The sequence below is a fragment of the Suncus etruscus genome, chromosome 7, assembly GCF_024139225.1.
Source record: "Suncus etruscus isolate mSunEtr1 chromosome 7, mSunEtr1.pri.cur, whole genome shotgun sequence".
NCBI lineage: Eukaryota > Metazoa > Chordata > Mammalia > Eulipotyphla > Soricidae > Suncus > Suncus etruscus.
In genome coordinates, this window is record NC_064854.1 from 54,559,314 (window position 1) to 54,847,671 (window position 288,358).

At 45.2% G+C, this 288,358-nt stretch overlaps 3 protein-coding genes, 2 non-coding genes and 1 pseudogene across 5 annotated transcripts; 3 read left to right on the forward strand and 3 right to left on the reverse strand.

The window, feature by feature from the left end:
- Window positions 1-290: 290 nt before the first annotated feature.
- Window positions 291-25,546, forward strand: STX6 (syntaxin 6). Its single transcript, XM_049776589.1, has 8 exons — window positions 291-459; window positions 10,050-10,219; window positions 11,580-11,674; window positions 15,072-15,134; window positions 15,670-15,795; window positions 16,282-16,388; window positions 23,825-23,919; window positions 25,209-25,546. Exons 1-8 carry the CDS (start codon window positions 425-427, stop codon window positions 25,283-25,285), a joined length of 768 nt encoding a protein of 255 aa, XP_049632546.1. The 5' UTR covers window positions 291-424; the 3' UTR covers window positions 25,286-25,546.
- Window positions 25,547-29,120: 3,574 nt separating this feature from the next.
- Window positions 29,121-41,128, reverse strand: KIAA1614 (KIAA1614 ortholog). Its single transcript, XM_049777582.1, has 10 exons — window positions 40,306-41,128; window positions 38,426-38,465; window positions 36,724-36,855; window positions 33,448-33,677; window positions 32,703-32,817; window positions 32,627-32,657; window positions 32,025-32,342; window positions 30,441-30,565; window positions 29,656-29,843; window positions 29,121-29,311 (listed from the first exon to the last, which is right to left on the reverse strand). Exons 1-10 carry the CDS (start codon window positions 41,000-41,002, stop codon window positions 29,121-29,123), a joined length of 2,067 nt encoding a protein of 688 aa, XP_049633539.1. The 5' UTR covers window positions 41,003-41,128.
- Window positions 41,129-54,364: 13,236 nt separating this feature from the next.
- XPR1 (xenotropic and polytropic retrovirus receptor 1) lies at window positions 54,365-223,413 on the reverse strand. The gene is made up of 15 exons (XM_049776466.1): window positions 223,151-223,413; window positions 183,122-183,173; window positions 115,348-115,449; window positions 110,037-110,260; window positions 108,826-108,975; window positions 108,466-108,549; window positions 101,544-101,625; window positions 92,041-92,231; window positions 91,662-91,841; window positions 85,433-85,604; window positions 84,205-84,399; window positions 60,347-60,513; window positions 58,484-58,623; window positions 57,600-57,821; window positions 54,365-55,830 (listed from the first exon to the last, which is right to left on the reverse strand). Exons 1-15 carry the CDS (start codon window positions 223,217-223,219, stop codon window positions 55,770-55,772), a joined length of 2,091 nt encoding a protein of 696 aa, XP_049632423.1. The 5' UTR covers window positions 223,220-223,413; the 3' UTR covers window positions 54,365-55,769.
- TRNAK-UUU (transfer RNA lysine (anticodon UUU)) lies at window positions 70,541-70,613 on the forward strand. Its single transcript has one exon. It is a non-coding gene; the product is annotated as a tRNA-Lys (tRNA).
- On the reverse strand, window positions 133,000-133,106 carry LOC126015078 (U6 spliceosomal RNA). Its single transcript, XR_007497977.1, has one exon. It is a non-coding gene; the product is annotated as a U6 spliceosomal RNA (small nuclear RNA).
- A 4,809-nt stretch (window positions 223,414-228,222) lies between the features above and the next one.
- LOC126014912 (uncharacterized) lies at window positions 228,223-228,341 on the forward strand (annotated as a pseudogene).
- Window positions 228,342-288,358: the final 60,017 nt, after the last annotated feature.

Here is a 288,358-nt window from a genome sequence, read left to right on the forward strand (position 1 = left end):
AGGAGCAAAGCCAGGAGTGGCCCCAGAGCGTTGTCGGGTATGACCCAGAAAACTAAAACAAACAAACAAACAAACAAACAAAAAACCTTAGCCGGGGAGTGGCTCCGCCCACAGGGCGCGCGGCCTAGCCCCGCCCACAGGAGGCGGGACACCGGCGATCACGTGATCCGGGCGTGCGGAAGTGCGGTTGCGGATCCCGTCCCTGATTGGTGGACCCGGCGCGGAGGCGGGCCGAGGGGGGCCCGCGCCGTAGCAGTCGCGACCGGCGCTGGGCTCGGGGCTCGGGGCTCGGGGCTGCGCGAGCGCTGGACCCGCGGCGGTGCGGGGACACCGCGGCCTGCGCGTTCGCGCTGCACCGGGATCCCCTCGGCCGGGAGGGCGCGGGCGCCCCTTGCGTGGAGCCGGCGGCCGCGGCCGGGACGCCATGTCCATGGAGGACCCCTTCTTTGTGGTGAAAGGGTGAGTGAGCGTGGCCAGGGGCGCCCCTCCTACGCGATCGCCCCCCACGCCGCTCTCCGGCCCCCGAGGCCGAGGAGGTGGCCGCGATCCACCCCCTGCCCAGCTCGGGGAGGGGTCTCGTCGCGCTCCAACTTCCTTCGCGGGTCTCGGGGGCGCGGCCGCGCCGCAGGTGGGAGGCCCCGACTTGCCACTGCGCCCGCGGCCCGTGGGCAGGAAAAGGGAAATGGCCTGGTGCAGCTTTGTAGTGAGTGGCGGAGCCGAGCTCCATTGTCCGGGGCCTGCGTTGTCTGCGGGCGAGGTGCGGGGGACCCCCCAGAGCCGCACCTGCGCTTCGCAGCCCGGAGGGCCCCGATGGAAACGTGATTAATCTTAATGCTCCGGGAACATGGCAGCACTCGGGTCCCTGTGAGCTGTGCTGGCTCCATCTCTGACAGCTCCAGTGTTTGGCTTCTGGGAGCTTGCAGGCCTACACGGGGTTCTGTCCACTGAGTCACTGCTCAGCCCACCGGAGAGCTGCATTCCCTACCTGCCACTTATTGCTGACAACTGCTTCATGGTTGACTGTCAGGGCAGCACAAGGCCTTGGTCGTTCCCTGGCGATCCAGTGCAAATAGCCCAGAAAAGATACCTGCCGCCTGTCTGTCTGTCTGTCTGGGCCTCACTTTCTTCTCGTAGAGTGGGAACGCTGTGGCTTATGTGTCAGGTACTGCTCCTGAGAATCATAGTGGCATTGATGGGAAATACGCCATCCCTCATTTATGATAGTTGGCCAATTCAGGTCGCTGGTGGTGGCTCAAGGGCACCTGAGTGCTGTTGCTGGGCGCCCTCTCTATTTCCTGAGCATTGTTGGGTGGGACCCCAACACAAGAGGGCAGGAAGGCCAGAAGATAGGAACACCCTGTTAGATGCCGTGGGAGGATCGTCTTCACTGGTCCCTGATGGGGAACATGCTGAGCTGGGCCTTTGCACTACTTGGCACCCTGCCTGGGAAATACATTATTTATCAGGAGGATTGATTTAGGGGTTCACTTTCCAAAGTTGAAGCTGTGTTTCCCCCCAAGATTAAAGGCTCTCTGTGCTTAGATTCTCTCTGGCAGTGCTGATCAGATGTTGACTTGTTCCAAGTTGACTTTTGAGGGGACATATGAACATTTCCATCATCTTGGCTGCCTTCTCCCCACTCCAGTTAGCATTCAGAAGTTTCCTGATGCTGCAGCCCTGAGGGATGTTGGTGCTGGATGGAGATCAGGGCCAAGAACCTCACTCACCTTTACCACTGTTTCAGCTCAGGGCCTCAGTGCGGCTCCTTCAGTGTTTTAATTCCTGCTTCGAGGAGACTATGGTCTGCAGCTCGGTGTCTGGAGATTAGGGACAGCACGTCTGGAGGGGGGCCAGTTGTATGTCCATTTCGAGAAAGAATTTAGGGTCTCCACAAAACTCCTATTCAAGAGGCGCTTGAGAACCAGTGAGATAGTGCCAGAGAGATAGCATGGAGAACCAGTGAGATGACTCAGAGAACTAGGGTGGAGGAGACCCAGGTTTAGTTCCCTGCCCGACATGGCCCTGAACACTGGGCTAGGAGTAACCCCTGAGCATTGCTGGTGGGACTCAAAACAGAAACCCAGGCTGTTGGTCAGCTCTTTTGCATGCATCTCCTACTCAGTCCCTGAGATGGGCGGTGAGGATGGCAGAGACACATTGGAGCACAGGCTGAGTATCATGCTTGTCTTGGTGGGCAGGGCAGCGAGAGCTAACTTGGTGGTGCTCAGGCTTACTCCTCACTCTGTGCTCAGGGGTCACTCCTGGTGTGCTTGGGAGACCAGATGCAGTGCTGGCTATTTACAGATTCCCTCTCCACTGCCCGCTCTCTCTGGCCCAATTCTCACACATACTAATGAGAGGTTTTGCTTTTCCGGGTGAGGATGGCATGTCTCATTTCTCATCAGAAATCCTTATTCTGGGGTCTGGGGAGAAAGTGCAGAGGGCTGGGGTACAGGTTTTGCATGGGGAGCTTCCCAACAATGAGGGAGCCCCAAGTCAGAGCCCTGGCACCGTGTGAGTTTCTCAAACTCTGGATTTAGAGTATAAAACAGATGCCTCACAGAAAGTCGATGTGAACATACTTTATCAGTTTCTGGTAACTCACTACCTGTTGGTTGGTTTCAAAACTGAAATCAGTAAGAACCAATCAGGGCGAGAGCAATAAGACAGTGCAAAAGGTTCTTGCCTTACATGCAGCAGACCTGGGTTCCATCCCTGACATTCCCAAGTGGTTCCCTGAGCACTGCTAGCACTTATCCCTGATCGCAGATCCAGGAGTAAATCCTCAGCACCCCTGGGCATACTCCCCCCCTCCAATACCCCAAATTATCAAAACCAACAGCTTGTCAGCCACAGGCAGTGTGAGCATTCCTTGAGTTCTGTGAGTACCTCAGCCCTCACCATGGTGCTCCAGTAAGGCTCTCACCATGCCCATGAAGTGCCTATGAGTGCCGCCTGTGGCTACCTGGCTGAATACCCTCAGATTACCACCTCTGGGCTACCTCTCATACCGCTCCCAACGTAGGCCTTGGGTCAGTCCTGAAGGTGGACATTGTTTGGAGATTGTCAGGGAGAGTAGTTAGTAATACAGCTTGGTGGAGTAGTTGATTCCAGGACATCAATGTCACAGGAAATGAGCAGAGTGGAGGTAGGATCGGCTTTCCACAGCCTGGTTTCCTGGATGTGGCTGAGTTTTCCCAGCACAGGTGGAGCAGGGCCAGGGCGAGGCTGGGTCACTGAGGATTTTGTTATCTTGTTCCGGGCCCTACCCAGTAGTGATCAGGGGCTCCTTGCTCTGTGTTTGAAGATTGCTCCTGGTAGTAAGCATACAACACCAGGGATCACATCAACCCCACATGGATGCTGAACATTGTTCCAACTCTATTATGGGCCAACCTGGCAGGGCTGGGGAACCATATGCAGTGCCAAGGTGGAACAAGCAAACACCTTACCCATTGTACCGTCCCTCTAGTCCCATGGAGCTGTTTCAAGCAGGGAAAGGATGGAAGAGGTTCTGTACAAGCAACCGATTTGCTTAGTAATGACGCAAGCTGGACCCCAGTTCTTGGGGAGTCCTGGGGAGGCCAGACATGGTCTCAGTCTAGCTTCCAGCAGAGCCAGAACCACTGCAAGCTGCAGTGGCAGTGCTGCTTGGCAAAACTACAGGGGGCCCTCAGACTCCCCCGAAGAATAGACCCCTCAGAGACCTACAGATTAAACAGTGAGTCCTCTCAGCTACCCAAGTCTGTAGCTTGTCAGGCTGAACCTCAGGTTCTTGGCTGGAGGTCTTGAATCACCCAGGTGACCCCTGAATTTACATGATCCCTCTCACCCCTGTCAACTGCCAGTCCTCTCCTAAGCACCATCATTTGCCAAGGAAGAAAATGAAAACCAGGGGCCCAAGAGATGCTGTAGTTCGGAAAACATTTGCCTTGCATGTGACTGACCTGTGTTAGATCCCCCAAATCTCATATGGTGTCCTGAGCACCAAGCCAAGAGCTGGGTATAGCCACAAACACAAAAACAAAATAAAATCAAAGTGAAAAAAAAAAAAACAAAAACAAGTTCGGGCCCGGAGAGATAGCACAGCGGCGTTTGCCTTGCAAGCAGCCGATCCAGGACCTAAGGTGGTTGGTTCGAATCCTGGTGTCCCATATGGTCCCCCGTGCCTGCCAGGAGCTATTTCTGAGCAGACAGCCAGGAGTAACCCCTGAGCACCGCCGGGTGTGGCCCAAAAACCAAAACAAACAAACAAACAAAAAAAAAAACCCAACAAGTTCAAAGCTTGTAATTGGAAAGCCAGGATATGCACGTGTATTAGTGTATTAGATGGTCTCACTGGGATGACACTCACTTATAATACTTCTGTCTCTTCATATCTAGAAGTTGGGGGAGGGACTAGACAGTGGGAAGGGGATTTGTCTTGCATGTGGCCCACCCAGATTTGCTCTCTGGCACCCCATATAACCCCGAGCCCTACCGGTGACCCTGAATGCAGAGCCAGGAGTAAGCTCTGAGCACTGCCAGGTGTGTGGTGGGGGAGAAATCAAAACAAAAGGGGGACTTTTTTGGATCACACCTGGCAGTGCTCAGGGGTTATTCCTGGCTCTCTGTTCAGAAATTGCTCCTGGCAGGCACGGGGGACCATATGGGATGCCGGGATTCAAACCACTGTCCTTCTGCATGTAAGGCAAAGACCTTACCTCCATGCTATCTCTCCAGCCCTCTAAATGGGGAACTTTTTTTTTTTTTTTTTTGGGTCACATCCGGCGGTGCTCAGGTATACTCCTGGCTGTCTGCTCAGAAATAGCTCCTGGCAGGCACGGGGGACCATATGGGACACCAGGATTCGAACCAACCACCTTTGGTCCTGGATTGGCTGCTTGCAAGGCAAACGCCGCTGTGCTATCTCTCCGGGCCCCTAAATGGGGAACTTTTAATGGCTTTGCCACAAAACTTTACATCAGATCCTAGCACTTCACTGCAATCTATGCCATGTGTGTTCTGGATGCTGCTAAAACTCTGAAATTTTACCAAGGAGGGGATAGGGCTCACAGGGGGCTGGTAGCAGCCTCAAGGTCACTGGGTCTCTGTTTCTCTAGTAAAGCAGGTAAGAGGCCTTCATCTGAAAAGGGGTAGTAGGTCCATGGGGCCACTGGGTCAGGTTGGAGCTCAGCCCAGAATGAAGCAGGCTCATCTCCTGTTGTTGCCCTGTTCTGCAGTCTGGGGACCATTTCCCATCATCCCTTGGTCTCAGTCCTCATTTTCACTAGTGAGCTCAGATCCCCATGTCTGGCTCTTCCTGTTTTCCCCTTATGAGCTGCCTCAAAGCATTCAGCCCCCAATTCTGTTACTGTTCCTTCTTGTGGTGGCATGCAAGTTCTGCCTGAATGGACCATTGGGGCACCCCCAAATGAAGCCTGTTGGAGGGAAGCAGGGCACCCATGCCTTGTTGGCCTGGGGTCCTGGCACAGAACATTTTCGTGCCCAAGCTTGGCAGTGGGTTAGTGCTGAGATGGCTGTAGACTACCCCCACTCCTTAGCTGTGGGAAACTCACGATACCCACTGTTAGTAGTTTGAGTCTCTGAGTACAAAAGGCTTCCTACAGGAGTGAGTCTGCTGGGTCAGCCTTAGGCAGCTTAGACTTCACTACTGGTCAAAATCTTGTCCTGATAACTGCATATACTAGCTAGATTGGGTTCCAAGCAGTGGTCTGAGGAGCAGAGATAGATTGGAGATGAGGGAGGGAGGTGGTGAAGGTGATTCTGGAGGAGCTGGACCAGGCCCTGGCAGAGTGGGCAGGACTGCCCTCAGGCTGGGTGGGATAAACGCCCACTGGCCCCATTTGCTTCCACATAAGCCAGGCTCATCATTCTAGTGGGCCTTGGCCGAAGTCTCAATTGAGTTCTGCTGAACCTGCTTTTTGAGGGGCCATATGTGGTACTGGGGATTAAACCCCACCTTAAGGTACTGTAAGCCTGGTGTTCTCTCGAGCCCTAACCTGCCCTGGCAGTGAATCCTGAATTACTCTTCACGCCTGCATGCACCAGCCTTTGAGGACGAAATGGCCCTCTGATAACACGAGGAAGCAGATTTGTTCAGAGGCTTCAGTGAAGCTGGAGGGGCCTGGGAGCAGGGGGAGGGGAGGTGCTCTGACACACAGAACTGGAGACAGCAGCCAAGGTTGGGGGAGGGCCCCCAGTCCAATTCTGGCTCACAGAAGGCCAGTTAGTTGGGAAGTTGCTCCTGATCTCAGACCCTCTGGCAGGTTGTCACAAGGAGTTTGTGGGGTGAGAGGCAGCCCAGGACATGCTTGTTCAGACAGGCCAGAATAGTGAGGCCTCAGGGAGTGGGGCAGGGGAGGGAGCCGAGTCGGTTGGGTTTGCCTGTGGGCTGGAACACTTGTCTAGGTCGGGAAGTTCTGCTGAGTTCCTAACAGATCCTTGGGGAGCCAAGGATATGACTGAGTTGGACATGCAGCTTGGGGTTGGGGTATGTGTGTGTCTGTTTCCAAAACCTTCTCAAGCCTGTGAATTCTGACAGGCCCTCAAGAGTGGACATAGGAGCTTAGAATGGCTGACTATGGGGAGGAGGGGCGCAGAGAAGCAGAAAGTGCAGGAGGTCGGATCAGAGAGATGGGCGCTGCAGGGTCTCAGGATGAGGCCAACTTCACAATCTTGTCCCCATCACCCACACAGTGCTGAAGGGGCTGGGCTGAGTCACACATTGCAGAGGACCAGGCAGGAGGCTGCAGATGCCACACCAAGTTAGGAGGCAGCCCTACACCAGACTGACTCCTGAGCACAGAGTTGGGAGTAACCTACCCTGCCTGTAAAACAGACAGAAAATCCCAAATTGTCAAGAATGGTCCAGTACCCAGAGATGGTCTCCCTCTGGAGCCACTGCCGAAGGTACAGGGTAGGCAGGGGTGGCTGTTTCTCTTCCCTTAAATTCTTGGGGTGTGGATTGGTTGAGGACCAGAGAACAGGTACTGTGGAGGCCACTTGGGCTGGGGCCACAAGTGTGCTCATGAGCAGGGAAGCTGCTGTATCCCCCAGTCTCAGGACCCTGGGAAGAGATGAGCAGCCAGGGCTGTCCCCACTGTTACTGGTCCCTTCACTTCTTCCTGCTGGTGAAACTACGTCATTTCTGATGTGCCCATTAACTTGATGGACCTTTGGGGCAACCTGGGCTTCTTGATGGAGTAGAAACTATAAGTTGGAGCCCTGAACTGGAAGCCATAAAAACCAGCAGCAAAGATTCTACTAGTCTTTGTCTAGCAACACCAGCCAACGGTCCCCAGTCTCAGGCTAAGACTGGAGTGAGGATGAGGCCGCTGGGCTCATGGGGCAGGGACAGGCAGTCCTTGTGCCTAGCCTGAGCTGTCCTGCCTGGGAACCACCCTCTGGGGAATGGGAGGGTGGCACATGGAGGTTGAGGCTCTGAGTCCCCTGAGCCCCTGCCACACTGGGATCCCTTCTTCCCAGTGTCCTGGCCAGCTGGTTCTGGCAGAGAGCCCTTCCCAGCATGGAACAGCCTGGAACTGCGCTCACTTGGGAGCGGCTTCTGGCAGACAAGCCATGGGGCTGGCCCAGCTTCAAGACCAGGCTGATCTGTCCTGCCTGTGCCAGCTTTGTTCAAAGGAGGAAACTTGTGACTTGGGCCAGACCCCCAGAACTCAAAGAGGGGGACTGTGAGCAATATGGGGTGCTCTGGGTATGTGTCCACCCACGCAAGGCCTTCACTCGCTGCTGGAGGGAGGCAGCCCAGGAGAGATGTCTGGGCCTGGGGTGCAATGGTCCGGCTGGTGCCCATTGAGGGAAGTGCCTCACATCAGGATCTGACACAAGACCCTTGTCGCCCAGACTTGCTGGTGTAGACTCCGTGGGGGCGAGCTCTGCCCCGTCTAGGAATGGAACCAACCATTCTCTTGGGTGGGGCTTCTAGACACAGGTGCCCAGCTGCATACCCATCCCCTCCTGGGCCCATATGAGCTTGAACTGTAGCTATTTAAAAAGTTAGAAAACCCTCTACTAGGGGCTGGAGCAATAGCACAGTGGAGCAATAGCACAGCAATAGCACATGTTTGTCTTGCACGTGGCCAACACAGGGCAGACCCCAGTTCGAATCCCAGTATCCCATTGGTCTCCATGCTGGCCAGGAGCAACTTCAAAAACTGAGCGCCGCTGGGTGTGACCCAAAAACCAAAAAAAAAAAAAAAAAAAAAAAAGAAAAGAAAAAGAAAACCCTGTACTGGGGCCGGAGTGATAGCACAGTGGGTAGGGTGTTTGCTTTGCATGCGGCCAACTCAGGACCAACACAAGTTTGATCCCTGGCATCCCATATGGTCCCCTGAGCCTGCGAGGCGCGATTCCTCCAGTATTCTGGGAAGACAACCACCAGAAACTGCCAGAGAGGCTAGTCGGTTTCACATCTCAGTGGGCCTTTTTATTACACAGGAGTCTGAAGGCTATGGGGAGAAGACCCCTATTCCCCCAAATATTCCTTAGTAGATTAATCCTTGGTGATAAACTCAGTTCCAGGATTTCTTAGTCTGGACCCACGAGCTGTCTTTGTTTTTGGACACAGGCATTGGGGGACCATTGGTGTGGACAGGCCTTGAGACTGAGCCCTGGCCTTTGTCTCCCGCAGCTACAGATCCTGAGTGAATTCCTAAAGGAGCTGGAGGGAAATTTAGAAGGATCAAAGCCATTCCAGTTCAGGGACACAAAGGATTCATCTTGGTACCTGTGAGACCAGCAAAGCAATTCCCCTTTGGTTGGGTTTTTGGTTTCATACCCAAGGGTGCTAAGGGGTTGTACCCAGCTCTGGGCAATATTTGGTGGATCCTGAGGAAATTTAGCTCAGGTTTCCTGCATGCAAAGCCCACACCCAGCCCCTACACTGTCTCTTCAGCCCTAGTGGGTTTTTTTTTCCTTCCACTTTTTATTCTGTTTTAAAGGCTACTTTAAAAGAAATTATTTTTTGTTTTGGGAGCCATAATCAATGTTGCTCAGGGGTTACTTCTGGCTCTGCATTCAGCAATCGCTTCTGGTGTTAAACGGGCCCTGGGTTATACTTCTGGCCCTGAGCCCAGGGATCACTCCTGGTGGTGGTTGTGAGATCAGTCATATGGGATGCCAGGATTGAAGTTGGGTCAACCATGGGTAAGGCAAGTGCCCCACCCCCACGTGGTTTCTTTTTGGCACTTAGAGGCTGTAGAGTCAGCTCATCAGCTTTAGCTGGTAGATTCATGGGGTGAGGGTAAAGTAGGGGGTTCAAACTCTCTGAGAAAAAAAGCATTAGCCTTTCAAGGACAGACTTCCTTACCCCTTTAAGAAGCTCCTCAAAAAGCAGAGCTGTGGGACTGGAGAGATAGCATGGAGGTAGGGCATTTGCCTTGCGTGCAGGACGGTAGTTCGAATTCCAGTATTCCATATGGTCCTCAAGCCTGCCAAGAGCGATTTCTGAGTGTAGAGCCAGGAGTAACCCCTGAGCGCTGCCGGGTGTGACCCAAAACAAACAAACAAACAAACAAAAAAGCAGAGCTGTATTTTTTTATCGACATATGAATACAGTCAAGCACCCTGGAAGGTCCCATTTTAGTTCATTGGTAGAACTGGGGCTTCAATTGCTCTTAAGTGCAGTCTGCCCAGAGGAATAGGAAACTCGATTCATAAACAGACTCACGTGGCTTAAACAAATGGCTCGTGGGGCCAGAGTGATAGCACAGTGGTCAGGGCTTTTGCCTTGCACGCAGCCGACCGGGGATGTAACCAGGTTCGATTCCCGGCATCCCATCTGGCCCTCCGAGCCTGCCAGGGGTAATTTCTGAGCGCAGAGCCAGAAGGAACCCCTAAGAGCCCCTGAGTGCTCCCCCAAACAAAGGCTCCTCTCCCAATAACCAAAAACATCTGAGCTCCTCAGACTGACTTAACTTTGCCTCCAAATCCCGAATCTGGGTGTCAGCGAAGACCACTCGTCCCCTGGACTGACTGACCGTGCTCTCCTCGCTCTCCTTCCCTTCCCCGACCTCCCTGGCCCACAGCGAGGTGCAGAAGGCCGTGAACACGGCGCAGGGCCTGTTCCAGAGATGGACAGAACTGCTGCAGGACCCTGCGGGCGCCACGCGGGAGGAAGTGGACTGGACCACCAACGAGCTGCGGAACAACCTGCGCAGCATCGAGTGGGATCTCGAGGACCTGGACGAGACCATTAATATCCTTTCAGCCACGCTTGGTTGGTGCACGTGCCCGTGCTCCTTTGCAGGCGTGCAAGCGCATTCAGGTTCCTGCGCAGGCGCACAGGCACATTTATGTTCCTGCGCAGGCGCACAGTTGCACTCACGTTCCCGCGTGTTCCCGCCTGTTTCTGTTTGGTTGCCTGGAGCCCAGGGGCGGGGCTTCCGCCTAGTGGTTGGGTCTGGGCCTCGTGTGCTGGGTGGTTGCCCGCAACCCGGACTCTGCAGGGGCTCCTGGAGAAGAAATATTTGGGTTCCTATCCACGCCCCGCCCTGTCCCACTTTTGAGCGCTGGCTTTGGATCTATCTCTCCACCGGGAAGGTTTAGTAGCCTTGAGCTGAGACTGCTGCTGCGGTCCTTTGGCATTCTGAGCTGTTGTCTCCACACCCAGGAAACCTCAGGCGCCAGCCTGGGTTGAGGGGAGCCCCCCGTGGGCAGCACTGGCCCTGCAACACAACCTTTCTTTGAGCCCGAGTGGCCTGGACACGTTAGTGGGGATCCCAAGGCCAATGTGCTCCTTGAGTTAGATAGAATAGGGGAGATGGGGCGCTTTCTGCCCTCTGCTGCGCTGCAGAGCAGGAGGAATTGATCAGGGTGGCGAAAATGGGGTGTCTTGGCTGTGTCATTACTTTGGCAGCTGAGGGGTGATCTCAAAGGGGTGTTTTGTTAAGGAAAGCAGAGGGCTAGGGTGGTGGTGGTGGTGGTGGTGGCGGTGGTGGCGGCAGGGGAGCAAGGCAGTTAGAGGTACTTGAGCCCAGCCAGAGCCATAGTACATTATGGAGGGCACTTGCTTGCATGCTTTGCCAGACCCAGTTTCCACCCATATAACCTACGTGGTTTCCCTATATGGTCTTCCATGTAGCACCAAGAGTGGGTCCTGAGTGTAGAGCCTGGAATAAGCCTTGAGCACCACTCTGGTCCCAGAAGAAAAAAATTAATATTTTTTAAAATGTGGGCATGTTCCGGTCCCCCAAAGCCAGCAGTGATTTCTGAGTGTGTAGTCAGGAATAACCCTGAGCGTCACCTGGTGTGGCCCAAAAACTAAAATCAAACAACAACAAAAAACCCGTGGGCAAATGCAGAAGACTGGGCAAGGTGATTTGAAATCTAGCAAGAAGGATCACCTCAGGCCACCCTGTGGATAGACAGACAACCTGGCCTGGCAATGACCCCCCACTGCTGACCCCACTGCTGGGCTTGTTTTCTGAAACCTTGGAGTCCCTGAGTCCCTGAGTCCTGAGAGCCCCACAGAAGGATGAATGTCAAGGTGACTTCTCTGGAAAGTGGGCCTGGGAACATGCTGAGGAGATCATGTTCACCTTGACCATTGGGCCCACGCATAGTTGAAGCAAACCCAAGAAAATTCAACCTGGATGCCACGGAGCTGAGCATCAGGAAAGCCTTCATCACCAGCACTCGGCAGGTGGTCAGGGTAAGCAGTGGGGTTGGGCAGCCTGTGTGGACACTGCATTTTGCTCCCTGGAGCCTTTGAATGTGCCCCAGTCATTTTAGAGTGTTGGTCCAGGATTAGTTTCCTTCCCTGGGAAAGCTGGGTTCTGCAGTGGGTCCCTAGATGTCTGCTTCATATAATGGCCCCCCTCAAGGGTGTTTGCCAGGATGATATCCCAGCCCCCCCATCCATCTCACTCCCCAACCCAGCCCTTTTCTCCCCTTCTTGGAAGGCTATATTTCTGGGCGAAAGGCAGAGCTGCTGTTGTGTAAAGCATTTGGCGTCTTGATTGATTGGAAATCACTTTGCCTCGCGTAAGAGTGGGTTCCAGGATTTGGAAGGCAGCCTCCCACCATCTGAATTGCTTCTGGAACTCTCTCAGCTCTTATTTCTGACATTTCCATATCCAACTGCTTGGCAGCGCAAAGGGGAGTTAGAGCGAGTGAGGAGAGAACAATCAAACATCCACCTGAGCATGAAAAACCAATGTGAGCCTCGAGTATGTTAGCTCAGACCAACAATGTGGAGCTGGAGAGAAAAGACCAGAGACAAACCTTGTCTCACGGGTACTTGTTTTGTGTTTTGAAAGGGGCTGGCTGAGCCCTTTGATTAGCATAAGTAGATGGAAGAGAAGCAGCTGTCTCAGGCATATGCACTGGAGTGCTGCTTCCTTCCATCCAAACACGCTTCGCCGGAGCACAAGCACATATGGCTGTGGGACTCAGCTTTAGCCCAGTCCTGGGCTATGCTTGCCAAAGCTAAGACATGCCGTGCTTTTCAAAATGGTTTCTAAGGATTTCTGGACTCCGGATCTTCTTATTTTTTGCTTCATCTCTTCGTTCCTAGTCACTGTCTTGTTCTCATGCATCTAAATCATCCACTAAATGTTCCTTCATTTGAATGGGGCATTAGCCTATTTGGACAATCAATGCTTGGATTTGCTGCTCCTAAGTTCTCACCAGTTCCAAAGGTTGTTCCCATAACAAAGGGAAAGAGTGTCATTTTTAGTAAGGACAAGAATGACCAGTTACTTCTTTTATAAATGGACTTTGCTGAGTGGGTGTCTTGGACTTTCTGAAGGGCACTGCTGGTGGCATCAGCATATAAAAGGTAATGGAATTTGAAAGATGCATTTATTCTTGCCCACGATCATCATCCCTGCCCTTTCTCCCTGGTGAAATGACTTGAATTTTAGAGCACACTTGAGTTTTGTTCACTGGAATAAACATGCTGGTTAACTGGTATTATTAAGAGTAGAACCCCAGGGGCCGGGCGGTGGCGCTAAAGGTAAGGTGCCTGCCTTGCCTGCGCTAGCCTTGGACGGACCGCGGTTCGATCCCCCGGTGTCCCATATGGTCCCCCAAGCCAGGAGCAACTTCTGAGCACATAGCCAGGAGCAACTCCTGAGGGTTACCAGGTGTGGCCCAAAAACAAAAAAAAAAAAAAAAAAAAAAAAAAAAAAAAAAAAGAGTAGAACTCCAGGGGCTCGAGAGATAGCATGGAGGTAAGGTGTTTGCCTTTCATGCAGAAGGTCATCAGTTTGAATCCCAGCATCCTATATGGTCCCCCGTGCCTGCCAGGAGCAATTTCTGAGCATGGAGTCAGTAGTAACCCCTGAGCACTGCTGGTTGTGATTCCCCCCCCCCCCCAAAAAAAAAAAAAAAAGGAAAAGAAAAAAAGAGTAGAACCCCAAAGTTGGCTTTCTTAGCTCTGAAAAATGTCTTAAAGTTATGTCCTTGGAAAGAAGTTTTAAGTCTGTACCTCAGAGCTTTTGCATCCCTCTCATCTCGAGATCTCAACTAGGGTTTACTACCTATCTCTGTCTACACACTGCCTGTCCACCCTCTGGGGCCTCAAGACTACAGATCCAAATTACAATGCACCCTGTGACCCATCTGAACAGCTGTTTTTACTCATTGGTGTATTCGGATTGTTGTTACTGGGAAGTTGCTACTGTTTGCCTGCACCTACCTGAGGCTGTGGACTTTACCCTTTCTTGGAAGGATCCTGCCCTGGGAGGGAGCCCTGATGCCAAATTGCAGTTGAAAAGGCCCCTGATGGTGAATCAGCAGTACTGCACCAGCTGCTGAGTTTTCAGGGTGGCCAGCTCTCCTTGGGAGTGGGGGTGTGATGACCTGAAAGGAACTTGGGAAAAGAGAATTTGATATCACTTACCTCCCTTGGCTCTGTGCTTTGATTGCTCTGTGGCCAGTAGGTTTTCATGTAAGTTCTCCAGAGGAAGGTATTTTATTCCACAATGTGCTGTGTACCTTTTTCTACATGCAACTCTCTCACTTTCTCTCGTCTCTCTTTCTCCCTTTCTCCCTCCCCCCACAGGCTTTATGTGAAGGATGCAGTATCTATTGTATCAGTCTCTTCTTACTTCTCAGGCTTTATGTGAAGGATGCAGTATCTATTGTATCAGTCTCTTCTTACTTCTCAGTGAGCCTACCTGTCTAGTTTTCTAGCATCTTTTTTTGTTTGTTTGTTTCTGGGTCACACCTGGCAGTGCTCAGCAGTTACTCCTGGCTCTATGCTCAGAAATCGCTCCTGGCAGGCACGGGGGACCATATGGGATGCTGGGATTCGAACCACCATCCTTCTGCATGCGAGGCAAACAAATGCCTTACCTCAATGCTATCTCTCCGGCCCCTCTAGCATCTTTTTATCTACACGTTTTGTTATTTCTGGCTCGAACTCTTTGCTTGAAATTTTGGGTGGGTGGGTGGGTGGGTTTGAGGTTTTTTGGGTCACAACCAATGTTGTTCTGGAGACCATATAGTGCTAGGGATGGAACCAGGCTCAGCCACGTGCAAGGTGATGCAATATCATCTGTGCTAATCCTCATTTCCAACTCCCTCCCTGCTGTGCTATTGTTCTGGGCCTTTACCAGAGTGTTTTTGAACACACTGCAGAACAGGGCACCTATATATAGTACAGTTGTGTGACTGGAGGACTCACATTCTGGAGCATTCCAGATCCCAGAGCCAACTCTGGTATGGACACATATGCACCATCATGTGGCACGTGGTTTCCCTGACTGACCTGCAGATATGCTCCAAGCACCATCTTGTGGCTTACTTGCAGGCCTCTGAGATCCAGCCTATCCTGTCCCAGTCTCAGTCACTGTCCCATCTTCCCAGGGTTGTTGTAGTAGAAGCCCCAAGACCCATTCACTCTTTGCCTGACCCAGTCTCAAGTTCAGGCCTCCCTTTTTAAAGAGGATCTCATGTGCATTCATTGCTTTATTTTTGAGTCTTGAAATAAAGCCAACAAAAAGCTTTACATGAGAAGAACAGTGAGCTGCGCACATGGGGATACCAGGCACCCTGGTTCTCCCGCAGCCTGTCCTCATTGCTCTCTGCCCTTTGTTCCTTAGGACATGAAGGACCAAATGTCCACATCCTCAGCACAGGCCCTGGCTGAAAGGAAACACAGGCAGGTGAGTGGTGAGCGGAGTCGTGGGGGAAGGTGGGGTGTAGGGGTGGAGAGCTCAGCCTGGAGCCTGCAGGGATCACACTCCAGGGACCTGGCTGGCTGTGTCTGGGTGTCCTTTGTGCACCTGGACACTGAGGCACTGGGGAGGTGTCTTGTGCTCCATTCTGAGACTTGCCCGACTCTAGCGTTTTCTAGGCCTCTGGCTTCCTAGCACGTGCCCTGTGAGGACTCCCTTTCCTCATGGAGTTCCCAGTCAGGCTGTGTACAGTCCTGGGAGTAGGTTCAGTCTAGAGGGGGTTCCTGTGCTGAGGTGGAGATGCTTCTCGTCACCTGCAAAGCTCTCCCTTGGGGTTAACTGACAGAACCTTCTAGATCTCCAAGTAGCCTAGAAGAGATTCATTTCTGGTGTTTCGTGGATGTTTTATGGGGCCAGAAATGGGAAGAAGCCTGCAGTGGGAGTTGCCCCCTTCTGGGTGCTCAGTCTAGCCCACCGATGCCACCCCCTTGGCCACTGAGACACTTGTCTGGTCTCTCTGCAGGCCCTGCTTGGGGACAGCAGTGGGCAGAGCTGGGGTGCTGGGGCTGCAGATAGGTACGGCCGCCTGGACCGAGAGTTGCACCTGGCCAACGCACACTTCATCGATGATCAGCGGGCCCAGCAGCAGGTACTGTGCCCACTCAAGGCCTTTGAGAGCCAGCTGGAGGGAAGGCAGAGCCCTGCTTCTCTGGTGAATGGACACCTCGCACTCACCCCAGATACATGCACACAGACCATATACACACAAACCCCATATACACATACACACAAATGACACATACCAACACACATGCACACACACACACCTCTCTCCCCTTCTTTACAGTTCCTGTCCATCTTAGAAACCCTTGCAGTGAGTCCTTGTCCCTGACATTTGGACCTTCTTGGTGCAAAAGGCTATGCTGAGCTCATGCACCACATTCGTCCCATGGTTTTCCACAAAGGCTGCTCTGCAGTTTCCCAACTATTTTCATAGGGCCCAATCACCACCCTGCTCTGTCCCCCCCTCCAATCACCTCTCCTTGCCCCTCTCTGTTCCTGGACCCCACTTATCACCCTACTCTGACCTGCTCTTGTTCACCGTCTCCTTCTATCCTTTTATCCCTGGGCTCAGCTGATTGTGCAACAGCAGGATGAGCAGCTGGAGTTGGTGTCGGGCAGCATCGGGGTGCTTAAGAACATGTCGCAGCGCATTGGTGGGGAGCTGGACGAGCAGGCCGTGTAAGTGAGGGGCTGGGGGTATGGAGGCAGGTGGGGCAGCCAGTGGAGGTCAGGAGTGCAGAGAGGATAGGCCCGAATGATTCCCGGAGCCTGAATGAAACAAATTTTGCTTCAATTAATTTATAAATAAGAAAACACTTCCCTCTATTGGGGCTGGGCGGTGGCGCTGGAGGTAAGGTGCCTGCCTTGCCTGCGCTAGCCTAGGATGGACCGTGGTTCGATCCCCCGCCGTCCCATATGGTCCCCCAAGAAGCCAGGAGCAACTTCTGAGCGCATAGCCAGGAGTAACCCCTGAGCATCACAGGGTGTGGCCCAAAAACCAAAAAAAAAAAAAAAAAAAAAGAAAACACTTCCCCCTAGGAAGTGAAGCGTAAATGAGTTGCACAAGAGAAACCGTGGTTGGCTCTGATTTAGCGAATATGACACAGAGTCTAGCAGCCTGGGCCAAGGCCCAACCCCCAGGCTGGCGTGCGTGTGAGCTCTGAAAGGCCTGAGATCCATCCTGAGGATGGTCAGGCCCACAAGGCTGTTTGAGTATTGCTGGGGTTGGCCAGAGGACCCCAACACTGCTGGGAAACACCACCCCCAGATGAAAATGAACAAGTTCAGGTGGTTCACTTTTGCTGGTCACAGGGATGAGCTTGACCCAACTGTTCTGCCAGCATTCCGCCTGTCTCCCATGGCTGCTCAGTGACACCTTAGCCAGATAAGAGCAGTAATGTTTGGTTTTTCAGATTCTGGGGCCAGGCCTAGTGGTGTTCAGTTTCTCCCAGCACAGAGCTCAGGAACCCAGCTGTTGGGAATCGAACCTAAGCCTCCTACATGCAAAGCACCATGCAAAGCCATCTGAACCAGCTTCCCATTTTAAATAACTCCCCCAATTCAGAAATTGAAAACAAGCCCATGCTAAGGATTACAGCCAATGAGACAAGGGCCCCCCATGGACATAGAAGGGGATAGTGCCCAGATATGGTTTACTGGCGATCCCAAGATTTCACCTCTCTTAGAATATTGGACAATTTCTCTTCCTTCCAGACTGTTGAATGATTACTTCTTCTAGAATGTTGGATGATTTTTTCCTTCTAGAATATAAGACTATTTCTCCTCCTAGAATATTGGATGATTTCTCCTCCTTCTAGAATGTGGGATGATTTCTTCTCCTAGAATGTTGGATGATTTCTCCTTCTAGAATATAGGACTACTTCTAGAATATTGGATGATTTCTCCTTATAGAATGTGGGATGATTTCTTCTCCTAGAATGTTGGATGATTTCTCCTTCTGGAATGTTGGACGTTTTTATATAATATTGGATGAGTTTTCCTCCTAGAATGTTGATTTCTCCTTCTATAATGTTGGATGATTTCTCCATCTAGAAGGTTTGACGATTTCTACTCCTAGAATGTTGGATGATTTCTCTTTCAAGAATGTTGAACTATCTCCTCCTAGAATGTTGGATGAGTTCTCCTTTCCTAGAATGTTGGACGATTTCTTTTTATAGAATGTTGGACTATTTCTACTCTCAGAATGGTGACAATTTCTCCTAGAACGTTGGATGATTTCTCCTTCTAGAATGTTGTACTGTTTCTTTTAATAGAATATTGGACTGTTTCTACTCCTAGAATTTTGGATGATTTCTCCTCCATCTAAAATGTTGGAAGATTTCTCCTAGAATGTGGGACAATTTTTCCTTCTTCTAGAATTTTGAACAATTTTTTTTGTTTTGTTTTGTTTTTGACATTTTTGTTTTGTTTTGTTTTGGGGCCACACCCTGCGGTGCTCAGGGGTTACTCCTGGCTGTCTGCTCAGAAATAGCTCCTGGCAGACACGGAGGACCATATGGGACACCAGGATTCGAACCAACCACCTTAGGTCCTGAATCGGCTGCTTGCAAGGCAAACACTGCTGTGCTATCTCTCCGGGCCCTGACAATTTTTTAAAATAGAATATTGGACTATTTCGGGGCCGGAGCACTAGCACAGTGGTAGGGCTTTTGCCTTACATGCAGCCGATCCAGGACAGATCTTGGTTCGTTGCCTGGCATCCCATACGGTCTCTGAACCGGGAGCGATTTCAGAGCACATAGCCAGGAATAACCCCTTAGCGTCACAAGGTGTGGCCCAAAAAGCAATGTGTGTGTGTGTGTGTGTGTGTGTGTGTGTGTGTGTGTGTGTGTGTGTGTGTGTGTGTGTGTGTGTGTGTGTGTGTGTGTATGTATAGGGCTATTTCTACTCCTAGAATGTTGGACAATTTCTCCTTCTAGAATAATGGACGATTTATTCTTCTAGAATGTTGGACAATTTCTCTTTCTAGAATGTTGGACAATTTCTTTTTTTTTTTTTTTTTTTTTGGTTTTTGGGCCACACCCGTTTGACGCTCAGGGGTTACTCCTGGCTAAGTGCTCAGAAATTGCCCCTGGCTTGGGGGGACCATATGGGACGCCGGGGGATCGAACCGTGGTCCGTTCCTTGGCTAGCGCTTACAAGGCAGACACCTTATCTCTAGCGCCACTTTCCTGGCCCGGACAATTTCTTTTTATAGAATGTAGAACCATTTCTACTTCTAGAATATTAGACAATTTCTCCTTCAAGAATGTTGGACGATTTCTCCTTCTAGATATTGAATGATTTCTCCTAGAATGTTGGACGATTTCTCCTTCTAGAATGTTGAATGATTCCTTCTTCTAGAATGTTGTCAATTTCTTTTAATAAAATATTGGACTATTTTTACTCCTAGAATGCTAGACAATTTCTCCTCCTTCTAGTATGTTGGATGATTTCTCCTCCTAGAATGTTGAAATTTTTTTTTTTTTTTTTTTTTTTAAAGAATGTTGGACTGGGACCTGGAGAGATAGCACAGCGGTGTTTGCCTTGCAAGCAGCTGATCCAGGACCAAAGGTGGTTGGTTCAAATCCCGGTGTCCCATATGGTCCCCCGTGCCTGCCAGGAACTATTTCTGAGCAGACAGCCAGGAGTAACCCCTGAGCACCGCCGGGTGTGGCCCAAAACCAAACCAAAACAAAACAAAACAAAACAAAAAACAAAAAGAATGTTGGACTGGGCCAGAGCTATAGCACAGCAGTAGGGCGTTTGCCTTGTGTGCAATCAGCACTAGACTTGAGCCCGGTTTAATTCCCAGCATCCCATATGGTTTCCTGAACCTGCCAGGGATGATTTCTGAGCGCAGAGCCAGGAGTAACCCCTGAGCACCCTGTGTGTAAACCCCCCCATCCTCCAAAAAAAGAATGTTGGACTATTTCTACTCCTAGAATGTTGGACAATTTCTCCTTCTAAAATGTTGAATTTCTCCTTTTTCTAGAATGTTTGACAATTTCTTTTTTATACAATATTGGACTATTTCTACACCTAGAATGTTGGACGATTTCTCTTCCTTTTAGAATGGTGTCGATTTATCCTCTTCAAATGTTGGACTATTTCTTCTTCTAGAATGTTGAAGATTTCTCCTAGAATGTTGGATTTCTCCTCCTCGAATGTTGGACAGTTTCTCCTTCTAGAATGTTAGCTGATTTCTCCTTCTAGAATGTTGGACAATTTCTTTTTATAGAATATTGGACTATTTCTACTCCTAGAATGTTGTAATTTCTCCTCTTCCTAGAATATTAGACGATTTCTCCTTCTAGAATGTTCTAGAATGTTATTGTTTTTTTTTTGTTTGTTTGTTTTGTTTTTGTGGGGGAGTCACACCCTGCAGTGCTCAGGGGTTAATCCTGGTTCTGCACTCAGAAGTCTCATCTGGCAGGCTTTGGGGCCCATATGGGATGCCAGGATTCGAACCGGGGTCCGTCCTTCGTTGGGCACGAGCGAGGCAAATACCCTTCACTATGTTATCGCTCTGGCCCCAGGACTATTTCATTTTATAGAATATTAGACTATTTCTACTCCTAGAACATTGGACAATTTCTCTTTCCAAAATTGGGGCCGGAGCAGTGGCACAAGCAGTAAGTGCTTTACATGCACTAGCCTAGGATGGACTGCCGTTCGATACCCTGGTGTCCCATATGGTCCCCCAAGCCAGGAGTGATTTCTGAGCACATAACCAGGAATAACCCCTGAGCATCACCAGGTGTGACCCAAAAACCAAAATAAATAAATAAAAATAAAATAAAATGTTGGGCGATTTCTCCTCCTCCTAGAATGTTGGACAATTGGGGCCAGAGAGATAGCATAGAGGTAAGGCATTTGCCTTTCATGCAGAAGAACAGTGGTTTGAATCCCAGCATCCCATATGGTCCCCTCTGCCTGCCAGAAGCGATTTCTGAGCATTGAGCCAGGAATAACCCTGAGTGCTGCCGGGTGTGACCCAAAAACCAAAACCAAAACAAACAAAACAAAACAAAACAAAACAAAACAAAAAGAGTGTTGGACGATTTCTCCTCCTTCTAGAACAGGGGTCTTCAAACTTTTTAAAGTGTGGGCCGGATTATGGTCCCTTAGAGAGCTGGAGGGCTGGACTATATGAGCTACTAATTCTTACTCACACTGCACATATCTTATATAAATAAAATGAAAACAATTTATAAATAAACAGATCACGCACCAGTATTTCTTTTTTTTTTTTTTTTTTTTTTTTTTTTTTGGTTTTTGGGCCACACCCTGTGACGCTCAGGGTTACTCCTGGCTATGCGCTCAGAAGTTGCTCCTGGCTTCTTGGGGGACCATATGGGACGCCGGGGGATCGAACCGCGGTCCGTCCTAGGCTAGCGCAGGCAAGGCAGGCACCTTACCTCCAGCGCCACCGCCCGGCCCCACGCACCAGTATTTCAATGGGAACTGTGGGCCTGCTTTTGGCTAATGAGATGGTCAATGTCCAGTTCCATATTTGTCACTGCCAGCTGTAACAAGTGATGCAAGTGGGCATCAGTTAATCTTGATCTGGTTGGAGATTTCAGATGTTTAATTCTTGAAAAAGTCTGTTCACAGGCATAAGTGCTACCAAAGATGGTTACCATTTTGAGTGATTGGTTCCTGATATTTGGATATGTCTCAAGGGGAGAGATGCATAGAAATTCAAAAGGTTACTTGACTTAAATGCGTCTTTCAGAGAGTCACAATTCTGCAGTTCAGCCAGTTCCATTTGGTAAATTGTAAGGACATTTTCAATCTCAACAGAAAATGCATTACGAAAAAAGCTGTATGTCCTGTTCATGGAGATGAAGCTCTTTGAATCTAAATTGAAACTCCTTTTGCAACAATTCTAGTGAAGCCAGACATGTTTCCTTTGGGAATGAAACCAATGGTTTGTCCGCTGACAGGTTTTGAGTTGTTGGGAGATGACTGAAGTTTTCCTCCTGTACTTGTTTGATGAGAAGGCCTAATTTTACTTCAAATGCTTTCACATGCGATGCCATAACACAGATGAACTTCCCCTTGCCTTGAAGTTGCAGATTGAAACTGTTGAGTAGCTCTGTTATATCTGTCAGAAAGGCAAGGTGCCATTTCCATTCTGCATCATTGAGCTCTGGTACTTCTTGTTTTTTTTGTAAGTAGAAAAGCTGTAATCTGCGGAAGTAAGTCATAGAAACGTTTCAAAACTCTCCCTCTACTCAGCCAATGGACTTCTGTGTGGTACAGAACATCTTCATGGGCAACATTTACCTCAGATAGAAATTCCTGAAATTGTGGTTTAGTGCATGAGTTCTAATGTAATTAATACAAGATACCACAATTTTCATAACAGAGTCCCACTTCAGTGATTTACAACACAGCCCTTGTTGGTGGATGAGGCAGTTTATGGCAATTGGATGAGGATGGTTATGTTTGTCAGATTCCTCTGCGGGCCGCATGTGGCCCACGGGCCATAGTTTGAAGACCCTTGTTTTAGAATGTTAGACAATTTCTCCTTCTAGATATGAATGTTGGACGATTTTTCCTTCTGCTGGAATGTTGGACGATTTCTTTTTATAGACTGTTGGACTATTTCTACTCAGAATGGTGACAATTTCTCCTTTTTCTAGAATGTTGTACTATTTCTTTTAACAGAATATTGGACTTTTTTTCTCCTAGAATGTTAGACAATTTCTCCTCCTTCTAGAATGTTGGATGATTTCTTTTTTAAAGAATGTCAGACTGGACCAGAGTGATAACACAGCGGTAGGGTGTTTGCCTTGCATGCGATCAACACCAGACTGAGCCTGGTTTGATTCCAGGCATCCCATATAGTCCCCTGAGCCTGCCAGGAGTGATTTCTGAGTGCAGAGCTAGGAGTAACCATAAGCTTTGCTGTGTGTGATACACCCCACCCCCAAATGTTGGACGATTTCTCCTTCTTCTAGAATGTTGGACTATTTCTACTCCTAGAATATTTACAATTTCTTCTAGAATTTTGGAAGATTTCTCCTAGAACGTTGGAAAATTTCTTTTTCTTCTAGAATGTTGGACAATTTCTTTTTATAGAATGTTGGACTATTTCTACAGAATGTTAACTTTTCCAGAATGTTGGATGATTTCTCCTTCTAGATCATTGGACAGTTTCTTTTATAGAATATTGGAAATCTACTCCAAGAATGTTGACAATTTCTCCTAGAATGTTGGACAATTTCTTTTTATAGAATATTGGACTGGTTCTACTCCTAGAATGTTGGACTATTTCTTATTCTAGAATGTTGAACTATTTCTCCTTCCATAATGTTGGACGATTTATCCTCCTCCTAGAATGTTAGATGATTTCTCCTCTTATAATGTGGGATGATTTTTTCTTTTTATAGAATCTTGGACATTTCTACTCATAGAATGTTAGATGATCTCTCCTCCTAGAATATTGGATGATTTCTCCTCCTTCTAGATTGTTGGCCAATTTCCTTTTATAGAATATAGAACTATTTCTACACCTACTATGTTGGATGATTTCTCCTCCTCCTAGAATGTTGGACGATTTCTCCTACCGTAATGTTGGACTATTTGTACTTCTAGAATGTTGGAATGGTTTCTCCTCCTTTTAGGAAATTGGATGATTTCTCCTTTTTAGAATGTTGGACTTTCTGTTTTTGTTTTTGTTATTGGGTCACACCCAGTGGCTCTTAGGGGTTATTCCTAGCTCTGCACTCAGAAGTCTCTTCTGGCAGACTCTGGAGATCATATGGGATGCCCAGATTTGAACCTGGGTCCATCCTGTGTTGACCTGTGCAAGGCAAACACCTTACAGCTGTGCTATCGCTCCTGCCCCCAGGATGATTTCTTTTTATAGAATGTTAGACTATTTCTGCTCCTAAAATGTTGGACAATTTCTCCTTCTAGAATGTTGGATCATTTCTCCTCCTTCTAGACTGTTGGACAATTTTTTCCTCCTGGATAATTGGTCCATTTCTCTGCCTCCTAGGATATTGGAAGATTCTCCTCCTCCTTGGTGGATGATTCCTCCTCATTCTAGAATGTTGGATGATTTCTCCTCTTTCTGAACGTTGGACATTTTCTCCTTCTAGAATGTTGGACGATTTCTCTCATGAGCTGGAGAGCACACAGTCCCGACTGGACACGGTGATGAAGAAACTGGCTAAGGTGTCTCACATGACAAGTGGTATGTTAGCGCTGCTAAGTCCAGCTGGGCTGGTGGGGTGCCTCATTTGGGGTTATTCCTGGCTCTGCTTCAGGAATGATTCCTGGTGGGCTTGGGGGACCCTATGAGAAGCCAGGGGTTGAACCCAAGTTAGCTGCACGTGAGGCAAAGCCCTCCACTCTGTCCCATCGTCATTCCAGCCCCTTGCTCATTTTTTCACCAGAGCAGGCATTGACCTGTGAAACACTAGGGAGTCAGCAGTGGTTCCTCCTATGAAATTTCCTTTAAGACAAGCCTCTTAATCCTTTTCAGGACCTAGTGGATCTAAACTCAGTTGTTTCTACTTAAACTTCGGGGAAATATTTTCAGCTAGTTTGCCACCAGGATGAGGAAGAGGAAGTGACTGGTTTTAAATTCCCTTCTGGGAAAATAGATTTGGGGGGGGGGGTCCCTGCCACCTCCACCCCCACCTTGATCCATAACCAGACTGATGGAATCAGATTGGAATCAGATTGAATTTGGGTCTCCCCTAGTTTGACTGGTGATGGAGGAATGGGATTGGGGCAGCATGCCTGTCCCTAGCCTGGAGCCCCCAACTCCCATTTGGTCCTGCTTTTCTCTTGTTGCATGATCATAGAACATCTCCGAGGCACAGCTTTCCGGCTGTGAGAACTGGGGTGCTCACTTGTTCTGGTCAGGGAAAGGGCTTACCAGGCAGTGTCCCTTTCCATGTGTGGGCACAGGGAAGATTTTGGGAGAGAGACTGTGCTGGCAGGCCTCCACTATGGAGAGACTCAGCTCTCTACCACCCCCTCCAACCTTCAATCCCAACATGCTTGGAGGCCTCTGCTTGTTCTCCCGCCTCACCCCTGCCCCAGAAACACTAAGAAACATCGCCTGGTTGAGATTCCCAGGAACACAGGACCATGTGTCAGCCCCCAGGTGCGTGTAGACAAAGGATACTGGGCCTCATTCTGCTCCCCCATCCCCAAGAAGTTGGGGGAACAAAACCCTTGAACCAGCAGGGCAGATGCCTCTGCTCAGCTGCCTGCTGTGGTTCACAGCTGCTGAGTAGGGAATTCTCTGCTCCTGTCCCTGGCACTGGCTGCCTTCCCTGGGCTTCTAGGTCGTTCGGCCCCAGATGTGCACCCTGGTTCCCTGGGTCTAGCCCTGCCACTGCTGCTGTGGGTGGGGCAGGCGGACCCATTCCTCCCAGACCAACCCAGTCTGTTTCTGCCAGCCCCATCTTTCTCTGGAGCCACAGCTCCAGGGTGGCCAGCCCCCTGACGCTGCTGGCGCTGTCTCCACAGATGGGCGCCAGTGGTGCGCCATCGCTCTGCTCTTCGCGGTGCTGCTGTTGGTCCTCGTGCTCTTCCTGGTGCTGTGACCACCGCTGCCCAAGCTGGGTCGAAGATCCAGAAACTTCCACTCGCTCGTGTTTGCTGGTGCTCCTGCCGCTCGTCTCCCCCAACCTGTACAGACCTTCCCGCTCGCACCTCCTGTTGGGCCTGGGCTTCTGGCTCGCTCACACTCCTGTGGACCACTGTGCTGCCTGGGACCCCGTTTCTGGGGTCGGGGGCGATTTTTCCAGGGATGACACGGCCTTTCCTGGCATGCCAGCTGGAAGTGGGTAATGAGTACAGTCACAAGACTGAGGGTTTTCGGGGCTCCTGGCTGGTGGTCAGTAAGGGGGAGGGCAGGCAGGCCTGGTCTTGAGGCTTGAGCGTCTGTTGTGGGAGTTGGAGACTAGGGAGAGCCAAAGCAGCGGGCCGAGCAGGAGTAAGGGTCCCCTCTGGAGTGCCGCTCCCTTGGACAGTCCATCCCAAGCTCAGCTGTCAGACCAGGTTGGATGCACCCCCGGGGCCTCGGGCAGGTGCTACTGAAACTGAGGAGCATTGGCCCAGAACTCCTGTTCATGCGGTGGTAACCCCAGAAATGGCCATGTACCCCACTGGCCGCCTCATCCCAGCATTTCCTGGTCTGGTCCATCCGCTGTTTCTGCCCTGCTGCCCCCTTTCTCTGGCTCGCCGTGGTGTCCTTGCCCAGCTAACTTTGGAATTGCACTTTTTAATAAATATTTGTACCAGTTTTTTAAAAGCAGGTGTTTCTTCAACGCTTGGCATATAGGGAAGGTGCCCACATGACTGACATGAGCAGAATAGATTTGGGGGATGCACAGAGCACACACACACATTCATGCTCTGCTCTGGGAAAGGGATGGAGGGAGAGGAAGGAGAAAGGAAGCCATTATTTTCAAATTAGAAAGGAGGGGAAGCGATGATCTCTGAGAGCCCTGGATCATCTGACAGGCTATACGGACACCAATGACTTCGACGGGCAGTGGGAATGCATCTTCGTCTCCAGAACGTGCTTGACCACATGCTCACTGAGAGGCAGCAAGTGGTCCCGCACAACCGTGGCAAAGGCCCCACAAGGCCATCGAGGGGCTATGCCACTGAGCTGCCTGGTCGGAGAAGGGGTGCCCTACCTAACCTGGGGCCAGCTGCCAGCCCATGGGTCCCAGACCTGGTGTTGGCTAAACTCTGGCTTGAGCTGAGTGAGGAAGTGTCGGGCCACAGGGATGCTTTGGGGGCTGGCACCAGGACCACTGTGGTGATACCCCATTACCAGCACCCTCATACGTGCTGGGTCTGGTCCCTTCTGCTCAATCCCCACAGCTAACCACTTCAAAGAGGCAGCCAGACTGTGAAGGTGGTGGCCACAGCTGTGCTGTCATATTTTTCTTCTAAGTGGGGGTCCCACTCAGGCATGGACCTGGTTGGAAACCCAGAGCCTATTGCATGGTCCTGGTTCTGTGCTGTGTACAGATGGGCAAGACGGGCAGTGTAGGAAGAGGTCATAGGTTCTCGGTGGATTGTGGTGCCCACCAGACTTATGGGGGTATTGGCACAGAGCCTGGCACTACCAGCTAAGCTGCAGACACCAGCTCCCCATACTGTGGAGCCAAGTCGCTCCTGGTAGTTTCCAGGTACACATTACCGCGGCTTCCCTTTCAGAAACTTCGGTGCTTGACTAACCAAATCTGTTGACTTGTGGCTGGTCTCCCGGCCCAGGGGCACACAGTGCAAACAACCTGATTTGGCTTCTTGGCTCTCAGGGACTCAGGATGTGGCTCAGGCTGGGGAAAGCATTTGTCTCTGGAAATTCTGAGGCAGGAGAGCCAGGAGGGCCCAGAGGTGGGTCCTGCAGCCCCACTGGCAGCCCTGCACCCTGGCTTCAGTGGCTCTGCAGGAAGTAGGTATGAGCTGAGCAGGGGAGATGAGGTGTCTGCCCCACCCTCTGGGGGGTCAGGAGGGCCCACCCCAAACAGGTAGTTTGGGGAATGGTCAGTAGAACATGCAGGAACTCCTGTCTCACACCATCCCCTGAATACGGAAGTGCCACGGCCATGACAGAAAAGCCTCGTGGAAAATAGATGGTCACTCCAGAGAGGATTTTACCTCCTGGGCCAGCAAGGATGTGTCTGACCTCAGCTTATGGACACGTGTTTCTGCTGCTAAGTAAGAACAGACCTGGAGCCAGAGAGTTAGCATGGAGATAGGGTGTTTGCCTTGCATGCAGAAGGATGATGGTTCGAATCCTGGCATCCCATATGGTCCCCCAAGCGATTTCTGAGCATAGAGCTAGGAGTAACCCTTGAGGGCTGCTGGATGTGACCCAAAAGCTAAAACAGAGACCTGGGTCTGCCGCCCCTCCCCCCACAACAGATCCATGACTGTCCACCATGCCCCGATAATGGCCTGAATCTGTCTGAAAGGAGCGGGCGGCCCAGAGAAGAAATACAGGCCAGAACTGGGACCCCTCCATGCCCATAAGGAGTCCCCCAGAACCCACACACTTCCTCACCTGCCAATGTTTGTATTCTGGGCCGTTTGCTGGGGCCCCAGGAGGAGGAATCCTCGGCCATTATGCTCACGTCACCCATGGCAGGCAGTGCCCCGGCTCTGAGCCTGAGGCAAGCTCAGTGGTCAGCACCTGGTCTGGCTGCGTGATGACAGATGATGACCTCAGCACCCAGGGAAAGACCTTCCCATTTCCAACACACAGAGGACAGTGACTCAGGACCAGGAAGGCCAGGTGGCACCCCCACTACCGGTTAGATTGTGTCCCCCCCACACTGGCCCCTTGGCCACAGAAAGGCATATGTGAGGGTACCCTCCCTGAGAGGCGCATACTATTATGGGGCCACTGGGGAACTTCACATCTTCCATGGCCCTCAGTCATACCACACAGATGATATAGCCCTTAACAAAGCCTCATGTGGAACCATACATGCTCTATGGTCATACCATACATCATACAAGCCTCAGCATGGGCCATGGTCATAGATACATAAATATGTCAGATAATACATGGAACATGGTCACACCACACATCATATATGGCCTAACACGAGACACGTGACTATTCACACTGATCATACATAGTACATTCACAATCACACTTTGATGACAGCCTTGTCTCACACGTGTCAGTTCTGGTCATAACCAGTCGGGTCCCACACAACTGACCCATAGACCCACACAGTCACAGCCATACACCACATCCAGTGATTTGCTGGCTCACATCCAGCAGCTCTGAAATGGCCTCGCTGCTCCCACACATGCCCGTGATTCCCCTTCCGGCCCTTGGACTGTCTCTGGAAGCTTCTGTACTTACCTAACTGATGGGTCATCCCAACCTTGGTCACCCAGTCCTCCTGGGACCATGTCCAGCCCCACACTGAGTACTCAGGACAGAGGCTCAAATTTGGCTTTTTAATAATTTAAGATGTACCTGGTCCATCCGAGGGCTTCCACGGCTGCCCTGGTGGAACGGAGCACTGGCCAGCCTGAGGGGTGCAGATGTACCCCCTCCCACCTCCTTGGATACTCGGGGCAGTACAGGCCCAATTTATGCTCTCTCCTTGTCCCCAAGCTCTGCCAATTCCTGATCACCAGGCAACAGACCCTGAATGTAGCTAGAAGGGGCAGGCAGTACTGGGCAGTGACTGGGGCAGGTAAACAGAATGGAGGGACAGACGGGAAGGCTGGTGTTTCGGCTCCAGGATAGTGGGCTGGGGGGCTCTGCCCCCACAAGTACCCTGGGAGACTCAGTTTGGCATCCGTGCCCCCCCCCCCCCGCCCCATGAGATTTCACCCAGCAGCATAGCCCTGAGAGCCTCCAGCATTGCCGATGGAAAGGGGGCTCCAATGATGTCATCAGGGTGTCGGCCGCTGTCTCAGAACGCGGAGGGACACGCTGTTGGTGCAGGCCAGGAGCTGCTGCACGTGGGCAGTGCCCAGCGCTGCCACCTTGGCTCCATCCACCTCCAGGATCTCGTCGCCCACTGCCAGAAGCCCCGAGTACAGCTTGGCTGTGCCCACGTCAGCCATCTCTCGCACGTATAGCCCTGCAGGGAGGGGGCTGGTTGGGTAAGGGCACAAGCACCTGCTCTGCCCAGGTGGTGGGGCTCACACAGACACACGCCACCCCCACTTCCACTCCCCACCTCCCACATGAAAAAGGTCATGTGCCTTTTTCACCAAGTAACAGCTTCCATGCCCCCACACAGCTCCTGCCCCAGAGGGGGGAGTCAAAACTCAGCAGGAAACTCATCCTGGCTCCAGCTTCCACCCCCAACAGTCTCCGAGCATTGTTGGGGGGTGATCCCAGAGCACTGCTTGGTCTGTCCCCAAATAAGACAACCAAGAACGAGAAGAGCCCTGGCCTCTTTCTGCGTATATGAGCACCTACCTGAGTCCCGGCGCCCATTGCCTGTAGCCACACAGAAGCCAAAGTTCCCCCCGGGGGTACACTGTAGCTGTAACTGGCTAGTGCCATCTGGGAACGCCTCCATCAGGCGGCCCACAGGACGTGCCAGGCTGGGGGCCCCCACATCCTCCACACTGAGTGCTCGCTGTGGTGGGAGCCCGACTGGCCTGCTGTAGGGGGACAAAGAAGGTGAGGATGGGGAGAGAGGCCTCTGAGTTGCCCTGTCCTGGCTACCACCCACAGTGATGACAGCTGGGGTCCCTGGGTCCCACATAGTCTGCCCCAGAGAGGCGCTGACCTTGTGGCTTCAGATGTGGGTGGGGATCCCTCAGCCACTGACAGGCCCCGGGTCTGAGGGTCCTTGTCTCAGGATGTTTGATCTGTCAGGGTGGCCTTTTTTGTTTGTTTGGGTTTTGGGGCCATACCTGGCAGCACTCAGAAATCACTCCTGGCAGGTTCGGGGGATCATGTGGGATGCCAGGAATCGAACCCAGGACCATCCTGGTCAGTTGTGCAAGGCAAATGCCCTACCGCTGTGCTATCTTTCCGGCTCCATAATGTGGTGGCCTTTCAGATGAGCCCTTAGACACGGGGACACTGTCTCCCCACAATATAGTCCCTTCCAGAGAGCTCCAAGGACAAAGGTGCAGGGAACCATGCACACCTGCATTCAGGGGGACCCCATAGGGATGGCTCTATTGAAACCAAAGCCACTGGCGAGTCAAGTGTCCTGCCCACCCGAGGCCCCGTCCCAATGATCCCCTCACCTTCCCCTGGCCCCGTCCCCCTCCGGCTCCTCGACCATGTAGAGGCTGGCCCGGTCCCCTCGGCTCAGCAGGGCCTGGAGGTTGTGGCAGGAGGCGGCCTTCGGGTGCTGGGGCGAGCGCGACACCTGGCGGGCATGGGCAGTATTGCATGAAAACTCGAGGTCCTGTCCCGCCCCAGTGGCCCCCAGCTACCCCCATCGTCCTCCTGGACCAGGGAATCTATGCTTCCTGGCAGCCAGTTGGGGGAGGGCTGAGGTCACTGCCACGTGCTTGGGGGTCAGTGGCCTTCCTGACTTAGGGGAATGCAAATGAAGCGCAGGACAATAGACAGCTTGTAACCAAGCAAAGCACGCAACCCACAGTCACCCATGTCTGGATCAAGGCCAGATAACAAGTAAAGCTCCATAGAACCTTCTGGAAAGCACCGAGATGCCCAGAGTCCCGCTGGGAGCCAGGATGCTGCAGCAGCTGCTCCTCTAGTCTGAGAGAGAAAAGGAGGGGGTCCCCGTCCCCCGCTGCTTTCACTGCTCCCCGGCACACTTATTCCATAGGGCGAGTGTGGACACAGATCAAGGACAGAGAGGTCATGTCCCAGGAGGAATGACAAAATCAGCCAAAACAGCTCCAGCAGGGCCAAAGTGAGAGGCAGAGGCAGGGGAGGGGCATTGCCTTGCAGGCAGCAGCCTGGGTTTAATTCCCCAGCATCCCATATGGAGCACCACCAGGAGTGATTCCTGAGTACAGAGCCAGGAGCAGACCCTGAACAACACTGGTTTGACACAAAACAAAACGGTAGAAGCAATAGTGCCACTAATTGCCAACACTAAGCAATGAGTGAAGAGCCACGAATAAGCCCTGGGTGCTTTTGGATATGACCCCAAAACAAAAACAAAACCCAACAAGCAAATAAAAACATCTGGTGGGACTGTAGCCAAGAGAAAGGGTGGGACGGGGAAGCAGAGGGCACAGAGCAAAGCAGCTGCCTGGAGAGGGAGGCCCTGTGTTGGGGGAGATAGATGCAAGCTCAGTGAGACTGTGCTTCCGTCCCAGTGCTCCAAGAATCTGACAAGGTGCAGCAGGAGGTGACACAAGAGACCTGTCCTGCAAGGAACCTTCTAGAAGTTACATCAGCCACTTTTGTGTTGGAGCCAAAGTCCATACAGAAGGTTCTAGAACAATATTTTTTTTGTTTGGGGACCACACCTGGCAGGGCTCAGTGAGACTCAAGAGGACTCCTAGCAGGGATCAAAGGATCATAAATGAGATGCTGGGGGTTGAACCTGGGTCAGCCCTATGCAGGGCAAAGCGCTCTCTCCCCTCTGTGCTATGGCTCTGGCCCCATCTGGTCAAGGAAGTTGACTCAGGACAATGTGGCAAGGGAGAGAGTCAAGGGAGGAGGGGAGGGAGAGAGCAAGGAGGATGGGAAGGTTGTAGGGAGAAGCAGTGCAGGGATGAGGGAGTCAGGGACAGTGAGGCACAGAAGTGAGGTCCCAGCTTCCTGTCTGCACCTGACATTCAATCTTCTTGACAACTCTATGGGGTGGGCAGAGTCCCAGCACCAACCAGCCCAACTTTAAGACTCACCAGATGCAGGAGCTGAAAGGATGGGGTCCTCCTCACTTCTGGGGTGCTAGCCTGGGCATCAGGGCCAGACGTAGGCTCCAGCTGCCCCACACTGTGACTGCGAGACTTCCCCAGGCCTGAGAAGAGCTTTCGTAGCCCCAGGCCTGAGGCAAACCGGCCTCCACTGCTTTTCCCGTCCTGGTCCACCTGACTTTCTGTCGACACTCTGTAATGCCAGGGGGCCCGTGAGGGGCAGGGACTTGTGGAGGATGGGCAGCCATTTGTGGGATTATGCTTGAAGCATTGGTGAAAACAGCTCAGACAAGCCCTGGTCTCACACTCAACTGAGACCACTCACTTGTCTGTCAACCTATCGTCTGTCCATTCACCATCCTTCCAGTCAACCGACATTTGTCTTATTGATTTTTAGTGTTTGGGTCAACCCAGGAGTGCTCAGGAGTTACTCCCGTTTCTGTGCTTAGGAATCAATCCTGGCAGGCTTGGGGGACCATGTGTGATGCCGGGCATCAAACCTGAGTCTGCCATGTGCAAGGCCAGCACACTTCCTGCTGTGTATCATTCCAGCCCCAGTATCCGCTTCTTTAATTCACACTGAAACTCACAAACTCCTTGGGGATTTGGGGAGGCACAGTGCTGAATTGTATCTGGGGTCAGCACCCCACCTGTCCCAGCACTCACCCGAATGATGTGGGACATCCAGAAGTGGACTCAGCCCTCTGCCGGGTCCCCTCTGCTTCCTGGCTGGACTGAGGCTTCTTGGAGAGGGCACAACCAACCACAGCCTGGGGTCCCCCTGCAAAGCCCACAGTGTCCCTCCAGCACTGTCCCCTCCTCACCAACTTTTCCTGTGAGACAGACAGGACCCCCCAGGTCTAAAGCCAGGATGGGAAGGGCAGGACAATGGTCTTGGGGTACAGCATACTAGTTTCAACACAGGCTGTTTGGGGGCCTCCTGCTGACAGGAACAGGGAGGCTGCAGTATAGACAAAACATCCTAGAAAAAGCAGCCTCTCTGCCCAGCACAGAGTGGTTGTCTCAGGGACAACAGGGGAGAGGGAACAAGGCTGTTTCTCAGCCATATCAAGTTGATCCTGCACCCCCTGCAGTGGATGTTGGGTGCTGACCACCAGGGTGGAAAGGCACCCATCTGCCCAGCACAGTCCCCCAGTTCTTCGGTAGGGTCTCAGCCAGTTGGCCCCTGGAATGCCTTTTGCAGCTACAGGGAACCCAGGCAGAGATGGGGAGTAAGTAAGGGTGGCACTTTGGTGTCTCAGGCCTGTGTTGCTCTGGGCATCTCTGTCCTGGGGCTCTTGTTTTCACTGTCCATAGCAGGGAGCCCCCTCCCCAAGGGCTGCTCCTAGGGCTCATGGAGCCACATGACCTGTGTCCCACCACTGCAGAGGATGGGCCTGGTGGTCCTCACCGTTTCTGGGCTCCTCCAGGGCTCGCTGCGGCTTCAGGCCACAGAACTCCACCTCTGCCCCATCCACGGTGGCTTCTCCAGGGGTGCCTCCTTTAGTACAGTTGCTGCTTGCCAGCGGGGGGTGTCTGGCACAGGACTGGGTATGCTGGGGGCCGAGTAGGCGGCTTCTGGGTGGGTCTGTGGCCTCCGCCTGCTCCTCCAGCTTGCGGGGTGTCCCTAAGATGGCCCTGCTGAGAGGTGTGGTGGGCAGGTGGGTATAGGGGATGGGAGTGGGACATGGCTTGGGACAGAGCTGGGCGACAGGCGAGGGGGCCAATTGGAGTAACCTGGTTTATGGGGGCTCAACTGACCCCCCCCCCCGACACAGCCAAAAGCAGCCCAGTCCTGCCCAGGCCGGCACGAGAAGACCCTTGCGACAATCCTCTATTCACCCACCGTCTCTATCACATCTGGCCCTGATTGGCAGATGGGAGTCTGGGAACTCTTGTGGGGGGGAGCTGACCAGTAGAGTCAGGTGGGTCCCCCTCATTTTAGTCCAGTCTAGCACCCCTGGATCAGTCCAGTACCCCATGGGCTCAGCCGCTTGAAGCTATAGGGCTCCCCTCATCACCACAGTGAAGCTCTGGGGAGTTCCAAGCTATGAGCTGGGTGCTTTCTGGCTGTGCCTTTAGAGGGCAAGAGGATGGGGGGAATAGGGGTTTTCCTCCTTGGTGTGGTCCCACCTACTCTGCAGTCTGAACACCCTCTCTGGCTGCTGCAGATGGGGCTTGGAGTCAGGGCCACCCAGGGCACTGCCCACTACCCTGCCCTGCTGTTGGCACCCAGTCCTGCTCTGGGTTTCACCCTGCACCCAAGTCCTTTCCATGCTAGCTCCCCAATCCCCCCAAATTATTTTTTAGTTTGTTCTTGTTTTGGGGTCACACCTGGCTATGCTCAGGGATCACTCTTGACCAATTTGGTGGACTATGAGACTCTGAGATACTAGAGATCCACTTGGGCTGACTGTGTGCAAAGCAAGTCCCTCCCCACTGTTACCTGTTTGGCCCCTGAGGTCTACTTTTTATTATTATTATTATTATTATTATTGTTATTATTATTATTATTATTTTGTAGTTACACCCTGCAGTACTTAGGTCACACCTGGCTCTGCACTCGAACCAGAAATCACTCCTGGTCGTGCTTGGGGGACCATATGGGATGTCGGGGATCAAAGTTGGGTTAGCCATGTGCAAGGCAAACAACCTCCCCACTGTGCTATAGCTCCAGACTCCCTTTATTTTTAAGCTGTCTTTGTTTTTGTTTGGGGAGCCCATACCTGACTGTGCTCAAAGATCACTCCCAGGCCCAGCACTGGGGGTCAAACTGGCATTTACACCCCAATATAATCTCTCCAGTGCCTTAAGCTTTTTTTTAAGGGGTCCATAATTCTGTTCAGAATGAGGGTTTTTTGCTGGGGAGTACCAGGAGGCTGGAGAAGGGGCTATGCTGGGAGGCTGCACCAGGCTAGAACACCCCAGGAGGGGCCAGACTAGAGATGTCTGCCAGGAGCCAGGAGTCTCTGCTTCTATTCATGCAACTACTACCTCCAACCAAGCTGCCTGTCCAGGCAGGCCTGAGTGTCCCTCAGCAGGACTCTGCCCCCAGGCCCACATCATCCCCTTTCACCAAGTGGCTGAGGAGACCTCTGAGCCTCAGGCGGGAAAGAGAAAGGTGGGCAGCTGGCTGCAGGGTCTCCAGGGCGAGCGGACAGAGCAACCTCCGGAAACACCATCTGGTGCCCACTTCTCAGCTCTGCCACTGCTCAAGTCGGCAGCTGCTTAAGGGGGTCACCTTGCCTGGCTGTTACCCTCCCCTCCCAGCTGGGCACAGCCTGGCAGAGGGAAAAGCTGTGCGAAGGTGAATGATGGGGCTGAGGAGAGCTGGAGGATGTGGTTGCGGGCGTGGCTAGACACAGTCACTGCTGCTCTGGCCGCATTTGATGCTTCACAAATCAAATCCAGCCCAAAGATTTCCCAAAGAAAGTAGGGCTGGGAGGCTGCATGGTTCTGGGCTCCGTGTCCATGGTAGGACAGTCAGGAGCACCCCCAAATCATGTTCCTTCTGAACGCCTTCTGTCCAGACAGAAGATAAGCCCTGTAGGGAAGCAGCACAGGCTAGGCTATTAGTGCCCACTCCAGGACACCCTCCTGGGAGGTCTCTCTCTTAAGTGACTTGAGTTAAGGTTTCCCATCATGGTGGTTCCCAGCTAAAGGGAGCTCCTGAGTTCAGGAACTGCTCACTGAGGGTGAACATGGAGGTGGAAACTCGATCAAACTGGCTTAATGCCTGTTGGTCTCACCAGTGCTGAGACCCTGGGATCAGAATTCGTGTCCTTGTGTAGTACACAGGCTGTGGTCCTCTGTAGATCCCAAATCCAATACCTTGGGGAGCCTCTTGGGGGTGAGGAGTAGGGGAGTCATCCTGGGGCAACACCCCCAAAGCTAATCCTGAACTCAGGCTTCCAGCAAGCTTCCAGATCCAAGTCAGAACCCTGCTCCCTGGCCTGCAGTGTAGACACCTCACACTGTCTCAAGCTCAAACTCTTCTCAGCAGCCCTGAAATGTGACACTATTTGAAAGCCCACTTCGCAGACAGGAAACCGAGGCACCCAGGCAATAAACATCTTGGCCAGATGCTTCCAGGGCCTCTACAGGCTGGGGTGCGGTTCAAGATGGCTCTTAAGATCCCAATTCAACCCCCAAGCCCACGTGGTTCCCAGAATCATCACTAACCACCACCAGCAGCCACTAACAATTAGCCTTTCGCTTGGCTCCTTCTTGCTTCCAATACTGATCCCTGCCATCCAGTGCAGCCCCTACATCCTCATTTGACCCCCTTACAATGCAGAGGGAACCCAGATCCCTATCCATGCATGGGTCTTAGGGTTGGGGCTCCCCAACACTATGGATAATTGTTCCTTCTCAACTGTCCCAGCACCTCTGTCCCCTGCACTTGGCATTTGTTTGGACTCTGCTGGGCCTTACCCCTACCCCGCATGATTATGTCCCCTTCATACTGTCTCCTCCACACCTCCCAGCCTCCCCACGTGGAGTCCTGGGCCAGCCTGCTGGACAGAACTTCCCTTTGGCCCAACACCACCATCACCACTCTGGACCCAGGTCTCTGTCTCTGACCTCATCCCTTCCCCAAGTGCAAGGGACAGCTGGGCTCCCCTGCCCATGTCTCTCTACAGATGCATGGCTGCCCAGTGGGAGGGCACTGCGAGGCCCCACTCACCCGCTATCCAGTGCCAGGCTGGGCATGATGTCGTGGTTGGCGCGGAGGGGCCTCGTCCTGGCCTTTATGCGAGCGTGCAGAGGCTGCTCTGGGCTAGGCTTGTGAGTGGGCTCTGATGGGGACCGACAGGTCCTGCAGTAGGGGTGTGGGGACAGCCAAGGGGGTGTAGAATATGCAGGACAGATTAGAGCAAAAGGACATAGGTTAGGGAGGGCTTGAAGAGTGCCCAGCCCAGAGCCCCAACAGCCTGGCAAGTGCAGAGAGCTTCTAGTCTAGATTTCATCGTGTTTCCCTGGGCAGAGGCGGCTGGGGATGGGGGGGTGTGTGAACACAGACGCTCGTCACTCATCCACACCCACCCTCTTGGTCCTGTCTCCCTGGCCCGCTAACCTCTCAGAAACAGGGCCCTACCCACAAGGGCTGCCTTGCAGAAGGGGACAGGTGGTCTCAGCCTGGCTAGGCCAAGGGGCACTTCCCAGCACCAGTCAGATGTGACCCCATGGCGCCCAGTCCAGAAGTGCCAAGCACCACAGTGGCTTTCCCAAAACTGGCCTGCACTGCCCCCACTCCTGGGGGTTCAGGTTTCTCCCCCACATGAGCGATTCAGAACTGGAGGTCAGCACAGAGCAGAGCCCAGCTCATGCTCCCAACCCTTGCACCCCACCTCCTGCTCCAGGACAAGAGCTGGGGTGAGGCCAGCAAGTGGCCATGGGGGATAGACCTGCTCTATCCCCCACAAGACCCAACCTCTCAGCACACACCCAGGAGAATCCAGTGGCTCCGGGGGGGTTATAGTCCACCCAGTGCCTCCATCTCAGTCCATCCCCTGTGCGTGGAGAGTTGGAGGGTAAGGTCTGTGATGTGGCCGCAGGCCAGGGAGACACTGTTTGGGAGCTGAGTGGGGAGAGGCCAGGGCAGCGCCCTTCAGGCGCCATCTGGGCTGCTGAGGGCTGCCAGACCTGAACGCTGCTGCATCGGGGGATTGGCAGAGGGACTTTTGCTGTGCCTGCAGAGAACAGCTGCGGCCCCCTGCGGCCCCCCTGCTCTGACTGCGGAGATAATGAGGCTCTGGGCCCCAGAACGGCTGCTGGCTGCCAGCCCCGGTGCTTGTGGCCTTCCGGGACAGCTGTGGCACCCGGGCTGTCATGGGGCATCTGTCACGAGACTCAGTGGGCAGGCGGGCAGAGGGCCACCCCCGGCAGCTGGCCAGATGCTGCAGGCCCAGCAGTGAGTGCCACCACCCCCATGGCCCCGTTGAGGCGCTTCCCAGCTGTGCTGCTGTCACCCCTGCCTGATACTCAGCAGGGCTAGCTCACAGCTAGCAGGCAAAGCTGGTTTCTGTGCAGGCGCTTAAGGCAGCAGGAGTAGGGGGTGGCAGTGCACAAGGCTGCAGGGGCAGCTGGGCCCACACCAGACAGGCACAGGCAGAGGGTGATGCTGGGGCTTTGGCTCCTGTCCCCTGGTATGGTATTTCCTGTCGCCCCCACCAGGGTCCCTGCCTGGTCCTTCTGTCCCTGTCTGCCCCATGGTCCTAGCACCAGGCTCCCTTCACTCATCAGCCTGGGCTGATGAGCAGAGCAGGCTTGGTTCTAGGTTACAGTCACCCACATGTTTTGTGGGGAGGCCTCTGACTCTCCTGCCACTGGGCTGTGAGTATAGTGATGGGGTTGAGGATGGGCCGTGGATCCCTCTGAGCTCTCACCTGCTCTGCTCTGAGTCCACCTCCGCTGGCGATGGGAACTCTGGAATCAGAACAGACCCCAGTGAGGCCCAGCAGCTGCCACTCCCAGAGATAGGGAGCAGGTGTACCTGTGGTAAAGCCTACTCAGGTCTCTACTTGGGGACAGCTGGACCCACATGGGTGCACTTGGATGCAGGGTGAGAAATGCCCCGAGGGGTGCCACCTTCTGCTGTTTCTACCCCATGGCAGGGCTCATTTTCAGCAAAGGGGGCAGCCTTCTGGGGGAGGGGATGTGACACCTAGAAGTGGTGCCCCCCAGGGAAGTGAAAGAACCCTTTGAAGGCCAGCCCAGGTTCCCACCTCAAGCCATGTCCCTTGAACAAACATCACCATTGCATGTGCTTCTGTTTCTTTGCCTATTTCCATTCTGGCTCTTTTGGTTTGCTTCATTTTGGGTCACACCAGCAATGCTCAAGAGTTACTCCTGGGGGGCCGGGCGGTGGCGCTGGAGGTAAGGTGCCTGCCTTGCCTGCGCTAGCCTAGGATGGACCGCGGTTCGATCCCCCGGTGTCCCATATGGTCCCCCAAGAAGCCAGGAGCAACTTCTGAGCGCATAGCCAGGAGTAACCCCTGAGCGTCACAGGGTGTGGCCCAAAAACCAAAAAAAAAAAAAAAAAAAAAAAGAGTTACTCCTGGCTTTGCACCCAGGGATCACTCCTGGTGCGTTCAGAGGGCCCATATGGGATGCCGGGGATTGAATCTGGGTCGCTGCGTGCAAAACAAGTGACATCCTTGTTGTATTATTCCTCGGCCCTGTCTTAGTCCCACTGTGAAGAAGCCTCTCAGACACACACATTTCCCCTCTCTCTCCTCTCATACCTTTCTAAGCAAGTTTCATTCGATTAAAAAAAAAAAAACTATCCTGGGGCTGGAGGGGTGGCACAAGCCATAAGGTATTTGCCTTGCGTATGCTAGCCTAGGATGGACCCTGGTTGGATCCCCCGGCACCCCATGTGGTCCCCCAAGCCAGGAACAATTTCTGAGCGCTTAGCCAGTGTAGGGTACCTATCTGAGACCCACCCATTTCTGGAAGGGGTCTTGGGAACCGGATAATAGGTGTGACCTTACCTGCAAAGCCCGGCCCTTTCCTGGGAGGGGTCTTGGAATAGGTGGATAAACCCGGAAGCCAGGGGATTAAGGGTCTTTGCCTTTTTGGCCCTGCAGAGCTTGCTGGCTTTGGGGCCTCTGTGTTTTGGTCTTGGACCAGCATGGAGCCCAAAGGGAAGATGGCTGAAAGGAGTTTAGATGCAGGGCCAAGAACAACTTGTGCTTAAAAGGTTATGAGATAGGCCACACACACGTGGTGGCCAGGGCCTAAATAAAGTTAATGCTTCCTGAAGCCTGCCTGTGAGTGAGTGATTTCGCGTTTCACCTGGGCCTGAAACTCGCCGGCTGCATGGGGGTTGCTGAGCCACGTGGCCTGGGATGGCAGACAGAGAAATCCACCTCCATCCATCGCCATCCAGCCCCATCGTTATTTATTTAACACAACAGCCAGGAGTAACCCCTGAGCGTCACCAGTTGTGGCTCAAAAACCAAAAACAAACAATAAACAAACAAACAAAATAAACCCCACAAAACTACCCTGTTTCATTAAAAAAAATAAGGAAAAGCTTAATTGAGACCAGGTGGGGCTCCTGGGGCAGATGCAAGAGTTCAAAGTTCAGGTATAAGGGTTCAACAGTCATATGTGAAGCCCCCCAAGTTCTCAGGTGCCCCCTTCTACCAGTACTCCCAGGTGTATTTTGCTGAACACTGCTGGGACTCAGAATCTGGATGGTCTCAGAGAAGGGAACTGGGGAGCCCCCTCCCCTCTACCTACTGAGCTGGGCAAAGCTCACCTGGTGTGGTTCTGTCCCAGGACGGCTTCCGGGTGGCCGGACCCCCCACACTCAGCATCTCCCTCAGCAGCAGCCGGTTCTTCTCCACCCGCTCGGACAGTGGCAGGGGCTTACGGCCAATGCCAGGGCCCCGCCATGGATTCTGCCAGAGCCCCCAGAAGGGGGCGGGTCCAGAAGTCAGAGAAGAGCTGTCCAGGCGGTCCCGGCAACGGTACAACTGGCCCGTCCTGGGGCCAGGCACAGGAGGCGTCTTGTCCGGCAGACTCTGGCTCGGCCTTAGGCCATGGCTTTCCTCCAGGGTCCACTTCTGCTCTGGGGCCAGGGTCACCCTGCCAGCATCCAGGGGCTGTGGGCCCCACCTGTGCCAGGATTCAAGCCCAGAGGTGGGCAGCCGGGGGGGCTTGGGGGGCCTACTGCTAGCCCCTTCCTCTGCACAGCCACTGCCATCCAGATGCCCATCAGTCAGGCTCTGGGCAGGGAGAACCTCAGGCCGTTCCAGCTGGAAGGACCCCGCTGAAGGCGTCCTGACTCTGGTCACCTTCACTTGTTGGCATTGGGGTTTCTGGTAGGGCGCAGGGCCAAGGCCAGACCCCTGGGTGCTGCCTGGCTGCGTTACTCTCAGTGCTCTCATTGTGGACTCCAGCGTGGCAAGGTCTTGGGGCTGTTGGTCACATATCCTGGGGGGCCTAAGGGCCATGATGCTGGTGTCTTGTCTTGGGAAGGGCAGAATCAGGTTCTAGGGAGGGGTCCAAGATCTGGCCAGAGCTAGGGGCAGCTGGTCCCCATAGCTGAGGTGGCTTCCATGGAGTCGCTCCTCTGAGTCCTGGGGGTGGAGGTTGGCTAGACACACAGACATTCCTTAGTCCCTCCCTAGCCTGCACACCCCCGTGCCAAGCCCCTGATGCTCCCAGGGCCTAGGTCCAGCCCCATCTGGCCATCATTGGTTCCCTCCATACCAGACTTGCCCTGAAAGCACAGCCAAGGTTCCCCTGCTGGGGCCTGAGTGATAGCACAGTGGGGAGTACATTTGCTTTGCATGTGGCTGGACCTTCAGCATCCCATATGGTACTGAGCACTGCCAGGAGTGATTCCTAAGGATAGAGCCAGGAGTAACCTCTGAGCAAAGCTGGGTGTGGCTCTAAAACAACAAAAAAAACCCAAGGTTTTCCTATGATCCCAGTTTTTCCTTGTGTCCTCCCTTTTTGGGGTCCCTTTCCCCCATATCTCGGCCACGTGGCATTTTGGTATGAGGCCCACGGATGTGAAGCTGCTCAGGGCTTGCAGTGATGGGGCTCACCTGAGCCCTTGGCTGTGGGGCCCAGGTGTTGGGAGAGAACCTAGCATGACCCAGAGCCCGTGGTTGCTCAGTGTGGATGGATGGATGGAAACAGAATTGGGCTCCCTCCACCTGCACCTGGCCTCTAACTGCCCGTATTCATCTGTTGTCAACCCACAGAAGATGGGATGGAATGGGCAGGTAGGCATTGGCTCGTGGGAGCCCAGGGACTGATCCTTGATGTCCTATGGCCATCAGGCATACCAGGCCACCAAAGGAAAACCATTCCCCAAACACCTACAGACTAAGACCAGGGTTTTCTACAACCTCTGATCTGATTCTGGAGCCTAGTGCAAATCTGGAGAGGCCATGAACAAGCCCAAGCTGAGTTCTGGGGCAGGGCAACCCAGTATCTTCAGGGCAAGAGTGTAAGCCCAGTGCACCCTCCCTGAGTGCTGTACCCAACCACGCCCTGCACTCTCATATACAAGCTCCTCATGCATCGCCAGCCAGCCAGAAGCAGGAGGTACAGAAACCTGGAAGGCGTTCGGGGGTTCAGGGTACAATCCAGACCCAAACCGGCCAGGATCCTCGAAACTCACTTCTTTCCTGAGTGTTTTTGGGGGGCTACCCCCAGATGCTGCTCAGAGAGGCATGCTGGGGGGGTTGCTGGCAGTAGTACTTGAGGGGGGCACGCAGGTACCCCCAGGCTTTCTCCAGGCACAGCCACGTCCAGGCAGGCATCCTGTTTTCCCAAGCACACAGGCCTGCTGAATGCCTTTGCCTTGAAGTCAACAAAACCGTTTGTTTCCTAATTAACCCTGAGCGAACCCCACTTCTTTCTGCAGCCCCCCATTCTGGTCCCGGAGGCCCCTCTTAAGATGTCGCAGGAGCGGGACGGTTGGGCTCGGAGAATTTGTGTGCAGTAACGGCTTTGGTCAGGGCATGAGAATGGGGCCAGCTTTTGGGTGAGGGGGGTCTGTAGCTGAGCAGGAACTTGCTGTGACCCAGAAATCTTGTGTGACCTGGCCCTGGGGCGTCCCAGCCCAGCCCCGATCCGCGCGCCCCTCCGTCCCCACACTTACCGCGGGCGAGCCGGACCCCAGGGCCCTCAGTCCCCGGGGCCACTCGGGGCGCTGCTGGCCAGCGGGGCGCCCCGCGTAGAGAGAGAGATGCAGCCCGGATGGGGCTCGGCCTTGGGCTGCACTCCAGCTGCTCCCGCGCGGCTCTGCTCGGCTTCCAAGGCCGGGAGAAAGGGCGGGAGCGGAAGGGGCTGGAGCGGGGCAGGCGCTGGGCTGGAGCCGGGGCTGGAGCCGGGCCTGCCCCTCCGCCTCTGCACCGTGCGCATCCAGCATCCAGCCTCGGTGCAAAGCCCTGCTGGGGCGCAGCCTGAGCAGCTGCAGAGCCTTGAGTTCAACACATGGTTCCTTCTCCCTAACCACTCCACACCCCAGCCGGCCTGGCCAGAGTTGGCCTGAGCTACGCCTCCCACTCCACCCTGCCCTGTCCCCAGCTCCCCAAGGCCGAGGTCAGCAACCCGCTTACATTTTTGCATTTTAAGGCCGTTGGGTCCAGCCAAGGGGCGTGCCTATTGCGGGGAAACTCACCCCCAGACCAGGAGGAGGGAGCCAGGCGCACCGCCCACGCGCAAATCAAGATGCCCCCTCGCTCCCACAACCCCCGCTTCCCAGCCGGGGCGCAGGCCTAACTGTCCACTAGCCTGGACTTCACTGGAGTTAGGACTCAGGGGATTCTAGAACTCGCCACAAAGGTCCATGAGGTTGGGGGACAGGCAGCCGGATTCTTTCCCTCTTTTTGACAGGCTTGTGAGAGGGGGAAGAAGGTTCCAGAGCCGGTTGGCTTGGAGAGTTGGGGAGGACCCCGTTCTGAGAACAGTGTTTGGGGCTGCCCAGGGAACAGGAAGGTTCTCCAGGATTCCCCGACTTCTGTGGTCCACCGATCCCTTTCCTGGGAAAAGATCACTTTGTGCCTCCTGGAAATCAACCTTCTTTAAGTGAACAAAGTGCAGCCCCCCCTACGCCACCCAGGGCAGCACCCCGGGGTGAAATTCAGAGAGAAAGTGCTTAGAGCAAATCCAGGTACAGAAGCAAATCACCACCCTGATGCTACAGGTCTCTGCACCCCTTGCTCTCCCCGTTTCCAGCCAGCCTGTTCAGCCATGTGCCCCTGGGAGTGAGCTGTGCCCAACATGTCTGGGCACCTTCAGAGGTGTGGGGCACAAGGGGGGAGATCTGCCCAGGGTCCCTGTGGGGCCCCAGTCCCTCCTGATGTCAGGCATGTGGCCACGTGTCTGCCTGCTTCGGGTCCTCCCAAATCCTTACTGACCTCAGGGGCTTCTTACGGTCACTGCACCCACTTGTGCCATCAGCCAGTTCCGCTGGCACCTTGGCAGAACCTCTACCAGCGGGTACAGTGACCCCCATTCGAGGGGTCAGGAAACCGAGGGAGATAGAGGGCTCGTTTGACTTTTCCGAGGCCACACTGACCTTATCATGCCCAGCACCTCCCAGCCTTGCTTCCACATTGTGTGTGTGTGTGTGGGGGGGGGGAGTTTACAGGAGCAGAAATTTCTCTTTCCAGTTTCCCTCTTCCCCCAGAAGTTAATCATCTGTGAGGCCAGTTTCTGAAATTTCCAGCTAAGGCTTCTCATTTCCAGCCGGCTGGCTCCTGCTTCGGTCACCTTGGGTTCACTCATGAAGGTGTTTTTTTTTTTTTTTTTTTGCACTGGGGTGGGGATGGGTTTTACAAAGCTCTCAAGCCCCCCAAATGCCAACATGCACACCAGAGAAAGATCCCAGCATTCCCACCTCAGATGTTATCCCCTTTCCTCTGGGGCTCCTAATGCCACAGGATCATCCTCTAAGGAATTTCTGTCTGAGAGAGGACAAAGATGGGGTGAGGATGGAGGTGGCCCTGGGGAGGGGAGTGATGAATGACTCATGCTGGGATCTGTAGGCCCTTGGAGAAGCTGGCCTTGGAGAATATGTGGGAACAGACAGCAAGAGGAGGGAGGAATTCATGGCCACTCCCACGTGGAGCATTGAAATGTGACTGCTACTCAGTGGGAGATATCCAGAGGTCCCTGTCCATGGCCCTTTGGATTCAGTGTGTTTCTGTCCGCGCATACCTCAACCAAAAACGGGGCTCAGTCTGCCCTGAAAGGCCTGGTTCTCCAGGGGTCACGGATGCTGATGTGGAGACAGAAGGGGCTTATTTAAGTCACTTCAAAAAGGAGCAAGTTTTACTGAGTTCTACCCTCAACACTGCCTCCATTCCTACTGGGTGTGGCACACAGGTCTTTGCCCTGCTAGTTCTGAGTTTGATTGAACCATTTGATCTGGCCAAGTTGGCTGAGTATTGCCCACTGGCCCCCGAGCACTATGGTTGTGGCTTTGGGAAAGCTCTGGATTTATTTTAAAGGAAGAACAGGGCCGGAAAGATTGTCCAAAGGGTAAGGCCCTCACTTAAGGCTTCCACTGAGCCTGACCTGATTCCCGGCATCATGCATGTTCCCTGAGGTACTGGCAAGAGTGAGCCCTGAGCACAGAACTGAGCACAGAACCAGGAGTACTTCTGAGCACCACCCACTTGCAGCCCCAAACCAAATCCCACAGAGAAGATCGCTATAAGGAGACTCATGCTGACAGCTGGAAAGATGGTCCAGAGAAAGAGGCTGGACAGAGAGAGCAGCAGGGAAGGCACCTGGCTTGCACCCGGCAAGCCTTGTCAGGAGTGATCCCCAAGCAGTAACCCTAAAGTCAGTCCTGAGCATTGCTTCGTGTGGCCCCTTAGAGCTGTCATGGTGAAAGGAGAGCGCAGATCTCAGTGTCTAGATAAACCTCCCCTGTGGCCCCTCCCTGGCTCTGACTCTGGTATCACTATGGCTCTGCAGGGGGAAAGGCCAGTTGGACTTTGGGACCAGGTTGCATTCTTGTGCCCATATCCTAGATGGGTAAACTAAGGCTCAGGGGCCCCTAACTGTGGCCTAGATCCCACAGCTGCCATAGGTGGGGTCACAGGAAGTTCACCCCAAATGGGACATAAGGGGCCAGGACTGGGCCTCAATAGCCAGATGAGACACAGTAAAGCTGGTTTCAGTGCAGAACATAGGCCCCCTGCAGGAGGATCTCCTGCAGAGAAGTCAGGTCCCTAGGTGTGGCTCATGGCCCGTGCCATTGCAGAGCAGTAGAACCCTCCAGTGTAGACTCTGGCCAAACCAAGGACTGTGATGGGACTCGACAGCATCCCTGGGTCACACAGTGGGGATCTCATCCTGCCACTGAGCACTGCTGGGCCTTAATACCCAGCTTCCATTTCTTTGATCTCTAATTCCTTGTATCATCAGGCTTTCTGACAATTAAGTGCCCTGAAATAAAGCCTGGTTCCCTGACCCTGGTAAGGGGTCCCTCACTCAGTGTCTGGGGCCTGCTGCTCCCCCAGGCAGGATGAGATCCCCACTGTGTGACCCAGGGATGCTGTCAAGTCCCATCACAGTCTGAGTCTAACTTGTTACCTTAAAACATGTTTCCTGAGGGAAGCTGCTCCCAATTTTTTTTTTGGGAAGGGGTCACACCAAGCAGTGCTCAGGGACTACTCCTGGCTCTGCTCTCAGAAGTCGCTCCTGGCAGGCTACGGGGGGGGGGGGGGGACTATTTGGGATGCTGGGATTCGAACCATCGTATGTTCTGGATCAGCTGCATGCAAGGCAAATGCCCTACCACTGTGCTATCTCTCCGGCCCCTTACTATTATTCTTAAAAGGACACACTGGGGGCCGGAGAGATAGCACAGTGGTAAGGCCTTGCATGTGGCTGACCCAGGTCGAACAGTGATTTGATTCCTGGTGGTTCGGTTCTCAGTAGTTCGATCCCTGGCATCCCATATGGTCCCCCAAACCTGCCAGGAGCAATTTCTGAGCAGAGCCAGGAGTAACCCCTGAGCACTGTCAGTTGTGACCCTTCCCGAAAAATAAAAGGACACACTATTGCTGAGATATTCCTAATATTCCTTATATTCCTAAAAAATAAAAAAAAAAACCTATATAGGGGCCAGAAAGATAGCATGGAGGTAGGGCATCTGCCTTGCATGCAGGACGGTGGTTCGAATCCCAGCATCCCATATGGTCCCCAGAGCCTGCTGGGAGCGATTTCTGAGAGTAGAGCCAGGAGTAATCCCTGAGCACTGCCAGGTGTGATCAAAAAAACAAAAAATTCCCTATATAATTAGATAGTTCTTGGCAACATGGAGTTCTGAAGGGATCTCAATAGATCTAATGCTTTACTTTCAAAATACTCAATAAAAAAACCCACTAAGAGCGTGAAGAAGAGTCTAACGTGATAAAGAATGGGAAGTTCCAGCAAGGGATGGCAAGGCTCTGTGCTAGGAACTCCAGGGAAGTAGTTCAGAAGGAACTTCTGTTGTGTATGTAAACATTTTATGGGATTATTTTGTTACTGACCCTACCCTGATCGGTGATCGTGCCCTACCCTAGGGTGTGACCTGGCATTCTGCCCCCACCCTAGGATGGTACCTGATTCTGCTCACACCATTGGGTGGTATCTGATCCTACCACTGGGTGGTACCTGATTCTGGGGGATAAAAACAAGGGTCTGTGGAAGGCGAGGGGCTTTTCGGCTGGAACTGATGCTGAGGCTTTGGACTTCAGTCTTATCCACCGAGTAAAGCTAATATTTCCACAAGCCTGACTGTCCGCGAGCCATTTACCTGCCGCTTCACCTCAGAACTGCCGGCTGAACAGGGTGGCAGACGCATGCTCCGAGCTGGAGGGGTAAGACCTCATTCTCCATCCCTCCATCAGTCAACCTCTTCAGGGGCTGACTTGCAACAACTTCATTGCTTGTCCTTTTTAGGGGGGGCGGGGCAGGATATGTGGGTGGCTACCCTTGGCAGTGCTCAGGCAGGCTGACTTCTGGCTGTACTCAGGGAGCATTCCTGGCTGTGCTTCAGAGACCATCTGGGGTACCAGGGATCGAATCTGGGGTGGCTGAGACAACTTGACCCCAGAAAGATGATTACGCTAATGAAACCAGCTTCAAATAAAATTAATATGAGTAATTTCTAGCTCATGCAAGAGTTCAATAACAAATTAAAAAATTTTAATTGCACAGTATCCGTGTCCATCTTCCTCTACACAGATGGCCTCATCCCCAAGAGGTGTGGGCAGAGAAGGGCAATTGCTACAAGCACACTGGCCAGGGCTGTCACTGAGGACAGTGAGGGGGCAGGACTGAGCACCAGGGTGCTGCATGCTTAAGTACTGAGCACTGCATAAGGAGATAGATACTGAGCCCTGGGGTGCTATGCATTGAAATCAGAGTATTGTGACTGAGTTCGGGGTACTGCATGCTGAAGTATGGTGTGATAAGGTACTGAGCCCTGGGGTGCTATGCAATGGAATACAGAGCATTGTAATTGAGCCCTGGGATACTGGAGTGTTGAGCACTGAGAGTACTGAATCCCAGGTTGCTGTGTGCTGAGGTACTGAGTACTAAGCCCTGAGGTGCTGAGTGGTGACTCCTACTTATCTACCTTTCCACAGCAGCCTGGAAACCATATTGGATGTGGGCCTTAATCTACTCAGGATCCAGTGAACTTTGAGCTATGGTACTGAGAAGACATAAAAAGGTTCTGTAAATTTTAGCAGTCAAGTGGTTCTTTGTGCTTCATGGTCTGTGCGTCTAGGGTGAGCTGATTTCTACTTCCCAGAAAGGGAATGAGGGAACTTATCTGGCCAGAAAGGAAAGACCAAGTTGGCAGCCAGCTGTGGGGACAAGGCACCAGCAGCCAGGCTTCCTGATGCGCAGCTGAGCTGGCTCACTGCATCCAGAGCTGAGAAGGGAAGAGTTCCAGGGCTCTGGGATCAGACTCCTACAGCCCTAGACCCACTCACTCACTCACTCCTCACTAGTACCCAGAGGGTCAATCTGAGGCAAGTATTGGGGTTCCACAAATGCTTGGAAGTACCTTGCTTGGCCAGGGCCAGGAACCTGAAGTCTGACTGCGGGGCTCCACCAGGTCATGCTGAGAGGTGCTCGGGAAGCCGCCATGAGAGGCCTGGACCTGAGCTTGGGCCCTCACACATGCAAGTGCTATCACCCATCCCTAGAGGACCTGTTTTTGTTTTTGTTTTTGTTTTCTGGAGGATGGGGCCTCCCAAGCATTGCTGAGTCCTGGGAGCCCCAGCTGGTTACTCATGTAATTGGGGTTCAGGACCTCCAAGGCTTCACCCAGCCATGCTTAGGGGATTGGGTGGTGCTAGGGATCGAACCCGGAGAGGGCATGAGACTTCACCCTGGACCATCTCCCTGGCTCCTTCCTGGAGACCTAATTTAGTGCACCAGCTTAAAATGTTTCCTCCTCTCTACGAAGAAATTGTTTTGGAAAACAAGAAACCAGAGAGAAAGACACGCATGACAGCACAGACAAAGGAGTCAGCAAACTGTTGGAAAAGTTTGTAATCTTGAAAAAGGACAATCTGGTAACCAATCACTTATTTTCTTTTAAAAACACAGGACCACATGAGCTTGTCGCTTTATACAACCATCTAGAAACTATAAAAACAGTACCACATTGTGTGTTTAACCTACTTAGCAGGAAGGGGGCTCCACATGTCCTAAGGATTCTAGCCACTTAAGAAGGAAAGATACAGGCCATATCATGATCACAGGTACAACACGAATCGAAGCAGGCAGTAACTCTGACATCACCTTTTCCACTTACTGGTGTGGAGGGGGGAAGAAGCAGGGGCAAGGGGGCACAGAGGCGGGACCCAGAGACCAGCCACATTTCAATTATTCTGGTCAACCATAGGTCAAGGGTTCCTAATAGTGTCACCTGACAAACACAAGGTGGCAGGGGGTGGAGACAGGCATAGAGGCTGTGAAAAGACATTACCCCCCTCCCCAAATTCTATTCCCCTCCCCAATACTCTTCACTGCTAGAAGCTTCTGTGTGGATTGGAAAATAGCAAAAACAAAACAAAAACCTCCAAAAAACCAAAACCAAAATAAAACCAGTCTTTATAAAGTGATAAAAAGCTTCAGTTCTCTACTTGTAGAGTGAGTGACTCACCACTTAACTGTACAGGTTCCAAGGTTATGCAGACTCTGGGGATTCCCCAGACACTTTTCTTCCAGTTCCCCCCATGCTGGTGTTCTATTGGACCATCAGGAAAGGAATGTGGGCAGGGACTTGAGGCTGAGATGAGTTGTGTAGTGCAAACCTTGCTTCTCCCAAAGTCCCACCTTCCCTCTGCAACATGGCGAGGGAAGGAGTGAGGAAGAACTAAAGTAATGTGGGAGCTTAGTCAAGTAACAAATACGTGAGACCAGAAGTACTGAATCAAAGGCAAGTAACAAGTTATTTGATTGTCCTCCTTAGGCTGATGGCACCATTGAACAAGAGGAAAACAGAAAGAAAGGAAGGCAGCTGATTCAAGAAGCAGCTCAAGGACTTCAGCTGGAAATGAGAACAAGCCTTTCGCATCAGAGGAAACTTTCATCTTGGCCCCAGACAGTCCAGAATGCACCTAGTCTCCATAAGGGATTTTGCAAGTCAACCTGGGCCCTCAGCAAGGATACCCGTCCCCTCATCTGCCATCACTAAGCTCTGCCCATCCTAAGGATGCTTTCCGGTTGGATTTCCCATTTGCTGTGCACAGCGTGGCTCACTGCTGGGTAAATCACTAGGGTTTCTCGCACTGTGCAGCCCAAGTGTCTGAAGCTCTGCTAAAATGAGCTCTCCCACTCAACGCTGTGCTTGGACATGTGTTTGAGTTGGATGGAACCCAAGGCAGAAAGTTAGGAACCTTTAGGATTTACATTGAAGCTTGCTACCTCAAGTACAGAAAGGGATGTCTATTTAAGCCATTTACAAAACCTGTCTTTCACTTTTCTTGCTTCACCTCGTCATTCCCCATAGGGACATGAAATTTAGGACCTGCATAAAAAGAAACAAAGACCAAAACTGATAACTGGATTTCTCTTTTTTTTTTGGTTTTTCGGGCCACACCTGTTTGATGCTCAGGGGTTACTCCTGGCTAAGCACTCAGAAATTGCCCCTGGCTTGGGGGACCATATGGGACGCCGGGGGATCGAACCGTGGTCCTTCCTTGGCTAGCGCTTGCAAGGCAGACACCTTACCTCTAGCGCCACCTCGATGGCCCATGGATTTCTCTTTTAACTGACTTTTTTTGGTTTTTGGGCCACATCCAGCAGCACTCAGGGGTTGCTTCTGGAAGGCTTGGGGGACCATATGGGATGCTGGGGATTGAACCTGGGTCTGTCCCGGGTTGGCCGCATGCAAGGCAAATGCCCTATTGCTGTGCTATTGCTCTGATCCCTCTTTTAACTTACTTTCCTTAAAGTTCTCCCAGAAATTTTACTGTCTTCACCTAGTAACAAATCTCTCGTGTAACAAAACTTTAAAAATTCGGGTTGAAAAAATTAGGATGAGATTTTAAGAAAACCACAGACTGAACCATATTTTTAAAACTCTGATCATACCATATATATATATGTATATATATATATACACACATACATATATATATAGATACATACATACACACACACACACAAGGGGCCAGGAGAGATAGCACAGCGGTGTTTGCCTTGCAAGCAGCCAATCCAGGACCAAAGGTGGCTGGTTTAAATCCCGGTGTCCCATATGGTCCCCCGTGCCTGCCAGAAGCTATTTCTGAGCAGACAGCAAGGAGTAACCCCTTAGCACCGCCGGGTGTGGCCCAAAAACCAAAACCAAAACCAAAAACAAACAAACAAAAAAAAACTGATCATAATTTAAAGACTTTAAATAGTGCATATAACGGGCCCAGAGAGATAGCATAGCGGCATTTGCCTTGCAAGCAGCCGATCCAGGACCAAAGCTGGTTGGTTCGAATCTCGGTGTCCCATATGGTCCCCCGTGCCTGCCAGGAACTATTTCTGAGCAGACAGCCAGGAGTAACCCCTGAGCACCGCCAGGTGTGGCCCAAAAACAAAAAAAAAAAAAAAAAAAAAAAAAAAAAAAAAAAACCAAAATAAAAAATAGTGCATATAACAAGTTTTCTTTTAATAGGCAAATTTGGGGTAAAACATGAAGGAAACTAATAATCTGATATTTGCCAAATAAAGTATAATCATTCCAGAAAAGCTGCTTTTTTTGGGGGGATAAAAATGCCATAATTGGGTTATTTTTTTCTATTATTTCTAGACTAAAGGCTTTCTTGGGTTAAGTTTAAAAAATTACATGGAAGCCACTAATAGGGTTATAGTTTTCTATTATTTCTAAACTAAGAAATTATTCTAGTCAGAGCTTAGAAAATCACACAAAAGCCCAAGAATTATTTTCAGAAAAATATGCTCAGAAGAAATGAGAAAAGTGAGGAGACAAGGGCATCCCCATGTTCCTGAGGCTCTGGTCTGTTTTCTCCTAAGGCCCAGTATCTTTCCTGTTTTTCCCACCATGAATTTTTTTCTCTTCAACAAAATGTCTATTAGATGGATGCCAGTAAGAGTTGATAATGGATCAAGGTGCTAGAGCAAGCCTTGGCTCATGGGCTACTATTTAAATACAAGTAATTTCCTTCCAAAAACACGAGGAAGTCACAATTGGGGGGGAGGCACGTCCCTTCTTTATAGGTGCACAGTCGGAATCTTGGTGGCTGGTACTTCCCCCATCACTGCTTGAGAATGAAGTGAGCTGCCAGCTGGTTTAAGGAATCTGACCTATACGATGACAGATGCTGGAGAAGTTGAATGTCTCTGAAGGGTTTTCAACTTTTTCCCCAAGTTATCATGATCACTGAAATCTAATTAATGGTGATCTCAATCAGATCATTTTTTGAGTCTCTCTGACCTGAAATAATTAATGATTGCATTGCAATGGCAGAGGCGATTATAAACGAAGTTTCCTATTTGTGTGTAAAAAATAAATCATTTTTGTCTTCTGAGTTCTAGATAAATCATTGTTTATCCAGAAATCAAAAGACAAAATCTTGGCAGTTTCCCATAAATCTTGAAAAGTCAAGACTTGTGGGAAATCAAGCTAAATCTTATCAGTTTCCCATATGATCTACCATAAGATAAAAAAAGGGACCAATTTCCTTTTTTATTTGTACTTGTTTTCTAATCCACAGGGAGTATTTCAGCTAACAGCTTGGCTGAGTAATCCTCATAAATGAAGCTAGAATTTCCGAATCTACAACAAGAAGAAGGTTTACCTGCTGTTCAGGCTGTGACATTCATTTCCTAAGGGTCCTAATGAGAGTTTCAGGAATTGTCATTAAATTCTAGGCAGGAAACTGCGCATTCACAGCTCCTGGGGCATAGAAAATCTAGAAGAGAAAAAACGCACACTAGCTCTTTGGAAGAAAAACTGAAATGCTTACTCTGTTTCCCTCCATTTCCTTTCAGTCAGGAAAAGCCCCTTTCTCCTCAGTTGTAGGAGGAACATCAGCATCAACTGTTTAAATGCACAGTTGAGGCTCTGCATGTAAAATGAAATTCATACAAAGTCTTAAGTCTCCAGCAGCTGTTAATGGGATTAACATGTCAGAAGAGAAAGAGATTCTTACACTGTACCATCTATAAAAAATAACACAGATTAGGGTCTAGAATCAGAACAGCTGAACCAAGACAGTCAAAACTGGGACTTCAAATCCCAGGAATCAACTCAAGATTTGTGAGGGTCACTTAACAGGTTTGCCAATCCAGAATAAAGCTGACCAAATTGCTTGGGGTACACATTAGAGCTACCAATTTTATTTGTAAGTGAAATGACCAGTCCGCTGTACCTGTGTAACTCAGAAGTAGTAATGACTATTATTTCTCAACAAATCAATGATATCCTCCCCACCTGCCCCCAAGTTTTAAAGTACAAAAAGTATAGGAAAAAAGAAAACCCAGTATAAATAATGTGGCTTTTAATCTATTAAAGGGTCACTAAATTGTTACCGCTGATTATTAGAAATTATTCAGTTTATTTAAACTGAAAAACAAAGCAAAACAAAACAAACTCCCCAACTTTTCCTCTTAAGATTTGGGCCAACAGCCTGGGGAAGGGTGTGGGAGAGAAAGAAAGAGGAAAAAAAAAAAAAAAGGTAATACAAGTTACAAAGTTATATGATTAAAACTAAAAACCTCAATTCAGAAAAGGGAACATATTTTGGAAGCCCATCAGAATAAAAATGAAAGAAATGGCTTTAGAAAAAAATATATTTGTCAGATAATTAAAATTTGGTAGTAACAGTAACTTTAAAATCATCTGCTGGAATTGCGGCAGGGAAGGAGCAAAGCCCGTGGCACATGGAAAAAGCTAAGGGCTAAAAGGGAATGTTGAGGGGATCAACCGTGTTTTATTTGGGTGGGGGGGGGGGTCCCATACCTGGTGATGCTCAGGGCTTACTCCTGGCTCTGTATTCAGGAATCACTCCTGGAAGTGGTTGGGGGACTCTATAGGATGCCGGGGTCAGCCAAACCCAAGGCAAGTGCCTTCCCCGCTATACTACCTCTCCAGCCCCCAACTGTGTTTTTAAGACAAATAAGTGATAATAGCAGTCCTTCCACATTTTTTGTCCAAAATTAAGCTGAAAATGACAGAAAAAAATTTACTTGCATAAATCTGCAGCTGTTCACTTTGGAATCTTCATTTTTGGGGAATGGGTGGATTAAAACACGCTTTACTTTTCCCTTCTAATTAAGATTAAAATGCAATGCTAACCACACTCAAGAAAGAAAAAAATCCCTTATGAGTCTGGGGTTTATTTGTCCGAGTCGGGAACATGGGAAGTAAATGAGACCACGGGAGAGAACTGGGTGTGGGCCAGGTCGTTAGGCTAGACTTATTCCGACCCCCATTTTTTATAGCAGGTTTCCTATCAAGGGAGCACCTGGAATCCCACATTGGTTCTGGAACACTGCTGGGAGAAGGTGCGGTGGAGGGCTGTGTAAGCCAGAGGATACAAAAATAGGAAGCAGCTTATGCTTCATGCACTCCAAAGTCTAGTTTGCCCAAGCAAGACTTGGGAGTTGACCATGTTCTAGATAAAAGAACCGAAACAAGAAGAAAAACCAGCCAGTGAGGGGCAGCGTCTTTGCCAGAACTTGGGCTTCTGGCTGCCAATAGGTGCAGGACACCTGTGTGTGGGTCAGCTGGTCCGTGGATGTTCACACTAGGGTCTTGGCAAGGCTCCAGGACAACAGGCCCACTGGGGCACCCACCAATGGTGCAGGCCATGAGAGACATGCCGTGGCTTCAAAGCAGGAGCAGCTGCAATCAGAAATGCAACTTTGGCTTCAAATAAAAAAGGAAGAGAAGAGAGTGGATGTGGTGTGGGCTAGGCCCAGCGCAGTGAAGGGTGGGTGGACCTGGCCCTTAGAAATACCACTACCTTGCCTTTCTCCTGGGCTCCACCGTGGCTCTGGAGGCAGAATATTCTTTTAGGGGTAATTTTCATAAATAAGGAGAAAACTCTATGTAACAAAGACATCATGTTCCCCCCCCAGTCCCCACCCAGCCCAACAACCCACCCCTCACTTCCCCCCAAATATGAAAAGTGATATCAAATCAAAAAGTAGCTTCATGAGCAAAGGTGGTGTGCTCTGAGGCGCACTTTCCCTGCAAGTGCGGCCAGTGCTTCTGCGCTGGGTTTGAAGGAAAAAAAAAAAAAAATCTCCACAGAAACTGATAACCATCCCCAAACACCCAATTTTTTTATCCTATGTTCGGTTTCAACCAGTCAAAACCAGGCTGAGTAGAAATTGAGAGAGCATGGGACTGACCCTTCAGAGGCCCCTGCTTAGTGTGTATGTGTGTGGTTTGTGTATGTCTGTGGTGTGTGTGTGTGTCCGTGTCCTTGTGATTGTAAACAACCCCGCAGAGAGACGTTTTCTGCTCCTTAAAAAGTCCTCTGGTTGGCAAACGAAGGAAGTGCTGTTTCGGTTCACGGAAGAGGAAACGAAACCAGCAGGAAAGGAAAGAAACGTGAGGCTGTTTGGAGTCCGTGGTAGGATCCAGTCCGGAAGAGCTCGGGAGAGGCAGGACAGGTCAGTCTGTTCCTGCCTCCAGCTGGCAGGTTCAGAGGTCGCGTTGGTCAGGGAGGATCACTGAGGAGGAAAGACCGAGGGTGTTTTCAGGAGGGCGCCTGAAGGTCAAGTGTTGGCTTCATCGTCTGTATCTTCTATCAGGACCTTAGTGTCACGAACCTTGGATCTGGGGAGACAAAGGGGAGAAAGATGCTTGTTACTGAAGCCTGACATAAGACCACGAAAGTACAGTGGGTGGCTCTGCAACTGTCTCATCATGCTTAGAAACTGTGTCTGTTATATATGAAAACATTTCCATAAGATTATCTTAGGATCCTACCCTAATCAATTATTGTACCCACCCTGGGGTGTGACCTGGTGATAGTATTCTGGATTATTCCTTACTTGGTATTTGGCTCCCACCCTAGGGTGGTACCTGATTCTTGTCTATAAAAGCAAGGGTCTGAGGAAGGCTGGGGATTCTTCAGCCTTATCCACTGAATAAAGCGGATATCTCCTGAAGCCTAACTACTTGTGAGTTTTCTACCCACCACTATCCTGAACCCTCAGACCCACCAGCTGAACAGGGTGGCAGACGAGTGGTCTGAGCTGGAGGAGAAAGACCTCATCCTCCATCCCATCACCTTCCAGCCCATCAAGGGCTGAATTGCAACATATGTCATATAAAATGATCAAAATTGATCAATCATAGTACCTTACTTCACAATACAGCCCACAATCCTGACATATGTGTGTGTCTATATCTCCCCTGGACCAGATGGGAGGCCTCCTGGAGCTTCAGAGCCAAGTTTACATATTCCTGGGTCCACTTTTCCTCCAAGGCAAGCAGAGGAAGGTAATAGCAGCAGCAGGTCAAGTGTGTGTGTGTGTGTGTGTGTGTGAGAGAGAGAGAGAGAAGGGTTGCCCAAGCTTCCCTGAGAGCCAGGACTCACCTCGAGAAGAGAGGGAGCATAGCCCAATTCATGGACTCTGGCCCCTGTCTTAGGTCATGTGACCACCAGGTGGAAAAGCAGAGGAAGAATACGAGGGTGAAAGGGAAAGCACTTGGCCAGCTGAGACGGTTCAGCCAGACAGATGCTGTCTCCCAGGACAAAGACAGTGAAACTGGTGCCTCTGAAGACACCGACCTCAGGATCATGATGTGAGCTGAGGTCTAGAGAGGAGGAAGAAGCAGTCAGCACCAGGTCAGTTTCTACAGCCCCAGTGGTCAATTCCCTGACATGGAAACAAATGGGCAGTGAGCAAGGGGCATGAGTTATAAAGTGAATTCCCAGCTTAGGCTGGATTTCAGGACACAACCCACCTCCCTCCAGCTATTATGATCTCAATGGTCTCAATGTCCTGAGCAGGTCATAAAATCTACCATCCCAGGGTTTTCCACAAAACACCTGAAACCCAGTAGTCCACTCCTAGGAAACTGAACATGCTTAAAGTGCCCTCTGCTGGCAGCTAGCAAGCATCGCCTCTGAAATGCGGGTGCCTTGGAGAGGACTTGCCTTCCTTACCTCCCTCCACCACCCACACCTCTCCGACTTCCTTGCTACTGCAAGATCAGGCTCCTTGTGGTTCTTCCCACTGACCTGGACCATCCACTTTTCCCCCCTTTTTCCCTTTTTCTATTGCCTATTATTCTATCCTCTGAGACTCACTTACTTCCTTGATTCTCTGCAGACTTCCCCAGCATACCTTCCAGACTAAATTAGCAGGGACCATTGCACGGTGCCATCCTAATTAAAATGGATCTCTTAGGACATTCTGCAAATCGGCTCTAATGAAAGAAGCTGCAGATGCTGACGTTTGGGGAAGATGCAAACTGGCTGGATGTACCAGTACTTTTGTCTACTTCACACTAAGAGCCCGAGAGCATGAACAGCATCATGGAGGGAGGGAAGGAAGGAAGGAGCCCCCAGAGACAGAGGCTAACCCTGCACGTACAGAGAGGCCAGGTGCGGCCGGCGCAATGAGATGCTCTGGCTGTACTTCCAGGACCGGTTCTTCTGGCGGTTGCGCACCCCATCATCCTGGTCCATCATCTGCTCTAGGAGTGTCTGGTCGTCTGCATTCAGGGGGGCTACGGAGATGTCCCGCACGGCACGGAACTCCCCACAATTATTCAGATGCTCATTCTCCAGACGGAAGAAGTTCCACACAAATCGTCTGGTAGAACAGAGGAAAGGGGAGAACAGTTATGGACCCAACCCCAGAACACTAACAGTACCTGTGAAACTCGGGGGTCGTATTCCAAGTGAGGGGAGTGGGGAAGGCAGAGCAAACAGTAGGGCCCAGGGCAAGGCGCTAATGCGCTGAAGCAGCTGCTGGGAGATCAGCAGGGCTGCCAGGGGACAGACAGCAGGAGATAAGCAAGGTGAGGGAGGTGGTTTGCTAGGAAGAGCTAAGCGGTGTGCTCTCAAAGAAGTGTGAGGCCACTTATGAAGCACAAATCATCTCTCCGCACCTGGTCGGTTTGTAAATATATTATTTTCCAATTCTTTTGAACACAATTGTACAGTGTGAAGGCATTTGCCTTGTACACAATGGACCCAGGTTCAATTCCCAGAGCCCCCCAGGACTGATCCCTGAATGCAGAGCCAGGAGTAAATCCTGAGCACTGCAGGATGTGGCCCCAAAACAAAAAACAAGTTGGTGCTCAGTGATAATGACTACATCTATCCTAACAGATCATTATGAGCTCTTTTGAATTCTTTACATGTCATCACGTGATGGGTAATGATGGCTTTATTTTGTTCTTTTAGCCCTTTCTATTTTTTTTCTCTTCTTTGGTAAAAAGAATCTGACAGGCTTCCCGGTGGTCTGCTTACCGGAAAACCTCCAGAGGTGCAAATACAGTAGCGATGATGTCTCCAGAATGAGGCACCGTACTGGTGAAGGTGATGGAGATCTGGATGGTCCAAGCAAAGCGCAGAATCACATCCTCTAGAATAGCACAGTAGTAATAGGCCTGCAGAGAAAGAAACAAACTCAGCAGTCACCATCTCATTTCTTTTATTTGGTTTTTGGGTCACATCCAGTGGTATTCAGGAATCATTCCTGGTAGGCTGGTGGGGGGAACCGTATTGGATGCCGGGATCAAACCTAGGTTGGCCATGTGCAAGGCAAGTGCTCCATCAGATTTCTCAAAAGCAAGCTGACCTGTCACAGCAGCTAAATTCACATATGTCCCACCAGCAAGTCAAAGGCTACAATAGAGAAAAGTGGGGGGTCCGTCTCGCTTTGAGGGCGTAGGGGTTGTACTACATCTGGTGGTACTTCAATATCCCCATGTGGTTCTGGGGATTGAAATGAGTCAGTCCTGTGCACGACAAGCAACCTGAACTCTCTCTAGCCCAAAAAAGCTGAACTTGGAGGGGTGGGCAAATGTATTCCAAGCAAGGCTTGGAGGACCCAGGAGGTCCCTCCCAGTAGCATGTGGCCAAATGAGCTGAACAGGTCAATGCAGGACCCTGGAACTGCCAGAATCACGACTACGGAGCTATACCTCTCAATGCTCTGAGAGCCTCCAGGGAGACATGTTGCAGGGCCACATGGGGTCAGGGTTCACACTCAGGCTGTGGCATAAACAGCGTGCCCTAAACACTGTGCACTCCCTTCACTTGGGTTTAGAAAGAGGTCACTGATTTCTAGTTTTTCTGGGTGCAATATTTAAAATCAAGTTCTGCTGAATTCCTGAGCCCATCCCTATGCACATTCTAGACACTGAAGTCAAAGCCAAATCAAGAATCTGAGATTCTGGGGCTGGAGAGATGGAAAAGAGGTAGGGTGGTTTGCCTTGCATGCGGCCAACCTGGGACTGACTTAGGTTCGATTCCTGGCATCCTATAATGTCCCCCGAGCCTGCCAGGAGCAATTTCTGAGCAAAGAGCCAGGAGTAACCTGTGTGCCACCAGATATGACCAAAATAAAAAAGATATAAAAAGAAAAAAAAGAAACAGATTCTAACAAGAATGTGGTCTGTTAATGGCACAAAAATCTGACATCAGGAAGCACTTAGTAGCTGCTGTACTTACTGCCATGATTCCCCATCTGTTGAGAATGCAGCTCATGGCAGTCCATACAACTCAAACTTGAACTTTTACTTATTATGTTTTTAAAGTAAAATAGAATAATTTTATTTAAAGACATTTAGAGGACTGTGAGGAGAGAGAAGATCAATTGAGAATCCAGGGCTTTTCCAGAGGGGAAGGAGACCAAGTCCTCACTGTTTCTTGGCATATGGAAAACACTCAGAGGAGTTATATCCTTCTGACTATATTATTGGCTAAGGCTGGGTCTGTCAACCACAGGGTTTAGCTTTAGGTTCAATGAGGTCTTTTATTAAAAATAAAATTATTATTATAATATTGTTTTATTTATATTTATATATATATTTTTTTGCTTTTGGGCCACACTCAGTGGTGTTCAGGTTTCTTTTATTGATTCCCCCTTTCCCCCTTCTTTGAAATCAATGCACTCTTTCACTCTTTGTACGTACTTTTTTTTTTTTTTTTTTTGGCCACACCCGGCGGTGCTCAGGGGTTACTCCTGGCTGTCTGCTCAGAAATAGCTCCTGGCAAGCACGGGGGACCATATGGGACACCGGGATTCGAACCAACCACCTTAGGTCCTGGATCGGCTGCTTGCAAGGCAAACGCCGCTGTGCTATTTCTCCGGGCCCTTGTACGTACTTTTTGGGGGTAGACAATTTCTTCCCGAAGGAAGGTATTTTCTCCAGCATTCTTATCAAAAAGACCCCAGTCCATCTTCAGGTCCCAGATGAGGGTATAACAAGAGCTGATGATGCAGAAGACGATCCACAGGTAAAAGAACACCATATGGTCGGAGTGCTTTTGTTCTGTAGAGAAAAGGGACAAGGGGGAAAGAAGCATTACCAGGATTCAACAACGGCTTCCCTAAAGCACATGTAACTAAGGAATTCTCTAGGGACCTGGACACAGCACAAATAGATGGAAGATATGCAGTTCCTGCCTGAGTCTGGTGTTCTATGACAGGCCTGCAGTGCTAGATTGAGCAATACTGGAGAAGAAACTCCCCCCCCCCCTTTTCTCCCACAAAGAAAAGGACTCAGTATCAAGTTTATTTATGTTGGTTTGGGGCCACACAGGTGGTTTGTAGGACTTACTCCTGGCTTTATGCTCAGATATTACTCCTAGCAGTGCTTGAGGGACCATAGGGGATGGCTGGGATTGAACCTGAGTCAGCCATGTACAAGGTAAACGCCCTCCTCCTCACTGCTGTACAATGGCTCTTCTGCATAGTTTCATAATCAAAGATTTTGTTCATTCTATTTTAAGGGTCATACCCAGCAATGTCCAGGGATCAATCACTTCTAGCAGAACTTGGTGGATCACATGGGTTCCTAGGGAAGGAAGCCAGGTTGGCCACGTGCAAATTTAAATTTCTCCAGCAAGAATTGTGGTCTTGGGCCTGGAGAGATAGCACAGCGGCGTTTGCCTTGCAAGCAGCCGATCCAGGACCTAAGGTGGTTGGTTCGAATCCCGGTGTCCCATATGGTCCCCCGTGCCTGCCAGGAGCTATTTCTGAGCAGACAGCCAGGAGTAACCCCTGAGCACCGCCGGGTGTGACCCAAAAACCAAAAACAAAAAAAACAAAAAAAAAACAAAAAAAGAAAAAGAATTGTGGTCTTCTCAAAGAAGAAATATAAATGGCCAAAAGGCACATGAAAAACTGTTCCACATCACTAATTATCAGGGAGATGCAAATCAAAACAACAATGAGGTACCATCTTACACCACAGAGACTGGCCACACATCACAAAGAACAAGAACAACCAGCGCTGGCGGGGATACAGGAGAAAGGAACTCTCATTCACTGCTCATGGGAAAGCCGTCTAGTCCAGCCCTTCTGGAAAACAATATGGAGATTCCCCCCAAAAATGGAAATTGAGTTCCCATATTATCCAGCTATAACACTCCTAGGGATATACCCTAGGAACACAAAAATGCAATACAAAAATCCCTTCCTCACACCTATATTCATTGCAGCACTATTTACAATAGCCAGACTCTGGAAACAACCATGATGCTCTTCAACAGATGAATGGCTAAAGAAACTGGTACATACACACAACAGAATATTATGCAGCCGTCAGGAGAGATGAAGTCATAAAATTTTCCTATACATGGATGACCATAGAAACTATTATGTTGAGTGAAATAATTTAGGAGAGAATAGTCTCACTTATCTATGGGTTTTAAGAAAAACAGAAGACATTATTATAATGCCCATGAGGGCTGGAAGGTCCAGCTCACGATATGAAGTTCACCTCAAAGAGGGAGTGCAGTTAGAGAAATAATACACTAACTACCATGACAATGTTAATGAATGAGAGGAGTAGAATGTCTGTCTCAAATACAGGCAGGAGGTGTGGGAGGAGGAAGATGGGGGGCATTGCTGGTGAAAATGTTGCACTGGTGAAGGGGGTGTTCTTTTTATGACTGAAACCCAATTACAATGTTTGTAATCACGGTGTTTAAATAAAGATATTAAAAAAAAAAAGAATTGTGTTCTAACAAATGTCAAATAATTCCAATCCTCCTGAAGCCCACAACAGTCACCATTTACTAAATATTCAAAATCTGTACCATGGCGCCTCTGAACTTTGCAAAGGCCTGTTGGAGTGCATGGAGTCACTCCCACTGCAGGAGGTCGCGGATAATACAGAAAAACGTCATTCTCATTTTTTGCCATCAGGTGGCAGCTTAGAGTCAAAGATGGGGGTGGGGGAGACAACCACCCAAAGCCAGAAACACTGCTAAGAAAGAATGAATTGCCTTGGGTTATTTTTCACTTTGAAACGTTTCCTTCAGACACTGAAATTTTTGTCAATATTTGTGAAGACAATCTGATCATTTCAGTTCAAGATGAAATGCCAAAAAGTGAGAGACTGATGAGTATTTTTACCCTTAAGCACATATTTTACAAAAGCCAACTTCTCTTCAATCACCAAATAAAACATGGTGTTTTTGCTACTTCTACAGGCAGTTATTGATACAAAGGTCAATGCCATGAACTTATAAAGTCACTTTTGACTTTATGTTGAGAACATTATATATTTGAACAGCACAGTTATAGCTAGTAAGCCTTATTTTTGCATAGTTCTTTATATGTTCACAAGTTAAGTTTTTTTTTAAATTTCTTTTGGGACCACACCTGTTAATGCTAAGGGGTAACTCCTGGCTTTGCACCCAGGAATCACTCCTGGTGGTATTGAGGGGCCATTATGAGATGACAGGGATCAAACCTGGGTCGGGTGTGCACAAGGCAAGTGCCCTCCTTACTATGCTATCATTCCAGCCCCTTAGGATGTGTTTCTTGAGGTCGGAGAGATAGCATGGAGGTAAGGCATTTGCCTTTCATGCAGAAGGTCAGTGGTTCGAATCCGGCATCCCATATGGTCCCCCAAGCCTGCCAGGAGTGATTTCTGAGCATAGAGCCAGGAGTAACCCCTGAACACTGCCGGGTGTGACCTAAAAACCAAAAAATAAATAAATAAATAAATAAATAAATAAATAAAAGGATGTGTTTCTTTTGGGGGGTTCACATCTGGGGGATCATGTGGTGCTGGGGATCAAACTCAGTCAGCTGCATACAAGGCAAGGAGCTCCTTAGCCCCTGTATAATCTCTCTGACCCACATCAAAAGAAAAATTTAATGTTTTCTTGATGTCATAGAACTGTGTTACAGAATGATGAATGTGGTTATATAAATCATCATGATAAAAGGTTAAAAGATGTTAAAAGGGGCCCGAGAGATAGCAAGGAGGTAAGGCATTTGCCATTCATGCAGAAGGACGGTGGTTCGAATCCTGGCATCCCATGTGGTCCCCCGTGCCTGCCAGGGGCGATTTCTGAGCACAGAGCCAGTAGCACTGCCAGGTGTGACTCCCCCTAAATTATTTAAAAAGAAAAGATGTTAAAAGATATTTAATTCAAAAAAATTAAATGGTGATAAAGTACATTAGGTGAGAAGCACAGTAGGGACTAGAGACACAGAACAATGGTAGGGCATTTGCTATGCACATGGCCGACCCAGGACTGACGGTGGTTCGATTCCTGGCATCCCACATGGTCCCCCCACCCTGCCAGAAGCTATGTCTGAGTGCAAAGTCAGGAGTAACCCCTGAGCACTGCTGGGTGTGACCCAAAAACCAAAAAACCAAAAACCAGAGAGAAGCACAGAGGGACATTTGCCTGGCACATGGCTGATCCAGGTTCCATCCCGGCACACCACATGGTCTCCCAAGTCTGCCAAGAGTGATCCCTAAGTGCAGAGCTAGGAGTGGCCCAAAATCAAATGCAAAGTTTGAAATTTTTGTTATTTTCCCAAAGATCTATAAAATGAAAGCTGTGCTACCCATCATCCTCACTGAGATAAGCCAAGTAAGTGTCTTGTTGATAATTTTAAGGAACTAGAGTGTTCAATCTTTGGAGCCACCATTGTGAACAGTGAATCTAGTGAGAGTGAAAAATAATCATCTTGTTTATGATCAATCGAAGCTCAGGAGGAAGTCCAAACCAAGTTGCACGAGAACCGAACTGTTGCCAACAGCAGGAAATAGTTTTGGAGTTATTTCCAGCAGGGTAAATAAATAATGTCAGAGAGTCAGGCAGATGAGGTATAGGGTTGGACAGAGGCATTGAGAAAGACCGGCAGGGGATAGCTGGGGGGAGGGAACATGCAGTGTCTGAGAAGCTGCAGCGATGAACTCCAGATTCAGAAAACAGAGCAGTGAAGGCTGGAGCTTGAACCAAGGCTGCAAAGGAAACGAAGGGCTAAATATGCTGGATCCCCTTGGGCCCTTGCATGGGAGTACAGGCTGTATCCATCTGTCTGAATGAATCAGCTGGGGGAGAAGCATGTCTTTCTCCCAGCTCCAGGCCGGTACTTATCAGCTGGGACCCAAGAGAAGACATTCTCAGTCTTCACTCACTACAACTGACCACAAATAGGCCTCGAGCCCTTAGTGTCCTTTCTCAGTTCTGTCGCCTGTCATGGTGAGCTGTTCCGTGAGGCTCCGTGTCCGCTGGAGATGAAAACACTGACTCAGGCTGAGCAGTCCTACATGTTCCAGTAGACCCAGTGGTGACAGAGGATACCGACAGTGGGAAAAGTGAGGGAGGAGAACATATCTTTAGCTTCTTTGGAGGGGGGAAAGCTACACCAGGTGGTTTTCAGGGGATACTCCAAGCTCCCACAGCTGCTGGTGGGTGCTCAAGTGCTGCTTAAGAATCAAATCAGGAGGGGCTGGAGTACAAAGGGTCGGTGTTTGCCTTGCAGGCAGCCAATCCAGGTTCAGTGCTTGGCATCCCATATGTTCCCCGGATGTTGTGTATGTAAATATTTTGGGGGATTACTATGTTGCTCACCCTAAACTGATTAGGTGATTGTGCCCTACCCTAGGGTGTGACCTGGCATTCTGCCCCCACCCTAGGGTAGGACCTGATTCTGCTTCCACCATTGGTTGGTATCTGATCCCACCATTGGGTGGTACCTGACTCTGGAGTATAAAAACAAGGGTCTGTGGAAGGCCGGGGCTTTTTGGCTGGCTGGAACTGAATCTGAGTCTTTGGACTTCAGTTTTGTCCACCCGAATAAAGCAAATATTTCCACAAGCCTGATTGTCTGCGAGCTGTTTACCCGCCGTTTCACCTCAGAACCGTGGGCTAGACAGGGTGGCAGACGCGTGCTCCGAGCTGGAAGAAAAGGGCCTCATTCTCCATCCCACCATCAGTCAACCTCTTCAGGGGCTGACCTGCTACACCTGGAGTCTGCCTAGAGTGATTTCTGAGTGCAGAGCCAGGAGTAACCCGAGCGCTGTTGGGTGTGGCCCACCCCCCCAAAAAAGAATCAAACTAAGGAGCCAGAGAGATGGTATGGTAGGGAGGGTCCCTGCCCTGTGCACAACAGACCAGGCAGACCTGGGTTTGATCCCTGGTATCAGGTCACACACAAGGCCCGCCAGGAATGATTCCTAAGCACTGCTGGGTATAGTTCCCAAACAGAATTATTCAAAGCATCTGCTCAGTTGACTATCCTATTACTCTGACCCTCAGAAAACTCACATTTAAAATGAAGTCTCACAAGTGATTTTGTTTTATGGCCACACCCAGGGATGCTCAGGGATTGCTCCCGACTCTGAGCTCAGCGATCCTTCCTGGTGAAGATTGGGGGTACTATACGGAATGTCAAGAATCGAACCCAAGGGGCTGGAGAGATAGCATGGAGGTAAGGCGTTTGCCTTTCATGCAGAATGTCTGTGGTTCGAATCCTGGCATCCCATATGGTCCCCTGAGCCTGCCAGGAACAATTTCTGAGCATAGATAGTCAGAAGTAACCCCTCAGCACTGCTGGGTGTGACCCAAACACCAAAAAAAAAAAAAAAAAAAAAAAAGAATATTGATTTGTGGTTCCATTTGAGGCTGGAGAGATAGCATGGAGGTAGTGAATTTGCCTTGCATGCAGGTAATTGGTTCAAATCCTGGCATCCAATATGGTCCCTCGAGCCTGCCAGGAGCAATTTCTGAGCGTAGACCCGGGAATTACTCCTGAGCACTGCCGGGTGTGACCCAAAATAAAAAAAGAATCGAACCCAAGTGGCTGGAGAGATAGCATGGAGGTAAGGCGTTTGCCTTGCATGCAGAAGGTCGGTGGTTCGAATCTCAGCATCCCCGAGCCTGCCAAGAGTGATTTCTGAGCATAGAGCCAGGAATAACCCCTGAGCGCTGCAGGGTGTGACCCAACCCCCCCCCCCCCAAAAAAAAGGAATCGAACCCAAGTTGACCTACTGCATGCAAGTTACACAGCCTCCCCGCTGTACTACAGCTCCAGTTCTCATAAGTGATTTTTTTGTGTGTGTGTTTTTTGGGTCACACCCGGCAGTGCTCAGGGGTTATTCCTGGCTCCAGGCTCAGAAATTGCACCTGGCAGGCACGGGGGACCATATGGGACGCGGGGATTCTAACTGATGACCTCCTGCATGAAAGACAAACACTTTATCTCCATGCTATCTCTCCGGCCCCTCATAAGTGATTTTAATGATAAGCCAAGCTTGGATGAAATAGGTTTTAGGTTTCAACTATTTCTTAAAGAAAAAAATGTTCCTCATTGAGGCCAGAGAGAGCATGGAGGTAAGGCATTTGCCTTGCATGCAGAAGGACAGTGGTTTGAATCCTGGCACTCCATATGGTCCCCTGAGCCTGCCAGGAGCAATTTTTTTGTTTTTTGTTTTTTGGGTCACACCCAGTAGCACTCAGGGGTTCCTCCTGGCTCTCCACTCAGAAATCATTCCTGGCAGGCTGGGGGGACAATATGGGATGCCGGGATTTGAAACACCATCCTTCTGCATGCAAGGCAAACACCCTACATCCATGCTATCTCTCCAGCCCCATCCAGGAGCGATTTCTGAACGTAGAGCCAGGAGTAACCCCAGAGTGTTGCTGGGTGTGACCCAAAAACCAAAAAAAAAAAAAAAAAAAAAGTTCCTCATCAAATATAATTAGTTGTATTTTAACTGGGTCAAATATTTATCTGACTGATTGATTTAAAGTCTAACTACCCATTTATGTATATTATCCAGGGTTATCTGGAATTTTGACGTATCTATGGATTTCGTTCTACAGACACACAAAATTTAGCGAGTGATTTTGATCAATAGTCAGTATCTTGGTCCCACTTAAAAAAAATCCTGTATGTGCTCTAATGAGGATTAAAAGAACACAAATTTTTTTACCAACTTAAAAGAATTCATGTTCTTATCATCTCAAAATACTATCAATGTATACAGACAAGCAACTGTATCTTATATTTGCAAGTCTTATAGCATAGCAGGTGCTTTTGAGTGGCGGGTACTTTACTTATGATCTTCAATTTGGGCAACACGGCATCACTCTGATTGTCAGTGAAAGACATGGGAAGAGAATATCTGATAGATGAGCCTGAGATGACAAGTTATTTCTCCAGCGAGAATAGTTAAGATCAAGTCTTCAAAAAAAGACTCTTGAAAGAACAAATATTTAAAAGAAATACAGTGTCAAGTCATGTTTCAGCTCCTAGATTTCTTCAAACAATGTCTTGAATGCCTCTGATCTGCACATGCTAGGCTTTGGTTCTCTAATTATTACCCGTATTTGATCTTTCTCTTCTCCCATCTGAGAGCTCAGCTCTGAAATCATTGCTTCATTGGTATTTGGGGATTTGTTAGGAAGATATTATCACTTTGGGCGAGCAATTATATTTAATTCTCTCTTGGGTAACTCTGGCAGCCCACTTTCATGAGGTCCTGAATCACAATCAAGTGATTGTTATTCTCCCCAGAGCTTCTCTCTCTGACCCACCTGCTATCACAGAAGTGTGATTCTTACAAGAAATATTTGCCAGCACTGGTGTCTACTGAATCGGAACCAAAAATAAGGAGTTCTAAAATGTGAAGCCTATAGTAAAATAACATCAGGAGAAGTGTTAAGAAGAGAAGCTAAGAGAATTACATGCTGACAGTATCCAGAATGTCTCCCAGGATGAAAAGACAGTGAAGAGAAAAAAATCTTTCCAAAACACATTGTACAGAAGATCCATGCTCGCCTTGCATGTGATCCCTGGCACACCTATAGTTCCAAACACTGTCAAGTGTGAGTCCTGAGCACAGAGCCAAGAACAGGCACTGAGAATCAGTGAATATGGTCCCGCAGCAACCCCAAGAAGAAAGATGTTTGGACCCTGTTTTCCAAGCCCTCTCCTCCCTAGGTAAGCTGAGTCCTGAATGAGTTAGCTACCTAGTAAATCCTGACGCTCTTCCTGTTGCCTAAATGAATGGAACTACTAATTATGAGACTAGAAAGGGTTTCTGTTTGTTTGTTTGTTTTTTTGGGGGGCCACACCCGGCGGTGCTCAGGGGGTTACTCCTGGCTGTCTGCTCAGAAATAGCTCCTGGCTGGCATGGGGGACCATATGGGACACCGGGATTCAAACCAACCACCTTTGGTCCTAGATCGGCTGCTTGCAAGGCAAACGCCACTGTGCTATCTCTCCCGGCCCTAGAAAGGGTTTCTGAAAGATGCTTCTAGTTTGAGTTAACGTAATAGGTCCTTGGGTGATGCCCACATCTTCTCAAGGAAGGCAAAACACACAAATTCATTTCACTTTACAGAAGACTAGAAGACAGTCACAAAGTGGAAAGCTCAATGGGCTGGAGTTAGGATCTTTCTCATTTCCACAGAAAAAACACAGCGTCTTACAGTAATGCTGTCAACAGGTCCTAGGGATAAATGAGGAAACTGGATTCAATAAAGTTTTACCCCAGGGGCCAGAGAGATAACACAGTGGTAGGGCATTTGCCTTAAACAAACAAAAAAACAAAACTTTATCCCAGGTACCTTTGAACAATAATTATCTAACTTCAACTCAATTTCAAAAATGAAAAACATAGCTCCATAAAACTAAGGTAGGACATTAAAAATATCTTTCAAGGGCTGGAGCAGTGGCACAAGTGGTAAGGCGTTTGCCTTGCCCGCACTAGCCTAGGACCGACTATGCTTTGATCTCCCGGCGTCCCAAATGGTCCCCCAAGCCAGGAGCAATTTCTGAGTGCATAACCAGGAATAAACCCTGAGCATCACTGGGTGTGCCCCAAAAAGCCCCCCCCCCCAAAAAAAAGAATCTTTCAGTTGTATAGAAAACAGAATTTCAAGGCTATGCACATATAATTTTCACTGTATATGAAATAACGGTTCAGGATGAATGGTGGTTCAAATCCCAGGATCCTATATGGTCTTCCGTGCCTGCCAGGAGTGATTTCTGAATGCAGAGCGCCACTGGGTGTGACCCAAAAACCAAAACCAAAAAAGAAAAGAAAACTAACCTTGGGGCCTGAGTGGTGGCGCAGGCAGTAGGGCATTTGCCTTGCGCACACTAACCTAGGATGAACCATAGTTTGATCATTCAGAGTCCCATATGATCCCCCAAGTCAGGGGCGATTTCTGAGTGCATAGCCAGGAGTAATTCCTGAGCGTCACCGGTGTGGCCCCAAAACAAAACGAAACAAAAAAATCTAACCTTGTTCCCATTATCAAATGGTTATAGTTTTCACTTGTGTTTCAAACTGAGTTTTTTTTCAGTTCATCTAAAAACAAACTTCTTATTGTAGAAGTAGAATATTAGAAGCTTTGTGAACAAGTTATAGGATCTTTATAATTCTTTGTGAGTGACTGTGGTTCCAATCATTTCATTCTATTAAATAAAACTGTGTGTCTATATGAGAAAGAAGAAATGTAATTTGATGTACACCAGAATAATGTTATTGAGTTATCTTACTAGTGGAAGGGGAAAGGCTGAATCAATCTTTAATAATCACTGACGAAATCATTTTGTGACAGAGGATCCAGCCAACAAGAAGCTATACAAATTGTAAATTGAATACAAATACAACTTAATAATGATCTCAAAGACAACATAATGACTGAACTACCTTCTTGATTAGATCTGTCACTTTTACTTCAGTCAAACATTAACAAAATGCCACATTATGTTAGAGGTGTGCTAGAAACTAAGCATTCACAGATGAACATAGGCAGCTACACACATGCAAACACATATGTGCAAATAATTAACGTCTCCTGGTAGCCACTGAACCACACAAAATGTGCTCTTGCAGCCATGAATGGTATCTGTAGCCCACTGAGGATTATTAAGCCTAGAATTTAGATTTTTCTATGCCTCTCAACATCCTGATAATTTATTTCCCAAGAACCAACTGCTCCTTTTTTCCCAGACATCCACTGTCCAATTACCGTATTTTCCGATGTATAAGACAAGCACCTACTTTTCCTGTTAAAATATATGTTTTGGCCTGGATAGCTCAGTCAGTAGAGCATCAGACTTTTAATCTGAGGGTCCAGGGTTCAAGTCCCTGTTCAGGTGAAACTGCTTTGGGCCAGAGAGATAGCATGGGGTAGGACGTTTGCCTTGCAAGCAGAAGGATGGTGGTTCAAATCCCAGCATCCCATATAGTCCCCCGAGCCTGCTAGGAGTGATTTCTGAGCGTAGAGTCAGGAGCGCAGGTGTGACCCAAAAACAAAACAAAACAAACAAAAAAAAACCCAAACAAAAAACAAAACAAAATAAAATATAGGTTTGGGGCTATATTTGCCATATAAGACTACCTCTCTTTTTTTTTTTTTTTTTTTTTTTTTTTTTGGTTTTTGGGTCACACCCGGCAGTGCTCAGGGGTTACTCCTGGCTCTATGCTCAGAAATCGCTCCTGGCAGGCACGGGGGACCATATGGGACGCCGGGATTTGAACCACGGACCTTCTGCATGAAAGGCAAACACCTTACCTCCATGCTATCTCTCCGGCCCCAAGACTACCTCTCTTAACGCACACCAAATGAAAGTTAAAAAACGTAAGATTTAATTTCAATATGGAAATTTTAATTCAGATGCTTATGTCACGCATGTACTTAGCTGGAAAACTGCCACTTATAAACATAAGGCTATTTGTCATCAAACATACAAACATGAAACAGTGATCTATGTTGAGAACATGGAAAGAGCTCCTCCAAAAGCAGCTGGCTGGGGTACAGTGATTAAAAGGACAGCTAGAGGGCCGGGAAGGTGGCGCTAGAGGTAAGGTGTCTGCCTTACAAGCGCTAGCCAAGGAACGGCGGTTCGATCCCCCGGCGTCCCATATGGTCCCCCCAAGCCAGGGGCGATTTCTGAGCACATAGCCAGGAGTAACCCCTGAGCGTCAAACGGGTGTGGCCCAAAAACCAAAAAAAAAAAAAAAAAAAAAGGACAGCTAGAGGGAGACAGAGTGCCTCTTCTGTGTCCCATAAAAGCTGAACAGAGGGATGCGGGTGGTAAGAGAGGGGGTGGATCACTTGTCCCTGTAGCTGGAGTAAGTTTCAGCATGCTATATACTGGAGTATAAGACGACCCCTGACTTTTAAGAAGCTTTTCATGGGTTTAAAAAGCCGTCTAATATGCCGGAAAATACAGTATTTTTCATTCCTCCCTACTCTACTCAAAGCTCTTCTCGGAGTTTCACAAGTGATTTTGATTCACATATCAAACACGGGTCATGGAAAGGAGCACAGGCACCAGTCACTGGTTGGCATGTGTACATGGGATTCAATCCTAGCAATAAACTCACAAGAGAACAACCACTCTCTCAACCTTACCAGCCATACTTTGGCTAAGTCCCTTTCTTGAGCTGACAGAATTAAAGGGCAAAATTCATCTGATTTGAGTCTGTCTGACTCTCACTCTTTCTGTGGCAAAACCCTTGCCCCTACGGGGCAGAATGATCATTACTAACTAGCAACTTTCTAGGTTCTCACAGGTGAGCAGACTAGTCTAGGGGTGGCAAACAGGATTTTTACCCTCACTCAAAATGGCAAAATGCAGTATGTGTTTAATATATTTTTGTTAAAATTAGATGCTTTTCTCTCTATCCATCCTCTCTTGAGCTGCAGGCTAGCTCTAGCTGCATGGGGTTTGGGGAGACCCCATGTGGAAGGCCTTCTCCCTAACTTGGGTGCGCTGGGAGCCTTGATAGGTCCCCAGCCTTCTCCTCTTCTGCCCCCGGCCTCCAGGCCTTCTGGGGTGGCAGCCCAGGCGGCCAGACAAGGTGGGTGTCGGGGGTCCCTCCTGGATGGAGTCCCAAGCTTTCCCCGCCCTTCCCCCAGATCTAGGGTGGGAAGGGCACAGGGTGTGGGGCGGGCAGATCCTGGCTTCCGGCTCTCTATCCATCCTCTCTTGAGCTGGAGGCTAGCTCTAGCCGCATGGGGTTTGGGGAGACCCCATGTGGAAGGCCTTCTCCCTAACTTGGGTGTGCCGAAAACCTTGATAGGCCCCCCAGCCTTCCCCTCTTCTGCCCCCGGCCTCCAGGCCTTCTGGGGTGGCAGCCCAGGAGGCCAGAAATGGTGGATCTTAACTTGGGGTGTGCTGAGATTTGCTTGGTTGCGCTGTTTGTCACTGGCAATTTCTGACTAGTCCACATATGGAAAACCGCGTGGGGGCGCTAGCACTGCATGTATTAAGAGTATCCCTTATCTTTATGTTTGTTTTGCGTATCCAGAATGTCCATTTTGTATTCTGCCCTTTCCCACACCCCTACAAAGCTCGTTTTTACTCCTTAACTCTCTCACCACCCCCAAACATCACTAACCCACATTACTCTTTTTAGTACTGCACAATCCTAATCACAGACCAAAGCCGTGCATTGTGTGTGACAACCCCAAACTGTTTCAAAAGACATAAAATGGACATCTATTTCTTTCGAATATTTTGTGTTTTTTCTCTGACAGCTATAAGTCTTACTAAATATTCTCTTATACAGTGACGATTCTAACCACTTTTTATCTTCTCTTTATGAGCTGTTCAACAAGGAATTTTGTTGAAAGAGTCCCCAGTTTAATGCTTTTGATTGAACCATGTCATGGGGATTGTTGGACTTGTTCTTATGGCCCCCATATGCGCCAATAATGCCACGTGGCATTGCTCCTTTTTTGCATAGGCACATTAAAATGGGAAAATACTATACATACAAATAAGATCCTATCTAATAGAGATTGGAACACACAAATCTTGTAGTGCAAACGGACCTTACACCCTAAACACCTGGCACAGGCCTCAGAAGAAAGGGCATTTTCCATTCACCCCTGAACCAGGGAAGCCATCTATGAAACATCCAGGTTTGTCTATAACATCACCTCGAAGCAATCCTCTACCACGGAAGACCCTACCACTGCTCAGACATCGACCTGCTCAAAAGAGACTTCCCTTAACACTGAGAACACTTAACAACAACGACCTGCTTACAGGACAGGGCTCTCTGCATTGCCCTTTAATGGTGAGGTGAAACGAGAGGACACTCCATATCCTGACTTCAATGTAGGATATGCAGATTCCAGGATCTTTAATACAGAAACATACCAACAACAGAGACTGTGAAAAATAAAAGTGTGTTGGCACTACAGACAATGTCTTGGATTGGACAAACTAGTTTGCCTGGAGCCTAGAGTTGGTCTTATGCCAGGAAACTTCAGGGGTCGGGTCTCTTTGTATTTAGGCCAAGGTTATTCCTTTCCATCCCCCTCATATTTTGGTGGGCCTATGCAAACAACAATTGCCACTCTAACACCGTTTTTACTGTGCTCCTTTGACTCTAATCCTTAAAAAAAAACCACTTAAAATTTGAGGTTAACTTAAGCTAATATGCATGTACATGGAAATGTAAAAAATACTATGCCTCTAATGTTTAAGGAGTTACGTAAGTTTTATGGCTTTAGATTGCCTTGTGTGCTGTTAAGAAATATTATAATATGTTACAATCTGAGGACTTGAGGGACAAAGTAATTGTACATGGATTCTGTTTTATTTATCTTAATGTTCTTTGGCTGAAAGTTCAAAGTTAAGATATCAGCAAGGGGGGGCCGGGCGGTGGTGCTCGAGGTAAGGTGCCTGCCTTACCTGCGCTAGCCTAGGAGACGGACCGCGGTTCGATCCCCCGGCGTCCCATATGGTCCCCCAAGCCAGGAGCGACTTCTGAGCGCATAGCCAGGAGTAACCCCTGAGCGTCACCGGGTGTGGCCCAAAAACCAAAAAAAAAAAAAAAAAAAAAAAAAGATATCAGCAAGGGGACTTCTGAGAATTATGTTATGGATGATTGTCCTTCCACTGTAACTTTACCTTGTCCTCTTTCTTTGCATCTTTGTTCTCATAATTAAAAATAAAAAAAATTAGATGCTTTTGTGTGAGTGTTTGTCTGTTTGGGCAGGTCACTGCGTGGTGTGGGTCTCTGACTCTCACAGTTAAAAATTTAGGCTTTGTGTTGAACTTGTTTGCCATCTCTGGACTAGTCTGTCCTAAGAGGGGCATACCACTTTCTAACAGTGGGGAGGGCACTTGCCTTACATATAGCCAACCCTGGTTCCATGCCCAGCATCCTATATAGTCCCGAGTATGCCAGGAGTAATTCCTGAGAGCAGAGTAACTCTTGAACATCTTGGGTGTGACCCAAAACTGGAAATAAATTTTTTTGTTTTTGTTTTTGGGCCGCACTTGGTGGCACTCAGGTTTTTACTCCTGGCTCTGTGCTCAGAAATCACTCCTGGCAGGCTCAGGGGACCACATGGGATGCCATTCCCAGCTCGGGAATGTCTGGGTCAGTAATTTACAAGGCAAATGCTCTACTGCGGTGCTATCACTTTTTATCTTTTTTAATTGTTTAGCCACAACCGATGATGCTCAGGGGCTGCTCCTAGCCTTGCTCAGGAAGCCTGCCTGGAGTGCTCAAGAGGCCATGGGATGCTGCTGATCAAACCCAGATTGAGCACATGCAAAGCAAGTGCCCTACCTACTGTACTATTGCTCCAGCCCCTGAAAAAAAATTTTTAAATTTTACATTCAAGCAACTGTCTTTCAATTCCTTCTAATCAGACTCTATATGCTGACTAATTTTAAATTTCCTTAAGACAAAATTTCAACTACTTAAGACAATTTCCTTAAGACACTCGCTCAACTTTTAAATAACAGTAGTACCCACTGTTTTGAAAACGAAGTTTATTTTTTCTGTGCCACCCCAGCAATACTCAGGGCTACTCCTGGCTCAGGAGTAAGGAATCATTCAGGAATCATTCCTGATAGGCTTGGGGGGCCTATGGGATGCTGAATATCAAACCTGAGTAGCCACATGCAAGGCAAATGCCCTCCCCACTGTACTTCTCTCTGGCCCCAAACTTGACATTTTCAAGCTTTGGTGTTTTCGAAACAACAGAAAATGTTAACAAATGGCTTCTATCAGTTACAAGCACAGTGAAGAAATAGGGTTGGAGGGGCTGGAGTGGTGGCACAGGTGGTAAGCCATCTGTTTGCCTTGCCCGTGCTACCCTAGGACAGACCGGGGTTTGATCCCCTGGTGTCCCATATGGTTCCCCAAGCCAGGAGTGATTTCTGAGCACATAGCCAGGAGTAACCCCTGAGCATCACTAGTGTGGCCGAAAAAACAAAACAAAGAATAAAAAACAAACCAAAAAAAAAAAGAAGGTTGGGTTTAGGGCAGAATTTGAGCCTTGCCCTGTGTAAGAGCCTGACTGGGTCCAGTCCCTAGCACTGCAGAAATTAGGTAACCAGAGACGACAAAAATGCCATACATAAATGCAGGAACAGCTGTGTTTGCACTACAAAGAAATCTTAAGTTATTTGAAACTATAATCAATATTGTACAGAGCCATTTATGGTGAAGCATAAATGATCTGGATTATTAAGGCCCTAATGACAAAAACATTCTCAACGAGCACAATGCTGCATAAATAAAAGCTGCTCAGGAAATAGTGGTTAATGTCAAATTAATAATCAGAAGCAAACAGCAATGTATATTGGATTTTGTAGCATCAATGGGATTTCAGTTCCTATTGCCCAATGATGCATTATAAAATAATCCATTCCTTGTCTTCTCTATTAGGTTAGTGAAATTACAGCACGATGTATCTAATTTCAAAAGGGTTAAAAGTTTGAACCACTTTCAACAGAAAGTCAAAGATTAAGGCACTTATCCAAACTTGTGTTTTTTGTGTTTTTTTTTTTTTTTTAAAGAAAAACCTGTATGTGTGTCTTTTCCCACCAACGTTCAAGCAATAGACATTTGCCTTGAGAATTAAAACACTCATCACAGGACATCTCTAGACTACCCTCACCGACTGAATCTGGACTAGCTGGTCCAGACGGCCACTTTTAAGGGGTGACACACTGGCGCCCCAAGGGGTGGCTTCAGGACAAGGAGTGCCCACGGGCACAATGCAGTGGCTGTTGTAGCGAAGGCGCTGGACTGCTAAGGAATCCTTATAAGGGGCTCCTGGCGCAGGGAGAATGTTCAATGAGAGATGGAGAAGAGGGTCTGGGCACTGGAAGCCAAGCAAACAAGAGAAGAAAACTGAGCTTTGAGGGGGAGCGGAGAATCTCTTTTTTCCCCTCAGGTCATCTAAAAGCCTAGTAAGAAATAAAGGCTTGTTAACAAATGCCAAGCCGTGTTGCGAGGAAGGTTGGAAGTATTTCTGAAAGAAGTCTCTTCTTTCTTCTACATACTGGGAGTAGCTAAGACCTTCTGAGCATTTCAGAGTGGTAGGAACTGCAAGTGAAAAACAAAATGCAAAGTGCTCTTTCCCCATCAACAGGCTTAAAGCCACCACACAAGGGCTTTTTCTATTACTGGACCTCCCACAGGCTCTCCTTGCCAAAGTCGAGGAGCCTGGAGGACACGTTACAGCCATTCAAACACTTTCCATTCTCCCCCAAACCCCAGTTCCAATAAGAACGTAAATAGAAAGGAATCACTTTAAAGTTGACCTTGTAATGAAAATGTGATGTGAGCTTCTAAAAGAGAGAGCTTAGTTGTTGATTCCAAACAAAGAAATTTCCCTTTGTTTGCTAAATCAATGAAGAAAATGAAAATATGGCGAGATGTTTGCTGAGGGTGCCTCTCTCTACTACAAAGAGTGCTGGTTGCAATTTCATTGTATATGTAACACTATCTAAAAAGGGCCACCCAGACCCCCACACTGAGCATGCAAAAACGAATCAAGGTTTAGTATGAAATCTGCCTCCATTTGTACAAACCCAGCCAGCACAACATAAAACATAACCTTTACTTTTGCTACAGTCCTGAAAATGCCCTCTAGTAATGCTGTTACTATGGTAACTCTCAGAAGACTCATCTCTCTGAGAAGATGCAACCCCTGAGTCTGGATAATTGCTACCTGACATAAAATTATGCTCCTCATAAAATGGACAGAAAGACATCAGTCCTATTAGCCATACTGAATCTATTTTTTTGGCTCAAGATTATTTCTAAAGTCTGTGTTGTCTGATGCCCTTTCATTCTGAAGAATGGGGAAGGAGGAGAATCTATCATCTATTTTTGATCACTATTGAAGATTAAATTTCCTGTCAAAAAAGTTTTTTTATAATAGAAGTCTCCAACATAGAGTACATACATATTTAAAAACATTTTAAGTCTTTAAAAATTTTCAAAGACATTATTAAGATATGTACATAATAGTCCCTTCTTAAAATATGCTTATTGAGGGGCCAGAGTGATAGCATAGTGGTAGGACGTTTGCCTTGCACGTGGATGATTGGGGCAGACCTGGGTTCAATCCCTGGCATCCCATATTATGGTCTCCTGAGTCTGCCAGGAGTGATTTCTGAGTGCAAAGCCAGGAGTAAGCCCTGTGCACCTCCAGGTGTGGCCCCAAAACAAACAAAAAGCTTATTGAAGAGAAAAATGGAAGGGCTGGGGATTTGGCTCTGTAGAATTGGAACTAGGCAGGTGTGAAAGGGGTGGTGGGTTCAATTCCTAGCACTACCAACAAAGAACAGAAAGACCCCAAAACCAATCTGACTTCAGTCACATGGATCAAAAGCTTCGTGGGGAAGTAGTTGCAGGGTCTGAACAAACTGCCACACTCCTAAGTATGGCTAAAGCCACTTAATCTTAAGTGTCTCCTAGCAGTCGTGGACCTAATTAGTGTCCCTTTGTCTCCTAAATTCCCTCTGACACTACAGACTTTTGAGAAGCACGAAGTATGAGGTTTGTTGATCTATGTTTAGTGACACATTCTCAATAGGGGCCAGAGCGATAGCAAAGCGGTAGGGTATTTGGCTTGCACGCAGCCGATCCAGGACTGGAAGGTGGTTCGAATCCTGGCATCCCATATGGTCCTCCAAGCCAGGAGCAATTTCTGAGCACATAGCCAGGCGTAACCCCTAAGTGTCACCGGGTATGGCCCAAAAACGAACAACCCCCGAAACAAAAAAACACAAAACAGTCTCAATAAAGAACACCTACATACCTATACCCTCACTTCCACACCTTAGAATTAGTACTGAGGAATGTTTACACAGGAGAGAAAAGAAATATGTTTATTAAAGTCAAAATGTCCGCTCCTTGCCAATCTGGTTGGTCTTCCAGTTGGGGTATACAACAGATACTCATTAAAGTAAACGAATGGCTATATATAATCTGCAATTCTTCAGAGTATTGTCTTTCTTTTTTTTTTTTTTCGGCATCAAATATGTTGACTTATAGAATTCTCAATATAAGAAGCATCATTTTGTGGTTTTTAATTTTTCAAAATTGTAACTTCTTTTTTTATTATGTATATATATTTTCTCTTTATTTGAATATCTTGATTATATAAATGATTGTGATTAGGTTTCAGTCATGTAAAGAACACCCGCCTTCACCAGTGCAACATTCCCGCCACCAATGTCCCAAATCTCCCTCCATCCCACCCCACCCCCACCTGTACTCCAGACAGGCTTTCCAGTTCCCTCATTCATTCACTTGATTATGGTAGTTCTCTGTGTAGTTATTTCTATAGCTGTACTCACCACTCTTTGTGGTGAGCTTCATGGAGTGAGCTGGGGTTCCAGCCTTCCTCTCATTGTCTCTTCAGAGTATTTTCTTTTTTTTTTTTTTTTTTTTTTTTTTTTTTTTTGTGGTTTTTGGGTCACACCCGGCAGTGCTCAGGGGTTATTCCTGGCTCCAGGCTCAGAAATTGCTCCTGGCAGGCACGGGAGGACCATATATGGGACGCCGGGATTCGAACCGATGACCTCCTGCATGAGAGGCAAACGCCTTACCTCCATGCTATCTCTCCGGCCCCTCTTCAGAGTATTTTCAAACAACAATAATAATAGATTTAATCAAAAAAGATTTCACTAGCAAACAGTGTTTGGATTTTCCTGATTGCTTCTGGACTATCGATGTTGGGCCAAAATAGAAACTTCTAAAATTAAATATATGGTTGGTTCTTCAAACTTTTTGAATTGGGGCTACATCTTGTGGTGCTCAGGGCATGAAACCTGGGTTCAGCCCCATGAGAGGCAGTGCCCTGCCTGCTGCACTATCACTCTGGCTCCTACTCAAGCTTTGTGGTTTTCCTGAGAGAACATGAGTGACTCTAGGGGTTAGTCGAATAGTTAACCAACCCTTCAGCCAATTTATAATAAATTCTTTAGTGTTATTTCCATTCAGCTCTCAAAAAACAAAACTTGGTGGAGCACTGAGGTAGACTACAATGCAGTTTTCTGGGCAAAACATTCAGAATTTGCCCAAAAAAGAAACTGAGTAACAGAAATAACCAACTTTCACAAAATTTATGGTAACAAGAATAATTCATGCTTATTTATAAAATGGAAAGTAGTATAGTAACTAGATATATATCTACCAATTGCTTATGTATGATGATTAAAATCTGTAATATAAACTTCAAATTTTTTTCAGGATGGAGGACTTGCTAAGGATTTGAGTCAGTGCATCGTTACTAAAAATATCCTTTATGCCAGAGACTCCCTCCCTCCCTCTTCCCTCCCTCCCTCCCTCCCTCCCTCCCTCCCTCCCTCCCTCCCTCCCTCCCTCCCTCCCTTCCTTTTAAAATATAAATCTTTATTTAAGCTCCATGATTACAAGCATGTTTGTAGTTGGGTTCAGTCATTAAAAAAAATACCCTTCACCACTGCAACATTCCCACCACCAATGGCCCCTCCTCCCCGCCTCCCCCAGACTTCAAATATTTTAACATGACATTTTTGTTTTGTTTTGGGTCCATACTCCAGTGGTGCTTAGGGCTCACTACTGGTTCTGTGCTCAGGATCTGTGGTGGGGCTCTGAGGACCCTATGGGTACTGGGGATTGAACCTGGATTAGCTGCATGCAAGGGAAGGCCTCCTTCATTGTACTATCGTTCTGGCCACTCATATGAAATATTTTTATAGAATATATTTTATATTTATTTATTTATTTATTTATTTTTGATTTTTTTCGGGCCACACCCATTTGATGCTCAGGGGTTACTCCTGGCTAAGCACTCAGAAATTGCCCCTGGCTTGGGGGGACCATATGGGACGCCGGGGAATCGAACCTTGGTCCTTCCTTGGCTGGTGCTTGCAAGGCAGACACCTTACCTCTAGCGCCACCTCGCCGGCCCCTTATATATTTTATATTTATAAGACAAAAATTTATAATACTGCTTTGGTCAGCTATAAACAGTAATTAGGGCATGGCAAATACAAAGAAAAATGGATCTCAGAATCTTTTATTAACAAGAAACTAAAAATTCAATGAACATATATTTGCCTGATAAAAGTCATTAAAAATACTAAAATAAAGTTCAATGGGGGGGGCCGGGCGGTGGCGCTGGAGCTAAGGTGCCTGCCTTGCCTGCGCACGGACCGCGGTTCGATCCCCCGGCGTCCCATATGGTCCCCCAAGAAGCCAGGAGCAACTTCTGAGCGCATAGCCAGGAGTAACCCCTGAGCGTCACAGGGTGTGGCCCAAAAACCAAAAAAAAAAAAAAAAAAAAAAAAAAAGTTCAATGGGGGAAGAGATATAAAATTTTACTATTGTAAAACTGTCTTACTTAAAAAAAATTTAAGTCATGGGGCTAGAGTGATAGCATAGCAGTAGGGCATTTGCCTTGCACATGAATGATCAGGTTCAATCCCTCGCATCCCATATGGTTCCCCAAGCCTGCCAGGAGCGATTTCTGAACATAGAGCCAGAAGTAGTCCTGAGTGCTGCTGGGTGTGACCCCCCAAAAACAAAAACAAAAACAAAATTAAGTCATGGTGTGCATTTTTTTTTTTACAAATTGAGGTTTTGTGATTTATAATTAATGATGATCTCCCAAGCATATACTATGGTATGCATATTTTTAAATTGAGCTCACTACACTCATTCAGTAGGAACATTTAGCAGTTTTGTTTTAAAACAGAATATTTAAAGTATACCTGAAACTTTTTGTTTCGGTTTGGTTTTTTTTGGCCACACTCACAGTGATGCTCAGAGGACCATATGGGATGTTGGGGACTAAACCTGGGTTGGCTGTGTACAAGACACTCTATCCACTATGCCTTCACTCTAGCCCCATGAAAACATTTTTGTGCTTAAGTTTAAGATAAAACATTTTGAATATAAACTTAAAAATATCTGAGAAATGGGGCCGGGAAGGTGGTGCTAGAGGGAAGTTGTCTGCCTTGCAAGCGCTAGTGTAGGATGGACCGCGGTTCGATCCCCCGGCGTCCTATATGGTCCCCCCGGCGTCCCATATGGTCCCCCCAAGCCAGGGGCTATTTTTGAGCACATAGCCAGGCGTAACCCCTGAGCATCAAGTGGGTGTGGCCCAAAAACAAAAAAAAAATCTGAGAAATAGTTATTTTAATAATACTAGTTTAAAATAATAAAATAAAAAATACAGGGGCCAGGGGCAGACAGATAGCACAGCAGTAGGGCATTTGCGACTTCTGAGTACAGAGCCAGGAGTAACCCGAGTGCTGCCAGGTGTGATCCCAAAGCAACTAAATAAACAAAAGAATACAGGAGCTGGGGTGATAGTACAGCAGTAGGGTGTTTGCCTTTCATGCAGCTGATACAGGACAAACCTCAGTTCAATCCCCAGCATCCCATATGGTCCCCTGAGCCAGGAGCAATTTCTGAGTATATAGCTAGGAGTAACCCCTGAGCATCATAGGGTGTGGCCTAAAAAGTAAAACAAAATAAAACAAAACAAAACAAAAAAGACATTTTTTTGGCTGAAACAATAGTTCTGTGGGGGGAGGGCATTTGCCTTGCAAGCAGCTGACCCAGATTTGATCCCCAGCATCTATATGGTCCGCTAAGCTCTATCAAGAGTGATACCTGGTCCCGGAGAGATAGCACAGTGGTGTCTGCCTTGCAAGCAGCCGATCCAGGACCTAAGGTGGTTGGTTCGAATCCCGGTGTCCCATATGGTCCCCGTGCCTGCCAGGAGCTATTTCTGAGCAGACAGCCAGGAGTAACCCCTGAGCACCGCCGGGTGTGGCCCAAAAACCAAAAACGGGAAAAAAAAAAAAAAAAAAAAAGTGATCCCTGAGTGCAGAGCCAGGAGTAGTAACCCCTAAGTATCTTCAGGCCCCCAAAGAAACAAAAATATACATATAAACAATAAGTTTATTTTTTTTCTTTGGGAGACTAATTTTGGTAGTGTTCAGGGAAAAATAAAATATTTTGAAAGACTTTCTCTCTAATAAGTGCTTTGGAACCCAAATGGTGTCTTGCACTCAGCAACTTGAACTCCAGCTTTAAGAAATTCTTTACAGGGGGACAAACATGAGAAATAAAGATAATAAAGATAAATAAAGATAATGCCAGTGATAGGAAAAAATCCAGCTCCCCACTTTAGCCTTTGAGATTTGAAGTGTTTGCAGATTTAAACTATTTAGGTTTTTCAGCTTCTTACTAAATGGGAATAGGTGCGGTGCTATAATATTCATTTAGAACAGTAGTACTCGTTTCCAACTGGCATGGGAGAGAAAAACAAGACCTTTGAGTCAAAAGGCACTCAAGAGCCAGATTGGCATAGTCTTGATTCATTCTGAAGCAGGGTGCATACCGGGATGAATGAACATGGCTCTTTCACACTGCACTGAGCCCTATCCCTCATGCTCTCAGCAAGATTTTCAACTACAAGGGCCAGAAAGGTGTATTTCCTGATAGTTAAGTGACATTACTTAATACACTTACATAGTAGTACACATAAATACTACTTACTATACTATAAGTACAGTACTGGCTTACATTATCGGTATATAATACCAATGCCATAACAGTGGTTGTATGATTGGTATCACTAAACTAGAAGACTCCGCAGCAGAAAGAGGAAGTGTAGTGGTCTCTGGAGAAAATCCCTGGTCTCATCACATAGATGCTGGCCCTGATCCTTAATATCCTCATACACACTTGACACAAATAGCAATTCTGGAGTGCCAGCCAAGGCTCTTCAAAATACACCATATGAATTTAAAAAAAAAAAATCACTGAAATTTACCAAAGCATTTAAAAAAAATGTTGAAATTCAATTAGTGCCATTCCTGACTACCCACAGATGGCAGGCTGCAGCCAGCGTGGGAAGTGTGGGCTGATGGTGACTCTTACAGACAAAGGAGGAAAGGGGTTCAGCTAGGAGAAGAGGCCCTTGACTGACAGTTCTTCAAAAAAGGTTAAAAATTCATAAGGAGTAGCTGCCTGTTAGTTCAGAACGTAAAAGCTCCCCACCCGAACAGAAAAGCAGTCTCAAGTAATAACTAGTTGCCATGGAGATAAAAAAAAAAACCTAAAGATCAGAGAACTCCATTTACAGTTAAATGGGTTGGAAACAATCCTTACTACTTGGTGAAGGAAAAAGATGAAAAATATACATGATTGCCAGAGGGAATCGTATTCACCTGGCTATAAAAAATTAAAATTCAGTATCTCAACCATTAACACATTCCTCTGATTCTCTGTGATGGTGCTTTACTGGGAAGGCCTGGAATGAGACCAAAAGGTGCTCAGGAACCAGCTCAAATAGTTAAGGGGACCAGAACCCTGACAAGGGGGGAAAAAGAACAGGACAGGAAGAATCAGGAGACCCAGACAGAGTAACCATGCTGGCCTGATACTGGCCTGTCCCACTAGGCATAGAATGAATACCTTTGTGAGTGCTGTACAGGGCCCCAAACGTCACGGTGAAGAAAGTGGTTGAGTATTTGCCGGCGTTGACCAAATGAGGAAAGGCCCTTCTGGTGTCCCGGTAGCGGCGCAGGCACTGGATGAAGCGGAGCCAAGCAGGGATGCATTGAACAATGGCCCGTATGCCATAGGAGTACTTGTGGCAAAGCTCGGGCTCTGTGAAGATGTCAGGGGAAAAACAAAACAAAACAAAAAAACAGAATCAAACAACCTGCTTCGACACAGGGGTCTCCTACCAAACCTAGCAAGTCCCTAACAGCCAGAAATGGAGCTCCAGGGCACGTTCTTCCACCCATCAGCTTCTTAAGTACGAAGTGGAGGAGAAAAGGTAGAATACCACATAGATCTACCGGAAAATAAACCCTGCTCTGGTTTAGGGTGATCTGGCTTGGAATGACACACTTTGGGAGAGTGGTGAGATAGGGGCTCCAGGGATAGCTCTCTATGTAGAATCATCTACAAAAAAATCTATGACTGGTGACTCCAGTCAAGTTCATCCAGACCATTAGCTTCCCAGTGAGTTGTTAGTGTTTTCATTTTCTTTTCTCTATAAAGAGTGCACTAGTGTTTTTAGGTGAAAAGAAGAGAATTAAATGTGATCTACCAACAATCACAGGAAATGAGTGGCAAGGGTTCCAGTCTCTGTAGCTGGTCACATTTTATGTAAACTGTCTACATTCGCTTCATCATTAAGGCAAAATTCATTAATATCTTGGACTCATGGCAAAAACAGAGAAAAGCAAGGTCCCAGTAAGAAAAAATAATTTAGTGATTTTTTCAATATACTTTAATATATTATTTATAATATATATTTTTCAAAGCACTTGATATTGATAGAACTCTAAAATAATCAGTATTTTAAATGTTTTATGAAGCTCTAATGGCAATTGTTGGTACTAAAGATTTTTTTTTGTGATAATCACTGATGTACTTCAACTTTTTATTTGTAAGTTTTTGAGTAATTTAAGTTGTAAATTTCTTGGCAAGTGAATGGCTAAAATTGTAACATATTATTTAAGAGCCAAGTAGTATCAGATAAAGAGTGCAAAAGACTGCCAAGTACATTTAATTAAGTTTATAATATTACTGGATGAGTTTTCACCACGATCTTTCATCTTCTCTGTTATCATGCCCAGTATTTCTTGGTTTACATTGGCATTAGCAGTGTGGATGCACAGTCATACCCTACCTTCTGAATCTTTTGGCAACAGGCCCCTATTTTCATCCCATTTGAGCTCAAAACTGTAGAAACAGGTCATATATTCCAAGTCCATGAGTATCACTGACAGGCTGTTGAGTTGGTCGGCCAGCCAGAAGTCAGCAAAGCCTACCTTATGGAAGGGGGCTGTGAACACCCGAAACTGGGAGAAAGAGAAACACAAGTCAGAAGGCACAGAAAATAGGAGATATATATTAAACTTCACTCCTGTGTGATCACGGGCATGAGTGCAGCTGCTAATACAGAAACCAATGATAGAGTTGCAAACACCAGAACCGGTAACGGTGCTGGGCTGAAAATTAGATAGATAAATAAAATAAAATAAAATTAGATAAATAGACAGGTAGACAGAGACAGAGACAGAGAGACAAAGATACTGAGGATGTCTAGCATTGTTTCTGGAATCTGGCTGGAGACCCATGGGTTTCAGTAACTCCTGGAATGTTCCTCGGTTATCTGTAGAATGGGAGTTTAGACAACTACATTTTGTGCTATCAAGATATGGAAGTAAAGGGCTACTCCTCATCCTACACATGCTTTACAATCTAATTGGAGTCCCTCAAATTTTAACAATGCAATAGTGCTAAGTGTACTGGCACCCACATTACAGCACTGTTACAAAAGCACCACTGCATGAACTCAGTAGAAAATGAAGATTACTAATCTTGGTTTTCATATAATGTCCCAGGTTTGCGAAGTGTCATAATCCTATGCAGTTGTGATCACATTCCTCTACTTTTAAAGACACCTGAACCACACTTTTCCAAAATCATGAGTGCCCAGATAGTGGAGAACAAGGTAATGATAGGACGGCCAGAAATAGGCAGAGAAGGGGCAAACATGATTGCAATCCCGCTCCCTCAGAGCATCTTCAGTTTAGAGAGGGTGAAGGAAAGGGCCTCCTGGCACACAGGGTTCTGACCAGGCCTTGGGGTGGAGAAGTGAGTCACTGAAGCCAGAGCTCAGGCTTTCTCCCCAGACTTGGCTGCTTCCTTTGCTTCTTTCTCTCATTTCAACAGTATCTCTGGTTATTAATGCAGGGAGATAAGTGGCTAAATTAAAAGTTCTGGGTGCCAACAATCTGAAACAGACACTGCCTTGGCACTCTGGAAGCTAGGCCAGACGGTACAAGCAGCACACGCAGGCACACTCTCTTCTGAGGCTGCTGCATTTATCTGAGGCCAGACCTCTGATCCTTCTCAGAAAGTCACAGTAAGTCAGAGAAACAAATTCTCCTGTCTGTAACCATAAACTGCTGATTGAGCAAGCTTTTTTTTTTTTGCAAGGGGAAATGGGGGGAAAGGAATTAGAAGGTTAGCTATTCTAGTGACCATGCATGTAGTATTTTGAGAAATTTTAGGGTAGAAAATGAACTTCCAGGTCGCAAAACTGTTCTGTAAAAACAGGAGGCTACATTAGGGCATGACACAGAGGACATGGGAGACTAGCTCATTCTGTCAGGCAGCTTTGTGAAACTGCTCTTTTTTTTTTACCAAGATTGCTCACTATCTCCCTTCTCAATGCACCCTTAGGGTTTTCTACATCAGAAAAGAGAAAGGAGAAAGACAGTGAGCATGATAGGACTGAAGAAGGTAGAATGTGCCAGAAACAAAAAGACAAAGTGGGTTATAGACAAGGATGGAGGACAGGCTAGTAAATATAAATCTATACAGCCTCATAAAGGGAAGAATACGACCTAGGTCACTTTACAAGGGACAAAAAGTTACTATTTAACTGTACACAGCACTGTGGAGGTAGAGAAACTAAACAGCCAACACTCAGAGACCCACCAGCTAGCTGGACAAATAAATTCCTGAGGAACACTGCAAGCACTGTATAGTAAGTTGCTGTCACAAAGGGATGTGATGGTTGGGAAATGAGCCAGCAACCTGCTCAGAGTCAGGGAGAGGGAGAGAAAATGAGTCATTTTTAACCTTGATGTTTGTACATGACCATATTCATCTTACATGTAGTTGAAATCCACTTCATTTTTTTGGGGGGTGGTTTTTGGTTTTTGGGTCACACCTGGCAGTGCTCAGGGGTTACTCCTGGCTCTGTGCTCAAAAATCACTCCTGGCAGGCTCGTATGGGATGGCGGGATTCAAACCACCACCCTTCTGCATGTAAGGCAAACACCTACCTCAATGCTATTTCTCTGGCCCCAACTTCTTTTTTTTTGTTTGTTTTTGTTTTTGGGCCACACCCAGCAGTGCTCAGGGGTCACTCCTGGCTGTCTGCTCAGAAATAGCTCCTGCAGGCACAGAGGACCATATGGGACACCGGGATTCGAACCAACCACCTTTGGTCCTGGATCGGCTGCTTGCAAGGCAAATGTTACTGTGCTATCTCTCCGGGCCCTGGCCCCAATTTCTTGTTCTTTTTGATTAATATGCTCAAGACCGATCAAGTTGCAGACTTGAAAAGATGGTGCGGGGCCGAGGAGATAGCATGGAGATAAGGCATTCGCCTTGCATGCAGAAGGTTGGTGGTTCGAATCCCTGCATCCTATATGGTCCCCTGAGCCTGGCAGGATTGATTTCTAAGCATAGAGCCAGGAGTAACGCTGCCGGGTGTGACTCAAAAACCAAAAAATGATGGTGCAGTTCTGAATAGCTGAAGCTCTGTCCAAAATACACGAAGAGCAAACATCATAACAAAGTTGGCAGCACCGTTTATGTTAATCCAAATTCTGATAGCTCAAGTTCTCTTTTCTTCAAAGGGTAGTTTGAGCCAAACCCATCGGTGCGCAGGATCAGTGGACTCTATGTGATACTGGAGACCAAACTGAGTTCAGCCAGGCAGGCAAAGTAAGTGGCTCAACTCCTATACAATCTCTCTGGCTTCTTAATTTCTGTCTTTCAGAGTTACAGAAAAAAATCACAATCTTTCTAATTACTTTTTTCTAGTGTCATTACTTTGAGCCACAGATAAAAAGTTCAACACTTTAGTAAGTGGCCAGTAGTCTATGGGCAGTTGAATAGCTCCAGAGTTCAGCTGGCAGAGTACTTGCCTTGCATGAGCTGATCCTGGGTTTAATCCCTGCCACCCCATCTGGTCCACTGAACTGCGCAAAGAGTGATCTCAAAGCGCAGAGCCAGAAGTAAGCTCTGAGAAGAGCCAGGTATGGCCCCCAAACCAAGTCCAGGTTGAAAATGCAAACTGCATGGGCTCCAATCCTATTTTCCCTACTTCCTGCTGCCCTTATTTAACTCCTCTGAGTCTGCGTTTCTTCATTTATCAAATGTGAACTAACTGTACCTACAACCTCATGGGTTATTGAAAGGATTAAACATGCTAATATGGGCAAAATGTTCGAAAAGTACAGTATGAACTGAACATCTCTCATTTCACATCTATTCTTACGGTGAAGACAGGTAAAGATTTTATTATACAGCTAAAGAAAATATTGGGAAAACCTATTTCCAAATCACACAGCAAAAGGCTTATTCAGAAATTTGGAGACAGCTCCAAGGGCTGTAGCATCAGCTTCTGCTCATGGGAGCACTGCCAAGTGTGGCCCCCAACCAAAACAGCGACAAGGAAGAACCTGAAGCAGCCTTCCATAGCTGTTATTTTTTTTCTTTCTTTTTTTTTTCTGTTATTTTTGTTTTAGCAATATAACACACTGTTTGCTAACTCCATCTCCAAAGAAGGCAAATTCAGATTTAGAAAGCCTTAATAAAAGAATATACAGACTGAACAATTTGACATAAAGTAACTATTTACATCAAAATACTTCCACCACTTAAAAAATTAGTTTGTTTTTTTTAGGTAGACATGACATTGATTTATTGACACTAATATGTCAATGCTTTCACTTTTGTTGTTTTGGGCCACACCCTGTGATGCTCAGGGGTTATTCCTGGCTATGTGCTCAGAAATTGCTCTGGCTCAGGGAACCATATGGGATGCCAGGGATCGAACCCAGGTCTGTCCTGAGTAAACTGCATTCAAGGTAAATGCCCTACCACTTGTGCTTTCGCTCTGGCCCAATGCTTTCACTTTAAATATAGAAATATAGTAAAGGGCTTATCTGTGCCTTCCATTATGCCTGAGACCATATTCTCTTCCCACTAAAAATTCAAAGAAAAAAATAAACCAGGGGTCAGAGAAATAGCAGAGCAGTAGGGTATTTGACTTGCATGGGCCAACCCAGGACAGACCTGGGTTTGATTCCCGGCATTCCATATGGTCCCCTGAGCTGCCAAGAGCGATTTCTGAGTGCAGATCCAGGAGTAACCCCTAAGCACCACCAGGTGTGGCCCAGAAAACCAAAACCCCCAAAAGGAAAAAGAAACTGAGAAGTGTACTTTAGGATAGGCTTAAGAAAATAATAATTAAAAAATATATAAATATCAGAAACAGAACAATGGGGGAATTTTTTTTGGTTTTGTTTTTTTGATTTTGGGTCACACCTGGAGGCGCTCAGGGGTTGTTACTCCTGGCTCTGCTCTCAGAAATTGCCACTGGTAGGCTTGGGGGACCATATGGGATGCTGGGAATCGAACCACCGTCTTCAGGGTGAAAGACAAATGCCCTACCGCTGTGCTATCTCTCTGGCCCCAATGGAGGAAATATTTTTGCTAATTCACTAGAATATGTCCAAGGTGGTTTTCTCAGTGAGATTTAAATGAAGTCACTAAGTCAACTAATATTAAGATGATTTATAATTAAAGAGTTTCCTACATATAACTATTATTTCGCATATGAAAAAGCTCACAATGCTTCTTTCTATAGCTTTGGCTTCTGATAGTCCGTGTTATTATTCTATTATTCACCCCATTATTTGGCATGCCTGCCACTTCCCTGAAGTTAGTCCATCTACAGTCATTTAGAACAAAGGATTGGACCATTTTGTGTGTACATAGCCATGCCCGGCTCCAGCGACACAGACTCCAACTGCACCTCCTGGCACAAAAATGCAGCTGTGGGTGTGGTTGTGGTGACAACACAGGCTCTAGGTTTTAAAAACTTCACTTCATGGTAAATCAACAGAGATTTTACACCAGTTGAGGCAATAAACCAGCAGAGAGGTTATCAAAAGAAGACATATAACCAGAAAGTTCCATTTTAATGCAGATAACAATTCAAAATGCCACACCAAAAAAAAAAAAAAATCATCTCAAAACAAGCAAGCTCTGAGTTTATTAACCAGAAATGGTTTTTTAAACACCTGTTTGGATGATGACAGTATAATAGAGGTGATGGCTTACTCAATGAAGTATTCCTGTGCATTAAAGTTCCATGTTCAAAATTCAAAACCCAAAGTGAGTTTAATGCTGCATCAACCGGGAAAGAAATGACCAGCTTTTACTTATATTCTATGTCACTGGAGGAGAAAAAGAGTGATGCATCTCAACTGATAAAACTGATAAAACTCCTAAAAAGTGAGGTAAGAAATAAGAATTACAAGCAGGGGATGGAGTGGGAAAAAAAGTTACAATCAACAATTGGGGGGGGGGGGGAATCATGAAGGCTACTTCGTTTTGATTGCTATAAATATTTAAGCTATATTGGAACTTGGGCTTCTTTTTTGTTTAATTTCAATTTTTTTGTTTTGGGGCCACTCTTAGTGGTGCTCAGGGTTTACTCTTGGTGGGGAACAGGGGGTAACATGTGATGCCAGGGATAGAACCCGGGTTGGCAAGGTCAGCACCTTATCCACTGTATTACCTCTCCCTTACCTTCATCACAAAAACCACAGGTACAATTTGAACAACAAATTCAACCCTTATGTCGGGACTGCATGACTATGAATCAATAAAGAAGCAGCAAAAGGAAAATATATGCTGGGCTACTCTGGACAATTAAAAGGCAGTAAATTCCAGCTTTCTCCTGCTTTGAGAAAAGAAAGCTCAGTGGGGTAGGGATGGGACATAATAGCAGAGCACATGCCTTGCATGGGAAAAGTGTTAGCCTTCAATTCTAGTACCGCATCACTCTTCCACCCCAAGCACTGCTGGAAGTATGTATCAAAGCAAACACAAATTCTTATTGGGCAAAACTGTTTCCTGTATTTGGATGTTTTACACAAAGAAACAAGAGGAAAAATGGGGGATTGTTTATCCTTGGGTCACTGCACACATTAGTCAAGGATACCTATGGGACAGTGTCCTGTGCTAACCACAATGTGAACCGTGCCTTGGGCACTCAGTGCTAGGATTCCTGGAGGGGGACAATGACAAGTGTCTGAACTTACCAACAGCTTCAATAGCCAAAACCGGGACTTGTAATAGAAGGTTTTGGTGGGGTTAATGAGAAACAAAGCCATGAATCCATACAGGGCAAGTGGGTACACGTATGTGGGGATGGCACTGATCGGAGCAAAGAAGCAGGCCAGAAGGCTCAGGCACCACAAAATCCCCAGGAATCCAGCAATCTGGAGGAAAAGAAAAATGAGGGGAGAGACAAGGAGAGAAAAAAATGTCATTTCATTGTTTACTCTAACTCAGATATCTCTATCATCAGAGTTATAAAGCCAATCACTTCTTCAAATCTAGACAATTCTATGCCCACAAAATGCAATATTTAGCTATTATAAATTCCATTTGCAGGGTCTTAGGACGTCCTTAGATTACCTCAAAGAGATGCTGATGTGATAAATTGCTTCTCGGGTTAAGTTCAAAGATGAGCACATGGTTGACTCCGGCCTGTCTCCAACCATACGTGTTGATACCCAGTAGAAAAAGGAATTCAATCAGGAGAAAACCACCCCGATAAATTCGTATCAAGGGCCATATGCTTCTACTGGTTTCAAGTTTAAATACAGCTGAAAGAATATTAAATAAGTGGTTAGAAAAGCCGGTGTAGTTTTTTTTTGTAGTTATTTGGGGGGGGTCACACCTAGCAGCGCTCAGGGACTACTGGCTCTACGCTCAGAAATTGCCCCCGGCAGGGTCGGGGGGACCATATGGGATGCCGGGATTTGAACCACCGTCCTTCTGCATGCAAGGCAAATGTCCTACTGCTGTGTAATCTCTTCGGCCCCTGTGTAGTTTTTTGTTTACTAGTTTGTTTTGTGCCACATCTGGTGATGTTAAGGAATTACTTCTGGTACTGCTCTCAGAAATCACTCCTGGTAGGCTAGGGGATCCATATGAGATGCTGGGGGGAAAAAAAAACCCAGGTTGGCCATGTCATGTGCAAGACAAACGCCCTACCTGCTGTTATCGCTCTGCCCCCACCCCACCCCCCCAGTGTAGCTTTTAAGTCTTTGAGTTCCCAGTCATGAAACTGTGGCAGTTTTGAAACTGATCCTTTTCTATCAATGAAAGCCTAACCACGGATAATTTATCTCAGGAGCTTGACTGATAAACTTGCCCCCCTACATTCCTTCCCTTCTTCATTTCATGCTGCAAGATTCCAGCAGAAGTTTTCCTGAAATTTGACTTTCAGCCTGGTAGCACTCTGTTCCATTCAGTTACTCAATGATAGAGAAATCCCTCAGGTCAGCCTGTCAGGTGGGGATTTCTACTATTGCAGGATGCCTTTGTATTTGGTTTGTCCATTGTTCAATGGAACATAACACTTACCTCACAGACTTGCTGAGAAGCTAAAAGTAGATTACTTGAAAGCAATGTGAAGGTGTAAATGTCACTTGACTGACAACAGTTAATATTTATAGAGCTAAGGGATGTCCTTGGGATTTTCCATCTAACAAACAGTTCATCTACCGTATTTTCCGGCGTATGAGACAACCCCTTAATTTTACAGTTAAAACATAGGTTTAGGCCTATATTTGCTGTATAAGACAGAATGTTCCTGTGCTGCAACTGTATCTTCCACAGTGAGCCAATCACAACAAGCAAAGGTCCAAAGGTTATACTGTAACAGACTTCCTCTCTGACTGGCCAATCTGAGCAGGCTTTTTACAGTGTAGATTCGGGTCCAGAACATTGTCTAATTTGCATGCATAAAAAACCTGCTTAGATTGGCTGAGTTAGAGAGGTGGTCCAAGCAGCCTGGCAGTGATTGGTGCAGGATTGAGTTGGAAAATTCATTTTGTGGCAATATTCAGACAATTTTCGTTTAGCGGCATATTGAAACATTTTTCGGGATATACTCGGCGTATAAGACAACCCGATTTTCGATTGACTTTTTTTTTGTTTCAAAAGTCGTCTTATACGCCGGAAAATATGGTAATCTTCATGATGGCTGTTTTTTAAAACGTTTATTTTCATTTAACTGAGGAGCACTGAGAGGTTATTTGCCAGGATTTCTGAACAAGTGCAGGGCAGAGCCAGGATTTGAACCTAAACAAGTTACTCCAAAGCACCACCTCTGAATCTCTACAATCTGTTACCATTTGCCCAGCAAATGTTCAGCACTATGGGTATTTTACAGTTTTTTCCTAAGCTCTGGGTGTCACAGTTCAACTGCTTCAAAATCTGATCCCCATTCCTTCCTGAACTTACATGACAGTTCTAAAATCTTAATTTTTACTACCACCTAATGGATTTTTAAAAAATATTTTTAGGACCCGGAGAGATAGCCAAGCGGCGTTTTTGCCTTGCAAGCAGCCGATCCAGGACCAAAGGTGGTTGGTTCGAATCCCGGTGTCCCATATGGTCCCCTGTGCCTGCCAGGAGCTATTTCTGAGCAGACAGCTAGGAGAAACCCCTGAGCACCGCCGGGTGTGGCCCAAAAACCAAAAAAAAATTGTTTTAAAGCAAATTTACTATTCACATTTGCTTGTGTGAAATGGTTTATTCTCTCTCTCAATTCAAATTTGCTCTGAGTATGGCCCAAAAACAAAAACAAAAAATTGCTTCGGAGACAAGGGCAACAACCAGCAGTGCTTGGGGGTCCTTTAAGTGCTGAGGAATAAATGTGGGGTTTGGGTCAAGCTTGACCCAAACAAATCATGTACTCCAGCCTTTCAGACTATCTCCCAGTCTCTCTCAAATTTGACTTTGTTTTTAGGCCACACCTGGAGATGCTCAGGGCTTACTCCTGACTCTGCACTAAGGAATAACTCCTGGTGGTGCTGAGGGAATCATATGGGATGTGGGGATCAAACCAGGTTGACATGTGCAAGGCGAGCATCCTCTCTGCTGTGCTATCTATTCTAGCCCGTAATTTGAATTTTACTTCTTTTGGGGGGGGGGGCACATCCAATGATGCTCAGGGGTTACTCCTGTCTATGTGCTCAGAAATCGCCCCTGGCAGGCTCAGGGGACCATATGAGATGCCGGGATTCGAACCACTGACATTCTGCATGAAATTCTGCCTTACTTCCATGCTATCTCTCCGGCCCCCTAAATTTTATTTTTAATTAGGGGCCAGATGTGATAAAATCTATAAAGTCAGAATCTCAATGCCTTACTTTGAGATAGTTCGCCATGTACTAAGCATTCAATTTGGTTGATAAAGTGCCAGTTTTTTCATATAGCTCTAAAATGTACTGTTAATGTAATTCACATAAATGTTAATCATATATTCCCTATAAACCCACTTAGGTTATCTTTTTTTTTTTTTTCCTTCAGGCCATACCCATTTGATGCTCAGGGATTACTCCTGGCTAAGCGCTCAGAAATTGCCCCTGGCTTGGGGGGACCATATGGGACGCCCGGGGATCGAACCGCGGTCCTTCCTTGGCTAGTGCTTGCAAGGCAGACACCTTACCTCTAGCGCCACCTCACCGGCCCCATGGTTATCTTTATACATTTATATATACTATATATTCAATAATATAAAAGTTAAAAGGAAGCCGCCTTTTTTCTAGAGCAAGTACTACAGGCCAGATTTCAAATCCTAGTTAAACTAAGGGCAAATTATTTAATTCTCCCAAGTCTCACTTTCCTTGTTGATCTTCGGAGGTAAATAACCCTTCTCTTAAGTTTATTAAAAAGATTAAATTTGAACAAAATAAATGCTTAAGGCAATGTTTGGCCCATTATGCACACTCAGAATATATCTATTTTTCTTGAAGAAACTTTATTTTTCCCAGACACATTAATTCAGTGTCTATTATCCATATGAAAGCAATATGAGATGTAGGAATTTACTAATGAACAACAGACAGAAGAGCTGTTTTTCCAAGCTCTTGTTCTGTAGAATGTCAGAGATCAAAGCTTTGATGCACAACAGTGAGATCAAAAGATCACAGATGATATCTGGTGCTATTTTAGGGGGCTGATCTGGTTCTCACGGCGGCCCTGACATTTGCCGGAAGTTGGGAACAATGAATCATGTGAGTATGTGGAGAGCTGGAGCGAAGGAGAGGGAAAGTACACAAAGGACAAGGACAGCTCTGAGACTGGGCTGTTCCAGGAACAGGGAAAACACCCAGGTGACTGGGAATGAATGAGAGCTTCAGGTGCCACCAGGGCAGAGTTTTGTAGCACAGCCTCAAGAGTGAAGCTTTTACTTTCATATGTGAAGTCAATGAATGTAAGGTCTTGTATGTAAGTAGGGGAAAAGTTAACAATTTTTTTTGGGGGGGCAACATCTGGCTGTGCTTGGGGCTCAATCCTGGCTTTGTGCTCAGGGATCACTCCTGGTGCACTTGGGGTTCCCAATGAGATGCCGGAGACGAAACCTGGATCATCACATGCAATGCCAGCACCCTCCCCTCTCTGCTCCTGGCCCAGAGATGAACAATTTTAAAGGATGACCATAACTGGAATATGAAGAACAGTCTGTAAGTAACAAGTAAGAAAGGAAGCCAGGTTAGTTTTGCAGTTATAAAGGAAAACCAGGTCTGTTTTTCCATCCTGATTCCTATGCAAAGGTCCTAGATGCAGGACAACAGTTGGGACAAATAAACACCCAGAGCTGACAAATTCAGCTACGTGGCAGGGCACAAGTCAACGCAGGAGATCCAGCAGTGTTTGAGGATGTCAGCAAACAACAGCCTGAAAAAGGGAGAAGAGAAAATTCTGGGAGCACTGGAGGAAGTACAGGTCCAATGTGCCCAGCCTAGGCTCAGTCCCTGTCACCACAGAGCTGGAGCAGCAGCTCATGGTCAGCTCTGGCACTGGGCTGCCCAGTTTGTGAGAATCTCTGACAATGATCCGGAGACAACCAGACTGCCTCCTCTGCCCTGCCCTGCCAAAGAATTACAATGGCAACAGCATACAAAATAATGCAACAAACTTTTACTTAAAAATATTTATTTTGGCCTTCTTGGTGATGCCCAGCAGTGCAAAAGGCTGCCCTGAGTTGGAGTGTCACATGTCCACTCCAGCCTTCTGAACAACCCCCATGGGCCTCATTTAGGAATAAATTTAACTAAGAAGGTGGAAAAACGTACTGTAAAGTACTTCTGGAAAAGGAAATCCATATTGTAGTGAAGTTTATACATTTACAGAGGTATAAGGTTGTTAAAAAAAAAAAGAAAAAGAAACAAGGGCCAGAGAGATAGCAAAGCGGTAGGGCGTTTGCCTTGCAAGTACCCGACCCAGTGGTTCAAATCTCAGCATCCCATATGGTCTCTCGTGCCTGCTAGGAGTGATTTCTAAGCAGAGAGCCAGAACCCTTAGTGCCGCCGGGTATGGCCCAAAAACCGAAAGAAAAAAAAAAAAGAAAAAAGATTAACAATCACGCTCATGGGTTGGAAGACAGACTTGCTATTAAAATAAAAATGCTGCCCAAACTGATCTTATACTAAATCTGTAGATTTATGGCAGACTGATTTTCAACAAGTCTCTTAAACAAATGATGGTACAAACATTGGATATTCCCATGCAGAAGGATGAAGGTAAGCCCCTATCTCACACCACACTGCATTATTTCAAACTGAATCAATGACCTAAATATAAGAGCTAGAACCCCAGAACCTAAAACAGAGGGTATATCTTACATCTTGGATTTGGCGATGAGCTGAACTTTCATCAAAATTAAAAGTTTTGGGGCTGAACAAAGTGGTAAAGCATTTGCCTTGCATGCTACCAACTTGGGATGAATCTGGGTCTGACTCCCGGCACCCCATATAGTCCTCGGAGCCTTTCAGGAGTGATTTCTGAGTGCAGAGCCAGGAGTAACCCGACTGCTGCTGGGTGTGGCCCAGGCACCCTAGCCCCCACCAAATTAAAAGCTTTTGTGCACCAAAGGTCATTCCCCAAAAAGTGAAGGCCAACTTGGGGCCAGAGAGATAGCATGGAGGTAGGGCATTTGCCTTGCATGCAGAAAGACATGTGGTTTGAATCTCAGCATCCCATATAGTCCCCCGAACCTGCCAGGAGTGATTTCTGAGTGTAGAGCCAGGAGTAACCCTTGAGTGCTGCCGGGTGTAACATAAAAACCAAAAAAAAAAAAAAAAAAGTGAAGGCCAACTATCATGGTAGAAAACTTTAGTGTATTAATTGTCTGAAAGGGACCTAATTTAAGAGTATGCGAGCATTTTACCAAAGAGAATATACAAGGAGCCAATAAGCAAGTAAAAAACATGCTCAAAAACATTAGTCATTATGGAATCAAAACCATTAACAATATTCTGTTTCCTCTCCATTAAGATAGCAAGTTTTTTGTTTTTTTTTTTTAAGAAGCATGCTTCCCTACCCACCACTCCCAAATTGGAAGTGTGAGCCATGTGTTGGGGAGAAAACAGACTCTGTAGCTATTGAAGTAAAAACAACTTGATGGTACTGTAGAAAATTAAACACAGAATTGCCATATAACTGAGCAGTTCTGCAACAAGTTACAGTCTGGGGGGAAAATAAAAACAAGATACAGTTGAGTTTAACATTATCAAAAGGCAACTTCAAGCATAATGAAAGCAAGTCCACAAATAGCATCTTTTGTTCAATCTGGTCAGGATTTTTCTTTCCTTCTCCCCATCCACAATAGAATTAAAAGGATACAAACAACAGAGTCTATGTTAATGTTGGCAGATAATGCCAAACAGTTCACAAAAGTCTTGTGCCACTTTCATTTGTCTGGTCCAGGATTTTCATGGCATTCCATCACATAGGGTTATGATTTATTTAAAGCAGGGCTTCACAACCTTTTCTCCATGTGGTCCCCTTCCAACTTCCTACTGGTTGGCCCCTACGTTCATGTTGTGCCCCCATTTATTTTAGTTTCACTTATAGCCCTTTGGAATATTCTGGGGGCCTGGAGGGAGCTATGTGAGAAATATTCATTTACACAGTGTCCAATTAGGTGGATTTGAGGATTTTGCCATTATAAACAAAATGATGATGAATAAATACCCTCCTTTCATATATGTTTGTATCCATGTTTGGGTATGTTTTCAAGATAAATTCCTAGATATAAAAGTTTCATCAATGTAATTACAGTAAAACATTTTTAATGCACACCAACAAATTATCCACTAAACATTGACACAAATGTTCTCTCTCATACAAGGGATATAAAGAAACATAGTGGTAGAATAATGAATACTCAAAGACAATGAAAACTAAAAACATGAGAACTGGTCTTCAGTAGCAAACATGGGGCTGGGCAATAAGACAGAGAGGGGGTGATACTGATGGTGGAGGGAAGCATTTAATGGGAAAGGAGGCAGTGCTGGAAGGTGGCAAAGTGTCAGCTATGAAATCCTGCTGGCAGCAGTATTGTAAACCACATTGCAAAAACTAAAAGCACCTCTCACAGAAGCAGACCAGTATATTGCAGGAAAATAGGGGAGGGAGGGCACTGATAGAGAGAAGTGGACACAGTAAAGGGACCAAGTGCTGAAACCTGATCATGAATTAGACTTAATTTCAAGGTGACTAAATGGGAAAAAAAAAATTATCCTTAAAAAAGACTGCAACAGGGGCCGAAGAGATAGCATGGAGATAAGGGATTTGCCTTGCGTGCAGAAGGTTGGTGGTTCGAATCTCGACATCCCATATGGTCCCCCGAGCCTGCCAGGAATGAATTCTGAGTGTGGAGTCAGGAGTGACCCCTGAATGCTGCCAGGTGTGATCTCCCCCAAAAAAAGGGAGAGAGAGAGACTTCAACAATTATTACTTGGGCACTAATCTACAAGGGCCTGCTATCTTATACCTTAACTGACCAAACTTATATTTGTGTCAAACCAAAAATGGTGCCTTAGTACCAGCTTTAGAACTTTGAACAGGTATCTTTCTACCTCCATGAAACCATCTGGAATATACGATTTTTTTCAGATTATTAAACATCACATTAGATCCCCTTGAGAGACCACAGCACTATGCCTATTTTGTGAAGTGAACATTTAAAAGAATGAATCATGCTTGTACATGCATTACCACTATGTTTCTCTCTCAAATCTCAGCCTTGTTATCTTTTCAGAACCCGCAGGGAGATAGAGGAGAACAGACAGCTGGCTTTATTTATTCTGCCTCCCCCTCCACCACCAACACACAGACACACAAAGATCCAGTCAAGAAGGTTTTTAAGGTGAGAGAACATTCACACACAACACTATAACACATGAACTACAACAAATTAAAAATCAAACCAGACCGTCTTCATAAAAGTGGATAGTAACCAAATAGAAAAAAGCCAAATTATCTGAGTTTAAAAAAATAACAACCCTATTTTCAATCTGTGCACATTAAAATGCAATGATTTCCTTTGTGCCTTCTTCAATGTTCAATTATCACCAGTCATCTCCACATGACTAAGATGTGTCATTGAGAAAGAACAACTCTCACTACTTAACGCTACACACTTTCTATTTATGCAGTATATGGTTTACTTAAGCTCGTAAGATGACCTCTAGGAATTGGTCTCAGACATTGTTTTTTTCTCATCTACTTTCCTTTATTCTAGTTGGAGCCATCAATTTCTTCCTTTAAGATCCCCTCTACCTCCTCCCAGGTCCCTCGACTCCAGCCCAATCATCTCTATCTGCTCCCATTCCTTGGAACGGCTTTTGATACTATCGGTGTTTGGCATAAAGGCTGTCTTGTTCCACAAAATTTCTCCAGAAGCTCAAGCTGAAAAGTTATCACTTGTTTTTCTGATGTGCTTAGTGATCTGGTGCTCTCTTGTGGTATATATAATTTATATTTTGGGGATGGGGTGGGGCCATATCTGACCATGCTCAATGTTTACTCTTAGCTCTTACTCAGGCTGTGATTATAAAAACAAAAGCAATAAGTTAGAAAATAAAGAAACAAAGATTCTAAGATATTGCCTGCAGTACTGAATAGAGGTGGGGTTGAGAGGGATGAGGGGGGACTTAGGACAACAGTACGGGGAGGAATATTGTCACTTTGTCAATGGTGACTTTGGTGGATGGTGTTATGTAGTACCAATGTAAGTCTAACACATCAATATTAGGGGCTGGAGCGATGGTGCAAGCGGTAAGGCATCTGCCTTGCTTGCGCTAGCCTAGAACAGACAGCGGTTTGATCCCCTGGTGTCCCTTATGGTTCCCCCAAGCCAGGAGCGATTTCTGAGCGCATAGCCAGGAGTAACCCGTGAGCGTCATCGTGTGTTGCCCCCCCCAACAAAAAAAGCATCAATATTAATAGTATTGTAAAAATCATCCCTAATGTATAATTGTCAAACAAATCAATACAAAATAAAAAGCTTAAGCTATTATGCACACACAAAAGTACAAATAAAAACAATTTTGCTGTTAGATAAATGGCCAAGAGATAGTTCCAGGGTTAAGAACTTGCATGCACCAGACCCTGGCTCAATTTCTCGCACCACAAAGACCTCAGCCTATGTCTGGAGAGTCCCAATCTCCCACTCAAAGACAGGCAAAAGCCTCTCTACAAGCTGTTATAAATTGGGTTATAATTTTACAATGTGCAACTGGTAATCAATCTTTTGTTGTTTGTTTTCTCTTTGGGGGCCATACCAGGTAGTGTTCAGGGGATACTTCTGGCTCTGCACTTAGGTATCTTTTCTGACAGGCTCAGGGCACCAGAGATTGAGTGTGTGCAAGGAAAGCAACCTACATGCTGCTATCTCTCTGACCTCCAAACTAGTAATATTTTAAAGAATTAAGATTCTCTGGGGATGGGGTGAGCAATGACTAATCAAATCCTTATCATGAATAAGAATGGAAATCAATTCGAAAAAAGTTTTTCTTTTAGTAGCTTTTGTTACAAGCTTAATTCCTTATGGAGGAACAGAACATGAGAAAAGCATATTAGTAAGAATAATTTAATTTAAAAATTAAACTACTTACCGGCAAGCACAAGGGTAATGTTCAGTACAAGGAAGATTCCACAAAATAGGCCAACCCTAAAAGTAGTCCATGCTGGTGCAGGCTGTGGGCAGAAAAAGAACACTGGGGGAATAGAGCTAAAGATTGAACAGTGAATTTAGCACAAGTTATAGTACAGGTAAATTAGTGGCAGAGGCCTCAACGTTCTACCATAAAAGCTATACATACTCTGAATGCTTAGAATTCTGCAACCAAGAACTCAGTTCCAGAATTCTGGTTTTTGAAATTATTTTACAGAAATCTGAGTTATTAGATAATCAACATAAATTTTCTCACATGACAGACTTAAGGTGTAAAATTTCACTTTACAAGCCACATGCCTTTCTTTTGTCAGCCAGTACCACTCAGTAGATACTTGATATAATGAATAACCATTGAAGGCAGTGATAAAAACAAGCAGACTTGGCACCGGAGAGACAGGGTAGAGATTAAGGTATGCAATGCGCCCTGAGCACTATTGGATGAAGCCAGGAGGTCCCAGAACACCGGTGTCCTAAGTGGTCCCTAACACTGCAGGGTCTGAGCAGCACTATAACCTTGGTCCAAGGATTAGACTATTGGCCAAAGACCACTTGCAGGGTCTCTGAGGCCCATGAGCACAGGCTGGACTGGATCCTGGCTTTGTGCTCAGGGAATCTCCTTGAAGTGCCTGGTGCTGGAAATCAAACCTAAGCTGGTACCATGCACAGTGCATACCCTGCCTGCTATAACATATCTTCAGTCCGTTATTTCCTTTTTTAAGGTAGAATGGTCTTCTATTGTATGGACGTGCCAGAAACTGTTTACCACTGGCTAACTCCTGGGTTGTTCCCACTTTTTTTAAAGCACTTTAAAGTTTTATTCTTATTTTGGGGGGGGGCACACCGGGGGCACTCAGGGGTTAGTTAATCTTGGCTCTGCACTGAGAAATTGCTCTTGACAGGTTCAGTGAACCATATGAGATGCTGGAGATTGAACCTGGGTCTGTGAAAGTTTTATTGTTAAGAATGTGCAAAGCCGGGCCCGGAGAGATAGCACAATGGCGTTTGCCTTGCAAGCAGCCAATCCAGGACCAAAGGTGGTTGGTTTGAGGTGTCCCATATGGTCCCCCGTGCCTGCCAGGAGCTATTTCTGAGCAGATAGCCAGGAGTAACCCCTGAGCACTGCCGGGTGTGGCCCAAAAACCAAAAAAAAAAAAAAAAAAAAAAAAAAGAATGTGCAAAGCCAAGAAGACTCCACATGCCAGGACTTCTTGGTGTCTTCCACTGGTATGTTGGGGGCTCTGGGCAGGACAGCTAGCCATAGGACCCCTGGGCTGACCACTTAGTCCAGGGGACTTAGATTCCCCCACGCCAGACTGGTCTTCAGGGCTAGGCCTTGTGAATCGGGCCCTGAGGGGAAGGGTTGGGGAAATAAATTCCTGTCGTATGCATACTGGACCCCATTCAGAGGTTCTTTTCTTACTAGTATTCATGTTCAAAAGTGCGCGGGCACATACTTTTTAACTTCACCCAAAAATGTTCTTAATTCTTGATTGTTTCTAGGGAAAAAAATGGAATGCCCTAGATTTGGATAACATTCAAATAGGTCTCTAAAATCAGTGTATATGTAGACGTGACTTCCTATACAGTGGTCCTCTCTGACTGCCAAGCCCAATCTATAAACAATTCATCTATACAATGTATATAGCCCCTCTGATATATTGCCCCTCCCCCACACCAGAGCCCCTTCTACTCCTTCATTTCCCAATCCGGATTCGTTATCTTCCCCTTAATTAACCCTCTTTACCCTCAGTTCTTAACTTGTTAGGCACCAAGACCAACCTCCTGCCCCAACAAAGTCTGCCCTTTCGCACACCCCTACAAAGTTCATTTTTACTCCTTAACTCTCTCACCCCCAACCATCAGTACCCCACATTTACTCTTTTTAACTTCAGTACTGCACAGTCCTAATCACAGACCAAAGTCATGCATTGGATTTAACAACCCCCAACTATTTCAAAAGACATAAGATGGACACATATCTTGAATATTTTATGTGTATTTTCTTTGACAGCTATAACTCTTACTAAATATTCTTTTACATTGACTTTTCTACCCACTTCTTATCTTTTCTCTTTGTGAGTTATTCAATAAGGAATTTTGGTGAAAGAGTCCCTCAGTTTAATGCTTATGATTGAACCATGTCATGGGGATTGTTGGACTTGTTCTTACAGCCCCCATATGCGCCGATAACGCCACATGGCATTGTTCCTTGTTTGACAGGCACATTAAAATGGGAAAATACTATACATACAAATAAGTTCTTATCTAATAAGAGATTGGAACATACAAATCTTGTAGTGCAATGGGACCTTACACCCTGAACATTGATATAATGACCAGGCACAGGCCTCAGAAGAATGGGCATCCTCCTCCGTTCACCCCTGAACCAGGGAAGCTATCTACAAAATATCCAAGGATTTTTATAACAACATCTGGAAGCAATCCTCTACCAGGGAAGACCCTACCACTGCTCTGGCATCGACCTGCTCAAAAGAGACTTCCCTTAACACTAAGAAGACTTGACAACAACAACGACCTGCTTACAGGACAGGGCTCTCTGCATTGCCCTTTAATTGTGAGGTGAAACGAGAGGACACTCCACACCATCCTGACTGCAATGTAGGATATGCAGATTCCAGGATCTTTAATACAGAAACATGATACCACCAACAACAGAGACTGTGTGAAAAATAAAAGTTAATGGCACTAGAGACAATGACTTGGATTGGACAAACTAGTTTGGCTGGAGCCTAGAGTTGGTCTTATGCCAGGAAACTTCAGGGGTAGGGTCTCCTTGTATTTAGGCCAGGCTTTTCCTTTCCATGTCCCTCATAGTTTGGTGGGCCTATGCAAACAATAATTGCCACTCTAACACCATTTTTACTGTGCTCCTTTGACTCTAATCCTTAAGAAAAACAATCCACTTAAACTTTTGAGGTTAACTTAAACTAATATGCATGTGCATGGAAATGTAAAAAAGTACTTTGCCTTCAATGTTTAAGGAGTTACATAAGTTTTATGGCTTTAGATTGCTTTGTGTGCTGCTAAGAAATATTATGTATTACAATCTGGGGGCTTGTGGGACAAATTGTACATGGGTTCTGTTTTATCTTTCTTTTCTGAAAGTTCAAAGTTCAGATATCAGCAAGGGGATTTCTGAGAATTCTGTTTATGGGTGATTGTCCTTCCACTGTAACTTTACCTTGTCATCTTTCTTTGCATCTTTGTTCTCATAATTAAAAATTAAAAAAATTTGCAAATCCAGTTTATATAGAGTAATTTAAAAATTACTTTCCAATAATGAGAATTAGTTAGGCAAATGATTCTGTATTTTTTCATGTCCGCCCCCTTTTTGTGGGGGCACACTGGTGATTCTCAGAGGTTACTTCCTGGCTATGTGCTCAGAAGTTGCTCCTGGCCTGGGGACCATATGGGATGCTGGAGGACTGAACCAGTCCCTCCTAGGCTAGCGCCAGCAAGGCAGATGCCTTACCACTTGCGCCACAGCTCCAGCCCCAAACTTTAAAAAAAAATTGTTTTATGTTTTTGTTTTTTTTTTTTTTTTTGGGTCACACCTGGCATCGCTCAGGTGTTCCTCCTGGCTCTATGCTCAGAAATCACTCCTGGCAGGCACGGGGGACCATATGGGATGCTGGGATTTGAACCACCGTCCTTCAGCATGCAAGTCAAACACCTTACCTCCATGCTATCTCTCCGGCCCCCTAAAAAATGTTTTTTATAAACACTGATTACAAAGATTTTTCCCCAGATAAAGTTGTTCATGAATGAGTTAGTCATACAATATACAACCACCGCCACTAGTACACATTTCCCATCACCACTGTCAACACTTTCTCTTTCCTCCCACCCACCTCTTCCCCACCTGCTTCACACTTTTTTGACATTGTGGTATGCACTACTGTTAATGAAGGGGAGCCATGCATATAGTATACCCTTTTCTACTCTAACTGCACTCTCTGCTCTTTGTGGCAAGCTTCCTACTATGGAGTGGTCCTCCTAATAATCTTCATCTCTATTGTTTCTGTCTTTTATTTTCCTTATATCCCACAGATGAGTGAGATTATTCTGTTTATCCCTCTCCCTCTAACTCATTTCTCTCAGCATAATCTACACATCTGGGCTGGAGCAATAGCACAGTCAGTAAGGCGTTTGCCTTGCACAGGGCAGACCCAGGACTGAACCAGGTTTGATCCCCAGGATCCCAAGCCTTCGAGGAGTAATATCCCTGAGTGCTGCTGAGTGTGGCCCAAACCCCTCCCCTGCCAAATCTCCATGTCCATGCATGTATAAACAAATTTCAAGACTTATTTTTTTTCTAACAGTTGCTAGAATTCCGTTGTGTAGATGTACCATAGTTTCTTTAGCCACTGTTTTGGGCACCTGAGTAGCTTCAAGATTCTGGCTATTGTAAATAGTGCTGTGATGAATAAAGGAGTGCAAAGGGCATCTTTGTATTGTTTTTGTGTTCCTGGGGTATATCCCTACGAGTGTTTTGTTGAATAAGGAAGCTTAATTTCCAGTTGTTTCCAGTTTTAAGCTGTGATAAAGTTGTTTACGATCATTTGTGTACAGGCCACATAATAAAAACATGTTTGTCTTTGGGGTGAACACCTGTGTGTTAAGGGCTGTATTATGCAGCAGAAGCAGCTTAAGAAACAGCCTAACTGTGTTGTAATGAGGCTGTATCATTTTACATTTCATCAGCAGTATATGATATCGCAGTTCTTATTTCTCCAACACTTGATCTGTCGATCCTTCTCTTTTTAGTCATTCTAATAGATGTGCTTCAGTTCACTGTGGTTTTAATTCACATTTTCCTAATTGACCTAACTGTGAAACCTTTATTGATCTTTAAGGCACATATTTACTACCCAATTATCTTTTGCATGTTTTAGAATGAGCAGTATGTTTTGTTGTTTTTGTTGTTTGTTGTTTTGGCCAGGCTGGGACCTGAACACAGGGGCCCACGTGTGGGCTTTACCACAAAGGCCCACATCCAGTCCTGGGTTGTATGTTTTATTATTGCATTCTGAGATTCTGCAGGAACAAGCCTTTATTAGACACGAGTATTTTGTAAACAATTTTCTCTAGTTTGTTCCTTTGCTTTTTATTTATTCTCCCGTCAATGGAAATGTGAAGTTTGGGGGCCGGAGAGATAGTATGAAGGTAAGGCGTTTGCCTTGCATGCAGAAGGATGGTGGTTCGAATCCCGGCATCCCATATGGTCCCTTGAGCCTGCCAGGAGTGATTTCTGAGCATAGAGCCAGGAGTAACCCCTGAGTACTGCTGGGCATGACCCAAAAAAAAAAAAAAAAGTGAAATTCTGATGTAATGTTTTTGGTGTCACTTTAAGAAACTCTTAAGATAAAGTCACCTACCTGGGCTTGCCTCTGTTTGTCCCCCGTCCCTCCCTGATTTTATGATTTTAGGTTTTTATTTTGGTCTGCACTATTTTGAATTTTGCATGACTTTTGAAGCACAGATGAAACTGTTTTTGCACCAGAGGCTTCGGAATCATTTGTTGAAGTGTCTAACCCTTTCCACTGAGCTGCTTTTGCATCTTTTTTGCTTTGTTCTGTGGGTCTTAGCTGATTGCAGCTGAAGGCTACCCTTGACTGCTGAGGGACCACATAGTGCTGGGAGCTGGCCTGCTCATGAAAAGCAATTGATCCAGTGCTAGCTGGATTGATCCATGCCATGCTTCTGCACCTTTATTTTTTTTTTTTTTTTTTTTTTTTTTGGTTTTTGGGCCACACCCGTTTGACGCTCAGGGGTTACTCCTGGCTATGTGCTCAGAAATCGCCCCTGGCTTGGGAGGACCATATGGGACACCGGGGGATCGAACCGAGGTCCTTCCTTGGCTAGCGCTTGCAAGGCAGACACCTTACCTCCAGCGCCACCTACCCGGCCCCTCTGCACCTTTATTGAATATTTTCTGTTCATCTATTTATTGGTCTACTTTGGGACTCTATACTGATCAGTTGATTTTTTTTTGCCTATGTTGACACTAATATTATATTATCTTAATTACTGTGGCTGTACAAAAAGCTTGATAGGCATGTTAACCTTTGAACATATTTATTTGGTTGTTTTGGCTTTTGCTGGTACTTTGTATTTCCATGTAAATATTACAATTTCCTCACTCAATATTTTTTTGGGGGGGCCACACCCGGTGACACTCAGGGTTTACTCCTGGCTATGCGCTAAGAAATCGCTCCTGGCTTGGGGGACGATATGGGGCGCGGGGGGGATAGAATCACGTTTCATCCTAAGCTAGCGCTTGCAAGGCAGACGCCTTACCTCTAGCGTCACTGCTCCAGCCCGATCCTATAAAAATCTTAACTCACTTAGTGAGACCAAAAGTTTGGTTCGTGTGGTAGTTAGTATGTATTAACAAGAGAAGAAATACATAAATAATCAGAGAAAAGTGGGAAGACATAATCCATTATGATGCAACATTTTTTAAAAACAAAATGGTGATCATCACTCCTGCATTGGGCTGGAAACTTTTCTTTTCTTTTCTTTTTTTTTTTTTTTTTTTTTTTTTTTTTTTTTGGTTTTTGGGCCACACCGGCGTTGCTCAGGGGTTACTCCTGGCTGTGGCTGTCTGCTCAGAAATAGCTCCTGGCAAGCACGGGGGACCATATGGGACACCGGGATTTGAACCAACCACCTTTGGTCCTGGATCGGCTGCTTGCAAGGCAAACGCCGCTGTGCTATCTCTCCGGGCCCTGAAAACTTTTTTTGAAGGAAAAGAATAAGGACTAAGTTTAGCTAAAAAGTCTGATCTGACTGTTCAATAGACAAAACCAGCCAATCAACAGGCAGCAAATACGAACCTGAGCAGCACCCAAGGGGGGGACACGTAAGCGCTTCATAGCCTTTTGTCTGTCACCATCTTCAAGTTCATTGGTCACCACAGCCTAAAGAGAAAGAGGATTGGATTTGATGCACACTACCCCAGAGTCATGCATGAGCCAATAGTGAGCCATGTACACATACATGGTACTCTGACAACCTCTGACTGACATAGCATAGAAAACTCATGAAAATACTAGGATTCAAAGTCAGCAGAAGGAGATTAGAAAAAGAAAAAGTATCTACATTCTGAAAGAGGGGTAGAAATGAGAGAAAAGCAGGCACGGGAAGCATTACAACAGGCTGTTATTGCAACAATCCGGGGCACAAGATGACTCCACCTCAGTTTCAGAGATGAGCTGGTTGATTTTCTTGCATGTATAAAACGGGGCCAATTCCACGTGCGCCACCCGCCAATCTGCTCCACGGGAGGTTTCCAGAATCTTGTCATGCTTTTTAAGGATTTTTCGAAACCCTGTAAAATTCAGATTCTACAGAAAAAAGAGACACTTCTATAAATACGCCACACATTAGCAGGGAAAATACATAGTACTGTGCAGTGACAGTAACAGGACAAAGATTGTGTCCATAAAGACATTATTCGTAAAAGGACTCTGTTCTTCCTTCATTTACTCCTTCTAAGGTAAACTAACTGAACTAAGAGCCCTGTTACTACAGTGCTGCAGTGACTTCCCCTAAGTCCTAAATTCAAGTAATTTTCACTTTGTACAGCTTTTGGTCATAATAGCATAGGACTCAGGCTTACTCTAAAGCTCTGTACTCAGAGACCACTCCTGGTGGTGCCCAGAGGACTCTGTGCTGTAAGAATCAAACTTGGGTTGGCTACAGTCACAGCAAGGACCTTACCTCGGGTACTGTGTTCTCACCAGCACAAGTCATTCTCATTTCTAGGGGGTGAGGGACATGATGGCAGTGCCCAGGGCTGATCCTGACAGAGACTGGCCCATGACTCCATGAAGTCGCATGCAAAATAAGTGCCTTACCTCCTTTACTATATCTATGCTCCCACTCCAAGAAGTTTTTATTTTTATTTTTATATGAACCACTGTCTGCAAAAAATTATATACTGTTAATTCTTTGATCAAAAGAATACTCTCAGAAAATTCATTTGCACTGAACACATTTACTGGCTCTGCTTTTCCAAAAGACTGAAGTAGCTATTTCTTCTCTACTATGTAGGAAGTAGAGGGAAAACCAGTTTCAATATTTAGTCTATGAATATTTTCTGTAACTGATTTTTTCTCTCATATGATTAAAAACATCATAATTTCACTTTAGAATCTACTCTTTAATATTGTACATAAAAGAGTTTACCACACAAACTTTCAAAACCAAGAAGTCTGTTCACCCTGTTGGTTACCTTTGACATTGGATTTGTGGTCAATCAGAACAGAAACCTCAAAATGCAATGGAAAGAGTAATGGCACAAAAAGATCTGAGCTGGTCACTGCAAAGTGCTCTGGAGAAAGCCTGGCACTTTCCCTGTCACTACAAGGCGTGGTTCTTGATCCAGGGTCTGGCTCCCCAGTACCTGATAGTTTTGCAGCAGGATAAGACTGAGGTAGAACTCGCTGAAGGCCAGTTTAAGGTCTTTGATGTTCCTATGCTGGACACGTTCTTCATGGGATAGGTGGAAGACTGGCTTTCGGCGCTGCCGCAGCGTAGTGACACCTGTGCTCTCCTTCTGTGCATCCAGCGAGGACTGCAGCTCATTTTGAAGAGTGGCAAACCGGCGCTGGGCCTCCGCAAGCTTTTCTGTGAGGAAGCAGAGACAAGCCGGCAAACTGTCAAGCTACAGAGGTTGGTGAAAGTTCTGAGGGATGCCACCATTTGATTACTCAAGAAAGGTCCTGGATCTTCCAAGGAAAAGTGATTACATCCAATAGGTAGCACCGAAGAAGAAACATGTTTATGAGTAATCCTTGCTTTCTACCTTGCAGGTTCTCCTCCCTGGAAAATCTTTATGCTATTTTTCTTTCCACAGAGGAGATGCAGAGCTTAAAGGAAGGTATTACAAGAGAAAATGTGAAATAGTGTGGCTACAAGGAGTCCAAAAACTAACTTGCCTGATTTTTAAAGGTTAAATGTGTACAATGAAATAGTATGTAGCCATCGAAAAAGAATAAGGTGGGGCTGGAGTGATAGCACAGCGGTAGAGCATTTGCCTTGCACCTGGCAGACCCAGGACAGACTTGTGTTCGATCCTGGGCATCCCATATGATCCAAGCCTGCCAGGAGTGATTTCTGAGTGAAGGGCCAGGAGTAACCCCTGAGCAGGTGTGCCTTCCCCCATCCAACCCCCCCAAAAAAGAATGAGGAATTACTGATTCCTGCTAGCTATTCAGACAGAACAGTCACTCATTTATGTGGATGAATCTCGAAGACATCAAGATTTAAATTAGGAGTCGGAGAGATAGCATAGCAGAAGGGCATTTGCGTTGCATGCAGCCGACCTGGGACAAACCTGAGTTCAATTCCTGGCATTCCAGGGACGGACCTGGGTTCAATTCCTGGCATCCCAAATGGTCCCCCGACCCTGCCAGGATCAATTTCTGAGATCAGAGTTAGGAGTAACCCGAGTGCTATCGGGTGTGATCCAAAAGCCAGAAAAAAAACAAAACAAAACAAAACAAACAAAAAAAAAACCCCAAAAAGATTTAAATGAAGAGTGTTATCCAAAATTGTCACCTTCAAAATTAGCAAAGCTATCAGTTACGTAACTGAAAGCTAAAATAAGGTTCATGTCTAAGATATATCTCTCTCCTCTCTCTCTCTGTCTCTCTCTCCTCTCCTCTCTCCTCCCTTTCTCTCTCTCTGTCTCTCTCTGTCTCTCTCTGTCTCTCTCTCTCTCTCTCTCTCGTTTTTTGTTTTTGGATCACACCTGGCAGCGCTCAGGGGTTACTCCTGGCAGGCTCGAGGGACCATATGGGATGCCGGGATTCGAACCAAAGACCTTCTGCATAAAAGGCTAAGCCACTATGATAAAAATAAAAATTATATTTAAAAAAAAAAAAGGCAAATGCCTTACCTCCATGCTATCTCTCCGCCCCCCGCCCCTTTTTAGGTCTAAGATCTCTTAATGGTGTTTACTTTTCTTGCTGCGTTATTCAACTGTTAGACCTCAGTGTAACTAGAAATGCAAAGTAAAATCATGGAGCTGGAGTGACAGTACAGTGTAGAGGAGACTTGCCTTGCATGTGGCTGACCTAGATTTAGTCCCCAGAATCCCATATAGTCTCCTTAACCTGTCAGAAGTGATTTGCCTTTTAAAAAAAGTAAATCATGGGGCCGGAGAGATAGCATGGAGGTAAGGCGTTTGCCTTTCATGCAGAAGGTCGGTGGTTCGAATCCCGGCATCCCATGTGGTCCCCTGAGCCTGCCAGGAGCGATTTCTGAGCATAGAGCCAGGAGGAATCCCTGAGCACTGCTGGTATGACCCAAAAACCAAAAAAATAAAATAAAATAAAATAAAATAAAATAAAAAAAGTAAATCCACCCACTAAAAAAAGTAAAATTAAAAAAATGTGGCCTGTTAGAACCATTTTAAGTGGTCATGTTACACTTCACATAATTTTTACACAGCTTTGACCAGTAATTCAGGTAATTAATTTCAGGTAATTATTACCTAAAATGTTAACACTTGTCAACTTCCACAGTATTTTCCAAATGTCTAAAACACCATGTTTCATACTGCAAATCATCTTTAACAATGAAACAACTGGTAGGAAAGAAATGTCTGTGTGTGGTCTCTAGTTTCTATTCCATAATGTCCTATTTGTACCTGAAAAATGCACGTTATAACCCAGATAGTTTCATTTTCTGACTCATTTATTGGACAGTCACCTAACATTTGTAAGAGCTTGACTTTTGGGGCCAGAGAGATAGCATGGAGGTAGGGCATTTGCCTTGCATGCAGAAGGTTGGTGGTTCAAATTCCAGCATCCCATATAGTCCTGTGAGCCTGCCAGGAGTGATTTTTTTTGTTTGTTTGTTTTTTAGTTTTTGGGCCACACCCATTTGACGCTCAGGGGTTACTCCTGGCTATGCGCTCAGAAATCGCCCCTGGCTTGGGGGGACCATATGGGACTCCGGGGGATCAAACCGCGGTCCGTCCTATGCTAGCGCTTGCAAGGCAGACACCTTACCTCTAGCGCCACCTTCCCGGCCCCCAGGAGTGATTTTTGAGCATAGAGCCAGGAGTAACCCCTGAGCGCTGCCAGGTGTGACCCCCCCCCCCCAAAAAAAAAAGAAGAGTTTGACTTTCATCTGCTTTTCGGGAAGATGATGCCCTGAAACTGTTACCCCATGACCACAACCATGTCCCCCCTCTTCTCAGCTTTACAAAGAAAATAGGGAAGGAGAAAAAGCTGAGCTCTCACTGATTTTAACAGAAACCGATCAATACTTTCTGAAAAAGTATTATGAACAGTACATACATATGTATTACATACATACATACATAAAATACATACATATACTATGTATGTACTGTTAGCTGCCTTAATTCATGTTTTCTTACTTTATTTCCAACTCCGCTGTCCTTCAATGGCACTAAGAAACTATTACAGAAACTCAAAAGAAAGCTATCGCTCTGATCCCTGTATTACCATCTTTTAAACTAAAGTCTTTAGTGAAAAATAAGGAGCAATGTGATGAATTACACCAGATTTTCTCAAACATTGCTCAGAGCTTCTGATTCCTGCATTTTGGAAGTCCCCCTCAGCAGATAGGGGACCACGATGCTCACTTTCTAAGTCGGGCACTGAATGCCTAGGAAGAGTGAAGCAAACTGTTTCACAGATAACATCAGCAGCCGATTCCAGAACCAGCAAGAAAAGGGTCTACTCATGTATTAGTAGTGCTCACTATGTTCAGCTTCTCTGGCTTTGAGATCAAGTATTTGTTTGGAGAATTGAAAGAGCTTCAATCAAGATTGTGTCTCTGGGGCCGGAGAGATAGCATGGAGGTAAGGTGTTTGCCTTTCATGCAGAAGGTCATCGGTTCGAATCCCGGCGTCCCATATGGTCCCCTGTGCCTGCCAGGAGCAATTTCTGAGCATGGAGCCAGGAGTAACCCCTGAGCACTGCCGGGTGTGACCCAAAAACCACAAAAAAAAAAAAAAAAAAGATTGTGTCTCACTTAAAAATGTCCACCTGCCTGTGTACTCCTCATCTTGAGATGTAATGTAGTTTCAACATATCCCTGCATTATTTGTAACTTTTCTTTATGTTTGTTTGTTTTTTGGTCACACCCAGCAGCGCTCAGGGGTTATTTCTGGCTCTACACTCAGAAAACGCTCCTGGCAGGCTTGGGGGACCATATGGGATGCCAGGAATCAAACTGGTTCTGTCCAGTGTTGGCCGCATACAAAGCAAACATCCTACTGCTGTACTATCACTCTGGTCCCTATAATTTTTCATGTACCCCAGTGTCCAGGACTGTTGTTTAGAAAACAATGTGTCTTGGAGAAGGTGGCAAATGAGAAAAACAATACTAAGTACGGTGTCAAATTCTATTTCTGTCCTTCAAGTCTTCAGATTACCCATCACTTCATGATTTGGTCTAAAAATCCATCTGGAATACCAATTTCTACCTTCTCAGTGATGGCATCAAGATATACTTGAATGCTGCTACCACTACACAGAGTAAAAGGAAGCTCCAGGCTCACAGTGCCATATTCTCAAGAACCCAGGTTCGTTTCTGAAAAGAAGCCAACTCATATTCTATTTTCAAACCAGAGATTATAACCTGATATGGGGGTGTGGTCACAAAAGGAATTCAGGAGGTAAACCAGCATTTAAAAAATAAAGCAGAGGAGCTAGAGTGAGCAGGGCATTTGCCTTGCATTCATCTAACCCAGGTTCAGTCCCAGCACCCATATGGTTCCTTGAGCATTAGTAAGCCCTGACACCCACAAAGTTTAGTCCAAAAAATAAAAATAAATATGTAAATAACTAAGAATAAATTCAGAAAGTAAAATGTAAGCAGTAAGGCGAAGTAAAATTTTCATTCAAATTTAAATGAAAGGTATTCGATACTTGATATACACAATATGTAAAACATTTATCTGTAACTTGTCTTAATTTGTCTGTATGTCTTATTGTGTGTTTTTTTTGGGGGGGGGGCCACACCCGTTTGACGCTCAGGGGTTACTCCTGGCTATGCGCTCAGAAATCGCTCCTGGCTTGGGGGGACCATATGGGACACCGGGGGATCGAACCACTGTCCATCCTACGCTAGCGCTTGCAAGGCAGACACCTTACCTCTAGCACCACCTTCCCGGCCCCTGTCTTATTGTTAAAAAAGAATAAAATGCAACTGTTATTAACAGTTTGTCTTTAGGGGCCAGGAAGGTGGCGCTAGAGGTAAGGTGTCTGCCTTGCAAGCGCTAGCATAGGACGGACCGCGGTTCGGCGGTTCGATCCCCCGGCGTCCCATATGGTCCCCCCCCAAGCCAGGGGCGATTTCTGAGCACATAGCCAGGAGTAACCCCTGAGCGTCAAACGGGTGTGGCCCAAAAACCAAAAAAAAAAAAACAAAAACAAAAAAAACAACCAGTTTGTCTTTATAAACCAAGCAGCTGTATCTTTTCCTTGTGATCTAACTACCTGTTTACAGTTAGGCTCAAAGTCATCCCTCCCAAAAAAAACGTAGAAAAAGAATAAACTAGACCTTCTGCAGTTTTCATGTGTAGCAGTGATCACACACAGGAGACTTTTCTCTAGTTCCCCACTAGTGTGGTGGATTGGGTGCTGGTGGTGGAAACAGGCCCCAATTAGAAATGTTGACCAGAAGCTTGAACAAAGACATGAATGGGCTTCTTCTCCTCCAAATCTGCTCACCTGAATAAAAAGTGTTGATTTTGGCAAGTTCCTTTTCACAGGTTTGAAAAAATTTTTCTTCAAACTTGGCAAAATATCTCTTTACTGTGTCCTCATCTGTAACTAAAAACAAAGTAAACAATAATTAATATCCAAAGGTTGCTTATGAAAGCCAGAAAAATAAAATCAAGGTTATTTTTTGAGACTAAAACAATTACAATATCTGTAACTGGGGAGGAGGAAGGCAGCAAACAGTACAGGAGCACAGTATTTCTTACACTGATCGAGATGTAAGTGGCCTGACAGAACTTACAGTGGTGAAAAAGATTGTTCTCGGGCTTCAGGAAAGAAAGACATGGATATAGAATCAGTCAACACACACTGAACTGAAGACTGTTCCCCATGAAGCCATTTAGGAAACATTTCAAGGAAGAAGAACAACCCAACCGCAAAGGAAGACTGGCTGCTCTAGTTTCTGGGGAAGGGGGAGATTGCTGAATGACACTCACCCATTTCTGTCAGCTACATTGGACACAGAGAAAGCAGCACAGAACCACAGGGCCAATGAGACTCAGAGTCTTCATAGGCGGGAAAGAAACATGAAGGGGCGAGGGGGTCAGGAGCTGAGCTGTGCACTGGTAACAGCTCCTGACCCCCTACGGCACTGGTTTGTGGTCTGGGAGAGTTGCATGTCCACCAGTTAGCAGCTCTTGGGAGGGGATGGTGGGGCATTATTATCCCCCCTTCACTTTTTATCTGTCTCTTTTGGGGTTCGCCCAACTTTGCTTAGGGCTTAATCCTGGCTCTGCACTTAGGGATTACTCCAGGCAGCGCTCAGAGGATCCTGTGAGATGCTGGGAATCGAACCTGGGTTGGCTGCATGCTAGGCCAGCACACTCCCCCTGTGGTATCTCTCCAGCCCAGATTCCCTGATTTTTAAGAATTCCTGCAGTCTTTTAATTTTTTTTTTAATTGAGGTATCACAGGGCTAGAGAAATAGTACAGCAGGTAAGCAGTGTTCTTGCACATAGTTGGCCTGGGTTCAATCCCCAGCACCCCATTTGGACCCCCCTGAATACCACACCACCATGAGTGATCCCTGAGCATGGTGCCCTGAGTACCATCAAATATGGCCCCCAAACCAATCCCCTGCTCCCAACTGAGGCATCAGAGTTTATAATGGGACCGAAGTGGTTCTCTCACAACTGCAATCCCACCACCAATCCCGCCACTGCTATTTCAACACCCCAATACCCTTCCACTATTGTCTCCTATCTCCAGAATAAGTACCCAGAATTCTTCTTTACAGAGATGACCACTGACCACTCTCCTCATGAAAAGGCCACACTTTAGGGACAATAAAGGCTCCAACTGCCCACAGCATTGAGGATCGAATGTTCAAAGCATAAGCCAAGCTAGAGCTTTATTTTCCCCCAAGCTCACCCCAGTTAAATGCAGCTTTCAGTGGAGTGAGCTCTAGCTACGGCTGACTTGTTGACAAGAGTAACAGCTTACTTGAATTACCGACTCAGAATATTTACAAATGTTACTATCTGTTAAGTTCTTAGGAAAGAGAAGCCAAAAGGAAAAAAAATTAAAACTGACACATTTACCTATATTTGTTTCCCTATTAATCCTGAGTAAGATAAAACAGGATTAAACTTGTCCAGAAGAGATTTAAAGGCAACCTCTGCTTTAAAAGAAATTCTAACATAACGACATAAATGATATAATATAGTGGTTGCATATCAGAAATAACAGCTATTTTAAATATTGACAAGAACCTTGAAAGCAAACAAATCTAAGTCTTTGAAAACCTAAGACATATGTAATAAATCTTATGTATTAAAGCCTGAACCCATGATTCAATCTCATAAATTCCTCCATCTCCTTAATTTAGTCTTTCCTCTAAAATATCAGCAGCCTGATTTCTTGGGTACTGGGGAGAGAGGAGGAGAGAGAACAGTCATAAACAAGACAGTAAGAATAGTTGCACATAGTAAACCAAAAGATGGTCTCATCCTTGCAGATTTAAAGACACAGCAATATTATTAGTGAAAGAATTTTTTTTTAAAGCAAACAACATGGGGCCAGAGAGATAGCATGGAGATAGGGCATTTGCCCTGCATGTAGAAGGATGGTGGTTCGAATCCCGGCATTCCATATGGTCCCCCGAGTCTGCCAGGAACGATTTCTGAGCACAGAGCCAGGAGTAACCCAAACACCGATGGGTGTGATCCAAAAACAAACAAACAAACAACAAAAACAAACCCACACACAACAAAAAGAACAGAGTCCAAAAATAGAGCCGTGTGTGTGTGTGTGTGTGTGTGTGTGTGTGTGTGTGTGTGTGTGTGTGTGTGTGTGTAAGAATGCATATACTGCATATGTGCAGTATATATGAATATACATATATTAAAACAAAGGAAAGTTCCCATTAGGTAAGAATTAACTCTATAACAAATCAGGTTAGGACAACTGGTTATTGTTTAAATGGAGTCAAAGGAATGTTCAAAGAAAATACTAGAAAACAAACAATGCCACACAGGGAAGGCCTCTTCCCAACGAAAACCAAGGCCTTAACTAAGGCCTCTACTATTCTTATAAAACAACAAATCTCCAAGCCACTGAGAGACTACAAGCAAACCTGAAAGATAAGCAGTGGAGAGATAGGAGAAATAGTCATCTGCAAATAAATTTCAAAATTCTTAGGAACCTGAGGCCAGAGCAGTAGTGCAGTGGTAGGATGCTTGCTTTACACGCTGCTAGCCTAGAACGAAACTGTGATTGGATCCCCCGGTGTCCTATATGGTCCCCCAAGCCAGGAGCAATTTCTGAGTCCATAGCCAGGAGTAACCCCTGAGCGTCACCGAGTGTGGCCTCCAAAAAAATAAAAAAATTCTTAGGAACCAATGTTTGGAAGATTCCAGAAGAAACCAGATACCCTAGCAATTCACAGAAATATGTACATAGCCAACAGGCCCCTGCCTAACCCCTCAGCACCCAACCTGGGAACATGAGGATTAGCACGCGGACTCTTGCTCCAGGTCCTGGTTCGAGAGAAGGAAGCTGGGAAGCCCACTTGATTTAAAAAAAAAAAAAAATCAAACAGTCTAAAGGAATCTGTACAACGTACTTGCAAGAAAAATCATTTTAAAAAAATTTGTGATATTGAAGAATGCTAGATCCCATTCAAAATGTGAGTTGCATTAATTTTAGTAGCTATGAAAAATTTCTAAGACACATTGCTGAGAAAAGAATCTCAATAACAATATATGCAAACTGATCACACTTATGAAAAAAACATGCATACATTAATATTCCTATGTACAGTACTGAAAAGGAAGGATGCATACCAACTGTTAATTATGGCTAGCTCCTCCTGGAGAGGGAAGCTCACATTTCATTATCTATGCTTACTGTCGTGAATTCATTATAGAGAAATTTATTCACAGAGGAGATAGAAATTACATTGTAAAATAAAAGGTATGACCAACCTGGAAGGAAAAAGGAAAATATGTTACATCCAAGTCCTTGGATGTAATACATATACAACACTAACCAACATAAGGGCTGAGGATGTGCCTGGTGGAAAAGCAAATGCCTGAATGTAAAGACCTGGGTTCAATCCCTGGTACCACCAAAAAAAGGTTAGGGACCAGATAAAAGAGCCAAAGGCTGAGTACATGCTTTGCATACCAAAGGCCTGGATGTGGTCCCTGGCCCCTCAAGGACCCCTGAGCACTGCCACAATAACTCCGGAGTACAGAGCTGAGATTACCCATTAAATTTAATCCTCCCCTTGGGCCCCATAATAATCCCCAAGAAAAAGTCAACAGTTGAGTGTCTAGAGCTCTAACCGACCAGACAGGAGATGAGGCATATGCCCTGCATGCAGCCAGCTCTGCCTCTTTGGATCATCCCTGGCTAGTCCCCAGAGCACCACCAGGATCCTCACATTAGAGTAGCAGATGCACCTGAGGCTGAGATGTACCAGGAGGTCCTAAAGACCACATGGAAGATCCAAAATAAAAGTTTTTAAGTGAATAAAAGGGGCCAGAGAGATAGTACAAAGGGTAGAGCATTTGCCTGGCAGGCAGTTGACCTGGATTCCCGGCATCCTATATGGTTCATGGAGCACCACCAAGAATGACCTAGGAGAACAGAGCCAGGACTATAACCAGAGCATAACCAAATGTGGCCCTCAAACAAAACAAAAAAAGTGAAAGGAACAGTCTTTACTTCTAAATTCAATGGTCCATAATGATTAAGCCTTTCTCTTCGGTTACAAGCAAATTGCATGGTGATTCACAGAACACAGATTTCTATTATAGATGTTTTCCTATAACCTATCTGCTGCAAAAGGATAAAAGTCAGACTTTCAGCATTCAGAAGTAAACCAGCCCAGCCTCTTAGTTCCAGGGTAAAGAAATCCGAGGTGGAGCACGTGCATGTAAAGCTTTAAAAGAGAAAGAAGCTAGCTTGGGTGTCGGGGCCTTTTATGGTGATAGTCAGGGACTGGTATGAAGTTTTACCTGGTCCACAAATAGTCTCTGTTCTTAGACACTCTGCATTTTGCAGTGTAAAATGAAAACTATCCAAGTGGCCATTACATGATGTACTATGAATGCCAAGCCACTTCCATCTCCCATCACCGCATGGCTTGAGAACGGAGATTTCCGGGGTGGGGTGGGAAGGCTTAATTCCTTTTACAGAAGCCCCAGGAGGCTTATCCAACAGACTGAAAACTTGACCTGAATTCCATCATTATTTACAAAAGACTAACCCTATTTCCAAAGAAGATAGTGAGAATCTTCACAAGATATAGAAACAATGATAATATTAACACCAAAGGGGTGGGGGTAGAGGAGTAAAAAACAAAGACAAAAAAAAAAAAGATGACCAAGTCATAGAATACCACTGTTTAGAGAACTCTCTACTCTGAGCTGAATAAATATGAATACAGTCAAAGGAGCAAAAATGGCTGTGAGAAGGCATGTATATGTGAACGCATGTGTGTGCATGTGGGGAGGAACAGAGAGGAGAACACAAATGCAGACGTGAAGAAGAGACATTAGGTCATTATCTCACCTCTTTCTCACTATTGGGGGTGGAAATTTTTTTCTTATCTCTTCCCCCACCCCAAGTACTAAATTGGCCAATGAATCCAAGAACACTTATCAAGAGTAATTTGTACTGATTCCCAGAACTATAAAGCGCTTGTGCACAGCAATGATATCTTCATGTTTAGCACGTGGTATATGTCACAAAGATATTCTTTAATTTGACATGTTGAGACTATGTGAAAAAAAATTTGCAGAAATTACAGTGCTGTACTAACATTTATTGGTTGCTTCTGAGGGCATATGGCAGAGGTTGGGAGCTGCCTCCAGTTCGGAGCATGGGGGTTGCTCCCAGTGTGACTGCTTGGACCATGTAGTTCTGGAGACCAAGCCTGGCTGCTGTATGCACTGTGTGAGCAGTCTGTGGGCTCTCTTAAAATCCAAGTCAAGTTTTTAAAAGATGGGCCCTGCACCCCTAGGATCGATTGTTCATACATCAAGTTATGCTGCATTTCTATGTGACAAAAACTGCCTTCAAATTGTCTAAGAAGACAAACGAAACTCCATGTAAAAGTGTGACTATATAATACTCAGAAGTGAACAGGTAAAGAACTGGGCACCGTGCTCCTTAGTGGAGCACATACCTGCATGTGGAGTCCTTTATAATTAAAATTATAATTTTTTTTTACATAAAAAAAGAAAAAGAAAGTGGACAGGCATAAACCTGCACTATCTTCAAAGAGGCAATGGTTTCTTAGCTCTAATGACACACAAGGTCAAGTGACGGAAAGAGGCAACAACGAATGAGGCTTCATCACAGATGCTGCCACTGGAAACCCTTAAAAATTCCACCTACAGTCCACAACCCAAACAAAACCCTAGTAAACAAATCAGTAAAGCTGCAGGATACCAAATTAATAAACAAAATCCACTGGGTTTCTACACTGATAATGAACATCCAGGAGAAGAAATAAGAGACTAGGGATTTCTCTTCATGGTAAATGAAAGCATATTAAAATATTTCTCCAACAAATAATTACCATGCCTACTAGCGGTATGCACAGTGGGGGACAACGATGAGCAAGAGAGATTCAGCTTTTGTCTACACACATCCTGCATCCTCAAGATCGGACAGAGAGAAGTACAAATCCCCACTAATTCCTGTGTGCTGGGACCCCTGGATCCCATGTTTTGAAATCTTGGGCCCTATGTGCTGTAGTCCCATATTCTGAGATCCCTGGGTCTTGTATGCTTGGATACCTGGGTCCCATGTTCTGGAGTCCCTGGGCCCTTGTTTGGCGAAAACAGTGTTCAGTACTGAGACACTGCTCACCAGGCACAATGATTATCCTGAAAGGGCAGAGTGAAGAGGTGGTGGGCACAACTCTTTCTAGTGCCACCATGACAGCTTCTTGTCGCCCGCCACTCAAGACAGAGACAGGAAGGGAAACCGTGGAGCGTGAAACAGCATGGCTGTTTTGGGTGGCAACAGCAGAGTTCACAGTGGGAGAGGTTCCTGGGAGGAATTCTTGAGAGGGGCAACTTCTCTCTGCTCTGTCAGTTTCGAAACATGACCTGACTCAGCTACGATACTTATACCGTGAGGCTGATTCAGGACCACTCCACTGGGAGGCAGTAGCCACCTCCACCCCATCCTCCAAGCCTTCTTGGCCTCCAGGCATCTGGGAGCATCTAGTGTTAAATCAGCCCCTCACCAGTGTGACACCCAGTTTGCTGGCGCCATTTAACCCTCTCCTGGCCTCTTATCTGGCCAAGAGGTGACATTTCATCTGAAACCTGAACCTAAGAGACAAGAAAGTACTGCAGAGCTTGGAGTGGGCCGTAGATCTGGGGCTCCAGAAAAGCGAATACAATCCTCAAGGGGGGGAGAAGGGAGCAGTACTATCAGTGGTTCTTCTGCAAATGACAGGCAGAGAAGTGTCTTTCAGTCTACTACCATCTCAGCATTTTCATTCCAGCAATCTCGTTCTTATGCAATTGTTTCTATCATTTTTAGTGTTTCAAAACGTACACACTTCTGTGAGAGCTGATGAACAAAAATGATCATGTGACCAGGTTTCATCAAGCACAGGAAGAATATTTAGCACTATTCATTTCATGTAATAAGAAAAAAAAGTATTATTTTTTCTTTAAAGTGTGATTTACAAATTAGGAAAAAATAACTTGAAATTCATTTTTTATTCTCCCCAAATGTTACTTCATTAACAGATGGGTGGATTATATAAGGCATATGGCAAAGAAGATTTCAAATATGAAAACGTTACTCTCCAGCACTGGTGTAGTAGAAATAGTACTAATCAGGGAGCGTTCATTCAAGAAATGCTGAGATCTCCCCACCCCCAGGCACTGGGACAGATGGCAGGTGACAGGGACACCGCTGGTGAACAAATACACATCAATTCAGCCTCAGCAATTACACGTATGCGAGAGAACCACAGTCAGACAGTCACACAAATATGTACTCACCTAGAGTCAGCGACAGAGAAGAGGAAACAGTGCTGGGACACCTCCAGCCTGTGATGGTTGGGGGAACACTATGTCCTGGGAGAGGCAACTTGAAGATGAGGAAACATCTGCTAACTATACAGAGGCTGGAAAAAGGGCAGGGGGCCATGTCCCATGATCTAAATGGGGGAGTAAGGAAAGCCAAGTGGGCAAGCAGGGCTCTCAATGGTTTGGGTCAGGCAGGCTCGTTTTTCTTAGGGATTTTGGAGGCTACACCCAGCTATACTTGGGGATTACCCCTGGCTCTGCACTCAGGAATTACTCCTTGAGGGCTTGGAGAACCCTTGGGCTGCAGGGACTGAACCTGAGTTAGCCATATGCAAGATAAATACCCACTCCACTCTCATTATTGTTCCAACCCCAGGATTCATTCTTTTACTATGAACAATAAGGCATCTTTAAAGGATTTAAGTAGAGGAACAGTCAAAAGTGGGCACAGGAGAGAGTAGGGCCTGAGCGATGGTACAATGGAGAGGGCAATTGCTTTACATGTGGTTCACCTGCATTTGATCAACGGCATCCCAGAGTGTCTTCCGAGCACTGCCAGGAGCGATCCCTGAGTGGGTGAAGAGTCAGGAGTAAGCTCTGAGTACCATTAGGTATGACCCCTAGCCAAAAATATAATAAAATATAACTTGCCTTTAAAAAAAAAAAGAGAGAGAAAAAAAGGGAGGGGAGGGTGGGGGGGGGGAAAAGAGAGAAAAAAGGAGACCAAGAGACCAGTGTGATGCATAATAGTAGATAAGGATCATGTGTAAGGTTACAAGGGATGTGCTAGGGTAAGGGTGGCAGTGAGGAATTTTGAGACATGAGAGAGGTCATCACTAGGCGCAGCAACTCTGAGGGTCAGGCCGACCACACACTTTGGCTTAGCTGAGGAAAACAGTATTTCTCTTGATCAAGTGGGGGCATTCCAGCAGGCAAATAGCTAAGTTCTCTTCTAGCTTCAAACTTCAGAATTCAAGAATTCAAGCTGCTAATTTCCCTTCTGGTTTTTGAGCCAGGAATTACTCCGGGCTGTGGGCTCAGGGGTCCATCTGGGGTGCCAGGGTAAAACCTGGGCCAGTCACATGAAAGGCAAGTCCCTTCCCCCATACTATCACTCTGATCCCCTCCTGATGCTCATTTCCATAAAAAAATTATTGTGAATTGTTGCATTAAATAATTAACGATGGGGCTGGATGGCGGTGGATTTCTCTCCGTGCCATTCCAGTCCACGTGGCTCTGCAACCTCCATGCAGTCGGCGAGTCCCAGGCCCAGGTGAAATCACTCACTCACAGTCAGGCGTCAGGAAGCATCATCTTTATTCAAGCCCTAGCCACCACGTGTGTGTGGCCTATTCATAACCTTTCAAGCACAGCAATATTTTGCTAGCCCTGCATCTTATTTCCTGTTAGCCATCTTCCCTTTGGGCTCCATGCTGGTCAAAGACCAGAACACAGAAACCCAGAAGCCAGAGCGCACAGCAGCGCAGAAAGGGCCAAGAGCCAAAAGGGCAAAAAGCCAAAAGGGCCGAATTTCCTTGGTCCCAGCCTTATCTAACATTTCCCAGACCCCTCCCAGGAATGGGAGGGTCTAGCAGGTAAGGTTACACCTACTATCCGGTTCCCAAGACCCCTCCCAGAAATGGGTGGGTTTCAGGGTTTCAAATAGGTACACCCACAGTGAATACAGTCAGCTTTGTGTGGTCCTAAACAAGATTTCCTCACCTACAGAGAGAGATCTCATCCCATGCAATTTTAAAATACTAGCGGAACAAATCACATAATGACATACAACTGAGATGAAATTAATCTGACCCAAGAATTATATGTGACAGTGTTGAAACATATGTACACCCATATGAATATTCACCTTAAGTTTGCTAGGCAAAAAAAAAAAAGTGAATGAAACATTAATGGCTAATTCCAACAAGGCATAACTGAACACTAACAAACCGGTTTGTTTTTTTTTCCCTCTGCCTATTTTTGCTCGTGACTTCTGAAAGAATTTTGAAAAATCAGGACTTGCTTTGGCAGTACATATACTAAAATTGAGACGATATAGAGATTAACATAGCCCCTGAAAGAATTTTGAAAAATCAAAAAATGCATTTAAAAATGGTCAAAAAGGGCCGGAGTGGGCCAGAGCAATAGCGAAAGTGGTAGGGCATTTGCCTTGCACATGGTCGATCCAGGTCGGACCTTGGTTCGATCCCCAGCTTTCCATATGGTCCCCCAAGCCAGGAGCAATTTCTGAGCGCACAGTCAGGAGTAACCCCTGAGCATCACAGGGTGTGGCCCAAAAAGCAAAAAACAAACAAACAAAAAGAGCTAAGTGATAGAACAGCAGTAGGGTGTTTGCTTGCATACTGTCAACCCAGGATGGACACCGGTTTCAATCCCCAGCATCCCATATGGTCCCCCAAGCCTGCCAGAAGCGATTTCCAAGTGCAGAGCAAGAAATAGACCACTGGGTTTGGCCCAAAAGAAAACAAACAAGAAAAACAAAGTAAAAATGGTTAAAATAATTATATCTTGGTGCATCTAAAAATGACATTGTATGGGGCCAGAGCGTTGGCACTAGAGATAAGGCATCTGCATTGCAAGCACTAGTCTAGGACGAACTGAGGTTCGATCCCCTAGCGTCCCATATGGTCCCCCCAAGCCAGGAGCGATTTCTGAGCACATAGCCAGGAGTAACACCTGAGCGTCACCGGGTGTGGCCCACAAACCAAAGAAGAAAAAGGGGGTGGGGCAGAGAGATAGCAAGGAGTTAAGGCGTGTTTGCCTTGCATGCAGAAGGATGGTGGTTGGAATCCCAGAATCCCATATGGTCCCCTGAGCCTGCCAAAAGAGCATTGCCATTGACCTAAAAAAACAAAACAAAACAAAAAAATAATTAAAAAAAATGACATTGTGTGCCTGGGTGGGACCTGGTTCGATTGGTCCCCCAGCCTGCCAGAGGCGATTTCTGAGTGCAAAGCCAGGAGTAGCCCCCTGAGCACAGCCGGTGTCGCCCCCCCCCCCCAAGTAAAACAGAAGAAAAAGTCATCCACAGCAACAACAAAATGAAATTGTTTAAAATAGTAGCTGGGATGGGAATGTTGCACTGGTGATGGGTGGTGTTCTTTATATGACTGAAACCCAAACACAATCATGTATGTAATCAAGGTGTTTAAATAAAAAAAAATTATTTTAATTCTAAAGGTGGGATGGAACTTAATATAAGTATCGTTTTATGCATCACTGGACCACTTCAAAAATTTAAAGAAACAAGTAAAAATTTAAAATAAATAAATAAAATAGTAGCTGGGGCCAGAGAGATAGCATGGAGGTAAGGTATTTGCCTTGCATGCAGAAGGACAGTGGTTCGAATCCCGGCAACCCATATGGTCCCCTGAGCCTGCCAGGAGCGATTTCTGAGCATAGAGCCAGGAGGAACCCCTGAGCACTGCTGGGTGTGACCCTAAATAAACAAATAAACAAACAAACAAACAAATAAACAAATAAATAAAATAGTAGCTAATTTCGAGGACTCACTCTTGCAAACCATATAACCTACTGCTCAGCTCCACCCCTGGGCTGATCATGGACTCTAGATGCCACGGGCACTATCAACATACTGTTTATCAACATATGCTCTTGAACAGTTGGAAATTTCATGACCTTTTGTTTTCTTAAACTGTTTATACATTCTGCTTACATTATAAAATGTAGTCATATATTCTTAAGCCTGAAAGTTTTATTATACTTCCTGGCACTTGCAAGCACATATAAATAAAAAATTTTAATACAAAGACTTTCCCAAGCATAAAGCTAAGGAGTAAAATTCCTTGAGGTTATGATTATAAATTATTAGAATACACTACATCAATCCAACATAAATATGTAATAACTATAAATATAAACAAAATGTAATGACAATAAAAGTGTAAAAATGAAATCTCATTAAAAAGGCTAGAACTCATTTTTCCAATTAATTCACACATCCACTGATAAGTGTCACATTATTGCTAGAATAAATATTGTATAACTTGCTAGAAGGATGGATATTACATTTCCTATCATACATGAATGCTACAGAAGGAGACAATAACAATTGTTCTTTTCCATTTTCTAGATGCAAGAAGCTCTGAGAATGTTTGTTCATATAAATCAATAGAACAGAATAAACATAGACTATATATAGCAACTTCTTTTCTTTGACACCTAAGTATTTTTTCCCAAATTAGTGATTATTACATTTTAGTTTTTCTATCAACTGAGAAGTCTTCCTTTCTATTTTACTTTAAAAAAACTGATATCAAAAGGCTACTAATCTGTTAATTACTTTCTCAACAAGTAGTTGAGAATTTGAGATGAAGACCATGAAACTTCTCAGAAAAGCAATGAAATATGGCAAAATTCAGATTCAGGAAGAGAAAGCTTTGTTTTTTTTTGTTTTTGTTTTTGGGCTACATCCAGCAGCGCTGGGGGTGGGGGTTACTCCTGACTCTGTGCTCAGAAATTACTCCTGGCAGGCTCATGGGACCATATGGGATGCCAGGAATAGAACCTGGGTTGGTTGCATGCAAGACAAATGCCCTACCCACTGTGCTATCACTCCAATCTTCTAAGCTTTCTTTTATTTAAAAAAAAAAAAAAAAAGGAAAGAGCATTCGAAAGAAAACTAATCCCTTAATACAAGCAAATGATCAATTTCAGGATGTTCTGGGAGTACAATAATAATAATTAATAATAAAATGAAGGAGGAGGAAGAAGGGAAAAAAGTAAAGAGGGAAGAAAGAAGAAAGGAGGAGGAAGAATGTTGGGGAGGAAGTGGGGAGGATAAAGAGGAAGATGGGGGGGAAGACTTCTAGCTCTGCTTTACTTAACCAATGACAAAAACTAATCTGTTTTGGTCACATCCAGCAGCACTCAGGGGTTACTCCTGGCTCTACACTCAGAAATCGCTCCTGGCAGGCTTGGGGGGACCATATGGGACGATGGGATTCGAATCACCATCCTTCTGCATGCAAGGCATGCAATGCCTTACCGCCATGCTATCTCTCTGGCCCCATAAAAACTAATTTGTTTACAGATAATTTCCAAGAGAATTATCTATTCCTTACAAAAGGGTTTTCAGTTGTTCACTGTTCCCCTAATTACTTGACACCGACAAAAAGGTCTATGCCATCGTTGAAAACCACTGTTAATCAAACCTATCTAGTCACAGGGCTGGAGCAATAGCACAGCAGTAGGGCATTTGCCTTGCATGAAGCGAGGCCAACCCAGGATGGACCTAAGTTCGATCCCCAGAATCTCATATGGGCCCCCAAGCCTGTCAGGAGGATTTCTGAGTGCAGAGCAAGGAGTAACCCCTGAGCGTCATCGAGTGTGACCCAAAGCCTCCCTCCAAAAAACCACCTATTTAGTCATTCCTATTTAAATTATGATTAATCATAGTTCTTTCTCATTTGTACAAAACAGGCATTATATATTGTATATGAAGACAGGCATCAATAATATAAACCCAGGAAACTCAAGCTATCTGATTAGTGTTATTGTTATACTCCATTCACTGGGCAGGATGCATGGGGCAGCACACACGAGTGAGGTTGACATCCTTGTCAAGCAGTTCCAGGAGCCAAGCTCCCAAGGGCCGACATGATGCCTGATCCACCTCCCTGTGGAGGACTAGGCCGGCTGCTAAAGATAGACTGTATTTATGATGAACCTAACATCAATATTCCAGTGAAACATGAAAGGAGTTCAGGCTTTTGACCCAAATGACCAAAAAATCAAGATGTCTTCTCATTATTTTTATGAAGTTATTACCCTATGGTTGTGGGGTCTCATACCAGCTCTCCCTACCGATCCTTTAAGATCAAGCAGCGACATTTTTGTTGAAAATTTTGGAAATTTTGTTGAAATTTGCAAATTTCCAAATTTTATTCAAATTTTAGAGCAACAGGTCAACTAAAATTTTTTTCCTTAGCTCAAATTTTCTCAAAATAGTTTTAGATATTTTCTTTTTATCCTCTGTCTGGGCCTGTTCAGTACTCAGATTAAAACAGAAAGGAATCCCTTATTTGATAGAAATTCTTCTAAATTAACAAAATGCAGCCTACAGTCATAGTAAGAGAGACAAAAGAAAAAAAAGAGAGAGAGAGAGAGAAAGAGAGATGAAAAAAATTAAGGAAACTAATTGACAGGAGCCAGACAAATAGTATAATGGGCAGTGTACTTGCCTTGCACATGGCCAACCCAGGTTTGATCCCTATCATCCCATATGGGCAACCAAGTCTCACCAGGAGTGATCCCTGAGCCCAGACCCAACCCTGATCACCAAAAGGTATGATACACACACCCCCAAAAAAAACAACCAAAATGAACTATTAAAATGATTGTTTACAAAAAGCTTATTTTATTTAAAGAAAGTATTTTGAGGGGGCGGAGAGATAGCATGGAGGTAATGCATTTGCCTTGCAAATGCAAGAAGGACAGTGGTTCAAATCCCGGCATCCCATATGGTCCCCCAAGCCTGCCAGGAGCAATTTCTGAGTGTAGAGCCAGCAGTAATCCCTGAGTGCTGCCAGGTGTGATCCAAAAACAAACAAACAAACAAACAAACAAAAAAAGAAGAAGAAAAGGAAAGGTACTAATTATTTCATCAAGGGAAAAGAAGAAAATACTCAACTTAAAAACTATTTTTTAATCCAAAAACGTCATCATTTGATATATATTTGGGGGGGGGTTGGTTTCGGTGTCACACCTGGCAGCTCTCAGGGGTTACTCCTGGCTCTGCACTCAGAAATCACTACTGGAGGCTCAGGGGTCCAAATGGGATGCCAGGAATCGAAACAGTGTCTGTTCTGTATTGGCTGTGTGCAAGGCAAACACCCTGCCACTGTGCTACTGCTCCGGCTCCATCATTTGAACTTTTAAAGAAACTCCAAACTTAGAGGCCAACCAGGTAACACAGCGGGTAAAGTATTTCCCTTGCACACAGCTGACCTGAGATCTGACATCTCCCCACCTTATCTCCGCTAGGAATGATCCCTAAATACAGAGCCAGGAGTAAGACCCGAGCATCACTAGGCATGGTCCAAGAACAAAAAAAATAATAAAAATATTAACAGAAAAAAGTCAAAACAAAAATCCAACTCTCAGTCAATGAACACATTCCTTACAGAGAAATAGGCAGTAATGGCTAAAACAAGCCATTCCATAAGTCCCCCCGCAGAAGCCCAGAGCCAACTGGGCTGACTCCAAAGAAAAAAGAAGCAGACCTGCCTCCAAGGAGGAGATAGACAGAAAGACAGGAACAGGTTCAAAGGGAACTCAACAACTGCTTCAGCAATGCATGGGCCAAGCAGACAGAATATCAATAAAGGAAACACTTCAACGCCAAGCCAGCCCAGATGGACCCAGCAGACACTTCGAGAACATTCCATTCAACAGCAACAGAAGACATGCTCTTCTCAAGCACACACAGAACATTCTCTAGGATAGATCGTATGTCAGACTTGCAAAATAAATCTGAACAGAAATTCAACAAGGCTGAAATAACACCGAGTGACTTTTCCAACCACAGGGATATAAAGCCAGAAACTGGAGCTCAACCTCTAGCTACCCAAACTATTTTAAATTTCAGGAACCAGAAATATATGGGCTTTTCTGACCTCTGGATGTAAGCTATTCCTCAGCCTAGGTACCCCCCAAAACATCTCTCTCCCCTATCCTCAACATCTACATTGCTACTATCCACATATTCCTCAACACCCTCCAAATAATCATTAGAGAGACCACACTAGCCAGAACAACCCTAAGAATTCTGTTTATTGGTTGAGTGCTGGGGATGAACCTTGGGGCCTCTCAAAGGCAATGCACTAACTCATCACTGGGCTATATCCCCAGCCAAGTACATTTATTATTATAAAGACATTTTCATATGATTCAGTTATCAGGCAACTTCAGAAACAGGATAGGAGAATGGGCATTAGGGACTACAGTGAATCTATGTGCTGGAGTGACTCTGACAGTGAGACAGACACATGTATGGCAATGGTTAAAACACTTACACACTCTTCCTGAGTTCTGCTGCCACCCTCTTAAAAAAAAAAAAAAAGATTCCGGGGGCCGGGGAGATAGCATAGAGGTAAGGCATTTGCCTTGCGTGCAGAAGGACGGTAGTTCAAATCCCGGCATCCCATATGGTCTCCCGAGCCTGCCAGGAGCGGTTTCTGAGTGTAGAGCCTGGAGTAACCCCTGAGCGCTGCCAGGCGTGATCCAAAAACCAAAAGGAGAGGTGAGAGGGAGAGAGAGGGAGGGGGGAGGGAGGGAGGGAGAGGGAGAGGGAGAGAGGGAAGGGGGGGAGAGAGAGATTCCTCAACAAGAACACTAGAGTAGCTTGCGATGCCTTCAAACATGTTTTTGCAAAAGCAATAAATGGGGTGCACATCAAAATGACACAGGAATCATGTTGCAGGCTGAAGTTGTGCTCCGGATTTTAGTCTCCACCCTCGACTTTTTCAAAAGACTTAAAGGGGACATGTATATCTCCTTCAAATATTTCCATGTATTTCCTTAATAGGCATAATTCTTATTGTCTATTTCCTTATGTATCAGCAGTTTTCCCCATTTCTTTTTCTTTTGGGAGGGTCTATTTAGTAAGAAATTCTAATAGATAAGTTCCTCTTGGGTTCTGATTTCATGTTAGAACCAGGTTATTAGGATTGTTTAGCTTATTATTTTTACCCCATAGGCACCAATAGTATCTGTCATTGTTCCTTCTTGCATAGGCACATTAAAATGGGGGAAATCTAATGTGTGGAAACAAATTCTTATCTAATAGGGATAGGAACACATAAATTTTATATTGTAGTGTGTTTTGTTTTTTTGTTTTTTTTTTGTTTTTTTTTTTTGTTTTTTTGGTTTTTGTTTTTTGGGTCACACCCGGCGGTGCTCAGGGGTTACTCCTGGCTGTCTGCTCGGAAATAGCTCCTGGCAGACATGGGGGACCATATGGGATACCAGGATTCGAACCAACCACCTTAGGTTCTGGATCGGCTGCTTGCAAGGCAAACACCACTGTGCTATCTCTCCGGGCCCTGTAGTGGGGTTTTATACCCTGAACATTTGTCATAGTGACTTGGCTTAGGCTTCAGAATATTGGACACTGGTCATTCACCCCTGGACCTTGTATCCCATCAATGGAACCAGCATGGTTTTCTACACCAGCCCCAAAATTGGGCTTCTACTGGGGAATGCCCTAATGCTGCCCCGACATCAACTTGCTCCAGACTGGGTTCATATGACACCTGATGACTTAGTAATAGCAACAATTTGCTCTCAGGGTAGGGTTCCCTGCATTGCCACCAAATGGTGAGATGAAACCGTGTCCTCCTAACTTTGACATAGGATCTGTACAAAGACCAAGATCTCTAATTACAGAAACCTGACCACAACAACTGTGATTGAGAACTTACTGGGACACCAAAGAAAGACTTTGGGTTCAGACAACTTAGTATGCCCAGAGCCTATAGTTGGTCTTATGGCAGGCTGCTTTATGGGTTAGGTCTCCCTGTTTTTATGCCAAAGGTTTTTCCTTTCTATTTTCCCACCTTTTGCTGTGCCAATGCAAAACAAAACAAACACCCTGCCACACACACCCTTTTATTTTATTTTTTTATTGCTTATCTTTTAAATAGAGGGTCTCGCCTTTTTTTTTTTTTTTGGGCCACACCCGTTTGATGCTCAGGGGTTACTCCTGGCTATGTGCTCAGAAGTCGCTCCTGGCTTGGGGGGGACCATATGGGACGCCGGGGGAATCGAACTGCGGTCCATCCTACGGTTGCGCTTGCAAGGCAAGCACCTTACCTCTAGCGCCACCTTCCCGGCCCCGGGTCTCGCCTTTTTCATAGAACCTTGGGACATGGACTTCTTTGTTTTACCACATATTCCCACATTTTTCTATAAAACTAAGAAAAAAGGAATAAAGAAAGGCTGGGGGCAAGGGACCAAGTGGTCTTGGACGCATTGGTAGGGGAAAAATAAGGACAGAACTAAATATCCAAGCCAATGTCAATGACAATAGAATCAAGGGACCTAAATTTTTTTTTTTAATATGGAACGCTTCACAAATTTGCGTGTCATCCTTGTGCAGGGGCCATGCTAATCTTCTCTGTATCGTTCCAATTTTAGTATATGTGCTGCTGAAGCGAGCACCAAGGGACCTAAATTTTAACAATCTTAAACTTAGATGGGCCTGCTATACTGGCAGGCCAGGGGGTGTTATAGAATGTACTCTGGGTCCAATGATGGAGGGAGGTTGACTCTGGTGGTTGGAATGGCCCTGACTCACTGTATATCTGAAATTAAACTATAAAGGACTTGTATATCACAATTGTTTCAATAAAATAAAATTTTAAAAAGTGACTCAGGAATAGTCAGAGAAAGTTCCTAATGGCCAAAGCAATAACAGATATTAGATCACAATTCACAGGATGAGGCAGATAGCCATGTCCGTAGTGATATAAGGAGCAGGATAAGTAAACACACATGGAAGAAAGGATGCTAGGGGATGGATGCAGAAGTACAAGAGGCCAAGCACAATACTGCAGTGCTGCAGGTAAGATCCACACATAGCAAACTGGATTTGATTGGGGGTGGGGTAAGAGTAGAAAAGGACTGCAATTAAAAGTACACAGATTTAGGCAGAATGAGAAATAAAGCATGTCTGAGGGGGCTATGGGGAGAGTGCAGGGGAGCAGCTGGGGTTTTAGAGAGGGGAAAGCAAAGAGGAAGGTGCTGGCATCCTCTCCACCTTCCTTTCAAACAAGATCTTTGCCTGCTTCTTGACTTCTTAGTCCACGAGTTTAGCCCAGAGGCATTTCCAGGCCCTATTTTAATCTGGCTCAAGTGATGCCACTTTTCATACCAATAAAATCAACGTAGAAACCTGGAGCAACAGAAGATATTTGACAGTACAAAGTGGAAGAGGGCATCTTCCCCACGGCTGACACTGTCCTAGTAAGATGTGTCACTGTCACCATCATGGAGAGATGTACCTGAAGAGATGTGCTGGCTGCCAAGGACAATTCATTCCCCACACATGGCCGCACACAGCCTATCCTTTCGCCCTGCAAGGAACAGTCTCAGATCTTCACTCTTTGCGACAGTAAGAAAAGGTGACTTCTGGAAGCCTCTAAGGAATGCAGAGGCTGCTGGGAGAGGCAGCCACATGCATAAAGGGGTGAGTCTACATACAAGCCCCTCAGAACAGAGAGGTGCCCTTTGGGATAACAGGGCCCTCCCCTCTTCACTCCTTCCTTCATAAGGTCAGGCTGTCTGTTTAACATGGACCTGATGTGATTGAGAAAAAAAGGGTCATATAAGTAGGAGGTGTAATACTCCTGGCGGCAATTCTTCTTAAGGACCAAATACAGGGCCCAGAGAGATAGCACAGTGGTGTTTGCCTTGCAAAGGTGGTTGGTTCAAATCCCGGTGTCCCATATGGTCCCCCGTGCCTGCCAGGAGCTATTTCTGAGCAGACAGCCAGGAGTAACCCCTGAGCACCGCCGGGTGTGGCCCAAAAACCAAAAACCAAAAAAAAAAAAAAAAGAATTTCTGAGACATAAAAATAAAGATATTAAGAAAATCAAAGACACTCCCTAAAAATGGCATCATAAACAAAGGCTCACAAAGAAACCAAATTCCTCCTAAAATGAGAGGTCAGGCCACTGTCTGTCTTTCTTCACAGTCAAGGGAATGGGACAGCAAAAGAGACAGGACAGCCAACTGAATCGCCAACTGCTGGCCAGGAGAAACCAGGCTGTACTTTACTCTGAACTCCTGGGATCTGCATTCGAAGAATTTTGTTTCACATGAGGAAGCAATTTGGGGTTTGTTATTGTTTTTAAATGTGAGCAACACTCCAAGAATCATCAAAATTGAGAGCAGCATGGGTAGGAAGGGGGGGTGTTCTAACTGCCTAAGGCACTGTAGAATCCAGCTAGTGCTTCTGAGATTTACTGGCCCTGCCTTTGTCTGTTTCCTCATCTTCGGGAAAGGGCAGTTGTGCATTGATTCTGCAGGGAAAGGATGATGATTCCACTGTGTAAACTCCTCTGTCTTGTTTCTCTCAGAGCCACCAAGAATTCCATCACTGCCATGCTCAGTATGTTTCTGATCTAATCTCAGGCTATGTCTGGCTGATTTCTGGGCTTTGGTGATTTTATAGAAGCATCCATGCTCATCATCACCCATGACAGAAGCACATGCAGAAGACACATGCAGGACCGAGCACATGTCCCTTGTGCTGACACTCACCAATCCCAAGCAAGTTTTACTTCCAAGCCAAGTTTAAGTGAAAAAGACGTTCATCTCTTCTAAGAGTAGAGGTTTTGGTTTACATTATTTTTTTAAGTGTTTGCACTAGAAACAATGTGTAGTAACTAAAAACAGCAGTCCACAAATCAACTTTATGCTGGCATGGGAATGCTCCCAAGCAGTGCTCAGGAACCTGGCGGCCACACCTGGTACTGCTGTCAATTGAATGGGGCAATTTGGGGGTCAGGCCCATTGGTGATATTTCTCTCAGGAATGCTGAGTGAGATTTTTTTTTTTTTTTTGGTTTTTGGGTCACACTCAGCCATGCTCAGGGGTTACTCCTAGCTCTATTTTTTTTTTTTTTTTTTTTTGGTTTTTGGGTCACACACGGCCATACTCAGGGGTTATTCCTGGCTCTATGCTCAGAAATCGCTCCTGGCAGGCTCAGGGGACCATATGGGACACCGGGATTCAAACCACGGACCTTCTGCATGAAAGGCAAACACCTTACTTTTATGCTATTTCTCTGGACCCCCACTGAATGAGATATTAAAAGGAAGTCAATCCAGAAACTATCTAAACAATCTAAAGTGATGAAATGATTTCAAATATGAGTAACAGATTGCCGAATGTGATAGATTTAACTTTAAAAAAGTGTTTAAATTTACTCCACTATCCTCTTACTGGCTAAATATTCTTGAATAAAACCAACATGCTGGTCTTAGGAAGCTAAGGAGTAAGCACTTAGGAGCTGTAAGAGTGTGAATGAATCACCTGAATTTCCCTGAACTTCAGCCTTTGTCTGTAACAGGAAAGTTACTAGCATCATCCTGATAAAGCAAGAGAAGCTGGAAGCCTCTGATGCTAGTAGCCAATCCCTTTTCTTAACCTTTCCATGCACAGGGCATGCCTCACTTAGCATCCCAAAAAAGACTTCTGGAAACATCATGCAAACTGACATCGATGATACCAATGTGACCGTAGGCAGCTGACATAAACAAACAGGTTCCTGGAGCAAATCTATGGCCAAAAAAAAATTTCATAAGACCTCAAAAGGATGAACCTAAACACTTGCGATATTTAACAATCATTTGCCTTTAATCATTCATTCATTTTCTAACCCACTTATTCTGGTTCAGCAGGAGGCAGCCAGGATGAAACCAACAGTTCGCAGCATAAGACTGGGCTCAAAAATGGAGGGGAGGGTGGGGCGGGACAGGACAGGACAGGACAGGACAGGGTGGGGCAGGGCAGAGTAGAGCAGGACACCATTGCATGCAGGGCACATCACACTCATATCCCACCTCTCCAATACACCAGGACTCTCACGTGCACATCTGTGGGATATGGGCTTTAGGAAGTGGCCAGAGAAGCCCACATAGATGCAAGGCAGGCTCCTCTTAAATGTTAAGTAAAAAACTGAACCTCTTACCCCTCACCCCAAATACCTACTGTATTTTCTATAATACAGGAGACAAGCAGGCACAAGGCTCATGCATAAATGACAAAACTGGGATTAGAAGTGAGGTTTGAGATCAAACTCGTTGTTTGTTTGTTTGGGGGCTATGCCCGGCAGTGCTCAGAACTACTCCTGCCTCCTTGCTTAGGGATCACTCCTGGTGAGGCTTAAGGGATCATATGTGTTGCTGGGGATTGAATCTGGGTCAGCTGCATACAAGACAAAAGCCTTACCTGCAGCACTCTCCAGCTTTGAGACTAAGCACATTTTTTAAATGTGGTTTTGGGGTCACACCTGGCAGTACTTGGAGCTTACTCATGGCTCAGGGATTACTCAGGAATTACTCCTAGTAGAGCTCTGGGGACCATATGGGATACAATACTGGGAACTGAACTTGGACTAGCCACCTGCAAGGCAGGCAACTTTCCTGCTATGCTATCTCTAGCCCAAACTCTGAACTGCTACAATAACTTACCCCTCAGTGTCCTCAAAAAGATGAAGAACAGAAAAACACTTAAAAAGTAAGGCATTCTCTCATCAACTTTAGCATATGTCAAATGGTTACTGTCTGAGAAAGGGAAAAGTCATGATGCTGATATATAGTAATTTTTCTAATTTACTATCTCCCCTTTGACTACTTATTAATTATTTTAAATCACCAAATATTAGTCTTTGAATAAATATGTACAATGAAAAGCCACAGACAACTTTTACCTCATTAATATCCTCACATAATCCTGCACAAGAAAAATATACTAAAGGGGCCATAGAGATAGCATAGAGATAAGGCATTTGCCTTGGGTGCAGAAGGACAGTGGTTGGAATCCCAGCATCCCAGATGGTCCCCTGAGCCTGCCAGGAGCAATTTCTGAGCATAGAGTCATGAGTAACCCCTGAGCGCTGCCAGGTGTGACCCCCCCCCAAAAAAATACACTAAGGATTAGAAGTCTATGTTTTTTAAATTACTACACCATCAAAATGAATCTATTTATTTTTTAATAGTCCAGTCTGTCGAAAACTATGATTCCCGTTACTTTTTTTTTTTGGGGGGGGGCCACACCCGGCAGTGCTTAGGAGTTACTCCTGGCTGTCTGCTCAGAAATAGCTCCTGGCAGGCACAGGGGACCATATGGGACACTGGGATTCGAACCAACCACCTTTGGTCCTGGATCGGCTGCTTGCAAGGCAAACACCGCTGTGCTATCTCTCCGGGCCTCCCCTGTTACATTTTTTTTTCTTTTTTATTCATGTATGTAAAGATTTTATTGAATTAAAATGTCACAATACATTTTCTCCTCCAACGAAGAGATATGCCCACTCCTTTCAGTATTTTACTCTTCAATGAATATTAAAACAATAGGGATTTTTTGTTTCTTTTGCTTATATGAAATTTGTCTGATTGTACACACAAATAATAGAGTATGTACAGCACTGGTATTTTATCAAATGGTACAAAAATATGCTAGGTTTTAAAATATGTGAATGTAAATTGTATTTTTATTATTATTTTTATTTTCTTTTTTTTACTGTATTCATTATAAAATATTTATTTTCAACATGAAAGCAGTAATTCATAATTCATTATTTTCTGGATGTTGATTCTTTTTTTTTTTTTTTAAAGCAGAATGCCCCCTTTCTAATATCTTTTTTTTTTTTTATTTAAACACCTTGATTACATACATGATTGTGTTTGGGTTTCAGTCATAAAAGGAACACCACCCATCACCAGTGCAACTCCCCTGTTACATTTTAACGAAGAAAATTTCAATTATATTTTACCAGTTGTGCCTATGAGATATAAACTTAATTTCAAAAAAAGGGAGGGGAGTTGCTTTGAAAGAAATAGAAGATATTTTTTATTACTAAAGCTTTTGTGCTAATATAGCTCTTAAAACTGTCAGCAATTCAATTTTTTAAATGCTGTATTTCCAAGTTTATTGCAAGGATATAAAATACTCTTTCTTACTGAAAACTAACAAAGAGAAATTATCTGCCTGGGGCTTAATTACTAAGGTTCCCTTTTCTCTCTTAAATCCAAATACTCAATTACAGAATCTGAGAAGCATATGATCAACTGAGTAATGGAAGAAGAGTGAAAAGAAAAAGGTTTGTTTTTGTTTTGTTTGGGGGGGCACACCTGATGATGCTCAGGGGTTACTCCTGGCTATGCACTCAGAAATCACTCCTAGCTTGGGGGACCATACGGGACGCTGGGGATCGAACCCAGGTCCAACTGCATGTAAGATAAACACCCTACTGCTGCACTATCGCTATGCCCCTGGGGATTTTTTTTTGGGGGGGGGGCGTTATTTTCTTTTTTTTTTTTTTTTTGTTTTGAGCCATACTCTATGACGCTGAGGGGTTACTCCTGGCTATGAGCTCAGAAATTGCTCCTGGCTCGGGGGACCATATGGGATGCCGGGAATCAAACCAATGTCCATCCTAGGTCAGCCGCATTCAAGGCAAATGTCCTACTGCTGCACCATTGCTCTGCCCCCCACTTTTTTTTTTTTTAAAGAATTTGCTGGGTTGTTTTTTCTTCTCCCCTTTTGAGTTGAGCACTTGGGGGTTTATGTTAAAAACCCTATTCAGGGGCCAAAGAGATAGCATGGAGGTAAGGCGTTTGCCTTGCATGCATGCAGAAGGACGGTGGTTCAAATCCTGGCATCCCATATGGTTCCTCGAGCCTGCCGGGAGCGATTTCTGAGTGGTGAGCCAGGAGTAATGCCTGAGCTCTGCCGGGTGTGACGCCCCCCACCCAAAACCCAAAGAAACATGTTCATAAAATATTTAAAAATTGAGGAAGAATACAGATGGCTGAAAGACACATTAAAAAAAGTTCTACAGGGGCCGGGTGGTGGCGCTGGAGGTAAGGTGCCTGCCTTGCCTGCGCTAGCCTAGGACGGACCGCGGTTCGATCCCCCGGCGTCCCATATGGTCCCCCAAGAAGCCAGGAGCAACTTCTGAGCGCATAGCCAGGAGTTAACCCCTGAGCGTCACAGGGTGTGGCCCAAAAACCAAAAACCAAAAAAAAAAAAAAAAAAAAAGTTCTACAGCACTATTCATTAGGAGATGCAAATCAAAACAATAATGAGGTACCATCTCACCCCACAGAAACTGGCACACATTACTAAGAACAAGAACAACCAGTGCTGGTGTGGATGCGAAGAGAAAGGAACTCTCATTCACTGCTGGTGGGAATGTTGTCTAGTCCAACTTTTCTGGAAAATATGGATATTCCTCAAAAATTAAATTGAGCTCCCATTAAAAATAAAAATAAAAAAATTGGGGCCAGGGAGCCGGGAAGGTGGCGCTAGAGGTAAGGTGTCTGCCTTACAAGCGCTAGCCAAGGAACGGACCGCGGTTCGATCCCCCGGCGTCCCATATGGTCCCCCCAAGCCAGGGGCGATTTCTGAGCACATAGCCAGGAGTAACCCCTGAGCGTCAAACGGGTGTGGCCCAAAAACCAAAAAAAAAAAAAAAAAATTGGGGCCAGAGCGATAGCACAGCGGTAGGGCATTTACCTTGCATGTGGCTGACCCAGGACATTCAATCCAGGCATCCCATATGGTCCCCCTCGCCAGGGGCGATTTCTGAGTGCATAGCCAGGAGTAACCCTTGAGCGTCATTGGGTGAGCACACGCGCGATCTAGACATACAGCAAACAAACTGGTCTACTCACAAATAACGCCGGTCTGAAAATATGGTTTAAGAAGCAAACTTTTTAAAAAGAGATTCATGAAGCATAAGTAGGCACTAATTTTGGGGGTCATGTTTGTTGATAAGGACATAAATGTTGGCATGCTGAAGAGTATAAATGCCCTTTAGTTAATTCTGCTGCCACCACCATCCACTGATGGCTGTTGGCTGGTGGGACCTGAATTCTGAACTAGGAGGGACGTCATTTTGTAAAAACCACATGGCAGGCTTCTTCTTAGTTCTTCTTAGGTTCAGAGCACTGAGAAACACCATTTTGTAAGGACCACATAGCGTGAGCCACATGCTGGGGCTTCACAAACCTATTTTCATAGACCCAGCCTCAGTCTACCTGGCCATACAAGGTAGTCTATCAGGGATGGACAAGGGAGCAGTAGAGGTACCCCTAGACAAGAGCCAATCATTTTAAGGATCATCAGAAAGCTGGAATCTCCCTATATGCTTCCCTATATAATATTCATCATGACCTTGGGCAGGGCTCATCTCCTTCGGGGGATGACCCTGGCTGACCAGGCTGGGGAATCTTGTTGGTAGACGGATTAAAGTGTTAAACTTTATTCCAGTTGTGTGGTCTCGTCCTTCTACTCTGGAACCCTACAATGGCCCCTACCTCGACATCAGTTTTAGGGTCAGAATCTGAGCTTGTTCTGTCTCTGTATAATCCCCACAGGAGGAACTATTGCATTGTCTTTCTCCTCCTCACTTTGTGCTTATTATAATCGCTACAGAACCATCCTCACTGCAGAAGGCAAAGTAGCCATTAACTTATCTTCACTGGTTAGGCCAAAATGAGAAAGAAAAGGCAAGCTGTAAGAATGTCAGCTTACATGGATAGGAAGAGAAACTTGAGTGCTCTGGGGGACTGTAAAGTATCAGATCAAACTCAGGTCTCCAGCTTGCAAAGAAGACCTAACTCTAGTTCTTTTGTTCAGTTCTATCCACTTCAGCCTCCACCCAGAATTACTACCCTCCAAAGCAAATGTGCACTTCAAGTTCTAAATTAGTGGCACCAGAAATCTTGCACAACTTAGTTTAAAATAACAATTCAACCAAAATATATTTTCCAAACTACTAGAAATACTTTAAATTCATTCATATTACAATTAAATGTTTCAAATCTTACTTACATTTCCTTTTAAGTTTACATCTCAAACATAGACCAGAAGCACTAAGTTTATTTTATACCAAGAACTATATTTAACAAACATACCCGATAAATGTCATTTGCCATGTTTATCGTGTATCAAGTTCAACGTTTCATTCCTTGATAATTACACAATACATTGCCATGTGGTTTGCCACAAGTATCCTCTTCTTGTTAATTTTACTTTCTGCCTTACTCATTAGCACCATGCTATACAGAAAACAGATGTACCTATCATAGTATTTCCTGGAAATTCAAGTCAGTTTTCACTTAACTAATCTCCTCACATTAGTTTATGACAGTATCAACAAATGCAATCTTCGCAAATGTTAAATAAGATCATAAACATTACATTACAACTCACTGAAACAGAAGGCATAAAGGAATGAAAGCTCAAGTCTGCTGAAAAAGTTTAAAAGAGTCTAAATCATAAATACCAATGAGAATGATAGCCAGGAAAGAAATCACTATACTACAAATAGACTAAAGGTTGAGTAGGAGAAACAAAACAGCCCAAAGGTTAGGGCTATAAGCCTCAATGCCCTGAGCTCAAACCAGGCACCGCATGGTCCCCTAAGCATAACTAGGGTCAAACCCTGAAGACTCACCCCTCCATGGGCACTGTAAGGGAACAAAACACATAAATAAAAACAAATCAGTGGACAGTGACAGTAGAATTAAAGTGACAAGGTAGATGGAGGACGATGGGAGCAAAGGTGGAGAAGGGCTGGAGATAAAAGCAAATATGGGAGAAAATAAAGAACCAGTACGGTTTGACTAAATCTAACAGTCTCGTGATTTCCAATATATGACATGTCCTATGAACAAAGTGAAAAACATGGCAAAACACAGAGCAGCTCACAGAACCCTGCCTGGCACCTTCATTCCAGCTCTACTGGGACCTCGTGAGGGCCTGACTAAGTCACCCCGTGGTTTGTATAGGAAAATGCCAGATTAAGACCAAAGAGACAGTACAAAGACAGCAAGGAGGGGGGTTGCTTTGCACGTTGGCAGACCTGAGCTCAATTGCTGTCACCTGATATGGTCCCCCAAGCCCACCAAGAGTGATCCCTGAGCATAGTGCCCTCTGAGTTAGCTCTCTAGTTCTTGCCTAGATAATTTCTTTCATGGTACCCCCCCCCACCAGAAAAACTATCTTAACACTTCTTTCACGAAATAGCTTGAGTCCAAACAACTAGAGTGTTGTTAGAGTACAACTAGATCCCACCATCCTCATCCCCCACTTTTACTGCCTGCATCTCAGAACACCACTGACAAACCAGTTCCCTAACTATGAAAAATAGTGAAGTGCCCAGTTTAAGCAGTTTCCCAAGCTGGCAATAATAATGCATTGCACAGTACACAACTGCACGGACTTTGAATGTTTTGAGCAAGCAAATGATCACATACAGAAGCAACTGCTAAGGGACAGAAGATGCTTTCATCCCAGATCAGAGACCTACTTTCTGTGGTTCACTGCCCATATGTAATCATTCTCAGTCATTGCCAGGTACCCTGAGATATTCTAGCATTCTGAAAGTACAGTGACATTATGATAATGTTTTGTTTCCCCATCCCCACACTCAAGACAGCTCAAAGCACAAGCCACAGAAGAACATTCTTCTTCCTCTGGTATCTGGTGGAGCAAAATAAGTGAGTCTTAAAAAAATCATAGATAATCATGCCTGTCCACCACAACCAAATTGTTTTACCAAAGAACAGAATTAAATAAAGAGGAAATTCCTAAAATGTCTTAAACATGGTAGAAAAAATTAGCCTTAGAAGGTGAAAAGCATGCAAACTTGCATAATTCTTAAGTCAAAAGATCACGCAGGGGGCCGGCGAGATGGCACTAGAGAAAAGGTGTCTGCCTAGCAAGCGCTAGCCAAGGAAGAACCACGGTTCGATCCCCCAGCGTCCCATATGGTCCTCCCAAGCCAGAGGCAATTTCTGAGCGCTTAGCCAGGAGTAACCCCTGAGCATCAAATGGGTGTGGCCGGAAAAAAAAAAAAAAGATCACGCAGAGAATTTTCAGTAATAGTTGCTGTTGCTAAAATTCTCCATCAAAGTATCAAGGAGAATGAATCTCATTTAATGTCCCCAAGCCAAAAACTTTAGCATCTACTTTGATGCTAAAGCAAGCCAACAAATTTAGTCTTATTTCCAAAAATAAAGAGTAAATGTCACTTTGTATAACCTTCACCACACTGCTTTTATTCTTATGTATAAAGCCATTTTGCTACCCCACAGCCACAATGTCAGTCATTTCATTGCATTTGAGCCTCTGAGTAAATGTTAATAAGAGCTATAAATGTCCCAACTTTTATTGGAAGCTTCAATCTTATTTCCACTCATATTATTACTATCTTTTTCCTCTTCTTCCCGTGACTAAGTGTCACAGATGATGTTATCAATAGATTGCTTTCCTTATTTATAAGAGTCCAGGCTCGTGACCCCAGACTTACGGGCGACACATTTATTCCCCTCAGACGTTAACTCTTCCTTTCTTCCTCCTCAATGGAAATCATTTTCAATAGTCTGTGTGAAAAATGAGCTTACCACCCCATACACACAACCACAGACATGCTGGTGAGATTTATTTCCAAGATTATTGCCATCTGTTCTTTCGCAGCAAAGAGGGGCTGTCACTGCAAACTGAACCATTGGTTGTCTTAAATGATTTTGCCTTTGAAAGTGACCTATATTTAATTTCCTAGGAAATATAAAAGACTGTAATGCACTGTAATAATTATAACACTATAAAAACACAGGGAAAAGAAAAAAACCTAAAATGTTACTCTTCGATTCAACTTCCTCTGACTGCTCTTTTACTTAGAGGGACTGGAGAAATAGCTCCAGGAGCCAAGTTTTCGGCAGGAGGCCTGGGCTTGAACCGGGCACTACATAGTCTCCTACATACCCTGGGAGGTGATTCTGGGGCACTAAGTACCCATTTACCATTTAAGAGTAGTTGAGTCCTTGGAGTCCTCAGCTATTCCAATTAACACTAAGTGTGGGGGGTTGGGAGAGAGGACAATTCTATTTGTACTAGCAAAAAAAATAATTAGAAAATATTGTCAGAGCATAAAATATAAAATATTTAGAAATAAATACAGCAACATTCATTTAAGAGTTTCTAAAAAGTGGAGGGGGGGGTTTGGAAACTTCATGAAAACAAAAGCATTTCAAATACAAATACGATCTAACTGGAAAAATACAGTTATTTATACAGTTAAATACATGGAAAAATACATGAAATCAGTTTTGTGAACTAAAATAATCAAAATAGTATTTCAGTTCTCATAAAAATGATCTATAGGGGCCAGAGAGATAGCATGGAGGTAAGGCGTTTGCCTTTCATGCAGAAGGACGGTGGTTCGAATCCTGGCATCCCATATGGTCCCCCAAGACTGCCAGGAGCGATTTCTGAGTGTGGAGCCAGGAGTAATCCCTGAGCACTGCCAGGTGTGACCCCCCAAAAAACAAACAAACTAACAAACAAAAATCTATAAATTCAATGCAATACCAATAAAATTCCTTGCGGGCTTTTCTTTATTTGGGAGCAGGGGAGCAACACTTGATAGCTTTTAAAATATAATTTGAGGGCCCAGAACAATAGTACAGGGGGTAAGGTATTGCCTTACACATAGAGGACCTGGGTTTCATTCCCAGCATCTCAATGGTCTGAGAGCCCAAACAGAGTAACTTCTGAGCTCAGAGCCAGGAGTAACTACTAAGTTGGCCTCTAAACTAAACCAAATTAAATGTATAATTGAAAATGAAAATAAAACTTAGGATAGCCATATTGTCAAATCAACTATAATTGTTCAGTAATATATTATTTTTACTTATGATATGGCATAGTAATGAAGAACAGAATTCTACCTGCCAAAGGTTAATATAGAGAAGAGAACCCAGAAACTGCACACACATATCAACTGGCTTGCTACAAAGATACCCACATAATTCAATCCTTCCCCTCTCTATATATATTTCAAATTATATAGGAGGAATAAATTTGAACTAACACAACCCCATGTTCTTCCTTTTGAAACCAGAAGATTAGAATGTGTAAAAAGCTTCATTTGCCCTGATTAGTACCATATTAAATCTGCACTGCCAGGTATCTTCTCCATGTTCAGCAATTAGCTTTGCCTCCCTCTGGGAGCTGGAAAGTAATTAGCTAAGATACTGCAGAAATACCAAAGCCTTCCTTCCACTGGAACCAGAGTGAGAAGATGGACTAGAAGTCCCTGATGTATAGTCTACGTGTATAAACAAGAAATTAAAGAGCTGTCAGTCAAGAGTGTGAGAAAATGCTTTATCCCAGACTTCAAAACAGGGCAGAAAAATATCGTGATGATGTAAAATATACAGTTGCCAATAAATCCATAGATCAAAAATCATTTTATTCATACTGAACAGAAAACAAATAGATGTTAAAAATGAAGCATCTCAGGACCTGGAGAGAGATAGCACAGCAGTGTTTGCCTTGCAAGCAGACGATCCAGGACCAAAGGTGGTTGGTTCAAATTCCGGTGTCCCATATGGTCCCCCGTGCCTGCCAGGAGCTATTTCTGAGCAGACAGCCAGGAGTAACCCCTGAGCACTGCCGGGTGTGACCAAAAGAAAACCAAAAGAAAAACCAAAAGAAAAAAGAAAAAAAAATGAAGCATCTCCAAATTAAAATTAAAAGTGAAATAATCTGATTTGGAGCTTTTTCAAAAACAGTAAATACTATTTAAAGTTTCTAATGGCTGTCTTTGAAATATAGGAAGGACTGACATTTCCATACTTAGAAAGGTCCCAGCACATAAACCATCAAAGAAGATTACACATCTTCATCCTTCTATTGACTCTTTTATCTGAGGTGTGTTTTTAGTACTGGCCATGTTAAGTCCAGGAGAACGATGTGCCGTTCAAAGACACCAAGACCACAGTCTCATGCAAAAGCAGGGGGGTTATTTTCTTACAAGCATATGCAGGGGCTGTGCTAGAATCCAGCATAAGCCAGAAACTGCCAGCCCCGAGCCATGAGCTTACAAGCTGTATATAGCATTTCAAACAATAGAAAGTTACAGTATTTTGATTTGCTTTAGGAAGTACATGACATCTGGCATTTGCTCAATCACATTTTTGCAAGGTTTAGGTGCAAGCTTACAGGGTTAACATGACCAGGTTTAAACCATGTCAGAACAGAAAAGCAGTTAAACTGTAACTGGGTCGACAAGTTCCCAGAATTGTGAAGTGGGTGATCAGGGCAGTTAGGGAACTGAGGGGAAATTTTTCCTTTACATCCCCCCTTTTCTTATGTTTGATCTCTAATCCTAGAGATCTTGGGTCACTTGATTAAGTGCCTTATATTGCTGCCTAATCATCATTAATTTTCCCGCCCCCACTCATTCTTGAATGAAAGCAACTTAGACGATTAATGATGCAAGGTCCTATAGTCAGTAATAGCAGCAGGAGCACAGTGGGCAGGTAATGGCAGATATTAGGGTTGTTAGCCAGGGGGACTGGACTAATACTAGAGGGAATTATAACCTTGAAGTTAGTCTGGTACTAGGTTTCCTTGTTTTGTTTCCCATCAATCCTGATTATACCAAGTCTGACAAGATATGCTGCAAGTGTCTCAGATGGTCAGTGAGGAGAGAAGAGGAAAAACTATATTGAATGGACACCTTCAAGGCTGTACAAGGGTGTGGCTAATCATCTTAAGCACACACCCAGTTTTTTTTTGTTTTGTTTTGGTTTGGTTTGGTTTTTGGGCCACACCCGGCAATGCTCAGGAGTTACTCCTGGCTGTCTGCTCAGAAATAGCTCCTGGCAGGCATGGGGGACCATATGGGACACGGGGATTCGAACCAACCACCTTTGGTCCTGGATCGGCTGCTTACAAGGCAAACGCTGCTGTGCTATCTCTCCGGGCCCGCACACACCCAGTTTTAACACCCAGAGCATACACCCTGCTTTCCCTAATTTTATTAATGTCTTCCCTAAACAACGAAGCACACACCCTGTTTTAAACCCCTCTCACATTCTCACATCCTACCCAATTGGCGGACAGTTCACACCTACTCTCCCCTAATATAAATTATCCATTTCCCACTGACAATAAACAGAGTTACTCTCTCCCAAAGTAGCTGGTGGATGCTCCTTTGTGAGTGCCCTACTCGCCTGAGATAAAATCTCACCAGTGACTTCTACCATCTAGTGATTCTGATCTCACCAATGACTCTATATCTTGGAATTCTAACCATACCAGCCTCATATTACACCTGGCACCCACATGAGAGACTCCATCTACGATTAAAGAGATGTTTTCCTAGGATAGTCTCAAATGTGCTCAAGCAGGTTTTTCCACCAAGGCAAATGCCCTAGCACCTGTGCTATCTCTCCAGCCCCCCACAACCAATGACTTCTAAGTTAGTTCTATCTGATTTATAGTTACAATAACTTAGTTTGGGGTTGATGGGGACCCTAATCTCTTTCTCACGGATATGGCTACCTTCTTTGTTCCAACAATCAAGATAAAACAAGCCGACATAGTAATTTACACATTGCTTACTCTGGTGTGAGTTCTTACTACATTTTGTATGTGTGGTAAACTGCAAACAATTTAAGCCAAACTTTCTGAAATGCTTTCAATTGTTTCTGAAGCACCCCCTACTGTTTCCAAAAGGCAACCAACAAAAGCATATTTCCAGTAATTTCACAGGATGAAGCCAAAAGCCCTGAGGCTGGTCATTTGTCACCTATCACTGGTGCTAGCCAGAGGAGACACCAGGCACTTCACTGACTGATACTGAAATAAATGCCAAAGATGAAATAATGACAGCCCAATCAGATGCTGAATCAAAAAGCAGATTTGTAAGATTACCACTCACCCTCACTCCCACACTACAGCTACCAATTCTCAGAGATATTGGCACCAACACAGACCCAGAACTAACCCTCTTCCATCAGGAAAATAATCAAAATTCAACCTATGTAGGTTTAAATATAAAATATCTTGGTCGATTTAAGAAAGAATGTTTGGAGTGTGGTCCAATTTCTCTGTACGGTGTTGAATATACTTGTATTTGGGAGTGACAGTGGATGTTGGATCCATCAGGACTCTAATATTGTGGCTAAGACTTACATGAATGCTTCCCAACTTTTAAAGTGGAAGAAGTGGTTTTCTGAAGGAGCTATGACTAAGCTCAATAGTCTAGATCAGTTAGTCCGGGCAGATCTAGTGGCTCTTCTGTGTGGCTCTTCTGTGTGCTGGGCGGCTGCTCCAGGATCGGTCACCCGGCACACAGAAGAGAGCATTAAAAGCGTAAAGAGCCACATGCGGCTCGAGGAGCTTGTGACCACTGGCCTAGATCACTCTGTAAGGGATAGCTGCCAGGAGTTCCATTGTCTTATGAGCTGCTGATAGGAGAAGGGGAGTTCTCAAATAAATAAGCATGTTGTTTTGGGACTCATCAGAGAGCTGCACTGAAGGCTTGGAGAAAAGAGCCTGAGTGATGGCGCAGTGGTAGGGAATTTGCCTTGCATGCGGGCTGACCCAGGGACCAAACCAACGGTTTGAATTACCCAAGCCAGGAGCAATTTCTGAGCACATACCAGGAGTAACCCTGGGCATCACCAGGTGTGGCCCAAAAATCAAAAGAAAAAAGGAAGGCTTGGGGGAAAATTGATTCTGATGCCAAATTTAAGAGTAGCTATACAAAGATTTTCTAGGAAGCTTCTAAGCCATATGCAGAATTTCTAGGAAAACTGACAGAGGCACAGTGGTAGGGCGTTTGCTTTGCACACAGCCGATCCAGGAGGAACAGTGGTTAGAATCCCAGCATCCATATGGTCCCCCATGCCTGCCAGGAGCAATTTCTGAGTGCAGAGCCAAAAGTAAGCCCTGAGAGCCAGCGGCTATGACTCAAATAACCAAAAAAAAAAAGAAAAGAAAAGAAAAAGAAAAGAAACTGACAGAGGCTATCTGGAGGCAGATTAAAGCCAAGCAGGCTTTTTATGCATGCAAATTATACAATGTTCTGTACCTGAATCTACACTGTCAAAAGCGTGCTCAGATTGGCCCGAGTCAAAGAGGAAGTCTATTACAGTAAAGCCTCTGAATCTATGTTTTAACTGTAAAATTAGGGGGTCGTCTTATACGCCCACTTGTCTTATATGCCAGAAAATACAGTATGTAGAGACTATAGGATACAATCCTTTTCTGTTCCAGCTCCCAACCCACTCCCTCAAGTCTAAGGCTTAATCATACTGTCTTGGAAAGCTTCACAGGGGCCAATCCGAGGACCCACAAAATCAGAGAACTTCTTCATCAATAATTCAGCTTTCCAGTCAGCCCTAGAGAACTCCACAGCATAAGCTCATGAAAGTCTGCCACTTCAGGAAGCTGTGCCCTTAATATACCCTGCCCTGAAGAATAAACCATAATACCAGCTCAGTGCCCTTACAAGATAAGATCTGGCATAAAAGTGCCAATTTCTTCAGAAACTGTCGGTTTGATAGTGGGAAGAAGCAGTCTACGCTTAAAAGGTATATCTGTTCATCTGGGAATTATAGTTTCATATCATGTTGGAGAAATAACAGTTCATTTCCATGCTCACAGTTTGGACATTAAAAAGATGAAAAAATAGTTCAGATTTTATTACTTCCTGGGGCTGGAGAGATAACACAGAAATAGGGCATTTGCCTTGCATGCGGCCAACCTGGGATAGACCTAGGTTCAATTCCTGCATCCCATATGGTCCCCGAGCCTCTCAGGAGTGACTTCTAAGCACAGAGCCAGGAGTAACCCCTGAGCACACCCCTGGGTGTGACAAAAAAAAAAAAACACCAAACCAACCCCCCCCCCAAAATTTTTTTTATTACTTCCTTATGTTATGCTAAGCAAACCAGAATGCATCAGGGAAAGGGTTTCAGAAATACAAACCTTGATGCTTACGCTAATACATTAATGACTTTTACTGTTAAGTTTAAAAAGAAAATTCACAGGCCAAGAGGTAGCGCAGCGGTAGAGCATTTGCCTTGCACATGGCTGACCCAGGACAGACCCAAGTTCAATTCCCAACATCCCAACCTTGCCAGAAGTGATTTCTGAGTGCAGAGTCAGGAATAACCCGAGTGCTGCCAGGTGTGGCTCAAACACAAAAACAAACAAACAAACAAAAAAGCACCAATGTTAACCCTTGAAATTCAGGGCAGGAAGTTTGAAGGGATTTTTTTTGAAGGGATGTTTGACTCTGGTGCTTTAGTTACTTTGATGGCTTTAAAATACTGGCCCTGCAATTGGGCTTTTCAGGATATACCTTATAGCCTGGAAGGAATAGGTGGTGTTCTATGCCCTCAGGATTTGTTTGCAAGAGTGCTAGGCCTTTGAAGTCCTTAGGACTGGAAAATAAACAAGCTGTTTATCTATCGCATGTTGCTCCAGTTTTCATGAACCTCTGCGGGAGCAATTTCCATAAGGAGTGGAGGGTGTAATATCACATTCCTTGCCCAAATGCCTCTCATTTCACCAGCTTAGATGCTTCACATTATTGCCCAACTCCCTTCCAGCCCACTAGCTCAGAGATTTCGCCTTTTTGGGTTTGGGGCCACACCCAGTGATGCTCAAGAGTTACTCCTGGCTATGTGCTCAGAAATCACTCATGGATAGGGGAACCATATGGGATGTTGGGATCGAACCAGGTCCATCCTGGGTCAGCAGCATCCAAGCAAATGCCCTACCGCTGTGCTATCGCTCTGGCCCCAGGTTTCGCCTTTTTAATTGGGCAACGGGTAAAGCACCCAGCACCCATTTCTTTTTTTCTTTCTTTTTTTTTGGGGGGGGGGTTTGGGTCATACCCGTCAGTGCTCAGGGGTTACTCCTGGCTCCATGCTCAGAAATTGCTCCTGGCAAGCACGGGGGACCATATGGGACACCGGGATACGAACTGATGACCTTTTGCATGAAAGGCAAACGCCTTACCTCCATGCTATCTCTCTGGCACCCCCAGCACCCATTTCAATTGAATGGAACTCAGATGTTCTGATCTGGATTCCCCAGTGCTCATGAACAGCACAAAACTAGAGGCACTGAGAAACTTAACTGAGAAGCAGCTAAGACAGGGACACATTGAAGCTTCTTTTCCTAATGAAATTCCCCTATATTTGTAATACAAAAGAGATCAGGTACCTAAAAACTTTTATCTGATTTAAAAGCTGTCAATGCATTCATGGTTCCTATAGGAAAACTACAGAACAGTGTACCTTCACCATAGCCATTCCAAAAGACTGGCTTTTGATAGTAACTGAATTAAAGACTGTTTTTATATTTCCATTCACCCTTTTTCAGTTCCCTCTCTCAATAGAGCCCCATGCAGCAATTTCAATGATTTTACCTCAAGGCATGAAGAAGTCACCCACTATGTGTCAATATTTTGTTGATGTGGTCCTATGTTCAGCTAGATTACCTCAAGGCATGAAGAAGTCACCCACTATGTGTCAATATTTTGTTGATGTGGTCCTATGTTCAGCTAGAAAAAAAGTTTCCCTAGGAATATTTAGTCCACTATATGGATGATATTCTCATGGCCTACTCTATGGACCGAAAATTACAATGTTTGTATGGACATGCCAACAGTTGCTTGCAAGCTGCTGGTTTAACAACAGTCACAGATAAAAATCAGACTTGGCCTCCATTTCAATGCTTGGGCTTCATATTGAAGATTACTTCAGTAATCCCCCAAAGACTTCTATTTATCAGAAAAAAATCTAAGGACTCATGATTTTCAAAAACTCTTAGGTGATAAAAATCAGATCTATCCCTCCCTTGGGATTCCAAACTCTGAATTCATCAACTTATTTACCACACTGGGGGAGATCCAGACTTAGATAGCCCCAGGTTCTTACGTCAAAAGACCCAAAAAGAATTGGAAGTTTTCATGGACCGGATCCAAATGTCCTATCTTTCTAGGCTCATAACTGGAGAGAAGGTGTGACTTTTAATTTTTGAAACTTCTCATTCACCTATTGCTGATGCTCAGCTGTATGGACCTCTGGAATGGGTTTATTTACACAACAAGCAACCTCACACATTTGTGCCCTATTTGGAATTATACTGTTCTTATCATCAAAGCAAGGCTCAGGGCAGTTTCTTTGTTAGTTTTGATCCTGAAATAATAATCCTGTGTATTCCAAAAAATGGAAATAGAATGCATATTACCTCTCAGTGAGTCCCTTTAACAGGCCCTACCAGATTTTTCAGGAGAGATTTCCTCCGATTATTCAGCTGGAAAGAACTGGGGTTTCTTCAAAAGGCCATATTTTGTAATCTCCTCTATCATCTGTTCCTCACCTATAACTGACACCCCAGTGTTTTACACTGACGGGTTGTCATCAGCAAAAGGGAGTATCACTGGCCTTTCAATGAACACAACAGTGCCTACAAATAAAAAGTCTGTTCAACAAGTTGAACTTGCTACTTTAAATTACTTACTATCATGTTTCAGAGCCATGATTCAGCTTACATAGTAATATTGTTCCCAGGAATAGTAACTGCTCTTTAAATGCTCATAATCATGTTGTTTCAAGACTTGCTTCAGCAATTACAAGCTCTGATGCAAAAACTTTCTGAGCCAATTTTTATGACTCCTCATTCAAGGAAAAGAATATGCTTATGTTTCCTCAGATGGCAACCCTACCAGGAAATTCTGCGTACCATGATGCCTGGTCAGAAACAGGATTCTCAGAAATGAAAAAATTAAGATGTATGATAAGACTATAAGTTGGCCCTCAGACCCAACACAGAGTACTCAAAAGGACAAGAGCAGAAAACAAACTGCAACCCTAACAAATAACTGGACGATAAGCTGACACCACACACTGAGGCAAAGAATATTGGGAGTAGAAATGACCAGTTCCAGGACCTTGATTCTGTAGATGAAGGAACTGGTCCCATTCTCACCAAACTTCATAATTTAGAAAACACTTTTACATGAACTCAATATTACAATGTCTGTATAATATTCCAAAGGTGTGTTAACAGATTACTTTTGCCAGAACCATTACAAGAAAATTAACTGGTCAACATGCTGGGACATAAAGGCAAAGTGGCAGAAGAATTTGGTAAATCATAAAAAGCCTTGTGGGCAGAACAACATAGGTATATCAACCCAAAAGACTTTAAGATGACCATTGGATGGGGCCGAAGGGAAAGCAGAGCAATAGGGCTTTTGTCTTGTGTGTGGCTGACTTGGGACAGACCCAGGTCCAATCCTTTGGATCCCATATGGTCCCCCTAGCCTGCCAGGAGCGATTTTTGAATGCAGAGCCCCAGGAGTAACCCTTAAGTGCCGCTGGGTTTGGCCTAAAACCCGCCCTCAAAAGAAGATAATCATTGGAAAGCTAAATGACCAGTTTGCAGGGCACAAGAACCACATGAACTACTTCTATTCCTGATGGAAGGTCTTCATCAGGATTTGAACAAAGATGATAGGCAGAAAAGACATATAGAGAAAAATAGTGATCATCTTGTTGACTCAAAAGTCACAAAATACAGAGACACAAGCAATTTAATGAATATTATTGCTATACTTTTCCAAGGTCAGTTTAAATCCTCATCTGTCACCAAGAATCTTGGACATTTGAGATCTTCACTCATTTATCCTTGCCTTTTACATCTACAGATAAATACATGTGACAAGATTGCCTTAAGTTATTTTTTAAAGGGCCGGGCGGTGGCGCTAAAGGTAAGGTGCCTGCCTTACCTGCGCTAGCCTAGGACGGACCGCGGTTCGATCCCCCGGCGTCCCATATGGTCCCCCAAGAAGCCAGGAGCAACTTCTGAGCGCATAGCCAGGAGTACCCCTGAGCGTCACAGGGTGTGGCCCAAAAAAAAAAAAAAAAAAAAAAAAAAAAAAAAAGAACTGTATTTTTGGGCCGGGCGGTGGCGCTGGAGGTAAGGTGCCTGCCTTACCTGCGCTAGCCTAGGAGACGGACCGCGGTTCGATCCCCCGGCGTCCCATATGGTCCCCCAAGCCAGGAGCGACTTCTGAGCGCATAGCCAGGAGTAACCCCTGAGCGTTACCGGGTGTGGCCCAAAAACCAAAAAAAAAAAAAAAAAAAAAAGTTATTTTTTAAAGAAGAAAAAGTGAGACACAATAATAGAGCTTATTGAAGTCACTGTAACACATAGCAGGATTTTCAAAAAAGAATAGAAATTTGGAAATTACCATGTATACTCATAATACATCTGAAACGCTTTTTCTACCATGAAAAGCAGATGAAAAACTTCAGACCTACGTGAATTTTCCTTGACTTGTCATAGTACACTATGGATTCTGAGGACAACCCTGAAGAACACAACCTATTTTTTTGTTTTGAACCATTATGGTGAAATGGAAAAGGGTCATTGCACAGTATATTGTACAAATGTGGCAAGACACATTTTAAATTTGATGATCAAGAAGTTTCAGAAAACTTGTTTTCAAATTAAGTATATCTGCAGAAAGGTTCTGTGTATGTTCAGAAGTCTATGAAAGGGGGCCGGAGAGATAGCATGGAAGTAAGGCGTTTGCCTTTCATGCAGGAGGTCATCGGTTCAAATCCCGGCACCCCATATGGTTCCCTGTGCCTGCCAGGAGCAATTTCTGAGCCTGGAGCCAGAAATAACCCCTGAGCACTGCTGGGTGTGACCCCCCCCCCCCAAAAAAAAAAGACCACAAAAAAAAAAAAAAAAAAGAAGTCTATGAAAAACTTTTGTGATTTGTATAAGACAAATATGGAAAAGGCAGATTGTTTTGAGAATGATGTATGCATATTTAAACCTATGATGCCTTTACAGCCAATTCTACCATTACCAGCAGTGATTCCTACCAATTAAAAAATTTCCTCACCACCTTACTTGCTACTAAAAGTTTTAAATTTTCCCCCAACTCTTACTGTGCCTATGCAAATTAACAGCCACTTTTCTACCTCTTTTCTGGGGAATCCTAACTCTTGCAGAGAATAGGAGAACAAGACTTTTGTAGTCCTCAATTTTTTGAACAGAAAAGGTTGAGTTGTTTAGATTACATGCTGCTTTCACACAAAACAAAGGCATCTCCCAGCTTCCTCATTCCTTTTCACTAATCATTTTGACACCTAGACTAGATTAGCTTGATAACTACTTTTGTCTCTCACCCAACCCTCCCACTCCCGGTTGAATGGTTGAACTGGTCAATAGAGGTTTTGATTTGGCAGGCCAAGAGACCACAAGGCGAGAAGCCACCTGACTCCATGATTCTCTCCCTCGTGACTGGGTTGGTTTATTAATTAATAATTATTCGTTATAAATATCACATTATAATCACATTACTTATATAATATATAATAATATAGTGTTTTAATAACTAATATTGTATATTTATATGTGATCATATAATATATATCATATATTGTAATATGCTACATATTACATAATTATACTTGTTAATAATTTACATATTATTATATATTTTAATATGATTAATTATTATAAGTATTAATAATTATGATAATTAATCATTAATTTTATCATTAACGTGTGGCAATCTTGGGTACTTCAGACACATTCACCTGGGATTGGAAATACAGTATGTGGGGCATTTTAACACATGTTCAGTAGTGCACAGGGGTTACTCCTGGCTCTGCACTAGGGATCACTCCTGGTGGTATTCAGGAGACCATATGGCCATGGGGTGCTGGGGACTGAACCAGGCTGGCTGCAGACAAGTCACTCTCCTTGTGGTCTTACTGTTCGGTCAAAATTCTGAACTCTTGAGTGGGCATAGTTGTGCCTGAAACAGTCACTTGGCTCTCTCCCCTCTCCTCTCGCTCTCCCTCCTCTTTCTCCCTCTCCTCTTTTTTTCCCTCTTTTCTCTCTTTATTCTCTTCTCTCTCCTCTTCTTTTCCCTCTCCTCTTCTTCTCTCTCCTCTCCTCCTCCTTTCCCCTCTCCTCTCTCGTTCTCTCTCCCTCTCCCTCCTTTTCTCCCTCTCCTCTCACTCTCTCCCTCTCCCTCCTCTTTCTCCCTCTTCTCTTTTCTCTCACCTCCCCTCCTCTCTCTCTCTCTGTATCTCTCGCTCGCTCCTCTTTCCTCTTTCCTCTCTTTCTTCCTCCATTCTCTTCTTGTTGCATTAAGCTTCTTTCCCTCTCCCTTCCTTACTCCCTAAAAAAAAAAAAAAGAAAGAAAGAAAAAAAAATTCTGAACTCTTCTTTTTGTTTGCTTATTTATTTGGGAATTCAACGTCACAACTGGCCATTCTCAGGGTTTCTCCCCTCCTATGTTCAGGGAAACACAAGAAAATCAGGCACTGAAACCAGGTCTCCTGCAAGCAAAGCATGTGAACATATCCTTTGAGTTATTTACTTATATGTCAGTTAAAAAAATTTTTTTAACTCAGAGTTAACTATTAAGGTAAATAACTATCATAAATTGGCATTACTATATTATTGATACAGGAAATCATAAATAAAGATCTGAAATTTAAGACCAGCTTTCACTACTTAATCAAGCCATAAAATACTACACACAAAACAAATACTTCAAATTCTGAATGTGTAAAATAAAACTTGTGAAAAATTAAATAAAACTTCTGAATAATGCTTAAAATAAAACTTCTGAATAATTTTAGTTCAAAATTTAAAGGACTAAGCTCAACCTTTCCTTCCCTTGATTGAATTAATAGATATTGCTTCTTTTATGTGGACTACATGTCATTTCATAGAGTTAATGAACTAGTATTTTCTTCGGAAATCTGATATTAACTAGAAACTAAATTTTCCTCAAGTCTAAACAAGTTAAATGTTTTGAGAGACAATGTAATGTCCAAATAAATCTGTTTTTAGAGCTCTTATAGAGGCACAATCTGATCAGATTTCAAGTAGACTTGGACTATAAAATACAGGACCTATTTGTTCTGTCTGACATATGTTTTTATGAACAAATATTTCTGTCCTTCAACAGGCATCTCAACAGACTCATAATAAAAATATATTAAAGATCAGTTCTCCCTGAAGAGCAGTCAGGGATCAACAATCTGGCAGCTCTCCCATTCCTCAGTAGCTTGTAACAGACAAAATCTTAAGCTCCTCAGCCAGGTCTGTCCAAGACCCTATTTCCAAATACGGTTGGTTCTGAGGTGAATCTTGTAGAGTTCCAACTTCCTCTCCAATGCAAAGACTCATCAAGGAACACTTGAACTTTGGCCATAATTACCAAAGTGTAGCTACTAAGACAACAGGCTCTTTTCTGTTGTTAGCTTCTGTAATGTCTTCTGCACGATTTCCCAATACTGAATTCTCATACACCATCTCAGCTTCAAAAAATTGTCATCAACCTAGACTATACATCCACTGAATATGTCAAAATGCTTCATTCTGACCCATTATCATACTGAGTGTCAGACTTAGACATAATATTGCACACCTGTCTCTGGCTGTACTACAAAGAACCTTAGACTCAGTAGGTCCTAAATGGGAATGAGCAAGTGTGAGGGTCCAGATAAGAAATCTTATAGTCTGGCTCTGGAATGCAGAGAGTCGAGACCTGCCTCTTTCTTCAATGTCTAACCATGGGAAATATACTCAAGTCTTCGACATAAAATTGAGATTCATTCTATGTTAAAATATAGGTTCATAAAACAACCACTACCAAAAAAAATCCATGCTTCCAAAAATCCAAAATATATAAACACCATATTTTAACATAGGTGTTATCAATAATATATACATCACATTGTGTGTACTCCTTTCTGAAAAGATATTAATAACAAAAATATTATTAAAGTATATATGAGAAACAGTCTCAGTATGACCATCTCGTGGCATCTCTAGCTAAAAACTGCTTCTTAGTCTAGCCCTCACTGTCCTTCAACCAGCAGTAGCATGTTTAAATGAAAGTGCATGCCTTCTCCCTGGCCTGGGGAGTGCTGGGAGGCTTGGCAGGCCCCTAGCCATCCTTGTCTTTTTCCCCTGACTCCAGGCCTTCCCTGGGTGCCAGCTCAGATGGCCAGAAGTGGGTTCAGGTGGACTCTTAGTGGTCCTCAGGCTTCCCCCTTACCTCTCCCTACACTAATGGAAATGAAGGGCGAGCTGTTTTAGTACTGATTTATGTTGGGAAAGTCACTGGAATTTTTTTCTCCTTGTTTTCCTATTGATAGTATTGTAGCATATATTTTATATATCCATAACATCCATCTTGTATTGTGACTTTGATACTGCCCTACAAATCTCATTTCTAATATTTTACTGCCTCAGTCCCAACCCTTATTTCCCCCCAGCTTCCCATGTAGATGTAGCTCATGACTTGAAGCTCACCACATAGAGTGATAAGTGCAGTTAGAAAAATAACTACACTGAAAACTATCATAACAATGTGAATGAATGAGGGAAAAAGAAAGCCTGTCTCGAGTACAGGTGTGGGTGGGGTAGGGAGTAGATAGATCTGGGAAATTGGTGGTGAGAATCCTGCACTGGTGAAGGGGGGTGTTCTTTACATGACCGTAATCATACAACTATAATCATATTTGTAATCATGGCGTTTAAATAAAGATAATTTAAAAAAATAGATTTTCTCACAAATAGAAAATAAATTGAAGTGTACAATTCCAAAGCACACAAACATGTAAATAATTCTTGGTGATTTACAATTATTCGCACCTGAAAAATCTGGTTACCCGAAAGAAACCCTAACAAAGGTCCTTTATGAAAAGACCAAGGAAATTTTACGAGTGTTACTTTCTGCTCACTCAGTGAACAGAGGCTTGAATTTTAAAAAAAAGTTTAAAATTTAAAAAAGTTTCTTCCTATATAACTAAAACTCAACTACAAACATGCTTATAATCATGGTTCTTAAAAAAATATATTGATTTATTCATTTAGTTTTTTTAGTTTTTGGGCTACACTCGGTGATGCTCAGGGGTACTCCTTAGCTATACACTCAAAATTCACTCCTGGCTAGAGGGACCATATGGTTAAAGAAATAAAATACAGCTCATTCCCCAGAACCAAACTATGAATCTATTTAAGCAGAGTATGTCTCTATAAATATTCCTCACTTCTCCAAGTCATTTTTCTCATTATAATTATTGTCATTTAATTATTATGATAAATATCATTATTATTTAAAGCAAATAGTGATAGTAATAGATTTCAATGCAAACCATTACATAGAGTTGGCTGAAATTAAAAATCCATAGAAAACTCAAGTCCTACCATCCATGGACTAAATTCACACCAAAGCGTAGCCTGGGAGGGAAAGTTCTGTGATACTACAATTCAGTTGTGGGAGAACAATCATGTTCACTTCACTTCAGCATGGGCAATGGATTCCAGGATACTCATGGCTGATGAGTTCTCCAAGGATTATGGGACTAACAAAAAAAAAAAGCACATTTCTGAGAAGAAGGGGGGCGTCAATACCAGTAATTGGAACCAGCCTTTGAAAACCTGCCAGACTTTTCTAACTCTGGCAAATGTTTATCTGTGCCAAGGAGATTCTTTATTCCTCAAACACAAAGTGAAATGGAAGGACTTAACAGTTGTTCTAAGTGAGGATTACTATTTATCTTATAATTTTCCTTAAATTATAGCTGATTTACGCAGGCCCTTTCGAAGATGCTCTCCAGTGAGTCAGGCCCCCATGTGTCCTTCTAGCAGATGGCCAAGCAGTCTTAATGAGGGGTCCTCATGATTATTAAGACTGAGAAGTTCGAGGCTTACATGCTTAGAATTGCATGATCCCAACTCTCAAAATGACAATGGTGGGAGTCAAAGCAGCAGGCTGAAGCTGCAATGGGTAATCCTACCTCAAACTACTCCTGATTTTTACCATTAATTGGCAACCCAGGGCCACTGAGAGTCAGAGTTAGCACAACGGGGCTAAAACTAGAGGGGATTTTTTTTTATGGTGCTATAGTTCTTTTATGTTTGTTTGTTTGTTTGTTTAGTTGGTTGGTTTTTGGTTTTTGGGCCAACCCCAGAGGTGCTCAGGAGTTATTCCTGGGTCTTTGCTCAGAAACTGCTCCTGGCAGGCTCAGGGGACCATATGGGATGCCGGAAATCAAACCTGGGCCCATCCCAAGTTAGTAGCTTGTAAGGCAAACACCCTACCACTATGCTATCACTTCGGCCCCTCTTTCATGTTTTCTGTTGTTGTTTGGTTTATTTGAGGGCCACACTTGGCAGTGCTCAGTTACTTTCTGGCTCTGTGCTCAGGAATCACTCCTGGTGGGCTCAGGGATGCTGAGAATAAACTTAAGTCAGTCACCTTCAAGCCAAATGTCCTACCCACTGCTCCAGGCCCCCAAAATGAATGATTCCTAATTCTTTACTATTTTCCAGCCCTTGGTGCTATAGTTCTTGACTTACTACTATCTTCCAACAAGTCAAATTTAATTAAGCCAAACTCCCTACTGCAGAGAATTAACTTCATAAAAAGCAATTCAGTGTGAGCATGCACAGAGATAACTAACTTCTTAGGTATTTAGAAGGCAAGAGTGAAAGCCATGAGCAGTAAACCAAAGATGTGATTTGGAGAAATAGTAGAGTAGTAGAGTAGTAGAGTAGGTTGCACTCGGCCAACCTTAGAGCCAGGAGTGAGCCTGAGCACCACTAAGGGTGGCCCAAAAACCAAAGATCAAAGAATGAAGAAAGAAAAATACCAGGTTGCAAAATGAAGCCAAGGCAGCATTTCTGAAAGGGATGGAACCTGCTGCTGTAGTTCACAAATGAACACTCATGTGTGACGCATGTGCCCCAAAGTGACGAGTCACCAGAACTTACCAGAAGCTATAGAACTATTTCTAGATGTCACTATATCCCAGGGGCACTGCTTTCACAGAAACATGTTTGTCTTTTCAATCCTTTAGCAAAGTCCTAGAGAGCAAAGCCCTAGAGAACAGGAAAAAGCTGTGAGAAAGGACAATAGCTCTACCTACACCAATGCTGGTAAAATCATCCTAGAGGAGTCTTGTTAAGACAAAGGTTGCTAGTTGGGTTACACCTTATTTTACCTAAAACAAAGTTTATCCCTGGCTTCTTTGTATCTGTTTGTTTACAACAGACTCCTGGCCAGTGGGCCGTTTTCGGACCTCCGTACAACATTTTGTGGCCCTGCCCTAGAGGAATCTTTTTTTGTTTTGTTTGTTTTAGTTTTTAGGTCACACCCCCCAATGTTCAAGGCTTATTACTGACTTTGCACCCAAGGATCACCCCCACTTTGCCTCCTGTGGCCCCCAGGTAAATTGAGTTTGAGACCCCTGGTTTACAACTTGGTTTCACCCAAAACAAAGACCGTCTTACTTGTAAACCTGGTGGGCTTATTGCCCCACCCAGGGGTGATCTCTGTGGTAGTTCTGGCAGGTAGCAAGGTCCAGACTAGGTAGAAGATTGCCAGACTACATGTGGATCACCCTCAGCCTGGTCTGAATTATTTCTTGTGCAATCCTGATTCATACTCATTCACCTGGGGCTGGAGATCACAGCGCGAGGGGTGATTTTACAGTTGCTCTCTCCCTTTGTGGTGATTAATACTGGTGAACACACTTTTAAGAAAATCTGATCTTTTAACATAAAAAGAACAATCAAAAAACTTTAATCATAATTTCTTCAGCTTCATGGGGCTGGTGCGATAGCACAGTGGATAGGGTTTACCTTGCACGTGGCCAACCCGGTTTGATCCCTAGCACTGCCAGGAGTGATTTCTAAGCGCAAAGCCAGGTGTAACCCCTAAGTGCTGTTGGGTGTGGCCCAAAAACAAAAAAATATTTTTTCTTTGGTTTCATTATAGAAAAGAGTAAGCCAAAACCCTTAATAATTTCTAGAACATGCCTATAATTTAATGAAAATACACATTGCTCAATAAAATACTGGTGTGATTTTTTTCTCTTGCACACTAATAAATATTAAAACAGAAATATATAGGGGCCGGGCGGTGGCACAAAAGGTAAGGTGCCTGCCTTGCCTGCGCTAGCCTTGGACGGACCACAGTTCGATCCCCCGGCGTCCCATATGGTCCCCCAAGCCAGGAGCAACTTCTGAGCGCATAGCCAGGAGTAACCCCTGAGCATTACTGGGTGTGGCCCAAAAACAAAACAAAAAAAAAAGAAATATATATAAATATTAAGGGGCCAGAGCGATGGCACAATGATAGGTTGTTTGCCTTGCATGAGGTCAACCTATCCCCCTGAGTTCCATGTGGTCCCCCGAAGCCAGGAGCAATTTCTGTGCGCATAGCCAGAAGTAACCCCTGAGTGTCACTGGGTGTGGCCCAAAAACCAAAAAAATAAAAGTTCCATATGTTGAGCATATATAACATTTTAGAAAATAATGTTCTAAAGAAAGGGCAAAATACACAGTTCATGAAGGGGGATAAATGGGTGGGGGGGGATAAATGAAAAAGCAGCCTAAATACCCTGATATTATCTCCCAGATTTGATAAAAGAAATGGAAAGATGTGCTAGATATATGTGTGCATAATTGATAGGAAGTAATAATCTTCACAAAATAACTACCTGTTAAGCCTTGCTATTATAATGCAAGTTAAAACATATTCAGAGAAAGCATTACAGAACTTCCAGTTCAATATTTTCCCAGCTACTTAAAAAAGATGCATGCAGGTAAGCACAATACAAATTAAAATGTCGGTGCCATGAGGGAAAAACAAGCTGAGGAGAATTAAGAAAATATTGGTTTTGGCTCAGAGTATTACAGAAGACTTAAATGCAGAGGGAAGATTTAAAGGGGGAGGGATTCCTGCAGGCAGGCACAGGAACACAATCAATTCTGACTAGTCACAGCAAAAAAAAAAAAAAAAAAAACTTGGTGGAAAAGTTTTTTTTGTTTTGTTTTTTTTGTTTTGTTTTTCCCAGAGAATAAGCCAGAGACCTGAAGAAATATGGCTGGAAAGTTCATCTGGGTTAAATGTAACAGAATACCAAGGAAGGATGGATGAGTTTTATCTGACAGACAATACCTTTTTTTGTTTTGTTTTGGGGGTCACACTCAGCAGTGCTTGAGGGTTACTCCTGGCTCTGCACTCAGGAATCACTCCTGGTGGACTCAGGGGACCATACAGAATGCTAGGGAATGAACTCAGGTCAACCATGTGCAAGGCAAGCACCATACACACTATACTATTGCTCTGGCCCTGACAATACTTTTTTTGAGCAAGAGACAAGACTGAGTTTTGAAAACATTTTTGGGCAAGTTAGAAAATCAATTTAGGAAAGTATATCAGAAATGCAATGCCTCTGGTCCTCTTTATTTCCCCTCTGTGCTGGAAATCAAAAGCAAGGTAAGTGCTCAGCTACTGAGCTACATCCCTGATCCCCAAAATTAATTACTTTTTTGGAAGAGGGCCATACTCAACTGTGCTCAGGGGTTATTTCTGGCTCTGTACTCAGGGATGACTCTTGGCTGTATTAAGAGGACCACATGGGATGTCAGGATTGAACTCAGGGTAGATGCACACAAGGCAAATGCCCTATAAACTGCTTTGGGCCACAAAAATGAATGATTTTTAATTTTTCTTCTCAGAAACCTTTGACACCCTTATAAATTACTTAATTTTTTCTCTGACAACTATAAGTCTTACTAAATATTCTCTTATACAGTGACGATTCTAACCACTTTTTATCTTCTCTTTATGAGCTGTTCAACAAGGAATTTTGGTGAAGTGTCCCCCAGTTTAATGCTTATGATTGAACCATGTCATGGGGATTGTTGGACTTGTTCTTATGGCCCCCATATGCACCAATAACGCCACGTGGCATTACTCCTTTTTTGCATAGGCACATTAAAATGGGAAAATACTATACATAGAAATAAGATCCTATCTAATAGAGACTGGAATACACAAATCTTGTAGAGCAAAGGGACCTTACACCCTGAACATTGACATAACGACCTGGCACAGGCCTCAGAAGAAAGGGCATTTTCCATTCACCCCTGAACCAGGGAAGCCATTCACGAAACATCCAGGTTTGTCTATAACATCACCTGGAAGCAACCCTCTACCACAGAAGACCATACCACTACTCAGACATCGACCTGCTCAAAAGAGACTTCCCTTAACACTAAGAAGACTTAACAGGGCTTCCTGCATTGCCCTTTAATGGTGAGGTGAAACGAAAGGACGCTCCACATCCTGACATTAATGTAGAATATGCAGATTCCAGGATCTTTAATACAGAAACATAATACTAACAACAGAGACTGTGTGAAAAGTGTGTTGGCACTACGGACAATGTCTTGGATTGGACGATCTAACTTGCCTGGAGCCTACAGTTGGTCTTATGCCAGGAAACTTCAGGGGTCGGGTCTCTTTGTATTTAGGCCAAGGTTATTCCTTTCCATTCCCCTCATATTTTGGTGGGCCTATGCAAACAACTGCCACTCTAACACCGTTTTACTGTGCTCCTTTGACTCTAATCCTTAAAAAAAAAAAAAACAAAAAAAAAACTTAATTTTTGAGGTTAACTTAAGCTAATATGCATGTACATGGAAATGTAAAAAATACTATGTCTCTAATGTTCAAGGTGTTACATAACTTTTATGGCTTTAGGTTGCCTTGTGTGCTGTTAAGAAATATTATAATGTGTTACAATCTGGGGACTTGAGGGACAAAGTAATTGTACATGGATTCTGTTTTATTTTTGTTTGTTTGTTTGTTTTTTGGGCCACACCCGGTGGTGCTCAGGGGTTACTCCTGGCTGTCTGCTCAGAAATAGCTCCTGGCAGGCATGGGGGACCATATGGGACGCCGGGATTCGAACCAACCACCTTTGGTCCTGGATCGGCTGCTTGCAAGGCAAACGCCGCTGTGCTATCTCTCCGGGCCCGGATTGTTTTATTTATCTTAATGTTCTTTGGCTGAAAGTTCAAAGTTAAGATATCAGCAAGGGGACTTCTTCTGAGAATTATGTTATGGGTGATTGTCCTTCCACTGTAACTTTACCTTGTCCTCTTTCTTTGCATCTTTGTTCTCATAATTCAAAATTAAAAAATTAAAAAAAAAAAAAACAATAAAAAAAAATCCAAAGTATCCAGCCAGAGAGATAACATGGAGGTAGGGGGTTTGCCTTGCATGTAGAAGGGTGGTGGTTCAAATCCCGGCATCCCATATGCTCCCTTGAGCCTGCCAGGAGCAATTTCTGAGCATAGAGCCAGGAGTAACCCCTGAGCAATGCCGGGTATGACCCCAAAAGCCAAAAGCCAAAAAACCAAAAACCAAAACCAAAAAAATCCAAAGTGTCCTCCCCTCTGGCACTGGGATGGGAGATAGGAATTCCCTCCCCTTTATCCCTAGGTGTGGGATACACACACACATCTCTGAAACCCAGATTCCTCCTCTCTATCCCATGCTGACTTGTAGGCCTAGGCATCTCCACCCCACCCCACACCCCACACACCCACACACCTACCTGTAGGACCTCCTCTCTGGAAACTGGATCCCTATTGTTGGTTCAGGAGTCCACTCCTTATCCCCATGTCCCCATACTGGCTTGCAGGCCGTGGCATCTCCCACCCCCCAAAACAGAAAAAAAAGAATCCAAAGTGTATTTACTTATGGAGATCATACCTGTGGGTACATTCCACACTAAAACCTAAAGACATTTCAATATTTAGCTATTAATTCACTACAAATTAATTCCACTTACATGTCAATAGAAGTAACATTCTTTTAGAAATAAAAGATACTTTCCAAAACAAGAGAGATTTTTAAATGGAGCAGCAGTTGTGGATATTACTCCTGGCTATCTGCTCAGAAATAGCTCCTGGCAGGCACGAGATACCAGAATTCCAACCAACCACCTTAGGTCCTGGGAGCGGATGTTTGCAAGGCAAACACCACTGTGATATCTCTAGGGCCCCTAAAACTCTTAAGCTTATAGTGGCAGAATCAAAATCCCAAAATCCTAATCTTTACTTAAAAGCTGAAACTTTTTCTTTGACAAAAAGGTTGTTAGTTGAAGCTAGAAAGATAGAACAGTGTTGAGATGCTGGCCTTGCACACAACCAACCCAGGTTCAGCCCCAGGCACCTCACGTGATCCTCCCCCAAGCAATGCCAGGAGGGGCTCCCTGAGCACAGAGTCACGGGTAGCCCTTGAACACCTTAGGTTGTAGCTCCAAAACAAACAACAAAATAAAATCTGTCAGTTGTTTTCTAAAAGTGTTGCTACACACTTTTATATTTGAGAAAATATTTAATATGAAGAGCTAGTCTGTTGGGCATTCCTGAGTTAAAGATGCAGATAACTGAACATACTCAGTCCAGTCACACATGTGCTGTTATGTCCCTAAATTTGGGCTCCAATTAGAGCCCATTCAAGAAGACCGCAGCTAATGATCTGTATACTATACTAGGGCATTTTCTGTGGAAAGTGGTTGTTAGTCTTTGAGCAATGAATGACATGCAATCAAAGAGAGGTTTACTCAAAAAACGAAACCAATTTGAGTCACAAAATTTCTGAAGTTCTACTCCAAGTCCACAGGACATTTTTTTAAGATGATCTATTTAGGGAACTGTGGAAATAATGGGAAAGGTGGACATGGTCTCTGTGTTCAGTTCATACACAAAACCTATACCTTACACGACTTCCTAAGTGCCAGCATCCTGTGTTCTGGAATTCAGTATTTGAGCTGGTACCCTTGAAGACTCCAGAATCCCCCTGAAAGTTCCCGAGTGAAGGGAACACCTTTTGCTGTAAGGTGGCAAAGCTTGCTAGGTTCCTAGTGGCCACCAGAAGGACCAAGCCATGCTCCAAAGCTTAACACTGCCCTTCCCAACCCCAGCTTCCAGGAAGGGAAGAGAAGCTGGAAACTGAGTTAATGATGAACAATCATGGGCCCGGAGAGATAGCACAGCGGCGTTTGCCTTGCAAGCAGCTGATCCAGGACCTAAGGTGGTTGGTTCGAATCCCGGTGTCCCATATGGTCCCCCATGCCTGCCAGGAGCTGTTTCTGAGCAGACAGCCAGGAGTAACTCCTGAGCACCGCCGGGTGTGGCCCCAAAACCAAAAAAAAAAAAAAAAAAAAAAGAAAAGAAAAAAAGATGAGCAATCACATCTGTGCGCTAAAGCTCCCACCAAACATCCATGAGGTCAGGAAGTGGTTTATGGGACTATGCAGCTCTAAGGAAGAACAGAACCGTCGTGTTTTCTGCAGCAACATGGATGGGGCCAGGAGACCCTGAGTAAAGTCACACAGGCAGGGAGAGAGGCCGATGACCTCTCCTAGACAGGACTTGAAGATACAGGGGATAGGAACAACTCAGGGCCAATAGCAGCACAACTAAGCTAGGGAGGACAGGGTCTGAGAGGGAGAGTACTGGAGTTGGGGGGGGGGGGGAAGTGAGGGTTGAAGATGTGTTGTGTGCTGGTTATGGTGTGCTGCTGCAATAATGCACATGAAAACCGTTATTAACTGAACTGCAGACCACAGGAGGGCAATAATAATTTACAAAGCCCCATGGAGCCAGGGGAAAGGATAAGCAGATTAGTCTTCCCATCTTGTACCACCTGTCCTGTCCCTCCGTCCCTGCTCCCTCTCAGCCATGCCTACCACACTGGCTACAAGCCACAATCTCCCACCAGAGTGCAGCTTCAGCTGCCTCTTTGCTAGACCCTTCTCTACTCCACTGGCAAATATCAGTGTTCCACTGTGAGTCATTCTAGACTCAGTGCACCCCAAAAGCAGTCAAGGGAACCCTGATTCATAGGCAGTCAGTGATAGTCTCGGGACTTGGAAGAAGGGAACTGATTGTGGGAGTAAGGCCCTAACTTGTGGGGTCTCTCCAGGTGAGGGGGACACAGCGCTGGTAAAAAGAGGTGGTGTCAGCAGTGAAGGGGAGCAGCATATCTCATCAGAACCTATATCCAGAAACTTCCCTCTTCACCACTCTGGAAAAAGCCCTCCTCAAGTTTAGGCTTAAGAGGGGTTCTGACAGCACTCTAATTGTTTGGACTCAAGTTATTTAGTGAAATAAGTGTTAGATATTTCTTGTGATCTAGGGGTGGGCACCATGAAAGAAATAACCTAGGCAAGAACTAGAGAGATACAAAGGGCGTGTAGCATGCACTGTTGGGAGTCCATTAAAATTCAGGGAAACATACTATACCTCAGTTTAGACCATGATGGGAACAGTTTCAGACCCCACCTAAATCTTACCTACAATTTGTCTCAGTAATTTGGGGTTTGGGGTATTGGGCCACATTCTGAACAAGGTTCAGATCTACTTCCATGCTCAGTGCTCAGGACCACTCCCAAAAGTGCATGCTACAAGCCCTTTGAGTTCTCTCTCTAGTTCTTCCTTAGGTCATTTCTTTCATGGAACCCACCCCCAGATCAGAAGAAATATCTAACACTTATAAAAACAAAAACAAAAAATTGGGGCCAGAGAGGTAGCATGGAGTTAAGAGCGTTTGCCTTGCATGCAGGAGGACGGTAGTTCGAATTCTGGCATCCCATATGATCCCGAACCTGCCAGGAGCGATTTCTGAGCATAGAGCCACGAGAAACCCCTGAGTGCTGCTGGGTGTGACCCAAAAACAAAACAACAACAACAACAAAAAACAAACAAAAAAAGAAATATCTAACACTTATTTCACTAAATAACTTGAGTCCAAACAACTAGAATGTTGTCAGAATCCCACTGGACCCCACCATCCTCATCCCCCACTTTTACCACCTGCATCTCAGAAAACCACTGACAATTCAGCTTTTTAACTATGAAAAATAGTGCAGACCTTGACCCTGTGAAGTGCCCAGTTTAAGCAGTTTCCAAAGCTGGCAAACACCACATTTCTGTTATTGATGCCCACTAGCCACTTGCCCATAGCTTTTTGTGGCCACCCTCCAGTGATCAGCGTGGTCTGGCAATCTCAAGCACAGTTATCAGCCCCAACTTTGATCTGTGTAAGAGCCAGGTGAAAAGTGAATGGCAGAAGTTCGACATAACTACAAATGAGTGAGGAGGATAAAGGAAATGAGAGACAGGCAGCAATTACTAGAGATCAAAGAGTGGCAACAGAAGGGCCAGAGAGATATATAGTGGTAGTGGTTAACTTACAAACGGCTGAACCAGGACAGACCTGGGTTCGATTCCTAGCATCCCATATGGTCCCCCAAGCTTGCCAGGAGCAATTTCTGAGCTCAGAGCCAGGAGTAACCTGAGCACCACCAGGTAAACAAAAACAGACAAACAAAAGAGTGGCAACAGAGAACACTCAGCACAGAAAAAAGAAAGCAGAGAGAGATAAAACACAAAATGACATGGAGACAGAGGGTGTCAAGAAGAAACAGGAGCAGACAAGAGGACAAGACAAAACTGATCAACAGGGGAGAGAAAAGGTTGGAGACAGAGGGAGAAATAAAATGACAGAGATGAACAAATTAGGGGAAATGCAAGAAAATGGACTAAGAGACAAAAAATGCAGAGATGGATGGGGGCTGGAAAGATAGCACAGCAGAAGGGGTGTTTGCGTGGATGCTGAAGACAGGGATGCAAAACAACGCCACCAAGCAGATGCACTTCCGGGCCCAAGTGAGGTTCTGAGCCTTTTGGCCCGCCCGTCCAGGACACTACCATTGCTGCTCCTCCTCCTCCCTCTTTGTCCTCCTGTTGGAATCTAGATAATAAAAATTAGAAACTGAAAAAAAAAAAAAGAAGGGTGTTTGCCTTGCAAGCACTGACCCAGGACCAAAGGTGGTTCGAATCCCGGCATCCCATACGGTCCTCAGTGCCTGCCAGGAGTGATTTCTGAGCAGAGAGGCAGGAGTAACCTCTGCGCACAGCCAGGTATGGCCCAAAAACCAAAAAAAAAAAAAAAAAAAAAAAAAAAGCAGAGATGGAATCAGCAGACAGGGAAGAACAAAGGGGAAAAGAAATGAACAAGAGACAAGGGTAGAGTCAGGGACTGAGAGGCAGAAGAGTAAGAAAGATAACTCAGGATGAGGAAGGCCAAGGCAATAGCCCCACAGCAGCAACCGGTATCCCTGAGGGACAGGCCAGTGCTCATCAAGCCCTTACCTGAAGGCATGAACCCTGCAGACTATAGGTGCCTGGGAAGAATCCATCCCAGGCAGTACCATCATTAATGACACAGCTCTGCAGCAGGGGGCTTCTAGCCACAGGGAAAATGTCTTCTTCCTGTATACTAATAGCACAGGAAATCTATCCTCTCTTCTTTTAGATACTCATATTTGCATTGATATACTTCATAGTGCTTTATGGGCTTACAGGGGTCTCTGCTACAAGCAAGCAATCGGATGTGTCAATAATTTTGTTTCTCCTACAAAGACTGTGCACATATATAAATATTGCAAAGAAAGCAATTTCAAAAGAGAAAAAATATTAAATGTTAATGCATTATGTTTGCAGGATGCACAAGCTGTCCATTCCCTTTCAATGTGTTCTAAGACTAGCATTTGCTTAAAGCCTTCTAAAAAGCTTTCTATGGAAATTTCAAAATAATAAATCAAAAAGTAGACAGAAATCACATGTCCAAAATCCATCTCCAACAATTTCTATTTTGTAATATCAATAACACATCTGTTATTGTGTTATAACACAATAAAACCCTAAGCATGTTTATAACTTTTGTTTTATCCCTTTAAATACACTTGATTTAAACATACTATTTTAAATCAATTACTCTAATCATTAAGAAAAACTATGTATCTATTGCTTCCAGAACAGACCCGCTTTTTTTTTGATTCAACAATCTAATGAGCATACATTTCCTTGATATTGTATAACTGAAATTTTCTAATGCAGATTTTTTTTTTTTTTTTTTTTTTTTTGGTTTTTGGGCCACACCCGGCGTTTGCTCAGGGTTACTCCTGCTGTCTGATCAGAAATAGTTCCTGGCAGGCAACGGGGGGACCATATGGGACACCGGGATTCGAACCAACCACCCTTTGGTCCTGGATCGGCTGCTTGCAAGGCAAACGCCGCTGTGCAATCTCTCTGGGTCCCAACAGATTTTTTCAAGATCTGCTTAAGAAAAGCAGTGTTGGGGCGTGGGAGCAGTGGCGCAAGCTTAAGGTAAAGGTAAAGCCATAGGCCAGAACAAGGTCTAATCTCCAGGCGTCCATATGGGTCCCCCCCAAAGCCAGGGGGGGATTTCTGAGCACCATAGCAAGGAGTAACCCCAGAGCATCACCAGGTGTGGCCCAAAAAAAAAAACAAAACAAAAAAGGAAAGCAGTATTACCATCCTACTGTCAGAATCTGGTGTAAACTTGAGTTGGAAAATACAATGATTTTTAAGAATTCCTTTCATTTGGGGGGGGGGGCCCGCATACCTAGCGATGCTCAGGGCTTCCTCTTGGTTCTGCACTCAGGAATCACTCCTGGTAGGCTCAGGGGACATTTGCTGGAGATCAAACCAAGGTCAGACTCATGCAAGGCAAATACCCTACCTGCTGTGTTATTCTTCCAACCCCAATGAATTCCCTTCTTTTATATCACATTGCATACAAAAACCTAACTCAAAGTGGACACAAATCTACATGGAAACCGTGAGTTCTGGAGACAACCCCCTTCCTATTTTACCACTAGAGTGAATGTCCTTTGGCAAGCAGTGTTTCAAACCCAGGGTGAGAAAGGCAGCTACCGCACCCAGCAGGGAGGTGAGCTCCAGCACCAGAGGGTCCCTCACACACTACCAGGCACTACAAAGCATCCCCACGGGTGGCCCTGGAGACCACCCAAGCACCGCTGGTTTGGCCCAGGCATGCCCGAAACCACACCATCCTCAGACCAACAGTAACCCATATGGGTTATCCAAGCACCCACAGTGGGGATCCCACATCTCCTGAGAACCACACAGGAGATTCCCTCCTTTCCCCAACAAGATTTAGATTCCCAAATTCATCAATCAGCTCTTATTCCCTTTAGGAAATTCTCTTATGAGCACTGTAGGTGAACTGTGTCTGCCAACTGATATGGTATAAAAAGTTCCTCTCCGTGGGCAATTATTTACCATGTAATAAGGGAACCAACTCACAGTTGTTAGCCCAGAAACCCAGTTCAGGACAGGTAAAAAGATCTTCAATGAAGATGACAAAGAGCCCACACACACGGGGGGGGGGGGGGTAAAAATAATAAATATCAATATAAATTACCTCATCCTACCAGTTCTTTGTAATAGAAAGGCACATTTGGCTATTTCATTTTGTCATGAAAATGACTGTCTTGGTGTGTAAGACCCAATTTTGAATTGCACAGCAAGTGCAGAACAATGGAAATTCTTAGATACATTTAACCATGCTAAACCAGCAGTGTCCTGATCCAAAATGTAGGCATTTCGACCTCAAATAAGATTCATGTGCCTCGGATGTATATGCAAAATTAATTGCATGCTCTAACACACCAATATAAATTCAATTTCCGTTTCCAATCTCGCTGATTGCACCATCTGTAACACACAGATAGCTGGTCAATTTCTCATCAAGGAACCACAAATTGGCACTCAGGTTCCTAGGTGATGAAGTATTTCACCTCTCAACCTTTGGTGTAGAAATAAAAATGTAATCAGAATAGGTAGATTCCCTACCCCACAACACTAACTCCCAAAGAGCTAGGTCTGTGGTTACCATGCCTACGAGTATGACTGAATCCTAAGAATCACAGAATTTACCTTTTTGGCTACTACAGGCACTTTCAAATCCACAGTGGACTGAGAGTCTAAGTTTAATAAGTTATTCATTTTCTCTACAGAAGCTCATACACATATAGACATAAACATATTCATTTATTTGTAATGTGTATGCATGTACACTCTTCTTTCCAATGAGAAAGAAAACCTACAAGAGGGGCCACAGAGAGGCAATGGGAGCTGTATATGGAAGACCTCACTTCAGCCCCCAGCATCACATGATCCCCCAAGAATCACTGGGGGAGCCCTGGAGGTCCCAAAGCACCATCAAGACAGCTCAGATCTCCCTTAGAGATTATACACTCCACTCGGGCCCTCATATAGAATGGTCAAGAAGCGCAGGGGTGGGGAGTGGGGGTGGGGGGTGGAGGGGTGGGGTGCGGGCTCCTGAGTATTGTGTTGGGAGGCACCTCAACCCCACAAAATGAACCTGAAATAATGCATAATTCAGTCGCAATATCACTTTGAAAGGTACAGCTTTCAGAGGAACTAAGAGTCACTGGTTATCACTGAAGGAATCAGGACCCTGATTCAGGGAAAAGATGACTAATTCCAGGGCCCAAGAGGGGTGTGGGTATGAGAGAGAGAATGGGGGGGTCGAAAACAGGGAGGGTAAGGGGAGGTGGAGAGAGAGTGAAGAGGGAATGAAGAATGAGGAAAGAGGGGCAGAGAGAGAAAGTGAGATGGGAAATGGGATAAAGGGGTTTTGGGTCACTCCCAGTGGTACACATTCCAGGGAAACTTGGAACGCAGTGGGGGGGGGGGGGCCGCCAGGAAATGTATTCAAGTTGACTTTATGCAAGGCAAGTGCCTTTCCTGCTGCACTCTCTAGCTGGACTAGAGCTGGAAATTTCTGTCCTATTACATGGAAAGGAAGTAACCAGATTAAAGTCCACTAGAGTCACAGCAAAGGGAACAAGGAGACCTTGTGAAGAGGCTCCTCTTGGTCGAAGGTGGGAATTCACTCATTCACCAGGACAAAAACAACATGACTACCATTACCACTGCTCTTATGCCATTGTAACAATGATCTTGTCTTTCCTCTATGATCTGTGTCTACATGTAACCAGAGTTAACAAAGAAAAGTTTCTTCTTAAAGAATCCTAGCAGGGGCCGGGCGGTGGCGCAAGAGGTAAGGTGCCTGCCTTGCCTGCGCTAGCCTAGGGTGGACCACGGTTCGATCCCCTGGCGTCCCATATGGTCCCCCAAGCCAGGAGCGATTTCTGAGCGCAAAGCCAGGAGTAACCCCCTGAGTGTCACCGGGTGTGGCCCAAAAACCAAAAAAAAAAAAAGAATCCTAGCAAATATTAAGAGCATAAAGGCAACACCATACATTTTATTAAATAATAAAACAAACCCCAGTATCACCATTATGTGATTTTTAGTTTAAAGGATCTGAGATAAACTAGTAATGCTACAGAGAGAAAACCAAGCTGACATTCGATATTCCTCAGAAAAAAGAGATATAGGAAATATTGTGTGAGTGCGGGGTTAGAAAAGCAATACACACATTCAGAGTGCATTTATTTTTAGCGAATTCGAACCATCTTTGAATTCCTCAACTTAGCAGGAAAAAGAACAGAAGCCAGAATATAAGCAGTAAAAGTCAGACTGTGAGTGACTCAAACCCAATATTTTCTTAAGCAATTTGGAAATTGTGAATCCGATCAGATTACAATCATTTGATAAATTGTAAATATTTTTAGTGTGATAACTGTCACTTAGGAATACTTACAGATAAAAATGATGGGGTGTGGGGCTGGAGAGATAGCATGGAGGTAAGGCGTTTGCCTTTCATGCAAGAGGTCATCGGTTCGAATCCCAGCGTCCCATATGGTCCCCGTGCCTGCCAGGAGCAATTTCTGAGCATGGAGCCAGGAGTAACCCCTGAGCACTGCCGGGTGTGACCCAAAAACCACCAAAAAAAAAAAAAAAAAAAATGATGGGGTGTCTGGAATTTCTTAATAAAACAAGAAGAGGGTATGAAACCAAATAAAGATGGTCATTGAAATTGGGTTTGGGTGAAGGGCTCTTTCTTGGTCTATTCTCTCTACTTCCTACCTCTAAGTCTCCAAATTTTTCTACAATGAAAAACTGGGATTTGGGGAACAGAGAGGATGGGATTAATCTGTGTAATAGAAAGGTTTTATTTTTTGTGTCCCCAGGAATGGCTTTGGGAAAAGATATTCTTCTAAAGGCCATTTTGGGTGTCAGGGAGAATACTTAAGGCACTTGCTCTGCACAAATTCCAAGCTAGTTTGATGCCCAACACCACATAAAGTCCCATAAACACCGCTAGGTGTGGCCACAAACCCAGGGGAGGTCAGTTTGGAAAGTGTTACAAGAAACTGTTTAGCAGCAAATCGTTGGCATTTGCTCTGTTCTCTACATCGGGGCCCATTTACTGGACAGTTTGACCCCTTCTACACCTTAATTTTTCACCAATAACATGTGCCAAATCTTCAGGCAGATGAGAACATGAAAGATGTCTCTGGTTCCCAAAATGAAGTAAGAACATTCATTTTTATTTTTCACAGTTTAGATTTAAGGATGGAACAGGCAAAAAATGATCACTCCCACAGCCCAAAGGTATCATGTCAAATATCTAAGCTCTTTGTGAAGAGTCTTTGCAAAGTAATTAAGGGTCCTGGGATAAAGTCATAATGAATGAGTCAAGCGTAACTGAGCATTGGGAGGTAGAAAGATAGGATTCTCCACTCGGAATATCAGGAATACAGGCTACCACCTTGATTTTACACTGGTCGCCAGAATCTTAATGAAATAAATGTCTCTAATTTGAGCCCATGTGAATTATGACAGCAGTCAGGGGAAACACCAGACAAAGGGTGCCTACCTTTCAATTATCGACATTCATCCTGGCCTCACTAATTAGTCACCAACTACTCTTAAGTAATTGATTACAATGACTGCAGCTCTGCTCATTTTTAGGCCATCTCGTTCCTTTTGAAGTAGGAATATTTATTTATTTATTTTTTTTTTTGTGGTTTTTGGGTCACACCCGGCAGTGCTCAGGGGTTATTCCTGGCTCCAGGCTCAGAAATTGCTCCTGGCAGGCACGGGAGGACCATATATGGGACGCCGGGATTCGAACCGATGACCTCCTGCATGAGAGGCAAACGCCTTACCTCCATGCTATCTCTCCGGCCCAGGAATATTTATTTCTTTAATTAAATGACACGGACTGAGTGCTGGGTAGATACTGCTGATGTTCCTTTCTGCCTTCCCACCTCAGAATTAGAAAGAGACAGGTATGAGTGACAGTACAACAAGGAGGGCATACACCTGGCACGTGGTTGACCTGGCACCTGTACAGATTGTCCCTGGAGCAGTCAGGAATATTCCTGAGCACGGAGCCAGAAATAAGCTCTGAACAATGCTGGTTGTGGTCAAAAATAAAATTAAAACAAAGAAACTAAGATGACACAGAGGAAAATCCCTTCCTTTTAAACTCTAGCAACTTTGAGCTTTAATAATTATTTCTGTTTTCTAATCATTAGTATGGGAAGTTCTCTGTGTCAGATTAAATTATCTGAGGATGTTACCTTTTCCTCTGTGAGTGCCCAGACCTTTTTCTGTTTCATACTTTATTGTTTTTTCACAGTCCTGTATCTAGTTCACGACCTTCCCCTCAAACTTAAAAATGAAACCAAAAACTGCACTGGGTGACAATTAACAGAGTAATTTTGGAGTGGTGGTGCTAATGGTAAGGGGTCTGCCTTGCAAGCGCTAACCTAAGTCAGACCACGATTCCAACCCCCGGCTTCCCATGTGGTCCCCACACAGGCCAGGAGCAATTTCTGAACGCATTGCCAGGAGTAACCCGAACATCACCGGGTGTAGCCCAAAAAATCACTCTCTCTCTCCTCTCTCCTCTCTCCTCTCTCCTCTCTCCTCTCCTCTCTCTCTCTCTCTCTCTCTCTCTCTCTCTCTCTCTCTCTCTCTCTCTCTCTCTCTCTCTCTCACACACACACACACACACACACACACACACACACACACAGTAATAACACCTACACACACACAGTAATATCATCTATATTTTTCCAATAAAAAAATTAATTACTGAACCCGAGCATCACCAGGTGTAGCCCAAAAGCACACACACACACACACACACACACACACACACACATACACACACACAAATACACACAAACCACACACAGAGAGTAATTTCATCTATATTTTTCCAATAAAAAATTAATTACTCAAAGTATTCTGTAGTGGGGGCTGGAGAGATAGCACAGGGTATTGGGAACTTGGCTTGCACTCAGCAAACCTGGTGCTAGCCCCAGCACTGCTGTGGTCCCAAGATCCACCAGGAAAGATGCTTGGTGTGACCAAAAAAAAAAAAAAAGGACAAAATATTCCAGTGTTGGGGCCAGAGCAGTGGCGCAAGTGGTAAGGCGTCTGCCTTGCGTGTGCTAGCCTAGGACAGAGGTTTGATCCCCCAGCATCCCATATGGTCCCCCAAGCTAAGAGCGATTTCTGAGTGCATAGTCTGGAGCGATTTCTGAGTGCATAGTCTGGAGTAACCCCTGCGCGTCACAGGGTGTGGCCCAAAAAACAAAAATAAAAAGTTCCAGTGTCACAAAGACAGGATTCTAAGCCTGTGTTGAAAAACATGTTTTGAGGGCTGGAGTGATAGCACAGCAGTAGGGCTCTTAAGAGCCTTGCATGTGGCCGACCTAGAATAGATCTGGGTTCGATTCCCAGCATCCCATATGGTCCCCCGAGTCTGCTAGAAGAGATTTCAAAGCCAAGAGTAACCCCCAGCACAGCCAGGTGTGGTGGGAGGAGGGAGGGAGGAAGGAGGGATGGATGGAAAGAGGAAGGAAGGAAGGGAGGGAGGGAGGGAGGGAGGGAGGGAGGGAGGGAGGGAGGGAGGGAGGGAGGGAAGGAGGGAGGGAGGGAGGGAGGGAGGGAAGGAGGGAGGGAAGGAGGGAGGAGGGAGGGAAGGAGGGAGGAGGGAGGAGGGAGGAGGGAGGGAGTGTCAACCCATCCTTCATCTTCTTGTGTAATCTAATCGGATGGTAAGACCAGCCCATTTCTGGGAGGGGTCTTTGGAAGGTATCAAAAGGGTTGACTCAGGGGTGTAAGGGAGGAGAAGCAAGAACTGGCTGGAGGAGTTAGCAGCATGGAAGGAAAACAAGCAGGTTTGATGGCTAGGGCCTTGAATAAAGCTGATGTCTCCTGAAACTGATTGCCTGTGGATCTTTTCCTCATCGCTACCCTGAACCTGCAGACCACTAGCTGGACGGGGTTGTAGACGGCCTGGCCCGGGCTAGCAGAGAAAGGCCTCACCATCCATCCACAACCATCTAGGACTCTATAATGAATATGTAAATCTACAGGGAGGGAGGGAGAGTACAAGGGAGGGAGAGAGAGAGGGAGGATCCAGCACGTTTTATCTTCTAGTTTAAGTTACTCAGAGTTAAACCATATTCTTAGAAACTAATTATGATGCTTCCTAACTCCATCTTTCATACTATGAGCGTGTTAATTCAGGCTTTTTCTGTGAAAGTAGGTATTTCTTCACCTTTAGAATAAATGCTGCTTAATATTTCGAAGCAACATTTTTCTATTAGGGAAGCTAGTGATATTGTTGAAGAATACTACAGAAGTATATTTTGAGGGGTTTGGTTTTGTTGTTATTGTTTTTGTTTTTGGGCAACACCCAGTGACGCTCAGGAGATACTCCTGGCTATGCACTCAGAAATCGCTCCTGGCTTGGGGGACCATGTGGGACACCGGGGATCAAATCCTACGTCAGCTGTGTATAAGGCAAACACCCTACCACTGCGCCACCACTCTAGCCCCAGAAGTATATTTTTGAAGGTACTATTTGTTACCTGGAAGATGTGAGCTGCCCAAAATAAGCACTACCCTTTTCCAGTATAAACATAAAACCTTTAAAAAAGGTTTAAAAATTCCTTTAAAAAAGGAATCTAGCGTGTCCTTTTGAACTAGTCTAAAGTCACCACCAGCCGCTGATATAGTCATCTACTAAGATTAAACCACTGTAAGCAGAGGATTCCAAAACTTGACAATAAACAATCAAACAAAACAGATTAATGAAACTGCCCTATTGGAAAGGGCCTTCAAAGAAGTTCCTCTTTATCTCTGAAAGGAAATGCAACAAATCACACAGAGTCCCCTGATAAAGACACCAAATCCTTTTATTTGTAGGTCAAGAGCCAGGTCATTTGTTTCAGAGATAATCATACAAGGTAATGAAAAGGAAAACTGGGGGAGGAGAGACATAAGATACTAAACATGTGAGTACAGTAACATGACAGTAATCCCATACATGCAAAAAAAAAAAAGTGCTTCATGAATTTTACAAGGGCAATTCACCTTCCATCCTCTACAGCTGGAAGGGGCAAATCACATCTGCTCCAACAACAAAGATCAGGGGACATAAGCGAGGGGAGAAGGTGCCTGGAGTGGGCTCTGTCCACTCGAGCGGATAATCAAAATGAATAATTTACAAACACACTTTCATCTTCAGTGCCACCAAGAGCTGAATTCTCTGGAGCTTAGCAAGACCATAAAACATGTTAATAATAAGAATAAGCAGAAGAAACCTAAAGAAAAATGGTCCCCCCACATCCCATTTCCAAGATTAGGGAGGGCGTGTGAGGACCAGAGAAGAAAGAGCAAGGCGGTGAATTGCCCGTGCCATTCACCCACTTTGGGAAGGTGGAAGCACTAGTGGGATCGACCAAGTGGGGGCTGGTCCTCAGCTGACACTGTCTATGTCTACCCCACATCAAAAGGAATGTTTTATAAAATGCAAAATGTGAGGGGGAAATATCAAAGCCGGGGCCGGAGAGATAGCATGGAGGTAAGGTATTGGTTTGAATCCCGGCATCTCATATGGTCCCCCGAGCCTGCCAGGAGCAATTTCTGAGCCTGGAGCCAGGAGTAACCCCTGAGCGCTGCCGGGTGTGATCCAAAAACAACAACAAAGAATATATATCAAAGCCTCATTAAATCTTTCTAAGTAAACTAAAAATCATATTCTGTGTAGCTATTCATAAAATGATTTTTTAACAATTTACATACTTCCCCCTCCCCCAAATTTAAGCCTATTTCATACATCTTTTATTTATTTTTTTAATTTTGGGCCATACTCAGCAGTGCTCAGGACTTACTCTTGGCTCTGCAGTGAGAAATTACTCTGGCAGTGGTTGAAGGACCATAGGGTAAGCCAGGAATCAAATTAGGGTTGGCCACAGGGTAGGCAAATGCCTTTCCATATATACTATCACTTCAGCCCCCTATTCCCAGTATCATTTTTATTTTGGTGGTTTTTTCCTTTGTTTGTTTTCTGGTGGTTTTGTTTATTTGTTTGTTTGTTTGTTTGACCATACCCAGTGATGCTCAGGGGTTACTCCTGGCTATGTGCTCAGAAATCGATCCCGGCTTGGGGGACCATATGGGATGCTGGGGAATCGAACCGCAGTCCGTCCTAGGTCAACCGCATGCCCTACCACTGCACCACCGCTCCGGCCCCTATTCCCAGTATCTTTTAAAGAAAGATATAAAATGTGTAAAAACATAAGAAGAATTGACTTGATGACTTACAATAAAAGGATAAGAATTAATAACATCTAAATCATAATTTCCTGGTCAAATAACTCTGGTCTGGCATCAAATAATAGTGTATCTCCAAAGTGAGAACTCACCTGAAAGAGTATGCCCCATATGCAGCCTCAGCATATATAGGTTGAGTGTCAGCATTAAGGAGCCATTTGGCCCATGGGTAAAGTTCTACGTCCAAAGAATTAGGAGATATGGGTCAGAGAGGCAGCTAAACTGGTTGGCAAACATACTTCACATGCCCGAGCTCTGGATTCAACCCCTGACATTGCATATTGCACTGAATACTGCCCAGCTATAAGCTGAGAGAAGAAGCCCTTTAGCACTGCTGCATGAGGCCCGTAAATAAACCAAAAAAAAGAAAAAAGAAAAAAGTATATATATGTATATATATTAAAATTAAAATAAATACAATTCACTTCTTTTGAAGCCAGAGAGATAGTATAGTGGGTATGGTCTTGCCTTGCACATGGCCAGCCCAGGTTTGATCCCCAGGTCTTGCATATGGTTCCTTAAACATGTCGGGGTGATCCCTGAGCAGACAAGAGTTAGCCCTGAGGATCATCAGGTGTGGCCCATAGGACAAAAATGTTATTGTTCTATTTTCTGTAAATATCACTTGGTTTCAAGGAAGATTGAGGGAAAGGATTCATTTTTGTTCCTAATGATTAACATACGAAATATGTAAAGTGGGTACCTATTTTAAATACCAGCTATCAAACAATTTCTTTTTTTTTTTTTTTTTTAGGTTTTTGGGTCACACCCGGCAGTGCTCAGGGGTTTTTCCTGGCTCCATGCTCAGAAATTGCTCCTGGCAGGCACAGGGGACCATATGGGGTGCCGGAATTCGAACCGATGACCTCCTGCATGAAAGGCAAACGCCTTACCTCCATGCTATCTCTCCGGCCCCAAACAATTTCTTAAAAGATGGAAATCTCTAAGGCCAAAGTGATAAAGCAGCAGGGAGGGCATTTGCCTCACAAACAGGGGACCTAGTTTCAATCCCTGGCATCCCATAGGGTCCCTTGAGCCTACCAGAAGTAATTTCTGAGCACAGAGCCCAGAGTAACTGAGGTGCTGTCGGGTGTGGCCCAAAAACAAAAACAAAAAGCAAACAAAGGAAAACAAGATGGAAATCTCTGATGTTAGTCTTAAGAAAACAAATTAATGGAAACACATGGTATCAAAAGTGAGAAGCAATATGCAAATATTGGAATAAAAGAGGGTGAAGTCTAAAAGGGACAAGTGGCCCCATTAGATTAGGTCCTCAGAAGCCCTTTTGAAGGACATGCACTCTGGAGAAAGAGCCAGTGACTCCTTTAAGGACAGACCTGATAAGGGGTAGGACCTTAGTTGGTAATAAAGGAAAAGAGTGCAGACAGACCACTATAAGCTCGGGCCTCGGGTGGCCACTGAACACAGGGCAGGGGACAAGGACACACTTCAGAGTGTGCCCAGGCTCATCATAGAGCATCTCCATCTCCATATCTTGCCATCTCTCTCTCCATCTCTCCATATCTCTCTTCCCCGCCCTTCCCCTCTCTCTCCCCAATCTCTCTCTCCCTTACGCTGCATACAGATTTCTCAAGGAACACAAACACAATCTCTCTCTTCTCTTCTCTCTCACGCACACACAATCTCTTTCTCTCTCTCTCTCTCCCCCCCTCTCCTCTCCTCTCCTCTCCTCTCCTCTTTCCTCTTCTCTTATTGTGTGCCCAGACTTATACACACACAAACACACAAACTTCTAAACTGTGTCACCCATTCTCATTATGAAACAAGTATTCACTAAGTAAATGCACAGGTATGAAACACAAGCAGGAGGGAGCATAATACGGATTACATAGGTAAGAACTTAGATTTGGGGACTGGAGAGAGTAGGGAAAAGACACTTGCCCTGCACAATATCAACCTTGCTCCGAGCCCCAGCACCTCTAGTGGTTCCTTGAGCACAGCCAGAAGGGATCATTAAATACAGAGAACAGCTAAGAGCAAGCCCTTGTACCACTGGGTGTGGTGTCCCAAACAAACAACAACAAAAAAAGAATATTGACTCTAAGCCTTTGATTTCATCTCTCTAATTCCCAATGTCAAAGCAATTCCAGCATATATAGTAGGAGCTCCATCTTGGATAATATATAAACTACACAATAAAAAACATAATCTGAACATAATTACACTATGAGAAAGAGGTAAGACTGGTAGGGCAGAACTGGTAGAGTTTTATATTCAGTAGTTTAAGAGACCTTTCATTTAAGATTGCTGTGAGTAAACTCCTGGGTGCTGCATCTTACCTTCTACAGAAGGTGCTTGGTCCTGAGCCGAGTACAGCATGTCCTTGAAAGCCTGTGGAAAACAAGAACACACATGAAATCATGAGCAATGCTTACACTGAAAAGCTAAAATAATAACAGCTTTAAAATCCTGGCTGTGATGACATAGGGGTCCCTGAACAGGAAAATTAAAATAATGAAGTTGGTGGAGCTGGAGAGATAGCACAGCTGCGTTTGCCTTACAAGCAGCCGATCCAGGACCTAAGGTGGTTGGTTCGAATCCCAGTGTCCCATATGGTCCCCTGTGCCTGCCAGGAGCTATTTCTGAGTAGATAGATAGCCAGGAGTAACCCCTGAGCATTGCCAGGTGTGGCCCAAAAAAACAAAAGAAAAAAAAATTAAAATGAAGTTGGGGCATTTCTGTGGGTCCTATGTAACTATAGGGCCTGGCTAACTGGGAAAAGGAGACACACAGTCCATGTGGGAGACAAGGTCATCCGTAATGGGGCAGGGAGGATTACCAGCAAAAGCCCATATAAAGATCTTTGGGGAAAACATTTACTGGAGCCTCAACTTTTCAAAAGTCACATTTAATTAAACCCCAGCCTCATATTCACAAAGTGTTCACTCCTCACTGTATCTGATGTATGACTAAGTTCTAAAATCTTGCCTATGAAAAGTGGATCAAAAATTTTTTCTTAAAAAGGGGCTAGAAGGGCCGGTGAGGTGGCGCTAGAGGTAAGGTGTCTGCCTTGCAAGTGCTAGCCAAGGAAGGACTGCGGTTCAATCCCCCGGCGTCCCATATGGTCCCCCCAAGCCAGGGGCAATTTCTGAGCACTTAGCCAGGAGTAACCCCTGAGCATCAAATGGGTGTGGCCCAAAAAACAATAAAAATAAAAAAAATAAAAAGGGTCTGGAGAGATAGCATGGAGGTAGGGCATTTGCCATGCATGCAGAAGGATGTTGGTTCAAATTCCGCCATCCCATTTGGTCCCCTGAGCCTGCCAGGAGCGACTTCTGATCGTAGAGCCAGGAGTAACCCCTGAGTGCTGTTGGGTGTGATCCACAACCAAAAAAAGAAAAAAGAAAAGGGAGGGAGGGAGGAAAGGAGGGAGGAAGGGAGGGAGGGAGGGAGGGAGGGAGGGAGGGAGGGAGGGAGGGAGGGAGGGAGGGAGGGAGGGAAGGAGGGAAGGAGGGAAGGAGGGAGGGAGGGAGAAAAGTGGATCATCAATATTTTTCGACAATTTTGTTTGTGACAGGAGCCACCAATTTCCCATCTACAAAAATAAATGTAAATTCTGAGAACAATAATGCAAGAAATTGCTATGGCATCTTTATTTTCCATAGGCTGTGACTAAAACCCATGCATGTTTTCCTTTTTAAAAAGGCATTATAGAGGGGCCAGAGAGATAGCACAGTGGTAGAGCGTTTGCTTTGCATGCAGCTGACCCCTGCAGGCCTGACGGTGGTTCAAATCCTGGCATCCCATATGGTCCCCAGTGCCTGCCAGGAGTGATTTCTGAGTGCAGAGCCAGGAGTAACCCCTGAGCACCACTGGGTGTGCCCCCACAAACACACACACACACACACACACACACACATACACACACACACACACACACACACACACACAAAAGACATTATGGACCACTAAACACTTGATTATGTTTGTTTTCTTGTTACATACTGGTAGTCTATTTTTGTTGCCTATTAGTGTTCTGGAAAAGTGTTTGCTATATGTAGCTTTTCAATGAAAAAAATTGTGTTGTAAGTTGTATAAATTTTAAAAATACAGGGCCAGCGAGGTGGTGCTAGAGGTAAGGTGTCTGCCTTGCGAGCGCTAGCCAAGGAAGGACTGCGGTTAAATCCCCCGGTGTCCCATATGGTCCCCCCAAGCCAGGGGCAATTTCTGAGCACTTAGCAAGGAGTAACCCCTGAGCATCAAATGGGTGTGGCCCGAAAAAAAAATTCTTTTTAAATACAAAATGTTCAAATCTTTTCAATTTTCAAGTATCATTTTGATATTAAAAATCCTTTCCAACCTGTCTAGAGTACAGGTGGGAGGGTGGGATGGAGGAAGATTTGGGACATTGGTGGTGGGAATGTTGCACTGGAGATGGGAGGTGTTATTTACATGACTGAAACCTAATCACAATCATATTTGTAATCAAGATGTTTAAATAAATAAAAATATTTTTTAAAAAAAATCCTTTTCAGAGCCCGGAGAGATAGATAGCACAGCAGCGTTTGCCTTGCAAGCAGCCGATCCAGGACCTAAGGTGGTTGATTCGAATCCCGGTGTCCCATATGGTCCCCCGTGCCTGCCAGGAGCTATTTCTGAGCAGACAGCCAGGAGTAACCCCTGAGCACCACCAAGTGTGGCCCAAAAACCAAAAAAAAAAAAAATCCTTTCCAGGTGGAGCTGGAGAACAAGTGGTAGGGTGTTTGCCTTGCCTTGCACACGCTGACCACCACTCTGGCCCCTAATTTTATAAAGTTTTATAAAAAATTGAAAATTGTATAGGAAGGAAATAAAAGGGTAATAGACTTCCTTTTTGAATAAACAAACAACTCTCAAGGGAAGGAAAGGAAGGATGACTTTTTCTTTTTTATGTCAATTTTCCGCCCAGGAAGCCACCCTCTATGTTTTTTCTCACAGTTATTTTCTCTAGAGAACTCTGCAAATAGGATAACAGTCGGTGTTGGAATGTAAAATAACCCCAAACAGGCCCAGAGCTGAGAAAAAGCTGTCGAGACCCTCTATGCTGAGTAGGAGTCACTCAGGGCCTGAGCTAACAGAAATATATCCAAATACACAAACAACAGATTCAGAGAAAGCCTAAAATGTGGAAAATCCAATTCTTTTCACAAAACTCTTAATTTGGGCCAGAGAGATAGTACAACAGGGAGGCCATTTGCTTTGCATGAGGCTGACCCAGGTTCAATCCCCAGCACCTCAAAGCCTTCCCCCCAGCCAGCCAGGAGCAATTCCTAAATGCAGTCTCATAATTAAATCCCGAACATAACTGGGTGTGGTCCAATGCCCCCCAAACAAACAAACAAACAAACAAACCAAAAAAGCCTCTAAATGGTTTTTTTTTTTTTTTGGTTTGTTTTTTGAGCCATATCTGGCCACTCTCAGGGGTTACTCCTGACTCTGTGCTCAGAAATCACTCCTAGCAGGTTCAGGGGACCATATGGAATGCCAGGGATTGAACCTGAGTTTGGCTGTAAGCAAGGCAAACACCCTACCTCACTGTGCTCTTTGGGGTGGGGGGTTGTCACACCCGGGGGCAGCACTCAGGGTTTACTCCTGGCTTTGTGCTCAGAAGTCGCTCCTGGCACCCTCAGGGAACCATATGGGATTCTGGGATTCGAACCACTGTCAGTTCAAATCAGCTGCATGCAAGGCAAACACCTTACTGCTGTGCTATCTCTCTAGCCCAAACCCTCTTAATTTATATAATAAACTGAAAGACAGCTAACTGAGTGGGAGAAAATAATTACATTCAATGCATCAGATAAAGGGTTAATATCAAGGATATATAAAGTACAAAGCTTAACACCCTTAAACTCTAAAAACTCCCATCAAAAGTGGGAAAGGAAAAGAATAGACATTTCTCTAAGGAAGACTAACAGATAGTCAACAGGCACATGAAAAATACTCATCTCTTGTCATTAGGAAAATCCAAATCAAGACAACAATGAGATGTCTTACACTAGTAATAATGGCACATATCAAAATACTAGGAACAATTTGTATTGATGAGGTTAAGGTGAAGGAGGAACTCTCAACAACTGCTGATGGTAACTGTCTGATCCAACCCTATGCAAAACAAAATGGAGGGTTCTCAGTAAACTCATAATCAAACTATCCTATGACCTAGCAATTCCCTTTCGGATCTCCATTACTAGGGAGAAAAACATTTACTCAAAAGGACATATGCACACCACTATTCACTGCAGTACTCAGTATAATAGTTAAGAGTTGAAATCAGGGCCGGAGAGATAGCATGGAGGTAAGGCGTTTGCCTTTCATGCAGGAGGTCATCGGTTCGAATCCCGGCGTCCCATATGGTCCCCCGTGCCTGCCAGGAACAATTTCTGAGCCTGGAGCCAGGAATAATCCCTGAGCACTGCCGGGTGTGACCCAAAAACCACAAAAAAAAAAAAAAAAAAAAAAAAAAAAAGAGTTGAAATCAACCTAGATGTCCAACAATAAATAAGTTGATCATGAAGATGTGGTACATATATACACTGGAATACTACATAGCTCTAGGAATAATGCAATCATGTAATTCACTGCAACATGAAAGAAACTGAAAGACACTATGTTAAATGAATTAAGTCAGAAGAAGGATAAATACAAGATGATATCACTTATACGTGGTATTTAGATTAACCACATGAAGGAACCCACTGGTTTAAATGGAGATTGTCTAGAACCTGGATGGCGAACCTGTGGCATGCGAAGGCCTTGCAGCTGGCACGCAGGAAGGTCTGCAATTAAGATATTCGGTGTGGCGGGAGGCAAGTGTACCTGGCAACAAGGCTGGACTGACCATTGGGAGGACAGGGCATTGTGCGGTAGTTTGGGCACACGGGCTCAAAACGGTTAGCCGTCAGTGGTCTAGAACATTCTTGGCCCCAAAGTAATATGAGGAAAAGGACAGAAACAGAATGGAGAAGGAGAAAGACAGATGTGAAACAGCAGAGGACAGGGCCAAGAGGATTGAGGTGCATTGGTAGATATAAGAAAGGACTGAACTATGGGGCCAGAGAGATAGCTCAATGGTAGAGCATTTGCATTGCATGCGGCAATCCAAGACAGTGGTTCAAACCCCGGCATCCCATATGATTCCCCCACCCACCCCCGGCCCGCAGGCAGCCAGGAGCAACTTCTGAGCACAGAGCCAGGGAATAATCCCTGAGCACCACAGGGGAGGGGAGGGGAGGGGAGTAGAGGACTGAACTAAATATCCAAGGATGCCTTACATGCAGCTGACCCAGCACAGATGGTGGTTTGAATACTGGCATCCCATATGGTCCCCCATGCCTACCAGGAGCGATTTCTGAGCGCAGAGCCAAGAAAAACCCCTGAACGCTGCCAGGTGTGACACCCCCCAAAAAAAGTTGGGGGGTCAGAGTGATAGCACAGCAGTAGGACATTTGCCTTGCACGCAGCTAACCCAGGAAGGACCCCGTTCAATTTCCAGCATCCTATATTGTCCCTAGAGCTTTCCAGGAGCTGTTTCTGAGTGAAGAGCCAGGAGTAACCTCTGAGCGCCACTGGGTGTGACCCTAAAACAAAAACAAAACAAACAAAAAAGTTTGAAAAAGTTGGGGCCAGAGGAATAGCACAGCGGTAGGATCCGGTTTGATTTCCAACATCCCATATGGTCCTCAGAGCCAACCAGGAGAGATTTCTGAGTGCAGAGCCAGGAGTAACACCTGAGCGCCGCCAAGTGTGGCCAAAAAAAAAAAAAAAGTTTGAAAAAGTAAAAGAAAATGTATATCTTTATATATAAAGTAAAAAAATGTATAATATAAATGTATAATAAAATCATCATATATCCATGTGTATTTAAAAACATTTCTTTGAATCCAAAGAATTCAAAACAATCATTTACACCTTCATCTCCACTGTAATCTGCAAATATTAAATTATGTTTACTAATAAAATACAAATTAGGGGGGCAGAGATAGTACAGGAGGGTTATAGGGAAAGTTAAGACACTTGCCTTGCATGTGGCTGACCCCAATTGTATCCCTGGTACCACATTTGGTCCCCCTAAAAGAACACCAGGGGTGATCCTGCAGGCACCACCAGATGTGACCCATCCAAAAAATAAAAATAAAATTCAGACTAGGACAAAGCCCAGTGCTTATATCAACTCTCCTAAAAATTAACATTAAATCTTAAAGTCAAATATTAATTTATATATTAATAATTGAGATGACTTTATCCATTTTATTCCTGTATTTGATCACTTCCCAAGAGCCTAAAAACAGTGCAGGAAAGACATCTGCACAGCTATGTTCATTGTAGTAGTAGTATTCAAAACAGAATTTGTAACAACCCAGTGCCCAAGCACAAGTGAGCGAGTAAAGTAACTATGGTACATCTATATAATGGTACATCTATGAAACCACTCAGCTATAAGACAAGATGCAAACAGACATGAACAGCAGACTCATAGGGGTCATGACTCTCAGGTTAGGATACAGAATATGCTTCAAACATATTTCCAGATGACTGCTGACATGAACAACTAACTATGTTTTGAAAGGAAAGCCTATATATAGGTTAAACAGACTAAAATAATATGCAGATCCCATCTTGTGTACGCTTTCAAATTATAGATTATTAGACCATGAGTTGTAACTATATAACTTTTGAAGAAACGTTTTAAATTTCTTTACAATTTATTGTGTTTGATGGATATGCCTTTCTATATATCTGCATACCTGGAATTACAAATACAAAAAGTTTAAGAAGTCCTGCTTCGGGGCCGGGCGGTGGCGCTAAAGGTAAGGTGTGCCTGCCTTGCTTGCGCTAGCTTTGGACGGACCGTGGTTCGATCCCCCGGTGTCCCATATGGTCCCCCAAGCCAGGAGCAACTTCTGAGCGCATAGCCAGGAGTAACCCCTGAGCGTTACCGGGTGTGGCCCAAAAACCAAAAAAAAAAAAAAGTCCTGCTTCATGCTGGAGACAGCACAATGGTAGGGCATTTGTTTGCCTTGCATGCCAAAGACTCCAGATAAACCCATGTTTGATTCCCAGCATCCCATATGGTCCCTGTGCCTGCCAGGAGAGATTTCTGAGTGTAGAGCCAGGAGTAACCCCTGAGTACTAACCAGTGTGGCCCAAAAACCAATCAATAAATAAAGTTTAAAAGAAAAAAGTTCTGCTTCAATTAACAGTCTCCAGAGAGATAGCACAGCGGCGTTTGCCTTGCAAGCAGCCGATCCAGGGCCAAAGGTGGTTGGTTCGAATCCCGGTGTCCCATATGGTCCCCCGTGCCTGCCAGGAGCTATTTCTGAGCAGACAGCCAGGAGTAACCCCTGAGCACCGCTGGGTGTGGCCCAAAAACAAAACAAACAAAAAAAAACAGTCTCAATTATATTATCTAAGATTTCTACAACCTATTTCTACAAAATATGATACAGTTCAAAACTAGCATGCCTCTTCAAATTGCCAATTCAAAATTCTAAAGTAGTTAAATTTTTAACAAACAATAGCAGTTCATCTCTAATATCCTTTCCAACAAAGACAGGTTTCACAGTCCATTCAAAGGAGATGAGAAACCAGAAAAAAAAAAATCCCTAATTCCAATCAGCTTTCTCATGGCTTAAGTATGTTAGAGATATTACTGCCACCATTAATAAAATATCTAACCTAAGTTGTTCTCATTTGCTTCAAAGTCAGCACACTGCAACCTGACACTGGATAAGCAGCCAATAAAATAAACATAGGCCTATCTAACTCTAGATAAGCAGCCAATAAAATAAACAGAGGCCTATAAAGGAGGACAGAAAATAACTGACCTCATGGACTCTTAGAGCAGTCAAAATCCCTGCTTCGCAGTGCTAATAACTGGGTACACGTTTTCATTCATATCAACATTTTTCAACAGAAGAACTTTCTAAATAAAACAACTGAATACATTTTTGTACGTTCTTAAACATGTGAATGTCAAATGTTCATCTACTTCCCCACAGAACACTGGCCAATTTTTTTTTCTACTTCCTCATCTTCCAGCCCATTTAAACTATTTTTCCCCATCAAAAACACTGGGCAATTTGAATAATATGCATCTAACCTGATTTTTGTGGCTTGTGGTTTAGAAATCAGTCATATTTTTCTTATCTCAAAGGGCTACAGAATTCTAGAAATGGGATGAGAAAACCTGAAGAAAGTACCTAGGACTCTCATGTCCCATATGAAGAATCAGCATTAAAAAAAAAAATCATTTTGGGGGGCCGGGCGGTGGCGCTGGAGGTAAGGTGCCTGCCTTGCCTGCGCTAGCCTAGGACGGACCGCGGTTCGATCCCCCGGCGTCCCATATGGTCCCCCAAGAAGCCAGGAGCAACTTCTGAGCGCATAGCCAGGAGTAACCCCTGAGCGTCACAGGGTGTGGCCCAAAAACCAAAAAAAAAAAAAAAAAAAATCATTTCTGGGTGGAGATATGGCTCAAGCTTAGCCTGAAAGAAGCCGGAGTTCGCTGCTCAGCACCACGGGTCCTCAAAAGCACCAGGTATGGTCCAAGAGTACTACCAGGATCATGGCTGCCAAGAGGGTTCCTCTGTTGGTTGGCTTTTGGTTTTGGGATCATAGTGATCCTCAAGGTGTGCTCCTAGATCTGTGCTCAGGAATCACTTCTGATAGTGCCCAGGGGACCAAATGGGGTGCCAGGGAGTAAAGTTGGGTAGGCTACATGGAAGACAAGCACCCTACTATCTATATCTATCTCTCTAGGCACCACAAATGGCACCTTTAAAAAAATGTATTTTCTTTTTATCCTCAAATAAGCCAATATGGCTTTTTCTTTTTCTTTTTCTGTTTTTTTTTTTTTTTTTTTTTTTTTGGTTTTTGGTTTTTGGGTCACACCCAGCAGTGCTCAGGGGTTACTCCTGGCTCTGTGCTCAGAAATCGCCCCTGGCAGGCACGGACGGCCATATGGGGTGCTGGGATTCGAACCACCGTCTTTCTGCATGAAAGGCAAATGCCTTATTTCCATGCTATCTCTCCAGTCCCTTATATGGCTTTTTCTAAACAATAGAATTTATCTACTATGTCAATAAGTATTTTATGCAATTCTTATAAATATGTTAAATCTATTCACACATACTTAATCAAAAAAACTACAGTATATTGTACACAAATCAAAATTTTTGTGAAATCTGAGCCAGAGAAATAATACAGCAGATAGAACTAGGTTCAATCCCTGGCACTCCATATAGTTCCCCAATCCACCAGGAGTGATCCCTAACTGCAGAGCCAGAAGTAAGCCTTGATACTGACAGGTGTGGCCCCAAAAAAACAACAAAATCATAAAATTTAAAGACAGTCAAGAGCAAAAGACAATTCAATAAATAAGAGTATAACTAAATTGATCATTTGTCAAATTTAATGTATAACTAATGATACAATTTATAATAGATAAATTTGGACTTGAGCTTGTGATAGTCACATTTATAAATTTCTTTTATTATAATCTAATCTGTCCAGTTTTTTTTTAAAATCTTTATTTAAGCACCATGATTACAAGCATGATTGTAGTTGGGTTTCAGCCATAAACACCCCGCCCTTCACCAGTGCAACATTCCTACCATCAATGCCTCCCTCCCACCTTCCCATCCCTTGCCTATAATTGAGACAGCCATTCTACTTCTCTCACTCATTAAGATCGTCATGACAGTTGTTAGTGTAGTTATTTCTCTAACTGCACTCATCATTCTTTTCAGTGAGCTTCATTATTGTAAGCTGGTCCATCCGGCCCTCATGTCTATCGTCTCTGGGCATTATTACAATAATGTCTTTTATTTTTCTTAAAATCCATAGATGAGTGAGACTATTCTGAGTCTACCTCTCTCCCTGACTTATTTCACTCAGCATAATAGATCCCATATCCATCCATGTATAGGAGAATTTCATGACTTCATCTCTCCTAACGGCTGCATAATATTCCATTGTGTATATGTACCACAGTTTCTTTAGCCATGCATCTGTTGAAGGGCATCTTGGCTGCTTCCAGAGTCTGGCTATTGTAAATAGTTCTGCAATCAATCTAGGTGTGAGGAAGAGATTTTTGAATTGTATTACATTTATATATCTTGGGGGGGTCACACCTGGCAGCACTCAGGGGTCACTCCTGGCTCTGTGCTCAGAAAAATGCTCCTGGCAGGCACGGGGACCATATGGGATGCCAGGATTCAAACTACAGCCCGTCCTAATCGGATGCATGCAAGATAAATGCCTTACTGCTGTGTTATCTCTCCGACCCCAACATTTATAAATTTCTTTTTTTATTGGGGTGGGGTGGTTTTTGGGCCACACACAGCAGCACTCAGGGGTTACTTCTGGGTCTCTGCTCAGAAATCACTCCTGGCAGGCTCAGGAGACCATATGGGATGCTGGGATTCGAACCATCGTTCCTCCTGGGTTTGCGCTTGCAAGGCAAATGCCCTACAGCTGTGCTATATCTCCAGCCCCATATAAATTTCTTACTAACATCCACTGACATTTGCTGACACAATTTTCACTATATCTATGTGAATATTCACATAGAATATAGAGTTAAAAAACTCTATAAGCCACATGTTTAACCCATATTCAAAATGCCTAAAATTCAATTCATTTTCTTTCCAAAGCCTGTTCTTATGTGCTGCTTCATTTCTAGTCAAAGCACTGGCCAGAATCCAAATTATACACTCACAATCTCAATTAACATCTCATTCATAAATATTTATTGAGTATCTAATATGTGCCAAACCCAGTTCTAGGAACTAGGGCTACAACATGAGAAATATTAAATGCATACCCTAGTGGAATTAACATTTTAGTTTGGTTTTGTTTTTGGGCCTCACTCAGCAGAGCTCAGGGCTAACTCCTGACATTCCATGAGTGTTCATGGCCGTGCTTGGGACACTATTTGGGTGCTACGGATCAAACCCAGATTGCCCTGCACTCTCTCTCCAGCCTACTGGACATCTAAGTCTAGTGATCTGGAATTTAATTAGCTCCAAAACCACCTGCTCTTTTTACAATCATGCTGCCCAACACTTTTTACCAAATTAACAGACTCTTAACTAGTTTAGAAACACATGTATAGGTTTTCTTTCTGCTAATCATCTAATACTGTCACATCAATCTTCCAAAAGCACCAGGCTATTTATTCTTACAATTAATTTTCCAAAATTTTTAACTTGATCTTCAATTCAAGATGAATTACTAATTCACTGTCGATGCGCCAGTATTTTTTCAAGGATTGCAAATACAGAGATTGCCTCTGCCATCACTCCCCCATCCTTCCTCTCCCAAATGCATCTCCAGTATCTTTTCTATTTAATTTCCAAATTGTAGGAGCTGGACTGATAGTACAGAGGATAGGGCATTTGCCTTGCACACAGCCAACCCGAGTTTGATTCCTGGCATCCCATATATGGTCCCCCAAGACTGCCAGGAACAATTTCTGACTGCAGAGCCAGAAGTGACCATTGAGCACCACCAGATGTGGCCCCAAAACAAACAAATAAAGAAAAAAATCAGCACATCAGCTAAAGACTTCAGTGTCAGCCACTGAAGTTTTGATAATTTTAAAAAATTGAAGTAGTATAATAGTTCGTTTGGGGTGTGCAATATTAAAATTAACGTGCATTTCCTTTGGTCCAATTAATGCCTCCCCCTCCATTAGTTATGTTGTTTTATTTAGTTCATTTCTTTGTTCTCTCTGTATAACACCTTTAAGTGAAACCAGACTGTGCCTTACTCAGTGCTCAGGAGGCCATAAGTGGCATCACACATAGAACTGGGGTGGGCCACCTGCAAGGCAGGCACCTTTTTTTTTTTTTTTTTTTTTTTGGTTTTTGGTTTTGGGGCCACAACCGGCGGTGCTCAAGGGTTACTCCTCGCTATCTGCTCAGAAATAGCTCCTGGCAGGCAAAGGGGGACCATATGGGACGCTGGGATTCAAACCAATCACCTTAGGTCCTGCGTCGGCTCCTTGCAAGGCAAACGCCGCTGGTGCTATCTTTCCAGCCCCAACAAGGCAGGCACCTTAATTCCTGTTATTATATGGAATCTAAGCAGCCATCAATTGTCAAGACACAGCATTATTTTGTGTCTCATACATTAAAAAAAAGAACACTGATATGCCAGTAGGACATTTGCCTTGCATATGGCCAACCTGGGTTTGATCCCCAGCATTTCATATGATTCCCTGAGCACTGTCAGGAGTAATATCTAAGTGTAGAGCCAGAAAAAATCCTGAGTATTGCCTGATGTGGCCCAAAAGCTAAAGTTTTGGTTTTTTTTTTTTTAAGTTTTCAAAAGGGGCTGGAGTGGTGGCACAAGTGGTAGGGCACTTGTCTTGCATGCAACTAACCTAAGATGGATGGCAGTCTGATCCCCCTTGTTCCATATGGTCCCCCAAGCTAGGTGCAAGATTTCTGAGCACATAGCCAGGAGTAACTAGAGCATCACCACCAGCTGTGGCCCAAAAAGCAAAAATAAAAAGAAAGTTTTCAAAAGAAAACTGGAGGGGCCGGGCGGTGGCGCTAAAGGTAAGGTGCCTGACTTGCCTGCGCTAGCCTTGGACGGACCGCAGTTCGATCCCCCGGTGTCCCATATGGTCCCCCAAGCCAGGAGCAACTTCTGAGCACATAGCCAGGAGTAACCCCTGAGCGTTACCGGGTGTGGCCCAAAAACCAAAAAAAAAAAAAAAAAAAAAAAAAACTGGAGATGTTGATGGGAGTAAGTGAGCTGAATAAAGGAGACAAAAAAATACAGCCCATCTTTTAAGTGACAGTAAAATTATCCATGTCCAGGCCTCTGCCCTCCCCCTACAGTAAACAAATAAGAATGTTTTTCTCCATTCACAAATTTTAAATATGTTCTTTTGAATCTCTTGTTTTTCTTTGACTTCACAAGCAAATCTTACAGCCTTTTAGTCACTGATGTTTAAAAAGTCTAAAGCACCATCTCAAATCCAATTAATAATTTCTTCCTGGAACCGGAGGGGTGGCACAGTGGTAGGGCATCTGCTTTGCATGCAGCTGACCTAGGAACGACCTCGGTTCAATCCCCCGGCATCCTATGTGGTCCCCCGAGCCAGGAGTGATTTCTGAGTGCATAGCCAGAAGTAGCCCCTGAGCGTCACCAGGTGTGGCCCGAAAACAAAAATAAAATTAAACAAAAATTTTTATTTCTGGGGCCAGAGCGATAGCACAGCAATAGGGCTTTTGCCTTGCACGCAGCTGACCCAGGACAGAACTGGGTTCGATCCCTTATGTCCCATATGGTCCCCCAAGCCAGAAGCAATTTCTGAGCACATAGCCAGGAGTAACTCCTGAGTTACTGGGTGTGGCCCAAAAACCCAAAAACAATTTTTTTCTTTCTCTTTTCTACCTTGATGTTAACATATTAAACATTGTCAAATTATGCCATTTGGGAATATCTAGTAAACATTGCAGTATATTTATAAAACTGAGCAAAATACCTGCATCATAAATTCTTGAAAATCCTCTCAAAAATTTTTTTTGTTGTTTGGTTTTTGGCTTTTGGGCCACACCTGATGACACTCATGGGTTACTCCTGGCTATGGGAACAGATTTGGTAGGGATGTATAAAAATATTTGAGAGGGGGGCCGGAGCAGTGGCACATATGTTAAGACATCTGCCTTGCCCAAACGCATTCAATACCCCAGCATCCCATATAGTCCCCCAAGCCAGGAGTGATTTCTGAGGGCATAGCCAGGAGTAACCTCTGAGCATCACAAGATGTAGCCCAAAAAAAAATTGCTCCTAGCTTGGGGAACAATTTGGGACGCCGGGGGGGCGGGGGGGGGGGGTCCGAACCTCGGTCTTGTCCTAGGCTAGTGCAGGCAAGGCAGACACCTTACCACTTGCACCACAGCTCCGGCCTCCCTCTCAAATATTTCTTTTTTTTTTTTTTTTTTTTTTTTTTGGTTTTTGGGCCACACCCGGTGACGCTCAGGGGTTACTCCTGGCTATGCGCTCAGAAGTCGCTCCTGGCTTGGGGGACCATATGGGAAACCGGGGGATCGAACCGCTGTCCATCCAAGACTAGCGCAGGCAAGGCAGGCACCTTACCTCTAGCGCCACCGCCCGGCCCCAAATATTTCTATATATACCTACCAAATCTGTTATAAACTTCCTCCTCCTTCCACCACTCCAAATTAATAGCACTATACAAGTAATCAAGTCACTTTAAACTAAGGCAGAGAAGGGGAGAAATTCCTCGTGAACACATTTCTTTCCTCTCCCCAAACCTACTAAAATGGCAAAATAAGGATTTATAAGGAGAACAATGAAGAAGTAAAGCAACTAAGGTTTCAATACTGGTCAGTTTTGGAAAACTAACTTTGCAGATGCCTACAGGGAGAAAGATGATTCTGGTCTGTCTCTACGTCTCCAAAGAGCAGGAACTGGAAGGACCAGGGACTTTAAAAATTTCCCAAATACATGAAATCCCTCAGCACAGTCCCCAGGGCCCCCAGATATCTACCTTCCTTAAATGAACCAACAGAAATGTCCCCTGCACCTGAGACTACTGTGTCCAGGGTCCAAGAATCACCTACTTGAGTAGCACTGGAATTAGGGGTGGGGCAGGGCAAAGGGAGAAACACTGAGAAAATCAGGGACCAGGTCCATCCCCATTTCATCCATCACGCAAGCCTTCCTAACTCACACCCCGTTGCTTCTGAGGAAATGTGAGAAAGGACTGAAAAGAACTGGTCGAGGAGATGAGGAACTCAGCTAAGAAAAAAAAAAAAAAAAAATACCGAACCTAAGACGAATACATACTGACATACTGACCAGGGGCTCTCTGCTCCCTTTACTGTTTTCCCTAACTCCTCTAACCTATGGTGCTGCCTATTGCCAACTAAAAAGTCCATCTAGAACAGGGGTCTCAAACTCAATTTACCTGGGGGCCACAGGAGGCAAAGTCAGGGTGATCCCTGAGTGCAAAGTCAGTAATAAGCCTTGAACATGGGGGTTGGGGGGTGTGTGTGTGGCCCAAATAACTAAAACAAAACAAAACAAAAAGATTCCTCTAGGGCAGGGCCACAAAATGTTGTACGGAGGGCCGAAAACGGCCCACGGGCCTTGAGTTTGAGACCCCTGATCTAGAAGGACTAAAGCAATAGCTCAGCAGGAGGGCACTTGACTTGCATCCGTCTCCAGCATCCCTAGCACCACCAGGAGTAACCCCCGAAAACCACCAAGTATGGCCCAAAAAACGAACCAAACAAAAAGACTTTACTATAACTTTAGGTATGGTGACTTATGTGAGACCTACTGTAATGAACATTTCACAATACATGCAAATACTGAATCTTTGTGTATCTGTTATCACGCACAACAACAAAAACAACTCATTTATTCAGAAAAACAAGAGCACTAATCAGACATAAATGTAGCATAAATGTATCCCACTTATCTTCTGAAAATTAATTATTAGCATTTCTAACTTGGAAATTGTGAAATGGAAATATTTTATTTAATGTCACTAGAAAGTGGGGTCCATTGTGCAACTAAAGTATATTTGCAGTTCTGAACTACTATAGTTTTTCGTGGACTAGAGAAAGAAATCGCTTATTTCCCCTAAATTATCCATTAAATATAACTATTTGATGTTGAGGGAAATGGTGATTGTCAAGAAAACTGACACTAAATAAATAAATAAATAAATAAATAAATAAATAAATAAATAAATAAATAAATAAATAAATAAATAAATAAATAAAAGAAGGCGGTGCAGGGGAGATAGCACAGTGGTAGGGCATTTTGCCTTGCACGCAGCCAACCCAGGACAGAAGGTGGTTCAATTCCCAGCATCCTATATGGTCCCCTGAGCCTGCCAGGATCAATTTCTGAGTGCAGAGCCAGGAGTAACCCCTGAGGGCTGCCAGGTTTAACCCAAAAACAAAAAAAAAAGAAGAAGAAAAAAGAAAATCAACACAAAATATCTAGGTATGCCTATTATTTTTCACTGCTAACACTTTTGTCCCTAGCCAACATAAAATACTCAGTGAGAAGAGAATACAAAACTCAATAAAAAGAATTTGTAGTTTGGTTCTTTTCCTTTTCTGACATGCGCAGAACTATCTAATGAATCAAGCAGAAGTCGAATAATTTATCTGAAAGGGGACTTAGTAAATCTGATTCTCAGGACTTCTCTCTTTAGTTTAAATGCTTCATGAATTCCACTGATCCTAGTAGCTGACTGGGTTAAACTATTAAGCATATGTAAAAAGGATCCTTTCCTCCCTGAGACTGCTTTAGGGTAGTTATGAATCTTTAACTCTTTAATCAAATACTTAAATGGCCATTAACTTGCACTAGAAAATGTCCTTTGGGATTAGTTTCTCTAATAAAGAATAGATGTATGCTCTTCCTCTAAAAATGGAAACTGGGAGAAATACAATGTAGTTTTCAGAAGCCCAGAGCACGTAAAACATTAGAAATCAACTCAGCCCATAGGTAACTTATTGCAAAAATCAACACACACACACATACACACACACGTATCAATGTATAAGTCACATTTATCAAATTTTCCATAAGAAACAAAAGTAATCAGTCTAGTAATGAGAATTACCTCTTTATAAGCATTTATAGAATTTATCTTTAAGCATTTAGAGACATCCCTCCAAATCATAATCTTGATTTGAGAATTTAGTGCACAAAAAGGTTAACCCATCCAAACGATTTTGTAAAAGAAAATTAACATACAATAATCTGTCCCCATAGTGACTGAAAGATGTTTAAAGCTAATTTGGCCATCCCATGTCCCATGCTGTCACTAAAGGTTTTATGGGGGTTTTGTTGGTTTTTGTTGGTTTGTTTTTTTGGGTCACACCCGGCAGTGCTCAGGGGCTACTCCTGGCTCTATGCTCAGAAATTGCAACCCCTGGCAGGGTCGGGGCACCATATGAGACGCTGGGATTCGAACCACCATCCTTCTGCATGCAAGGCAAACGCCCTACCACTTTGTATTACCAACTGTAATACAGACATTTTTAAATGCGTACTTCGGTTTCATTAACCACATTTCAACTGCTCCGTATCTACATATCTGTTACTGGAAAACACTCATACTACAGAGTTCCTTCTCATAGGAAGTTCTACTGAAGAGAGCTGTATTCTAGACAAAGAACATTGTTGAAGCAGAAAGCTAGATGCTGAGACCAGTTCAACTCTTTAACGGTCATGGCTGACACTTAGTTGGTGCAGGATCACTGCCTGACTCATTATCATGTAGCTGCTGTTATTGTTGAACAAGGATCATGCCTGGTAATGCTCAGGGCCCAGAGTCATTTCCAAGGATCAGGTCTGGGTCACTCAGAAGTCAAATGACTCCCCCAAGGGTGACAGATGGGAGGGACATGCAGTGCGAGGGATTCAACCCAGAAGCACAGACATGCTAAGCTTGAGCCACATCCGCAGATATCTCTACTGCTTTGCTGATAAAACTTGAGAATAACAGGGGCCAGAGAAGTGGCGCAGCAGTAAGCGTTTGCCTTGCACGTGGCTGACCTAGGATGGACTGTGGTTCGATCCCCCAGTGTCCCATATGTTCCCCCAAGCCAGGAGGAATTTCTGAGTGCATAGCCAGGAGTAACCCCTGAGCATCACCGGATGTGACCCCCCCCAAAAAAAAATTTGATAACAGAGTTCTTACAATTATTAAGTAATGAAACAAGGTTTGAAATCAACAGCTGGTTTCCAACTGTAATCTAAAATCAAAATAAACACACACACATACAAAAATATATATATGCATAATTTAAAAAAAAACAGTTCTAAATCAGTACAGACAGGGTTTTTGTTTTGTTTTGTTTTGTTTTGGGTCACACCCGGCAGCGCTCAGGGGTTACTCCTGGCTCTATGCTCAGAAATCTCTCCTAGCAGGCTCAAGGGACCATATGGGATGCAGGGATTCGAACCATCGACCTTCTGCATGCAAGGCAAACGCTTTACCTCCATGCCTTCTCTCCAGCCCCTAAGCATCAGTTTTTTAAAGATAGGTAAATCAGGAGAAGGGGGATTGACAGGTCACACCCTGTTTTTACCCAAAACAAAGGTGTTCCCCCAGCTTCCTCTTTCTTTTCACCAAACCCTTTGACTTGATCTCCCTGGACCCTCCTCCTCTTGGTTGGTTAATAAAGAGTTCCAGTTTGGCTTTGTGCATAGAGACCATTAGGCAAGAAGCCAAATGACTCCATAATTCTCTCCTGACTGGCTTTGTTTATTAATTCTTTGCAAGTGGGGTGATTTCGCAACTGGCACCTTTCACTGGAACATCAGTACACATGGGTCCCCTTCTGAATGGCTTCATGTTGCTCTGGTCCATCTACCTGCATTTCTTGCTCCAGACTATACATACAAGGCTTCCTAGATATTCTTCCACACACATGCCCCAGAGAAGGGTGCCTTCCCAGTGGTGACAAATTCTCCATCTAAAGGCCGGTGCCCACCACGTTTCTTCTACCAAATGTGCTTTGTGCAAGGAACTCACCCCCCTCAACTTACAGTAGCTTGCTGAGGTCACTGATTGGGTTAGAAGCCAAAGAGAAATCCCCATGGGAGAGGACCAACAGCAAGGAGATGAGCGGGTCTTCCCACCCAGATTCCAGCCCAGGTACAGAAAGCCTTTCCATCCCAGGGAACATCAGCAGACTACCACAGAAGGTGGAGATGAAAACCCAAGCTCAGGCAAAGTTCACCAAGTAAGGAAAAAGTTGCTTTCAGAAACTCCATCAGTTCCAAAAAATTAATTTTCTTCTAGGTTAATCTCTTGACCCTATCTGCATCAGTCACTATATTGCTGGTTAAATTACATGTTCTACCTGTATAGATCTTAAAAGCTACTCTTTTCTTCTATGTCCCACTGCAAACAATTATGTATTCATTCAAATTCATTCAAATAATTATGTATTCAACTCTAATAGTTTGATATTAGTTGCAAAGTTCTGAGAAAATGCAAAATGTTAGATTTTTAATGGCTCTCAATTGTGGTGCTTGATTGTGTACATTATTTGGCACCTTTTTCTCAAATTATGTCTGCATATATGTTCTAATGTCTGTCCACAGAACGATAGAAAAGAAACTTGGATACTATACCTTATTTACAATGCTCATTAGAAGAATGTTTTAGCAAACTTATTTTCAAACTGTATACCTACCTGCAGAAAAAAAAAATTTTTTTTTTTTTTTGGTTTTTGGGTCACACTCAGCAGTGCTCAGGGGTTACTCCTGGCTCTATGCTCAGAAATCGCCCCTGGCAGGCTCAGGCTCATATGAGATGCCAGGATTCAAACCATCAACCTTCTGCATGCAAGGCAAATGCCTTACCTCCATGCTATCTCTCCAGCCCTTTGCAGAAATATTCTTTTTTTTTTTTTTTTTTTGGTTTTTCGGGCCACACCCGTTTGATGCTCAGGGGTTACTCCTGGCTAAGGGCTCAGAAATTGCTCTGGCTTAGGGGGACCATATGGGACGCCGAGGGATTGAACTGTGGTCGCGATCTTTCCTTGGCTAGTGTTTGCAAGGCAGACGCCTTACCTCTAACGCCACCTCACCGGCCCCTTGCAGAAATATTCTTATAATTTTGTTTAGTTTATGAAAAAGGAATTTGGATGCTCTAGACTTATATTACAGTGCTCAGTGTAAGAATGTTTAGAAACTTGTTTTCAAATTACCATATTTTCGCTCTATAAGATGTACCTGACCATAAGACACACATAGTTTTTAGATGCTCTCTTCTCCGGCACTCAGGCTTCAGTTCCACATGGCATTCGCTCCATAAGACACACTTTTGGGGTGAATAAAGTGTGTCTTATGGTATAAAAAATATGGTAAGTAAATCTGCAGAAAGGATCCAATGTTTATGTTCAGAAATCTCTGAAAAAAATTTTGTGATATGTATAAGACAAAGGTATAAAAAAGCTGGTTGTTTTGAGAATGACGTATACACAATCTAACCTATGATGCTTTTACAGCCAAGTCTACTCTTACCAGCAGTGATTCCTAAGAACTGAAAATTTTTCTCACCACCTTACATAATACTGCTAAAGGGTTTTTTTTTTTTTTATTTCCCTAACTTTTATTGTGTCTATGCAATTTAACAGCCACTCTGGAAATTTATTTTATATCTCATGGCAACAGAACAAAACTTAAGTAGCCTTTTTCAAAAAAATCTTTTGAACTGAAAGGGTGAATTCTTAGGCCACACCCTGATTTTACCCAAAACAAAGGCTGTCCCCCAACTTCCTTTTTCTTTTCATCAAAATCTTTGACGTGTAAAAGTCCAACTGGACTTCACTTGATCCTCCCCCTCCAGGTTGGTTAATTAAGAGATTTCAGTTTGGTTTGGTACACAGAGAGAGACCACTAGGCAAGAAGCCAACCAAACTCCATGATTCTCTCCTGACTGGATTGTTTTATTAATTCCTCGTGGTTACCCTGTTTCAGATACATTCACCCGGGATTGGAAATATGGCATGTAGTTTCACAACAAACAATAAAGTACAGCGAGGGGCTGTGAATCCTGCTCGCAGTAGAACACTTGCCTTTCAAGTGTGAGGTCCTGAATTTGATCCTCAGCACAAGTACCAAAAGTTAGTTGTCTGAAAAGGAATGGCAGCCCAAGCAAGGATCTAACACATCCCAACACTGAGCCTCTGGCCTGAAAGAAGGCAGGAAGCAAGCCCTACACTCACCCTTCTCGCTTAAATGCCTGTTCAGCAACCTACTGGTTCTAATTTCCCTCCCCTTATAACTTGGTGTCAGAAAACCTTATTTAATTCAGAGTGTGGCCACCTGGATGTTTCCTGTTATAAATGAGTCATCTAGCACCCCAGGTTATATACATCACTCTCTCAGGAGCTTCTCAGTACCAGTTAGTCCCTTTATATATACAACACCGCTCAAGTTCCATCAATAGGCCTTTGAAAAGGCCAATCATTGATGAGCTTCAAGCCATGGGGAAGTAACCAGGGTAGAAAGGCTCTTGGCAGTCAGCAGTGCAAGTTTCCCAAGCACCATCCTGACCTCAGATAAACTTTCCAGTACAAATCCCATCAGCATTCATTGCTCCTTACAGTATCACCAAAGTCCTGCCCAGTCTATATACCAGATTTCTCTCCATCTAGTTATCTCCAATCTCCTACCTACTTCTGAGGAGCAGCCAAGGGAAGAACTGCAGGATGAGGGATAAACTTGGACCTACATTCATTTCCTGACTCTAATGCAAACTAGTTGTGTGGACTTGGACTAATGTAAGGCCCTTTTTCTCTCATCTGCTTATTTCCTCTCACACATCACACATCAACAAGTCTATTGTCATGATTATATGAGGTCATTTATCCCACAAAATATGTGAGCTGCTAAAGATGCCAGACACTATGAGATGCCGGATGCTAAAAGGTATATTTCTTCTGCTACCTGACACAGTAGGCATTGGTAAATATACACATCACGTTTTGCCAAGCCTGAGATGTTCCTGTTAATAATATATACCATCAGGCTGGAGAGAGAGCCTGGAGGTAAGGCATTTGCCTTGCATGCAGGACGGCGGTTCAAATTCTGGCATCCCATATGGTCTCCTGAGCCTGCCAGGAGAAATTTCTGAGCATAGAGCCAGGAGTAACCTCTGAGCACTGCCAGGTATGACCCAAAAACAAAACAAACAAACAAAAAATGTTGGGGCCGAAGAGATAGCACAGTGGTAGGGCATTTGCCTTGCATGCAGAAGGATGGTGGTTCGAATCCCTGCATCGCATATGGTCCCCAGAGTCTGCCGGGGGCAATTTCTGAGCTTAGAGACAAGAGTAGCATTTGAGCGCTGCCAGGTTTGACCCAAAACCAAAATAATAATAATAATAATAATAATAAACAATATACCGTTATGTTATGCACATCTTATGAATGAAAAACATCAATTCACCTATGACATGGCATTTGACTCTTGGAAGTATCCTCTGGTCAGATGTTCTGTGTGATGAAGTACAAAGCTGATTTAATGAAGAATTAATCAGTCTTCATGAAATGGAAAAAGATACAATTTGGCTTTCCCATCTTGGGTCTTGCTCTTCCCAAAGTCTCTGCCAAGATGTAAAAAACACATGTCTCTCTGCACTGATTCCTGCACACAGTCTCCTCTTTTTTGTCCTTGCTGGCTTCTATGGAGAAATATGGCTCAAGCTTCTATAGAAAGTGGCCCCTGACCCTCTGGTCTCTCCAGTGCCTCTTTCAAACCACACTGACCTTCAGCTCTCCAATAAACCTCCTAGATCAGACTCCAGAACATCTGTGTGGAAACTCCATCTTTCTCTAGACCTCTCCTCAACCATTTCTCTCTACTGAGCTGCTTGCCTTTTTCACAGCATGATAAAAACCCTCAAACCGTAAGACCTGCCTGTGTGAATCCTTGTAGAGAAATTAACTTTAACTTTAACCTTTAACTTAGTTTTCTAGAGCAGCATTTACCAGCCACACTGGGGATGCCAATAGGTTGCCCAACCTTTTCAGGAAGACAATATGGACATTCCTTAAAAAAACTAGGAATTGGGCCGGGCGGTGGCGCTGGAGGTAAGGTGCCTGCCTTACCTGCGCTAGCCTAGGAGACAGACCGCGGTTCGATCCCCCGGCGTCCCATATGGTCCCCCAAGCCAGGAGCTACTTCTGAGCGCATAGCCAGGAGTAACCCCTGAGCGTCACCGGGTGTGGCCCAAAAAACCAAAAAAAAAAAAAAAAAAAAAAAAAAAAAAAACCTAGGAATTGAGCTGCCATAAAACCCAGTAATTGCAAACCCAAGGGCCAAAAACATAATGTAGAAATGGCACATGCATGCCGATGTTCATTGCAGCCCCCTTCACGACAGCCATAATCTGGAAACAACTCACGTGCCCAAGCACAGATGAGGGGCCGAAGAGATAGCATGGAGGTAAGGCATTTACCTTGCATGCAGAAGGTCGGTGGTTTGAATCCCGGCATCCCATGTGGTTCCCCATGCCTGCCAGGAGCGATTTTTGAGCGTAGAGCCTGGAGTAACCCCTAAGCACTACCAGGTGTGACCCCCCTCCAAAAAAAGGTAACTATGATACATCTATATAGAGGAATATTATTCAACTGTAAGAAAAGACAAAGTAATGCAGTTTGAAGCTACATGGGTAGATCTGAAGCGTTTTACACTGAGGAAACAAGTCAAAGGGAGAGATGCAGAATGGTCTCTTTCAGCAGTTGGATATCAAGAAACACAGTAGGAGAATGACTAACATCCAAAGGCAACAGTAACAGAAGGAGAACTAGTTTTTTTTTTTTGTTGTTTTTTTTTTTTTTAAGAAGGAGAACTAATCTTTAGGAAGAAGTTTGCCATTGGGGAAGGGAAAGAAAGAGGGGACAGGTCAGTAAAAAGAACACAATGACAATGAGACAGGGAATAGGTTACTCTGTCTCAGGACCAGGTCTTGAAAAGAGGTAGAGTGATACCCAGGACATTTTATCAGTGACAATATTGTAAACCACAGAGCTTAAAGGGGGGAGGGGAGTGCCTGTCAGAAGTAGGCAGGGCATATGGGTTATTGGAACATGGTGGAGGGAAGTGAACGCCAGAAAAGGGAGGGGTGTTGAAACACTGTCGCCTGAAACTCCATCATGAACAATTTCATAGCTTCAGAATTCCCAGTGATTCAAATTTCTTTTTTTTTTTTTTTTTTTTTTTTTTTTTTTGGTTTTTGGTTTTTGGGTCACCCTGCAGTGCTCAGTGGTTCCTCCTGGCTCTCCACTCAGAAATTGCTCCTGGTAGGCTCGGGGGACCATATGGGATGCCGGGATTAGAACCACTGTCCTTCTGTATGCAAGGCAAACATCCTACCTCCATGCTATCTCTCCAGCTCCTGATTCAAATTTCTTTTTTTGGGGGGGCCACACCCTTTTGTCACTCAGGGGTTACTCCAGGCTATACACTCAGAAATCGATCTTGGCTTGGGGAACCATATGGGACTCCAGGAGATCGAGCCACGGTCCGTCCTAGGCTAGCACTTGCAAGGCAGACAGAAGCCTTACCTCTAGCACCACTGCACCAGCCCCTGATTCAAATTTCTAATAGAAGACTCAATTAGCCAATTTAACTGAACCAAGTATCCTGTGTTTTGGGGAACACCCAAGCGAGGGGCACTTCTAGGGCTAGGCCAGTAGCCCCGGGCATGATCCCACAGTGTGGCACTGTGCTGAAAAGCCAGGTTCTGTATGGATTCTATTCGCTCCACTCAGGGCCCTAGAGCCCCAGAACAAAGTACCCACTGAAACATACAGTGTCTCCTTAGCACAGGGGTCGATGACTTGCTTTAGAGGTGACAGTTTACCAGAACAGGCCTGGCAACCAGAGTACTGCATAGACCTAAGCTGCTGTTATCGCACCCCCATTCTGTTCTTCTTTTTTCCTTTTGACCAGGGGCACTCCCAGAGGTGTGAGATTGTTTTCACACACAGTGCAATTGCTCCTGTCATCTATGCCCAACTTTCAGTAACTAGTACTCCCAGTGGTGGGCACAGCTAACTCAGGTCACTAGCATGGTCCCCGAGTACAGACCTGTCACAGAGGATAGACTAGCTATCAATTCTCACCTCCACTTCACCCCTAAAACTTGGTGAGAACCACCTGGTCCTGCTCTTAACTCTGAGAAGTTTCTACTGTAAAGAGACTAAGATGGAGCAATGGTCATTCTTCTGTAGTGGAGTTTTATTTGTTTTCAAATGAGGGCCGGAGAGACAGCACAGCATCTCTCCTTGCATGCATAAGGATGGTGGTTTGAATCCCGGCATTCCATATGGTCCTCCGTGCCTGCTGGGGGCGATTTCTGAGTGTAGAACCAGGAGTAACCCCTGAGCACTGCCAGGTGTGACCCAAAAAAAAAAAAAAATTGTTTTCAAATGAATCAATGTAAGATACAGAGTTAAGAGTCATTGATGGCTGAATTTTTTTTTTTTTTTTTTGGTCTTTGGGTCACACTCGGCAGCGCTCGGGGCTACTCCTGGCTCTATGCTCAGAAATTGCTCCTGGCAGGCTCAGGGGACCAATGGGATGCTGGGATTCGAACCACCGACCTCCTGCAAGCGAGGAAAACGCCTTACCTCCATGCTATCTCTCCGGCCTCTCATAGAACTTTTTTTGTTTTACTTTTTGTTTTTGTTTGTTTGGCTTTGGTTTTTGGGTCATACCCATCAACACTCAGGGATTACTCCTGATTCTGAGCTCAGAAATCCTTCCTGGCAGGCTGGAGGGACTATATGGGCTACCCGGGATCAAACCCAAGCCAGCTGCATGCAAGGAAAATACCCTACCCACTGTACAGCACTCAAGCCGTCCATACAACATTCTAACAGGGAGCCGGAAAGATAGCACAATGGTGAGGCATTTATTTGCCTTGCATGCAGAAGGGCGGTGGTTTGAATCCGGCATACCATATGGTCCCCCAAGCCTGCCGGGGGCGATTTCTGAGCGTAAGCCAGGAGTAGCCCCTGAGCACTGCCGAGTATGGACCCCCCCCAAAAAAAAAAAAAGAATATTCTAACAGCCATCCCTTCACCAGTGGTCATTTCCCACCACCAATGTCCCCAACTTTTGCTCCCAACCCCCACCACTGCCTGTCTCTATGACAAATACTTTTCTTTCCTCTTTTTTCATCCACCGTTTTAAAGCCTGGTAGTAAAAAAAAAAACTTCATTTGACGGTTTGAATATCATCATTTATCCAGTCTATGAATACTGTGGGGGGGATTGGTTTGGGGGTCACTACCAACAAAGTTAGGGGCTACTATGGCAGTACTCAAGGGAGAAAGAGAAACCGGGCTCAACCCTAGGCCTCGTGTGTGCAAAGCCTGCATTTCCCGCCCTTTCAGCTCTCGAGCCCAGTTCAGTCCTTTAATTAACACAGAAGAAACAACTTTTAGGTTATTACTTTGGTCTAATGAAGTCAAGCCAATCAATGTATTAAATGCAAAGCAGAGGCCAGAGAGATAGCATGGAGGTAGGACATTTGCCTTGCATGCAGAAGGATGTAGTTCAAATCCTGGCATCTCATATAATCCCCTGAGCCTGCCATGAGCGATTTCTGAGCATAGAGTCAGGAGTAACCCCTGAGCGCTGACGGGTGTGACCCCAAAACCAAAATAAAATAAAATAAAACCAAAGCAACTGAGCAATCACTGATATTTAAATTCCTATGAACTCCTACAAAGAAATGTTATTCTTGGGGCCAGAGAGATAGCATGGAGGTAAGGTGTTTACCTTGCATGCAGAAGGACAGTAGTTCAAATCCCGGCATCCCATGTGGTCCCCCGAGCCTGCCAGGAGCGATTTCTGAGCGTAGAGCCAAAAGTAACCCCTGAGCACTGCCGGGTGTGACCCAAAAACCAAAAAAAAAAAAAAAGAAAGAAAAGAAAAAAAAGAAAATTTTATTCTTAAATTAATTTATTTATTTATTTATTTATTTGAGTTTTGGGGCCACACCCGGCAGAGCTCAGGGGTTACTTCTGTCTCTATGCTCAGAAATTGCTCCTGGCAGGCTCGGGGGACCACATGGAATGCTGGGGATTGAACCTGGGTCTGTCCCAAATTGGCTGCGTGCAGAGCAAATACCCTACCGCTGTGCTATCCCAAATTTTAAAACAGTATGATTTTAGACCAGTGATAAAAGCCTAATAAGCAGGCAGCCAGGATTCCTGTCCTGGGCTCTGTAATCAGCTGACCACACACTCTGGCCTCAATGCCCTCAATTTACTCAACTGTGTATCAGAGGGGCTGGGAAGATCTTTTTCCACTCAAATCTCAATCTAGGATTTAAAGTTACTTTTTTTTTTTTTTTTTTGGTTTTTGGGCCACACCCAGCAGTGCTCAGGGGTTACTCCTGGCTGTCTGCTCAGAAATAGCTCCTCGCAGGCACTGGGGAACATATGGGACACCGAGATTCGAACCAACCACCTTTAGTCCTGGTTCAGCTGCTTGCAAGGCAAACACCGCTGTGCTATCTCTCCAGGCCCTAAAAGTTACATTTCATTAGGAAATTTAAAAGAAATTCCACTCACCATTGGCCAAGCTAGTGGAAGCAAAGATAAGCAAATAGGACTAAATTAAATTCAGAAACTTCTGCACCTCAAGGGAAACAATCAAAATACAAAGATATCCCTTGAACTAGGAGAAATTACTTGGCCCACCACTCATCAGATAAATATTTAATAATACCAAGATATACCAAGCACATACAAATGGCCAAAAGGCCCATGAAAAATATGCTCTGCATCACTAATCATCAGAGAGATGCAAATCAAGATAGCAATGAGAAAAATACACCTCACACCAGACACTAGTACTATATACGTCAGAAAAAACAGGAACAGCCAGTGCTGGTGTAGTTGTGGAGGTGAGGAGGGTGGGGGGACCCCTCATTCACTGCTGGCAGAATACTCAACTGCGTCCACCTTTTAAAAGAGAATATAAACAATCCTCAAAAAATTAGCTATGAGGACTGGAGAGATAGCATGGAGGTAAAGCATTTGTCTTGTATGCAGAAGGACAGTTGTTCGAATCCTGGCATCCCACCGGGTCCCCTGAGCCTGGCAGGAGCGATTTCTGAGCGTAGAGCCAGGAGTAACCCCTGAGCGCTGCTGGGTGTGAACCAAAAACAAAACAGAACAGAACAGAACAAAAATTAGCTATGGGGGCCAGAACAGGAAGAACATTTGTCTTATATGCAGCCAACCAGATTCAATTCTCGGCATCCCATAGGGTCCGGTAAGTACTACCAGGAGACATCCCTGAGTGTAGAACTTACATATAGTAAGCCCTGAGAACCGCCACGTAAGGCCTAAAAACAAAGGAACAAAAAAAAAAAAAAAAAAAAGCTAAGAATGCAGCAATTCCATTCCTCAGAAAGGGACTAAATGTCATCTTCAAGTTCTTATGAGTTCTTCAACACTTCGTATTATCCAGAAGCCAAATGCCACATTGCAGCGAGCTCTCACCAGTGCAGTGTCCTACACATTCCACTTGTCACCCTTGAGACCTGAGAAAAGCCAGTGGGAAAAGCCTTGCTAATCATCTTTTTCTGGTGGTCCATCTCCATCAAGTCCTCCATCTACCAGCTCTCTGTCTAATAATAATGATGCTCAAAATTCTAAAAGAAATACAAATGGGCAGAGGTGAAATCTGAGCTCCATCTAGACCAAACTCAACCACCTCTCAGCTATGCAGACTGAGACCTGGGATTAAAAATAGTCCCGGGCTTGGGGTGTGTCTCAGCAGTGTCATCTGTAGAGACTCGCCTTGCATGGATGACACCCTGGGTTCCAGCCTGGCATAGCAGGGGAAAAATAAAAGTCCAGCCAATGCTTCTGCAGGGGCTCTAGAACAGCTATCAAACCAGGCTTGTGTGAAAGTGTACAGATGTGTGTGTATGAAAGGAGGTATATACAAGCGGACTCATCTTTTTCATAAATCCAATTCAAGACATACAAGTTAAGAGTCCCCCTAATTTAATCTCACAATCTAATCTCTGCTACCAACACTGAACTATTTAGCAACAGGACAAAGTTTAAAGCACTGTTATCTCCATATTTCTGGTCCTCCTTGGTGAGAGGGTTGACTAATCTTTTTAATCAACACTTTTGTCCCGTACAGAGAACATGAGAATTGTCTGTTTTACCTAGCAGAGTAATTCAATTTCCCTCTGACCTCTTGTAAGTGGTCTTTCAAAAATTACTTTATTTCAACACCATAGTTACAAGTTATTCAAAATACAGTTGGGTTTTCTTTCACTGTTACAAAGTTGTTCATAATTGTTTCAGTCCTAAAATGTTTTCACTCTTTACCAGTGCACATTTCCCACCACCATGTTCCCAGTTTCCCTCCTGCCCTCATGGCAGATTTCCCTCTCCTCTCCCACTCTTCCCCACAACCCCCATAAATTACAATATTGATACTGAAAGAATATCATGTCTATCACTTTCCCTCCTTTTAGCACCCAGTTCTTGTCCAGAGTGATCATCCCCTGCTCTATGTGACAAGCTTCCTACCCTGGCTAATCCTCCTGAACCTCATCTCTATTGTTTGAATATTATTACCATACTATCTTTTTTTAGTAACCCACAAATGAGTGTGATCATTCTGTGTCTATTCCTCTCCCTCTGACTCATTTCACTCAACAAAATACTCTCCATATCCATCCATATAGAAGCAAATTCCACAAAAGTAAGTGATTTAAGATTTAAGGGTCTTCTCATTGTCTCTAGAAATATACCTAATGAATGACAGAAATAAATATCACAAATCTTCCTCCTAGAACCAAACTATTTTTTAAAATGCTTGATATTTTTTAAGTTTAGGTCAGAAAAACATCTCATGGGAGCACATGCACGCAAGTACCAGGTCCAATTCAATCCACATCACTGGCTTCCCAAGCACAGCCGAGCAAGCCCCCAAAACAAAAGAAGTGTCCTTAATTCATAATCTTTCCTTTCTCCTACATTTAAAAATCTGAAAACACTAGGCTGACTAAAAAGTGAAACGAAATATGCATAAATACATGCACACAAAATACTGAGGGAGGGGCTGGAGAGTTAAGATAGCAGGTAAGGCATGCACCATGCCAAGGGCTGACCCCGGTTCAACCTCCAGCACTGCATATGGTTCTCTGACACCACTAGAAATTATCTCCCAGCACAGAATCAGGAGTAAACTTTAAGCATTCCTTGTTATGGCCTACCCCCAATGGGGGGCGGGGAAGTGACAAAAGATACTACAGGTTTGGTGGAGCTAGTTTATGTATTGGTTATAAGAACATTGTTCCGGGGCCGGGCGGTGGCGCTAAAGGTAAGGTGCCTGCCTTGCCTGCGCTAGCCTAGGACGAACTGCGGTTCGATCCCCCGGTGTCCCATATGGTCCCCCGAGCCAGGAGCAACTTCTGAGCACATAGCCAGGAGTAACCCCTGAGCGTTACCGGGTGTGGCCCAAAAACCAAAAACCAAAAAAAAAAAAAAAAAGAACATTGTTCCTATTACACTACAGGAAAGAATTTTCCATTCTGCCCTATCCCCAAGTCTAAAAGAGCTTCTGGCACGTGTCAAGAACTCAGTATGTATTTGTTGAATGAGTTACAAGCTTGTCAGAAGGATGATTCCACAATATCAGAGAATGTCTAATTCCATGTCAGATGATTTGTCTACAGTGAAGCCTTATTCACACTTTTTCTATGAATTCTCAATAGTTTGTTTTCATGAAGTATCTTTATTTTTTGTGGCTCACCAAAGTAAGAAGCCAATATTTTACAGTGCCCAAAACTATAATTAAAATAATCCATTTTGGGTTTTTTTTTTTTTTTTTTTTTTTTTTTTTGTTTTTTTTTTTTATTTTTTATCTTTATTTAAACACCGTGATTACAAACATGATTATAGTTGTATGATTACAGTCATGTAAAGAGCACCCCCCCTTCACCGGTGTAACATTCCCACCACCAATTTCCCAGATCTCCCTCCTCCCCACCCCCCTACACCTGTACTCGAGACAGGCTTTCTACTTCCCTCATTCATTCACATTTTATGATAGTTTTCAGTGTAGTCATCTCTGCAACTGCACTCATCACTCTATGTGATGAGCTGCATGTCCTGAGCTGCACCTACCAGCCCTCATCTCTCTTGTCTCTGAGATATTGTTAAAAATGTCCTTCATTTTTCTTAAAGCCCATAGATGAGTGAAACCATTCTGCGTCTTTCTCTCTCCCTCTGACTTACTTCACTCAGCATAATAGATTCCATGTACATCCATGTATTGGAGAATTTCATGACTTCATCTCTCCTGATGGCTGCATAGTATTCCATTGTGTATATGTACCACAGTTTCTTCAGCCACTCATCTGTTGAAGGGCATCTTGGTTGTTTCCAGAGTCTGGCTATTGTAAATAGCGCTGCAATGAATATAGGAGTAAGGAAGGGTTTTTTGTATTGTATTTTTGTGTTTCTTGGGTATATTCCTAGGAGTGGTATAGCTGGATCGTATGGAAGCTCAATTTCCAGTTTGTGAAGGAATCTCCATATCGCTTTCCATAAAGGTTGTACTAGACGGCATTCCCACCAGCAGTGAAAAAGAGTTCCTTTCTCTCCACATCCCCGCCAGCACTGCTTGTTTTCCTTTCTTGTGATGTGTGCCAATCTCAGTGGCGTGAGGTGGTACCTCATAGTAGTTTTGATTTGCATCTCCCTGACGATTAGTGATGTTGAACATCTTTTCATGTGCCTTTTGGCCATTTGCCTTTCTTCTTTTTCAAAGTGTCTGTTCATTTCTTCTCCCCATTTTTTGATGGGGTTAGTTGTTTTTTTCTTGTATAGTTCTGTCAGTACCTTGTAAATTTTGGATATTAGCCCTTTATCTGATGTGTATTGGGTGAATAATTTCTCCCACTCAGTGGGTGGCCTTTGTATTCTGGGCGCTATTTCCTTTGAGATGCAGAAGCTTTTCAGCTTAATATAGTCCCATCTGTTTATCTCTGCTTCCACTTGCTTGGAAAGTGCTGTCTCCTCCTTAAAGATGCCTTTAGTCTCAATGTCCTGTAGTGTTTCACCTACATGTTGTTCTATATACCTTATAGTTTCAGTTCTGATATCAAGGTCTTTAATCCATTTGGATTTTACCTTTGTATATGGTGTTAGCTGGGGGTCTGAGTTCGCTTTTTTGCAAGTGGTTAACCAGTTGTGCCAACACCACTTGTTGAATAGGCTTTCCCTGCTCCATTTAGGATTTTTTGCTCCTTTATCAAAAACAAGGTGGTTATATGTCTGAGGAACCTTCTCTGAGTACTCAAGCCTATTCCACTGATCTGTCTATTCTGTCTAAAGTATCCAAAGTTGAGGTTGTTTTGCTTGTTTTCTGCTGTACCATAATAAAATGCAGGACCTCACAGATAAAAAGGCTCTCCAGTTAAGCCAAATCCCCAAACAAAATAAGTTATTTTTTAATTATTGAGCAGAATTGCCACGTTAGGTAATGTTAGTTTCACCAAAACTAGCCTGGTTTTTCTCTTCTTTTTGTGTTTAAGGTAAGGAAAGAGCAGAGAATCAATGACCAATCAGCCTGCCTGAACAAGAGAACCCTATGAATATTTGTTGAATGAATGAAAATCCTTTCAGAAGGCATTTGCCTTTGTCTACTTGGCTTCTTTTAGCCTTCACTAGGGCAGTGCTTCTCAAATAGTGGGGCATGCCCCCCAAGGGATATGAGGCTCCGTAAAGAGGGGTGCGTTTGACCTCGGCAAACACTGTCATAACAAGCTAAGCCCTGTGTTTCTATCTCTGTATGTCTCTGGAGCTGAGAGTTGCTGTGTCCTGCTTCAAACCCTGCTTCAAAAAGCTATGTATTGCAAAGTGTGCTCATTGTAGCCATTAATCCAGACATCACCTCTGATTAAAAAATCAGCTCAAGGGGCTGGAGAGATAGCATGGAGGTAAGGTGTTTGCCTTGCATGCAGAAGGTCGATGGTTCATATCCCAGCATACCCCAAGCCTGCCAGGAGTGATTTCTGAGCATAGAGCCAGAAGTAACCCCTGAGCACTGCCAGGTATGACCCAAAAAAAAAAAAAATCGGGCCCGGAGAGATAGCCCAGCAGTGTTTGCCTTGCAAGCAGCCGATCCAGAACCAAAGGTGGTTGGTTCGAATCCCGGTGTCCCATATGGTCCCCCGTGCCTGCCAGGAGCTATTTCTGAGCAGACAGCCAGGAGTAACCCCTGAGCACCACCAGGTGTGGCCCAAAAACCAAAAAAAAAAAAAAAAAAAAAAAAAAAAATCAGCTCAAATTATTTTATATATTTTTGTTTTGCAGGTTAAAGGTTTTTTATTTTTTTATTTTATCATTTTTTATTTTAATCGAAGTGGATTACATATCTTTCACAGTAATATTTTAAGTACATAGTGATATTGAATTAGGGGCATTCCCACCACCAATGTTGTCCTTCCCCACCCGTTCCCAGCATACATCCCATATTCCTCTCTTTTACCCCCCAGGCTGCTATTATAAGTGGTCCTCTCTGTGTCTAGTATATTGTATTGGGTATCAATTCTGTTGTCATTGACTTTGGATTTGATGTTTAAGTTTGATCATTTTTTAATTTCTACTTAATAAAGTTTTTTTAATAAAGATATTATTTACAGTCGCGCGGGGTGGGGCAAGAAAAATGTTTTCTTCTTCCTAGAGGGGCATGACAGAAAATAATTGAGAAGCACTTACTAGGGAAAGGGCAAAGGGAAGATCTGAAAGTATAAATATAAGTGGGCAAGAATTCTGGCAAATTCTGACACCCTCAACCTGGAGGTCCATTCAAGAGCAAGCACAAACTAGCTGTAAGTAGACTTTCCACCCCCAACAGTCTCCTGACGCTCTCTCTCACATCCTGGATCAAAATAACAGTATTTTTATTGACTAAGGTGGTTTATGATATTAACGTCTATCAAAAAAATTTAAAGTTGGGGGGGGGACAGAGGGATAGCACAGCAGGGAAGACACTTGCTTTGTACACAAGCAACCTGGGTTCAATTCCTGGCATTCCCACAAAGTCCCCTGAGCCTACCAGGAGTGATGAAGAACCAGAAGTAACTCCTGAGTACAACAGGTGTGACCCAAAACAAGCATATAAACACGACTGTTTGAAGTGGGCCAGAGAGATAGCATAGTGGATAAAGCTCTTCTTGCCTTGCATTCGGCCAACAGGGTGAACGTTCAATCCTTGCCACCACATACAATCTCCTGAATAACAATAGAGGTGATTCCTGTGCACAAAGCCAGGTATGGCCAAACCCACCAATATTTTTAATTTTTTTTAATTATGCACATTCAATATAAACAAGACCAATCTACAATTTCATACTTTATAAGTTTTGAGATAAGGATAAATTTCTTTTCACCTTCCGTCTGTATCAAAATGTTTAATCTAACCAATTAATAACAGTTGTAGAAAACAGAATGAAGAGGCTATATTTATTGAAGAGCGAGCCATTGGTTTCTAGTGACTCCAGACCTACAGTTCTATAATTCACCATCTGTACACACATCAGTCCATCACCAAAGGTGGAGTTTCTCTCCTTCACCCCTGAGCTAGCTTGGACTTAATCCCCCTCTTTTCTCCTTTCTTCTGAGAATCACTATTCTCTGATCATCTACCAGCTTTTGTTTTGGTTTGTATTCCCATTAAATTTGTCTTCCACATGAATGAAATCATATAGTATTTGCCTTTTTGACTTATTTCACTCAATAATACCCTCTAGAGGTCTACTCATTTGCAATATGACACAATTCCGGTCGTGAGTGGCAGGATTTCACCTCTGTTGTAAATGAGTAATATTCTATTGAATGCCTATGTGTATGTATATACACAATAGAATATGTGTGTGCGAATGCCACAGCTTCTTTATTCAATCGTCACTGGGCACTCTGGTTGCTGCCAATTTTTGAATCTTGTGACTAATAACTGAGACATATATGGGGGTGCATATATCTCTGAATTAGTGTTCTCACATTTTTTGGATAAACACTTGGAAGTGGGATAGGAAGACCATATGCTATTTTCATTCTTTTTTGTTTGTTTGTTTTGTTTTTGTTTTTCTTGGTTTTTGGTTTTTGGGTCACACCCAGCGCCTCTCAGGGCTTACTCCTGGCTCTATGCTCAGAAATCGCTCCTGGCAGGCTCGAGGACCATATGGGATGTCGGGATTCGAACCACCGTCCTTCTGCATGCAAGGCAAATGCCCTACCTCCATGCTATCTCTCTGGCCCCAATTGTGAAATTTTTAAGAGCCACAACAGTAATTCAAAATTCAATAATTGTAGAATCTGCATAATAGCTACATACCAATAAAACTCACAAAGGCTAAATATTGTTTTAAAATAAATTATATTTGAAGGGCTGGAAAGATAGCATGGAAGTAGAGTGTTTGCCTGCTAGGAGCTATTTCTGAACGTCGAGCCAGGAGTAACCCTGAGCACTGCCAGGTGTGACCCAAAACAAACAAACAAAAAAAAATATATAGAGGAAGCTCATCCCACACTATAAAGCCTGATTTCAAAGGCCTTAAATAGTTTGAATTTTGTGGGGGCAAACATATTGTATTAAAAGATCATTATTTCGGAGCCAGAGAGATAGCATGGGGGTAAGGCATTTGCCTTTCATGCAGAAGGATGGTGATTCGAATCCTGGCATCCCGTATGGTCCCCTGTGCCTGTCAGGGACAATTTCTGAGCACAGAGCCAGGAGTAATCTCTGAGCACTGCCAGGTGTGACCAAAAAAAAATAAAATAAAATAAAATAAAAAGATCATTATTTCATCTGCAATTTGCTTCTGGAAGTCAAATTATCAGCTCTGCTCTTTCTTGCATCATTGCTGCCCTTGCTTTTCAGGGGTCTTTAAAAGTAAGGTCCATTCTACAAAAATGAGAAAAAAATAGACAGCATCCATAAATTCATTTAACTATGCCCAATAAATTAGAGTAACTCTGATCTGCTGAACATGAGTATACAAGTGAGAACACTATTAACAATCCTTCCTTCCCTCTCCTCCCCAGCAAGGCCACCACAACAATCCAATCACTAATTAGTAAAAAAGATTATTTTTCTTAGTCTTACCTATACAAATGCATACACTTAACAATTCTAGTACTATCTTCTCTTACTCCATGGGAACCTGAGCTCCTTTGGGGCTGTGTCTCAAAGATACCCGAAACCCATCGCCAGTCCAAGTTTGTCTCCCAAATGGTTTCCAGATTAGGACTGAATTTGAAGCCATTACTAATTTTCCATGGTCACCCCAGGTCAAATAAGATTCCTAGGTTCTTGTGATCTGGGCCTTCTCCCAACAGCTGATCCAAAACCAACCTTTAGCGATGGATGGACAAGTATAATCTTTCCATGATGCTGACCCTCACACAGTTCATTATGCAAAAATAATAAGAGAGCTGTGGTAACATTCAAACTTTAACCACATTCTTTCAACTTGTTTTAAAAAATCCTTGTGAATGTCAAGACATTTCACTAACACAAATCATTTATTTACAAGTATGATCTTAAATTTAGTAGGGCTGCACTTTCATTGGTTGAAACTCCTAAAAGAAAAAGTGTGGTTTGTGCCCCATCGGGTGGCCAAACTGGAAATTTCAAACAAGTTCCAGCAAGACAAGTGAACCCTAACAAGTGAACCCTAATCAACATAATACCTTGGGGGATATTGCGGCCTACAACACAAGTCTTCTTGCTCCTAGGAGAGCCCTACAAGTGAAAATCACAATGTTATGGACATGTTTCCTTACACCTGAAAATAAAGGTCAGTGCAGTTCATTCCAATGTCTCCATTTTCAAATGATACAACATACAAGTCATTTATTTTAAGTGACATAAAACCGGTTTCCAAAGATCAGCTTGCCATTTTTATTCAATGCTCCTGAAATGACAACTATTATGTGGAAAGAATGCTATTTACAGAGGTCTTTCTCAGTCTGTCTTTTGCATATGTCAAACACAAGTCAGCCACAAACACAGACAAAACTTCAGAGCTGGATGGCTCCACAGAAAACTGTGCTCTTAACACCTCAAGTCCTGTGATGCCAACTACAGTTGAAGCATCCAAAAGCAGAAACCAGAGAGGTTGCAACTGTGGCCAGGGATGAGGACCCTCCAAATCCCAATACTACCACCTCTATCTGTGCTCAAGACACCAGCCCTATCCAGGACTTTCCTACACAAGGGACTTGGCCTCACTGAGCCCTTTTCCGTGTCTAAGCACACACGGAGGTGAATCATCCTAAATTCTCTTTAGGCTCCAAGATCATAAAATGCAGACATCTCATTATTTTAGAAGCTTACAAAACTACAGCAGACACTGAGGATTAAAAAAAAATAAAAAAAAATCCCTGGCTCCTGAGAAACCAAGGCAGCAAAAAGGGGGTTGGGGGTAACGGATACACACGACACACACAGTAGACAATCCAAGGCCCCAAATATATTTGCTGCTTTTGCTAATATTCTGTAAAATATTAACAAGGTCATACTAGTCTCTGGTTGAAACTGGTCTCACTGAGTTTTGATTAATTAATTACAGACCTCCAAAATAATATAAGAACTGATCTTAATTTTTTCAAATGTTTCTTTTTAAAGACTTACTGATGTTCTATTTGACATGCCCCCAAAATTACACTCAAATATGTTACTGAAAACAGAAAATCATCTCTGCTCATTTATGCTTATTCTCTGAGATAACTACTCACAAATGGATCAAAGAGCTTTGCCTTATATGGTTTCTCAGTGTTGCTCTCGATTCCTTTGTTTTATTATTCAGCCGATGAAGACCCTCTCTGGGAAGGCTCCGAATTCATTTTTAAAGTAGAAACTAATCATTTTCAGGAGGCTGACAGGTCATTATCTTTAATGGTTTTAATCCAAAGAACAAAAAAATCATTAAGAGTAAAAAATATTTTTAAAAGAATTATCAACTAGAAAAGACCTTGGAAAGTTCTAGCCCTTAGATTTTTATTTTATGCACAGAGGAGTGCATCCTAGAAAGGGAAAAATATTGTTTGCAGGGTCTGTCTGCTTCTTACACAAAAACTAGCACTTACTGTGTGGCCAGGTATACATAATCATCCATATAATTACAGGTGTAAAAATGAATGTTCTGCTTTTTATATTCTGCAGATGTGAGGGAGATGTAAAACAAAATGTTTTGCTTCTATTATTCTGCATATATCAGATAAAATTTAAGATAGCAAAATAATGTAAAAAGCACATCACCCTAGGCTACAAAAACAGGTTAATGCACACAATAATGTCACCAGTAAGGCTGAAAAACCAACTGAAGGCGGTTCTCACAAGAGAAGGTTCTTTTTCTCTAGGAACAGTTTCATTGTTTGTAATTTGTAATTTGTAACATCATTTGTAATTTCCACTTTTTCTCCAAAGTTTTTTTTAAAGCTTGTACTAGAAAAAATACTATTTATACCTCATCTTTTTTTTTTTTTTTAGAATAGCAACAGCTCTTAACAATATACTACATACTCACAGACCCTAGCCTTCAAAAAATTCTTTAAAGGCGCCAATTCACAATGAAAAGTGGCCCTGATTGAATTTTTGCCTAGCAAACAATGAATAAGATCCAGCAGGGCCAGAGTCACAAAGTATGGACTTCACAAATCCAATTTCAATTATTCACAGTAAGTGGGGTGTTTTTCCCCCAGTCTTAATGTCTCACTGGCCCTGAAAGGAGAACGCTGTGGCAATCTGCTGCAAAGTAACAGTCTTTCTCCCCTGACCACCTACAGCCACAGCCTGTGCCTGAGGCTCAGGCTGAGAAATCAGAATTGCAGAATTCCCTTGGGTTGCCCAGGACCAACCAAGCCAAGCTACAGATCCAGAGGTAACGAAATGTATTTTCCAATTGGAATCCAAACACTTCCCCTTCCAACAGACACAATCCATACCCACTCCAGTCTACAGGGCACAGGTCGGAGCCCTGGACTACAGGCGGACAAGGAATCACCACCCCCCCCCCCAGACCTCCAGCTCCCCATTCCTGCGCCCCCCTCCCCATAAGCTTGTTCCGAGTAAGTGAAGAGCAAACAGCGGGGTCCTGGGTGTCTGAAGAACTGGCAGTGGTGCTGAAAATGACTAACAGGGAGCTGAAAGCCCAGGCCTCAATGAAATAAGTCTCTGGGCTCTCTCGCTAGGGCTTTAAACTGACCCAAGAGTACTAGAAACAATACATTAATAGTAATAATAATAATAAAGGAAAAAAACTGGTCAGGCAGAAAAGCGAGCCTCTCGGTTGCATCCCTCATAAACTGCTCTCAGAAAAATTAAAATAAAGTGACAAGAAAACCTATCAATTCTAGGCCTTTCAGCAAAATTCCAACCTGCAATGTTCCAAGATGCGTGTATTTGAGAGGGGCTCTGTTTAACACCACCTGCCTCCCCTACTTCCAGGCCTGCTGCCATGAGCACAATGGCTTTTAAAAAAACAAACTTACAACCATAGCCCCAAAGACCCCACTCCACCACGCGCGCGCACACACCACACACACAGTAAACAAACAGAAATCAAAGATTTACACACACACACACACACACACACACACTAAACAAACAGAAATCAAAGAGATGTCGGAGGTTCCCCATTCATCCCAACTCCAGCCTAGGCTATTTCATGCTGATATTGATTTCAAACTCTTTGTTCCAGTGTGTATAAGAAAGAAGAAAACCGGGCGAAATTCCTGGAGGTCAAAGATTTAAAATAATGATCATAATAATAATAATAATAATAATAATAATAATAAGTTTTGCTTTCTCTATCGGGGAGCTGACCTGCCAGCAACAGAAAGGCACCCTCAAGTAGAAGAACCCCAACAGCCTTGCAGCAGGCTGATTGCAGATGGAAACGGGGCTCCTTATCTCTACTTCCCCAGGCTTTTGAGCAACGAAATACCCACCAGAAACGACTGGGGTTGGGGTGAGGGGGACAGACCGGGAGGGTCACTCCCCCACAACATTCCCATCACCAGCAAAAGTATATTGTTTACAACTACTCCGCTCCCCAGAGCGAGAGAGAGCGAGGGAGCGAGCACCTATTTCAGGAGACAGCGCCACAGCCAGCGGGGCTCACACTCAGGGACGCTCGGGGTGATCTGCACCCCGTGTTCGGGTCTTCCCCCCACACCTCCCCATGACCTTCCAAATCCTGATCACGTAAGGGCTGATCGATCACCTAAGGGGTGATTACTTTGGGGTGCTTTACTTCCTGCATGGTTTAAAAAATAAATAAAAAGGACGAGTCACACCGGTGCACCCCCGGCTCTGGCGGATCCCAAAGCCTGGGCCAGGTGGGGGTCATGGCAAGTTTGGGGGTGCTGCAAAAAAAAAAAAATAACAATCATCATCATCATCATGAAAGCAGGTGCCGACGGGGCTTGCAAGGAAGGAGTCACAGGGCCAGCCAGCCAGCGGCGGGTTCCGGGGCGAGCGGGTGGGAGCCGCTCAGGGCCAGGGCCGCGGGTCGGGACGCCGCCAGCCGGGCTCGGCCGCCCGCACATCCGTTAGCCCGGAGCGCCGCGGCGGGGGAGGGGAAGGAAGGTCGGCGGGGCCCGGCGGGGAAGCCGATCGCCGAGCTGCCGCAGTCGCAGTCGCAGTCGCAGTCGCTCCCGCCGCAGCGACAGCGACAGCGACTCCGGCTCCGGCTCAGCCCAGCCGGCCCGGCTCGCTCGGGAGCCGCGGCCGCGACGCACCTCATACTGGATGTACTGCTTCCTCCACTCGGGGGTGATGTGCGCCGAGAGGTGCTCGGCGAACTTCATGCTGCTCCGTTCCGGCAGTCACTAGCGGCGGCGGCGGCGGCGGCTCCTCCCCACATGGGCCCCGGCGCGGCGCGGCTCGGCTCGGCTCGGCTCGGCTCGCCTCTGCACGGCACAGCACAGCGCGGCGCGTCTCTCTCCTCCTCCGCCGCCGCCGAGTTCCCCCGTCAGAGCCGCCCTCCCGCCATCTTCCTCCTCCTCGCCCTGGCCACGCCCACCCGACGTCATCGCCATGGTAACCGCCTACGCCGCGCCGGCGACGGGGACGGCGGGGCGGGGCCAGGGGGCGGGAGGGTTTCTCCGAGGCCACGCCCCCTCTCGGGTCGGCGCCGCCTCCCTCCCGCCTCTGACCTTTCTTCCTCCCCCCCCCCCCCCACACACACCTCTCTTTGGAAGTCTGCTCCTCCAGTGTGCGTGCGGGCCTTGCAGCTGCTGCCGCTCCTCATCGCCTGCTTTGGGAGGCAGCCCGTGTTGGGATTGCGATTAATAATACTAGACGCTTAGAGTTGCGAAGAATGGCGCGACTGTTTGGGCTTCCTTTTTTGTTTTTTTCATGTGGATGTTCTTCTTACCTTTGCCTGCCTTCAAATTGAGTAGATGAAATATCATATCAAATAGTTCAGGACTGAAGGATGTGTGAAAGAAAGGGAAGGGTATTTTGCACGCCTTAGGTGCTCAATAAATGCCTATTGAATTTAATTAAAGGTGTCAGTGCCCCAAAAGTGCCTGCTGTTTCTGAATTTCAATGTCATTAAGCCTGTCTCAGGACTACCAGGAAAATCAGTAATAATAACCTGGGTGGAAACCAGGTTGGCAAGGGGACCAACTGGACTTAGGACGAAGTCGCCTGTGTTAATAGTAGGGGGTCAGGAGGAAACTAATTCTGGGAAGTAAGAGAATCCTCCTCGAATCCAGAATTCCAGTTCCTTGAGAGACCAGGTCCAGGATGACTTGTCCTTGGTGAGCATGAGAAATTGATCCTTCATGCTGCCTGGTGTGATTCCGGTGCAGAAATCATAAAGGAAGGACCTGATTTAACACAAAAGCTCGGTCCTGAGTTGAAGGAGCTCCCGACCATAAAATAACAGTTTTGTTTATCAAGCACCTTCATCCACACCACACTTTTCTGACCTCTGACATTTTGTCTTGTTCTGGGAATGGTGATTTTGGGGTCACACTTGGTAGTGCTCAGGGATTACACTTGGATTCGGTTCCATGCAAAGGGATCATTCTTTTGGGGAGCTCTTAGGGGTTACTCCTGGCAAGCTCAGGGGGCCCTACGGGATGCTGGGAATAGAACCCAGGTCTTCAGCAGGCAAGGCAAAAACCAAAAACAACAACAACAACAAAAACAGCTGCACTATTGCTCTGATACAGATATCATTCTTGATGATACTTAGGAAACCATGTTGGGAGTCAGACCTACATCATCTGTACACAAGGCAAATGCCTTCCTCAAAGTCCTATCTCTCTTGCCTTCTCAAGTCTTCCACACCCCCTAGAGTCCCCCCTCCCCTTTTCTTCCTTTATTTCATGCCAATCATTCCACAATTACTTCCTCAAGAAAGGGACAAGGCAGAGTGTTGGTTGTTGGAGCCTAGCATGTGGCCAACCCGAGAGGATTCCCTGTATCCCATGTGATTCCCCCAGCCTGCCAGGGGCCATTTCTGAATGCAGAGCCAGGAGTAACCCGAGAGCCAATGAGTGTGGCCCAAAAACCAATCAATCAATCCATCAATAAAGTTAAAAAATAGAAAGGGGGCAGAGAGATAGCATGGAGGTAGGGCATTTGCCTCGCATGCAGAAGGACTGTGGTTCGAATCCCAGCATCCCATATAGTCCCCAGAGCCCTGCCAGGAGCAATTTCTGAGCATAGAGCCAGGAGCACTGAGCACTGCCAGGTGTGACCCAAAAACAAAGACAAAACAAAACAAAAATAGAAAGGGACGGGGTGGAGGTGGGGTGGGGGTTGGAGCCATTTGACTTGCATGTGGCCAACCCCGGTTCAATCCACGAGATGTGGCCCAGATACACACACACACACAAAAGGGAGGGTACGGGGCCAGGCGGTGGCGCTAAAGGTAAGGTGCCTGCCTTGCCTGTGCTAGCCTTGGACGGACCGTGGTTCGATCCCCCGGTGTCCCATATGGTCCCCCAAGCCAGGAGCAACTTCTGAACACATAGCCAGGAGTAACTCCTGAGCGTTACCGGGTGTGGCCCAAAACCCAAAAAAAAAAAAAAAAAGGGAGGGTACACTAAGAAATTAGTAGTTTTTGGCTCTTTCTGACTTTTGCCAGAGTAGGTTCCCTTGTGCTGGAGGCAAGTGTTGCACAGAAAGATGAAGAAGAAAGGACTGGGCTCTAAGGACCGAATTCAAGCATACACAAGGAAGGCCAGGAAGACAGAAACAGAAGCCACCACAAATGACCTGGACTTTTAACCAGATATGGACTAGAACCCCTGGCTCTTGGCAGCACTCCTATAGATATAACATTCTGCTCCCCATAGGACCAAAACTTGTCACAGTTCATTGGCTTTGTTGGTTGGTTTTGTTTTTGTTTTTGTTTTTTTGGTTTTTGTTGTTGTTGTTGTTTTGGTTTGGTTTGGTTTTTAGCCATACCCTGTGATTCTCATGGGTTACTCCTGACTCTGTACTCAGGAATTACTCCTAGGGGACCATTTGTGTTTGGGGATCATTTGGGCTGCCGAGGATCAAACCCTGGTCAGCTGCATGCAAGGCAAGCACATGACTCCAGTCCCCAACTTTGGCATTTTAATTGTGCAGAAGATTTTGGAATTGGCCATAGGGAACTCTCAATCCCAGCTCTATACTTCTCAAACACCACTTTTCTACAGAGTTGGTGCTATGAATCATTTTTGCTTTGCATTATCATGGCCCCTGTCCTACAGGATTATTAGAAGTTAGTCTGTTCAGTGTGGGAATAAAGGACAGTTCAAAAGTAAATAAAATGAAGACCAGAGAAAATACAGTGGTTAAGGCAGCATGCAGCTGGCTCAGGTTCAATTCTCAGTACTGCATATGGTCCCTGGAGTCTCACTAGAAGTGACTTCTTTTTTGTTTGTTTGTTTGTTTGTGTGTTTTGTTTTTGGGTCATACCCAGCAACGCTCAAGGGCTACTCCTGGCTCTACGCTCAGAAATCGCTCCTGGGAGGCTTGGGGGACCATATAGGATGCCGGAATTCAAACCACCGTCCTTCTGCATGCAAGGCCTTACTCCGGCCCCTAAAAGTGTCTTATGAGTGTAGAGCCAGTAGTAAGCCCTAAGCACATCCAGGCCTGCAAGGAAGCAAAAAGCATTCGGCTTTTTTAGCTTCTAAATTGCACACGTTCTGGGCGTATGTGGCCAGATGACCGGGCGTGAGAGCTCTCTAGACCACTCAGCAATCTAGAAATTCATAAGTGCTGAGTCTGAACGCTTTATTTTTATCCTATGTAATTCTAAGTTTTGGAGCAGTTAGACTTACCACAAAGTAAGTGTTCTAAACTTAGAATTATGTGTGATAAATATAAAGTCAGACTGTTGCTTGAGCAAATGAGACGGGTGATCAGACTGGAGGGAGCGTCCTGCTGAAGGATGTAGCGGGAACAGAGAGAACCACTTAGCACCTGCCAGCATGCAGAGCAGGGAGCAAAGGTCATCACACAACAGCCCAGACTGCCTTCAATCTCCCCAGTTCCTTCTTTTGACTGTTGCTAGTGGTGGTCAGACCAACTGACAGTCCTGGAGGGGATCATATTATGCACTGCCAGGGATCAAACTCAGGCCTTCAGTCTGTCAAGGAAATGCTCCAGAAGCTTCATCGATAGTATAACAGATAGAATTTTTGCCTTGCATGTGATTGAGCTGGATTTTATCCCCGCCACCTCAGAGGGTCCTCTCAGCACCACCAAGAGTAATTTCTGAGCGCAGAACCAGGATTAAGCCTTGAGCGCTGCCGGGTGTGGCCCAAAAATAAAAACAAACAAAAAAAAATTAAAAGCTACAGACTATGGAGCCATCTCTCTGGCCTCTAACCCCATTTTAAAATAGAGCAGGGGCCTGAATGATAGTACACTGGGAAAGATATTTTTGCCTTGCATGTGACTGACCAGGGTTCAATCCCTGGATCTTTATATGGTCACCTGAGCTTGCCAAGAGTAATTTCTGAGTACAGAGCCAGGAGTGACTCCTAAGGGTGACTGGGTGTGGCTCAAACCCTCCCCCTCTCAATAAAAAAGCAAGCTTAAGGATTTATCCGGATTCCTTTGTGAGACACAGTCCTTGACCCTGCAAAATTACATGTAAAACTTTAGATATTGAGGCTGGAGTAATAGCACAGTGGTAGGGCATTTGCCTTGCATGCGGCTGACCCAGGACAGACTGGGTTCGATCCTCGGAGTCCCATATGGTCCCCCAAGCCAGGAGTGATTTCTGAGCACATAACTCTGAGAATCACTGGGTGTAGACCCCCCCCAGAACAAACAAACAAAGCAGGAAAAAAAAAACTATAGGTATTATTTGGTTACCTTATTTTTATTTTTATTTGGTTTTTGGGTCACACCCGAGAGCGCTCAGGGGTTACTCCTGGCTCCAGGTTCAGAAATCGCTCCTATGGGGCCGGGCGGTGGCGCTAAAGGTAAGGTGCCTGCCTTACCTGCGCTAGCCTAGGACGGACCGCGGTTCGATCCCCCGGCGTCCCGTATGGTCCCCCAAGCCAGGAGCGACTTCTGAGCGCATAGCCAGGAGTAACCCCTGAGCGTCACCGGGTGTGGCCCAAAAACCAAAAAAAAAAAAAAAAAAAAAAAAAAGAAATCGCTCCTGGCAGGCTCGGGGGACTATATGGGATACCGGGATTCGAACCAATGACCTTCTGCATGAAAGGCAAACGCTTTACCTCCATGCTATCTCTTTGGCCCCATTTTTTTTTTATTTTTTGGTATTTGGGTCATACACAGCAGTGCTCAGGAGTTACTCCTGGCTCTACTTTCAGAAATCGCTCCTGGCGTCTATGGCCATACTACCCTGAACACGCCCAATCTCATCTGATCTTGGAAGCTAAACAGGGTCGGGCTTGGTTAGTACTTGGATGGCAGACGGCCTGGGAATACTGGGTGCTGTAGGCTAAAAAAAGAAAAGAAATCGCTCCTGGCAAGCTCAGGGACCATATGGGATGACGGGATTTGAACCACCATTCTTCTGCTTGCAAGGCAAATGCCCTACCTCAATGCTATCTCTCTCCAGCCCCTCTTTTGTTACTCTTTTGAGAAAGGGTTCTTTTCTGTTTTTCAATGATCCTCAAATAAGTAGAATAATAGCACGAGGATATTTAATATCTCTCCTCAATCAAAAACTAAGGGGGCAGAGAAATACTCCAGCCTGTAAGGCACTTGCCTTGCACATGGCCAATTCAGTTTTCAGCCCCAGTATCCCATATGGTTCCCAGAACACCACCAGGAGTGATTCCTGAGTGTAGAGTCTGGAATAACCCCTGAGCATTACCAGGTGTGATCAAAACCCTCCAAAAAATTTTGTTTTAAAATTTTTGGGGGCCGGCGAGATGGCGCTAGAAGTAAGGTGTCTGCCTTGCAAGCGCTAGCCAAGGAAGAACCTTGGTTCAATCCCCCGGCGTCCCATATGGTCCCCCCAAGCCAGGGGCAATTTCTGAGCGCTTAGCCAGGAGTAACCCCTAAGCATCAAATGGGTGTGGCCCAAAAAAAAAAAAAAGAATTTTTTTACAGGAGCCAGAACAATAGTACAACAGGTAGGATGCTTACCCTACACTCAGCTGCTCCAGATTCAATTCCTGGCACCCCATAAGGTCCCCTGACATCCCATAAGTGTGATCCCTGAGTACAGAGCCAGGAGTAAGTATTAAGTGTGTCAACTATGGCCTAAAAATTAAAAAACAGAGGCCGGAGAGATAGCATGTAGGTAAGATGTTTGCCTTTCATGCAGGAGGTCATCGGTTCGAATCCAGGCGTCCCATATGGTCCCTCTTGTCTGCCAGGAGCAATTTCTGAGCCTGGAGCCAGAAATAACCCCTGAGCACTGCCGGGTGTGACCCAAAAACCACACAAAAAAAAATAAAAAAACAAAATAAAGTAATATACAAATGATGTTTAAAATGATTCAGATTAGTTATTACTAGAAATATATATATTTATTTGGGGGGGGAATGGGGACTGTGAAGGAGTACTGGTGGTGTTGGGGGTGCTGGCGTTCATTCCCAGGCCAAGTTGTTCCATGCTGACTCAGTAATGTCACTGTTAAGTCGGGGAGTGCTGGGGGGCCATCAGGATCACACCTGATCAAGCTGAGGCCAGGAACATTTAATACAAACTTGGGTCATGTGCCCTAAACAAGTTCTCCAGCCCCAAATATTTTTTTGTTTATTTGTTTGTTTTATCTTTTTGTTTGTTTGGGGCTCCAAATCCAGCTGTGCCCAGGAGTTACTCCTGGCTCTGCCCTCAGAAATTACTCCTAGTACAGTGGCACAGAGGTAGGGCATTTGCCTTGTACGATCCCCCCGCCCTGCGTCCCATATGATCCCTCAAGCCAGGAGCGATTTCTGAGGGCATAGCCAGGACTAACTCCTGAGTATAACCAGGTGTGGCCCAAAAAACAAAAACAACAACAAATCACTCCTGGCAGACTCAGGAGACCAAATGGGATGCAGGGATGAAACCTGGGTTCCCCACAGGCAAGGAAAATGCCCTACCTACTCATCTTTTTGTGTTTTGAAACTCTTTGGCTTAAGTGCACCTAGAGTACCTTTTGACTGAGCAAGGAAGCAATTTCCAAGTTATAAAACAGCATTTGTGTCCTTCATGAATTCACTCACCCCATGCACTTATTTCTTTTGTTTGTTTGGTTTTGGTTTTGGGGTCACACCTGGTGGGGCTCAGGGGTTATTCCTGACTCTGCGCTCAGAAATCGCCCCTGGCAGGCTCGGGGGACCCTATGGGTTTCCGGGAATCAAACCAAAGTCCATCAGGGTTGGCTACGTGCAAAGCAAAGGCCCTATCGTCGTGCTATCGCTCTGGCCTTATGCACTTATTTCTTGAGCTGATACTACTTCCGGGGCACTTTTCTAGAGTGAATGACAGGGCATGGAAAGGAGCAAAGCCTTTGATCTCCTGGAGCTGGAGGTGTCAGAGGAGAGGATCCAGACCCTTAATCCATCTACCAGAAAGCAGTTGGTGAGGTAGGGTTAAATATGCCAAAGCAAATTGGTAGGGGGCCGGATACTACAGCAGTTAGTGCATTTGCCTTGCATGTGGCCAGCCTAGGTTCAATCCCATATGGTCCCCTGAGCCTGCTAGGAGTAGCTCCTGAGTACCATCAGGTGTGAACCAAAAAAGAAAGAAGCAAACAAAGCCAAGAAAAAGCAAGCTGAGAGAACTGGAGCAATGAAATCACTGCAGAGAGGGCCTTGATTGGGACCACCCAGTTTCGATCCCCAGCATCCCATTCCCCTCAGACCACCAGGAGTCATTCCTGAGTGCACTCAGCAGTAACCCTGGAGCACTGCTGGGTGTGGCCCATAACCAAAACCGAACAACTATAAAAAAAAATAAATAAGCTGAGGAAGAGAGAAACAAAAGCTGCTACAGGCAAGCTTTCATCAGATAAGTGAAGGAAGGGAGCAAACCACCTGGATGTGGGTAGTCCTTGAGGGTCAGCAGAGGAAGAGGCTTCAAAAGCAAGAAATGACCAGTGCAAAAGCAGATGGCTGGAAACATGGAACTATTGGACCAGCAGGAAGGAAGCCTGCTTAAGAGTTTCGGGGAGGGGCCTGAAGAGAGTACAGTGGGTACTATATTTGCTTCGCATACAACTGACCTGGATTCAGCATCCAATAGGGTCCTCTGAGCACCACCAGGAGTGAGTGCAGAGCCAAGAGTGACCCCTGAGCATTTGAGTGTAACCCCCACCCAAAAACAAACAAACAATTGGAGAGGGACTGGGGCCAGAGAGATGTACAGTACAATGGGTAGGATGTTTGCCTTGCATGCAGCCTAACTGGGTTTAAACCCCTAGCACAGCATATGGTACCCCAAAGCTTCAAGAATAAATCCCAAATGCAGAATCAAGAGTAAGCCCTGAGCACCACAGGTGTGGCCCCAAACCAAAGCAAAACAAAATCATTTCAAAGGGAAGGTTGGAGATAAGGCATCTATGTTGCATATACTGACCCCAGCACCTCCAGGGGACACTCCAGAATGCAGAGCTAAAGAAAGTTTCAGGGGAGCAATGAATGGTCTGAAAGAGTTGAAACGAATTACTCAGGGTAATTGAACTCAGAATTGACAGTGGAATTCAAGACAGTCCCTTCATGAAATCTGCCTCAGGAGATTTCTTCCTTTTATGATTTTCCTTTTTTTTTTTTTTTTTTTTGGTTTTTGGGCCACACCCAGCGGTGCTCAGGGGTTACTCCTGGCTGTCTGCTCAGAAATAGCTCCTGGCAGGCACGGGGGACCATATGAGACACCGGGATTCGAACCAACCACCTTTGGTGCTGGAACGGCTGCTTGCAAGGCAAACGCCACTGTGCTATCTCTCCGGGCCCTTTTATGATTATCCTAACCCCCTCTTTTTCTATCTTTCCTTGGAAAATTATAGTAAAATGTAATTTTTTTCCATTGTGAGCCTTTTTTGAGAGGACACAACTTAGTAATAGTAAGTATATTTGCATGGCTGTATCATCACTTTACTCCACTTCCAGAACCTTCTCACAATTCCAAACAGAAACTCTCTACCCACTAAAAAGAAATTATACCCGAGTGCTCAGGAGGTGGGACTGGGAATAAACCTCTTGTATCCAAAAAAAAAAAAGGAAAAGAAAAGAAAGAAATTATACTCATGGTGGGTAAGCAGGTCAGGCCTTGTATGTGTCTGATCCAAGTTCAATCCTCAAAACCCCGTTTAGTTCCCCTGAGCTCACCAGGAGTGAGTAATCCCTGAACATCACTGAGTGTGGCCCTGCCCCCAAAATAGAAATTCCCCATGAAATGAAATTGCCACTCCTGCTTCCCACAGACTCGATTCTATTTTCTTTTTCTATAAATTTGCCTGTTTAAGTTATATCTCAAATCTGTGCAATCATCTGATATATGTCCTCTGTGTTTGGTTTATTTGTGTTTGGTTTATTTTATTTAGCATAAACTTTTTAAGGTTCATCTCTACTGGAGCATATGTTAGAATTCCATTTTCAGATTGAATCACATTCTATTTATTTAGACTCTTGGATCATATCCGGCTATGCTCAGGGCTTACTCCTGGCTCTGCACTCATGACTCACTCTTGGCAGAGCTTAGGGGACCATATAGGATGCCAGGGATGGAACCCAGGTCGTCCTTATGCAAGTAAAGCATCCTACTCATTGTGCTATGGCTCCAGCCCCCAGAATCCTATTCTAATAATGTTCACTTTTATTAGTGATAAGCACGAGCCTTTTATGCCCATTGTTCTTGGTGAATACAATATGTTTTGTTTATGAATTCAACACTGAAGGGCATTTGGGTAGTTTCCACCTTTTGAATATTGTCAACAAAGCTCTGAATTTGGTCACTCAAATACAACTCAGTCCTTCCCTTCAACTTTCTGGGGCTTTGATCTATACAGACAATTGCTGGAACATGTAATGAGGTTACATTTCAACTTTTTGTTGGGAAGGAACACAGAGGGAAATCTCTCCAATATTGCTCTGGGGTTTTGGGGTCCACTCCCAGTGTGATACTGAGACAACAGCAGGGGTCACACGCAGTGTGTATGTCAATGTTGGGGATCATATGGGGTCTCACCCATGCAAAATTGTGCCCTGAATCCCTGGGATCTCTTCCAAGCCTTTATCTTTTCAAGGAAATGTTTTCTGGGTGTTGAGTAACTCTGAAAAAGCCTCAGTTTTTCATCTTGAAGACTATTTTCTTCAAAGGGGAAAAGGGAAATGCAGCCATAGCAAATGGCTGCCTACTAGGTGCTGGTGACATAAAGCAGCAGAAATGTCTCCCCTTAGCATGCATGCAGGAAGCTTGATGGTCAAGGTCAGGCTGTCACAAGCTCTACCTTTTAAAAGGTGCTAGTGTTTGTGGCTGACCCAGGGTTCTATTGTTGCTGGCACTTAATCAGCATTCCTCGATAAGTTCCTGCCTAACCCTGTCTCTTTCACCAAGCACAGGAGGTGAAATATCGCAAGACTCCTCTAAGTTTTTATCCCTCTAGGTCTTACATTGACCCCAAACACATTGATGAGGGGTCACCCTAATTTCACTGTGTTTTTATTGGGGGTCAGGAACTCACGTACAACATAGTGTCATTGACAAAAAAAATATATTGTAAGACTCCAAAGAGGATATTATAGAGGGAGTTGTGGAGAAAGGAGGTGTGCTCTAGGGGCAAAGAGAACTTGTTGAAGAGTCTGTTTGGTTTGGTGTAGTTTTGGTTCATTTTGGAGCCACACTCGGTGGTGTTCAGGGTTTACTCCTGGCAGTGGGGAGGTGGGGATAAGCAGTGGTAGGGATTAAGCTTGGGTTAACTATGTATAAGGCAAGCACCATCCCCTCCCCCTTGTTCCATCTCTCCAGAGTCTATTTTGAAGATAGAGCCTATAAATTTATGGGTGGATTAGAAGTAGGGTAATAGGGGAGGCTGCACTAGATTCCAGTGTCTCATCACTGGATACTCCAAGTATCCGGTACTAACTCAATGGGTTTTCTGCTGGGATCACCCTTGTGCTCTCTCTTGTGAACTCTGCATAGTTCTCGCTTTTTCATTAGATTTCTTTGCTGGCCTTGGTTCACATCAAACCTCCCACAATCATCCAATCAAATATATTTCTGCTTAAGTTCACCACTGCTAGATTTTCCTTTATGTAGCCAAGAACCCTATCTTGGTCAGAGAGATAAACAACTTTCTCCAGGAGCTCTTGCCCAAGAAGAAGTCAATATTCTGATGCACATAATTATTTTCTTTTTTTTGGGGGGGGTCATACCCCAGCGGTGTTCAGGGGTTCTTCCTGGCTCTACGCTCAGAAATCGCTCCTGGCAGGCTCGGGGGAGGGGGAGGTGGTGTCATGCATATGGGATGCCGGAATTTGAACCGCCATCCTTCTGCATGCAAGGCAAACCCCCTACTTCCATGCTATCTCTCCAGCCCCACATAATGATTTTTTGTGAATGCCACTGGCTTTGATCAATGGCTTTCTGGATTAGATGATCACAGTAGCAGGACAGGAGGCAGATTACCTTCTCCTCACCTAAACTGATTGTCAGCTAATTCAGAAACCAACGCTGAACCTTACTATAATACAGCATGGATATGAGAACAGTTGTATTCAGCAACCTGAAGACAAATTGATGGCATTGGTCTTTCCATCATGGTGGTAGAGAGAGAGGCAGTCACTGAGAGTTCCTACAATAGATACTTATTTCATACCAGAAGTTCTAATTTCTTCCAACAAAACCACCATTTTGACATATTTATGTGTCATCATGGTATCCTTTCCATGTGAGGAAAAAGTGTGGGGGGGTGTCCTGAGAATTGTGCTAGCATAACACATGCTCATCACCTCCCCACCCAGGTAGGTTCCTGTAGAAAACTGAAGTAGGGCCGGGCGGTGGCGCTCGAGGTAAGGTGCCTGCCTTACCTGCGCTAGCCTAGGAGACGGACCGCGGTTCGATCCCCCGGCGTCCCATATGGTCCCCCAAGCCAGGAGCGACTTCTGAGCGCATAGCCAGGAGTAACCCCTGAGCGTCACCGGGTGTGGCCCAAAAACCAAAAAAAAAAAAAAAAAAAAAAAAGAAAACTGAAGTAACCCAACATATCTCAAAACAGAGCTACATGGCCCCGCCTCTGGGCCTACAGGACTTTTCAAGGGAGCCTCATTTGAATGTCACTTACATGGAGAACTGAAGCAGAAGCCTCATGCCCCAATTCCAAGGGTTTGGAGGTTATGGGTCTGGAAGCAAATACCAACACAGGAAATAATGCACACATGATTAAGGAGATGAAACAGGTTCAGGAACTTCCATACATAAACCTTCTTTCCACTACTAATACTTATACCAGCAAGCAGATGACACTGTAAGTGGAAAACTGAAATCACCAGCAGTTTCTCCCTGAGACCCACGGTCTTTATTGGGAAGTGAAAGACCACACTCTTGAGTGAAGAACAGGTAGGACAAGAGAACAATCCAAAGGTGCTTCCATCCAATGAGTAACAAGCATCTTCTGAATAGGATGGAAACCAGTTAATCCAACAAAGAACCAGAGCATGAGAGTAGGAGGCCAACCAATGGGATGTGGGGAAAAAGGAAGGAAACAAGGAGGGAAGGGGTCATCTTGGGGAAAATGTTGAGAAACAAGGAATCAACCTAATAAATGCCCCTACATGCACCAGCAAGGGGAACTCACTTGGAATGGGTCATACGTGGTGATGCTCAGGGGTTACTCCTAGCTCAGGGGTTACTCCTAGTTCAGGAATCACCCCTGGGGCAGGAGTGATAGCACAGTAGAAGGGCATTTTCCTTGCATGCAGCTGATCCAGGATGGACCTAGGTTCAATCTCCAGAGTCCCATATGGTCCCTCAAGCCAGGAGCGATTTCTGAGCACATAGTCAGAAATAACCCCTGAGCATCACCAGGTATGGCCAAAAAACAAAACAAACAAACAAAAAAAATTTGCTCCTGAGGGCCAGAGCAATAGCACAGTAGTAGGATGTTTGCCTTGCACATGGCTGATCCAGGGCAAACCTGGGTTCGATCCCTGGCATCATATATGGTCTCCAGAGCCAGGAGCAATTTCTGAGCGTATAGTCAGGAGTAACCCCTGAGCGTCACTGGGTGTGGCCCCAAAAAACAAAAACCAATCAAACAATAAAACAGGCAGTGTTCAGGGTACCATATTGGATGCCAAAGATCAAAACCCAGGTTGGCAAATACCAACTGTCCTACAGCTCCTGCACAATAGTGGTAGTTTTCCACCCTTTAGTGATCCTACGCCTTAACTCAACACTCACAAGTGGCCCTACTTATCTTAGATAAATGGCATGAGGCAAAACCACGAGTGCCAGCGGAGGCCCAGATCTCCTTATTACCTAGTAAGGACAGGCACACCATTCCTGTGACTGTCTCTCCTGCTGCTTTAGAAAGTTTAAACCCCAGAGTTTAAACCCACCACAAACCATCATTCCATTCAGATTCTATGTGTAGGGAGGTTGAGACAAGCCACATGGGCTCTTTAGAATATTCAATCAACATGTGAGTGGTGGGGCTGGAGCAATAGTATGGAGGTAGGCATTTGCCTTGCATGCAGAAGGACGGTGGTTCAAATCCTGACACCCCAAATGATCTCCCAAGCCTGCCAGGAGAGATTTCTGAGCATAGAGCCAGGAGTAACCCTGAGTGCTGCCGGGTGTGACTCAGAAACCAAAAAAAAAAAAAAAATGTGAGTGGTGAGGGCTCCATGTTTTGGGACTCGTTAATTTTTTTTTTTTTTTTTTTTTGGTTTTTGGGCCACACCCGGTAGTCTCAGGGCTTACTCCTGGCTGTCTGCTCAGAAATAGCTCCTGGCAGGCACGGGGGACCATATGGGACACCGGGATTCGAATCAACCACCATTGGTCCTGGATCGGCTGCTTGCAAAGCAAACGCCACTGTGCTATCTCTCCGGGCCCTCTTTTTTTTTTTTTTTTTTTGGTTTTTGGGTCACACCCAGCACCGCTCAGGGGTTACTCCTGGCTCTACGCTCAGAAATCGCTCCTGGCAGGCTTGGGGGACCATATGGGACGCCGGATTCGAACCGATGACCTTCTGCATGAAAGGCAAACTCCTTACCCTCCATGCTATCTCTCCGGCCCCTCTTTTTTTTTTTTAATTTTTTTTTAAAGCCAGTCAAATTGAGCAGTGGGGAGGTTATATACCAACTTTTGTGATACTAACGTTAATAAGTTCTGATAAACCACTGCCATCAGACCAGCCTAGGGACTGGTTAATTTTCAACAAGAAAAATTTTCCACTACCAATAAAACAGTGGATAAGAAGAAATCCCCTGAAATAATAGTTGACCTCTTGTCCTTCAACCCTTGGTGGTCCATTAGAATGGGACATCATCAAATAATTTTGTTTTGGGGCCATGCCTGGTGGTGTTCAGGGGTTACTCCTGGCTCTGAGCTTAGAAATTACTCATGGGGCCGGGCGGTGGCGCTAAAGGTAAGGTGCCTGCCTTGCCTGCGCTAGCCTTGGACGGACCGCGGTTCGATCCCCCGGTGTCCCATATGGTCCCCCACGCCAGGAGCAACTTCTGAGCACATAGCCAGGAGTAACCCCTGAGCGTTACCGGGTGTGGCCCAAAAACCAAAAAAAAAAAAGAAATTACTCATGGCAGGTTCAGGGGACCATATGGGATGCCAGAGATCGAACCAGGCCATATGCAAGGCAAATGCCTTATCACTGTGCTATCTCTTCAATCCAATCATCAGATAATTTTGACCATAGCACAGAGCAACACAAGTAACTGTCCGTGCTTTGGCCAAAGTTATCTAACCATGGCGCAGCCCAATACAGTTGGGATCACCAAGGGTTTGGAAGGTTTGAACAATCAGAACCTTAAAACAAAGGTTCTTCCCATAGAATAAGTCTGAGTCAGGGTCAGAGAGATAGCACAGCAGTGAGGCATTTGCCTTGCATGCAAAAGGACAGTGGTTCGAATCCCGGCATCCCATATGGTCCCCCGAGCCTGGCAGGGGTGATTTCTGAGTGTAGAGCCAGGAGTAGCCCCTGAGTGCTGCTGGGTGTGACCCCCCCCCAAAAAAAAAAAAAAGAATAAGTATGAGTCACTAAGGTGCTAGGGAAAATGATAAAAGGAAGCTGAGATGGAGGACAAACATTGTAAATATCCAGTATGGCTGGAAACTGGGCAGTGATCAAGTCAGTACTCAGAAACCTACTTTTACCTAATTTTGTGGTACACAAAATGATGGATTCCCCTTCCTTGCTTACCCTTTCCTTTGACTCTTCTTCCTATTTCTGGGTTGAACGTGATGATGAACTTGACTATGTAGACCTTGGAGGACAGGAAATAAAACGTGATATTGAGAGCAAAATGGTCTAAGATCTGGTGTCCCCTTGGAGATAGGAAAGAATTTCTTTTCTTTATTTTTTTCTTTTTTTTTTTTTTTGGGCCACACCCAGTGATGCTCAGGGGTTACTCACAGCTTTGTGCTCAGAAATTGCTCCTGGCTTGGAGGACCATATGGGACTTTGGGGCATCAAACCGTGGTCCGTCCTAGGTTAGCACTTGCAAGGCAGACGCCTTACCGCTAGTGCCACCACTCCAGCCCCAGGAAAGATTTTTTCTTTTTTGGTTTTTCGGGCCACACCTGTTTGATGCTCAGGGATTACTCCTGGATAAGTGCTCAGAAATTGCCCCTGGCTTGGGGGGACCATATGGGATGCAGGGGGATCGAACCATGGTCCTTTTCTTGGCTAGTGCTTGCAAGGCAGACACCTTACCTCTAGCGCCACCTCGCCGGCCCCAGGAAAGAATTTCTTGAGGATCTTTCTGCTCTCCCAAACCTCAGCCTTCCCACCACATTTTATAAGAACACACCACCACAGTTCCCTGTATTCAATACCTCCTGCTCAAAATGGCTAGAGAGGTTTTCACCCAAGCCTTGACGAATAAGCAGATCCATCAACATTGGCAATGAACACTAAGTTGAATGCTGCACTAATGTTATATGATTCCAAATGCTTCTTTCTGGAAGGGTAGTTTAGAATATTTGTTTCGGTGACTTATCAGAGTTTCGTGCTTCTCCTTTGGTCTCTGACAATCGCTGTAGGGCACTGTGGAGCTCACTTTGACATGCTTTGTCTTTGATGGAATTGTTCAGCTGTCATGTTTAAAGAAGAATGGCTGTTCACTGCCAACGCATCCCACTTTAAAGTGGGGGAACTAACCTTGCCCAAATTGCAATTTGCTCCTTAGGGACAGGAACCATTTCTAGCATTATCTCCTATCAGCACTTAACACAGCAAATCCCGCATCGCATCACAGTAGAGATAAACTTGATGCTCCTGCCTCCCCCCAGACCCCAGGATAACTTTGAACCCATGTATATCCATCTATGAATTATAAATATAGCATCAAGACACTCTTCCCCTGAAAATGAGGAATGGCTGGAAAATTAAAGCTGGAGTGAGACATGTGTGTGTGTGTGTGTGTGTGTGTGTGTGTGTGTGTGTGTGTGTGTGTGTGTGTGTTCTACCCAAGGGGCAAGAGAGACTAGGCAGAAAAAATCTGGAGGCTTTGGGGGACAAGAATTATATCCTCAAAGGTGGCAAAGTCCATTTCCCAGGCAACATAAGAATCTATTGCCATTAATCACTTGTTGCAAAACATAGCCAATCTCCACATTCCCAGTCTCCAGGAATTTTTATTGTCATTTTAAGTGTTCTGGTTTTGGTTTGTTTTGGTTTGGTTTCTGGGCCATACCCAGTGGTACTCAAGGCTTACTCTAAGCTCTGCACTTGGGGATCATTTCTAGCAGATTCTGGAGACCATGTGGAGTGCCAGGGATCAAACCCAGGTCAGCTGCCTGTAAGTGAGTGTCCTACTCCACTGTACTTTCACTCCAGCCCTTGGCGGCTTAACATCCATAACAATGCACACTCAGAGGAGCAAATTTAATAGTATTTTCAAAAATGCAAAGAGGGCCAGAGAGATAGTACAAGGTTAAGATGCTTGTTCTTCACACGGCAAACCAACCGCAACCGCAGTTCCATCATGGCACCGCCAGGTCCCTGGAGCATTGTTAGTTGTGGCCCTTGAGGGCACTGAGCCTCACTGGAGCATAGGGGGCAAGTAACACCCGTACAGCAAAGTTCAAATTGTCCACATCTTTGCTTCAAAACCATGACCTGTTTGGCCTGGAGTGTTGCCAGGAGGGAAAACTGACTCTCCTGAGTACAGATAAGTAAATGCACAAATAAATCAAGCAACAAAATAACACCTCCCCACCCAAAAAAAAGATTCCTATTGCATTACCCATGAGATATGACTATATACTAGCAATAACTGGCTTCTTACTATTGTCCCTGTAAGTTGATGTAACTGAGAAGCTGGAGAAAGTGAGACATGAGACGTGAGATACGAGAACAGAAATGTTCCCCTCTCTTAGATGCCTTTAGTCATTCCTGACATCAGGGGAGAGGGGTGTCTCACAAGGAGCATCCATCAAAGGAGGACTTGGGTAGTGAAAAGAGAGATTTGGGCATGAAAACAGAAATGTTCAATAACTTGCTGCTTAAGAGAAGAAGTTTCTATATTGTTGTTGTTTGTTTTGGGGGCCATACCCAGCCATGCTCAGGGCTGACATGTGGCTCTGAACTTAGGAATAACTCCTATAGGGTACGTCAGATTACCCTATAAGGTTCTAGGGATCAAACCCGGCCAGCCATCTGCAAGGCAAGCACCCTCCTTGCTGTCCTATTGCTCTGACCCAAGAGTTTCTTTATTGCCATTACAGATTTGTGTGTGTGTGTGTGTGTGTGTGTGTGTGTGTGTGTGTGTGTATATATATATATATACAACAACAACAAAATATGAAGTTGGGGGTGCTGGAGCGATAGCACAGCAGTAGGGTGTTTGCCTTGCATGTGGCCAACCTGGACAGACCTAGGTTCAATCCCCAGCATCCTATATGGTCCCCTGAGCCTGCCAGGAGTGATTTCTGAGCAAAGAGCCTGGAGTAACTTCGGAGTACCTCCAGGTGTGGCCCAGAAACAAAAACAAACAAAAAAAGAAATTAAGTTAGGAGTTATTGATGAATTATATAAATGAAGTTAGTTATTGCTGGAGCAATAGCCTGGTGAATAGGATGTCTTCCATGTGGTCTACCCAGGTTTGATCCCTGACATTTCATATGATCCCCTGAGCACAGAACTAGGAGTAACCCCTGAGCACCACTGGGTGTGTCCCCAAAAAAGCATCCATCCATCATTTCCCAATCCTGTTCCCCCCCTCTGTCTCTCTCTCTCTCTCTCTCTCTCTCTCTCTCTCTCTCTCTCTCTCTCTCTCTCTCTCTCTCTCTCTCTCTCTCTCTCTCTCTCTCTCTCTCTCTCTGTTTCTCTCCCAGACTAAATGAAATTTCAGTTTTCTCTGCCTGGTCCTTAGTACTTTGGATCATGTTCAGGGTGTGATGAGATTAGGGATTAGACCCTGAACAATTTGTTCATCTCTATCGCTGGTGCTTTTGAGTTATTTTTGCTTTGTTGTGTTTGGGGCCACACTTCTTTTTGCTCAGGGCTGACTTCTGACTCTGCACTCAAAAATTACTGCTGGTTATGCTCAGCGGACCATATAGGTTGGAGGGATGGAAATTTGGCCATGTTCTACCCACTGCTCTGGTGTGTGTGTGTGTGTGTGTGTGTGTGTGTGTGTGTGTGTGTGTGTGTAAATAAATGCCCTACTTCTGTGCTATCTCTCTGACCCCAACATTTCTTTTCCATCAATTCACTTATTCATGCCTTCAAAGCACTAGTCACCATATTCTCTCACCCCAACTCTTTTTCTTTTCTTCTGGCTCACACCTAGCTCTGCACTCAGGAATCACTCCTGATGGGGCTTGGGGGACCCTATAGGGTGCCAGGAATGAAACTTGCATTGGCCACATGCAAGGCAGAAGCCCTTCTCACTGTCCTATTGTTCTAGTTCCTCTCGTCTCAACTTTAGAAGTTGTTACAAATGAGGCTGGAGAGATAGCATGGAGGTAAGGCATTTGCCTTTCATGCAGAAGGTCATCCATATGGTCCCCCGTGCCTGCCAGGAGCGATTTCTGAGTGTGGAGCCAGGAGTAACCCCTGAGCGCTGCTGGGTGTGATCCAAAAACCAAAAAAGGAGGAGGAGGAGGAGGAGGAGGAGGAAGAAGAAGAAGAAGAAGAAGAGGAGGAGGAGGAGGAGGAGGAGGAGGAGGAAGAAGAAGAAGAGGAGGAGGAGGAAGAGGAAGAGGAGGAAGAAGAAGAGGAGGAGGAGGAAGAGGAAGAGGAGGAAGAAGAAGAGGAGGAGGAGGAAAGAAGAGAAGAGGAAGAGAAGAAGAGAAGAAGAAGAAGAAGAAGAAGAAGAAGAAGAAGAAGAAGAAGAAGAAGAAGAAGAAGAAGAAGAAGAAGGAGAAAAGAAGAAGAAGAAGAAGAAGAAGAAGAAGAAGAAGAAGAAGAAGAAGAAGAAGAAGAAGAAGAGGAAGAAGAAGAAGAAGAAGGAAGAAGAAGAAGAGGAAGAAGAAGAAGAAGAAGAAGAAGAAGAAGAAGAAGAAGAAGAGGAGGAGGAGGAGGAGGAGGAGGAGGAGGAGTTGTTACAAAGGTGTTGAGAGCTTCCAAGCTGGTGAACTCCACGGTCCTTCCTTCCAATCCTGTTCCACTGTTTAGGCCATGACCAGATGGTCCATGTTACAATTCATCTTACAATTCTCTTGCTTCGAATCTTTCAAGTTTCCCACTGGCACAGCCAAGTGTGAAGAGTCACGCATGGCCATCGAACTGGAATTTGTTCTTGGTATCCTGTTCCCTTCGTCTGGCATTGGCCTGACTCACTGCTTACCACCTCCACAAGCCTTTTGTTCTGGCTCCTTCCAGGCCTCTTCGCTCAACATCTCTCCTGTCATTCTCTATGAAGCATTTCTCTTTCTTCTTGGGGTGCCCACAAGTTGAGACTAATGCCCCAGGTGACAGGAGAGCTCTTCAATATGGCCCAGAAACAAGGACATTCCGCCCCCAAGCTGCAGAGACTTGGCTGCATCCTCTGGGCTTACACCACACATTTCCTCTCCTGTTAGCTCCTTGGCTAAATAATTGATTCTCCTCCGGGCCCACTGGGTTAATTCCTTTTAAAAGGCTACATCTGGACCTCCTAACTTCATTATCCTTCCAGACTCGAAATGCTGCCAGGTATGTCCTTGCTGCCGCCTCCTCTACCGGACTGGTGCCAGCTTGTCTCGACACCACACTCCCACTGGCAAATTCCAGCCCTGGACTCATGGGGGCTGCGGGTTGGCAGGTCCAGCCCGCAAGGGATTGGGGAAAGCCTCCTCACCCTGGGGTGACCCTCTCAGGAGCCTGTGGGGAAAGATGGGAGGAGAGCCAGGGCAAAAAGCTGAGCCACCACCTGTACCAACAGGAACCCAACTGGCCTCAGAGTCCCTGAAGAAGGGCGAGCAACTGAAGCAATTGTCAGCATGTGGGGTCTAGAGTGAGGCTCAATGCAAAACCGCCACCTACCTCACTGTCTTTAGGGCCATTTCAGGGCACTCTCAGGTGGGAGGGATCAGTGTCTTTCACCCTATTTTCACACCACAAGAGACATCTACCCCTTGACAACATTCTGGGCTGGCTGAGATATTAATTATATTTGCTGCCCAGAATTGGTTAATGAGGGGCTAGGTCATGGCCCTTTGGCAGAAACCTCAGTGTCAGGAACATGAATTTTGAGGGCGCCCTGACCTCAGTCTCTCTATCCCCACTCCAGCCTGCCTGCTGTACATTTCAGAGATTTCTAGGCTGGGAAGCACAGACCACCTGTAAATGAAATCTGGAATCAGCAGAAGTGGCCAATTGAGGTAGGGGTAGAGGGCTGTTATCACAATGATGTTTGGAAGGAAAGAGCAGAGTGTGCAAACCTGAGTTCAAATAAATGCACCAAAAAATATCCGTTGGTATCTATAGCTATTTTCTATGTCTTCTGCCAGGATCTTAGTATATTGTATATTGCTCATCACCTCTGGTTTTTTGTCTTTTTCAGTTTTCATTTTCTTTTTTCAGTTTTCAGCATGCAAATGGCAACTTACTGGAGGTAGGGTAGGGTATTTGCATATTAAAAAATATACTTGAGGGCCGGAGAGATAGCAGAAGGTCATTGGTACGAGTCCCGATCATCCCATATGGTCCCCCGAGCCTGCCAGGAGAGATTTCTGAGCATGAAGCTAGGAGTAACCCCTGAGCGCTGCCGGGTTACTGGGTGTGACCCAGAAACCGAAATAAATAAATAAAAATATACTTGGAGGTAAGACACATTCAGCAGTGCTCAGAGATCCACCCATGGGCTTTCGAATGCAGAGCCAGTATCCCAGCTCTTTGAACATCTCCCAGTCCCTAATGATAAAATGTTGAATAATCTCAAGAGCATTCAATACTGAGCTCCTTCAAACTACTGCACTTTTATTTGCTTTTATTTTGCTTTCAGGACCACATGGCTTACTCCTGGCTTTGCACTTAGGGATCACTCCTGGAGGGGCTCCCGGGATCAAATGGGATGCCCGGGATTGAATCTGGGACACACAAAAGGGTTAAGTATTGGTCTCTCCCTTGGTTCTAACTCTTCATTTATAAGTGATTAAGATCTGGGAAATGTGGCTCAGAAGAATGTAAATAAAGCTGGTGAAGTCAGATCCCAAGATGTAGAAGTCACTGGTGAGGTCAGATCCCAGGCGAGTAGAATACTTACAGAGAAGGATCCACCAGCCATTTAGGGAGAGTAACTCCATTTATTGTAGGTGGGAAATGCATATTTATTTTAGGGGAGAATAGGGTATAGACTCTGTGTCAGCCAATCAGGTAGGATGTGAGAAGGGATTAAAACAGGATGTGATATTCTGTGTTTAGGGAAGACAGGGTAAGGGGATTAGGGAAAGCAGGGTATGTACTCTAAGTGTTAAAACAGGGTGTGTGCATAAAGTGATTAGCTACAGAAGAGCACTTTTTCCTTGTTAAGTTTGAAGTTCAAACTCAGTTCCCGGAAGCCCCTTTTCTCTTCCCTGCCTACCTCTCCCACCGACCCACATGCTGGATAGTGTCTGGGGAAAATTATATTCGAGATCTCTGCTTCCACAAATGTGTACCCTTTGGCACGTCCCAACTGAACATTTATTTATGAGTACCACAACCAAATACGTGACCCCTAGACATCAACAACAAAGGGAATGAGCAGGGATTGGTTAAAATAAAGTGAAAGAGGGGCCAGAGCGATAGCACAGTGGTAGGGCATTTGCCTTGGCAACATGGACAGACTCTGGTTCAATTCCCAGCATTTCATATGGTCCCTCAAGTCTGTCAGGAGCGACTTCTAAGCACAGAGCCAGGAGTAACTCCTGAGAGCTGTCAGGTATGGCCCAAAAACAAAAACAAAAGAACAAATAAAATAAAGTGAAAGAAATCAAGATTGAATAAGAGAGACAGCTGGGGATAAGGTGCTTGTCAGTTTAATCCCAAGCACCACATATGGTGCTCTGAGCATGTCCCACAGTGACTCCTGAGCACTGCTTAGTCTGACCCTGCCCCCCTACCCCATTAAAGTTGTTTTCAATCTCTAGATAGTATTAAGTCATGAGCTGGCAGGAACACAATCAATTACTTAATGCCATTTCTCTAAATATATTGATTGTGCATGTATAACGTAATAGGGCACTTCTTTCTTTCGTTCTTTTTTTTTTTTTTTTTTTGGGCCACACCCGTTTGATGCTCAGAGGTTACTCCTGGCTAAGCGCTCAGAAACTGCCCCTGGCTTGGGGGGTAGGGAACCATATGGGACGCAGGGGGATGGAACCGCGGTCCTTCCATGGCTAGCGCTTGCAAGGCAAACACCTTACCTCTAGCGCCACCTCGCCAGCCCCCTTTCATTCTTTTTTTTTTTTTTTTTTTTTGGTTTTTGGGTCACACCCAGCAATGCTCAGGGGTTACTCCTGACTGCAGTCAGAAATCGCTCCTGCAGGCACAGGGGACTATACGGGATGCCAGGATTCGCATCAACATCGGTCCTGAGTCAGCCACTTGCAAGGCAAACACCCTACCACCGTGTTACTCTCTGGCCCTGTTTAGGGCACTTCTTGAAATGAAAATATTATCAGGGCCGGAGAAATAGCATGGAGGTAAGATGTTTGCCTTGCATGCAGAAGGACAGTGGTTCGAATCCCGGTATCCCATATGGTCCCCTGAGCCTGCCAGGAGCGACTTCTGAGCGTAGAGCCAGGAGGAACCCCTGAATGCTGCCAGGTGTGACCCACCCCCCAAAAAAAAGAAAGAAGAAAATATTATCATTTTTGCATCCAGTCACTTCAGACTGGAGAGAGAAAGTGAAAGAAAGAGAAACCACAATGCCACATAGTCAACATGATGGAATACATACTTCTACTTATAGGTAGAGAAATAAAGGAATGACTGAAAGATTAAATCAGAGAAGCTATTCTCAGGATATAATAAATGCAGTGTGGAAGATGTTGATGAATCTACAGTATACAGCAAAATAGTGGAGCACGGGGTATCTTTTTAAAGTGGAGGATGGGTGACATGTGTCCTGGTAGCTTGAAGTTACAAAGGAAGCTTCATTAAAGGATACAACTGCTTTTCTCTTTAAAAAAATAAAAAAATAAAGTGGATGATGGTAAATGATTCTGCCAGTAGAGTGACACAAGAACAAAAAGAGGCTAAAGCAATAGTATAGTAGGGAGAGTGTTTGCCTTATATATGGCCAACCCGAGTTCAATTCCTGGCATCCCATAGGGTCCCCTGAACACCACAAGGAGTGATTCCTGAGCTCAGAGCCAGGAGTAACCCCTGAGTACTACTGGGTGTGGTACCCAGAAACAAAAACAAATGAATAAGAAGTCCTGGGCCCGGAGAGATAGCACAGCGGTGTTTGCCTTGCAAGCAGCCAATCCAGGACCTAAGGTGGTTGGTTCAAATCCCGGTGTCCCATATGGTCCCCCGTGCCTGCCAGGAGCTATTTCTGAGCAGACAGCCAGGAGTAACCCCTGAGCATCACCGGGTGTGGCCCAAAGACCAAAAAAAAAAAAAAAAAAAAAAAAAAAGAAGTCCTACATTCAGTTTATATAAAGTGTAGCTAAAATCAGCTAGATAGGGCTAGATCGCACAGTGATAGGGCATCTGCCTTGCATGCATCCAAGCCCAGACAGACCTTAGTTTGATTCCCTGCATCCCATATGGTTCCCCGAGTCTGCCAGGAGTGATTTCTGAGAGCCTGAGCACCACCAGATGTGACCCAAAAATCCAAAAATTAATAATAATTAAATAAATAAAATCAGCTATATACATGAGCCACTGATGGATGTCAGGAAAGAATTAAATGTTCACTGAAAGATAGGAGGAGAGAGGGGATTCATTCAATATTATTATTCAAACTCTTTTGGAATAAGGAAGTCTATATCCAATTAACACACCATGTCTGTCTTGATGAAGAAATTTCTCCATTGTTACTGACATTGATCCCAATGTAAGTGACTCTGGAAGATGGAAGATGAGAAGGTTAAAGTAAAATTGGGTCATTCTCCTCCTTTGAGCCTTGCAAGAGCAACACAATATGCAAAATCCATCATTACCACAAAGGGAACAAAACCCTCATTGTCAGTCCTTCAGGAAAAAAGATGAAAATGTGGCACATCAAACAAAACTGTGCAAGAATTTTGAATTAAAACTCATTCCTGGGCCCGGAGAGATAGCACAGTGGCGTTTGCCTTGCAAGCAGCCGATCCAGGACCAAAGGTGGTTGGTTCAAATCCCGGTGTCCCATATGGTCTCCCGTGCCTGCAAGGAGCTATTTCTGAGCAGACAGCCAGGAGTAACCCCTGAGCACTGCCAGGTGTGTCCCAAAAACCAAACCAAACCAAACCAAAACAAAACAAAACAAAAAAAACAAAAAAAAAAAAACCTCATTCCTAGAATAAGATGGGAGAAAGAACACCAAAAGATGGTCTGATGTTCAGGTAACAGGATTCAAGTTAATTGACCTCCAATAGATATGATTGTTTTGCCTGTCATCTTAGTGACTGTTGTACCTTCAATAAAATAGGAGTATTAAGAAATAATACTGACCTGATGAGAAAACCTTCCAAATGAAGGACATTTTCTTGAAGCATTGGAAATTGTGATGGTATAAAAATCTTATAGGTTTACTAAATGATAGTGTTCAACAAGTTTAAAAGAATACAAAAAGACCATGGGGTGGGAGGACAACACAGCAGATAGGGCATTTGCTTTGCACGTGGACAACCAAGTTTGATCCCCAGTATTCCATATGCCCCCCCCCCGAGCTTCCCAGGAGCAATTTCTGAGTGTAGAGCTAGGAGTAACTCCTGAGTGCCACCAGGAGTGGCCCCAAAACAAAATCAAACAAAAAAGACCACTGGTGTGTGAAGACCAACGGGATAGCATATTATTTATTTATCCATAGAATGTAAAGTGCCTTAAATATCGAAAAATAAAGGCACAGAATAATGTGTGAAATCTTCTCTTAAAATCGACACAATATTAACGAAGTAAGAGAAATATCACTATTTCTCTAGCTCATGTCTCCCTCTTCCTTTCTTCTCTTTCCTTTCCTCTTCTTTCTTTCCCCTCTCCCCTTCCCTCCTTGCTAGATCCTCTCATAAATTTTCCCAAGGTCGTTTCCTTGGCTTTTCTTTTAAAATACTATTCAACAATCAGGCCTTAATTAAAAACCTGAAGGTTTAAGCTCATAAACCTATTCTTCCCTCTGACAAAAATCTAGCCTAGATTCTGTCAAGAACATCTAGAAGTTGGTTAAAAATAGCACGTTTCTTTATTTGGACTCAATTGACTCGTACTTCTGTGAACCTGTTGAAATGTTAAATAATAAATTGTTATCTTTGAATAGATTCCTCCTTGCTCAAGATACAGTCAAGAACGCGTGTTGTGGGTGAGTCATTTCACTGGAATAATTTCCCTTCGGGTTCCTATAGTCATTAGGGGGAATAAATATAAAAACTATGTGAGTAATTTTCCACACAGCCAGGGTTCAAGACTTAAAATATTTCATAGGTCTTCTACATCACAAGGCAGTTTATTAAAAAAGAAAAAAAAAACAGCGTGAAGCTAGAGGAAGAGGGCAAAGGACCCAAATATAGACTTTGCATGTGGGAGCCCAGGGTTTGATCCTTGGCACCACATGGTCCCCCTGACAATGGCAGACCCCCAAGCACCACAAGTAACCCCTGAGCACTGCTGGATAAGGCCTCCAAACACAAACAGAGCCAAACCATAAGTATATATATATATACGTTTGTATGTATATTTATATACACATATATGTGTATATACATATATATATGTGTGTGTATATAAATATAAAATGCCTCCTAGGGCATGTCATTTCCTCTTTAGTAGATGGATGGGATTGTCAATGACAAAGTATCAGTCAACCTCTTGTGATTGTGTGTCATGGTCCCAAGCTAGGACTGATTATGGATGCAAATGCCAGATAGAGAATCTCTCCTTTTCCTACTACCAGTCTAACATCATGACCATCCAATGTACATAATGCAAAGGAACAGTTTTGTTGATTTGGTTGGTTTAGTTTGGTGTGACTTGGTTCGGGGACCACAGCTGGCTGGGCTCAGAGCTTACTCCTGACTCTGTGCTCAGGGATCACTCCTGGGAGGGCTCAGGGAACCATACAGGGTATGGGATAGATCAATCTTGGATCAGCCACGTGCAAGGTAAGTGCCTTCCCAACTATACTATCACTCTAGCACTTCAGGACACACACCCAGAGAGAGAGAAAACACCAAGCAGATACCTGCTATGTTTGCTTCTTCACTGGGCCTAAGGGGAACATAGCTTAGGCTTGAAAAAATGGGGAAACAGCAATGGAGAGAAGGAAGCACATTTCTGTGTTTGACACAATGGTTCCCAGGGATAAACATGGCTTCATTGGCCTCGGAAAAAAGCAAGAAGAGAACCTGCAGAAGCAGGAAGCCGTATGTGGGAAATGGCAAGGCTAAGGATGTTTCCCAGGCCTGGTCAGAGCCTGCTGCATATTTTTTGTTGTTTTTGTCAAAGGAAACATTTTGCCCAAAATCCGTAATAGTTTTATTCCTAGTATGAACCTGCTTATTGCTGGACAATGCACAGAGGCTCTGCTAGAGAAACTTCATCCATCTATTAGATTCCTGGCAGAAAGACTCGATCAGGAATGCCTGTATGTCCTGACCACGCATAATTTCCATCTATCCTAGAAAATATTGATTTTCTGCTCACGGAAGCTCTCACACACATACTAAGCCTGCTTACAGGGGCTGTAGGGGGTGGGAGCAGGCCTTTAGTGAGGAACAGAGAATTCTGCCATTACCCAATTACATTCAAAATAGCCTCTGGCTTGGGGACTTAATATTTCAATGATCTAAACACATTCCTCTCATCAGGATTAAATCAATGCTTGGTCAGACAAAACCATATACCTAGGCACCATGCACATGAAATGCTAGGAAGCTTAACACTTCCTTCAGCAAATGTGGCCCTCCTGGAAATGTGTGTGAGGTTTCCCGCCTGCTGAAAAGCTTCCTACAGACATCATTCCTAACCCAACTAAAATCTATTTCCTTACCAGATACATTCTTCCCACCTATGACAGGAAGGCATGATAGTCCTGCCTTTAGTTACCATTTTGTTGCTTGCTTTTGCTACACTCATTGCAACTGTTTTTACCTGTGGCTTGCTACCCATTTCCTGCTGTTCCTTCTCTAGGCCAGAGTCTATATTCTAAAACCTGGTCCCTTAGCGGTTGGGCAGGAACTCGTGACCACCTCTGACCAATGAATTGTGAGTAGAAGTAATATGGGTCATTTCCAGGCTAAGCTTTTTAATTGCCTTGAAGAGAGCGTCCAAAGGAAACAATATTGACATATTTTATTTCATAGACATGAATTACTCCAGGATGACAAAAGACATTGTTAACAGCTTTAAAAAACCCACTGAGAAATACTTTCCAAAGACATAACAGAAGATTAGTAATCAGACATAAAGAGAGTTCACTAATCTATAGAAAAGTATTCCTCAACATAAGCTTGTATTTTACAATAGGGGAATTTTACAATTTTACAATTTTACAATATGGGGAATCAATAAGCTTGGGGCGTGTGTGTGTGTGTGTGTGTGTGTGTGTGTGTGTGTCTATGTCTGTTTCTGTGTGTGTGTGTGTCTGTGTGTGTGTGTCTGTGTGTGTGTGTGTGTGAAATAATTTGAGCTATTCCTAGTGGTGCTCAGGGCTTACTCCTGGTTTGGTGCATAACAATCATGGCTGTTAGTGATCTCAGGATCAATACACATTTAAAAAAACAACAAAGGGCCCGGAGAGATAGCACAGTGGTGTTTGCCTTGCAAGCAGCCTATCCAGGACAAAAGGTGGTTGGTTCGAATCCCGGTGTCCCATATAGTCCCCCATGCCTGCCAGGAGCTATTTCTGAGCAGATAGCCAGGAGTAACCCCTGAGCAACGCTGGGTGTGGCCCAAAAACCAAAAAAAAAAAAAAAAACAAAAAAACTACCCTTGCAATTATAAAAAACCAAATGAAAATTTGTTTTTTGAAGTTAAAATTTTAAAGTTAAAATTAAGGGGGCTGGAATGCTAGTAGTACAGCAGGGAGGGCATTTGCTTTGCACAGTACTAGCCTAGGTTCAATCCCCTGTAATCCATATGGTTCCCTGATCCCTGCCAGGAGGGATCCTTGAGCATAGAGCCAGGAATAAGCCCTGACCACCACTGGGTGTGGTTTTAAAACAAAACAAAAATTTGAAATTAGGGACAGGAGTTATAGCACAGCAAGTAGGGTGTTTGCCTTGCACGTGCAGACCCAGGTTCAATCCCCGGCATTCCATATTGTTCCTTATGTCTGCCAGGAGTGATTTCTGAGTGCAAAGCCAAGAGTAAGCCCTGAGCACCACCAGGTGTGGATGGAAGGAAGGAAGGAAGGAAGGAAGGAAGGAAGGAAGGAAGGAAGGAAGGAAGGGAGGGAGGGAGGGAGGAAAGAAGGGAGGGAGGGAGGGAGGGAGGGAGGGAGAGAGGGAGGGAAAGAAAGAAAGAAAAAGAAAAAGAAAAAACACCCCCCAAACATTAAAATTAAACAACTCAGCAATTGTTCAAAGGACTAGAGCTCATAATTTTCCTGCTAGTTACATCTCCAGCATTGCATGACCCCTGAACACCATTAGGAGTAACTCCCAAGCCATTTTAATAGAAATAAAACATGAAGAGAATATTCATGTTCACCAGTAGTGACATGATTATATGGTGTCTTCAAATCATAGACTTTTATGCAGTGATTCAAAAGAATGAGCCCCAGAGAACTGGAAACATATAGTTAAACAAAGACATGTAGAGTGTTCAGAGGAGCACCATTCAGGGCAAAATACCCTTTAGAGGGTATTTTGGTGTATCATGAATAGACAAAAATCATACTTCAATGCTTTCTTCTTTAGACTCTGGACAGTTCAATGTCCATCGCCTGGTGAATGGATAAACTAAAAGTAGCTCATCCGTACAAAGAACTATTTGGCCAGGAAAAGTAGCAAGACAATAGAGGAGCTTGTTAGACATTAAGCTAAATGACAGAAGCCACACACAAAAAACCATAGATTATATGCATTTTTATTTTTGGTTTTTGGGCCACACCCGGTGACACTCAGGGGTTACTCCTGGCTATGTGCTCAGAAATCGCTCGTGGCTTGGGGGACCATATGAACCTTGGGGGATTAAACCACAGTTAGTCCTAGGTCAGCCATGTGCAAGACAAATGCCACCACTCTGGATCCAAGATTTTTTTTATAATTTTTTGTTTTGGGGGCATGCCTAGCAGCCCTCAAAGGTTACTCCTGGCTTTGCACACAAAAATCAATCTTGGCAGGCTCAAGGGACATATGGGATGCCAGGGATCAAACCCAGGTCTGTCCTGAATTGGCCATGTGCAAGGCAAACACCCTCCCCACTGTGCTATCACTCTATTCTTGTGATTATATGTATTTTTATTTTTAAGGAATAGCTCAAGGGGGCCGGAGAGATAGCATGGAGGTAAGGCATTTGCCTTGCATGCATAAAGACAGTGGTTGAATCCTGGCTTCCCATATGGTTCCCCGAAACTGCCAGGAGTGGTTTCTGAGCTCATAGCCAGGAGTAACCCCTGAGTGCTGCCAAAAACAAACAAACAAACAAACAAAAACAGCTCAAGAAGGCAAATTCAATGAAGTAGAAGGTTGAAGTTGTGGTTGTCAGGAGATGGAAGAAAGGAGAATTGGAATTCACTGCTAATAGGTTCTAGATTTGGGGGGTGTGTGAAGGAAATTTTCTGGAATTAGTGGCCATAACTGCACATGCCCCACTATGTTTAACACATTAGTCCCCAATATTTTGTGGCTATGTGACTTCTATCTCAAGTTTTGGGTTTTTGTGGGAGGGTTGTTGGGTCACACTCTGTGACACTCAGGGGTTACTCCTGGCTCTGTGCTCAGAAATTACTCCTAACAGTCTCAGAGGACCATATGGGATGCCGAGGATTGAACCCAGGTCTACTACATGCAAAGCAAGTGCCCAACCTGCTGTGCTATTGCTCTGTTCCTTCTATTTCAGTGTTAAAAGGAATGCAATATCTTTAGATGAATGTAGACATTTTCAGAATGAGATAAAAGCAGATATCAAAAGAGCAGCATGAGAAAAGAAACTCTACATGTGTTTGGAAATGCCTAGGGAGAAAATAGTACATGAGCGGACTAGTCCATTAGCATAGGTTTCCACCAGGGAGAAATGTGTTTTAGAGAAAGAAGTTAGGAAAAAACAAAGTCAACCATCTTTGACTTGTTACACTTCACTTTGAATTTTAGTACAGTAAGTACATAGGACTTCAATAATTTTTAAACAGGGGAAAAACACAAAGGGGGATAAAAGAGTATTGAAGTGTGAAGCAAGTAACCCAAAATAACCTCCTGAAATGAAGCATCAGTTAAACAAGAGGATATAATAGGAAAGACATGGATTTGGAGAAGGAAGCTGGGTCTTTCCTTCCACAAACAGGGGTCATTTAGCACCCAGTTTCCTGAAACAAACCACTAGGGGACGGATGGGTGAGTTCATTTCAGCTCGAAGTATATTAATAGTTTTTAAATCTTATATATAGGTATATAGATTTAAATGCAGACAGATTTCCCATGCCAGGGATTCAATCCAGGGCTTCATGCATGCCAGGCAAGTGCTCTGTCACTGAGGCCCAGTCCTGGCCTGTTCTTAGCACTTTCTGTGTTCAGACTCCCATTTCTCTGGCTCTCATTTCAAGGCTCCTTAGGAAGCCAGCCTTTCTGAATTGTGCAGCAGGCCTAAGAAGCAGCCCTTAGTTCTCACACATTTCAAGAGCACAGCCTATGGAAACTGGATTCTGCCTCACAGCCAGCCTGGACTCATTCACAAGTCTTTGCTCTGCCAGAGAGCCGTGAGTTACTGCAACCTAAGACTGTGCTGAGGGGGCTGGAGCAATAAGACAGCAGGAAAGGCATTTGTCTTGCATGCACACCTTGAGCACCACAGGTTTAGCCCCAAAACAAAAACAAAATTAAACTGTAGGGCGGGAGAGATAGCCTGAAGGTAGGGCATTTGCCTTACAGAAGAACGGTGATTCGAATCTCAGCATCCATTTTGGGCAGGGGCGATTACTGAGCACAGAGTTAGGAGTAACCCCTGAGTGCTGCCGGGTGTGACCCCAAAAAAAAACAAACAAATAAACAAACAAAAAAAAAACCTTAAACTGCAGGTGTCCAGAGAATCTATGAAATAACATGTAAAATGTCCACCTCGGAGGCCCAGCCAAAGGCAGGAAATTAAAAAAATCCAAGTGGTGGGCCTGGAGAGATAGCACAGCGGCGTTTGCCTTGCAAGCAGCCGATCCAGGACCAAAGGTGGTTGGTTCGAATCCCGGTGTCCCATATGGTCCCCCGGGCCTGCTAGGAGCTATTTCTGAGCAGACAGCCAGGAGTAACCCCTGAGCATCACCGGGTGTGGCCCAAAAACAAAAAAAAAACAAAACAAAAAAAAAAATCCAAGTGGTTTTCATCGTTTCATGTTTGAAGGAATGAGACTTTGGATTTTGCCCCTGAGCAGGCCTCCCTGACTGTACCAACAGGATTTGTATCTGAGGAGGCTTGAGAAATAAGTCAATGAGGGCTCAGAACCCTAACAAAGGCTGTTACATTTGCACTTAGCCAGGGGCCGGGCGGTGGCGCTAAAGGTATGGTGCCTGCCTTGCCTGCGCTAGCCTTGGACGGACCGTGGTTCGATCCCCCGGTGTCCCATATGGTCCCCCAAGCCAGGAGCAACTTCTGAGCACATAGCCAGGAGTAACCCCTGAGCGTTACCGGGTGTGGCCCAAAAACCAAAAACCAAAAAAAAAAAAAAAAAAAACCCACAAACATTTGCACTTAGCCCCAGAAATGAGTTTCCCAGTCCAGAGGATGTGTCTAAACGGCTCACTGTGGGACTGGAGAGATAGCCTGGAGGTAGGGCATTTGCCTTGCATGCAAAAGGACGGTGGTTCGAATCCTGGCATCCCATATGGTCCTCTGTGCTTGACAGGAGCGATTTCTGAACACAGAGCCAGGAGTAACCCCTGAGTGCTGCCGGGTGTGACCTAAAAAAACTAAACAGCTCACTGATTCTCTTAGCCCAAGGCGGGGGACATTTCCACTATCTGAGCAGGCACCCAGCTTGCGGACCAACCCTGTTTATTCCTTCACTTGTGGAGTTGAGATGAGTCCTGAGTGCAAGTCTAGCACTTGGCTTTGGACACGAGCCTCTAGAACAGGGGTCTCAAACTCAATTTACCTGGGGCTGCAGGAGGCAAAGTCGGGGTGAGGCAGGGCCGCATAAGGGATTTTGCTTACTGAATATTCGCAATAAATAATCGTATTAGTATGGAAAATATCTCAAAAAATCGCAATAAACATTTGCATACCCCAAACAGAACTGCTCGGGGTATGCGAATGTTTAATGCAATTTTTTTCTTACTAATGCGATTTTTATTGCGATTATTCGATAAGCGAATAATCGCAAATACTGCGATATTTGAAGGCTGGCTGCGGGCCACAAAATGTTGTATGGAGGGCCGCAAATGGCCTGCAGGCCGCAAGTTTGAGACCCCTGCTCTAGAAGCTCCCTTTTATCTGAAACTTTGGGAATGAGCTTTGGGTCCTTGTAATCAAAACCCTTCAGGAAGTGGATGGACCTACCAGAAAAGGAGAAGAAAAACCTTCCCTTCTGGCTGCCTTTTCCCACCCAGTCAGGGGTGAGCAGCTGTGGAAAGAGTGCCCCCCACCCCACCCCACACCTGGAAAATCAGGAGAATTCACAAACGGAGGCTGTAAAATTTGCGATGGTCTTAAAGAATGACTCTATGTATGTATGTGTGCATGTGTGTCTCATGCGGGCGTGAAGCTCAGCATTATTTGAAATCAAAGCCATTCATTCAGCAATGGTTATTTACTGTTGATTTTTTTCTAAAGCATATAAATTGAAATCATTCTACATAATATAAACATTAAGTCACTTTCTTTTCTTTCTTTCTTTTTTTTTTTTTGATGTGTTTGGTTTTGGGGGCTTTCTTTATTTTGTTTTTTTTTTGGGGGGCTACCCCTGGCTCTAGGTTTACTCCTGGCTCTGCACTCAGGGGTCATTCCTAATGGGCTCGGGGAACAATATAGGATGCTGGGGAACAAGCCCAGGTTGACCAAATGCAAAGCAAGCACCCTACCCACTGTGCTATCACTCTGGCCCCATATTTTTATTTTCTTGGCATTTGCCTTGCATGCAGAAGGATGGTGGTTTGAATCCCAGCATCCCATATGGTTCTCCAAGCCTGCCAGAAGTGATTTCTGAGCCTAGATCCAGAATTAACCCCTGAACAATGCGGGTGTGACCCAAAAACCAAAAACCAAAAACCAAAAAAAAAAAGACACATTTATTGTGAAGAATATGGAATGAGTATTTCTTTTTCTCATTTTGCTATGAAACCTTGACAGTCTAGAAGAATAGTCCTGTTTGTTCATTTGTTAACTTAATAATGAGTGTCTGGGATGGAGAGATAATAAAGGTTTAAGCCTTAAACTTTAAGGCATTGGCCTTGCATACAGCTGAATGAGACCTGGTTCTATTCCAGGAACCTCATGATCCTCCCCAAACATGATTGGACATGATCCCTAACCATAAAGCCCAGAACAGTTCCCAACTATGCTGAGTGTGGCTCCCAAATCCCTCAGCCCCCAAATACTTAGTGTCATCTTTATGCTATTTGGTAAATATACAAAAAATTTAACTAAAATATTTTGGTGATTTGAAGAAATTTCTATTTTTTTGTTTGTTTGTTTGTTTTTGGACACTCAGGGATACTCAGAAATTGCTCCTGGCAGGCTCAGGGGACCACATGGAATGCCAAAATGCCAGGGGACCAAAATTGGGTCAGTGTCAGGTCAGTTGGGTTGTGTGCAAGGCAAACCCACTACTGCTGTGCTATCACTTCAGCCTCTCTAAGCAGATTTTTGTGTGTGTGTGGTTTTTGGGCCACACCTGATGATGCTCAGGGGTTACTCCTGGCTATGTGCTCAGAAATTGCTCCTGGCTTGGGGAATATGGAATGCTGGGGGATCGAACTGCGGTTCATCCTAGGTCAGAGCATGCAAGGCAAACACCCTCCTTCCTGTCCTATAGCTCCAGTTTCATACAAGTCTATTTTTTGTTTGTTTGTTTGTTTTTTTGTGTCACACCCATCAGCACTCAGGGGTTACTCCTGGTACTATGCTCAGAAATTGCTCCTGGCAGGCTCGGGGGACCATATGGGATGCTGGGATTCAAACCACCATCCTTCTGCATGCAAGGCAAACAGCCTACCTTTATGATATCTCAAACCCCAAGTCTATTTTTTGGGGGTTTTGGGGTTACACCCAGCAGTGCTCAGGTGTTACTCCTGGCTCTATGCTCAGAAATCGCTCCTGGCAGGCTTGGGGGACCATATGGGATGCCAGGATTCGAACCACCAATCTTTTGCATGCAAGGCAAACTCTTTACCTCCATGCTATCTCTCCGGCCCAAGTCTATTATTTTTAATTTTATTTATTTGTTTATTTTATTTATTTATTTTTTGTGGTTTTTGGGTTACACCCGGCAGTGCTCAGGGGTTATTCCTGGCTCCAGGCTCAGAAATTGCTCCTGGCAGGCACGGGGGACCATATGGGATGCCGGGATTCGAACCGATGACCTCCAGCATGAAAGACAAACACCTTACCTCCATGCTATCTCTCTGTAACCCAAGTCTATTATTTTAAATACAATTTTCCTTACTTTGTCTTTGTCTTTCTCTGGTGGAGTTCAGGAGCCCAATGCACTGCTGAGAGTGAAACCAGGGTCTCCCCCATGCAAGGTCTGTGTTCTACCACCTGAACCCCAAATTTCTTTCAAATGTATTGGGGCCAGCAAGGTGGTGCTAGAGGTAAGGTGTCTGCCTTGCAAGCGCTAGCCAAGGAAAGATCGCGACCGCGGTTCGATCCCCAGCATCCCATATGGTCCCCCCAAGCCAGCGGCGATTTCTGAACGCTTAGCTAGGAGTAACCCCTGAGCATCAAATGGGTGTGGCCCGAAAAACCAAAAAAAAAAAAAAAAAGACAAACAATCAAATGTGCAATACCTGAGGGCCAGAGATATAGCTCAGAAGTAGGGCATTTGCCTTGCAAGCTGCACACCCTGGACAGACCTCTAAAATGACACCCAGCTATCAACCCCAAACAAAGGTGTTCCCCAACTTTCTCCTTCCCTAAACCTCTTCTTTTGGTATGTAAAAGCCCATCTGGATTATTTGACCTTCTACCTCCTGGTATTTGGAATGTGTTTGAATAAAGAAAGAGCAGGCCGAAGCAATAGTACAGCGGTAAGGCATTTGCCTTGCATGCAGCCAACACAGGACGGACCCCAGTTCCAATCCCGGCATCCCATATAATCCCTTGAGCCTGCCAGGAGTGACTTCTGAGCGCACAGCCAGGAGTAACCCCTGAGTGCTGCCAGGTGTGGCCCCAAAAACAAAAAAACAAACAAATGAGCAATGCCTGAAGATCAGTCTGTCTCTCCTTTTCTCCTGCTTCCAGAAGCATAGATAATTATTAAATGATTAATCTAGAACAGTGCTGATCTGATCCAACAGATGTGTTCCTGCTGCTAAGTCTCTTGTGTTTGCCTTAGGTCAGCTCAGCTACTTTACTTGATTGTGTGACTAAGAAATCCAGATAGAGGGCCAAGGGGAAGCACAAGGGAAGACTATCACCTTGTGTGCAGCCTGTCCTGGTTTTGATCCTAGGCATCTGCTGATGCCAGGAGTGATTACTGATTGCAGAGGCAGGAGTGAACCCTGAGTAGAGTACAGCCAGCTGTACACCCACTCACACACGCACAAACTTCCAAGTAATTTCATTTTTAAGTTACTCTTTCGCTTTGGGATTGGCAAAGTAACAGATGCTCATTGAATAAGAAGCCAACCATACAGATGTCTTCAGAAATTGAAAGCCCGAGCAGTCCCGGCTTTAGCCATAACAGCTACTAATACTATGCTACAGTCTCTCTCGAAATCCCCTCTCTTCCTATATGAACACATATTATATTTATACCTATTTTCACTTGCACATACATACCACTTGGCAATTGTTGTTTGTTTGGGTTTATTTTATTTATATATTTATTTATTTATTGACAAACATCTTGGCTGTCTTTCTATTCAAACCAATCTTCGTTTGCATGTGCCTTTTGTCAAAGAAAATCATCCCTTGAACAAAACAGAAGGAATGGCAGATGTTTGGCAAATGCATACCTTCATCAGATTGTGCAGGAGAGAAAGTGTGTAGATTAACTCTTTCATGAGGTCTGAGCAAGAATCAAGGTAAGTAAAAGGGCTGCTCCAACCTTTTTTTTTTTTTTTACTAACTCCCTCCTTCTAAAATTCAAACAACTAGGCCAAAGAGATAGCATGGAAGTGGGGCGTTGTCTTACTTGCAGAAGGACGATGGTTCAAATCCCAGCATCCCATATGGTCCCCTGAGCTTTCCAGGAGCGATATCTGAGCAGAGAGCCAGGAGTAACCCTGAGAGCTGCCGGGTGTGACCCAAAAACCAAAAAAAAAAAAAAAAAAAAAAAATTCAAACAGCTAGTGGGTGGGAGAAAAAAATTCAAACAACTCTGCTTTATCTTCCCTTTCCAAATTAGCAGCCATTGAACAAAAGGAGAAAGGAGGGGCCTTTATGGATTTATTCCTTTTTTTTTTTTTAAAGTCTTGTTTTATTTATTGGGGTGGGGTGTTGAGCCACATTCGGCAACGCTCAGGGGTTACTCCTGGCTCTGCGCTCAGAAATTGCACCTGGCAGGCTTGGGGGACCATATGGGATGCTGGGGATAAAACCTGGATTGGTCCCAGATCTCTGCACCCGACTGCTGTGCTATCGCTTCATCCCCAGGGACTTACTCTTTTCTGGGGTCACATAGGAAGAAGATATTTTTAACAGTTTGTCCTTAGTTAACACATCAGCTGTTATTGTAAATCCTTGTAAATCCTCTTGTGTAGTAAGAAGCACAAAGATGATTCAAGGTTTTGGACAATTTATTAACCTGTCCTGGGCTCCTAGGCAGTGAGAAGAATGTTGTGGTGTGTGAATAACCAGGCAGGAAGGTGTGTGTGTGTGTGTGTGTGTGTGTGTGTGTGTGTGTGTGTGTGTGTGTGTGTGTGTGTATAGCAAGGCTGTATGCTTACTTGCTCCCTTTCCATCTGGGACAACAGGCGTCTCCCTAACTTACCCAGATTGTCATCATCTATGAAGCCTGCCTGAGAGGGAGGGAAGGAGGGGTGCTGCCAGCAACCTGGAAACAGAACCTCATTCTGTGCTAGACCACACTCCTAGACCATCTGTCTGCAAGCTCAGGACAGCGAGCAGACTTGAAGCATTTGAGAGGCAGTCAGCGGGGGAGCTGGACCACTCAGGTCCTGAGTTGGATTCCCAGTATCTACATTAAAAAAATTCATAAACGATAGTACAGTGGTTTAGGCATTTGCCTTGCACGCGGCCAACCCAAATTTGATCTTCAGCATCCCAGATGGTCCCCCAGAGCCTGCAAGGTGTGATTCCTGAGATCAGAGCCAAGAAATAACTCCTGAGCACTCTGGGTGTGTCCCAAAACCAACCAATCAAACAAAAAATTAATGAACATGAGGCCAGAGTGATAGTATAGTAGGCAGGGCACTTGCCTTGCACATGGTTAGATCCCTGTATCCCATAGTCCCCTGAGCTACCAGGAGTGATCCCTAGAAATAAGCTAGGAATAAGCCCCAAGCACCTCTGAGTGTGGCTCACAAATAGAAAACAAATCATAAGCTGATATTGTTGTTGTAGTTAAGGTGAGGGTTAAGGGGCTACACTCATAGAACTGAGGAGTTGGGGCCAAACAAGGGCCTTACATAGGCAAAGAATGTTCTACCAGTGTTACAGTGAACACCAAAGAGAGTTAAGTTCTCAAATATAGGAGCCGGAGAGATAGCATGGAGGTAAGGCGTTTGCCTTGCAATCAGAAGGACGGTGTTTCGAGTCCTGGCATCCCATATGGTCCCCGAGTCTGCCAGGAGTAATTTCTGAGCATAGAGCCAGGAGTAAACCCTGAGCACTGCCGGGTGTGACCCAAAAACCAAAAAAAAAAAAAAAAAAAAAAAAAGTTCTCAGATATAACCTCAAGCATGAACAGGGGGACTGGAGAAGCAGTTTAGTCAGAGAATTTATTTTCCTTGCAATGTGAGGCCCCGAATTTAATCCTTGGCACTGGGGAAGCAAAAAGTAACATTAAACCAGGATTGCCTTGGGGCTGGGTTGTAGCACAGTGGTAGGATGTTTGCCTTGCATGCAGCTGACCTAGGACAGACATGGGTTTGATCCCCAGCATCCCATGTGGTCCCCCAAGCCAGGAGCAATTTCTGAGCACAGAGCCAGGAGTAACCTCTGAGCACCTCCAGGTGTGGCCAAAAAACAAACAAGCAACAACAACAACAACAAACCCCAGGATTGCCAAAAATTTGGAAGCTTGGGGTCCTTGGTATAAGCTTTAGGTAACCCAATGTACTCTGTTCCTTTCTCATGTTCCCTCCATCATTTTTCTTTTCTTTCCTTTTTTTTTTTGGGGGGGGAGTCACACCCAGCAGAGCTCAGGGATTATTCCTGGCTCTATGCTCAGAAATGGTTCCTAGCAGGCACAGATGACTATATGGGATGCCAGGATTCGAACCACCGTCCTTCTGCATGCAAGGCAAACACCCTATCTCCATGCTATCTCCCCCCCCCATCATTTTTGAAGTTACAATGAAACTGGAGTTGGGTTTTCAGATAGCAAATGTTTTAGGACAGCATTTATAAACAAGGGTATATTGGCTCCTTGTAGGCATGAAGAATAATCCAGTAGAGTCACAGGTGAACATTGTACATGGGAACCAAGACAGGAGACTAGGGGGCTGTAGACAGGAAGTCTACAGGAGGGAAAGAAGGTTAGAAAGGGGCTGGGGTTGGGAAAAAGTTAGCAAACACTATAATAGAATAGTATTTCCTTACTATATCCCCCAAGCTATTGCTACTCTTCTCTCCATCTTTTTTTTCTTCTATATTTAGTTGTTTATGGCTGATTCCTGGCTCTGTGATCAGGGATCGCTCCTACTAGGGAATGAGAAATAGTACCGTTGGGTAAGGCACTTGCCTTACACATGGCTGAGCTGGGGCCGGGCGGTGGCGCTAAAGGTAAGGTGCCTGCCTTGCCTGCGCTAGCCTTGGACGGACCACAGTTCGATCCCCCAGTGTCCCATATGGTCCCCCAAGCCAGGAGCAACTTCTGAGCACATAGCCAGGAGTAACCCCTGAGCGTTACTGGGTGTGGCCCAAAAACCAAAAAAAAAAAAAAAAAAAAAAAAAAGACATATGGCTGAGCTGGGTAAAATCGTGGTATTCTATATGGCCCCCTCATAGCAGAGCTTAGGGGACCACATGGGATGCCTGGGATTAAATCAGGTAAACTAAGTGCAAGGCAACCACCCTCTTCACTGCCCCCTCACTCTTTTTATTTTATTTATTTATTTATTTTATTTTATTTTATTTATTTTTTTTTTTTTTGGTTTTTGGGCCACACCCAGTAACGCTCAGGGGTTACTCCTGGCTATGTGCTCAGAAGTTGCTCCTGGCTTGGGGGACCATATGGGACACCGGGGGATCGAACCGCGGTCCGTCCAAGGTTAGCGCAGGTAAGGCAGGCACCTTACCTTTAGCGCCACCGCCCGGCCCCTTATTTTATTTTTTTTGGTCACAACCAACAGCGCTCAGGGGGTTACTCCTGGCTCTACACTCAGAAATCGCTCCTGGCAGGCTCGGGGGACCTTATGGGATGTCAGAATTTGGACCACCATCCTTCTGCATGCAAGGCAAATGCCTTACCTCCATGCTATCTCTCCGGCCCCTTTTTTTTTTTTTTTTTTTTGGTTTTTGGTTTTTGGTTTTTGGGTTACACTCGGCGGTGCTCAGGGGTTACTCCTGGCTGTCTGCTCAGAAATAGCTCCTGGCAGGCACGGGGGAACCATATGGGACACCGGGATTGGAACCAACCACCTTTGGTCCTGGATTGGCTGCTTGCAAGGCAAAAGCCGCTGTGCTATCTCTCCAGGCCCTCTCTTTTTGTTTTTATTTCACCATTGTCTCTGATCAATCTGAGGACAAGTGTGAACTCAAATAGTCCCAGGAAGCAGATGAAGATGGGAAGAAGGTTTAAAGTGCAGAACAGGGGCAGGAGAGATAGCATGGAGGTAAGGCGTTTGCCTTGCATGCAGGACAAAGGTTCGAATCGGGGCATCCCATATAGTCTCCTGAGCCTGCCAGGAGTAACCCCTGAGCAGTGCCGGGTGTGACCAAAAACAAAAAAACAAACCAAAAAAAGTGCAGAACAGAGTACATTGTACCAGTTCTGTTTTCCAGACTTACAGAATGTTTCCAGTTGGCATAAAATCTTAGAATTAAACAAGAGGCAAATAAAATGCTAGAAAAATCTCAGGTTGAGGCTGTTTGGTCTTAGAGCAACATGTGCTGGTCTTGTAGCTCTCTCTCCTCACTGGTCTCTCCCAGCCATCTGGTAAACCATAATGTCAGTCATGGCTTTCCCCAGCCTGGATGAGTTTCCCCAGCTCTAATTAGCCTTCAGCATGCAAGCATGCACACACAGATTCTTCCAGAATGAAGACCTGAGCATGCCCTCCTCTCTCTTCTCCTGGACATACTATCAGAAACTTCCCAAGAATATGTTCATTTTATCATTCAGGCCAACAACCCTCAGCACCACACCTAACATGATTGTAGCTTCCAACATCTGATCATATTCACCACAGTTGCATAAATGCCTGGTTCAAAACATGGGACACAATAAGCCTGGCATAAAAAAAAATAAAAACCCGGGCCCGGAGAGATAGCACAGCGGCGTTTGCCTTGCAAACAGCCGATCCAGGACCAAAGGTGGTTGGTTCGAATCCCGGTGTCCCATATGGTCCCCCGTGCCTGCCAGGAGCTATTTCTGAGCAGACAGCCAGGAGTAACCCCTGAGCACCGCCGGGTGTGACCCAAAAACCAAAAAAAATAAAAAATAAAAAAAAAAAATAAAAACCCGGGGCCGGGCGGTGGCGCTAAAGGTAAGGTGCCTGCCTTGCCTGCGCTAGCCTTGGACGGACCGAGGTTCGATCCCCCGGTGTCCCATATGGTCCCCCAAGCCAGGAGCAACTTCTGAGCGCATAGCCAGGAGTAACCCCTGAGCGTTACTGGGTGTGGCCCAAAAACCAAAAACCAAAACAAAAAACAAAAAAAAAAACAAAAAAAATAAATAAAAACCCAATGCCCCACCCGCATGCCCCCCACCACTATTACAAAGACACAGCAAGAAAAAGCTGAAAGACCTCCAACTTCTTTAAAAGTCCCTGGAGAAGGGGCTGGAGCAATAGCACAGCGGAAGGACATTTGCCTTGCACAAAGCTGTGGGTTTGATCTCCCCCCACATCCCATATGGTCCCCTGAGCCTGCCAGGAGTAATTTCTGAATGCAGAGTCAGGAGTAATCCCTGAGCACCACCGGGTATGGCCCCAAACGAAAACAAAATAAAAATTTCCTGTAGAAGGGATTCTCCTGGGCAACAGCAGCCCTGTCTGTGGCCAGTTCCTTGGCTGGAATCCGGAGCTGGACTAGATCTTTCCCCACTCCAGGGGGACTGACTCAAAAATGTTCTTTCTAACAAGCCCATGCTGCAGTCTCTATGACTTTTTTGTTTAAGAAAAATCAGTCAGTTATTTGCACATTCTGTGCACACCAGTGGGTGAATTATCTGTTTGCTATGCTCCAGATGAGCTGGCCCAGCAGAAATGGAGACTTGAGTTGTTTTCTCTGCAGGCCACAGAAAAATGGGGTTCTTGGGGTCAGCTGGAGTGATAGCACAGTGGTAGGGCATTTGCCTTGCACATGGTCAACACAGGGTGGATCCCGGTTTGAATCCCGGCATCCCATATGGTCCCCTGAGCCTGCAAGGAGCAATTCCTGAGCGCAGAGCCAGGAGTAACCTCTGAGCACTGCCGGGTGTGACCCAAAAACAAAACAAAACAAAAAAGTGGGGTTCTGGCATTTGGGCTCCCTCGATGTGGGGAGTGCTGTGGGACAGGTGGAGTCTTGGCTGCTTTCATTCAGCCCTGGCTCCTGATGACACACAACTATCCTTGTTTGCTGAAAAGAGGTAACAATGGGTTGGGGGGAGGATACAGTCCATTCCAAAGACCTTTCGGTGAAATTGTTCAATGTTTAGCCCAATCACTGAACACTACCTGAATTCATTGGTGCTGGAGCCACCAGAGTTATACCTGGTAGTTCTGGGAGGGAGGCATATGGTGTACTGGATTGAACTCAGGTCTTATTATGCCAGGTATTGCCCATGACCCCTAAGCTATCTCCCCCAGAGTTTTTATTAGCTATTTCTTTTTTTTAAAGACACAACCAAAGCAATTGCTTTAATATAACAATAATGATCAAGAAGACACATTATGGGCCCGGAGAAATAGCACATCGGCATTTGCCTTGCAAGCAGCCGATCCAGGACCAAAGGTGGTTGGTTCGAATCCCGGTGTCCCATATGGTCCCCCATGCCTGCCAGGAGCTATTTCTGAGCAGACAGCCAGAAGTAACCCCTGAGCAAGGCTGGGTGTCTCCCAAAAACAAAAAGAAAATAATAAAAATAAAAGAAGACACATTATATTATATGTTACATAATTCTCATTTCTGTTTTTTATGCAATCTCATTATTTTATTAGCTATTTCTAGCATCTTCTCACCTACTTGGCATGGAGAGAACAGTTTGGCAGGAGGGTCCAGAGGATATCTAGAGCACCCCAAAATGGGTGAGTGTTGGAGGAGGCCTTAAAAAAGAATCCCAAAGATTCTGGGTGTGCAATGTGGCTCAATGGTACAGCATTTGCCCTGCATGAAGGCCCTGGATCCCTCCCCAGCATTGCTTCTCATAAAAAGATAGAAGACAGGGGCTTGAGTGATAACAAGCAGTAGGGAATTTGCCTTGCACATGGCAGACCTGGACAGACCCGGGTTTGATCCTCGGCATCCCATATGGTCCCCTAAGCTTGCCAGGAGCAATTTCTGAGCACAGAGCCAGAAGTAACCTCTGAGAGCTGTTGGGTGTGGCCCAAATATTAGGAAAAAAAGATGAAAGACTTGATGCATCCCCTCGATTTGGTGTGTAAAGTCATCTCTTAGGGTACTAAGGACAAGATAAAAGACATTATGAGGGTCCTGATGGTTTTAGTTTAGGGGGCATCGGGGGCTTGTTTTACAATCACATTGAACGATGCTCAAGGTTACTCCTGGCTCTGTGCTCAGTAATCACTCCTGGCAGGGTTCAGGGGACCATATGGGGGTGGGAGGAATGGAACCCAGTTGGCCACATGCCAAGCAAGTGCCTTCCTCTCCCATCCTGGTCCTAATGATTCTGTATATATACTTGGTTCCCTTTCTCAGTTGTCAGAACTTCCAAACCACAAAAGAAGTGCAACCAACCAACCAATCCAGAAGTAATCCCAGTTCTTTGGTTTAGGACTGACTTTCTGTCCAGAGGCCCAGGCAAAGAATTAGTGTGGAATTGGGGTGGGATGGGTTTAATTGTGTTCTTCTTTTATGGGGGGATGGGTGGTGTGGAACCTAGGGCCTGTAATTCTGACTGAGCTCCATCCTGGTTCCTGCTTCTGCTCTTCAGTCTGTGCCCAGAGTCACACAAGTGGGTGTTGTTTTTAGAATCTAACCCACCCTTCACAGCACACAATGTTCTACAGCTTGGCCCTAATATAGTTGTTTTTTTTTATTCCAATTAAAACTTCAATAAAAAAATTTATTTTACATACCAAAAAAAAAAAAAAGCCCAAAAAGGTGGTCCCCCGAGCCAGGAGCCATTTCTGAGTGCAGAGCAAAGAGTAACCCCTGAGCACCACCAGGTGTGGTTCAAAAAATAATTTTTTTTATAGTGTCAGGAATCAAACCCAAGACTTCACCTAGGCAAGCAAATGATCTGCCGCCACCACCAAACCCTAGCAGCTAGTTTACTGTATTTCAGTTCAGATTTTGTGCCAACATTTTTGCTGGGAAAGCAACTGTGCTGGCATCATTTTATATTATTTAATTGGCTCAGCATTTACTCCTGGCTCTGCATTCATGGATCACTCTTGGTTGGTTTAGGGGACCTCATGGGATGTTGGGGAATTGAACCTAGGTAAACTGCATACAAGTAAATGTATTTACCCGCTGTTCTATTGCTCCAGCCCGATGCTGGCGTTACTGCAAAGCAGGGGGTGTTAGTTATTTTGGTGGAATACGGTACTTCACTGTACTCCAGCTAAAAGATTTTACCTCCCACCTTCTCCCTGTGCTGTTGCTGGAGGTTGGATCTGCTGGGAGATGGATGACTGCAGGCTGACCTTGTTCACCAGAAATGTTTCATACACGTGCAGGCTACAAGATCTGGCCTTAGAGAGATGCCAGGCTGGCTGCTGCATCCATTATTTTGCATACATTTATCTCCTTCTTTGGGACAAAAGGCTTTTAAGTTTACATGTAAGATAAAGCGAAATAGATTGATTAATGTAATCTACAGCTAACCTTCGAGGGACCTCCTGTTTGCAGAACTAAAACTGTGTAATCACAGCCCGGGGAAAGAAAACCAATTCAACACAGAGAGAAAATAAAAGCTGAAAAATGCTGCCGGAAGCGAGACTGTGGAGGCCTGTCCTGCACTCCGCTCCCCTATCTCTGAGGTTTTCTACTCTGGAAATTGGATAGACCTCGTCTGGGCCTCTTCCTTCTCTTCCCTCTGTCTTAATTTCCCCTGCATCTCTCTCTAGGAATCAGTGCTGGTTTTCCTTTTGTTCAAAGAATTTGCTTATGTCTCTGTTTCTATTATCAGTTCAAACTCAGTGGCATTTTTGTATGACGCCCATAGTCTCAGCCAGACCATGTAGACTGAACTTTTCAGTCCCATGATTGACCTTCAAGTTTTGTTTGTTTGTTTGTTTATTGGGCTATACCCGGCAGTGCTCAGAGGTTACTCCTGGCTCTGCACTCAGAAATTGCTCCTGCGGGAGCCGAAGAGATAGCATGGAGGTAAGGCGTTTACCTTACAAGCAGAAGGACGGTGGTTCGAATCCCGGCAGTTCGAATCCCGGCATCCCATATGGTCCCCTGAGCCTGCCAGGAGCGATTTCTGAGAGTAGAGCCAGGAGTAACCCCTGAGCGCTGCCGGGTGTGACCCAAAAACAAAAATATCGCTCCTGGCAGGCTCATATGGAAGGACCATCTGGAATGCTGGGGACTGAACCTGGGCAGGTCCCAATCAGCAGCATACAAAGCAAATTCCCTGCTGCTGTGCTATCGCTCTGGCCCCATGAGCTGCAAGTCTTAAGAGTCAGAATCCCTTGATGTGGTCAGGTGAATTGGTCCTGGTAGCTTCCTGGGTTTTTTGATTGGTGTGTGTGTGTGTGTGTGTGTGTGTGTGTGTGTGTGTGTGTGTGTGTGTGTGTGTTTGATTTGGGGACCAAATCCTGAGGTTCTAAGAGGCTACTTGCAGCTCAGATCACAAAGGACCAGGGTTTTTTTGGTTTGGTTTGGTTTTGGTTTTTGGGTCACACCTGGCAGCGCTCAGGGGTTACTCCTGGCTCTGTTCTCAGAAATCCCTCCTGGCAGGCACGGGGGATCATATGTGATGCCGGAATCTGAATCACTGCTGATCCTGGGTCCACTTGCAAGGCAAACCCCATACTACTGTGGCTGTGCTATCTCTCAGGTCCCAGGACCAGGGTTTTTTTTGTTTGTGTGTTTGTTTTGACGAACCTGGACCTCCAGCCAGCAAAGTATGTGCTCTAGCCCATTCGAGATATTTCTAGGGCTCCCTGTACTTCATTCTTTTTTGCTTGTTTGGTTTTGTACCACATCCAGAGGTGCTCAGGTGTAATTGGTGGCGCTGTACTCAGGAATCACTCCTGGCAGGCTCAGAGGACCATTTAGGATGCTGGGAATCAAAGCCTGTTGGCCATGTGCAAGGCAAGTGCCCTTCCACTTTGCTATTGCTCCGGCCCTTGCATTTTAGTCTTAATGGATTTGGGCCTCTTTAAATAAACTGAACACCAAAAAAGTTTGCAGACACACTGGGCTTGAACCCGAACATCTGCAGACCTTACCAAGGATAGGGTTTGAAAGATGGAGAAAGCCAAGACCAGCCCAGAGATTGGCTTGAGATTAGAGTTGATAAAACCAGATCCTGAGTGCTGCTGTGCCCTTCCAGAACTTCTTCCTGAGGTCCCACACAGGGGCTAGTTGTTAGGGTAATAAGTCAGTTCATCACAGAATATAGCTCCAGGCCACTTTCTAGACTTTATAGCCACAGGCTATTGGAAACTCAAAGCTAAGTCAACTAGGGTCAACCATCCTGGTTTCTAGCTCTTTCCACAAGGCAAGGGACCATATGGGTGCCAGGGTTCAGACCCTGGTCTGCAAAGTGCAAATGCCTTCCCCATTATGCTGTCACTCCAACCCCAGTACTACTTTCTTGGCGCCAACAGAATTACAAGCTGAAATCATCCTAAGAATGGAGCCAAAAAGAGCTGTCATTTCATCAATACTCACACTTTCTGCTCTCCTGTTGGCAGCTGAGGGAACTTTGGCACCTGAGAGAGTCTCCTAGGAGGTCCTTGTGATGCCTTGACAGGATAAGTTACGAATGATGGGAAATTTGGCTGCATTCTTGATTGTATGGATTCAGATCACCATAAGGATCTGACTCCACTTCCCAGAAAATAAGTAGAGATTTCAGAGAGTGACAGTTCCAACAGAGAGCCCCAGATTCTAGAGTTAGGACCCCTCTGTTTGCTCTTCACTCCATCTCTTCGCCTTTTCTTTCTCTAACTTCAATCGCATGCTTTCTTCTTGGTAAACCTTCTTTTGGCCCAACCCATCTCAATCTCACTCTGTTCATGAGTTTCTTCTTCACAGTCTCTTCTGGGCTTCAAAGATAGTTCCTGCTTGGGGCTGAAGTAATCATAGTATAGCAGAGAGGGCATTTACCTAACATGCAACTGACCCACATTCAGTTTCCAGCATCCCATAAGGTCCCTGAGCACCACCAGGAGTGATTCCTAAGTGCAGAGTTAGGAGTTAACACTGAGCATCATGGGTGTGGTCCCCAAAAAAAAACAAAATAAAAGAAAACAAAGATAGTTCTTGTTCTTCTCATTCTCTAACAGCCAGAGAGTCTCTGTCATATCTATTTTTAGACAGGTTTGGGGGAGTCACAATACTACTTATGGAGCTCTGCCTCCTCTATGGCAGCAAACTAAAAGTGCACCCTCTTCTGGGCCTTCTCATTGCTCTCTGAGCTTCCAGAGAACCCTGGGGGTGGTGTCACCCAGAGTTCCAGATAGCAACAGCTTGTCACTTGAAGGAAGGGGTGGGGCTGTGGGAATAAGTCTTCTACTTCACTTACAAGCATCAAGAAAGATTTCAGGGGCCCGGAGAGATAGCACAGCGCTGTTTGCCTTGCAATCAGCTGATCCAGGACCAAAGGTGGTTGGTTCAAATCCTGGTGTCCTATATAGTCCCCCGTGCCTGCCAGGAGCTATTTCTGAGCAGACAGCCAGGAGTAACCCCTGAGCACCGCCCAAAAACAAAAAACAAAAAAAAGAAAGATTTCAAAAGGAAGTACATCTGTACACACACCCCCAAACATAGACAAGATTTTAGGCTGAGTACCAGGACCACATAAAATTGTTGAGAATTTGCTACCCACAATCTGAGATAAATACCAATGCCCGCCATCTTCTGTATCACATTTCCCCCCCCCCACACACACACACACATACACATTTCAGTGCTTCTCCTCTCGAAGCAGCCCAGCAGCTAATCTTTTTTTATAGGGAGCCACACTTGGCAGTGCTCAGGGGTTACTCTTGGCTCTACACTCAGAAATTACTCCTGTCAGGCTCAAGGACCATATGGGATGCCACAAATGGAATCCAGGTCGACCGCATGCAAAGCAAACACCCTACTTGCCGTGCCATCGCTCTGGCCTTAGTGTCCAGTCTTCACCCCAACCCAGCTTAGTATTTCTGAGTGTCCTTATCTCGAGATACCACATAGAAGGAAGTTTGACAGCAAAGAGAAAGTCTGCAGGGCCCGGAGAGATAGCACAGTGGCGTTTGCCTTGCAAGCAGCCGATCCAGGACCAAAGGTGGTTGGTTCGAATCCCGGTGTCCCATATGGTCCCCCGAGCCTGGCAGGAGCTGTTTCTGAGCAGACAACCAGGAGTGACCCCTGAGCATCGCCGGATGTGGCCCAAAAACCAAAAAAAAAAAAAAAAAAAAAAAAAAGAGAAAGTCTGCAGTGTATCTTCAGTTCAGGACTGGGACTGGAAGAGAATTATTTTAGATTCAACTCGGTGGGGAATTATGAGAGTTAAACATCAAACTAGATCCCTAAAACTCACACCACTGAGGAATGTTCAATCCTTCCTGTCCCTGGGTATCTTTTCTCACTGTCCCTGTATTTCAGTTTGGAGTCCAGTGATGTTTTCTATTACCATAGTCCCTTAACACAATCTGTTTATTTGTAAAGTATCACACCTGGTAGTGCTCAGGGTTTACTCTTAGTTCTGCCTTTAGGGATTACTTCTGGTGGAAATCAGAGGTTCACAGCCAGGGATTGAATCTTGGCTAACCCCCAAAGGCAAGCACTTTACCCACTGTCTTTATTCTCCAGGCCCTCCACAATCTGTTTTTTCCATCTCCAGCATTTCTTTGACACTGCAGGCATTTTACTGAGGAGCTTGAGAGATGGGCATGCAGCTAGAGAAGCAGGAGGTGTGGATTTATACTATAGAAGTTGTCTTTGCTAATATGGCCTACTAAAAGACCCAGGGGAAATGGCCCTCAGGGGAGGGAAAGGGTTGACCACTTGCCTTTTTGCATTTTTGTCTTTATCCAAGAAGACAATGAATGAAATCTTTGATGCATGAAACCTGTAATGCGTGAAACATATAGATGCACAAAATCTACAATGCATGAATCCTGCAATGTATGAAACACACAATGCATGAAACCTACAATGCATGAAAGAGACAATGCCTAAAACATATACCTTGGACTAAGAGAAAATTAGCATTGAGTTTCTTTTTTTTTTTTTTTTTTTGGTTTTTGGGCCACACCCGGTGACGCTCAGGGGTTACTCCTGGCTATGCGCTCAGAAGTCGCTCCTGGCTTGGGGGACCATATGGGACACCGGGGGATCGAACCGCGGTCCGTCCAAGGTTAGCGCAGGCAAGGCAGGCACCTTACCTTTAGCGCCACCGCCCGGCCCCAGCATTGAGTTTCTGGCTGTAGTAAGCCTTGTGTGAGCCAAGCCTCCCATCAAGACAAATAAAACAAAAGTAATTAGTCCATTGTAAAGCCCTTCCCCCCCCCCCCCAATCCCTGACCTCTGTGGCCCAGGAGCCTCGTAGCCAAGCAACAGGCCCTAGGCTTCTTGCCTGCTTTGCATCAGCCCTCTGGGGTAGGAATCGCTCACCAACCAACCAACCAACCAAGAGTAACTAAGAAGGTTTTTGCTGATGGGGGGAGGGGTGTTATGCCTTCACCTGGGGCACACAGCGGGTGGAAGAATTTGATCAGGTATTGATTAGAAGTGGGGTGATCTCGAAACTGACAATAGGATTCTTGCTAAAACTGGAGAATGCAGTTCTACAAGGGACACAGAGAAGCCCAAAGTCAGAGTCTATTTGAGAAAAGGCTACAAGAATCCTGGCTATAGTTTGCTAAAAAAAGAGTAAGTCACATGCAAATTTTTATTTACTGGGGTCCCTAGCCCTACATCTGCGTAGAATTGTCAATCCATTTTTTCAGGCCCTGTATACACACACACACACACACACACACACACACTTTCCTTTATTATTGTCACCGGGCTTTTATTATTTAAAAAAAAAAGAGGCTGCGGGCTGGAGAGATAGCATGGAAGTAAGGCGTTTGCCTTTCATGCAGGAGGTCATTGGTTCAAATCCCGGTGCCCCATATGGTCCCCGTGCCTGCCAAGAGCAATTTCTGAGCCTGGAGCCAGAAATAACCCCTGAGCACTGCCGGGTGTGACCCAAAAACCACAAAAAAATAAAAATAAAAAAAAATAAATAAATAAAAAAGAGGCTTCAACACTAACAAAGGAAATGACAATCAGAATAAATTTGAAATGTCTTAAAATAAACAAGTGTAGTTCAATTTAGAAGCAATACCACTCCTTGAATGAAGACTTCTTTTTTTTTTTTTTTTTTTTTTTGGTTTTTGGGCCACACCTGGTGACGCTCAGGGGTTACTCCTGGCTATGCGCTCAGAATGGGACCTCGGGGGATCGAACCCAGGTCCGTCCTAGGCTAGTGCTGGTAAGGCAGACACCTTAACTCTAGTGCCACCACCCCGGCTCCGAATGAAGACTTCTTAAATAAGACAACATATGAAACATAAAAAAAATGTTTGGTAAATTAAGCTTCATAAAAATGTAAAATTTTGCTCTTTGGGTGTCGTTAAAAGATGAGTTACAGATAGGGTAAATGCCCAAAATGTGGCTGAAGAAATGATCAAAATTTGGAATATATAAAACATTCGCACTAAGCAACAAGAATGCTAACAACTTGAGCAAAACCTTTTTTTAAAAAATCAGGTATAGGGGCCAGAGCAGTGAGGCGTCTGCCTAGCCTGCACTAGCCTAAGACGAACCTCGGTTAGATCCCCCAGCATCCCATATGGTCCCCCAAGCCAGGAGTGATTTCTGAGTACAAAGCCAGGAGTAACCCTTGATCATCACTGAGTGTGGTCCAAAAGAACAAACAAACAAACAAACAAACAAAAAATACCAGGTATAAAGAAAGCTCTTCTTAAAGAAGAGCTTCTGGGACCTGAGCGATAGCTCAGCTGGGAGGGCATTGGCTTGCGGGAGGTCAACCCCGGTTCTATTCCTGGAATCCCACATGATCCCCGGAGCAATGCCAGAAGTAATTCCTAAGTGCAGAACCAGGAGTAATTCCTGAGCATTGAAGGGAAGGGTGTGGCCCAAAACCAAAACAAAACAACCTGCAGTGGAATTGCACCAACTCAACCAAAAAACATTATAAGGGGAGCCGGAGCAATAGCACAGTGGTAGGGTGTTTGCCTTGCACAGGGCCAATCAGGGACAAATCCAGGTTCATTCCTGGCATCCCATTTGTGGTCCCCCCCACCCCCCAGGCTGCCAGGAGCAATTTCTGAGCAAAGAGCCAGGAATAACCCCGAGCACTACCGGGTGTGGCCCAAAATCAAACAAAAAACACTTTCTTTTTGCTATGTGGCCGGCCCTGGTTTCATTCCTGACCTAACATGGTCCCCTGGCATTGCCAAATGGTCTCCAAGAACCAATGTGGTGGCCCAGAAGCAGAATTCAAGCAGCACCAAATGCTCATGCCTTTGATTGAATCCCAGCTAGGTGGGCTTAGAACTACTGAGAATCCCCTGGCCTCTTGGGTACCAATGTCCCAATTTCTCCACCCTCCCCAAACCATATCATACTAAGGAACTAAAGCCAGGAACAGAGACATGTGTGCCCTTTGCTTGACGTTCTAGAAGGAGAGTAGAGGCCCAGAAGCTAATCAGCCTGAGCCTGGGTGTGAGCAGAGGGTTACATTCAAGGGAAAAGAGGGTTTTGGGTAGATGACAAGGCAGACTTCGTGTGATGATAGTGGCTGTTTTATATCTATGTCCATTTCTCAAAATCACAGAGGAAATTTGACTGTATTGAATTGTGACTGAATAAATCTAACCAAATAAAAAAATTTTGGGGGTGGGACACAGCCATTATTGTTCAGGGGTTCTTCCTGGCACTGTGCAGGAGTTCATGAGGTATCAGGAATCAAACCTGGACCTTCTCCATGCAAAGCCCATACCCAGCCCTTTGTACTATCTCCTCCACCCGCTGCACTAAAAAAAAAAAATTGGTATGTTTTGCCAAAGATTAGTGGAAACTATGCAATCCCTGAGATCTGAAGGGAAGAAAGGAGGCAAAGAATGAACAACACGGGACTCAAGGCCAAAGGGTTTTATGATGGTCCCAGACTTGGGCAGGGATCAAATTAAATGACAAAGACATTTTGTTAGTGGGGGCCTTCCTTGGAGACAGGACCCTCGAGGGAACAACCATATGCTGAAAGTTTGAGTGGAATTTTTCTGGGGGGAGAGAAGCTATGTTCAGGAATATGATTCCTTTGTTCTATAAAGTGATCCAAAAAAAACAAAAGAGTTATCAGCTCATTTTTCTAAGTTTATACACAGGAGAAGTAGAGATGAGGGCTTGGTGATCTAGGGTTTAGGGAAACTCTTAGAGGTTGCAGAGAGAGAGATAAAGAAAAACTTTGCCAAGTGGTGCTGAGGTTATGGGGCCGGAGCGGTGGCGCAAGCAGTAAGGTGTCTGCCTTGTGCACGCTAGCCTAGGTAGGATGAACTGCGGTTCATCCCCCGGCGTCCCATATTGTCCCCCAAGCCAGGAGCGATTTCTGAGCACATAGCCAGAAGTAACCCCTGAGCGTCAATGGGTGTGGCCCAAAACAACAAAACAAAAAAAACAAATAAACAAACAAACAAAAAAAGTGGTGCTGAGATTGGAAATGAGAATTTAACACTTGTCCCAGGCTCAGTAACAACCTGAGAAATTTCCCCCGTGTTCTTGGAATTTCAGTCTGTATTTTTCCAGGATGATCAATGTAACCAATGTTTTTTTCAGTTTGTGTGTGTGTGTGTGTGTGTGTGTGTGTGTGTGTGTGTGTGAGTGTGTTTTGGCTACACTGGTGGCGCTCAGGAGTTACTCCTGACTCTGTGCTCAGAAATTGCTCCTGGCTCGGGGGACCATAGGAGATGCTAGGATTCAAACCGGGTCAGTCCTGGCTTGGCCGTGTGCAAGGCAAATGCCCTACCCTTGTGCTGTCCCTTTTGGCCCCCAATGTAACCAATGTAATCAAATTTCATTCCTCTGAGTCTGGAGGCTGACATGAATAGTCTATTCATAGTCTATTGGAACAGTCCCTATGTTCTTTGGAAAGTTAGAGATGCCAATTAGGAGGGAAGGATTAATTTATTTCTGTATTTTTAAGTTTAAACAAGTTTTATTTAAAAATTATAAGGAAGGGAATGGAGAGGAAAAGAAGGGGAGTAAGTGGGGACCGGAAAGATAGCGCGGAGGTAGGGCGTTTGCCTTGCGTGCAGAAGAACGGTGGTTTGAATCCCGGCATTCTATATGGTCCCCCGAGCCTGCCAGGAGCGATTTCTGAGTGTAAAGCCAGGAGTAACCCCTGAGCGCTGCCTGGTGTGACCCAAAAAAACAAAAACTAAAAACAAGAAAGTAACAAAACACGGGCTTCTCCAAAGGTGGAGGGAGCCCCAGTGCACATCCCAGTGTGAAAGTCCACATCTCAGGAGGGGAGATAGTGGGGCACAGCAGGGCAAGTGTTTGTCTTGCATGCAGCCAACCAGGTTTGACATCTGGCATCCCATAGGGTCCCCCAAGCACAGCCAGGTATGACCCCTGAACGCAGAGCCAGGAATAACCCCTGAGCAACACTACCCTCCAAAAAATAGGGGAGATGTGGGCAACTTGTGCATGCCAGGATCATGTACGTGGGACAGCACTGACACTTAGGTCCAGGGTACCAGGATCTGAGTTAAGGAGATCACTCAAATGACTGGAATGCATGTTTGGCATGTGTTGGGCCCCAAGTTAGATCCCTGGCACTACAAGACCCACAATCACTACTGGGTGTGACCCTGGGCACCCGCTTCCACCCCAGGCCCAGACAAAACCACTCTGCCACGTCTGCACTTTGATCCACATAGCTGGATTAAGTGTGGCAGAAAGTGAACCCTAGCCCCCTGAGCTTACATGGGAAGCTTCCCCCAAATGCATTAGAATCTATTTAGTCCCTGAGTTTGGGCAGCAAACATTCTATCAACTAGCTTAAATAGTGAAGATGCCAGTTTCCTTCTGTGTGGATGTAACCTGGCAGGTACGGCGTAAGCACATGTGCACATGTGTGCATTCCTGTACATACTGTATAGATGCATGTGTGTGCAACCGGCCAGCTCACCTGAGGGAGTCCATTTTGAAGGAAGAATTCAGGGGCCGGGTAGGTGGCGCTAAAGGTAAGGTGCCTGCCTTGCCCGTGCTAGCCTTGGACGGACCGCGGTTCGATCCCCCGGTGTCCCATATGGTCCCCCAAGCCAGGAGCAACTTCTGAGCACATAGCCAGGAGTAACCCCTGAGCGTTACTGGGTGTGGGCCCCCCCCCAAAAAAAAAAGAATTCTGCAATAGATTAAGATTTGGGTTTTGTTGATTTGGTTTGGTTTTGGGCCACACCCAGCATGAGCAGGGCTGATCCTACTTCTGCACTCAACATCACTCTGGGCAGTGCTCTGGGGTCCTATGGGAGATCAGGGATAGAACCTAGTTGGCTAGGTGAAAGTGCCTTCCCCCCTGTGCTATCTCTCAGGCACATGCGGTAATACAGTTTCTATTCCCCCGAGTTTGAATATGACAGGTCTTCAGTAGTTGTTGAATGCATAAATAAAAATCTCAGCTCCCCCTCTCCTCACTTTCCTTTGTTCCTCCCAAGCCTTCCTGCTTCATGAAGATCATTTAGAGAGAAAGCAAAAGAAGAACTTTAAGGGCTCTAAAACCTCGGCCGCTTCTTGCAGCTATTAACCAGTGCACCCCCCCATTCCTTTTTCTTGCCCCCCACCCTCCCGCAATCAAACCTGAATCAGTTTCAGGCCCTGGATTTTGCTGCCTGTGTCAAATGTTTTGGCGTGAAATCAAGTGGCCAGACAGCAGGCGTTAGCCCAGCTGGCTTTGTTCTCCGCACGAATGAGCTCCCTTAAGCAGCCCCTGATCGATTTTCCTTCCTACCTTTTGGAAGGAGAGCACATTACAGAGTTTTAAAGGTATCATTATTTTCTGCAAGGGGCTGAAGCAGGGATATTGAGGAATAAACAATTTACGGGAGCGCTGTCATGCATCTCAGAGTAGGGGGCACCTTGTTTATTTTGAGTGCCTGTTTCCAAGAAGAGGTTTGCACACGCCTGGTTTAACAAGAACAATGAGAACATGGCACCTTGAACAGAAAGCACAGCCCTGCTCACTTTCTTCCTTTGTAACTAAATTTCACCTTAGTCCTCACTGCATCAAAAAGTTGAGAGGTAGGGGCTGGAGAAATAGCATGGAGGTAGAGCATTTGCCCTGCATGCAGAAGAATGGTGGTTCGAATCCCGGCATCCTATATGGTCCCCGAGCCTGCCAGGAGCGATTTCTGAGCGTAGAGCCAGGAGTAACTCCTGAGCGCTGCTGAGTGTGACCCAAAACAAACAAACAAACAAACAAAAAAAGACAGTTGAGAAGTGAGAGCTTGGGAGTGGTCCCAAGCTGTAGTACAGCAACTGGGGACTTGCCTATTCATTAGTAATTGAATATTTTACCGGAAATTTTCCAGAAGCAGACATTGTATATAAATTGCTACTAAGTTTGACCTGGTTAGTTAATAACTCAAATATATAGTTTATGTGTGGGGCATTAGGGATTAAAAGTGGATAAAGGTAAGTGCTAAGTCTTTGCAATAAACAAAGTCTGCTGGGAGAGACAAGTAAAAGAGTATGGATAAGAGGCCCGAAAGATAGCACAGTGGCAGGACATTTGCCTTGCATATGGCCAACCCAGGATTGGGTTAGATTCCCAGCATCCTATATGGTCCCCTAAGCCTGCCAGGAGTGGTTTCTGAGCGCAGAGCCAGGAGTAATCCTTGAGTGCCACCAGGTGTAGCCCAAAAAAACAAAAAGAATATGAAAAAAGACTAGGGAGTATGTGGAGCTGGAGCTATAGCATAGTGTGTAAGGTGTTTGCCTTGCATGTGACCAACTCTGGTTCGATCCCCAGCATCCCATATGGTCCCTGGAACATGCCAGGAATAAGTACTGAGCTCAGAACTAGTAGTAAACCCTGAGCGCCACTGGTGTGGCCTAATAACAAACAGACAAGCAAAAAGAGAGAGAAAGCAAGAGAAAGATTGTTCAAGTTAGATTGAGAAATTTTGCAAAAGGAGCTAGAGAGATAGCACAGTGGTATGGAGTTTGCCTTGCATGTATGGCATTTGCCTTGCATGTGGCCTCCGCAGAAGGGAATGGGTTCACTTCACGGCATCACATATGGACCCCCAGCCTGCCAGGGGTGGTTTCTGAGTGCAGAGGCCAGGAGGACCCCTGAGTTCTTCTGGGTGTGGCCCAAAAACCATTCAATCAATCAATGAATCAATCAATAAATAAAGTTAAAAAAAAAAAAGAAATCTGGGAAAGGCTGCATTTTGGAGAAGTAGGTATTTCATAAACAAAACAAAAAACATGGAAGATGAAGGTCATTCCAGACAAGGCAGCACTGAAAGGGTAGAGGAGGAGTGAAACCATTGACACTACGACAGAAAGTTTAAAGGGCAGTCAGGTTGCCGAAGGAGGCAGCAGAAAGATGAAAGAAGGCAGAGCAGACCATGAAGGTGGGGGGGGGGGGGGGATGGGTGCTACTTTAACTAGAAGTAGAACTCTGAGGACAGGTTTCAGGGAGGAGGGGTCCGAGTCAGTTGTAGGTTTAGAGAGAGCACCCAGAAAAACAAATGAGAGGCTAGAGATAGAGATTACAGAGGGAAGGTGCTTGCCTTGCTGACCACCCCCAACACCCCATATGACTCCCTGAACACTGATGGGAGTGATCCCTGAGTGCAGAGCTGGGAATAAACCCTAAAAGGGAGGGAGAAAGGGAGGGAGAGAGAGTGGGCCCAGAGAGATAGCACAGTGGCGTTTGCCTTGCAAGCAGCCAATCCAGGACCAAAGGTAGTTGGTTCGAATCCCGGTGTCCCATATGGTCCCCTGTGCCTGCTAGGATCTATTTCTGAGCAGACAGCCAGGAGTAACCCCTGAGTACCGCCGGGTGTAGCTCAAAAACCAAAAAAAAAAAAAAAAGAGAGAGAGGGAGAGAGTGAGGGAGAGAGATAGAGGGAGGGAGGGAGGGAGGGAGGGAGGAAGGAAAGAAGGAAGGAGGGAAGGAGGGAGGGAGGGAGGGAGGGAGGGAAGGAGGAAGGGAGGGAAGAAGGAAGGCAGGGAGGGAGGGAGGGAGGGAGGGAGGGAGGATTTTAAGGGGAAGAAGATAGCTCAACAATCCAATGTAGATCACTGCATGGTCTCCCATGTACCTCCGAGCATCACTCCTGAGCAATGTGCCAGGAATAGCCCTTGAGCCCTCCTGGGTGTGGCTCTAGCCCCAAACCAAACAAAAAAGAAATGAGTTCAAATGAAAGTCTTGTCAGATTCACACAAGGAGCTCCCACAGGCCCTTGCCCCCATTCTCAGTCATCTGTATGGTCCCATATGGGCCTTCCATTTATTCCAGTATTTATATATATTGTTTTGGTGTGTGAGGATAACTTGAGAGAAAGTGGTAGCCAGAATGCCCGGTTCCCCATGAATACTTTAGCATGCATTTCTAGGAAAAAAAGGACATTCTCCAACATGACTTCAGTCTAAACATTGGTGCAATGTTACCATCTAATCTACAAACAACATTTGAATGTTACCATCTGTTCCCAAAATATCTTTGACTGGTCGAGAATTCCATCCAGGCAAAGGCATGAAGACATGGCATTTGTCAATTCTGTTTCCTGGGACCCCTCCAGTCTGGAATTGTTTCCTCACCCTGCGCATCTCAAGCATTTGTAGAGGTCAACCAGTTAAGCCTGTAGAATATTCCTCAGTTGGATTGTTGAATAGACTTCCTTGATGGGAGTTTAAGAAGCAATTGGGGACTATGCAAGTAATTGCGTATAAAGCTTTCTTCTTAGTGTTTCCTTCTATCAGGGGGTGTAAAATTTCATTCTTCTGGGGCTGGAGAGATAGCATGGAGGTAGGGCGTTTGCCTTTCATGCAAGAGGTCATCGGTTCGAATCCCAGCGTCCCATATGGTCCCCCGTGCCTGCCAGGAGCAATTTCTGAGCATGGAGCCAGGAGTAACCCCTGAGCACTGCCGGGTGTGACCCAAAAACCACAAAAAAAAGAAAGAAAAAAAAATTTCATTCTTCCCAGTAGCTAAAGATTAATTCCTTGATCATGCTGGTGTTTGTCAAATTTCCCTACAATAAAGTTCTTGTAATAAATTAAGAATCTTGTAATGTTCCGGACCATAGCAATAGCACAGCAGGAAGAGTATTTGTCTTGCATGCAGTTGACCAGGTTCAATCCAAGGCATCCTACAGGATCCCTCAAGCAGTACCTGGGACCAAAACAAAAACAAGAATCTTGTCAGTTTTTTGCTGATTTTTATTTTTTTGGGGGGTACCTCCGACAATGATTGGAAGAGCTCAGGACATTATGAAATGTAGGGCTTGAACTTGGTGTTATTACATGCAAAGCCTGTGCATGCAAAGTTTGTTGCGATTTCTCCCCAACCCTGATTTTGCATTTATTAATGAGGAAGTACTTTCCTGGACTATTACTATACACTGATGTAATTATCCTGTTTCTCATCAAACTTTCATCTGGCCGTTTTTCTATCTCCCGATGATACTTCCTTTCATTAATTTTTCTTATGTGGTTGCCAAGTGATTCTCTAATCCGAGAATTCTTTTTGTATTTATTATCAGTAGACTCTGAGGCAGGGTTTTCTATCTGATTTTGGACTCAGTCCAATTTTATTTCTAATAGCTTGTCTGTATTAGTCTTGACCATTACTTTGATGCCTAATTGTCTTCAGTTTGGCCAACTGGAGGCCCTTCTGGTGGGGGTCCTTCTGTCATGTTCTCTTTCTTCTTCAGCATCGCTTCATTAGCTGGTCTCACCAGCTCTTTAGGACCCATCTGGAGGGCTCTAGGAGAGTGTAGCTGCTCTACCAAATCATCAGCCACTTTTTTTTTTCTTTTTGGTTTGGAGCCACACCCAGTGCTCAGGGATTACTCCTGGCAGGCTTGGGGGACTCTATAGGGTGCCAGGGATCGCCTTCAAGACCAGTGTCCTCCTCATTATTCCAACTCCCTGGTCTCATAACTAGCTGCTTTCAGTGTGCAGACAACAGAGTCTCAAGGTGAGCCAGAGCCATGTTAGTGGCCCGAGCACAGTGGTTCTCACTTCCTGCCCTTAGAGCATATCTTTGCGGTCTCTGTAAGCTCTCTAGTACCTGCTCAGATAACCCGGGACCATCTCCCCCTGTGGATGAGAGTCAGATCAAACATGTACAGGGACCTAAGACTGTGGTATGAAGGCTCGTTGAGGGGGAGGATTCAGCCTGTCACCACCCAGAACCAGCCATTTCTCAAAGGCACTGGGGGGGTGGTGGAGAGACTTGCCCAGCAGTACTCAGGGGTTACTCCTGGCTCTGCACTCAGAAATTACTCTCAGTTGAGGGCCGGAAAATAGCAAAGTGGAGAGGGTGTTTACCTTGCATATGGCTAACCCAGGTTTGATCCGCAGTATACCATATTTGCCCCTGAGCTTGCTAGAAGTAACTCTTGAGTGCTGGCAAGTATGGTCCAGACCACCCCCCCTAAAAAAAGAAAAGAAAAGAAGTTACTCCTGGCAAGTTTGGAGAACTCTATGGGAGGCTGGGGATGGGGGAACCAGGTGGTATGCCCAGGATGAAACCCAGGTCAACTGGGTAAACACCCTCCCTGCTGTGCTATCTCTCCAGGCCCTCAAAGTTTTGTTTTGTTTTTGGTCACATCCACAGTGTTCAGGGGTTCTGGCTCTGCACTCACAAATTGCTCCTGGCATGCTAAGGGGGACCATATGGGATGCCAAGATTCGAATCACCGTCTGTCCTGGATCGGCTGTGTGCAAGGCAAATGCCCTACCGCTGTGTTAGTTCTCCAGCCCCCAAAGTTGTGTGTGTGTGTGTGTGTGTGTGTGTGTGTGTGTTTTAAGGGTCACACCTGTTGGTGTTCAGGGGTTACTCTTGGCTCTGCACTCAGAATCACTCCTGGCAGGCTCCAGAGATCATATGGGATGCCAGGAATCAAACCTGGGTCAACCGTGCAAGGCAAACACCAGTCTCCTCAAAGCCTTTTTTATGAGAAATCATTCTGTTTACGAGAGACAGGCAGGTGCCAGTTTGTGGATGTTGTAAGTTTTTTTACAGCGAGAGCAGGAAATGACACAGAAGATCCTATGGGCAGGGAAATGCTCCGTCCGTGGCTAAGTTATGGTGGATGAGAGGAAGTCAGATAATGAGTAAAGACAACTGGTGCTTCCCCATCTCAGACCATGAGTGGTGAGGTCCGACATGGAAATTATTAAGAGGCAGGAATAGGAACAGTGAAACAGGGGGACAGAGATCAGCAAATCCCCCTTTTGACTCTATGCTACTGTCTGGAAAGATTGCTTTGCCAGACAGTAGGATAAGAAACTGGTCTGAAATCCCAACTGTGTAGCTGGAACATCTAGGAAGATTAAGAGAGCAGCAGCAAGGAGAGACAGACCCCAGAGTATCTATTACAGATCATGAATGAAAAAATAGAAAATGCCGGTGTGGCCCAAAGATGGTGGCCAGAGCTGTAGCAATGTGGCAGGGCGGGTGCTAGCCTTATATGCCACTGACCCAGGTTTGATCCATAGGCATTCCAGAGTCTCAGAGCACTACCAGAAGTAATTTCTAAGTGCAGGAGTAAACTCTGAGCACTACAAGATGTGACCCAAGAACAAAAAAAAATATATAGATGGTGTCCGCAGGAACCAGTGTGAGTCCTGACATCAGGACACCCAGCCCAGGTTAGTAATTCACTTCAGAGTACCTGGAAGTTTTTGTGGTAATGGTACAGTCAATACTTAAGGGTCTCCTCAGGAGCTAGCTGCACTTATGGCAACATTTTCATGTGAGATGCACTTATGGTAACATTTTCATTTTTATATCTATTAATATCCATGTAAGGTGATGCCTGTGATAAACATGGACACACACATAGATATACACAACTCAAACTTATCCATGGACACAATGCAGGGGCTCAAAATGGTAGAGCACATGTCCAGCATGTATGAAGGCTCAAGTTGGCACCCCAGTCCCATAGAGGACCCTGAACACTACTAGGTATAGTCCTAAGACCCCTTACCCACAATTTCTGCCCCAAATCAACCCCAGAACAACAACTAAAAAGTGACCCACTGACCTTGATTTCAATAGTCTTTTTTGGGGGGGAGCCACACCCATTGACGCTCAGGGGTTACTCCTGGCTATACGCTCAGAAATCGCTCCTGGCTTGGGGGACCATATGGGATGCCTGGGGATTGAACTGTATTCTGTCCTAGGCTAGTGCAGGCAAGGCAGATGCCTTACCATTGCGCCCATGCTCCAGCTCCAAGATTCCAGTAGTCTTTCTTCTTGCCCTCATAACTACAATATGGATGGTCCACAGCAATAGACCCACCTCTCACTGTCCTCATCTGCTGGCTTATTTGCACAGTATCCCCAAAACCCATCTAACCATGTCTGCTTAACCCACACTGCCCTTATTGCTGCCAACTGTATGCCTGAGAGAGAGGAGGGGGGGAGAGAGAGAGAGAGTAAGAGAGTAAGAGAAAAAGAGAGGGGGGGAGAGAGGGAGGGAGGGAGGGAGAGAGAGAGAGAGAGAGAGAGAGAGAGAGAGAGAGAGAGAGAGAGAGAGAGAGAGAGAGAGAAAGAGAGAGAGCAAACTGGAAGTCTGTCTTGAAAAGAGGCAGCATCTTGGGTCTGGAGAGATGGCACAGTGGGGTAGAGTATTTCCCTTGCAAGCAGATGATCCATGATGGACATGGTTCGAATCCTGACATCCCTTATGGTTCCCCCCCCCCTCGGCTGCCAGAATCGATTTCTGAGCACAGAGCCAAGAGTAACCTCTGAGCGCCAGAGGGCGTGACCCAAAAACAAACAAACAAAAAGAAAAAAAGTTGGTTTTTGGTTTTTGGGTCACACCCAGCAGCGCTCAGGGGTTACTCCTGGCTCTAAGCTCAGAAATCGCTCCTGGCAGGCTCGGGGGACCATATGGGATGCTGAGATTCAAACCACTGTCCTTCTGCATGCAAGGCAAATGCCCTACCTCCATGCTATCTCTCTGGTCCCTGGATCTCACTTCTACTCAGCTCCTGGGGATAATCTACAAGCCCCAAGCAGAAAGGGTTTGTTGTTGTTGTTGTTGTTGTTTTTAGAAGCCTACATTCTCCATGGACAGACTAGAGGGACAAGCTGTCTGCATTCAGACTCACACCCAGGTCTGCTTTTTCTCATCCTTGAAATCAACCTGAGTTTTCAGGCCTGCTGAATCTTCTATGGCTTTTTTTTGTTTGTTTGTTTTTGGTTTTTTTGTTTTCACTTGAAGAAACAGCTTTTTATTGAAAAACCCTGCAGGGATGAGATTCTAAAGCCCACTTAGAGATGAGAGATGAGTCAACTCTTCTCTGACAAGATTTCAAGGGAGGAAGGACTGGGAGCCTGGGCTTGTCTTTAACATTCTCTTCAAACACTGGATTTAGAGTTCTATTGTGTTCAAAGGACTAGTTAACACCTTAAGCAGTTTTCCCACTGGGAAATAAAGACAAAGCAGAGGGGGCAGGGGATCTGGCAGAAAAACAATTGAGGACTCATTGAGGTGATGCTTGCAGATCTAATGCTTTAAGGTACATTTTTTGCACTTAGTTCCCCGGATTTTTATTTTATTTTTTAAGAAGAAAATAAAATATGGGTATGTGAGGCTATCTCTGCTGTCGCAATCCATGCGCTCGTTAGCATTAATAACATTCCAAATATGCGACAGATTTTGTTTTTGCTGCTTTCGCATATGCCAGGCATCTGGGGTGAGACCAGGAAGTTGGAAGTAGGAAAGATTCCTGAAATTAGGGGAGGGGGTTGCAGGAGAGTGGGTTTGATTTTCTTGTTCAGTTACAAAAAGCATGGAAATTAATATTTAAATGAAAAAATTAAGGACATTTTTTAAAAGTGGAGGGAGGCCTTGGGTGTCTGTAGAGATGAAAATTAAAGCTTCAGGGGCTTGACAAGCAGATTTGTGAGAATTCCACCACTTTTATAAAATCCAACTTTGTCAGGCAATTACAGAGCAAAAGGACTTTCTGTAACCCCACCCAGTTTCCTGAAAACCCTCAAAGGCGTTGGGGCTCAGAACTATATATAGTACAGAGGGGAAGGTGTTTGCCTTCATGCAGCTAACTGGGTTTGATCTCTTGCACCCCTTAGTATCCCCAACACCACCAGGAGTGACCCAGGAGTGCAGAGCCAGGAATAAATCCTGAGCAGTGCCGGATACAGTCTAAACCTACTCCACCACCACCACCAACCCCCAAAAAAAGCCACTACCACAACTAAAACACTTAAAGGAGTTGGAGCCACTTCAAAGCGGCCACCCAGGGAGCCAGAGCCCAATTCAAAGAACAGTGTGGTCTTCCAGAACATTATGGAAACTTCTTTTGTAGTGGACTTAGGAGTCTGCTAATAAGCCCGTAAAATGTTAGGTTTAGGATGAAAGCAATGAATATTTGTTTCCCCACCACAGCATAGAATTTCCAGCCATTGATTCTTCACTTTATTCTCCTAATTTGACTTGAAAAGACTTAGACATTTTTTCCTAGAACTTCTTTCTTGCTCCCAGAGATCTTTCAAGGCAGTTCAAAAGAACAAGTCATTAATGGTTGCGGTACCTGGAACATGCAGTTCTGCTCCATACTTTTTGCTCTTTCTTTTTTTCTCGTATAAGGAAAATAAGGTTTATATAAGAGGTTAAGAACTGGGTGCCGGGGACCGGAGAGATAGCATGGAGGTAAGGCGTTTGCCTTTCATGCAGGAGGTCATCGGTTCGAATCCCGGCGCCCCATATGGTCCCCTGTGCCTGCCAGGAGCAATTTCTGAGCCTGGAGCCAGAAATAACCCCTGAGCACTGCCGGGTGTGACCCAAAAACCACAAAAAAAATAAAATAAAATAAAAAAAAAAAGAACTGGGTGCCGGGGCGGTGGCATTAGAGGTAAAGTGTCTGCCTTGCCAGCACCAGCCTAGGACTGTTCGATCCCCCGGAGTCCCATATGGCCTCCCAAGCCAGGAGTGACTTCTGAGTGCATAGCCAGGAGTAACCCCTGAGTGTCACCGGGTGTGGCCCAAAAACCAAAAAAAAAAAAAAAAGAACTGAGCATACCAGGAGTGATTTCTGAGTGCAGAGCCAGGAGTAACACCTGACTACAGCCAGGTGTGGCCCCCAAACAAAACAAAGCCACAAGGTAGAGATAGCACATTTGAAAAATGGCAGTTTTCAGGACTGGAGAAATAGTACAGAGGGAAGGGGCCTGTCTTGAAGGGGGCCAACCTGAGTTTGAAACCCTGACCATTGTCAGAAGAGATTCCTGAGTGCATAGCCAGGAGTAAGCCCTGACCTGCTGGGTGTAGCCCAGAAAACAAATAAACAAACAAAATGTAACTGTTTTCAGCAAAATCACCTGTTTTTGAAGTGTTCACCTTTTGCCTTTTGAAGTATCTCCCAAACACCCACAGTTTCTTATTCTTAGCTATCTCCACCTTTTTGTTTGTTTGTTTTTATTTTGGGGCCACACCCGTTGACGCTCAGGGGTTACTCCTGGC

Excerpts from the sequence above, each read along its gene's own strand:
- STX6 (XM_049776589.1), top strand. The coding sequence starts at position 425 with ATGTCCATGGAGGACCCCTTCTTTGTGGTGAAAGG. Across the intron at positions 15,135-15,669 it reads CTGAAAGGAAACACAGGCAG|GCCCTGCTTGGGGACAGCAG; the intron begins GTGAGTGGTGAG and ends GTCTCTCTGCAG. Across the intron at positions 15,796-16,281 it reads ATCAGCGGGCCCAGCAGCAG|CTGATTGTGCAACAGCAGGA; the intron begins GTACTGTGCCCA and ends CCCTGGGCTCAG.
- KIAA1614 (XM_049777582.1), bottom strand. The coding sequence starts at position 41,002 with ATGGCCCTTAGGCCCCCCAGGATATGTGACCAACAGCCCCAAGACCTT. Across the intron at positions 33,678-36,723 it reads AGCCTGGCACTGGATAGCGG|CAGGGCCATCTTAGGGACAC; the intron begins GTGAGTGGGGCC and ends CACACCTCTCAG. Across the intron at positions 29,844-30,440 it reads GGGGACGGGGCCAGGGGAAG|CAGGCCAGTCGGGCTCCCAC; the intron begins GTGAGGGGATCA and ends GTCCCCCTACAG.
- XPR1 (XM_049776466.1), bottom strand. The coding sequence starts at position 223,219 with ATGAAGTTCGCCGAGCACCTCTCGGCGCACATCACCCCCGAGTGGAGG. Across the intron at positions 91,842-92,040 it reads CACATCAGCATCTCTTTGAG|ATTGCTGGATTCCTGGGGAT; the intron begins GTAATCTAAGGA and ends CTTTTCCTCCAG. Across the intron at positions 60,514-84,204 it reads CCTGTACAGCACTCACAAAG|AACAAAAGCACTCCGACCAT; the intron begins GTATTCATTCTA and ends TTTTCTCTACAG.